The sequence below is a fragment of the Odocoileus virginianus genome, chromosome 33 (genome assembly GCF_023699985.2).
Source record: "Odocoileus virginianus isolate 20LAN1187 ecotype Illinois chromosome 33, Ovbor_1.2, whole genome shotgun sequence".
NCBI lineage: Eukaryota > Metazoa > Chordata > Mammalia > Artiodactyla > Cervidae > Odocoileus > Odocoileus virginianus.
The window spans coordinates 33825238-34090124 of record NC_069706.1 but is presented as its reverse complement, the minus strand read 5'-3'; the positions used below and the strand labels follow the sequence as shown (position 1 = coordinate 34090124).

The 264887-nt window shown below is 50.0% G+C and overlaps 4 protein-coding genes, 3 long non-coding RNA genes and 1 other non-coding gene across 12 annotated transcripts; 2 read left to right on the top strand and 6 right to left on the bottom strand.

Annotated features, from left to right (window-relative positions):
- Nucleotides 1-3836: 3836 nt before the first annotated feature.
- CLDN15 (claudin 15) lies at nt 3837-8880 on the bottom strand. Of its 2 annotated transcripts, none has more exons than XM_020876133.2 (5): nt 8571-8880; nt 5704-5868; nt 4631-4712; nt 4437-4553; nt 3837-4355 (listed from the first exon to the last, which is right to left on the bottom strand). In XM_020876133.2, the coding sequence occupies exons 1-5, from the start codon at nt 8785-8787 to the stop codon at nt 4229-4231; spliced, it is 708 nt and encodes a 235-aa protein (XP_020731792.1). In that variant the 5' UTR covers nt 8788-8880; the 3' UTR covers nt 3837-4228. The 2 variants fall into 2 exon arrangements, with proteins under 2 accessions (XP_020731792.1, XP_020731794.1); XM_020876135.2 differs by having other exon boundaries at nt 5704-5799.
- Nucleotides 8881-10832: 1952 nt separating this feature from the next.
- FIS1 (fission, mitochondrial 1) lies at nt 10833-21200 on the bottom strand. Of its 3 annotated transcripts, none has more exons than XM_020876142.2 (5): nt 20764-21200; nt 13378-13510; nt 12016-12092; nt 11471-11576; nt 10833-11142 (listed from the first exon to the last, which is right to left on the bottom strand). In XM_020876142.2, exons 1-5 carry the CDS (start codon nt 20815-20817, stop codon nt 11045-11047), a joined length of 468 nt encoding a protein of 155 aa, XP_020731801.1. In that variant the 5' UTR covers nt 20818-21200; the 3' UTR covers nt 10833-11044. The 3 variants fall into 3 exon arrangements, with proteins under 3 accessions (XP_020731801.1, XP_020731809.1, XP_020731816.1); XM_020876150.2 differs by lacking the exon at nt 20764-21200 and adding an exon at nt 14391-14535; XM_020876157.2 differs by lacking the exon at nt 13378-13510.
- A 15890-nt stretch (nt 21201-37090) lies between these two features.
- On the bottom strand, nt 37091-48760 carry LOC110132152 (uncharacterized). The gene is made up of 4 exons (XR_011485289.1): nt 48705-48760; nt 48154-48620; nt 46419-46697; nt 37091-42633 (listed from the first exon to the last, which is right to left on the bottom strand). It is a non-coding gene; the product is annotated as an uncharacterized lncRNA (long non-coding RNA).
- LOC139032713 (uncharacterized) lies at nt 48599-53160 on the top strand. The gene is made up of 2 exons (XR_011485290.1): nt 48599-48684; nt 53030-53160. It is a non-coding gene; the product is annotated as an uncharacterized lncRNA (long non-coding RNA).
- IFT22 (intraflagellar transport 22) lies at nt 52473-57704 on the bottom strand. Its single transcript, XM_070460285.1, has 5 exons — nt 57553-57704; nt 55464-55540; nt 55249-55338; nt 54201-54403; nt 52473-53418 (listed from the first exon to the last, which is right to left on the bottom strand). The coding sequence occupies exons 1-5, from the start codon at nt 57589-57591 to the stop codon at nt 53270-53272; spliced, it is 558 nt and encodes a 185-aa protein (XP_070316386.1). The 5' UTR covers nt 57592-57704; the 3' UTR covers nt 52473-53269.
- Nucleotides 57705-71653: 13949 nt separating this feature from the next.
- On the bottom strand, nt 71654-71726 carry TRNAG-CCC (transfer RNA glycine (anticodon CCC)). Its single transcript has one exon. It is a non-coding gene; the product is annotated as a tRNA-Gly (tRNA).
- An 8066-nt stretch (nt 71727-79792) lies between these two features.
- Nucleotides 79793-84101, bottom strand: LOC139032712 (uncharacterized). Its single transcript, XR_011485288.1, has 3 exons — nt 83376-84101; nt 82749-83262; nt 79793-80627 (listed from the first exon to the last, which is right to left on the bottom strand). It is a non-coding gene; the product is annotated as an uncharacterized lncRNA (long non-coding RNA).
- Nucleotides 84102-249953, top strand: COL26A1 (collagen type XXVI alpha 1 chain). 2 transcript variants are annotated; one of them, XM_070460283.1, is made up of 13 exons: nt 84102-84384; nt 125448-125570; nt 153292-153395; nt 225685-225746; nt 234166-234322; nt 236527-236625; nt 237262-237414; nt 239516-239599; nt 241369-241421; nt 244274-244309; nt 245610-245657; nt 247485-247569; nt 248326-249953. In XM_070460283.1, the coding sequence occupies exons 1-13, from the start codon at nt 84227-84229 to the stop codon at nt 248484-248486; spliced, it is 1323 nt and encodes a 440-aa protein (XP_070316384.1). In that variant the 5' UTR covers nt 84102-84226; the 3' UTR covers nt 248487-249953. The 2 variants fall into 2 exon arrangements, with proteins under 2 accessions (XP_070316384.1, XP_070316385.1); XM_070460284.1 differs by having other exon boundaries at nt 84103-84384; nt 153298-153395.
- The last annotated feature ends 14934 nt before the right edge of the window (nt 249954-264887 follow it).

Genomic DNA, 264887 nt, shown 5'->3' with positions numbered 1-264887 from the left:
TCACCTTCCCCTGGAATCTGGTCAGACTTAACGACTGCTTGGACCAGTAGACAGTGGTGGGAGAGTGATCATGGGACATGAAAGGCCAGGTGGTAAAAGGCAGTGCAGCTTCTGCCCCATCCCTCGACACTTGCCTTTGGAGCCCTTGGCTGCTTCGTAAGAAATCCGGCCGTCCTGAAGCTGCCATGCTGTGAGGAAGCCCACTGTGTGCAGGTCCTTCCGTTGACAGGTCCAGGTGAGCAAGCCTTCAAGCCATCCCAGCCCAGGCTTCCATCATAGGAGTGAAGCTGCTTCCTGATGATTCCAAACCCCAGACATCAAGTCACCCTCACCCATTTGAGTCTTCCTGGCTGTGTCCTCAACATCTTGGAGCAGACACTGGCCATCTCTGCTCTAAATTCCTGACCTACAGGATCCATGTGTATAATAAAATGGTTTATGCCTTTGAGCCTTGGGATGGTTGATTAGACAGCAGTAGTAACTGGGACATCAGCGATTCAGTCTACTGGCTGCTGTCTCTTTGGCCTAGATTAATTATCTTATTCTCAGGCAGGGAAACTTTCCTGGATCCTAACCTTTCTGTTTTCCTCTCCGCCAAGAAGTGCACTCAAGAAAGAAAGGGAATTTCCTGGTGATCCAGTGGTTAGGGCTCGGTGCTTTCACTCTGCTGGGCCCCAGGTTCAATCCCTGGTTAGGGAACTAAGATCCCACAGGTGCACGGTGTGACCAAAAAAAAGACATGACTATTTCTTGACTGAGGAACACCTCCTATGCTTCACTGTGATCTCCTGCTTCAGATTTCCTGTCAGATTGCTGCTGAGTCAGCACAGTCTCCTTGGTCTATTTCCTAAGTGTACTGACTTTGATTCATATTTTGTTGTTCCACATGGTGTAAGATTGGTCTACTCTGACACATTCAAGTCTTCCTCTGCTGGCCTTGATAGGATCCCAGGGGCCTCCTCATGCTGACTGGCTCTACAAGTCATTTATTGATCTTTTCTAGGAAGGATCTCCAGACCCTCATTTAAAACCATAATTCCTCAAGGAAAATCTTGAGCAGTTTTTGCCAGCTTCCTATGTACTAGTGGAGACTTGGTCCCCACCTTGGGAAACACCTGGGTCTTTGGGAAATCCCTGGTGGCTCAGATGGTAAAGAATCTGCCTGCAATTGGAAGACCTGGGTTCGATCCCTGGGTCAGAAAGATCCCCTGGGGAAGGAAATGGCTACACATGCCAGTATTCTTGCCTGGGAAATCCCCTGGGACAGAGGAGTCTGGTGGGCTACAGTCCATGGGGCCGCAAATAGACACAACTGAGCGACTAACACTTTTACTTCACTATACTGCTAATTATTAGTGCCGCTTACAAGGTTGGACACATCACTTTGCCTCTCCGATTCTGTTACAGCCGCCTCCCAGAAATCGGAGGACTAGAGACTGTACCAGGCCCAGTGCCTGGTGTTCGGTGAGTGCTCAGCTATTGACATCATTGCCCAAGACCTAAGCAGTTTGTTGTTGAGCTTTTTCATAGCCAGTTCCTCAGAAATCAGAGGCTTCTTGGAATAAGCAGCTGTAGCACCTTGCCCATTACATGGTAACTAGCTGTCTGTATTTCTGTCTGCTCCCAGCCTGTGAGTTCTCTGAGGGCAAGGACCAGATCTTGCTTCTGTAGCTTCTAGCAAAGAAGGAAATAATGTTAAAAAGTAGTTCGACAGCCCTTTATAGCCATATGACCCTGCTTGATGGACAAAGAAACCAAAACTTAAACCCATGGTCATATGAAGGCACACAGTCAAGGCTCGAGTGTGAAACTTGGCTCAGGTTGGTTTTCCTGAAACGGGGAAGGGGTGAGAAGAGGCAGATCAGCATCACGTGGCCCAGGGCCTGTCCAGTAGGTTGTTACACTGAGGGCCTGCGTGAAACCCGATTCCCAGTGTCTGTGTTTCTGTACAGTCCCTTCCACGTGGACTTTGGACTTGGCCTGGGGACAGCCACAAATGGTATGAAAGCAGAGTGTGGGTGGGAAGGAGCAGGGAGGGAATAGCATGGAAAGCATGTGTTCTGGGTGGAACCCAGTAGGAAGCCCTGATTCAAATGTGTGTGTCCACGTGAGCAGTCCAGCTTGCTGGGAGACCACAGATATATGGGGGAATAGTAAGAAATGGGGATAGAAAGGCAAGCTAGGGACTTCCCTGGTGGTTCAGAGGTTAATAATCTGTCTGCCAATGCTGGGGACGAAGGTTCAATCCCTGGTCGGGGAACTAACATCCCACATGCCAAAGGGCAATTAAGGTGGTGTGCCACAGCTGGAGAGGAGCCAACTTGCTGCAATAAAGAGCCCACGAGTGTGGAGTGTGGCAACTAAGACACGATGCAGCCAGATTAAATCTTTTAAAAAGTTGACCTACAGGTTGGATGCATGAGACAAGTGCTCGGGCCTGGTGCACTGGGAAGACCCAGAGGGATTGGGTGGAGAGGGAGGTGGGAGGGGGGACCGGGATGGGGAATACGTGTAAATCCATGGCTAATTCATTTCAATATATGACAAAAACCACTGCAATGTTGTAAAGTAATTAGCCTCCAACTAATAAAAATAAATGGAAAAAAAAAAAAGTTGGGCTAGGGCCAGGCAGTGTGTCAAGGCGTGATTGTCTTTGTTTTGCCTTTTTCCTGATGCACCAGGGTGCTGCCAGGGCAGGATGACGAATAGGGAGAAATGGGAACTGGGTCACAAAGCTCACTTAGGGGGATTCTCTAACATTAGAGTCTGGAGATGAGGGCTGGACCCAGTACCAGGCGGGACAAGGGGGAGAACTAGGTGGAAGTGGAAAGCTCTATGAAGGGAGAATTGATAGGATTTGGCTGCCAGCTGAGGGGAGGTTGTGAAGAGGAAGTGAAGGGAGCAGCCAGAGAGGACTGAGGTGGTCAGTCTGTGAGACTCAAGAGTTTGGCCTGGCAGAAACTGTGATTTGGGGGGAAAGTGATGAATTCACCCAGCCTGGTGACAACACTCGAGGGCTGCACGACCCCTGAAGCTCAGGAGAGAGGGCCCAGTTAGAATGCAGGTGTGGGAAGTCTCTACATCCCAGGAGAAAGTCAGTACAGGTGAGCAGATGGGACCAAAGGAAGGTCAAGAGCCACGCCACCGCCAAGGGACTCATTTCTGTACGCAGCACGACAGGGGATGGGTGCCAGGGTAGACCCTGCTCTCTGCTCCTAACACTGGATGCCAGGCTTCTTTCCCTCAGCCTCAGTTTCCTGCCTCAAGTGTGTACCGGCTCTGCTCAGTGCTGGCTGGGCCTGTGCCAAGCATGCCCATGGCCCTGTAGCCGCGTCTGAGCTGGATACCATTCAGTCACACACACACACCACCAATACACAGGCCTCTGAACAGACCTCCAGTGCCTTTTCTGGAAGTTACTGAACCATCCCCAGAAAAACGTACTTGCTCCAGGCCTGGCTGACTTGACACCATTTCAAAGGGCTTGTCAAATTTCTGATATCCACTCTCAGGTCCAGGTAAGGAAACTCTAGACCAATCATCTCCTCATATAGCAGTGAGAAAGGTCCAGAGTAAAAAGAGTGACTTGTTATCAATCTGCCCAGAGGGTATCTCTGCTATCCCGGTCCTTATCTGCTCCTTATTGGGTGTTATCAGTAGTTGTGAGAATGCCACACTCTACAAACTACTTGCAACTCCTTTCCTCCTTTGCCAGATGGGACAGTCCAAAGGCAGTGGACAGGTGACAGCCTGGGGTCCAGGAACTGAAGTGACCCTGGGTGCTGCCTCAGCCACCCCTCGCTGGGTCAACTGCCTCATGACACCTTCAACCCCTCAACAGTTCACAAGTTTATTTATGCATGAATTTATACAGACTGCAAACACTCAGGGACGCCTCCCCCTGCATAACGGCCCAGAACCTAGACTCAGAGGTTAAGAGGGGCCCAGTCTCAGAGGCCAGAGATGAGTTCTCAGGAGGCTGGTTCTTGGCCGCGGAGGATCCAGAGAACCGGAGGAAAGAGGCGTGGCCAGGGCGGAGCTCCGGTGGGAAGGCGGGGCCTGATGCCAGAGCTGGGTGTGGCTTCCGGGCAGGGGGCGGAGCCTGAAGCGCGGCTCGGCCCTGAACTTGATAACCTGGAGCAGGGGCCCGCGCCCGCAGCCCCGGTATTCCGGGGACCCCTCTCCACTGGGGGCAGTGGGAAGGGAATGGGTCCACAGGCCCGGCCGTCTACACATAGGCGTTCTTCCCGTACTTGCCAAAGCTGCTGTCGCCCTCTTCATCCGAGGCTGCGGCGGGCAGGCGGGCAGCGAGGCTGGCGGCCGGTATCACGGGGGCCTTGTAGGGAAGCTGGGCGCTGGCGGGGGAGAGAACCCGGGTCAGAGGGAGGTGCGGCGCTCACCCCGCGCTCCGCCCTCGCGGCATGCCCCCCACTTACCCGGCGGCGGGGTCCCAGTCCCGAGAGCAGCAGCAGTTGGAGAAGAGGCAGATGCCGCCCAGGATGGAGAGCAGGCAGGCGCTCCAGCCCAGGTAGAGGGCAGGGCCCAGCTCGTACCTGGGGACGAGGACGATAAGCAGGCGGCGCTAGCTCGGGAATCACACCGAGACCCACCCGCCGTCCCCCACACTCACTTGGTTCCAGCGTACAAGGGGTCGAAGAAGTCCCTGGTGATGTTGAAGGCGTACCAGGAGACGGCCACCATCCCGCAGATACCTGGGGGAGGAACCGGAGAACCCAGCTAGGCCTGGCGGAGGAAGGGGCGGCCCAGAGAAAGGACATGGGCATCAAGTCCAAGAGCAAGCTTCATCGGATCCCTTTCATTTCCCCTCGCCAGCTCCTCACTTCTGTTTCCTGCGTCAACTGCAGGCTACTCCATCCAATACCCGGGACAGACTGCAGCCCCCCTTTCTTGTCTAGTCTCCCACTCTGCTCCTCAGCCCATTCCCACTGTTTATCCCACACCTGCCCTGTCCCTCCTACCTCTAGTGCCTGGACCACAGTCTCCGCACTAGGAATCTGCTCACCAGCTCCTGCCCATTCTCGAAAGCCCAAACAGTTTTCCCTGATCAGCCTGCCTGCTGTGACTCCCCTTTCCTGGGCCGCCCAGAGCCCTCGGTGCGGTGCCAGCTCCTCACGGCTTGGTTCATGAAGGCCTGAAGCCTGCCAGGCCCCTGGACTATAGGTCCAGCCTGGCCGCCCCCGGGGGCCGCGTCTTCCAGTAAGCCACCTGGCTTCTCTGAGCCTGTGTCCACATCTGGAGAACAGGACAAGACCTGCCCTACCTCACAGGCGTGTTGAGGGGATGTGCACAGACATGTTTTGCAAATTGAAAAGGGATGGCAAGTCTTGTGGTACTGTTATTGTGCACCGTGTGTGCGTGCATGTGTGCAGTGTCCTAGCTCTGATCTTCCCAGCCAGACTGTAAGCTCTGGAAGGCAGAAACTCTCACCTTTGGATTCCCTCCCATACCTCGCTCATGCCTGGTTCCTAGTGCAGGCTCAAGAAACATTGCTGATGGACTGATTTATAGCCAAGGGATTTGGTGAGTATGGGTGAGGGTGGGGTAAGCAGGGAGAGCAGACAGGTGTCAATGCAAAGGGGAAGGTGAGGCAACCATGGGGTCTGGGTTGCCCACCCCACCCCCACTGCAGTACCACCCCCGCCCGCTGCAGAGCAGGGTCCGCCCATCACTTGCCCCAGTTACCAGCCAGGATGTGTAGGGCTCCTGCGGCGGCTGCCAGCTTGGTTTTCCTGGAGAGCTCCAGGCCCCCAATGTTCGTGCAGCGCAGCCCCACCATGCCTAGGAAGAGGCCCAGGAAGCCCAGGAGGATGGCGGTGATCATGAGCGCCCGGCAGGCCTGGATGTACCCTGGGGAGGTGGGGCGCAGCCATGGGTCCCAGAGCCGGCCCTTTCCCCTCCGTCTGCTCTCCAGCCTATGACAGAGTCAGCCTCTGATGTAACCTGCTCGGGTCTCAGTCTCTACAAGCCCTCAAGCCCTCTCTTTCCCCTTCGGGCCCCATCCAATCTGAGGGGGTCAGGCTGAGGGGTCAACCCCCTCCTTCCCAGGAGCTCACCTCCGCACCTCTCGACCTTCCATGTGCACTTTGCCTCTACGTCTGTTACAAGGCTTCTGCTCAGCGCCACTTACACACTTTGGCCAATAATGCTTTGTCCTGGGGGCCATACTCTGCATTGCAGGATTTTTTTTTTTTTTAAATTTTTAGCCACACTACTTGGCGTGCAGGATATTCGTTCCCCGACCAGGGATCGAACCTGGTGACCCCCTGCAGTGGAAGCATGGAACCTCAACCACTGGACCACCAGGGAAGTCCCTGCATTGTAGGGTATTTAGTAGCATCCTTGGCCTTTGCCCATTAGACATCAATTAACAGTCTCCCCAGACAGGGCAATCAAAATCTCTAGACATTGTCAAAAAACTACCATTAGTTGAGAACCGCCATGCTCTGCTGGGTATTACAGACAGTACACTCTGTGAGCACCCCTCCCCTCCCTCCACCTACTAGGTCCCATTTAGCACAGTGCCGGACATCCTGAACCGAGCCTCTTCCTGGAGTGACCGATAGGGGGCAGCAGTGGCAGCTTCTAATCTGGAAGGTGGGATACCTGGGCCTAGGACCTGTGCAAGTCAAGTCTAGCTCATATGCTCCTTCCTCAAAGCCGAAGGAAACGGCAGCTCCCTTTCTGGGCCCCCTTTCTCCTCGTCGGTCCTCGACAGTTGCCAAGCGCTCCCAAGGACCTTGCACCCCTTCTCTGGGTGGGGCAGCGCCACCTGTGTTTAAGGGGAAAGGCTGGGCCCCTGCCAGGAAGATGTGAAGTGGCCCAGAGTTGGGGGGCAGGGAGGAGGGGCAAAGTTCCCTGGGAGCATTTTCTCCTTTCCCATCACTTCCTCTGCAGTTCCCCCAGCCTCTCCCCCTACTTATCCATCCATCCACCCCACCCAGCCACCCATCCCCACCTGGGCAGACCAGCTCCGGATCCCCAGGGAGCTCTTGTAGATAAGGAGACATTACTGAAGGGCCATAAGCAGCTGGGTGGCTGTAGCACGAATAAGTAACAGGACCCCTCCCAGGACCAGAACTAGCCTGGGAATGAAGTATTCACTGGCTCTGAATTCCAGCCCCCCGACCACCTGGGTGGCTCAGGGCAGGTCACCATGCAGTTTTCTTGCTTCTGGAAGATGCGGTTACTAATACTGCCAATAGTGGGGCTGTAAACAGCACTGAAATGGTGCACGCGAAGCACTAATGATGCCTGGAACCTCAGCCGTATCCCTGGCCAGCTGCGTGCTCTCTGCCCTCCCCGCTCGGCAGCAGTCCCAGTGGGGCCCCTCACACCACACTGCTGAGTGGCTGCAGCCAATGTCCCTCGTGCCCACCCAGCATTCTGGTATCCGATTCTGGTGTCTGACCCAGCTTGTACTCAGCTTTCATAGAAGTTTTTTATTTTTTTGGGGGGGGGTGGTGTCCTGGATGGGATGAGAGCATGAAGCCCCTCCCCTGTAGCTGCCTCAGGAGACCCTGGGAATAGTAGGGGCAGGGGAGACCCACCCAGACTCCCTAGCGGCTCATAGCATCTCTGATACTTGGGGAGGCAGTTTCCTGGTGTGCTGGCCTCAGCGCCTTCCCCTGCCACCCGGCCCCTGCAGCTGGGGGACCTGGAAGGGCACGACGGCTCCAGCAGCCCCCAGTGAGGGCACGGGAGCTGCAGCGCACTGGGTTCCTGGTCGTCCCCTCGTGGCCTGGCAAGGGGCCGACTGAAGGACTCCCCGGGTCGGGGAGTGATGGGTACAGCTCAGAGCATGAGCTCCAGCCACCAGGGAGGACCTTTTGGGGCCAAAAGAGCTGTAGGCTCCAGCCCACTAACAACCCCAAACAGATACGCACACACACCCCTGACTACAGTGGGTACTGAGCATGCAAGAGGACTCCATTTAAAACAGCCTTCTAGAGCTCGTCATGGCAGTTAGGTCAATGCCCCCGTGGAAGCCTGGTGCAGTTACTGAGACTTCTAAGTATATCATCCTCCAGGAATCCAAGATGGGGTTTCCTCTTCTCCCCATGAGCCCCAGCACTCTCACCCCAAAACTATAGTGCTCAATTTGATAGAGTGAACGTAGATGCCAACCTCGCATTAACATTCTGCACATTTCATCTCACATAATCCTCACGACCACCAGGTGAACCGGTGCTATTCTGACCCAAATTTTAACAGATGGGTCAAATGAAGCTCATTTTATCAGGCCTGAGGCACGGAGCAGGTCCACGGCAGGTGCTGGGGCCGGCACTCTAGGCCCGGTGCCTGAACTTGTAGCCACAAAGACAGAGGGTCATGTTAGGGCAGGGGGCCACGTGTGGTGCGGCCTCTGCCGCAGTTCCAGACAGAGAGAAGCCCCCAGCACTCCTGGCTGCAGGAAGCAGGTCTCCTCACTGCGTCTGGCTGCCCTCATCTGTACGGCAACCAAGGTCCGAGCACAGGCAGCGCCCACCCTCCCCGGGGTCTCTCCAGCCTCCCGCCTCCCTCTGCTCCCTTCGGCCCTCCCCAGCCCGTACCGGAGAGGGCCAGCATGGACGGGAACTCCCAGCAGTTGTGGACTCCCATGGAGTCGGTGGCACAGCTGTACCAGAGGTTCTCGAAGATGGTGTTGGTGGTGATGACGTTCCCGTGCACGGTGGACACTCTCCAGCTGCTGTGCGCCAGGGTCACCCCCAGCGTCAGCAGCCCCACGGCTGTGAGGAAGAAGCCAAAGTTCTCCACAGCCACCGGCATGGTGGGACACAGGCCCCGAGGGGAGCCTGGGGCCCCAGAGACGGGGAGGGGCTGGGCCCCGGGGCAACCTGAGGGGGCTGTGGCCAAGGAGGGCGGTCCAGGCAGGCGAGGGAGAGAGAGGGAGGCAGGCCGCAGCCTCGGCCTCTTCCGTGGCCCAGGTCCGTCTCCGGTTTGTCTCCTGCCCTCTCCCCGGGTCTCTTCGCTTCCCTGCAGGTCCGTCAGAGGAATGAGCCAAGAGCGCACGGCAGCTGTTGACGAGGAGATGGAGGGAATAAACCAAACGGGCCAAAAGTCCACCCCCTCCCCCCTGGCCTCTGGGCTGCCCTGGGCTCCCCGCCCCTCGAGGGTGGGGGGAGAGGACTTACCGGGGAGTGACTAACGGACACGCAAAGGAGGGGCTCCCATGGGAGGCGCTGGGAGCCAAGGGAAGCGTCGGCTTCTGACTCAGCTTTCGTCGGGGGCCAGAGAATGGAGTAAGAGGGGCAAGCAAAGAGGAAGCGGCTGAGAGGCAGGAGACCGAGACTGAACACAGAGGGCCCCTGCACCTTTCAGTGGGGAAGGAGCTGGGGAGCTGAGCCGCCCTCTCTGAATGCTGGTGAGAACAGCTCAAGAAACTCAAAGACGTTGGGGTTGAGTCTCCAAGGAAGAGTAAGGTTGAATGAGGGAATGGGCAATCTGGGGGAACCCATGGCTCTGGAATCCAACCAACCGGAATTCAAACCAGGTCCTATCCTTTACCAAAGCGGCACGGGCATGAAGTCGGAGCCCCTTGAGCTTGTTTCTGTTTCCATGAACTAGAACTATTACTCCTCACTCCGTAGGCAGATCAAAGCTCCTTACAAGTATGAACTGCTCAGTACCTGGTGAATGCCCTGGGTGTCCAAGGCCCAGGTTGAGGCCACCGGGGTTGTTCTCCAAACTTCCAACTTCCTGAACTTGAATTTCTCCCCTTGTTGGGTTGATCTTTGACTCTCGGCAAAAAGCTTGATCTTGCTGCCAAAGGGGCCCTAAGTAGGGTAAATCACAAGCCCAGGACGTGATCCTCTGATAATGTAAGCAGCTCAGAGTTATCAGAACTGTCACCGGCTCTACTAATTATGACAGACTAGAAACCTCCGCGTCTCCACCCCAAGCCAATGCTGAGCACCTGTCCAGGCAGAGAGTCTCATTTCCCACCCTGAGGCCACAGCCGGGACAGCTCCGGTTCTCTTCTGGCGAGGGTGGCTGTGGATCAGTTCTAAGGGGCCCATTCTACACCCAGGCAGTCACACGGGACATCACTGTGTGGAGGTGTAATCCCCATCCTCCTCCCTGAGCCAGGCTCCTCCATGCTGCCCACAGGTGCCTCCTCCCCTGTCCCCCCAGCGGGGGTAAGGAATGAGAGGTATGAAGTGAAGCAAGACAGGCCCAGGCTGAGCCTGGCACAGGGCAACGGGTGTGGGGCCAAGTGGACTGGGTAGAGACTGGGTCCCGACCTTCCTTCTACAACTGGGATGTCCTGGGTTCCTGACCTCTTCCATGACCTCTGCCAACTCCATGCCAAATGCCCATTTCCTCCCCTCGCACCAGCCCCCCTCCCTTAAGGAGAGGGACAGGGAGGAGGGAGGACGTGGAGGACAAAGGGAGGGAAGGGTGGAGGTTTTGGAGGAAACTGAGTGGGGGCCTCCCTGGTGTGGAAAAATCCACGCACTGAGAGGCAGCTGAGTGGGTCAGAGGAGACATAAATTCTTGCCTGTTCCTTTAGCTCTGCCCTTCCCGCCTCTGGTCACTGTTTTTGTCAGGATTCTAAGGCTGTGCAAAGGCCACATCCCTATGCTGCCTGCCACTGCTCAAGGACATGGCTAGTTGTGGGGGAAGGAAGGAAGGGTGTGGGATCTGGGCAGCTTGGCAGACAAAGAACCCCACAGCAGCCTCTGGGGTAGGAGTAGGAGGGCGCAGAGCAGGAATGGCCCACGTGTGACCCCTGTCAGCTTAGCCTTATATTCCATTTTCTGATCTCCCGGGCCCAACCAAACCCACCCCTTTCTCAACATGGACACAAGAGGTTCCCAAGCCCAAGTCCAATTTTATTTACACTCATTGCAAAGCACATGATTTGGGGATAGGTGACAGGTCTCGGGGAGAGGAGGGTGACAGCCACAGGGGACAGGGATGGGGTGCAGGAGAAGAAATGGATGGCCAGGGGAGTGGGCCGCTCTTCCAGTGTCCTCCACGGGCTCCCACATGTCCCTGCACAGACGCAGGGATGCCGTCTCCTTCAGGATTTGGACTTGGACACAGCAAGTCCGATGAGTCCAGCCAGTCCCGCCACGCCCAGGGCCATGCCTCCAACGATGGCCATGCCCACTAGTCCATCTGGGGAGAGGAAGAGGGAGACTGTCACGAGGACAAACCCAGTCCCTGCGGCGACCTGGCTACCACCTCACGGCCTGCTGCTCCTTGGCAGAAGACACGCCTCTTTCCCTGGAGTCCTGGGGTGAGAGGCCCTGAGGGCCGGGGAAAGAAGAGGGCTGGAGAAGGAACTGCCCGGAGGGCATCATCTGAAGAGAGCCCAGAGGGCCCAGGCATGGGGTACAGAAGAAGAGTTAACAGAGTGGAAAGGGAACCTGGGGATGCCGGGGGCCAAGGAAACATGAGGGCAGGGAGTGGAGGGAGGCGGCAGGGCAGAGAGGACGGCCTTCACCTTTCTTCATGGCCTTGTCAATGAGCCGTTCCAATTCTTTGGCCTGGTTGTTCTGCGGCTCTGTCTGCAGCAGCCCTCGCACATACTTTAGGGCCTTTTCATATTCCTGCACTCAGGGAAAACAACACACGCCCCCTCAGAATTCCATCCCTCCGCCTGCCCATCAGAGGGGCCTTCTCTCTGCTGGCCCTGGGGCTCCTCCCTCGACCTCCACCCACTCCCTCGCTCCAGCCCCACCCAGAGGAGTAGAGTCCACAAACCACCCCAACTGTGTGGGGGTGATAAGCTGAAGGAGATAACAGCCCAAGGCTTGGGGCTGCACCCCAGTGCTGACATCACTTTGCTCCCCACACCCTCAGCACCCTGATCCTCTGTCTCTCGCCTTCCTTCAGTGTCCTGGCCTGCTTTCACCTTGCACCTCTGTACCCAACACCACCCCCTGCCGAGCGCCTCTCTGGCCTGGGCTCTACCCTGGAGGAGAGAGATGAGCGGGTGCTTGGCCACCCAGGTGGGGTGGAGGGGGAGAAGGAAGTACTCTGCTTTACCTTGAGTCGGTAGTTCCCCACGGCCAGGTAGAAGACGTAATCCCGCTGCTCCTCTTTGCTCCCTTTGGGCAGCAGCTCTGGGGAGTCGGGGGGAAGGAAAAGGGTGAAAACCCCTTCTCTTCTTTCTTAGTGCCTATGTCCCAGACACCCCCTCCACTCCCTACATTCACTGTCCCGAGCCTCCACTTCAGCTCCAGTCATTCTGGGCTTTCTAGCCAGAGCCGTGGGGCAGCATGAACCCCAGCCAACACTGAGGTGTATGCAGCCCCCATATCAATACTCCAGTCAACTCTGGTTCATTCAAGTGAACTAAAAGCAAATCAGGGCACTGGACAAGCCAAAGGCATCTCTACTCCAATTGCTTGCTGCCCAGACGAGTGTTCAAAATAAGTTTTCACTCCTTCTCCTTTTAAAAAAACAGCTCCAAACTCGCCTTCAACTACCCCTCCCTGAAAGATCCCACATAACTTTCTAAGTTCAGTGACTCCCCATAAGGTTACGTGTTCAGCTGTACTCTGTGCACTAGAATTTGTTGCTAAGTGGGCAGGTGTTTATACAGCTTCCCAAGCATCTGTCTCCTCAACTGGACTGGCATGTTTAGAGACCACTTCTGCAGCTGTGTCCTATTTCTCAGGAAACCTGAGAAATACACAAATGGAAGCTGAGATGATTTGCATTCATGAAGATTCTTACTTTTATGGATTTACAATAGGTATCCTTGGGTAGTATAGTGATTGTTTATACACCAGTACTTGACCAAGAGAAAAGGGGTACAGAGAAATTTAAAGGTCAAGTATTGTGGCCTCTGACAAATGCTGACCTATCCAAAGTTAATGGAAAACAGGATTCTGATCAAAAAAACACCATCTGCTCACAGGTTTTGAGGACTGTCTTCTGGACTTCTACCTGACTCCCCCCAAAGGTTTTCAACAACAGCTGCTAAATAAGCAACATGGTGAGGTGTGGGGGCAAAGACGTGACTGGGACACACGAAGACAAGAGCTTCTGGTCCCATTTCAGCCATTTATTAACCACCTGTCTGACCTGAGACGAGTCACTTTCCTTCTGTCTAGACGACCAGATCAGTAAAGTCCCACGGGGACTGACATGCTATGACTGTCTGGCAAAACACCAATGAGGTAGCAAGTAGCCAAAAGCACAGTGGGAGAAGTCAGACTAAGTATAGCCCTTTCTTGCAGTGAGTTTACTGGAAGATAACTGTGAGGTGATTGTACTCTGAGATCCCATGTTGAAAAAGGATCCCCACACTGGAGATGGAGGGAGCAAACGGGCCAATGGTGGCAGAGGACAACGATGGCAAGTTGGGAAGGAGCGAGTTGGGGATTCAGCCAAGCACCTCACCCTCCAGCAGAGCAAGGCCTTTACGGATGTCGTCGTTGTACTTGCTTCGCACCAGGCACCAGGCATATTCAAACTGCGTGCTCTTGGACACAGAGCCTGCTGCCTTCTCAGACTGAAATTTCCTTTCAAATTTCTGCCGCAGGAGAGGAGAGGAGTCATTTAGAAATGAAGGGGGCAAGCTGAACTCTAGCAGGACCTGGGTGTCCCTGTTATCCATCTTCTCCTTTGCCACATCCCCCGTTCGGGTCTTGGGGTACCCGACCATGGGGTACCCCAGGTTCTGCAATCTTCATCTCTGGGACCCAGGCATTCTGCTTCTTAGTGCCGGGTCGTCTCCTTTGTCTCCTTGGACCTCCCCTCTCTGCTTCCCTCCCCCTAGTGGTGCCGAGTGGAGATGCCACCTGGTGGCGGCTCCAGGCACCGCTCCCGGAGCAGCTGACCCCGAGAGGCTGGCTTGAACAGTAAACAGGCTGTCAGAACAGCTCAACAACAGTTCAGCCCACGCGGCCCCTCGTCGGAGACTGCTTCTCTCAGCCCCACCCTGCCTAGTCTGGACCCTATCTTATCTGAAAGAAAAAACGGTAATAAAAACCGTGCCTACTTCTTGTTAGAGTTACAAAGATTGAGACCTTCCCTACAAGGGACTTAGCGCTGTGCCGGATTGAGTAATATGTGAAACTTTACGGTGGTCGCTGTGTTCCCCCGCCACTGAAGGAGCACTTAAAATCAAGTGCCCGCATCCTGACCTCGAGCTTCTGACAGAACCTAGCATCCGTCAGACTCCAGGCCCCGAGTCTGAGGCGTGGTGGCATAGGAAACTACAACTCCCATTAGCCTCTGGGGCAAGGTGGACCCTCTGGGAAAGAGCCGAACGCTGCTGGGGCTGCCGGGAGCCGTAGTTCGGCTTCTCTACCCAAAATTGATGCTGGGAGGAGAGTTTGGCCCCTACCCGACTCTCCTCAGGGCCCGCCCCTCCGAACCTTCCTTTTCCCTCCCTCGGAGCCGGGCCTCACCAGCAGGTCCTCCACAGACACCAACTCGTTCAGGACGGCCTCCATGGCCGCCGGCCCCGCAGTTCTCACAATTCAGACGCTACAGCGCCACTTTCTCCATGGCCCACTGAACAGGGGCGGAGAGCCACTTCCGGTGCCCGGCGGAAGCGGGACCGCCCTCCCCTACGCAGAGCCAATCGCTTCCCGTAGCCATCGCCGAACCCGCCTCCGCCTACCGCCGCCGCGGCGCGCACCTGGGCTCAGTGATGCGCATGCTCCAACAGGCCCCTCTCCCTCACCACGGCCCGCAGGCCGCGCACAGCGCCTGGCTAGTCCTGAAGTTGGTCTTCCTGGTTACTGCAAGTGCCTCTGTCTACAGAGGCTGCCTCAGTAAAGTACGAGACTATGTCTTGATGGTTAGCCCACAGACTGAAAACAGCGGAGAGAGAAGGTGGGGATCTGGGCATGGATCCCGTAATTTTAGGATCTAGTCTAACCCTCTCTTTTCCTCCCTTCCGCACCGCCCCCCCCCCCTCCAACTCCCTGCTCCCAGATATCTAGGACCCTAGGGACTACGTGACTTTTTAGTGCCTGCAAGAAAATCATAACTAGCACCAGGGTTTCCAGGGCCCGGGCGGACTTAAAATGCAAGAGCAAAGAAAACTATAACTGTCAACCGTAAGCCAGAGACTGGAATGCATACTAATGCGAGATGCTATTAATGGGAATTTAAAGAAAAGCTGTTGCCTCAGCTTGCACAGAAGGTCCAATATTTTAAATATCATTTAATAAAGCATCCTCTGGGTGTACTCACGGGGGAAAGGCCTTCTATGTGGGGTCATGGGCAATAAGGAGCTTGGAAGTGAGAAGCAACAAAACGTGGAAAGGGGAAATGCTGCATGCTACTCTGGCATCTGTGTTCTGTGCAGTGAAGGGCAGGTAGTGACTTTCAAATTCTCTTTACCTTGACCCACAGTGCTCCAGCACACGTGTGAATATAAGTTCCCTGAGGGCAGAAACTGTATCTTGTTTATCTGTCCATCTCTAGCTCTGAGCACAAGGTAAATGAAATGTTCAAGAAATATTTGTTGAATTGTTAGGAAATAATAGTAATGACCACAGTGCAAATGCAGGGGGTTACCATTCAAACACCTTTCACATTTGCAAACCCCTTGAATCTTTTTTCCTCATAATAGCCTTGTGAGTTAAGGTAGGAAGTTATTCTTTTCTACTTGGCTTGGACAATTGATACAAGCTCAGTAAACTTTAAGAGAAACCTCATTTAGGGAACTGGTTCCATAATAGTCAAGGAGAAAAATTTACGTTCCTTCAAAGATGTACTGAGTGCCTAAGTTTGGCTGGGCATTGGGGTGAGCAGAGAGGGTAAAAAGGTGTACATAATATGAAGCAGATGAGTGAAAATAGGGCTGAACACTAAGGGCAAGTAGGACTTATCTTCCTTTCAAGGCAGGGAATTAAGAAAGGCAAAAGTCCACTATTTCTATCAGGATGTTACTTTCCTTGGGTGGTCTGCTACCCCTCATCCATGTTTGTATCTGTTGCAGCTCTTGGTACAGGCCTGGTGTGTGGCAAAAGCTCCATCAGGGTTTGTTAAATGTAATTTGTGGAGGGAAAAAGAATGTGTTACATGGCTCAATTCTGTGCCAATGAAGAGATCTTAAGTTTGTTTCTTAGGTCTAGTAAGCATAGCCATCCACCCTGGATTATAGGGATAAGAAGTAGTGCCTGTTCATTTACTTCCAAATTACATTTCTCTGTCTTTTTCAAAAACATCTACTTCTGCTTTATTGACTACACCAAAGCGTTTGACTGTGTAGATCACAACAAACTGTGGAAAAGTCTTAAAAGATAGGAATACCAGGTCACCTGACCTGCCTCCTGAGAAATCTGTATGTAGGTCAAGAAGCAACAGTTAGAACTGGACATGGAACAACAGACTGGTTCCAAATCAGGAAAGGAGTATGTCAAGGCTGTATAATGTCACTCTGCTTATTTAACTTATACGCAGAGTACATCATGCGAAATGCCGGGCTGGATAAAGCACAAGCTGGAATCAGGATTGCTAGGAGAAATATCAATAACCTCAGATATGCAGATGACATCACCCTTATGGCAGAAAGCGAAAAACTAAAGAGCCTCCTGATGAAAGAGGAGAGTGAGAAAGTTGGCTTAAAACTCAACATTCAGAAAACAAAGATCATGGCATCCAGTCCCATCACTTCATGGCAAATAGATGGGGAAACAGTGAGAGACTTTATTTTTGAGGGGGCTCCAAAATCACTGCAGATGGTGACTGCAGCCATGAAATTAAAAGATGTTTGCTCCCTGAAAGAAAAGCTATAACCAACCTGGACAGCATATTAAAAAGCAGAGACATTACTTCACCAACAAAGGTCCAGCTAGTCAAAGCTATGATTTTTCCAGTAGTCATGTATGGATGTGAGAGTTGGACTATAAACAAAGCTGAGTGCCGAAGAATTGATGCTTTTGAACTGTGGTGTTGGAGAAAACTCTTGAGATTTTCTTGGACTGCAAGGAGATCCAATCAGTCAGTCCTAAAAGAAATCAGTCCTGAATATTCATTGGAAGGACTGATGCTGAAGCTGAAACTCCAATACTTTGGCCACCTGATGCGAAGAACTGACTCAATGGAAAGGACCCTGATGCTGAGAAAGACTGAAGGCAGGAGAAGGGGACGAAAGAGGATGAGATGGTTGGATGGCATCACTGATTCGATGGACAGGAGTTTGAGTAAGCTCTGGGAGTTGGTGATGGACAGGGAAGCCTGGCGTGCTGCAGTCCATGGGGTCACAAAGAGTGGGATACGACTGAGCGACTGATCTTTTTCAATAGCATCCAAATGCAAACTGTTGTCACTTTGGAGTAGTCAGAGGGACCTTATAAAAATACAACTCTCAGTTTATCTGAAACCCTTTAATAGCTTCTCATTGCTGTTAGAACAAAGGCCAAAACCTTGCAGCAAAGCCCAGAAGGTTCTCTGTAGTCTGGTCTGGCTCCTGCTCTGCACCATCTCTCCTTCACTGCAGCCTGTCTGTACACCATCCCCACAGGCCTTCTTTCAGTTCTGCAACCCCTAGTGGCTACAGGCCCTCTGTACATGCAGTCCCTGCTATCTATCTAGAACATCTCTCCCCACCCCTGCCCCCAGCTTTGCTTATATGACTCATTCATTCATTTATCATTTAGTTCATTCAACAAATACTTATTGAGCACCTGTTATGTGCCAGGCACTGTTTTAAGTATTTGGGATCAGCACTGAATAAAGTTCTGTTCTCACAGAACTTGCACTTTAGTGGGGAAAACAGAAAAAATAATCAAGTAAATAACTAAAAACACAATAATGGCAGGAGTTTATAAAGTGCTGTGAAAACAAGAAAAGCAGGGGAAAGGGACTGTGAGAGAAGAGGATGCTGGTGGAGGAGAGCTCAAAGCAGCCCATTGTGGAGAAGTGACACCTGGACAGAGTACTGAAGTAGCCATGTAGGTGAATGGGGAGAATGTTCCAGGGAGACGGAACGGCAAGAGTCAAAGCCTTAAGGAAGGGACACATAAGAGTTGTTTAGAAAATAAGGGCAGAGAGGTAGTCAGGGGCAGATCGTGGGGGCCTTGTAGACTATGGTAAGGAATCTGGACTTTATGTGACAAGTGATGGGAAGGCATTGGAGGGTTTTGGGCAGCAGAGTGAAATGATCCAGCATACAGCAATACCTCTGGTGGCTACTGGCGTGGCCCAGGCAAGAGACAGTGGTGACCTGGTCTACAGCAGCAGCAGTGGAGGTGAAGGAGTTCAGGATATGTGGTCAGAAAGTATGGTCGGCAAGAACCATCAGCAGATGGACTAGATGTGAGAGAGGACGGTAGGGTGACACATAGGTTTGTGCCCTGACTGACCTGGTGAATTCCTACTGACCCTCAGTTCTAAGCTCTAAGACTCCTCCTTAGGGAAGGCCTTCCCTGGCATCCAGATTAGGAGGGCTCCTGTTGAGAGGCTGAGCACTACCCATCCTGCATTTTCAGAATATAAAACTGTAACCCGCTCCTTCTTTTCTTAGTTAGCCCTGTGTTTTTGTGAACCACATGAGTATTGGTTTGGGTGTGGTAATAACATCTTCCAGGAGCCAAAGCCTATTCTGCTATTGTCTCTTTTATTCCCCACATTAAGGAAGGCTCACATGTGACCTGGGTCCAAAAATCACACCCAGAAGGTAAGAGTTCTGTTTGATCCATGAGGAAACTGAGACTCAAAAAGCTTAATTCATCTCCTGAAGGTCACAGAGCTAGAAGTGGAGGAGCTAGGATTTAAACCTGAGTCCTGCATCAGCGTCAGAGACGAGGAGTCAGTTAAAGAATAAACAGACAGAAAGGATACGATGAGTTTGTAAGTATGCTCCAGTTTTTATCTTTAAAAAATTTAAGTGTAAATTTGTCTTTTTTTTTTGTTTTGCACAGTAGAGGACTTCCCTTAAGCAGCAGATGAATGAGGAAGGAGCAATTCAGATTAATTCAAAATGAAAACAGGCAAACAGGATTGCGGCAAAGCAATCCCATTACCCGCACCTCCCCCCCCAGTTTTTTTAGTAAAATACAGTAAAATTAAAAAACAAAACCCCCCAAACCACCACCAGTGCTGCTGAGATTGTTGTAAAACTGACTTCTGTCTCTTGGCAAGTGGCCTGTATTTTTAGTTCAGACTATGTGTTACTTTCTAATTATACACTTGTGTGATTTGCTGATGAATGCTACCCTCCTGTACTAGACTGGAAGCTACAGGAGGGCAGGGTCTGTCTGTTTTGCTCATTTTATGCCATAGAACTCAGAGCCTCTATCAGTAGATACTCAATTAGTACTAATAATTGTTGCATAAATGGTTATTGCAGTTGCTATGATTAACTTTTTGGAAGAGAAACCAGTCAATATATAGCAACAGCTATATTATTTGACTAGTAATCTCCTTCTGTGGGGGAAAAAAGTATTCAACAAAAGCCAAAAAAAAGAAAGGAAAGACAAGGCATGAAGATATTCATTCCGGCATATCTCTGAAGATAAACAACTAAATCACCAAGGAATGGTTTTATTAAATGATGTTACATCAATATTATGTTACATCAATATAAAAATAAACAGCCTTAAAGTCAGTCATCTGGATTCTAGGCTGATGATATTTAAAACAAATAAAAAACGTATGACCTTCTCAAATTCAGTCCTGTGAGTGGGCAGAAAGGAAACTGACATTTTTTGTTGGTGGAACCAAAACCTAGAATTGGTACTTGGTGGCTGAGGCCCTCCTTTGATGACACCAGAAATTGGAGCCTGTTTCGGACTTCTGCCCTACAGCATCTTGTCAGGTCAGCCCAGAAGTTCTCAGCAAACACCCACCAAACAGGATCTCACTATTATTTTTTAAAAGTTAACAGGAGATCAAACCAGTCAATCCTAAAGGAAATCAACCCTGCATATTCATTGGAAAGACTGATGCTGAAGCTCCAATACTTTGGCCACCTGATGCGAGGAGCCAACTCACTGGAAAAGAGCCTGATGCTGGGAAGGATTGAGGGCAGGAGGGGAAGGGGTGACGGAGGATGAGATGGTTGGATGGCATCACCGACTCAATGGACATGAGTTTGAGCAAACTCCGAGGGATACTGGAAGACAGGGAAGTCTGGCGTGCTGCAGTCCACGGGGTCGCAAAGAGTCGGACACGACTTAATGACCGAACAACAACAATCTATTATTTATTTGGCTGCGCCAGGTCTTAGTTTTGGCATGCGGAATCTAGTTCCCTGACCAGGGATGGAACGTGGGCCCCCTGCATGGGAGCGCGGAGTCTTAGTCAGTGGACCACCAGGGAAGTCCCAAGGGTTCCACTGTTCCTGTTCTGATCTTCAGTGACCAGTCTCCTCTACTTCCCACTTTCATCTACTGTTTAATTAGACAGGAAGTCCTGTCAACCCCCAACTGATTCATTCATCCATCCAACAAAACATTTCTTAAGGGTCTGCTGTGTTCCAGGCACCCTTATAAGTGCTGGGTAAGAGAAATGAACTAAACAGACATAAATCCTTCTCCCATGGAAGTCAATCTTAGCAGAAGAGAAAAGACAACTAAGGAATAAATACATAATATCAGGCCACGGCTGCCTCCATTCTGTCCTCATACTCTTTAGGCCTTCACGTGTTTTCCTCTTTCAACCCAGTCTGGCTGCTAGCTGCATTTTATTTTATTTTTGCCAGCTGCATTTTAAAGTGCAGATCAGGCCCCACATCTCCTGATTAAAATACCGTCTAGGCTACTCAGGACATGGTTGAAATTTCTTATGATGCATACAAAGCCCTTCAGGATCGCCTTTGCTTACCTCTCCAGCTTCGTCTCCAGGCACCCATGCGCCCTGCACACGGAGAGTTTTCATGACGGCCACCTTTCTTCCACTCGGAATGCTCTCCAACCAGAGCTCTCCATCCACCAAACATCTGAGTCCCTGCGTGGCCGGCAACTAACTGCTAGGCTCAGGGCCGTTACCCTCCGGGGCAGCTCTTATCACCCAGTACCACAGCCCTTTATGTGGACCGGGACCGTGTCTTGTTTATCTCTCTGCCAAAGGGCAGACACCCAAGAATTGTTCGTGGGGTGAATGAGAGAGTAACGGCAGGCATTCTTTAAAAAAAAAAAACGCTAAGAACTTCGGCAACATCTGCACTTCCGGGTAGCGGCTCGGTCGGCCCCGGAGGTAAGGGTGACCCCCAGGGTCTGCTCTAGGAGGAGGGCTCGGTGACCCGGAGGACCCGGGAAGACTCGAGCGGGAAGAGCGCGCAGTCTGGGTCTGGGCAGTCTCCGCCCTCTGGAAGGAGGCGGAGCCGAGACGAGCCCTGGGCGGGGCGCGGAGGCCCCGCTGGCCAATTAACGTGAGCATCTTCGCGGGAGGGGCGGGGTGCGGTGTGACTGAGAGGCGGAAGGGCGGTGCCGAGGCCTGGGATTCCCGAATCTCAGTTCTTGCCCTTGTGGTCCGGGGTGAGAGGGGTTCTCCTTGCTAATCCTTAAACCAGAGACGCTCTCTGTAAATGAAAATTTATCTGTTGCCTCCTTTAGAGTCTGTCTCGCATCTATGTGATGAGGGCGCACAACGTGCCCAGGAATCACCTGGAATCTTGTTAAGTGCAGAGTTGGTTCAGTAGGTCTACGGTGAGGCCCGAGATGTTGTGTTCCTAATTAGCTCCGAGAGGACACCGATGCTGTGCCTTCTCTAACACACTTTGAGGAGCTAAGGTGTGAAACAGTGGTTCTTAAAGGTGGTCCCCGGACTAGCAGCTTGGACATCACCTGAGAATTGTTTAGAAATGCACATTATTGAGCCCGGCTCCACACCTGCGTAGCAATCTGGGATTGGGGCCCCGGCAGTCGGCTGTTTTTACAAGCCCTGTGGGTGATTCTGGTGCGCAGTGCTCCCTGAACTTTGAGAACCACTGAACAACAACAACAAAATTGAGCCTCATTTCTCTACAGACTGTGACTGTGTTAGCTTGCTTTATCTTGTTAAGTTTCTTCAGCCGAAAACTCAGGGTGAAAATACTGGTGCCTTCCTAATGAATCTCTTAGGAGGAAACGTGAGAATGACTGTAAAGCACTTGGCACACATAATAAACATTTTATAACGGTTATGAGAACATTAGTGTGAGGGGACAGAAAAAGACTTTAAAAGGAATGAGGGATGGGGGGAGATCTAAGCATACGCAGAAATGATTTTATTCTTGCAGGCCACTAAAGCGGAAAAGACGGCTGCAATGGTAGTTAACACAATAGTGATACTTCTCAACTGTGGTGATTATCCATAAAGCCTTTCGTTTGGACAGCGAATAAATTCACTTATTTGGAATGCCTCTTTCAGATGAGTGAATTTTAGAGAGCAATAACAGACAAAAAGAAATTTTTTGCTTTTGTTTGTCTTGTGTGTGTGTGTGTGTGTGTGTGTGTGTGTTTTCAAACAACAGATGTGCCTTAAACTATCTAGGTGTGATATTCCTATTTGTCTATTCTGGGAATGACATCACCATTTACCACTTTGGTCATAGGATGTAAAAAGGGGAATAAGGCAAAATCAGAAACAGGCAAGAGAAATTTCTGGATCAGTTTTTGTTCAGCAATGAATTCAGGCTGCCAAAAGAACTAGAATATCTTTCATCCCTGCCTCATACACTGCTCTCATCCAACCATGAGCTGCCAGAGTACTGACTCTAGGAATTCTTTCAGAACTCACTGACCTTCCAGGATAAAGCTGTATACATTACCAAAGATGAATAGAGTTTCTTGGAACAGGGTCAGAGGGCCTCTTTCTAGACTTTCATGCTGCTCCTACACTGGAGTGGGTTGCTATTTCCTTCTTCAAGGCATGAAAGTGAAAAGTGAAAGTGAAGTTGCTCAGTGGTGTCTGACTCAGTGACTCCATGGGCTGCAGCCTACCAGGTTCCTCCATCCAGGGGATTTTCCAGGCAAGAGTACTGGAGTGGGGTACGATTGCCTTCTCCAAGACTGTCATGCTAGAGAATTACAAAAATGTGGTTTTAGTTGGTAAGGATTCTGCCTTGTAGAGAGGAGGCCTTTTGAATTTTTGTTCTAGTGAAGATTTATTGCTCTAATGACCACAACTCTTAATTTAGCCATTATGTGCGTGTGCATGTAAATTCCATTTTGTTAATATTAGTGGTGGAGGTAAGGTAGCATCGTTCCTATGAAACTAGAAATCAATTACAAGAAAAATATGGGAAAATCACAAAAACGTGGGAATTAAACAACATGCTACTGATCAACCAGTGTCATCAAAGTAGTCAAAGGAGATATCAAAACATACCTAGAGACAAATGAAAACCGAAATATAGCATACTAAAATTTATGGAGGAGGGGTACTTCCCTGGCAAGGGATTTGGCGCTTTCACTGTGACCCAGCTTTGGTCCCTGGTTGGGAAACTAAGATCCTGTAAGCTGTGCAGCCAAAAAATAAAGAGCTGGAAAAAAAAAAGGGAATATTTGAGATGAGCAGTAGCTGGGTAACTCTGCTGAAGGTCACAATTTAATCTGTATTTTTAGGGTAAATTAGGAGGATGCCAGTGTGATGAAAGCTGCATGTTTGTTTTACATCAAACCTTTAGAAAGGACTGAAGACCTTTAATTTAGCCACTCACATTTTTAAAGTGAAAAACGAGGATTAAAGAAGTGAAGTAGCATTCTCAGTTCCTCGGTCTTCCGGTTCTTGATCCATAGCAGTTTTTCTATGCGCTACTATCTCTTTTGATATGTGGTAGATCAGCTTTTCTAAAAAAGTAATTCTGATGCACAATCATCAGTTTCTGGTAGAAAGTTAGGTAGCTCGATCATTCATGAAGAAGAATGTCTGCTTGAGCTAGATTACTCAAAATGTTCTGGTCTCAAAAACATCCCCTCCCACCACTTGGAAGTGTTCAGATGCTAGAAGGGATGTTGCAGAAGGTCAGCTGTGACTAAGAGCTGAACAGAGGCTGCTTCCTCTGAAAAAAAATGAGATCATATCAAGCTGCACACATCTGAGAGCCAGCTAAGACACCAAACCTTCCTAAATGTCAAAATTGTTTAGGTATTTTTTAAAACGTTAAGACTTTTACTGACTTAATGGCTGAGACCAGATGAAAGCAGTGGAAGAGCCCAAGGAAATGGGAAGTTTAGATAAATCTGTATGTGCTTGGAAGGTTTTTTTGTTTAGTGTTGAATTGCCTGAGCTTTATGGACTGAAGGGTGAGCCCCCAAATTCATGTGTTGAAAGCCTAACCTCCAGGCTCAAAGAATAAATGTATTTGGAGACAAGATCTTTAAAGAAGTAATTAATTTAAAATGAGGCCATTAGCCAGTATGACTGGTGTCCTCAGAAGACGAGGAAATTAGGACACAGACACACGGGGGACGGTTGTGTGAGGACGCAGGGGGAAGACACCCAACAATGACTCAAGACAAGAAGCCTCAGACACCTGTGACCCCTTGATCTTGGACTTCCAGCCTCTAGAACTTGGAGGGAATAAACTATTGTTGTTTAAGACTCCCCCCTCCTCCCACCTCATTACACTCCCCTAGTTGGTGATGCTTTGTTAGGGCAGCCCTAGCAAAATAATACAACATGCAAAAGTCATTTTGCATGAGAAAATTCATTTCTTTTTTCCAATCCTACAGAAATATTCTTTACAAAATATTGGTAAATGCAGAATGCAGTCCTCCCTTGGGTTCTGTTCCAGAATTTTGTGGCTCAGACTCCCAGGCAAGCCTTGTGCCTTCCTGGCCTCTCTGACTGCTTCTGCCATTTTCTCTGAGTCTGGAATGCAGAGAGCTTTTCAGATGTTGTTGTTCAGACACTACGTGGTGTCTGACTCTTTGGGACCCCATGGACGGTAGCCCACCAGGCTCCTCATCCATGGAACTTCCCAGGAAAGAATAGTGAGTGGGTTGCCATGTCTTCCTCCAGGGGATCTTCTTGACCCAGGGATCTGGGTCTCCTGCATTGGCATGTGGATTCTTTACTACTGAGCCACTGGGAAAGCCCAGTTTTTCAGATACTGGAGCTTAACTCCAAAAGGCCCTGAGATAAAGGTCTTTGCATACCTCTTGTGATTGCCAGGGGTCTCCCGGCTTGCACCGGTCCCATAACCCTACTTGGCGTTCTGCTGCACGGATTTGCAGTGTGGGAGGTGTCCCTCACTTGGTGAGTCTGGAGGGACGAGCCCAAAGCTGGGCTTCAGTGCCCTTCCTGAAGCAGGTGGGGTGGTAGTGCCCGTGCTCAGTGAGGGGCTAGACTTGAGGACCTGTGAGACCCAACACACTTTCCTCCCATGATCTGACCAGACCTGGGTCATCCTACTCCCCCTCAACTGGCGCTTCCAGCCCTCCAGGGAGCTGGAGGGGTCTTTCTTCTGACTACACAGCCTGCAGCCTCACAGGGCTGGTGGGGCAGGAGCCAGGTCCCTGTTGATTCAGATGAAATGTTAATTAAAATGTTTAGCCCTAAGGGTGGGGTAGAGAGATCAACCTCCATGAACTATTACAGTCTAATAACAGGCATCATATACTGAGCACTTACTGTGTGCCAGCCTAGAGATAAATTCTCCCTGCATCTTTCCAGCAACTCTCCATGGTGGCTCTTGTTATACCCATTTTCCAGATAAGGACACAAACTCAGATTAGAACATTGAGGCGCAGAGAGGAGAAATAATTTGCTAGGTCTCCACAAGCTAGCAGGTAGCAGAGTCAGGACCCACCACATACCTGGTACAACGTCAGGTGGGAGAACTACAAAGATAAAGAAAAATCCAGGCCCTTCTCATGGGAAAGTCATTGATTTATGAGGGAACATGGGAAAGAAATTATTGCAATATGATGGGCAGGGTATTCTCTTTCAATTATGCTGATGATGAGAGCACAGAGGGGAGGAGTCTTGAAGGCAAGACTGCAAAGTTAAAGACAAGTTTTGAAGAAGTGATGGCAGAACTGAGTTTTGAAAGCTGAGGAGTAGCTGGCCAGGCAGAGAAAAGGATGAAGCAGAGTTTAGGGCAAAAGCTAAGAATATGTCTTTGGAGTCCTGCCCCTACTTGGATACAGGTCCAGTACCTAATAGTTGAAAGACCTTGATCAAGTTTCTCAACATCTCTGCCTATTTTTAAATCATATTTAAGATGAAAATAATAATAATAACCAGTTGATACTGTTGCTCTGAAGATCAAATGAAATAATGAGTTCTGCCTTTAAAAAAAAAGTGAAAGTGTTAGTTGATCAGTTGTGTCCCACTCTTTGCAATCCCATGGACTATAGCCCACCAGGTTCCTCTGTCCATGGAATTCTCCAGGCAAGAATACTGGAGTGGATTGCTATTCCCTTCTCCAGGGGATCTTCCCAACCCATGGATCCAACCCATGGATCAAACCCCGGTCTCCCACATCGCAGGGAGATTCTTTATTGTCTGAGCCACCAAGAAAGCCCGAGGGGGGAAAAAAGGTGCTCAATAAATCATAAATGGTTTCCATAAAGGACTCTTATAGGGGTATGATAGGGGATGAGGGATGAAGCTAAAAGGCAGCAAGGTCCAGAGAATGCAGGGCCTGTGTGCTAAGTTAAAGGAGTTGGGCCTTCATCCCATGGACAGTGGGGAGCTGTTGTAAGTTTTAAGCCGGAGAATAGCATGATCGTATATATGTCTTAACAGTCTCAGTCTGGCAGCGCAAGGGAGAATGATATTGAGGGAAAGACCAGGAGATGCTTTGATCCTGGTGAGGCATGATTTAGGGAGGGTCTGGATTAAGCAGGGGATGAAGAATGGATGCCAGGGATATTTGATGATAGGATCACCGGGTCTGCTAAATAGAATGGATGCAGAGAGCGAGGGAGGGGAATGTGCAGAGGAAGAAGAGCAAGAGGCTGAGTGCTGGGGATGATGGGCTTAAAGATCAGGAGGATGTGCTGTGCAGGGTGTGGGGATCTGAGGGGCATCAGCATCAGGATGGGCGAGAAAGCAGTTGCTCCCTTGGACTGGAGAGTGAGGAAAAGGTGAGCTTAGGGAAATATTCAGAAACCCGTTTAAGAGAAGGTTGAAGAATAGCCCAAGAGGTGGGAGGAGAACAAGGAAGATGTATGCCTACCCCAAGGAAAGAGAGTTTTAAGAAGAAGGGCAGAGGACTTCCCTGGTGGTCCAGTGGCTACTCTGCACTCCCAGTGTGGGGATCCCTGGTCAGGGAACTAGATCCCACATCCTGCAACTAAGACCCGGCTCAACCAAATAAATATACAAGTAAAAAGAATCGTATTACCACACGCTGTGGAGATAGGTGAGAAATGAGATAGGAGAAATGAGATAGGTGGCGGGACATGTGGTTACAGGTTTGTATATGTATTTATTATAGTTAGTTGATTAATATCATTAATAAGTAATTGAAACAGACCTGCCTATGATTAAGTCCCAGCTGGGAAGGTGGCAGCAGAGATGAGAGTGGCATACAGGACAGAAATGATTAATAATGATTAATAACTTCCACGGCACTTCTGCTATCGACTTGGTCTTTGTCTTGGGTCCCTTCCCGCCATACCTTGGGCTGTCTGCTCCCTGCTATCAGAAAAATCTCAATGGCAGACCAGTTCCTGACACAAATCAGTTTAAGATTTTCTTGGTCCTGTCTCACCTCTCACAGCTATTCTTACACCAAGATCTCTCACACTTCTGGGCCTCTTCATGGATAACTCCCATTGCTGAAAATGCTCGATTCCCTCTTTAGCCTGTTAACTCATAGACATCTTCCTAGATTCAACTCAAGCACCTTCTCCTAGACCCTTTTGGTCTCAGTGAAGTGTCTCTTCTGTGGATTTTGGCAGCCTCTTCTGCTCCCAACCCTCCTGGCTCTTGATTGTGTATAATTATAAACCTATTTCTTCCTTAAAAGTTGTGACTTCTTTGAGGTAGGGGACTAAAGGTCATGTTTAGTTTATATGTCCTCGACCAAACCCAGTGCCTGATGTATGCCGAGCTCAAGAAATATTTTATGAATGAAGAAGACACAGACTGCACTTCTTGAGACTCAATAAAAACAATAAAGACAAAACCTCTAATGGTGAAGTGTGTGCAGTGCTTTGGGAACTCTTCTTAGAAGACGTGAGTTTGATCCCTGAGTCGGGAAGATCCCTTGGAGAATGAAATGGCAACCCCCGCCAGTGTTCTTGCTGGGAGAATCCCATGGACAGAGGAGCCTGGCAGGTTACAGTCCATGGAGTTTCAAAGAGTTGGATACAACTGAGGTTGACTAAGTGCACACATGCGCACACACACACACACACATATCACAGCTTCTTTATCCATTCATCCATCAAGGGACGCTTTGGTTGTTTCCATGTCTTGGCTATTGTAAATAATGCTGCAATGAACTTGGGGGTGTAGACATATTTTCAGGTTAGTTTTTTGTTTGTTTTTTCAAGATAAAGACCTAGAAGTGGAATTGCTGGATAATATGGTAGCTTTATTTTTAATTTTTTGAGGAACCACCATACTGTTTTCCATAGTGGCTGCACCAACTTACATTCTCCATAATGGTGGATGAGTGTTCACTTTTCTCCACATCCTTGCCAGCACTTGTTGTCTCTCATCTTTTAAATAATAACTATCTGACAGGTGTCAGATAATATCTCATTGCAGTTTTGATTTGCATTTTCCTGATATTGAGAAGTTTTTCATATACCTGTTGGCCATTTGTTCTCTTGTTTGGAAAAATGTCTGATCAGGTCCTTTGTCCATTTTTTGATCAGATTCTTTGCTTTTTTCAGTTGAGTTGTATAAGTAATTTATATATTTTGGGCATTAACCCCTTATCAGATACATGATTTGCAAATATTTTCTTCCATTCCATAGGTTGCCTTTTCATTTTGATAATGATTTCATTTGTTGTGCAGAAACTTTTTACTTTGATGTAGTCTTGTTTATTTTTGCTTTCACTTCCTTTGCTTTAGTGTGTGAATGAGCTCTTAAAACTACTTTTGCCCTGAAGGCATTTACCAGCTCAGCAGGGAACTGTTACGAAACCGATTACAGTTTCGATCACCTCATGGCTTGAGAGGGACAGAAGTGAAAGTCCAAGGGACATCTAAGGTAAGTGATAAGAGAAAGCCAACTCTCCCTAATCCAACTCATGTACTCAAGGTCAGGTTAGACAGAAGAGATGTAAACCTGTGTTCTTACAGAGGTAAGATTCATGTGAGATGATAAACCAAACCTAGCCTCTCTGAGAAATGGTAGACTGAATTTGCATTTCAGAGATGATACAAGAAAACTCCAGCAGGAAATTTAGCTGAAAGTGGTTCAGGTTTTGATAGTGCTCCAGAGATATGGCAAAAGGGAATGTTCTATTGGAAAAGTAGGAGAGATCTAGTTTCTTTGCATTCTTTCCTGTATTTGCTGTATCAGTACTTTTCATTTTGGTCATTCTAATGTTATTTGATATCATTGTATACATGTATTATAATTTTGTATATTGATCTTATATCCTGAGATCTTGTTGAAGTCACTTATTCTAGAAAGTTTTTTAAATTGTTGATTTTTTGAGGGGTTCTTTTTTTTTGGTAGACAGTCATGTCATCTGAAAATAGGTATAATTTAATTTCTTCTTTTCCAATCTGTATGCTTTTAATTTCCTTTTCTTGCCTTATTACATTGGTTATGGCTTATAGTATATTGAAAAAGAGTGGTGAGAGCAGAAATCTTTGTTTTGTTCCCAGTGTGAGGAGGAAAGCATTCAACATTTCACTACTTAGGATAATGTTAACTGTAGGTCTTTAGTAGATGCTACTTTTTGGGTTGAAGAAGTTCCCTTCTATTCCTAGTTTGTGGAGAGTTTTTTTTCTTTAATCATGAATGGGTGTTGAATTTTGTCAAATACTTTTCTACATTGGTTGATATGATCATATGGCTTTTCTTCTTTAGCCTGTTAATGTGGTAGATTAAATTTTAAAAATTGAAGTATAGTTGATTTCAATGTTTATTAATTTCTGCTATATGTATATATGAAAGTGAAAGTGTTAGTTGCTCAGTTGTGTCCAACTCTTTGCAACCCCGTGGACTGTGGCCCCCAGCTTTTGCCTCCGAACGTCATTTTCCTACTGCTCCTGCATTGCCTCCTTTGCTATAATAAATCTTAACCTTGACTATAACTTTATATGGCATCCTGGGAATCTGTTCAATGAGTCATCAAACTAGTTGTGGGAGCATTGAGACAGGAAGCTGTCTCAATTTTTTGAAATTACAAATTAGATTTTTAAAAATTGTTACAAGATTAAAAAAATAAACCATTTATTTGTGGCTGCACTGGGTCTTCACTGCTGCGCAGGCTTCCTCCAGCCTTGGTGACCGGGGGCTGCTCTCTAGCTGTGGCGCGCAGACCTCTCACTGTGGCGGCTGCTCTTGTTGCGGAGCACGGGCTCTCGGCCTGTGGGCTTCAGTAGTGTCACGCGGGCTCTAGAGTGTGAGTTCAGTAGTTGTGGTGCACAGGCTTAGTTGCTCTGAGGCATGTGGAATCTTCCTGAACCAGGGATTGGACCCATGTCCCCTGCATTGGCAGGCAGATTCTTCTCCACTGAGCCACCAGGGAAGTCCAAGATATATACTTTAAAAACACAAAAACAAAACTGAAATATAGTTGATGTATGATGTTATGTTAGTTTTAGGTGTAAAACATGATTCAACATTTAAATATAATAAAAAGTGATTACCACGATAAGCCTAGTAACCGTCTATCGCCATATGGTTACTGTAGTATTATTGATTATATTCCTTATGTTATATATTCCCTCCCTGTGACTATTTTAAAACCAGAAGTTGGTATCTCTTAATCTCCTTCACCTATTTTGCCCATCCCCCACCCTCCTCTCTGTGGACAACCACCAATTTGTTCTCTGTATCTATGGGTCTGTTCCTGTAGGAAGACTATGTGGATAGGGAATTGCAGAGTTAATGTTAGAGCCCAGGGTTCCTATCTCCAAGTTTCTCTGTTGATAATAAGGTTCAGATATCACTCCCAAGGAGTTCTGTTTCCTTCCATACCGACCTCTCAGCTCTTGCTTAACTGGCTTCTTTATTCTCCATCTAACTTGCCGTGTCATGCTTTTCTTCTCCTTTTTTTTTTTTAAAGCAAACCCTATCTTAGAGATCTTTTCCTTATTCTTTTCCAGACCTTCTTACTCCTGGCCCTCTCCTCTCTCTAGGTCAAATCATAACTTGCTCTTTTTGGAGACCCCAGCGTACTAATGTCTAACCCAATGGTTCTCAACAGGGGGAGATTTGTCCCCCTCAAGGGATACTGGGCAGTGCTTGGAGACGTTTTAAAAAATATCTTTTTGGCTACTTGAGTGGCCTGTGGGATCTTAGTTCCCTGACCAGGGATCAAACCCACGCCCCCTGCATTGAAAGCTCGGAGTCTTAACCACTGGACCACCAGAGACGTCCCTGGAGGCATTTTTGACTGTCATAACTACAGGTTACTATTGGCATTTAATGGGAAGAGGCTGGAGATGCTGTTAAATATCCTACCATGCACAAGTCAGCCTTCCACGAGAGGGAATTATCCAGCCCATAATGTCATAGCGCCAAAGTGAAGCAACCCTACTTTAAGCCTATGCCTGGGGAGACCACATCTGACTCCTGACCGGCTCTTTGTAGTTGGAGCAGCTGTGCCAGGCCAGTCAAGGCTGAATGGCTTTGAATTTGTGGTGAATGACTTGACAATCCATGGCTTTGTGGGCTACGTGGAGGGGAGTGGCTTCCTGCCACACAGCCAAATAGGGCTTTGAACCTCTTTAGAATTCCACGGAGATTGAATTATAGTTGCCAGGATCTCACTGTGGGACGTGAAACCCAACAGCCTGGGTGGGTCACAGCCTTACCCACATGCTGGCCTGAGGCTTCAGTGGAGTGCTGGAGTGACAGGCATCGTGATGATGGTGGTGATGTTTTCTTTCCCCAAATACTGGCAGTCTGCTGCTTGTCCAGCATCGGCTGCCTGGTGCTTATGTTTTTACTGCTGGGTTTTGTGGCTGTGATTCTTATGTGTGTGCTTTGCAAATGACCTGGTTCGGTACAACTTGGATGAGATGATGACTGACCGGGGTGACAATGGCTGGAAAACTGTCTATGCAGATGTCTTCCGCTTTCCGCCATACTGTGGTTGGCTCTGTGCTGAGTTTGGCGTGGGTGCCCAGAAGTGTGGGGCATTGACTTTCTGATCTTTCTCTGGTCAAATGATGAGAATTTTTTAATTAAACTTTTTGGCTCTACTGGGCCTTCATTGCTTTGCTCGGGCGTTCTGTAGTTGCGGTGAGTGAGGGCTACTTTCTAATGGCTGTATGCCGGGCTTCCCATTGCAGTGGCTTTGCTTTCAGAGCATGGATTCTACAATGCCTGGGCTTCAGTAGTTGCGGTACATGGGGTTAATTGCCCCTCAACATGTGGAATCTTCCCGGACCATGGGTCAAACCTGTGTCCCCTGCATTGGTAGGCAGATTCCTTGTTGTTGTTATTTATTTACTTTGGCAGGCAGATTCTTAACCGCTGGACCACCAGGGTAAACCAGTGATGAGAATTAATCAGGAATTTCTCTCAAGGGGTAGAAGTAAGTAGGTAGTTTGTTCAGAAAAGATTTGTGGATCTTCTTTTCCACCCAAGGTGAAGGGCAGATCTAAGACCATCACTCCAGTGGTGACAAGTGTTATTTTATTTTAGGTTTTCTGTACTGAAGAACTGAGTGAGATCATTATACCGGAATCCTGGCTCTGGGAGAATTGGGTTAATTCCTCTGAAATTGGTGGAAGCGGGACGTGTGACCTAACAAACTTTCCACTACTGCCCTGCAGGCATCCTACCAGGGTGCTGTATGGCTTGTTGTGTGTATCGTCAGGGGGCCATTAGCTTGACACCATCTAGTTGTAGGTCCCAATTTGCTGCTTCTCTGGCTACACGTTCAGCCACCTCTTTTGGCAGATGGTAGGCCAGCGTTGGGTGTGGTTCATCAATCTCTCCATTCATCAGTCTCTTCTCTGATGAGGATTTCTGGTTCCCTGGTGGGTAGGCCTTGACGTAGGAACTTAGAAACGTCATAGAACCTGGAAGAGAGTCAGTATGAGGCTTCCTGCCTGGACCCTCACATGCCTACTGGCTTGTCCAGGATCCACCATCCATCCAATGTCCTGTTGTTTTATTAAAAAAATTTTTTTTTGACAATGCTGCGTGGCATATGGGATTGAACCCATGCCCCCTACAGCACAAGTGTGGAGTCATAACCCCTGGATTGTCACGGAAGTCCCCAATGTTTTATTCTTTATTTTAAAAAAATATTTATCTATTTATTTGATAAACAGTGCCAGGTCTTATTTGTGCCAGGTCTTAGTTGGGGCACACGGGGTCTTCTTTTAGTTGTGGCATGCAAACTCTTGTTGCAGCATGTGGGATCTAGCTCCCTGACCAGGGATTGAGCCCATGTCCTCTGCACTGCAAGGGGAATTCTTAACCACTGGACCACCAAGGAAGTCCCTCCCTGGCTTATTCTTAAATAAAATTTTTATTTTATAATTGTTGTAGGTTTATAGAAAAGTTGCAAAGGTAGAGAATTCCCATATACCCACACGTAGTTTCCCCTATTATTAACATTTAATGGTACACCTGTTATATTAACGAAACAATGTGCTGTGCTGTGCTAAGTGGCTTCAGTCATGTCCGACTCTTTGTGACTGATGGACTATAGCCTGCCAGGCTCCTCTGTCCATGGTATTCTCCAGACAAGAATCCTGGGGTGGGTTGCCATGCCCTTCTCCAGGGGATCTTCCCAAGCCAGGGATCAAACCCACGTCTCTTATGTCTTCTGTATCGGCAGGCAGGTTCTTTACCACTAGCGCCACCTGGCAAACTCCAATGAACCAATACTAACATATTAGTAAATAAAGTTCATACTTCATCTAGATTTCCTTAGTTTTTACCCTGTGTTCTAAGATGCCATCCAGAGTAATTGCATTTCTTCATGTTTCTCAGGCTCTTCTTAGATATGATAGTTTCTCAGACTTCTCTTGTTTTTGATGACCTTGACAGTTGAGGACTCCAAAGACACTTTGTAGAATGTCCTCATCGGGTTTGTCTGAAGTTCTTCTCATGATAAGACTGGGGTTATGGACTTGGGGGGTAAAGGCCACAGACAGAGGCAAAGTACCGCTGCCATGACGTCATATCAAGGGCATCTCCTCTCAATATGTTGAATCACTGGTGATTTTGACCGTCACCTGGCTGAGTTCATGTATGTCTGTCTGGCTTCTCCACTATGAAGTCCCCCAACCCGTCCCATTTCCATACTGTGCTTTTTGGAAGGAAGTCACTATGTGCAGCCAACATAGTATCCTTTTTAACACATCAGATCTTGCTTTTCCTCTTATAAATTCTCACTTATTAGAGGCATTAATTGCTACTGAGTCCATATTTCCCCAAACATTTGATTTTAATGTTCTTTACACCAATACCAAACATTTATATAGCAAAGATGAATAATAAAGGCATGATTTGAGAGACTAGTTCTCTTAATACTTCTGAGAACTCAAAACTAATGTCCTAAGAAGGCCTTTAAATACCATAATAGCCATTTTTTAGGAAAAACTTAAAACCATATTGCAGCTATAAGACCAACGGAATTATTCTGAATGCTTCCCTTTGTCTCAAGGAAAGTTATCAGAAGAAATAGGATCATTTCAGTTCTCTTTAGAAAGCTTATTTTAAGAAGAGTCTTGGATCTTAAATATAATTTCCTCACGACTCTCTGAAGTTCCAAAAAGGGAAGCATGATTGTTAATGTTATATTTGTCCCTTTGTCATAGACGGGGCTATTTTCAGACTAGATAGAATGATCTGTGCTTTGTGCAGACTTCACAGTACATTGAGGGCTGTGGAAGAACCACCCTGAGTGCACACGTGGCCATGTAATAGGACTTGAAACATGTTGTTACACTTGTGTAGTACCGAAGACCATCTGAAGTTTTCTATTTTTGCTCTATGACCTACTTATTAGAACCATGACTTGTTTGATGCTGAGTTTCTGGACATGAGTAGTTATTAAGAGAAAATATGACTTTTTTTTTTTAACAAAATGGTTCCAGGAATACATTGTAGGGGAAAAGGATAAGTGTTTAAAATATATTGTTAAAATGCTCCCTGTGTTGAGAAACCTTTGTGCAATCCCTGACTTCATAATAAATAGGACATTTTGTGAGGATGTTCCATTATTCTCCTTTTGCCCTCTTCCCTTTGATCAAATGCCACGGTCGTATATGCGACTGGCCACACTGAGTCCAACATCTCTTGAGGACAGTGTTCCATCTCTGAGTGACTCTCACCAGCTCCAACTTACCCACCTTATTTTTACCCATGAGCATTTTGAAAAAGAAGAGTAATGAGGGAAGTAACCTTATCAGATATTGAAACAACTTATAAAGCAAAGTAATTAAGATAATGATGTATTGGTGGAGATACAGACCAATAAATAGATTCAAGAAAGAACTCCAATTCAAATGGAATTTCACACATGATAAAGGTAGCATTTCAAAATAGCTGGGGAAAGATAGTTATTCACTAGACAATGTTGAGAGGTGGTGGGAGGGAGAAACCTGGATCTTGACCTAATTCCTTACACATAGTATTGAATTCCACTTGGATCCAAAATTTAAACTTAATAAAATCAAACCATGAGATACCATTATAAAGAGTTAGCATTTTAACAGTTCTGGAATGGAAAAAGTATAAAATTATGCAAAATTTAGAAGTTAAAAAACAAAAATGCAGTAACCTCTATTTGATTTAAAGACACACATGCATGCACACACGCAAACTCAAAAGACAAATGCCAAATCTGATAGGCTATCTGCAACCTTTTCATACACGAAGGGCTAACATTTTCAGAGGGTACAGATGTTCTTTGAGTGGGGAAAATAAAACAAAAGGCAAAAAACAGGAAAAGACGCCTAACTGTACAGTCAAATGTAAATCATTTCTGTCCCTCTAGGCTAAAAACAAAGAAACTTCTGGAGGTGAGAAGTTCAAGGCCACCTGGGCCAGGCACCTTCTTAGGTTCACTGTGCCCTCTTTGGCAGGTGGCCGTCCTCCTCCACGTGTTTACAGAAGGGCTGCTGTACCTCCAGGCATCGTGACCATGATCCGGCAGAAACAAGGGGGCAGGTAGGGGAAAGGCCAAAGGCTCTTGCTCCAGAGTCTGCTCCCTGTCACATGTGTTTCTTGGAAGCCCAATTCTGATCCCATCTCCTTTGCTAGAGCTGTCCTGGGGCTGCCTGGAAGGATGGGGAAGTGACTTTTTAAAAAATTTTATACTAAGAAGTGTACCACTTCGGGATTTTCACTAGGTGAACACGCCTGTCTGACCAGCACCCAGATCAAGAAACAGTGGCTCCTTGCAACTGCCCACATGCTCTCTCCCAGTCACTAGAGAAGGTGAGCATTTTTAATGGGCACCTTCTCACTGTGGCCAAAATTGGGTTAAGAAAGAACAAAAGAGGGATCGGGTGGAGAGGGAGGTGGGAGGGGGGACTGGGATGGGGAATACATGTAAATCCATGGCTAATTCATTTCAATGTATAACAAAAACTACTGTAATGATGTAAAGTAATTAGCCTCCAACTAATAAAAATAAATGGAAAAAAAAAAAAAAAAAAGAATTAGGTTCCCAAACTGGAAAAAGAAAAAAAAAAAGAAAGAACAAAAGAATATCAGAGACCAGCAGTCTGTCACACCCATCACTTTATATATTCACCCCAAAGGCACTCTTATTATCGATCTGCTCAAATCTTTCATTCTCAGTCCAAGAAATTTTATATTTTAAGAGACAATGGCTGAAATTTACATTTCCTCTAATTTCATAATGTGAGCCTGGGACCAGGAACACCTGGCCTGAATGGGAACTTTCTGCAGTCATAGATTCATAGGCAGTTGCATCGAGATGGTCCCTGGGGGACACTGACCAGGTCTGAGTTTTGAGGTATCTGTGAATACAAAGACATCCTGGAGAACCCGTCCCATGAATGGGATGAACATGAGAACATTTGCAATTCATACACATTTTTTAAGAGGTGAGAAAACCCACAAGTAAGATAGGTATGGCCAAATCTTAGAACAGAATTCAGAATTTATTCCTTATTACAGTACACATTTTGGAGAAAACATCTTTCTTTTGAAACAGAGGCCACTTTTCTCCGGGCACCCCACCTCCCCAACATTCTGATGTTCATCTTGGAGAGAATCCTTTTGCAGGAGGCATCCAGCAGCATCCTGATACCAGCTAATTCACATGCAGCAGAAACTCTACAAATGCCGTAACTGTAAGGGCTTTCGGGAAAAGCAAAGCTCATTCAACGTCAGAGAATTCACACTGGAGAAAAACCACATGCGCGTCATAGCTGTGAAAGCGCTTTTAGATGGTGCTCAGAGCTAATTAGACATCTGGGATTTCAGAGTGGATAGGAGCCCTGGGAGCAGAAGGGATGAGGAAGAACCTTCAATCAGAGTTCCAGCCTCGGACAATGTGGGCTGATTCACGGGGACAGGAAGCAGGCGTGTGTGCTGAATGGGGGAGGCCGTCCGGGGGAGGTGTGGGGTACACCGCACTCATTCACGCTGGAGAGCAGCCTGTGAGTGGAACCAACGTGGAGCAGCATCTTTGGAGAATTTACAGGAAAGAAACACTCTCATTGGAAACACTGTGGGAGAGCTTTTAGCCAGTAATCAGACTAATTCATTCTGGAGAAAAGCCTTGATTGTGGAGAATGAGGAAAAGCCTTCAGGTCTTTTCCTTATTGGATTTCAGAGAATCTTCAGTGATAAATGGGGAAGCTTTGAGGAGGGGAGGGGGCTCAGGGTTTATTGTCAATTAAAGCGTGAATTGCATTAAGTAGGGGCTTAAACTTTATAGATTCTTCCACTGCAACCAAGATTTCCATTTCATTCTCTGTCTCATAGAATATATATATATATATATATATATATATATATATATTCTAGACTATCTAATGACTTAGGAAGATAAGCTTATAAACTTGCTTTTATAAGCTTAACTTCTATTCTTGGTAGATATTCAGTCCAGTTTTGCTGAATGAATGAAGTAATACAACAGGCAAACAGCAGAGTCAGCCTAGTCTGAACCTTCAAGGGCAGGACTCCATAAATTGTGGAGGGTGTGAAAGGACTGTGTTGAGGGGGAGAGGCTTACTGGCAGGATCTGGAGGTTGCAAATTCTACCCTAACTGCAACACATTCCTGTTTGGCCCCCATTAGCTTGAGGAACTTCTATGGGCCATGTCTCTTTACTGCTGAAGACTATTTTGAGATGGGAAAAGAGGGAGGCCAATTTTTCTCCAGTTCTGAATGCATCTGACAGCTACATGAGGAGGATACCAGTTTCACTTTGTTTTAAATTTAAAACTAGACATTTAAAGAGGAAGGGCTAGAGTTCCTAAGTTCAGTTCCTCTTTTCATGAAGCAAGGGTCAGGCACATTTTCTTGTGTTGAAGCAACACAAAAACCACATTATGTGATGAAAATTGGATCAGGAGAAAGGTTCATCTAGTCCTTATCCACCAACTGTGTTCTCACCTTCCAACCAAACTCCTTATCCCTAGCCTGGGATTCTAAGTCTTCTAGGAGACATCCTTGCTAGGCACTATATCCATTCCGCAGTAGAGGAAGAAGCGATTCAGGTCCTGTGCGTTTCTGGCTCCTGACTTTGCTTAGAGAAGATAGGAAGGAAAGGTAAAGGAAAAAGGGCCAGGTGGCAAAGGGACAAAGCATGGAGAATGCGGGAAGTGGCCTCGTCAGGGCACCCTATTCCCCAAAGGACATGAAATGTCACTTTCATGGCTGGAGAGTAACGAAAAAGCCTGGTTTTCCATCAGTTAAGTTCTGGCTGCCATACACTGCCTTCATCTCGTACATGGGGCTCGTAAGACCCTGCCGTGTGACAATGGCCTCCTCTAGAACTCATCCAGCCTAACTCACCATTTGCCAATTCCAGCTTGCTTCTCCTTCTGCCACGGCCTTCTGACCCATGCTCAGGCTCTGCATCCAGAGACTAACACCCACCCCCCACCCCTTCCACACTGATTTGTTCTAAAGTTCCTCGTGGAGCCGCAATTTAGAAGACCCAGGCTCGTACATCTGAAACTGTCCTGAATCTATCTTGCCTCATCAGTGCCCTGTAGGCTCCGGGAATCAGAACTAAGTGCTCAAGCTGCTTGCCTGTGTGGGCTATGACCGATCTTGACCTGTATTTCCTACCATACAATTAAGGTTTCCAGTGGCTAAATTGGGCTGATTTTCCATTTGGAGCTGTACCAAGAGCCGTGGGGGCTCTGAGGAGTTGATGACAGGGAAGTTCAGAGGAGTGCTGTATTGGCTAAGAATGCCTTAGGCTGCAAACAGCAGAAATGTGCTTAGAAAATAAAGACAGTTCAATTTAAAGATCAGTAAGACTGGAAGTAGGTGGTTCCAGGATAGGTGTGGTGGCTCAACGGTATCATCGAGGCCCTAGGCTTTTTCTTCTGTCTACTCGGCCAACCTTGGTATGTTGGCTTTCTGCCTTGGTCTTGTTGACACCTGGTCTCAAAATGGCTGCCACAGCTCCAAGTATCACATCTCAAACATCCCTGTTCAAAGCAGGAGGAAGAGATGGGCCTCTTCATTCTCCTTTAATCAGGAAGCAAAATCTTCCCAGAAGGTCCCCCAGCCACTTCCCCATGCAGAACTGTCGCATGCCTGATTCTGAGCCAGACAGCAGACAGACTAAGTAAGGAGCCTGCTGCAATGATACACATGGGCGAGGAGGGCCTGGCGAGCCCTGGGGAGGCTCTAGGGCTGGCTCCTCCCTCTGCCTTTCCTGGAGCCCTGCCTCTAATCGACATCCTTTATCTTCTTCCCAAAGAGGCTCATTAATCCCCCAACGTTAAGTATTGTTTTGCCTTTCTTCAATCTCCAACCTTCCACCTCAGTGTACTTCCAGCCAACACCTGGCCCTAGTTGCCCTCACGACCTCCTGTCACACACTGCCTATGCAGTCTGATTTGGAGGTTCAAATTTCCTAAAAGAGGAATCTGCCTGGCCTGACTGGCTTTCCAAATACTCACTGAGTCAGGGGACTTCAAAAGTTGTTGACCAGTGTACACAGATCCTGGGTCACTGACCTGCATGAGTGAGTGAGTGGGTGTGTGTGTGTGAGAGTGTGTGTGTGTGTGTGTGTGTGTGTGTGTGGTGCGAGGAGGACAGAGGCAGAGTCATGTGATGCAACACAGCCATCTGGGCTGAACGAGGCGGGGTATGGGGGTGAGGCAGGACAGAGGGCGTGGACAGTGGCTCCTGGAGCCCAGGGCAACAAGATAAGGAAATTAGGCCAGTCTACTAGAGAGACGCCAGGTGGACACAGGAGGGAAAGGCCATTGTGCACATTTCAGTCCCGTTTCAGTGGATGCCAAGTGGAGAAGAGAGGAATCTGGTTGGCAGACGAATCAAGGCCCTTGACCTGTGACTGCAGCTGAACCTGCCCAGCCGGATCCAGTTGTTCAGGTCACTCACTCTGAGGGCCCGTTACTTGACTTACAGAATGACCAGCATAATCAGTTTCTTGAGTCTGCCCTGATATATCCCCTGAATTCCCACAGGAGAAATTCCAGGGACTGCTAGTAGGAAGCCAGGCTTTCTCATGAACATGGCTTTAATAGGGCCTGGCAGCATCTGGCAGGCCACGGAAGAGACTGGAGAAGCAGGACTAACTCAACATGATACCACGTAACGGGGACAGAAAATGGACTGGTGATTCCAGCAAAGGGAATGAAAAATCCCACAACACGAAAATGAGGATGTGCAAAACCTGGATTCTAAGCCTTGCTCCTCTACTTCTTTTGGGCAGTTTACTGCACCTCTCTAGGTCTTAGTTTCTTCATCTGTAACGTGAGGATAGAAACATCCCATTTCAAGGGTTGTTGGGAGGATTAAATGAGACCCTGTGTGTAAAGCACTAAACGCATGTGAGTGACTGCTATCCTCAGAGCCTATCACATGCTCAGGTGGGACCGAGCCCCAGGGGAGAGCCTGCTGGTTGGCACCCATCAAAAGAGCTTGCGTGGCATGGCGGTTGTGATGGGGAGCTCCACTGGGGCCCCCCATGGTGGTGAGTGGGGCTGGGGGTGACTTTGCACCCCATGAAGCACTTGACAGCTTTCCTTCTAGTTTCTGGAGTGATTTCCTAGAGGCCTTTGGAACAGCTTTCACCTAGCCCCCCAGGAGTTAAGAGTCTCTAACTTCGCAGAGCTTACAGTCCCTGTCCCTCCAGTCCCCTCTGTCCCAACAGCCTTTCCTGGTTTAGCCATTTCAATCTCCTCTGCCTGTTTCTATCACTTCCTACTCTATTTGTTCCTTGGATAGGCCCTTCGAGGAGTGATTTGAGAGGGTATCTGGAGATCTACTACAAGTGACGTTCCAGCTCTAAACTCCCAGGACAGTAGCACAGAAACCCAGTGACCAGCTGTCCTCCTGCCCAGAGACCGCCACGTGAGCTCATGAGCCTCTGGTAAGCAGGCAAAGAGGCGGCTGGCAAGGACCCTCCCTTTTTCTCCTTAATGCTCCATGATCTACTCACCGGGTTCAAGGCTTTCCTGGGTTCAAGTTTTAGCTGTTCAGAGTAGCCTTGGCTTTCTAGGAAACGCAGTTCTGATGGGCAATGCCAGATCCAGGGACTAGCACCTCCAACATTTCTTTCTTTTTTTTTTTTTTTCAACATTTCTAACTTACTAGATTTTAAAGACATTTAGAAGAGCACGCCATGGCTATATAAATCCATGGATATATACACAGAGTCTGTCCCTGTTTTGTTTTGTTTGTTTGTAGGGGAGATACAGATTTTGCAGTTAACAAAAGACAAGAGATGTTCCTGCATTTTGTGCTTGGGACCCAGCACTCTGCTGTATGGTAAAGGATGATGCATTTGTGGCGGCCAGCACAGGTGGGGCCTTTCAGCACAGTCACTAACATCTGTTCTCCTGTTACCTCCTTGCTGGTAACTCTGGTTGCTGGCAGCTACAGGAGTGCCCAGTGTCGGATGAATACCAGCTATGTGCCAGGTGTTAATTGAGGCACTATGAATACAGAGATGCTTCAGACATAGGTCTTGCTCTCAAAGAGCTCCAAGTTCATCTTTGGGGTGGACCCTGAGCCAGCCATCCTTAACCGGGACACTGGCCAGCTCTCCAACACACTAATTTCTTGCTCGCTCCCACCTCCCCAATCAAGGTCACTCCCAAGGTTAGCACAATGCATGACAGCCAGCAGTGCCCCCCAGACAGAGCCAAGGGCCTCTTGCCACCTTATGGACATCAGGCTTTCAGGTCAGGGGTGGGGGAAGAGGTGGCAATAAAGATGAGATCACCTTCCTCCTGTGTGACCCGGAAGAGAATGGCCGACAACCATCCCCGAGAAGGCAGGTCGTGTCTTCAGTCAAGGGTAAGCGTGTCTCCTTGCGTGATGACCCTGAGCCACAAATCCATCTGTCTGCGTCCACATCTGTATGCAGTCACTGATCCCCATGTCATCCCGAGTCCCTCGGCGCTCAGAGGTGCTGTGAGTCCAAGGGACACCGGGTGGTTCTTCCTCAAAGAGCGTTACATCTGTCTGAGGAGGAAAATGCATGAGAAGGTCAGGAAAGGCCAGAGCTTGGCTGGGTGTGAGAGGGGGCTCAGGGCCCAGTGGACCCAGGGAGCAGAGTGCAGGCTGGGAGCCCAACTGCAGGCCCGCAGGGTCCCAGGAAGCCTTCATGGAAGAGGTGGGCTTTGGGCCGTGTTTGGCGGGTGGGAAGCACTCCTGGGGGAGCTTCTTGTGAGCCAGAACTGCGGGTGCTCCAAACACAGTTCCTCTGTTGCCCCCTTGGGAAACAGAGGATCCAACCAGTGGTTCCACTTCTGGCTGCTGTAGTCCCAACAGCCAGAAGCTCAAGGGTTCGGGCAGGCACAGAGCTACAGAGCTCGGTTTGCCTGACACTCATTTCCGACGGCATCATCACAGTGTGAGGCCAGGGCCACGGCGTGCTGTCGGTACCTATGCCCAGCCATTCTGCCAGAGCAGCATGGTGGGGGCTGTCCTGGGGGGACCGCCGCCCCTCAGAGGCCAGGATCTGGAGCCTTCACGGGGAAGGTAGCACACTGGGACAGCACAGGCTCTAAGCCTGGCACAACGCACGTGGCCAAACACTTGCATCCGATTCTGGCAGAAGATCAACGAATTCACACGGCAGAGGAAATCTTTGAACATTCTGAATACGGGGAAATTTCCATTCATCTTGTAACTCAGAGTAGAGAGATTCCCCCATGAATGGCGTCAATGTAGGAAAATCCTCCTGATATCCTCCTGATAGCGGCAGTAGCTATCAGAGAACTCACGGGGGAGGGCCGGGGACACGGATGCAGAGAGCGCGTTAACAAAGAGCTCAGCCTGGAGCTCAACACACCGAAAAACCTGTATCTTCATTAGCGCAGTGGCGCTTTGAGAAAGCACAACTTGGCTGAGCCATTCTGGAGCTGAGTCTTTCACAGGTGATGAATCGGGGGTGATGATCAGTTCAGGAGGAATCAGCCCTCATTCATCACCTGAGGGCTTGGGCTGGAGAGAGGGCAGATGCTCATCGAGAATGAGGGGGACTGTTGGGAGTCCTCTGGCCTCGGGAAACTGGGAGGCCATGCAGGGCCCGTGGGAGGACAGTCAGCGGTACCTCAGAGCACAAGTCATATACAATGGTCATGGATGAGAAAAACACGGTTAAAGGGCCAATTTAGATAACGATTTTGTTGGAACTTGCACTTTTAGCACCTGTAATGTAATGACAGGCTTGGCCTGGAAGGAACGCAAACACCCTGTGGGGGAGGCCGGTTCGGTGACAAGGTCATGCGCCTGCGCCCCTGGGGTCCACTTGCCCTTGGGGGACCTGGTGCCTTGCAGGAGACAAGCAGAGGGGCTCCCGAGCTCTCAGCAGTATACTTTCCCACAGGGCCTCCGTGTCCCTGTTTCTTCACACTCCCGCCTCCTTCCTCTCCCGGCAGGCAGGTAAGTCCTGGCCTTGTGTCGGCCATGTGCCCACCTGACTCTGGTGTTGCCAAGGGGACAGGAGCCCACCTGCCCACGAAGAGGCCGGTGACCACCATTACCTTTGACAACTCACGAATGTGCCCCAGGGATGCTGCTGTGCCTGAACCATTCATCCATCCATTCAACAAATATCTTTCGAGCATCTGCTCAACTCTGTAGCTGGCACATTGTGCTGGGATCAAGTACAGGGGAGAAAGGAAGTGTCAGTCACAAGGGGCTCGGGCTACCCAGGGAAACAGGGGAGCCAGGGAAGCAGGAGCACCTTCGAGATTGCAGGGGTGTCTGTGTCCTGGGTTTCAGATGGGGCTTTGGAGAGAGTGCTGGGAAGGGAGGAGGAAGAACTCTAATCTAATGACTGCCTCCCACACGACAGGCTAGCATGTGCTTCTCTGAGACCCCTGCCTGTGTGACCCGTGATCTCTCCTTCATAAAGAAAAGAAGATGAGTGCACAGCTAGCAAGCGGCACAGCCGGTCTAGGTCTGTCTCACTCCTGATGCCACTGTCTGTCCATCAGCACTGGGAGAGAAAGGGTCCTTTAGCACCACTGTTTCTTGGGTAATGTTTCCAGAGGCTTCGGGGACAGTGAGAGGCCCCTGGTGAAACAGGAAGAAAGGGGACGGAAGCAGGGAAGGGCATTGGCTTTTGTAGACTCTAGTGGGCAGGGAAAGACATTCATTCATTCATTCCTCTGTTCATCCATTAGGAAAATCTTCACTGAGCCCTATGGAAGGCCAGGTGCTGTGCTTCGGTGCTAGGGACGTGAGTGAGCAAGATGGACACACTCCTGCCCTCATGGGACTTCTAGAAGGAGGCAGGCGATCCAACAGGCTACGTGTTTTGAAAGGGGGAGCCCAGAGGAGAATCCTGACCCTGACTCGCATCACTGAGGCTGACTTCTGGGAAGGGGCGACATGTCAGGGAAGACCTGAAAGATAAGTATCAACCTGGTGTGTGCTGGGGAGCGCCTTCCAGAGAACCACGATGGCAGGTCTGTGGATGAGGAGCAGAACGGGAAGGAGCTGACGTGGAGGGAGGGAGGCGAGGAGGGACCAGGTCACCTGGGGCTCCTAGAAGGAGCTCAGACTGGACCCAGCGAACAATAGGAAGCCGCGGAGAATGTTAATCCTGGGGAGGCCCTGCGCAGTCTTAGTCCATCCCTTCCCTGGAAGCCCGGAGAGGGCCGTCCAAGGATTCTTCACACCAGGGCAGATATAATCGGTGTGTGGGTTCTGTCCTTTTTCTTCACTAACTAAGGAGGTTTTCCAAGAGGCGCCGCTAGCAGAGTGAGCTATAAAGCTCGAACTAAGTGCTGGTGCCTTGATCCCAAGGAGGAAACCTTTGGTGCGTGAAGGGCGGACCTGAGAGTCCCGCGGATCTTCCGGGCAGACGTGCGTGGGTGGGCACTCCCCTCTTGTGGCCGAAGCGGGTACTGCACCCGTGTTCCCATACAGGCCCGGCTCTAGGCTCTCCGTGGAGAAGCCCGGAAACGAGGCCGCGGCGGCGGCACAGAGCTGGGGACTCCGGGAAGTTTCCCACCTGAAACCTTTGTTTGTTTGTTTATTTTTGTTTTGTTTTTTAAATGAGAAACATGAACGGTGGATAAAATGTGTGTATATATATATATATGCTTAAAATCACTGGTAACGCTGAGTGTCTTTCTAGCATTTTCTAAGCATAAAAAAAGACAGCGTTACCAGTGATTCTGGAATACGTGACTAAAAGTTTTCAATGTTCTTTATATCTATTTTAAAACTTGGACGTGTACTACTTTTGTTGATAAGAGGAGGGGGAAAGTATTTTGTTGTTTTTAAAAAGAGCAGAAGTGACAGAAAAGTGCCCCAAGAGGGGGGCTGAAGTGGAGGCCAGGTGGCCGGTGTGAGAGCGAGTGGCCTGGGGATGAGCCACTGCCCCGGCAGCCCCGTGTCTTTCGGCAGCTGCAAGGCGCCAGCGTGGCTGCTCACAGAGCCACGCGGGGACCAGGCTGCCTGGGGGCTGCCCGCCCGGCCGTTTCTGTCTAGCTGAGCCCTTCGGCTCACAGAGACCTGGGCTCCGGGTGCCTGCCCCTCTCTTTGTCTCAGGCGCTTGCCCTTCTCCCGTCAGGGTCGCACCCTCCCAGTCTGGTCTCACAATGGCCCCGACCGCCGGGTTCTGGGTGACCCGGCCGCATATTCCTCAGGCTCACCCTAGAGGATTCTCTGCTGTGTGAGCTCTGACGCAGGATGAGGGCTGGGTCTGCTCAGAAACTATAGAGCCACGCCTGTTCCATCCACGGGGTCTCTGCTAGGATGCCTTTTCCCGCCGGGGGCAAGCAGCTCACCTGGCTGGCAGTTCTGGTCTCTCTGGTCACCTTCCCGGCTCCTCTCTCGTCTCTCCTGCTCCAAACTCTTCTCTGGGGCAGGCCAGCTGCTCAACCTCCCCTCTGGGAGGTTCCCCGGACGCCGGTCTATGGGACTGGATCTGGGCGGAGGCCAAGGACACAGACCCCGCCATTGCTGGGGTCATTCTTGACTGGAGAAGTCCGCAAGGAGGCTTAACTTGTGCCGTGGGAGGGTTATGTTTCAGATAAACTCTTCATGAGCTTAATTTCAGAAATGTTCTGAAATACACAAGTTTTTTGAAAAAAATAAAAGTCCCTTGATTATGGAAATTTTCAATCCCACTTTCAAGTGGGAGATACAATATTGTAGACTATTGTACAATATTACAACAAACTCTCATGTTCCCATCACCCGACCTCCGTAGCTATTCATTTCCTGCCGTTCCTGTTTCTAGCTCGCCCCACCATACTTTTGTGTGTGTGTAGTATTTTTTTTTTTCCCTTTCAGTATTTATTTGGCTGCACTGGGTCTTAGCTGCAGCACACAGGATCTTTGATCTTGATTGCAGCATGAGAGATTTGTTTTAGTTGTGGCTTTGAACTTAGGGATCTACTTCCCTGACCAGGGATTGAACTTGAGCCCCTGGCATTAGGATCCTGGTTTTAGCTACTGGACCAGGGAAGTAGGGAACTCCATAGGGAAGTCCCAATGGAGTATTTTAAAAATAAATCTTAGACAGTATATCTTTTTCCCCCCTGATATATAACTCAATATGTATCTCTAGTAGATTCAAATTAAATTACACCTGATGTTTTGGGGAATATATATGATAACAGAATAGTAATCTCCCGGACCTATCTCCCTCTCCAGTAATTATATGGTGGTTTAGTCTCAAAGTCACATCCGCCTCTTGTGATCCCGTGGACTACATAGAGCCTGCGAGGCTCCTCTGTCCATGGAATCCTCCAGGCAAGAATATTGGGGTGGGTAGCCACTTCTCCAGGGGATCTTCCCAACCCAGGAATTGAACCCCGGTCTCCTGCATTCCAGGAAGATTCTTTACCAACTGAGCTGGGAGGAAAGTAATCATGCCAATCTCCTTTTGTATACTCTCCCCTATCCCACCACATTTGATGTTTTCAAGGAAACCTCAGGCATCATTTCACCCATAAGATCTGCCATGTGTGTCTTCAAAACGCTTTTTCTTTGTAAAGCATAAACCCCAATAGCATTATCACAACTAAAAATTTTGAACAGTAATTCCTTAATATCATCCATGTTCACATTTCCTTGATTAAAAAAAAAAAAATCTTCAATTGATTGTTAGAATCATGACCCAAATCAGGTCTACAGGTTGCATTTAGTTGACAGTCTCTTCAGGTTCACTTCCCTCTTAAAAAAATTTTTTTTTCCATTTTTATCTTGTAATTTGTTGAAGTATTTCAGCAGTTTGTCCTTAGTACGAAGTGACACTTAACAGACGCTCGAGCGCCAACTCTGTGCCAGGCACTGTGCTTTGTGCTGGAAATAAAGGCGCGAGCAGATCCGGGGCAAATCACTTGACACTCTCTGGACTTGGGTACCCCCTTCTCTAACAGTAAAGAGATTTGGACTAGATGCTGTCTCTAAAGGCTCCAATCTGATCCACTCGGATCCCCCCTCTCATCACTATGATCCACTGTGTGAGTCTCCGCAAATGTCAACCAAACTTATTCCCAGGGGGCGGCCGCCCACCTGCCTGGGTGATCAGAGGCCAAGGTGACGGCGGGACGGCGTCGCCCGGATGCCGCAAAATCGTTCTGCCCGCGGTGGCCAGCGGTATAACAGCAACCCTTCTGACCTTGAGTACTGGCCGGCCCTGCCCAACTACACTTCCCACAGTTCTCTGTGGCCAGCCGGTTACCACGGAGACAGGCTGGGCTCGTCGGTTCACCAACCGTCGGGGGTGATCGTGTGCAGATGAACCTCCACTCTCCGAGGCTTCCGAACGGGCCGGTCACGCGCCCTCGCCCCTTGGTTCTGGTGCCCGAGGAGGCAGAACCATTCGACTGGGCCTGGGCCGTCGGGAGGCTGAACTACATTTCCCAGGAGTCTCCGGGCACACCCCGCTTCCGGTCGCGGGCCACCGAAAAGATAACAAGGAGTTGTCAAGGAGACCGGTCCGGGGGTATTTGGGGCCCTTAAGTCCGTGGACAGAGGAGCTGAAGACAGATAAGGACAAAAGAAATGAGGAGGATGGGAAAACTGGTTATAAAGCAACATAAGGTACACTCTCTCCTGTTTACCTTTTTAGTGTCCCCGGATGCTCAGGGTCAACGCGGGCGTCGCACAGCCCTCTGGGAAGTGTAGGCGGTGCTGCCCTAAGGGCTATGGGAAATGTAGTCATTGATTAACAGCCACTACCTGGAGCACCTACAGCCGAGGTTATGGGATTGAGTCCTCCCTACCTCTCCCGTTTCCGCTCAAACACGTTTGTCTGTCCAATACTTACAGAATCTTTCCCTTTCTCTTCGTGCCAACCCTCAGTGCTGTATTTTAGACACACCCTTAAATCTATTTCCCGCGCGGCCACCAAAGTAATTGTCCCTGCTCTGCTTAGGACTCTTAGACAGATAATAAAATCAAGTCCATGTTAACCGGCTGGCATGATATATTTGACCTCTCACCTATTGTCTCCCACAAGTCTCCTCATAGATAAGAACTGTTCTCTTTAGATTGTTCATCTCATTTGTGTTGCTATCTTAAAGCCATTGCCACTTTTTTTTTTTAATGCAGAGCACAACTTTTTTGCTTTTAACAGTTGCCCTCCCAAAGAGGGTGATAAATTCCAAGAGTAGCTGGATTTGCAAATTTTTTTTTTTTTTTTTTGCAAAATATTCTTGAAAAAAGTATTTGAGTAGTTTTCTATCAGTAGAAACCACGTTCTTCATACGTTGATAAAATTAGTTTTATTTTTCCAAACAAAATATTTTATTACATGATCTGATTAACTTACCCCTAGATGTTTTTCCAAGTCTTATAAAGTCACCTGAAAGATTTATAAGATTTATTAAAAAAAAAAAACAACACGATGGTTCTTACATAAATTACTTTACAAAGCTCTGATAAGACTCTAAATATAAAATAGATGCGTTTCTCCGCCCCCCCCACCCCCAACACTTTGAAAGTCTTAGGTTCTATATTTATGCTTGATCCAAAGAGCTGTAAGTGTGGAGTAAATCTGCCTGAGGCTTTAGAAAAAGGAGGCATACTTTTAAAGGCTATCAGAAAGCCTAGATAGGAATGAACTCTGTGGTGTAAAATGACAGATGAGGTGTTGCTCACATCAAAGCACCAAGAACTTGCCTTTTGAAGTGGGAATACTTGGCAGACACAATATTTCCATTAGCTTTTAACTTTGGTAGGAAGAATGGCTCAGATCATAAACGCAGAGAACTATTTACCTGATAAAGCAATTTAGAAGTCACAGTCAAAAATATGTAATCTCTTCTGAACATTCAAAAGCAGAGAGTTTCCTCCTTCCTCATTTATTTAATTTCTTTGGTTTTTAAAACATAGACGCCTTCATTTCTTGCCTGAGGAAAGAGTACATTTGTTGAAAAAGCTTCAGCCAAGGCCAGGATGATGCTGGGAAAGATTGAGGGCAGAAGGAGAACGGGGTGACAGAGGAAGAGACAGTCAGATGGCATCACTGGCTCAATGGACATAAGTTTGAGCAAACTCTAAGAGATAGTGAAGGACAGGAAGCCTGGCATGCTGCAGATCATCAGGTCACTAAGAGTCAGACATGACTTAGCAACTAAACAACAAGGCCAAGATGTTCATGTACTTCTGAGGAATCAGATGGGGAAGGCTGAAGTCAAGATCTAAAAGAACCATAATTCAGAATGGTTTTGTGTGGTGCAAATGCAGTTACCTTTTCCATGGATATCGGAGCACTGCTCTCATTAACTTTTACATGTTCTTTTGTTGTCAGCAAAATTCTACTTGTTATTATAGCCTACACTATGGATATAATGGTCTTCTGGTGTTCCAGAAAACATATAATGATCTCCAGGAACATTCCTGAACAATTTCAAGATATGGACATTCAAGTTACAATGTGAGTTGTAGTTTTCTTTACAACCGAGAAAGCTTCAGAATGCTACTCGGTCATTTGATTGATTTCAAGACATATGATGCTAGATCTATGTGCCACATACTTGCAAACCATTTTCTGGATGGTTTAGCTTCAAAAGTGGTTGTTTGCCCTGCTGTTGTTGCTGTAGTTGTTGCTTTACTAAGTCAGTCTCAAAGGGTGGCACTCTTGGCCAGGTCCACTTGTGGAACTTGTCTGCCCAGGTCCACGGGACAGTGGAAAGAGTTGGGGCATGGGGTCCAGGTCTGAGTCACTTGCTGAGTCACCTTGACCTAGTCGTTTGCCACTACCCCCAAACCTACTTCTTTTCTTCCATAATGCCTCCTTTTTAGTCACTCAGTCGAGTCCAACTCTGTGTGGCCCCATGGACTGTAGTCCGCCAGGCTCCTCTGTCCCTAGGATTTTTCCAGATAAGAATACTGGAGTGGGTTGCCGTGCCCTTCTCCAGGGGATCTTCCAGACCTAAGGATCGAACCTGGGTCTCCTGCATTGCAGGCGATTCTCTACCATCTGAGCCACCAGGAAGCTCCCATAATGCCTCAGTGAACAGCATATGTGGTAGGCTGAGTAATGGCCCCCAAAATATCAGGCGTGATTCCCTGTAATGCACATATCCTGTAAATGATACTTTACTTGGAAAAAGCATCTTTGTAGATGTGACTAAATTAAGGATCTTTAGATGGGGAGATTATCCTGAATTTCATGGGTGGGCCCTAAATGCAATTATAAGTGTCCTAATAAGAGTGCGGTAGAGGGAGATCTGAGTCAGGTACACAGGGTATTAGGCGATGTGAAGAAGGAGCAGAGAGAGATTTGCAGATGCTGGCCTTAAAGACTGGAGTGACGGCAGCCACCTCTACACTTGTCTGCCTTCTGATGCAGCCCCCCTGCTGTGGTCAGAGGGGCTTTTCTACCATGGAGATCCTACATCGATCTGCAGTGAGCACCCTTCAGCGGTGCCTCAAAGCCTGACTCCTTGGTCAGGTCTGAGAATCCCGTCTCCATCTGACCCCTTGTCTGCTCACCCACACACGCACACCCAGCCACTTCCACACACTCCATCTCACTCACACACTCCCTTCTCCACCCACTGAGTGATGCTCCCACACGTCTAGGCTGTTTCACACATCTGTGGCTCCTCACATCTGTGATACAGAGAAAGGGATCTTTTTTTTAACAGTATTTATTTTTGGCCATGTCAGTTCTTAGTTGGAGATCTTTCATTGATGCACGTGGGGCTGAGTGGCGGCACCTGGGGCTTAGTTCCCTGACCAGGGATCGAACCCACATCCCCTGCACCGGGAGGTGGCTTCTTAACCACTGGACCTTCAGGGAAGTTCTGATCAATTAGTATTATTGCAGCTGTTATGTAAAGAAGATTTAACTACAGTTTGAGTTAGTGTAATCCCCTGTTTGTGTTCCTTGCAAAAGTTCCAACTGAGAGCAGGCCAGGAAGAAGGAATTCAAGCTAGGCTTAAAATGTGCTCACGGATGATCCAGACAGTTTACTACAAGTTTTGTTGTTGTTGTTTAGTCGCTAAGTCGCGTCTGACTCTTTTGTGACCCCCATGGACGGTAGCCCACCAGGCTCCTCTGTCCATGGGATTTCCCAGGCAAAAATACTGAAGTGAGTTGCTATTTCCTTCTCCAGGGGATCTTCCCAACCCAGGGATCGAACCCACATCTCCTGCATTAGTAGGTGGAATTTTTTTTTTTACCACTGAGCCACTAGGGAAGCCCTGATTTACTGGAACTGTCATTATCTGCCAATCTCACTCTCTCAACCAGCCCACCCACATGGCCACATTTTATCCCTCTTCATTGTGAGAGTGAAACACAGCCAAGCATATTTATTCATCTCTTTTAAGTGTCTCTAATTTTCTTCTACTTTGAGTTGAAATGACATACATTTAACTTTTGATCTAATAATATATTTTTAGGTTGGCTATATTAAAAAATTCAGGAAGTAAAAATTATGAAAGAACAGTAATTCCCAAGATCACTAAAACACACTCACTGGTACAAATAAGATGTAAACTCGCCATTATTTGGTTATTCTGAGCATTAACTCCTTTAACCATTTTTATAGATTAGGTGTTATGACAGTATAACATAGTTTCCCCCGGTATTACACAAAGTAATATTTAAGAAGTAAATCCCCCTAAGAAAATAAAAAACTTTTTAGAGACTGTATATGTATTCTACCATTCAGTGTGATATGGTGTCCAGATAGCAAGGACATTGAAGTAAAAATACAATCTTGGAGAAGTTAAATGCTAGTATTTTTCTAAAATGTCCCTAGGCAAATTGTACAGATTAAGGAATGAAAATCATATTTAAACCAATCCACATTAATTAAACTATGGTTATACCACTGGGCTATGACAGGTACAATTCCGCAACTTTAATGACGTGACATACGGAAGGAGGCAAAAAAAAAAAAAAAAAAAAAAAACCACTTTGGTTTTTCAGTTCTTTGGAGAGATCTGGGGCAAAGGAATCAGAATTCAACAACAGGATTTTCTCAGCTGAACTAAGGATGGAGAACAGATAGTATGGAGTCAACTCCCTGGCTGACTGGTCTTTGGGGCAAATAAAGAAAATGCCTTCTACAGCCAAAGGGCAACGAGAACCTTCTTAGGTGGATGGACTTCAGGCTCTGCACTGACATTAACTTCATTTGGGATGTGGAAGCTTCCAGATGGAGGCTGGTCAGGTAATAATGGACATCTCTTCCCGGTCTCTGCTCTCGGACACTGAGTTGATTATGCTTCTTAAATACTTTATGAATTCCATCCTGATCTCTTCCGGGTCATCCTCAAGATTTGAGTGTACCAGCTTCAGCTTGTTCAAGGGTGGTGCTTAAAAAGGAAAATAATGTAATTAGGCATAAACTTTTAAAAAATGAATTACATTATTTAGCTGCACCAGGTCTTAGTTGCAGCGTGGGGGATCTTTGATCTTCCTTGTGGCATGTGGGATCTCTAGTTCCCTGACCAGGCATCGAACCTGGGCCCTCTGCATTGGGAGCATGGAGTCTTAGCCACTGGACCACCAGCGAAGTCCCTAGGCCATGAGCTTTAAATGAGGGGCTATTTCTAGCTCCAAAGGACCTAAGTCTTCCAGGAGCTAATTTATTTAACTTTCCCAAGTTCAAAAATAAAGTGGGGCCTCTGTGACACAATTTCACAGAGAAAGGTTTCACTACCCCCAGCAATAGGCTCACAGCTCTGCAAACCACTTTCAGGCCTTCTTGGTTCTTATACCAGAGAGGAAGGTATTTCTGAATTTTCTGAGTTGTCTTCCATGATTACTTTGACACCCTCTCTAATGGTCTGTCACATGCAGATTGGAGCTTAAAGGCAAGTCAGGAAAGAGTGTCCCCAATAGTATGGATGAGGGGTTAAAACCAAGTTTTTTCCCCCTCTTAGTGTCCGTCTGCTTTTACAGTGTCTGCATCCTGGCCTGGGTGGTATAGTAGATCTACTAACCCAGCAATTCTGATTTATATGGTGAGAAAGACAAATGGCTAGGACACAGTAGGTGCTCACAAACTGCACAGAGCTGTTGACTTCCAAGACACAAAGCAACATACAAATGCCCAGAGCATTTCAGACAAAAGCCAGAACTCCTGGCTCCTTACCCAAAGCTGGGTTTTCTTTGTCACTTCCAGAGCCTGGCTTGTGGTGTGCAATTAACAGACACTGAGTATTCTGTAGGAACTGCTGCTGGACGAAGCAGGAATACCACATCTCAATTTCCTTCAGGTGACTTGGGATGTCAGCATTGAAGACGATCACCACTCCGTGAGAGTCCTTCATCAGGGCTGGCCAGCAAGACTCGAACCTGCATGGGGGGAAAGGTAGGTGGCTCTGGTTTCTGTGTCTTGTTTTTAATGTTTTGTTAGAGTCTAGTTAATTTACACTGTTAAGTTTCTGCTGTACAGCGAAGTGAATCAGTAATAAATATACATATGTCTACTTTGTGTTAGATTCTTTTCCCATATAGGTCATTACAGAATATTGTTTCCTGTGCTAATACAGTAGGTCCTTGTTAGTTGGTCTATTTTATATATGCACGTTAAGTTGCTGTAGTCGTGTCTGACTCTTTGCGACCCTATGGACTGTAACCCGCCAGGTTTCTCTGTCCATGGGATTCTCCAGGCAAGAAGAGTGGAGGGGATTGCTGTGCCCTCCTCCAGGGGGGTCTTCACGACTCAGGGATGGAGCCCGAGTCTCTTATGTCTCCTGCATTGGCAGGAGGGTTCTTTACCACTAGTGCCACCTGGGAAGCCCCATTTTACTGTGGGTGTGTCAATCCCCATCTCTCAACTTATCCACCACTCTTTCCCCACCTGCTAACCATAAGTTTGTTTTTTTACATATGTGATTCTATTTTGTAAATAAGTTCATTTGTACTTTTTTTTTTTTTGGTAAGATTCCACATATAAACAGCAGTTTGAGTTTCTAATCATGGACTTTGAAAATAATGTCTAACAACTAATCATGGATAGATGACTTCTCACTGTATCATAACCCTGTCACTGACATTTCAAGAGCAATGCATGTTACCAGTCATTGATCAAGCACCAGACACATGTTAGGAAGGGTGCTAGGCCTCAGTCCAAGGTGCCTGGTGGGCAGCTGATTTTTGAATCATTTGATGGAGCCAGTGCTCTAAAGGAAACGTACTTTGGATCGCCGCCACAATCCCAGAGCTCAAATTCACACCCCGTGCCTTTGTTGTTGCTGGTAATTTGTGGGTTCTCGAATTCCAGGATCCTAAAGATAAAACAAGAGCAGCACCTCTCCTTAGGAAACACTGTGCTTTGGGGATGCCACTGGCATCAAAGTCAGGAGGCGAGTGAGGAGCAGGGACTCTGGGACATGGGTTTGTCAGGGCTCACCTCACTCCTTGGGTTGGGTTGTACTCAGTGATGTCAGAAGATTCTGTCAGAAAGTTGGCCAACACGGTTTTTCCACTCTATGAAAACAAAGACAGTAAAAGATCTTGGACAGTAAAAGAAGAGCAGAAAAGTCAACCACAAGCAAGGCCTCCAAAAGCCAGGCTGGACCCAGGTGGGATGGAGTAGAGGCCACGGCCACCCTGAGATCACCCAGCGCAAGGGGTTCTCTCTGGTTGGGTGCTGTGCCCACTCTGGGTCGTGGGGAGCACAGATTTCAGTGCTGGCTCTGCTGCTAGGTGACTTTACTCACTTCCAAGCAGGGGGAATAGCTAGTTTAAAGGCACCAGGGCAGGAATGGATGTGACACGTTTAAGGAATAGAAAGGCTGGTAGATTTGAAGAGCAGCAAGGGAGGAGATACATAAATGCAGAAAGATATTTTGTTGTTGAAGCGAGATGATGGGTACTAGGATTCGTCCTTCTTTCTCCCCTTGTATATGTTTGGGAATTTCCTTTAAAAAAAGATATATCTATGCTTGTTTTGCTTTTCATAATTCTGAGCATATGTTGTGACCTGCCTATTTAATAGTTGATGTCTTGGAGAGTTCTCTGTGTCAGTTTATTTGCCTTATTTTGTTTCACTCTTGCAGTATCTTCCAAAGTAAGAATGTACCTTAGTTTATTTAGACATTCTCTGATTGATGGGCACCTGGGGTGTTTCCACCTGTTCAATATTGTATAGACTCATGGGGAATGTGGATGGATCTTTAGTTTCAGAGATTGAGAAATGTAACTACTACACTATAAGCTATGCACGTTTTAAACCTTAATAATTTGATCTCAGAAAAAAAAAGGTGTTATCAATTTATAGTCACATCCACAGAATCCTAGAATACTCCTTTCTCTCAAAGCATCCTAAGATTGCATGCTGCATGCCTGTGTGCTCGGTTGCTTCATTTATGTCCGACTCCCTGCGACCCCATGGACTGGAACCCACCAGGCTCCTCTGTCCATGGTGATTCTACCGGCAAGAATCCTGGAGTGGGTTGTCAAGCCCTTCTCCACGGGATCTTCCTGACCCAGGGATCAAACCTGCATGAGCAGGCAGGTTCTTTACCACTGGCACTACCTGGGGAGGCCGATGGGCAAACGAGTGTCATCTTTTTGTTTTGTGTTCCTGTGACTCTGAAGTCTTTTCATACTTCTCGGTCAGTTGTATTTCTTATACACAGACTTTGCTAGATTATCTATTGCGTTGCTTCTTACTTTCTTTACTGATTCCTAAACTTTCCTGTTTTTTTTGTCAAGCATTTTGCTAATATGTTCCCCTGGCTTTAACTTTGCTGTCATTTCTTCTACAGTTTCTTCATGTTTGTGTTGTGTTTAAGACAACCTTCCCTGACTCCAGATTAAAAACATGTCTTTCCATATATTCATCTACTACCATGGTTCCCAGCGAGTGGTCCCTTGACAACCCGCATGGACAAAATACAAATTCTCAAGTCCCTCCCAGACCTACTGAATCAAAACTCTGGGGTAGGATCAGCAAGTTGTACTTGTAACAGGCCTACCAGGCAATTTTGACGGGTGCTGAAGTTGGAGAGTTATTTATTTACAACTTCCACAGTTGTTTTACACATTTAGCGTTTCAGTCCATCTTAATTTTATTCTTGTGTACGACGTGACCTACACATAGATTTACCCCCGCCATCACCACCCACGTTAAAGGTTAATTGTTCCAAGACCAGGTAATGGTTCAGTCCTTCCTCCAGGTTTTCTTGCTCCGCTGATGTATTTCATTAGGGAAAGCCACAGGCGCAAAGGAAAGTCGTGAGATCTAGGCTCTGATCACAAACGCCACTCACTACCATGGGCCTTTGGGCCTCAGTCCAACAGGGTCAAGGCCTGGGAACGCCGAATTCCTGGTGAAGCCAGCAGCACACACCAGGGTGGGCGCGGTGGGCATGGGCTCCCAGCTACTGGGGGGCTCCGGGTGCCAGGCACAACCCCGGGGGCCACCCCGTGCCCGCACCCCCACCCCCGCCCCCCACCCCAGGCCCTGCTTGCCGCACCGCCGGCCCCGGCCTCACCTCGCAGGGCCCCACAAAGAGGATCTTCGCCTTCAGCATCTCTTTCCGGGGCCCACTCAGGCGCCGCTCGAGCCCGCGCCGTAGTCTGGGCGGAGCGGAAGTCACCTCGCGGGTTGGCTACCTTCGTTCCCAAGGAGACGGGAGCGGCCGCGGGGGCCGACGGGAGTGGGCGGGTTCTTGCCGGGGACCGGGGGGCCGGGCTCCCAGAGGGCTCTGGGGTGGTATGCCGCCAGCTTGATGCGAGGCGTGGGCTTTGGGTTCGAAGTGGGCAGCAAGGCAAGAAGGTAGAAGAAAAGCAGAAAATCCGGATGCAGATTCGCTTCTGAGTGGGGAAGCCCGTAGAGCTTGCGAGTCTGACCTCTCTTTGTGGGGAGGAGATCGACTGCAGGTCCCGGATCTCCTTTATTCCTCCTTGTAACCCCCAGAGCTCAAACGGGTCAAGTAGCTGGTGAGGTGGGGTTGGAACCAGGTATCTGACGCCTGTATCGCTCTGGCATGATACTGTCCATGTTGAGAACGGATTTATCATATCCCTAGCCCAGTCTAGGAAAGGTCAGGGAAAAAACGAATCTATGCAAGGGTCCACTCACTGTCATTTGGATGATTTGGGAGAAACCAAAAGGCCCTGGCCTGACTTACTGATAGCGCAGGGGTCGAAAGGCATTGTTGCTCCATTCCGTTTATTTTTGGTGAGGTTTATTTTAGGTCAGTTTATTTTTGTCTGTGCTGGGTCTTTGTTCCTGCGCGGTCTTTCCTCTCCTTGCTGTGAGCAGGGGCTACTTACTCTTCCTTGCAGTGGGATGGCTCCTCTTATCATGAAACATAGGCTCTAGGGTCTCTGCTTTAGTAGTTTCAGCTCCAAGACTCTAGAGCACAGGCTCAATAGTTGTGGAGCTCAGGGCTTAGTTGCTGGGCATCATGTGGGGTCTTCTCAGTTCAGGGATTGGACCCAGGTCTCCTGCATTGGCAGGTGAAGTCTTTACCACTTAGCTACTAGGAAGCCCCTTAGGTCAGTTTTAAATTACAGAACCCTCCAGAATTTTGAGTGAGGCCATGAAATTGTGTCTATATGTGGAGAGCGTCAATACAAAATATGCTAGTCCCCCGAAACTGCTGTTAATAGTATGACAACAACAACAATAAAACCAAAATAAGTTTTGGTCCAGTGGCTAAGACTCCGTGCTCTCAAGGCAGGGGCCTGGGTTCCATCCCTGGCCCAACAGTTGGATCCCACATGCCGCAACTAAAGATCAGCTAAAGATTCCACATGCCACCAGGAAGATCGAAGATCCCAAGTACTACAACTGGAAAGAAAAGAAAAAAGAACGCAAAAAGATGTCATTCAGTAAATATATTTTGAATACCTACTGTCTTCTGCTAGATACTGGGGATGTGCTGGTACCTCTTGAAGCTTTGATTCCAGTGGAGTAGATGGATATCAAGTAAAACAAAACTGTATGCTCTCAGATAGAGACAATTTTAGATATTAACAAGTGCTATGAATAAAAATAAATCACTAAATAGTTAAATTTTCCAAGTGTGGCTCAGTGATAAAGAATCTGCCTGCCAAGCAGGAGATGCAGGAGACATGGGTTCGATCCCTGGGTCGGAAAGATCCCCTGGAGGAGGAAATGGCAACCCACTCCAGTATTCTTACCTGGGAAATCCCATGGACAGAGAAGCCTGGCATGCTACAGTCCATGGGGTTGCAAACAGTCGGACCCGGTGTAGCAACTCAACAACAACAACAAAGGAGTTAAAGTGTGTGAAGGAGCCAGTTTCGGATGGAGTAGTTAAGGCAAGACCTTGGTGCAGAGGTGACATTAGAGCAGAAAACTGGGTGAAGAGATGTCTCAAACGAAGCATGTGAAAGATCTAGGGTAAGAACACTCCAGCAGAAGAACAAGGGCAAAGCCACAGAGGTGGAAATACACTTGGCATGTTCCAAAAATAGCCAGGAACCCGGCTGGAACCCCGGTGGAGGAAGAAATAAGGGGAGAGTGGTAGGAGATGCTTTTGGAGAGACCATGTCAGGCTTTGGGAATTCATCCTAAGGGTGATTGGAAGCCTGCGCCAGGGTTGTATTTGGCTCCGTGTCATAGAAACTTCACCACAGCGACTTAACCAAATAAGGGATTTATTATTTTCTCACATAACCAGGAGTCCAGGGATGGGCATACAGGGGCTGAGGCAGCTGCCTTCTCCTTACTTTCCTGACATCTTTGTTGTGGCTGCTCTCCTATTGTGTATCTGCTTTCTAGGCAGGAACAAAGGAGAAGAGCAAAGGTCGAAAGATACATTGTGGGACTTCCCTGTGTGTATTGCAGTGGATGGGAATCTGCCTGCAATGCAGGGGATGGGGGGATCACTTTCTGGTCCAGGAGGATCCCACATGCCTTGGAGCAACTAGGCCCTTGAGCCCCATCTATTGAGCCTGTGAGTCACAACTACTGAGCCCATGCTCTAGAGTCTGTGTTCTGCAACTGCTGAGCCCCTATGCCACAACTACTGAAGCCCATATGCCCTGGAGTCAGCACGTTGCAACTACTGAGCCTGCAACTACTTCAGTGCTGCAACTACTGAAACCCATGCACCTAGAGCCTGCGCTCCACAACCAGAGAAGCCCGAGCACCGCAACTAGAGAGTAGACCCTGCTGTCTGCAACTAGAGAAAGCCCACGTGCAGCATCGAAGACCCAGTGCAGCTAAAAATAAATAAATAAATAGAAAACAGATACAGCGGTGTGTACATATCAAAAAAAGTTAAAGCCAAATGAACTTTTAAAAAAAATGCAAAGGACAACAGACTCTGCTTTTCTAAGGAAAATAGTGGCTTCCTTAGAATCCCTATCCAGGAATTTCTCATGTCTCATTGGTCAGAACTGTGTCACGTGGCCTCCCTCACTGCAAAGGAAACTGGGAAATAGAGGTTGCAGCTTTGCACATTTCTCTTCCCAAGAAGTGGGGCACAGAATGGGAGTGAGGGTGGGCATGGGGATATGGGCTTGGTATTGGCTAGGAAACTGGCCAGCCAAAAAGTCGTCATGGAGGATTCTGAGCAGTGGATTGACATGATCTGATTTATGTTTTAAAAGTGATCACTGGCTGCCGTGTGGAGCAGAGGGGTCAAATGTGACCACACACATGACAATTAGGAGGGTATTCAGGTAGCTTAAGAGCAAGATGATGGTGGTTTGGCTAGGGTAGCAGTGGTGGTTGAATCTGTGACACATTTTGAAGGTAGAACTAACAGGAGCTGCTGATAGATTAGATGTCAGGAAAAGAGGAGTTAAGAATGAGTCCCAGGACATTGACTCATGGTTGTGTGACTAATGTGCCATTTCTAGACTTGAGAAGGCTGGGGGAGGATTTGTGGTGGGAGATTAAAAGTTCTGTTTCGGTTGTGTTAGTTTTGAGATGCCCATTAGTTGTTGAGGGAAAAATGCGAGATAAGATTCTGTACCTGATGGGTGAGGTGAGGATTGGAGCTCGAATCTGGATGAGATACCAGTCAGCATGTGGAATGCCATTGAAGCCACGGGCTAGATGAGAACAAGGAGGGGGTAAGTGTTGGTAGAGAAGATAAGTGTAGACAGAGAGTGCCCTGGGACGCTCTGCTATTTAGAGGAGAATCTAGCAAAGAAAGCTGAACAAGAATGTCCAGAGAGGTAGGAAGAAAACTAGGAGGGTTCGCCATCATGCAAGCCATGTCAGGACTGTGTTGCAAGACAGGGAGTGATCCATGTTATCAGATGCTGCCGAGAGATCCAGGGAAGTCAGGGAAGGTGAAGAATTGACCATGAGATGCAGTGACAGTCATAGATCACTTTTTTTTTTCCATAGATCACTTTTTAAAGCTACTTTTCACTTAATATCTTTGAACATGTGAACACATGCACACATATAGTTTTACAAAAATGGCTAAATGTGATCATGTGTTTCCTTTCATTTGGGGTAATTTCTTTCTTTGTTTGGCTCCCTTGGGCTTCCCTGGTGTCTCAGATGGTAAAGAATCCGCCTGCAGTGCAGGAGACCTGGGTTTGATCCCTGGGTCAGGAAGATCCCCTAGAGAAGGAAATGGAAACCCACTCCAGTATTCTTGCCTGGGAAATCCCATGGACAGGGGAGCCTGGTGGGCTGTAGTCCATGGAGTCAAAAAGAGTTGGACACGACTGAGCGATGAATGCTTTGGCTCCCTTATCTCACCTTTGACCTCTCCTTTTCCCTCCTTACCTCTTGAAGTTTTCATTCTAGTTAAGAGATAGACAAAGAGTAAACTCCCAATGGAGAGGCTATGATTCCACCCTGGGGTGTATCCTTCACTGTTTTTCTCCATACATCTCATACATCCCCATTCTACAAGACTCTAAGTACATAGAGATCCATAACAGGTTGCTAAAAGGTGACTCCAATTTTGGCTGAGGCTTTAAAGTCTGACAACAGGTGTTGAGTGTCTCCCGGAATCTAGTCCATTCTGTAGAACTTAACATGTCACCTGGAAGTTATCAAAGTGTCATGAGGTTGCAGAGGGAGCGAGGGAGAATTTCTTTGGAGAGTGTGCTGTTCGCTCATCTTGGGTCAAGTGAGAGATGGGGCTTCAGAGAACTTGTTCCCTGGCATTTGGACAGCCCTTGTTTTCTTTCCTTTTAAAATTTATTTATTTATTTATTTTTGGCAACACTGGGTCTTTGTTGCCGTGTGTGGACTTTCTCCAGTTGTGATGAGCAACTGTACTGTCTAGATGCTGTGCGAAGGCTTCTCATTGCGATGGCTTCTCTTGTTGTGGAACATGGGCTCTAGGCTCTTGGGTGTCAGTAGTTGTGGCACATGGGCTTAGTTGCCCCGAAGCATGTGGAATCTTCCTGGACCAGGGATTGAACCCCTGTTCCCTGCATTGGCAGGCAGGCTCTCAACCACTGGACCACCAGACAAGTCCAACCCTTGTTTTCAAAATGCACCTTTGGAGATGATGTGCTTGAATTCTTAGTTTGGGGTTCTGGAGGAGGAGGGATGTATTCTCAGTTGATGAAAAAATGAAGTTGAAGTGGAAATAATCTGGATGGAAGGACTTTGTATTCTGGGTGCAAATTAATTTGACTGAAATGACAAAATCCTATTCTAGTGGCAACAAGACAGTGTGAAGGTTGATAGTCTAGAGATGGTATGGCAGCTGAAAAATGGTCTCATGGACCAGGACCTTTATACCTTTATGTCTCTGCTTTCCTAAGGTTTAGTCTTTGTCCTGATGCTTGTTACCTCATAGTCACAAGGTGGCTGCTGTGCCTCCAGGCATTATGCTCGCAATTAAAGAAAGAAGAAGAGGGAAGAACAAATGGCAGTTAGGAAGGTATTCAGGTAGAAAGATGATGGTGGTTTTCTGCTTGAGTCTGCACTTTTTAAAAAAGTTAGCATTATTTGATTGTAATGTAACTATAATAGATTGTAAGGCTTTGAGTTTTGAAAAATGCATAGACTCATATACATTTACCATCCTACCAACTTACACAAGATACAGAGCATTTCCATTACCCCCGAAGTCCCCTCATGTTTCCCTGAAGTTAACTCTTTCCTACCCCTCGTTCCCAGAAAACTGTTATACATTTTGTCACTATAAATTAGTTTGCCTGTTCTAGAATTTTATACAAACAAAATCACACAATATTTACTCTTTTGTGTCTGGTTTTTTTCACTTAGGATAATATTTTTGATATTTATCCATATTGTGAGTATGACTAGTTCATTCCTTTTTATTGCTGAGTTGTATTTCATGTATAATTATACCAGGACTTGTGTATCTGCTCACCTGTTGATGGTGACTTTGGGTCAGGCTGTTTCTGGTTTGAGCCTATTATAAACATGACTGCTAGAAATAAAACATTGTGTGGACACATGTTTACATATATGTTGGGTGAATACTTAGGAGTGGACTTGCTGTGTAATATGGATATATATTTGTATTTATATGTCTGTATCTATTGTCTATATCGGTATCTGTGTCTACATCTTGCACATACATAGTCTCTCTTAGTTCCTGGTTTCCTGTTTTTCTCTTTTTTAACTTTTTCTTTTATACTGGAGTGTAGCGAATTAACAGTGTTGTCACAATTTCAGGTACAGTATAGAGACTCAGCCATACATATCTATGTATCCATTCGCCCCCAAACTCCCCTCCCATCCAGGCTGTCACTTAGCATTGCTGATTTCCTGTTTTATTCAGTTGGTTATAATCTGTTATCATTATTGTTTAATTCTGATGTTCCAGTTGTCCTTCATTTGGTCATTGGGGGCCCCATGAAACTGTGTCCTTTTGGCTACTTCTCTCCTTCTCTGAGCTCTGCCTTACTCTTTGAGCACCATGACATGTTCCCTAGTGCTTATTTTGCTAATACTACTTCATAACCATCAAATATTACACACATTCTTTTGTGTGTATTAAAAAAACCCTGAAAGTCCAGGGAACCTCAAAGAAGTTGTTTCTTTTCGCACCTGAAAAATTGAGGGGAATTTCACACCGACCTCCTGGCTTTTGGGGGCATGTCTTAGATCTCTGGGTGGGGCTTTGGAAGAACCAATGCCTGGCACTTGGGTAGGCGCTGGGTTTCAGGGATGCATCTGTACAGTCCCTCTCCACCCAGGGAGCTCCAGTCTAGGTACGGAGACCATCCTGTCTACTGCTTTTTATCTTGTGCTTTACCAAATACAATCATCTCATTTTAATTCACAACTGGAGCCATTATTAAAAGGCAAATAATGTGTCCATACCCTAAACTGATGTCCGGGAGGAGGCAGGAACCACGAGGCTTTACAGCAGTTCTCCTTCCCGTGTGAAGAGACGCTGTATCTCCTCTGTGCGCAGAAAATGGCCTTGCCTCTCAGTCTGCACCAGCTGCGTCGGGTCCTGAGCCAGGGCTTCCTCAGCCTCCGCGTTTCCTGAGCCTCTCTGGGAGGTGCTCCATCCCTTTACAACCCGTGACTTCTCTGAAGAGTCTTCTTTGCATTTGGGTCCAGTGGACCCAGTTCAAAGCCTGGTACCCAGTAGGTACTCAATAAATTTCAGCTTTGTCTCCCTCTCTCCTGGCACATGCATGCAGACACACATACAAACACACATTCATTTACTCTATAAATATGTAAGTTAATGAAAGTTCCCTTATACTTGCCTTGGGGGCTTTAGTTTCTGTTTCCAGGTGAGAGAAATAAAAAATGTGAACTGCTTTACATTTCTTAGGTATAAGTACTATATAAATTTGGGATTATTATTATTATGGTAGATTATTGAAATACGTTGCTTTATGACTTTCATTTTAATTAGGGGAGGTTGACTTCAGACGGCTTAATATCTGGTCTTTGGTCCTGAAGGGAGCAATATGACATTGGCAGGGGCCAGGCCTGGATGACCTAAGAGCAATTTTTCTCCTGATTCTGTGACTTGATGCAATAAAACCTCTCAGTTGAAAAAACTTAAAGAAATACACTTGACATACTTCAAATCCTTTCTATAAATTGTTGAAAAGATTTAATATAACCGCCAGTCATAAAATCTTTAATTTGACTTGACCTTCCATGGTCCCAATTCTTACACATGCAGTTTTTATTACCAAAGAGTAAATGATGGATTTCCTGTTATTCAAGGGAATAAAAATGCCCTTCAATCACCTCCTCCTACAACACAGAGATCTGAACATGTTTGGTTCAACTCTAAAAGATAGGAATGATCACAAAATGGATTGTAATCTGGAAGTATTTTGTCTTCTATGAATGCAGGCATCCCTTATTTTTATTATTGTCTTTTAAAAAGCTCTAGCCAAGGATAAGGTTCAGCTCCTTTAGGGCAAGATCAATAAAATAAAATTATTTTTCATCAATCCCCATTAGAAAGCCTGAGCTATGCTTTCAATATAAAAAAGTATTTCCCAGCGGGTTGAAGATAAAACTTTTGGCAAAAACAATGAAGCAGGGATGTGGCTTAACTAGGACCTTTTGTCTTCATTTGGCAATGTCCTGCATGCAGGCTTTGGGGAGGCAGTTGTGTGGTGGAAAGAGCACTGATTTTGAAGTAGGGCGGAATTTGAAATTAGCTGACCGATCTTAAGAAGAATACTTATACTCTTGGGCTTAGTGGGAGCCAACATTCAAGATGGCCCCATGACGTTCACTTCTTGGTTTTCATACTCTTGGGTAGTTCCTCTGGCACTGAAGAAGGCTGACCTATGTAACCAACAGGATAGTGAGGGATATGTGACTTTCTGAAACTGGGTCATAAAAAAAGAGACATCGTAACTTCTGCCCTCCACTCTTGTTGACCAGTTATTCTGGGGCAGGTCAACTGCCAGTGTCTTAAGGACACAAGCCACCCTGTGCAGAACCTCATGGGGTAAGAAACTGAAGCCTCCTGTCTACCGACTGGCATCAACCTGCCAGCCACTGTGAGTGGAGCACCATCCTGGGTGGGTCCCCCCAGCTCCAATCCACCCTTCAAATGACTTGTACCCTGGCCGACATCTTGCCTACAACCTCCTGCGAGATTCTGAACCAGAAACACCCAGCTAAGCTTCTCTCAAATCCCTAGCCCGCAGAAACCGAGATAGCAAGTGTTTATTGTTTTAAGGTGCTAAAGTTTCGGGGTAATTTGTCATGTAGCAATAGATAGCACAGAACCTTAGTGTCTCACCCAGTGAAAGGATTCTAGACCAGTCCTCTAGGGTTGTTGAAAATGAAAGTGGAAGTCGCTCAGTTATGTCCGACTCTTTGCGACGCCATGGATTATACAGTCCATGGAATTCTCCAGGCCAGAATACTGGAGTGGGTAGCCTTTCCCTTCTCCAAGGGATCTTTCCAACCCAGTGGTCAAACCCAGGTCTCCCGCATTGCAGGCAGATTCTTTACCAGCTGAGCCACAAGGGAAGCCCAAGAATACTGGAGTGGGTAGCCTATCCCTTCTCCAGTGGATCTTCCCAACCCAGGAATCGAACCGGGGTCTCCTGTGTCGCAGGCGGATTCTTTACCAACTGAACTATCAGGGAAGCCCTGATAGGATTGCTAGGAGGATTGAATGAGATGAGACATACAAACAATCCAGTCTAGTTCCTGGTACATTAGATGGTTGATATTGGACAATTACCATTACTTGTAATACTTTCAAATCTTTGTAACATGTGTGATGCTTTTTAAAAAATATTAATTTCTTTGGCTGTGCTGGGTCTTAGTTGAGACATATGAGATATTTTAGTTTTGGCATGTGGGCTCTAGTTCCCTGACCAGGGAGCAAACCCAGGCCCCAGCTTTGGGAGCACCTGAGTCTTAGCCACTGGACCACCAAGAAAGTCCCTTGTGATACTTTTGATGCACTCTTTCCATCCCATTGATCACAAGAGTTTTCCCACTACACCAGTTGTACCTTTTGAACATTGATTTACCTTTTGAACTTTGCTGAGTCCCCTCTGCCCCTGTCTTTTGGAGGAAAGAGCATTCACATGCTTAACCTGTTGCAAATAAATTAATGCCTTGACTAACACTTCTGATACACTTCAGATATACTTCTGTTAAAATTTCTTCTTAGAGAGTTATTTCACTCTTGCTGAATTTAGCTGGTTTCCTGCTTTTTTGTTCCAAATTCTGTATGTTTGCTGAAAATGAAGGCTACTGTTCATTCTAAAGGTTGGAGGGTGGAGGAGGTTGGAGAAGAGAAAGTTCAGGAGACCTTGCGTTAAATGGGATACTCTGCTCCCTGCTCACCAACTTTCTTCCAAAAAACCTCAGGCTAACTTTTGTTCTATTTGTGCTTATTTGTATGTTTAAACAGGTAACAAATTCACATGGTTAAAAATAAGAATGTTAGAAAAAGAAAATTCCTGAGGAAGTCTCTCTCCCACCTGTTCTCATCCACACCACTCTGGGCCTCCTCCCCCAGATACAGAACCACTTATCTTGGTTTTTCATGCATCGTATAAGCAAATATTATCAATAGCATGTGACCTTATTTCTCCCTTTATTGCAAAAAGGCATTAAGCTCTATATTTCCTCCTCTATGCCTTCCTCGTCTTCACTTAGCAGAATAGCCTGGAGATCTTTCCATATCAGTGTAGTGAGAGCTTTCATCTCCTTTTCTTGGGTTCATCGTGTTCTGCCATGTGGATGTACCATACTTTAATTAACTAGGTCCATTTTTATATATACTTGGTGGTTTCCAGCATGATATTATTGCAAACCGAGCTGCAATGAATAACACTGTATGTATGCATCTCATTTCTGAAACATGCTCTAGGATAAATTCCCAGAAGTGTGATTACTGCTCAAAGGGTATATGCACTTTTGAATTGAATAAATAGAGCTAATTGACCTTTACCTGGACTGTGCCACTTTGTATTTCCATCAGCAATGTATAACAACTTCTGTGTTCCTTCAGTGTCAACCACAGAGTATATTATAAAGTTAATTTACAAAGGTCCTACCTTAATGATGCCTATGGCTTGGGAATAGGGATATTTATGTTGCAAACATCATTTAATTTCTATGATGTGTTTCTTCTCTTACTTATCATCAGGGTAGTAATTCATATACCACCTGCTCAGTGGGCAAGGTGTTCAGATACAGGCTGGTGACTGCTTGACATGGAAGAGGGGAATAGACCATGGATGGGGTTGGACTAGGGCTTCACCAGTGGTTCAGCAGTAAAGAATCGCCTGCAATGCAGGAGACACAGGAGACGCGGGTTCGATCTCAGGGTCAGGAAGATTCCCTAGAAGAGGGCATGGCAACCCACTCCAGTATTCTTGCCTGGAGAATCCCATGGACAGAAGAGCCTGGCGGGCTACCGTCCATGGGGTCACAAAGAGTTGACGTGACTGAAGCGACTGATCACAAGCACGGGGTTGGACTAAATGTCCTGAGATGCTCCTTCCATCCTAATTATCTAGTCTGATGCTCTGTCTCATCCATTGATCTCATCTTCTTTCCTCCCAATAAAACTTACATGTTGGAGTCGTGTTCTAAAAACTTTTGGTAATTGTTTTCTCCAAAGGCATACTTTGATGTCTTAAGTACGCGTCAACACTTCACATACAAGCCCATGGTGGACCTGACCATATGAGTTTCCTTTTCCTCGGGTGATGGCTAGGCTGGAGGAAGACTTGCCTGGGCGTGGAGCTGAGCCGGGTGATTTTGGCAGTCCCTCCAGGAGATGTGTTTGGGGAAACAATTTCTTTCCTACAAGAAACAGCCCAGCCACCAGAGCAGATCCAATTCATTGGGCTTAAGCACTGTCTAAAGTCCTTTGGGAATCAACCCAAACACAAATACAGGATGTTTCCTCCTTTGCTTCCCTTCAAAGCTCTTTGCTCCTGTTATCTAATCAATCTTCATAGCAGGTTTTGGAAAGGGAGATGGTTTTCCTCCTGTCATGGGGACTGCAAGTCCGGAAGCAGGAGGAGAAGGAGGCGGGTTTCCTGTAACTGTCCTCCCATCGGGGCCTCTGGGAGAGTCCTGCTCTGTGTCGACCTTTGCCTTCTCTGTCTCTGGGTGGATGTTTGGGGCTGATAGTCATGTTCTCTAGTCAAGTGGTCCCCAACCTTTTTGGCACCAGGGAGCAGTTTTGTTGAAAACCGTTTTTCCATGAACCAGAGGGTGGCGGTGGGGTAATGGTTTCAGGATGATTCTCATAAGGAACAGGCAACTGAGATCCTCACATGCACGGTTCACAGTAGGGTTCGTGCTCCTGTGAGAATCTAATGCCACCACTGATCTGACAAAGAGGTGAAGCTCAGGTGGTTATTCGAGCAATGAGGAGTGGCTGCAAATAGAGATGAAGCTTCTCTCACTGGCCTGCTGCTTACCTGTTATGTGGCCCGGTTCCTACCAGGCCATGGACCAGTACCAGTCTGTGGCCTGGGGGTTGGGAACCCCTGACCTACTCCATGAACTGAAGGCCCTCTCCCATTGCCGTTGGCAACTCAACTTTGTGAATTCTGTCTAAATGCTAGTAAGGTGACTTTGGGTAAGCATGTCTTTGAGGCTCTGTTAGATGGGAATAGTAATCTGCATGTCATGGGATAATTGGGAAGATAAAATGAGATCATGTACATGAAGATGCTTGACATATCATAGCCAGGATTCATTGTCAGGGAAAATAACTGACCACCCAACCAAATAAACAAACACCATCATTATCATCAACAACAAAATGATTTGATCCAATCAGTTCAGTAGCCCTCACGAAAACATCCCAGCCAATCAGACAGGACCTTTACAGTCCCTGGCTGTCCTATTGGGTGAGTCACTGTGCGAAGCAGGGATACGGGGAGTTTGGGCTCTGCAGCTGGCTGGTCTGAGTTCAAAGCTTGGCTCCACCACTTTCTGGGTGGGTGATCTTGGGTTACTTAACTGCTTTGTGCTCCAGTATCCTTGCCTGTAAAATGGCCATAATAATAGCGACCTGCTTTGAAGGACTCTTGTGAGGATAAATGTGCTAACTCACCCCAGGCACTCAGCTCAGTTCCTGGTATCTGTCCTTGTTGAACTCCATCACCATCAGATTTTAGAACTGTGCAAAGTTGGCCCAGCTCTAGGTTAATGCCGTTTCGTGGACTGGTCTTTATTCATAGCATGAAAAATTGCTAAGAAATGCAGTTAAGATTACTATGAATTAGGACCACAAGAGGAGCCAGGAAGAGGCTTGATTGTGTTGTGTAATGCCATCAAATGTAAACCAACTAGTTATGTATCTGTCCTGCAAAGAGCTGTTATGCTCAGATGAGGACCAATGGGTCTGCAGAAGACTCCTTTTAATGTATTTCATGGGCTTTCAGCTCACAGCACAGCAGTCATGCGAGGGCTGGACAGGAAGCTGGGCTGTAGGATAGCAGAGCAGATCATAAATCAAAGGCATGCTCACTCCTACACAGACAGCGGGAGAGCCTGGTGCCACAAGACATGAAGTCCCTGCTCCCCCAGGAAAACGAAGTATCAAGGATCAACCATCACATTGCTTCTGTCATCAGCTAGTTATAAGGAAAGGTCAGAGAGTTTGGCAAATTCTTACTTGAAAAGCGATCTCTTTGACCCATCTGAAGACTCTCAAAATGGTGAAGGGGATTAATCAAATTGTTTCTGACAAAGACCATGAAAACAAGAGAATTAAATTTGAAAATTAGGAGCATGTGAAAACTAAAAGGCACAGTTCGAGCCAAACAATTTGAGGTGATTCTCAGCATTCATATGGATTACGTTACGAAGTCCAGGAGGGTCTGGGGAGCAGGAGGCAGAAACACGATGGTCACCAAGTTATCATGGCTGGGGAATGCATGTTAATGGTAATGAAATAACCTAATGTGTGCTGAGTCCTTACAAGCTGCCACAAGGGAAGCCCAAAAATACTGGAGGGGGTAGCCCATCCCTTCTCCAGGGGATCTTCCAGACCCAGGAATCAAACTGGGGCCTCGTGCATTGCAGGCAGATTCTTTACCAACTGAGCTATCAGGGAAGCCCATAGTGAGTGCCACTTCTCAACAACCTCATAGGTACGTGCATGCTAAGTTGCTTTATTCATGTCTGACTCTTTGCGGCTCTATGGACTGTAACCCACCAGACCCCTCTTTCCATGGGATTCTCCAGGCAGGAATATTGGAGTGGGTTGCCATGCCCTCTTTCAAGGGATCTTCCCCACCCAGGGATCAAAGCTGGACCTCTTATGACTCTCCTGAACTGGCAGGCGAGTTCTTTACCACTAGCACCACCTGGGGAGCCACTAACAACAACCTCATAGGTAGGTACTCTTTTTACCTTCATTTCTATTTTATAGAAGCTAGAACCAAGACACAGAGACTGACCTGTTAGAAGTCATCCAGGATTTGAATGAAGGTTGTTTGAGACTGGGACCCAACTCCCTGCCACTACCCTGCCCTGCTACCTTGCTGGTGCCATCATTATGGTGGGATGTGTGTTGCTTGGTGGCTTGGCAATGAGTTTTTTTGTAATATTTATTTATTTGGACATGCTGGGTCTTAGTTGCAGCATGCAGGATCTTTGATCTTCATTGCAGCTTTTGGAATCTACATGATCTTTTAGTCTCTGCATGTGAACTCTTAGTTGTGGCGTGTGGGATCTAGTTCCCTGACCAGGGATTGAACCTGGGCCCCCTGCATTGGGGGTTCAGAGTCTTAGCCACTGGACCACCAGGGAAGTTCCTTGGCAAGGAATCTTGATCATTGACCGTTTCTTGATCATTTCCCTTGATCAGGGAAACAAAGCAAGTTGGTGACCAGACTGTTGCATTTAGGGGGATACTTCTAAACCCATTAACAGGGAATAGAGGGTACAGACATCCTCCCCCCTATCTCCTCCCCTGACCCTTGTCATCTTCCTTCCCCGCCCCTCCTTCCCCCTTCCTTCCTCTTCTGAACTTGTCAGTATAGACAACTTAAAATGCATACTCGTCATCTGCTTTAACCATTAGCGACCATTTTCGACCTCATTTTATCTACCATCACCACTTTTTTTTTTTCCTGGAGTATTTTACACTAAATCCCAGAAATCATATCATTTCACCAGTACATACATATGTTTAACAGATAGGGGCTTTTTAAAAAGCATAACCACTATGTCATTATCACACCTAATAAAATGAACAATTAATCCTGAAAACATCATCTAATCTCCAGTCCATATTCAATTTTCCTCTATTATCTTAAAGACTTTTTTTTTTAATGGGTTTGTTCAAACCAGGATCCAAACAAGGGCCATCCATTGTATTTGGCTCTTGAACTTTCAAAGCCTCTCTCTCTCTTTTTAAAAAATTTATTTGTTTACTTGTCTGCCCTGCTCCAAGGATCCTAGTTCCCCAACCAGGGATCGAACCTGCACCCTCTGCCTTGCAAGGTGGACTCTAAACCACTGGACCACCAGGGAAGTCCTAACCTTTTTATTTTGGAATAATTTTAGGTTTATAAAGAAGTTAAAAGCTTGTATAAGAGTTCCTGTATATCCCTCACATCATTTTGCTTAATGTTAATCTCTTAGGCAACCATGGTGCATTTGTCGAAAGTAAATTAATGTGAATACATTACTATTAACTAAATCTCAGAGTTAATTAAGATTTCATAATTTTTCCCCCCTAACATCTTTTTTTTTTCCCCTGCCCCAGGATCCAATCCAAGATACCATATTGCATTTGGCAAATCTCTTTAATCTAATCTAAATTTTGACCTAATTTAATCACCTCATTTTTTTTTCCTTCTCATGCCAATTATGTTGGGAAGAAAGCAGGTTAATTGACCTGGGGAATGTCCTGCATTTGTACTTGGCTGATTGCCTCTGGTGTTTTTTAAAAATATTTATTTTAATTTATTTATGTCACTTAGTTGTGGTATGCAGGATCTAGTTCCCTGACCAGGGGTCACACTCAGGCTCCCTGCAGTGGAAGCACCAGAGTCTTAACCACTGGACCACCAGAGAAGTCCGCGGATGAATTTTTCCGTATTTTTTTATATTGAAGGCAGTTGAGCTGAGCTGTAATTTACACCAAGTGAAATCCATCCCCTTTAAAAAAACATATTGATTTTTATTTATTTATTTAGCTGTGGTGAGTCTTAGTTGTGGCACACAGGATCTTCAATCTTAGTTGCGGCATGTAGAATCTTGCTCCCTTGAGCAAGGATCAAACCTGGGCCCCCGGCATTGGCAGTGCCAGAGTCTTAATCACTAGACCACAGGGAAGTCCTGCTCTCATATTGTTAAACATGTTCCTCTGTCTCCCATATTTCCTATAAATTCGTGATTAGACGTTGAGGCTTCATTAGATTGAGGTTCCATGTCTTTTCAAGACAGGGCTTCTTCGTGGATGATGCTGTGTATTTCCCATTGCATCATCTTATGAGACACATAATGACTGGAGGTCCCACTTTCAGTGATTTTTGGAGGAGCTTTTTGAACCCACATAGCATATTTACTTTATTTTCCAACGCACTTAAAAAAAAAAAAAACATTTGCTCTCTTTGGATTAGTATCATTTGCATTAGACAGAGTTTCTTCTTATTTTTTTAAGTCTTTATTGAATTTAGTGCAATATTGCTTCTGTTTTATGTTTTGGTTTTTTGGCTGAAAGGCATGTTGGATCTTAGCCTCCGACCAGGGGTCAAACCCATATCCTCTGCATTGGAAGGTGAAGTCTTAACCACTGGACCACCTGGGAAATCTCTAGACAGACTTTCTTTCTTTCCTTCTTTTTTTTGCACTGTCTCCTTAAGATGTTTTTCTAAACAGCTGTCATCAGAGGCAGAGGATCAGTGTGAGTCATTCTACTCTTAAGGATCTCCCCATTGTCAATGGGTTTCCCAGGTGGCTCAGTGGTAAAGAATCCACCTGCCAATGCAGGAGATGCAAGTTCGATCCCTGGGTCAGGAAGATCCCCTGAAGGAGGAACTGGCAACCCACTCCATTATCCTTGCCTGGAAAATTCCATGGACAGAGGAGCCTGGCAGGCTACAGTCCATGGGGTCACAGAGTCAGACAAGACTGAGCATGCACACGCTGCCAGCGGCAAGAAGGCCCTCTTTGAACTGGCATTCAAAGCCTTCATGATGCGTCCGTGGCAGTCCAGCTGTACTGGCCTCATCTTCTGCCCTCGCCCACGTCCTCTGTGTTCAGCCCGATTCTGCTCCTTCTCCTTCTTTCCCCTTCTGGGCACTGCCCCCAGTTTCTCTCCGGCGAACTCCTACTCATCTCTGAGTCTTAGTTATCAAAGGGCTCTTCTGTGACATCTTTAACTCGCACAGGCTGCTCTCGCCATCTGTCCCTCTCTTGGGACTCCCTACACACCCCTTGCAGGTGTCACACTGCTTGTACCTGTGGGTTTGCTTATTTGTCTGCCCAAGTCCTCTGGGTCCTGGGCACCAAACCATGCACAATCCCATCTTCACTCATGCAATTTCCCGGCCCTGTGTATATGGCTTGCTCTGGGATATGTGCATGTAAGGAAGTAAGGAGTGAGAGATGATTCCAGAAGAGTAGCAAGGCCAGTTCATGAAGGGCTTTGAATACCAGTTCAAAGAGAGTTCAGACTTTGTTCTGTAGGCAGTGTGGAGCCACAGCAGGTGTTTGAGGGAGAGCAGCCAGGACAAGGGCTGAGGCCAAGAGGGCCTTTAGCTCTGAGTGTCAGGCTCAAAGCGAGATCCAATCTAAATCCTTGACATTCTCTGCAAAGTCCTGGAGGGCAATGATATGATCTGCATTCTAGAACCATCTTTTCTGAATGTCACTCAGGGAAGAACTGGAGACAAAGTGAGGAAGAGAACCAACACACATGGAGCTTCCATAGACCTCTGTGCACGTGTGTGCTCCATTGTGTCTGATTCTTTGCAACCCGTGAACTATAGGCCACCAGTCTCCTCTGTGCATGGGGATATCAGGCAAGAATACTGGAGTGGGTCCATATTTCCTCCTCTAGAGCATCTTCCCAACCCAGGGACTGAATCTGCATCTCCTGTGTCTCCTGCATTGCAGTCAGATTCTTCACCTGCTGAGCCATCATATTATATGTTTGAATGTAAATAGGTATGGATGTTCCGACTGACCCTCAGTGGGAATATTCTTTCCGCCTCACAGAGAGAGAAGGAAACTGAAGTTCAGGGAGGTGAAGAAAGTTGCTTGAGGCACCCTGTAGTCAATGTGAGCTGGGGTTCTGTTGGGCCTGGAGGCTCGCTGGAGGGTCAGGAGGCAGTGGTGGGAATATCAGGGAGAGATTGCAGCGAGGCCAGACTGGGGCGGCACCCTGAGCCCCACCTCCACACCAGCTGGATGGCAGTCTCTGGGGAGCACCGAGGGGTGCATGCTGGACTCGGGGGCCTGCTTCCCCGTAGCAGGGCCCCTCTGGGTGGCTCTGTGAGGGGGCCCAGGCCAGCCTGAAAAATGCCCATGCATGGAACCAGACAGCCGCACAGGCTTTGAAACAAAACGGGTCACTTACTTTGTCCCCCTCCTCCCCATAAGATTTTGATTAAATTGACAGGGTCATCTGGTCACCACCAACGCCTTAGCTTTAATAGTGCCTTAATGTTAAAACCCTTGAAATAATTTTTGGCTCTCCTTAAGCATGAAAAGATTTTCCCCCAAAGCCTTTAATTCTGCACTCATCTATTTTTCCAATCAAAGGCAGCTCTGTGGCCTTTCATGGTCTTAATTAATGGCTCTGTAATCAGAGTTCCACTCCGGCTGCCTTCTCTCCCCTCTCCCCCCTTTATCCTGGTTTCTCAATGAAGAGCTTATCTAGAACTTGTCCCAACTTCAAACAGACACTTCATGATAGTAAATTGCAGTGAGGTTTTATCAAGTGGAACAACCTTTTCATTCTCTTTTTTTTGGGTCTGGGTATTGGTGCAAAACCTCCTTTAGGGCACATGGTCTGTCTTCCTCTCTGCTTTTCAGCAAACATGCCTTCCAAGAAGTATGGGGAAGGTGTTTTTGATTATGTACAACAAAGACCTCATAAGATGTTGGTAAATCCTTATAAGACATTGGCGGGCTGGTGTTTATAGGGTTATCTGGAGCCTTTTGGTTTGAAGCTTGTACCTGACAGCCCTTTATGAAGTACTAAACTCAATTTTGGATAGAGATGTGAGTACGGAAGATATCAATCTCTGTTGAAATGAATGTCAAGTTCCTTCTTTGGTCTGGCCATCTATAGGACCCACCTGGCATTTTCATTTATGATTCTCTCTTTTTCTTTTCAACCTTTTTTTTTTTTTAATGTATTAGACTGTGCTGGGTCTCAGTTGTGGCATGTGAGATCTTCAACCTTTGTTGCAGCATGTGAGATCTTGTTCCCTGACCAGGGATCGAGCCTGGGCCCCTTGCATTGAAAATATGGAGTTTTAGCCACTGGACCACCAGAAAAGTCCCAATTTGTGGTTCTCTCCTTTGCTTTGTCACCTACAAGGAAGAAAGAATACAGAGTAAACAGCTGTGTTGCTCAGGTCCCCAGCTTTAATGAATGTCCTCCAGAAACCACCCCTTGGAGGGCAGCTCTGTCCTCTGTTCTCTTCCTGGGGACTTTGGAGAACAAACCAAGCGGTTCACAGATTTACTCAGAAGTCCAGCCAGTATTTATTAAGCTCGGATTGAGTGTGATGCTGTTAGGTCCAGGGAGACAGAAATGGGCGGGAAACTCCCCTTGTTCTTAGAGTGTGTGGTATGGGAAATAAAAAATATGTTAAGAGGTAAGCACGGCAGGTGGAAGTGGGTGTGGACATAGAAGGATCTCTGGGAGCACAGCATGGGTGTCAGTCCTAGTTGGGGATTTGGTGAAGAGCTGTGTCCTGAAGAACGCTCACCAGGGGGAGCCTGGGTGAGGCAGGAAGAGTGTCTTTGTTCATTTGTGTTGAGATAATACCATGAATTGAGGTGTGTTTACAAGCAACAGAAGCGTATTTCTCATGGTTTCTGGAGGCTGGGAAGTCCAGGATCTAGGAGCCAGCAGATTTGGTGTCTGGCGAGGGCTTGATTCTTGATTCACAGAGGGTCATCTTCTTGCTGTGTCCTTACATGGCCAAAGAGGGGAGGGAGCTCTCTGGGGTCTCTTTATTAGAGCACTAATCCCATTCATGAGGGCTCCACCCTCATGGCCTAATCATCTCCCAAAGGCGCTACCTCTAAATACCATCACATTGCTGATGTTCAGTTGCTCAGTCATGTCCGATTCTTTGAGACCCCGTGGACTGCTGCATGCCAGGCTTCCCTGTCCTTCACTATCTCCTGGAGTTTGCTCAAATTCAGGCTCATTGAGTTGGTGATGCCATCCAACCATCTCATCCTCCATTGCCCTGTTCTCCTCCTGCCATCAATCTTTCCCAGCATCAGTGGCTTTTCCAATGAGTCGGCTCTTCGCATCAAGTGGCCAAAGTATTGGAGTTTCAGCTTCAGCAACAGTCTTTCCAATGAATAGTCAGGGTTGATTTCCATTAGGATTGACTGGAGACAAACTAAGACATTTCCTTTCTTCATTGTTTCACCTAGAATCTCATTAAAGGGGGCTTCCATGGTGGCTCAGATGGTAAAGAATCTGCCTGCAATGTGGGAGACCTGGGTTCGATCTCTGAGTTGGGAAGATCCCCTGGAGGACGGCATGGCAACCCACTCCGGTATTCTTGCCTGGAGAATCCTCATGGACAGAGGAGCCTGGAGGGCTAGAGTCCAGGGGGTCGCAAAGAGTTGGACATGACTGAGCGCACACACACACACACACACACACACTCATTAAGTTTTTAGGGGAGCATTTATTTAGCTGTGGCTATCTCAGTCAGCAGTTTCTTCTTATCACCGTATTTGAGTTGGGCCTTTGGTGTTGGCCGCTGGGCAGACTCCATGGTTTTAAGTGTTTTGTTGTTGCTGTTGTGTTAGTTGCTCACTAGGGAAGTGTATTTTAGGTTTTGCTTTTTTTTTTTTTTTGGCCTCATTGCATGGTGGCATGTGGACCAGGGATGGGACCCGCGCTTCCTTGCAGTGGAAGTGTGGAGTCTTAACCACTGGACCACCAGGGAAGACCTAATTTTCACTTTTAATACTACTTTTTCCCCTTTCAAGCTTGTGTTTGTTTAAGATCCTGGGCTACTGTGGTAGCCATCTAATTTGCTGTTGTCTTTGTGTGTTTGATTATTTCTTTATTCCTTGTAAGAGAACACAGAGTTGACTTACTAAAGCCATATGTAAATGTTAACAATGCTAAAAAGACCTAGATGTCTGCAGTTGTCTCCTAAACGTCTGTTTCACTGCCAGTGTTTAGGGAAACCAGTAAGCTTACACTTGTATGTATGCTGAGCAAGGAGGTGTTCCGTTTTATGGGAGTGGGTGGAATGTTGTGAGTGTCCAGGTAAAGAAGAAAACAGTCAGCATCTTCCATTCTACCCATGCTCTGCTCGTATTTTGCCCCTGGCAAAGCACAGAGAGCTTGGAACAAAACCAAGAAGCCCCTTTGTTGTGACTGTATAGCCACCTTGAGTCAGTCCAGCCCGCTCCTGTGCCGGTCTGGGATCTGGAACAGCTGGGAGGGAGGGCTGTTGGAGCAATCAGTATGAAAACCAGCCGGTCTCTACCATTGCTTCCCTGAACTTCTGGGAGAATTACAGGATCCGTGTCCTAGGAGGGGACTGGTGGGGGAGGGGGAGATTTCTGTTTTAGATTAACAGGAGGATTTATCATGCCAGAAGGTCAATATTTACCTTGGCTTCAGCTTGATGAGTATTTACTTCTCTGTTCAGTTGGTCTCTTTGCTGACTTCAGCAGAAGCTAAGATCTGCTTTTTGTCTGCCCAAGAGGATGCTGACTGATATTTTCTTATCAGAAAGGCCTGGAAACATAGTTGCAGAGGAGCCCACTTCTCAAGGGTGTGTGTGTGTGTGTGTGTGTGTGTGTGTGTGTGTGTTGGGGGGCTTGTCTACTTCCACCAAGAAATCTGATCCCTCTTTGTACAAACAAGCCAGTTTCTAAGGCTCTTTTGAACTTACAGACAGGCGAAAGAGCACAAAATCACAGACAAATCATTTCTCTCGTCTCCTCGTATGAAAAATGGGGAGATTATGAGAAGCCTGATGGTCTGTGCCAGAGTTGTGGTGAGTGGTCAAGGAGTTAAGGGCTCAGTGGCACCGTGATGACCCTTATCTGTCCAGTTTCCGTTTTATTGAGGTCCTACGGGGGAGGGGCTAGGTGATGCCCCAAGATCGCCATGGCACTAGGGAGAGGGAGCCGGCAGTCCGAGCTGGACACCGACTCCAAGGCTTCCATGCGTGGCTTCTCGGACTCTTGGGAACAGTGGCTGCTGCCTCTCGTGAGGCTTTAACACGTATTCGGTGAGTGCCGTGGGCATAGTTTAGAAATACAGAGATGAGTACATGTGTGGAGTGTGAACCAGAGTCCTGCTGGGGTGGCTAGAATCTGAGGAGTCACTGGATCTTTCTGAGGACACCAGAAGGCCCTTTATTTCAAGGCTGCTCAAACTTCTCCACTTTTGCCGCCACCCACAATTATGTTTAAGCTTGAAAAATAATGCAAATATCACATTCTACTCAATGATGTTCCCGTATTTGTTTTAAAATGAAGTTTTGCTTTAAATTATTGACCACAGAGAAAGATATACCAGATTTATCCCAGGCTCCAGATTCTTCTAAGAAAGCTCCCATCACTCCTGGGTTATGAGCCCACTTGGGAGTTTGAGAAGGGCGGGGGGAACATAGTTTAATTTTAATCCCTCACCAAAGCTCTGCAAATAATAACCATTAACATTTATTGAACATTACAATGCATCAGGCACATGATTCCAAGAACTTTGTGTGAATAATTCACTGAATTCTTTTAGCAAACCCATACATTGGGTACTGTTATTCTGATTTTACAGATGTAGAAGCTCAGAGAGGTTAAGTAACTTGTCCAAGGTCACACAGCTGGTACCCTTTGGACTTGAACCCTATTACCTGGTGTCCTCTGGAGGTGAGGGAGGGGTTAGAATGTGATACCACACATTCTAAGAATGGAGAATCCTTCTCCATTCTTCTTGGCTCCCATGCCCTCTTTGGAGGGGGGCCGGGTACTGGAAAAGACTTTAGAGACAAGCCAGTCCACTCTTCATTTTCCAAATGAAGATGCTGGGGAGGACTAGAGAGGGAAGGGGTTTACTCCAGGTCACCCAGCAAGTCAGCAGGGGCACCAGGAGTAGACTTGTGTGATATCATATTTCTTGATTTTTGGCATCTTTGCATTTTTATCCCTTGCCCTCTAAATGGAATCTCCTCTTGTTGTCAGAGCATTTGTCCAGACTTCCAGCTGGTTTAAAAAGAGTTATTTATTTACTCATGGCTGTGCTGGATCTTCGTTGCTGCTCATGAGCTTTCATCAGTTGCTGCGGGTGCGGGCTTCTCTCTAGTTGCGGTGCATGGGCTTCTCATCGTGGGGGCTTCTCTTGTTGCGGAGCACGGGCTCTAGGGCACATTGGCTTAGTTGCTCCGCGGCATGTGGGATCTTCCTGGACTAGGAATTGAATCTGCGTCCTCTGCATTAGCAAGCAGATTCTTAATCACTAGACCACCAGGGAAGTCCATGCTGTTGAAGGAAAAGAAAAAAAGGTTATTTTAACTCTTCCTAAAAAATAATGTAAGCACCCCGAGGGTGGGAAATATGTTACTTGCTTCTCTTAGAGCATTCACTGCACCCAGCAGAGTTCTGGGCATGCAGAAGTTTCTCAATAGACATTCACGGAGCCAGAGTGAACTTTTTGTCTTAGAGGTGAAACAGAGGACCAAATTCAACCAACTGCCTTAGTCCTGAAGCTTCTGGGATGTATTGATTCTTTCCCTAAAGCTTTTCCTCCTAAAAGAATCATGCAGTTACAGAAGAGTGTTATCCCTTTCTCTCCTTGGTCCCTCTAGCTTGGGTGCCGCCCATGGCACTGGAAAAATGAGTTTAAGATAAAAAGTGAACTCTTGTTCGTCTACTGCAATGCCTACAGCATAAAGCCAATTTATAGCAACGTGGAATTCCTCTGGTCTTTAAGGTCTCATTATGCAAGTGAAGGAGGGAGAGGAGGAAGACAGATGCTCACAAATTCCTGGCGGGGGGGAGGGGAGGGGAGGGATGATCTCATCATTTATTGGGTGTTGGAAAACAGCCCAAGGAACACAGTTCAGATTCCTTTTGGGGGAGGCACTGAAAATCCCCTGATAACCCATATTCTCCAAATCTTTTAGGCCTTGAGAAAGGGATGGAGGGCAAGATGAAGAAAGTGGTCTTTTGTCCAAGTGATGTTTCCCATTAGGGGGCTGTCCACTCGGAGATGGACTCTGTGCATCCTTATTCCTAGGTGCAAACTCCAGACTTGGGAAGTGTGGAAGTCTCATTTGAAAGGCTGAGGCATGGGGCTTCCCTGGTGGCCCAGTGTTAAGAATCCACCTTCCAGTACAGGGGACATGGGTTTGATCCCTAGTCGGGGAACTAAGACCTCACAAGTGAGGGGCAACTAAGCCCGTGTGCCACAACTAGAGAAGCCCATGTGCCACATGTAAGACCTGACGCAGCCAAGGGAATAAATAAATAAAATAAATCTGTATGCAGGTCAAGAAGCAACAGTTAGAACTGGACATGGAACAACAGACTGGTTCCAAATCGGGAAAGGAATACGTCAAGGCTGTATATTGTCACCCTGCTTTTTTAACTTAAATTCGGAGTACATCATGTGAAATGCTGGGCTGGATGAAGCACAAGCTAGAATCAAGATTGCTGGGAGAAATATCAATAACCTTGGATATGCAAATGACACCACCCTTATGTCAGAAAGTGAAGAAGAACTAAAGAGCCTCTTGGTGAAAGTGAAAGAAGAGAGTGAAAAAGTTGGTTTAAAGCTCAACATTCAGAAAACTAAGATCATGGCACCGGGTCCCATCACTTCATGGCAAATAGATGGGGAAACAGTGGAAACAGTGAGAGAAGATTTAAAATCTTCTTTATTTTGGGAGGCTCCAAAATCACTGCAGATGATGACTGCAGCCATGAAATTAAAAGACATTTGCTTCTTGGAAGAAAAGCTATAACCAACCTAGACAGCATATTAAAAAGCAGAGACATTACTTTACCAACAAAGGTCCATCTAGTCAAAGCTATCGTTTTTCCAGTGGTCATGTATGGATGTGAGAGTTGGACTATAAAGAAATCTGAGCACTGAAGAATTGATGCTATTGAGCTATGGTGTTGGAGAAGATTCTTGAGAGTCCCTTGGACTGCAAGGAGATCCAACCAGTCCACCCTAAAGGAAATCAGTCCTGAACATTCATTGGAAGGACTGATGCTGAAGCTGAAACTACAATAGTTTGGCCACCTGATTAGAAGAACCAACTCGTTGGAAAAGACCCTGATGCTGGGAAAGATTGAAGGCGGGAGGAGAAGGGGACAACAGAGGATGAGATGGTTGGATGGCATCACCGACGCGATAGACATGAGTTTCAGTAGGCTCCAGGAGTTGGTGATGGACAGGGAAGCCTGGTGTGCTGCAGTCCATGGGGTCGCCAAGAGCCGGGCACGACTGAGTGACTGAACTGAACTGAACTGAAATAGTAAAAGGAAATAAATAAAAAGCCCAGGCAGGATTGGAGGGAATTGAGTGGATAAGGATGGGCAGTTTGGGGAAAGGGTGAAGGGGACTGGATATGAAACCTTGCGACTTGTACTCACGAGAGTGGTGGTGGTGGTTTAGTCGATAAGTTGTGTCTGACTCTTGCCATCACATGGGCTGTAGCAAGCCAAGCTCCTCTGTCCATGGGATTCTCCAGGTGAGAATATTGCAGTGGGTTGCCATTTCCTTCTCCAGAGAATCTTCTCGACCCAGGAATAGAACCTGGGTCTCCTGCGTTGCAGGCAGATTCTTTGCTGGCTGAGCTATGAGGGAAGCCCTCAAGAAGGTCCATGTGGGAATTGTATATATGGATACACGCTGAGGCATGTGACAGGAAGGCAAGAGCCATGGAACCTGCTCTTTCCCTCCACATATTCAACAGCATCTTCCTGTTCTTCTGAAAACAATCCCACAGTTCTTCTACAAAATGGGCTGCAGTCCACCAAGCATTTCCATACTTGATGGCTTCTCTCCGGTCCTACCTGCATTTTAGGAACTAGGAGCTTCCCACTGTTAGCAGGCACAGAGCTGGCCTCAGGGCCTCTGCCAGCCCCTAGGATGCTGTGGGGAGAACTGGAAAAAGATGTTAACCTGGGGAGTGGGGCACAGGCTGGATTTCAGCTCCCACTGGCCCTTTGTGCTGGGTACAAGCCCCGAGGGGATAACACGGTCCAGAAAACACCTACTTGGGGTCAGGCTGGCCTTGGGCTCAGTGTGTAGTCTGGGACCCAGTTCTCACACCCGTAAAAAGTGGGATTGTATCACGTCTTCCCCCAGCTCCTTCCCAGATATGGTGCTTCACAAATCTGTGAGTCTAGGGACAACTTTGCACCCCATACGGAATGCTTCTTCCTTCGAAGCATCTTCTTGACTTAGACAGCTGCAGGTGACAGAGTCTGGAGGTAAAAATGGGAGATAATTCTGCAGACATCTGGGTGTGCAACGATTTGGTTCAAAGAGCCTTGGACAAGGAGCGTGTATCTTTCTTGCTTAACTTTTTTGAGCATCAGTTTCTACCTCTGAAAAATGGGAATGGCACCACCTAATACAGACAGCCATGCTGTAGGGATAAAACCACCTTACCCAGGTGAGCATGCCCGGAACAGGGTGGGTGCTCCAGAAGGCTTGCGACCTGAAGAAAGTTTGGCTGGGAGGTTTCTAAGGAGCTTGTGTGCGGGGACCCAGGCACAAGGTCTGGCTTTAGGGGCGCGCGGCTCCCGGGACCCCCAGCGGAGCAGGACCCCCCCCCCCCCCACCCGCTCCCCTCACCCGGCTCGGCCTCCACTGCCGCCTCTTCGGCCCCGGACCGCCGAGGGTTAATGAGAAAGCCCCACGCCCCCTTTGACGGCGCAGAGCCCACCTCGCCGAATTTGAAAAGGCGGCCCTGAGAGGCGTGGGCGCCCCCCAGGCACTTCCAGCTCGGACCCGGGATCCGCTCGCTCGTAGGCGCGTTCGCTCGGCTCCGGCGGGGGCCGCCGGTGCGCTCCCGACCGTCCTCCAGCCCGGGACTCCGGGTCCCCGCGGGCTGCCGCGCAAGATGAAGCTGGCTCTGCTCCTGCCCTGGGCGTGCTGCTGCCTCTGCGGGTCGGCGCTGGCCACCGGCTTCCTCTACCCCTTCCCGGCCGCGGCCCTGCAGCAGCACGGCTATCCTGACCCAGGCGCCGGCTCCCCCGGCAGCGGCTACGGGGGCCGCCGGTGAGTAGCCGGGGCGGGGTGGGGGGGGGGGGCGGCGGGCCCGGGGGGTTCGGGGAAGCCGGGGTCTGGAGGCGCGCGGGGGTGGGGGCTTAGGGGCTGCGGATCAGGGGGTTGGGGGGTTGGGGGGTTGGGGGCACGGGCGGCCGGGGCTGGGGACGCCGGGGGGGTCGAGAACTGGTGGCCTAGGGACTCGGGGCGGTCCAGGGCTGGGGGCGCGGAGGTGGAGTTTGGGGCTTGGGAGGGTGGGATTGGGGGCTGGGGGCGCAGGACGGTCGAGGACTGGGGGGCTGAGGACATGGGGTGATCGCATGCTAGGAGCACAGACTGTGGGGGCTGAGGGCGCGGGGTCTCGGGACCGGAGGTGCGGGGCTGAGACTGGGGTGGTCTCTGGCCGCGCCCCCCACCCCCCCTCCTTCGTTTCCTTGCTCTCCGAACCTTCGCCCCTTCGGCTCCCGAATCCGAGCGGAGGCGGCTCAAACCTGCGGCAGGGGTGCGCGGATGGGGGCGACCGTGGCTGGCTGGGGCCCAGTTCCTGCAAGTTCACCGGCTCACGTGGCTCCGCCGCGCTCACCTGCGCGGCCGCTTTGTGTTGGGGAGCAGGTTCCCGCGATGCCAAGGCCTTGCATCCGGGCCCCCCACTCGCACGCCGGCCGCCAGAGACACCGGAGGGGGGACTCCGTCCGGCCTTTGGGGTTGGGCCCGTGGAGCAGCCTGGGCTGCGACTCCCCGGCCGGGGGGACGAGGACCAGGCTCGGATCGCAAGAGTCGGCGGCGGGCTGGGAGAGGGAGCTGGGTTCCCGAGCCCGCGGTGCCGGGACCCCCCCGCGGCCACCTCCTCCGCCGGCAGGTGGCGCGCTGGCCACCCCAGGAAGGTTCGGGCAGCGTCTCCTCAATCCGTGATTGAATCCCCCCCAGAAAACGCGTGAGCCCTCGAGTAGAAGTTGCCAAGTCTTTTCGTTTGCGCAGCTCGCTCGAATTTAGCCTTTCCCGTTCTTGAACACACCCTGCGTTGGTGCCATCCGTCTCTTTGGATCCTAAAACCACGCCATGGTTAGCTATTAGAATATCATATTGTCTTTTCTTTAACCGAGGATACATGGGCTCTGAGAGAGGTCGCCAGGTTCAGTGGCAACTCAGGACTCACCTCCTATCTTCTTTCTCCAAATCCTGTGCTTTCCAGGGTACCATGGGGCTTATTGTTTACGGAGCTAGGCAAGAAGCGACAGGTCCTGGTTCTTTTGTCCGCCTTGGTGTTTACCAAGCCTGGCAGGGCTACCAGGATGAATTCCGGCAGTGCCTTGTATTGAGGAGACCGGGATGTTTTGTGTCGGCACACTGCATGGCTAGTTCAATCGGTTCTCAGAAAAGCATATAAAAAGTACTTCTGGAAAATTTGCATGCAATTTTATTTCCTTCATTTTGTTTGGAAATGCTCCCCCAAGGCTATCTATTAGTATTATTCTCCAAACACCCAGAGTAGTGTGGAATCTGCACACTTCCATAGGAGAATATTTTAAAAACTAAGTTTTTCAAGTTGAAAAATGATATGTTTAAGATCTCACTTATGAAAAATTCAATCTATATATAGGTATATATATATATATATATGTATACAACTGGTAGTACTTAATAATACTGTGTGTGCTCAGTCATGTCTGACGCTTTGCAACTCCATGGACTGTAGCCTGCCAGGCTCCTCTGTCCCTGGGATTTTTCAGGCCAGAATACTGGAGTGGGTTGCCATTTCCTCCTCCAGGGGATTTTCCTGACCCAGGGATTGAACCCACCTCTCCTGAGTCTCCTGCTTTAGCAGGTGGATCCTTTGCCACTGAGTCACCTGGGGAACCCATATAAAGTTGGTAGGAAACCATTTTTGGCAGTTTCCTGTATGGAGAGACCTGGTCTTGACCAGGTCCTAAGAGAGAGTGAAAGAAAACTCCCATTCCCTCCACCCCGCTCCCGGTTCTGTCTGCTTGTGTCTTGTTTGCGTATTTTACACAGAGCATATACCCATGTATTACTTTTGTAATTCAAAAGTGTGTTTGTGTGTACTGGGGGTGGGGAGGGGAGGTGGAAAAGGCTCCTACAGCCTGGACTGTGTGTGCTGAGAGGGACCAGATGGGAAGTCCATGCAGGAAGCCGTTGAATGGGGGATGTGGGTTCTGGCATTTGGTAGATTGGAACTCGGGGACTTCCAGAGATAATTTGGAAAGGATGGTTTTGGCACAAATAAAAAGAGTCCCCAACAAATGTCATCTCGCAGAACTCTTTCTACTAGGATGGGAGCAGGAGAAGGCGTATTACGTTCAGGGACGAACTGGATGAATGTGTGGAAAATGGGTTTCCAAATGGGATACTGGGAGGTGTTAAGGAGGCTTGGGGCAGGTTGAGGTAGATGCTTTGGAGCCTGACTGAGCCTTTCCACCCAAAGACCTGCGTGGGCACTGCAGGCATGAGATTCGGGTCTGGGTGAGTTGTGGGCTGGTGTCACACAGTCCCGAGTCTGATTCATTCCAGAAGCAGAAGGCTTGGGGACAGCGTTTGGCACCGGGCTCTTCACAGCGTTGGCCTCTGCTTGCTCCATACATGTGTTTATAGTGGCTTGGTTTCAGCTGATGGGCAGGATGACAGGGCTGTTTCTTGACAAATGGTCTTCTCTTATTTCATGGTTATTGGTCCTGTGTTCTCTTTTCTCTGTGTGTATATGTGCCTGTGCCTGCCCTCCTGGACTGGGCATCTAGGTCTGACATGTTCTGGGTGCATTTTGCTTTTTACACAGGGGTGCTCTGCTCTGGTCACCTCCATCACAAGCCCAGCGTGGGCCCCTCTGATGAAGCTATTTTGGCAGAAAGAAGAGGACATCAATTCCTTAGAGACCCATTTCCAGTAAAATCTTGCAGCCCTGTGTTTGGGCCACTAATGACTTTTGTCAGCCACAGAGGGTTTAGATGCCAAGTAAAAGCTAAAGGGAAATATAACGTTAATTGACCGGGAGGGTTGCATAAGGATGGAGCCCCCAGCTCCACACCCTAGTCCTTCCCTTGTACCATTGTACCAAGGCTAACACATTGGTGAAGCTCTTTGAAGTAAAAGTCACTCAGTCATGTCTACCTCTTCATGACCTCATGGGCTATACAGTTCAAGAATTCTCTAGGCCAGAATATTGGAGTGGGTAACTGTTCCCTTCTCCAGGGTGTCTTCCCAACTCAGGGATTGAACCCAGGTCTCCCCCATGGCAGGTGGTTTCTTTACCATGTGAGCCACCAGCATGTGTATTTCATTTTTCTTCCTGCCTCCCTCCCCGATCATCCCCTCCCTCCCTTTCACAGATGGTGATTAGATGTCTCATCTGTTGTCACCTCTTCATCTCTGTATCCAACTCTAAAGGGTCCAACACAGCAGTGAGTGATCAGAGCGTGAGGAGTGAAAACCAGAGAAAGGGCCCCTCCACCCCATTCTGGGTGCACAATTCTCAGCTGGGGAGGGAGAGGTTTTAATTTGAATAAGAGTTTTAATATTCATTCTTGGAGTGAGAATGTTCTGCTAAGCGAAACCAGAAGAGTGGTGAAGATCTGCCCAGATTTTAAGCAGAGGAAGGAATGAATACACCCACAGAGTGGGGTCATGGGGCAGGGGCCAGGGACAGAGTTGCTTTTGCTTCTGCCCTGAAGAATGGCTCGCCTTCCGTAAACCTGTTCCTTCTGTACAGGGTGTGAGGCTTGGGAGAGGACAAAGGGAGACCACGTGCTGAATGCCTACAGGTTATACAGTAAGCTAATGGACGGTTAAATAAGTAGGCTTGATCTTCCAACCTTGATGAGTAATTAATTACTCCGTATACTCAAAGGTCCGGATCGTCAAAGCTGTGGTTTTTCCAGTAGTCATGTACAGATGTGAGAGTTGGTCCATAAAGAAAGCTGAGCGCTGAAGAATTGATGCTTTTGAATTGTGGTGCTGGAGAAGACTCTTGAGAGTTCCTTGGACTACAAGGGATCAAACCAGTTAATCCTGAAGGAAATCAACCTGGAAAGCCAAGTCCAAAGAGGAATTCTCAGATACTTTAGAATTTGCTGCTCTGGAAAATGGTGGTAGGAGGAAGGCTTCTCATGGACCAACTGTCTTCATTGGTTTTTTTCTTAAACTTTTTGGCAGGGAAGCCTGGTGTGTGGCAGTCCATGGGGTCAGAAAGAGTCAGACAGGACTGAGAGACAGAACAACCTCTTCTTTGTTGTTGTTGTTGTTTAGTCACTAAGTCATATCCAACTGTTTTCGAAGTCATGGACTGCAGCACGCCAGGCTCCTCTGTCTTCCACTGTCTCCTGGAGTTTGCTCAAATTCATGTCCACTGAGCTAGTGATGCTCTCTAACCGTCTCATGCTCTGCCACCCCCTTCTTCTTTTGGTTCAGTCTTTCCCAGCATCAGGGTCTTTTCTAATGAGTTGGCTCTTCACATCAGGTGACCAAAGTATTGGAGCTTCAACTTCAGCAACAGTCCTTCCAATGAATATTCAGGGTTAATTTCCTTTAGGATTGACCAGTTTGATTTCATTGCTGTCCAAGGGACTCTCAAGAGTCTTCTCCAGCACCACAGCTTGAAAGCATCAATTCTTCGGCATTCAGCCTTTTTTTATGGACCAACTCTCTCACATCCGTACATGACTACTGGAAAAACCATAGTTTTGACTAGGTGGGCTTTTGTCAGCAAAGTGATGTCTCTGCTTTTTAATATGCTGTCTAGGTTTGTCATAGCTTTTCTTCCAAGGAGCAAAAGTCTTCTAATTTCATGGCTGCAGTCACCATCCACAGTGATTTTGAAGCCCAAGAAAATAAAATCTGTCACTGCTTCCACTTCCCCCTGCTTCTGTTGGTCATGAAATAATGGGACCAAATGCCATGATCTTAGTTTTTTTAATGTTGAGTTTCAAATCAGCTTTTTCACTCTCCTCTTTCACAGTCATCAAGAGACTCTTTAGTTCCTCTTCACTTTCTTCCATTAGAGTGGGATCATTTGCCTATGTGAGGTTATTGACATTTCTTCTGGTAATCTCGAGTCCAGCTTGTGATTCATCCAGCCCAGCATTTGGCATGATGTACATCACCGACTTGATGGGCATGAGTTTGAGTAAACTTCAGGAGTTTGTGATGGACAGGGAGGCCTGGTGTGCTGCGATTCATGGGGTCACAAACAGTTGGACACAACTGAGAGACTGAACTGAACTGAACTCAGCATATAAGTTAAATAAGCAGGCTGACAATATACTCCTTTTGCAGTTTTGAACCAATCAGTTGTTCCATGTCCAGTTCTAACAGGAGGCAGTGACCAAAATTATCCTCTTCTTTAAAAGAAGGCTTTTCCCCTTCCACCATTAACTTGGTGAAGAAGGCCAGTTGTCCTCTAGGATCCCAAATTCTAGACTTGGCTGGCTACTCCTGAGTGGTGTGAATAATTTGATCCGCTATCCCCTGTATCTCATCTAAATTAGAGATTAGGTGTGAATGTTGGATTAGATTTAGGATCTTTTATTTGGGAGAATGGGGGTGGGCAAGAATGCTTCATAGTTGGTCCAGTGGATCTTGTTAGATCATATGTGATGGATTGAATGTTTATGTTCCCTCCACCCCCCAATTCATATGTTGAAGCCCTAACTTTCAGTGTGATGGTATTTAGAGGTGGGGCCTTTGGAAGATAATTATGAAGATGAAGATTTAGATGAGGTCATGAGAGTCAGGTCCCCATGATGGGAATAGTGTCCTTATAAGAAGAGGAAGAGAGACTAGAGCACCCTCTCTCACTTTCCCTTCCCATGTGTAGACACCGAAGTCGGCTGTCCACAAGCCAAAAAGATAGTCCTTATCAGGAACTGAATCGGCACCTTGATCTTGGACTTCCCAGCCTCCAGATCTGAGAAATAAATGTCTGGAGTCTAAGCCACTCAGCCTATGGCATTTTGATAAGGCAGCCCGAGCTGACTAGTACTGGTGGACATGACTTTTTTTCCTCCTGGAGAATTGGGTTTTAAACCTCCACCAGAATACCACTCTCTACAGGTCCCCACTTCTTCCTCTCTCTTTTCTTCTCAATTCATTTTGAAGACACTAGGCCTTGATAACATTCTCCTTGTTGGTTTTGTTGATTATAGGGCTTCCCCGCTGGCTCAGCGGTAAAAAAAAAAATCTGCCTGCAATGCAGGAGACTTGTGGGAGACGAGGGTTCAATCCCTGGGTCAGGAAGATTCCCCTGGTGAAGAAAATGGCAACCCACTCCAGTATTCTTGCCTGGAAATCCCCATGGACAGAGGAGCCTGGTGGGCTACAGTCCATGGGGTGACATAGAGTAGGACATGACTGAGCAACTAAGTCTTATCCAGAGGTGGTGTACTAGTTATACTGTTCTGCACTTAGCTTCGTTGTTTCACGATGGACTGTGGAGATTGCTCTAGATCAGGGCATAGGCAGCTTTCTGCATTCATTTTGTTTTTCATAATTAAAAAATTTGTGGTTAAAATTTTTTTTAGCTACATAAACCATAAAATTTACCATCTTAACCATCTTGAAGTATAGCGTTCAGTGGTATTAAATACATTGAGTGTTGTCTACCTGTCACCACCATCCATCTCCAGAATGTTCATCTCGCCTGCATTCATTTTTGTAGCCCTATAGTTCTTGGTGGTGCCCACGACTGTAGTTTTTTTCAGTGAGTCCCCTGCTAATCGACATTGTGTTATTCTAACCTTTTGTGTCACATGTAATGCCACAGTAAATAGCCTTGTGAGTTATATTTAAAAATTTTTTTAAAACACTTTATTTTATTTTTGGCTGTGCTGGGTCTTCATTGCTGCACAGGCTTATCTCTAGTTGCAGTGAGCGGAGGCGACTCTTGAGTTGTGGGGCGGGGACTTCTCATTACAGTGGCTTCTCTAGATGCGGCACAAGCTCTAGGGTGTTTGGACTCAGACGTTGTGGCTCCCAAGCCCTAAGGCACAGCTTTAGTAGCTCCTCGGCATGTGGGATCTTCGCGGGCCAGGGATCGAACACGTGTCTCCTGCATGGGCAGGGGACAAGCCGCTCCACTAGGGAACCCTCATTTCATATTTCTGCCAATGCCTCTTTAAGATACATTTTAAAAAGTGGGCTTTCGGAGTGAGAAGGTAAATACATGCATAATTCTGCCAGATAGGATCATAGAAGTTATACTGTCTTGTATTCCCATCAGCAGGTTTTTCTTGGGGTGTATTTGAAGGTGACACTTCAGTGATGCTGGGTCATAATGGCCTTGGGGAGGGGATGAAGACGGCCTTCCCTGGCCAATACCACCTGTCAGCTCCGCCCACCCCTCACATTTGTGAGGTCACAGATGGAAGGCTGAACATTGTATGTCTAAATGTTTAAAAGATAGAGTGGGCTTCCCTGGTGGCTCAGATGGTAAAGAATCTGCTGCAATGCAAGAGACCTGGGTTTGATCCCTGGGTCAGGAAGATCCCCTGGAGAAGGGAATGGCAACCCACTCCAGTATTCTTGCCTGGAGAATCCCATGGAAAGAGGAGCCTAGCGGGCTACAGTCCATGGGGTTGCAAAGAGTTGGACACCGAGGGTCTAACACTGTAAACTGTTAAAATGAATTCTGTCATTGACCTTGACAAACACACCCTCTTAATGACCTGGGGGTGGGGGTTGGGGCTCACGTTTAGAAATCTTGCCTCCGTGAATTTTGTGCGGGGACTTGACGGTGCAGGAAAAACCACTCTTGTCTTCCCTCCTTATCCCAGACACCTCACCCTGGTCTGGCCTCACCCACACACCCTGGACACTCCCGTCCATCCAGCCCGCCACCCGCTCCTCACCCAACCACTGCCACCTGGCCATATCTCCTGCCTGAGTGTGTCTGGGGAGGGAGTTCTGGACTCCTGGGTACCCACACTTGCTCTCAGGGGGGCTGTGGGCTCTGGGGGTCATATCCGCTCAGCCCCATGGTCTCCTTGCCCTGTGGGGTGGGATGTGGCCAGAGGGGGCCAACTTGGGGCCTCAATAGCTCACTGCCTAGGATGGGGCTCCTCTTGCCCAGGTTTAAGGCAGATCTGGGGAGATGTGGAGTGAGCCTTGGGGATGGAGCAAGGATGCATGTACCCCAAATCCTCAAAAGTTGGATGGCCTTTCCCCAGATGACCATGGCCACAAAAGGTCACGGTGACTGAGCTAAGCTGTCTGTGTCCAGATATTCACGTCCCGTGCCCTCTCTGCCTGGTCCCCTGTTAGACTGTGAGGGCCACAGGGGACATCATCTGCCTGCTGGGGGCCTGGGCCAGGGTCATAAATAGGGTCAGGCCCTGCCAGTTGTGTAGAGTGAACCAGATCGCATCCACCAAGGACCCGCTGAGGCTGTGAATTCAGAGCGGATGCGGGTCCTGCCAGGGGTCACTTTGCAGGCGAGTGGCATGGGACACGCAGTAGCTGGGGATGAAAAGATCCCTTCCAGAGATGACGGGGAGCTTCTGGGAAGGAGAGTCCAAGGTGGTTCACAGGGATTTTGTTCTGGCTCTTTTAGAAACACATCTGTATTCTGGCCTGACCTTCAGAGCCTTTACCGATTTTCACACTGTTCTAAGAAGTGACAGGATGGAGTTCAAAACTTGTGACTGCTTTTGGTTTTCCATTTAGAAACTCTCTGGCCAGTCAAGGTTTTGGAAAGGGTCTGATCCCTGATATGCTGACAGTGCTGGACCTGGGCTATTTCTTCCTTCTTCCCCTGGGCCTCCCACCTGCCTCCCTCCTCCTGGCTTCTCAGGCAGGGCCCTTGGACCAGTGCAGGGGCCCAGGTGCAATGCTCAGCAGGGTCCACACTTGGAGTCCAGTGCTTCATGCTTATTGTCTCCCACTTCTCAATACTCATAGCCTTGAATGCGTGCTTTCTAAGGGAAGTCTGATGGGACCATGAGGCACCAGGGACTTGATCCTTAGCGTTGACCATGACCCACCTCTCAACACCTCCTGCCACCTCCCTGGTGTTTGTTCTCCGCTACTCACTCCCCACCCTCTGGCACCCCAGGTCCACCTGACCGCCCCCTCTTCACTCCTGCGCAGTGACCATGCCACCCTCTGCCTCTGGCTGCAGCCTGGATGTGGGCTCCGACAGGGCTGGGATCGGGTGCTTGCACCCTGTGACACCCTGGAGTGGGGCATGGCAGCTGTAGTGCCCGCCCTGGGCGGGCAACAACATAGTGTGCTCAGCGGGTGACTCAGCAGGGCAGAGCCTCTGGCTACCCTGATCCTGGCATGTCCTGGGGAGAGATGGTAATACCCTGGAAGGGTGCCCATCCACCGTATGATGATGGGCCCTTGTTAGGGGGAGATGCCTGGCTTGACTTCCCTGCCCCTAACCTGGGCGATGCTACAGCCCGCTGGCTAGCAGGAAGGATGGTGTGCGCGTGCACTTACACCCTGTGGAGTTGCAGGGAGGGGTCTGCCCTTGCTAACCACAAGGATCTCCGTGCATGAGGGAACACACGCGAAACACTAAACAAGTGACAGGTCGAGAAAGAGAGAGACAGAACTGCAGAAGAGAGGAAAACGCTTCGTATTCTACTATCTTTACTGATCCAGCTTTTTGAATGATGAGTCCTGTAACTTCAATTTGCACTGCATCCCACAGATATTTAGCTGGTCTTCGATAGAGCATCCCCTACACAGCAGGGCACCGACTGGCTCATCAGGATGAACTGGGGAGATTGAAGCATCAGATAACCAGACCCATGCAGACTCTAAGGCCTGGAGAGCTGTATCTAATGGCCTCCTGTATTTAATGGCCTCCCCAAGTGTTTTAGTTTTCTTTTCTTTGATGCAGCCAGGTTTGAGGAGCACTGCATGGAGAACAGAGTTTTTTTTCGAGATTCTTTCATCATGACCTGTAGTAGGAAATACCTTTTATATGGTGCGTGAGTCTGTGTGTGTGCACTTACACATGCACACACACACACCCAACCTTGAAATAAGTTTCACAAAATCGTGCTTACTATTACCATATGTGATCCTTTCTTTTTTATCGTAGTCTATCTAGTTCATGAAAAAGTGCTTGCCAAGACTCAGAAAATTGATCCCACAGCCCCTCTGACTTAGGGCCTGCAGTGAGAGCCCTCTTGCTCTGGGGAAAGGCAGGGGTCTTTTGGCTTCCCAACCCCCTCATCCCAGTTCCTGTGCCTCGTCCTCTAGGCTCATCTCTGACTCTGAAATCTCTTTCTTGTTTCTGCTGAGCTGAGGTGCTTGTCCTGTCCACTCCCCACCCCATACCTTGGCTCCACCCTCTTTTGGGGTGGTCACAAAACCCCCTCCTTCAGGAAGTCTTCCAGGATTGCTCTGTTCCCCTCTCTTTGGGTGGTTTCCTTTGCCTCCTGTATCTGTGATTGCCTGTGGGCTTTGTACCAAGAACTCACTTCCTGTTCTCCTTTCCTGAAGATAGAATCATTTCTCCTACCTTTTTCCTCCGGAGCATGGCTCTGACTGGTCCACCAGGGACCAGAATGCATGAGCCAGCCTGTGCCCTGAGCCCGGGCTGTCTACACCCACCCATGTGGGTTTATCCAAGCTGGGAGTTTAACCACCCAACCTTCTCAGCCCATGGTCGGGGTCAGTCAGCAGGCTGGAGCTGAGGGCTGAGCCTTGGGGGCAGGGGCTCTCTGCCCTGAGCCTTGAATGGGAGAGGCTTTCTGCTGATTCCACAGGAGTGGATGCTCCTTTCCGCCTGCTCATGGGCCTCGTCCCTGCCACTGGATCCACGGTGCCTGGAGCCTTACCTTAAAGAAGTTACTAATAAGCACCTACTGCATGCTTAGTGCTGGGGTAGTGAGATGACTGCTGATTCAGACTTAGGCTCTGCCCTTGAGGAGTTCGGAGGCTGGTTGGGGAAGCCCCCAGAGCAAGTCATGGAATTTGCTGTGACCCAGATGTGTGCAAAGTGGGTCAGGTAGGCGAGGGGCATATGAGCAAGTTCCCGTCTGGGGAAGCTAGGTGTGTGGGTGTTTGGGCATCTTTATGTATAAGTTTTCTCCTGTATAAAATGGGGGTGATCAGATCTACTTTGTGAGGTTGTTGTAGGCTTAGATGAGTGAAAGTTAAAAGTGCTTTAAGAAATATGTCATGAACATTGTGTTCATGCTTGTGATGTGTAGTGCGCTAACCTTGCAAAATGCCAAGAAGTTGGCAGGGTGGGGGCGTTCACAAACCTAGGAGGCCACAGACTCCTTTGGTTGGGATGGTGTTCCAGGCTCTGCTTGTGTGTGTGTTCAGTCACGTCTGACTGTTTGCCACCCTGCAGACTGTGGCCCACCAGGTTTCTCTGTCCGTGGGATTTCCCAGGCAAGAATACCTGAGTGGGTTAACATGCCCTCCTCCAGGGGATCTTCCCCAACCAGGGATCGAACCCTTGTCTCCTACAATGCAGTCAGATTCTTTATGCAGTCATCAGGGAAGTCCGTTCCAGACTCCACACCTTGGGAGACGCTGGCCTGCTGGACCAAGGCTACATGAGCGATTGGGAAGAGCGTTTTGGGTGACAGAACAGCTGCCTGAGGGCTGGGAGTATGAGGCAGTTGGGGCCTTCGGAGTCTGAGGGCGAAGCCTCTTTTCTGCCACCCTAAGGAGCCTGGTGGAGAAGGCAATGGCACCCCACTCCAGTACTCTTGCCTGGAAAATCCCATGGATGGAGGAGCCTGGTAGGCTGAAGTCCATGGGGTCGCTAAGAGTCGGACACGACTGAGCGACTTCCCTTTCACTTTTCACTTTCATGCACTGGAGAAGGAAATATCAACCCACTCCAGTGTTCTTGCCTGAAGAATCCCAGGGACAGGGGAGCCTGATGGGCTTCTGTCCATGGGGTCGTACAGAGTCGGACACGACTGAAGCGACTTAGCAGCAGCAGCCGCAAGGAGCCTGGGCTTTGTGTCAAGACTTGGTCACAGTGGGACCCATGCCAGCTTCACTGGTGTGGAGGAGACAGGCAGAAGAAGGAGAATCAGCGGAGAGGAGCAGCCAATGGGCAGTGTCAGGAACCCTGAAACAGGGCTGGGGCGGTAGGGGTGGAGTAGACACAGGAGTGCTCCGAGTCTGTGCGGCTGGCAGCATCGAGCCCCTTGGTGGACGGAGGATCAGCGGGAGCAGATTGTAGCCTTGAACTCCTGGCCTTTCCCAGAGCCCGCGGGAGGCCGGTAGCTGGCTCTTTAGCTTCCTGGAACTTGGCAAAGGCTCCACAGTGTTTTCTCAGCTTTGAAAAGCAACACAGCATGGCGTTCACGTACCTTGTGTTTTTGTCAAATGCTTGTATTTGACAGGCTTGCACGTATCAGGTGTTCCACGGTTGCTTTTCGAGCAAGTGAATGAACAAGTGTCTTGATCTCCATCCTCCGGGAAGCTGAGGGGGTGGCCTCTGCCCTCGTGCAGGTCTGTCATTCTAAGAGGTCCTGAGTTCCTTGTCTGCGCTTTGCCCCCACCAGACCAGTTCTAGAAGCAGTGTTTAGGGGAGCCACAGAGGTCACCCTGCTTTAGGGGGTCCTGCTTCTTCCTTTGAAGTAGGAAAGTGAAAAAGTGAAAGACTTAGTCACTCAGTCATGTCCAACTCTTTGTGACCTCAAGGACAGTAGCCCACCGGGATCCTCTATCCATGGGATTCTCCAGGCAAGAATATTGGAGTGGGTTGCCATTTCCTTCTCCAATGCATGAAAGTGAAAAGTGAAAGGGAAGTCGCTCAGTTGTGTCCGACTCTTAGCGACCCCATGGACTTCAGCCTACCAGGCTCCTCCATCCATGGGATTTTCCAGTGGGTTCACAGTCTCTTCTCCAGGGGATCTTCCTGACCCAGAGATCCAACCTGGGTCTCCTGCATTGTAGGCAGATTCTTTACCATCTGAGCCAGCTTTGAAGTAGGAGTGGGTGGAAATCACACAGAATGGCCTGAATGTGAATATCTGGTGAGGCTTTCCCCTCAGGCCCCCGGGTTTTCTGCATCTCCTTGCCCTTCATCTCGCTGTCCGGTCTCCCCCCTGCCCCCACCCACCCCCCCAACCCCGCCAGCCTCTCTGTTATTTTAAAATCCATTCCCAGAGAAACAATTCCTATGGCAATAAGAACACGACTCCAGGCTTCTCTTGGCTTGAACTGGTCCGACACTTCATTGCCGCTTCAAGTGTGCGAGCTGGACACGGACCAACTCTGCCTGGGGCGGGGGAATCGAGTAACAATAACTAACTGTTAGAGGATTTTCGGGAATCCTGCAGCGGATCCTGGGGTAGGAGACACACAGCACACTGTTCTCTCTGAAGAATCAGGGGGTCCCCAGCCTCCTTGCCTGGTCCTTCCTTGCCCTGCCTCCCAGAAACATCCCAGGGTTGAGATGGTTCTTTGGTGGCCTGGATGAGACCACCTTGAGAGGAGCTGGATCCAGTCCAGGTTAATTCTGTAACACTCGGGTGAGAGGCAGGGGGCCCCCACCTCCTGGGCCTCTGTCTGCCCCACCCCTAGCCACCTCCAGAGTGATGGGCGGGAAGGTCAGAGCTGGCCACGCTGACTGCTGACCTCTGCCAGCTCCCCTGCCGCCTGTAGTGATGTTGCCAAGCTTGTTCTGTCAGGTGTTAATGGAAGTTATGAGAGCAGCCTGGGAAGTGCTCGTGAACCAAGCTTGAGAGTTTCCTTCAGAATGAGGGAGGGAGTGAAGAGCAGGCTCTGAAGCCAGGCAGCCTGGCTCTGAATTCCGGCTCTGGGTGGCCCTGACCAAATCACCAGACCTCTCTGTGCCTCAGTCTCCTTATCTGTAAAATGGGCACAATCGCAGTGTTTCCTTCCTTGGGTCGTCCTGGGGCTTCAATGAGTTTATATTCACAAAGGGCTTGGAACAATATCTAGTAAACGCTCTGTGCAGCCCCATGAAGTGATAAAGACTTTCCCCGAGGGGGCAGTGGACTGCTGGGCCTTGCAGAGCTTGGGAAGAAGTAGGGGTTTGCAGACATCTATGGCCACCAGATCCTTTTTTGGGGAGCATGTTTTTTGGGTGGGGTCCCAGATGCTGTGCTCTGGGGAAGGCTGGCCTAGTGGGTCAAGGTTAAATGCCTCAGTGGTTATGGCAGCTTCCACCTTTTGCAGAGGACCTCTTTCAGGGGGTCATTTGCAACCTCACCCTGCAGTCGCCCCCACTGATGCTGTAGGGGAGCCAGAGAAATACAGAAGGGAGAAGCCAGTTGGTTTTTCTGAATCCCTTAGACCCCGCTCAGGTTTTCATGACCAAGAGTGAAGGATGGGGGCCCATCTCCTCACTCCCAGCAGAACCTCAGCCACTGGTGGGGAGTGAGCACTGAGGTTTGCCCTTGGAATATGACTGGAATATTCCAAGGGTTGCCCTTGGAATATGACTGGGGAGCAGGTTGGAGGTTCTGGGGTCCTGAGATGCCCATGGTGAGTCAGAGGCAGAGGAGTTCTGAGGAGCTTCGTGTCCCGGGACTGTGACAGCTGAGGGGGCCTCATGTGACCCCAGGATGGGGGAGAAGGGACCAGGGGATCCACAGTCAAGCCGGCCCTTCCCTTCATTGACTCAGTGCCTCATGTGTAACGTGAAAGTAACAGGATTGGGCTGAGATCAAATGAGGAACGTGCTTGTGAAATATGCAGACTAATTATTACTCAGTGCGGCCTGCTTACTGGCCGAGGGCCCCAGCTCTGCAGCTCTGTCTGGCCCAAGTCCACCCTCTGAATAAGACCAGGGGAACCAACACTTGCAGGAGGATGGATGTTTACTCTGTGTGTGTGTGTGTGTGTGTGTGTGTGTGTGTGTGTGCATCCGCGTGATGTTTGCGGCCTTGCCTGGCTGCGGTTTGCAGTGGAAACATCTTTTGTCTTTGAAAGTATCTGGTCCCCTCCCCTTTCCTCGTCTGGAAGGTATGGGGCTCTGTGGCATTTACGGGGAAGCCCCCTAGTTCCTAACACTTGGGAGGCCCAGCTGAAGGGCTGCTCTGCTTTGGAGCCCTTGTGAAGGCTCAGGTTTTCCTCTTCCCCAGAAGGTAGCTTCTGGAATCCGGCCCTACTGCAGGCTGCAGGCTTCCTGCTGACTCTGCCACTCCTGCTGGCCCCCGGAGGCGCCAGGGCCTTTGGGGAGAAGGGTGGCAGTTTCCTTCTGATTTGGCTCCAGCTGTCTGCACCCCCACCAGTTGCCTCTGGCATCTGACATTTTTGTCATTCCTGCAAGGGCTTATCTGGGGAGTCAGCATGTACCTCTTCCTGCCCCTCTGTGATGGACTTGGCTATGTGGCTGATTCTCCCTTCTGAGAGGTCTCAACCTGCCCAGACACTCTGTTTGTGGGGGTCATGAGTTCCTGGGTCTCTTCGGGCTTTGCCAGGCTCCTTCCCTCTTTTGTCCCTTGGGTGATGATAACAATTAGCTCAGATCCTGAAAGTCTTCATGTAAGAAGTCTGAACCTGTGCCTTCCTGGAGAGGCAGCTGAACAAATGGGAGAGAACCCTGTATCAGGGCCTTGGAGGGAGCACAGTCTGACGCTGCCTAGCCTGCTTCTCGTCTCTCTGGGTGCTCTGCTCACCTCTGGCTACCCTTTAATCTCAAGCTGCTTCCTGCCCCACAGCCTTTGCTTGACCAGTCTTTGCTTTCTCTTAGCCTAGTTAGTTCCTGCTCAAAGCCTAGAGATCAACTTAAACATCACATCTTCAGGGAACCTTTTGCTGCCACCCCCTCAAGGTAAAGGTCAGGACCTTTTGTTAAATGCCCTCAGAGCTTACTCTCATACTTAGAATCTCATGATAGCTGTAAGTCAATCCTACAATTAATTGATTGATAATTAGTTAATAGCTGTCCAAGACTATAAGTCTTCTGAGGACAGGGGTCCCTGCTGTATCTCTAGGTTCTTGCAGAGTGCCCGGATTACAGAGAGCATCCAGGAAAGGACTAACCAACCACTTTGCAAGCTGTACTAGTTTCTTACGGCTGGTGTAACAAATGACCATGAACTTTGTGACTTAAAACAGCACAAATGTCTTATCTTAGAGTTCCCAAGGTTAGACGTCTGAAGTGGGTCTCACTGGGATGAAAGGTATTCGCAGGATTGGTCCTTCTGGAAAAGAATCCATTTCCTTACTTTTTCCAATTTCTGATCTCAGGTGGCCTCAGCCTGCAGCAACTTGGAGCAGGGCTCAGGTTCCTAGCCAAAGACTGAGGCTGGGTTGAGGTGCTCAGAATGCCAAATCTTAACCACTAGACCAGTGGTCAGTGACAAGGGCCCTGGCTCTTGGACTTTTCAGAAAAGAATTCCACAAAGACAGAAAGTAGTGAAACAAGTAAAAGTGTTTATTAAAAGGGAAAAAAGGTACAGCATGTGTGCATGGACGCATGGGTGGATTCAGAGAGAGAGTTGCTGGGTTGTGCTCTCATGGCAGTTTGAATTACTTTTATGGGGCATTTCTTCTAGTTTTCCTTTGGCCAATCATTTTGATTTGCCTGGTTCACAGCCCATATTTTGTTCATCTCAGGATCCTCCCATGTGTGTGCATGCATCTGTTAGCTAAGATGGATTTTACCAAAAAGGTGTCTGAGTAGGACGTGCCTTGGCATCACTCCGCTTTTGACCTCCAAGGAGCCTTTTCCAACCACATGTGTGGTTTGGGAGATCTCCTGACTTGGAGAATGAGAAATACATGGTCTGGGCGGGGCCCAGCCACCTCCCTTAACTGTCCTGCTGTTCTCATCTTGGAGTTTCAGGCCACAGAGAATGAGTTTCCAGTGGCTTTATGCTGGTGGTAGTGGTGGTGGTGGTGGGGTGACCCATCTACCTCCTGCCTCAGTTCTAGAGGCTTCTGGCATTCCTTGACTTCTGGCTCCTTCCTCCATCTTCAAAAGTCATTCTCCAGCCCCTCTCTCTGGTTCTGATCCTCCTGCCTCCGTTATATAGCCTCCTTGTGATTAGGTTGGGCCCACCTGGGTAACTGAGGCTCAGCTCCCCACTTCAAGATCCTCAATTTCATCACAGCTGCCAAGTCTCTTTCACCACGTGAGATAATGTATTTGCAAGTTCCCAGGGTTAAGATAAGTACATCTTTTGGGCTGGGCATTATGTTGCCCCCCACCACACAAATGGAAATGAAAAGGAAATGATACGAAAGACAGTTGGAGCCTTGGAGAGTTGTATTGATCCTAGATTTCAGACAGTATTAAGATTGAAAGTGTCTTTGAGCTTCAAAAGCCTGTTAAGACTCAGCCTTGTGGGAAGAGTTGTGATAAAGACATGGCTTCCCACCTAAGTTTTCACATAGGTTGTGAGGTAGGGATTTAACTGTAGTTTTTCTCCCCCCCAAATCTCCCCTTATACTTCTACTGAATAATCCATCTATTCCCAATAATTTGAAATGCTTTTTTTTTAATCGCATACTAAATTTCGCTATATACACAGCTTTTTTTTTTTTTTTCTGAACTCTTAATCTAATCTGGTGCCAAAAATCACACTATTTTAATTACTGTATCTTTATTCGTTGTTTTGTTAGTTGATAGAGCAGTTCCTCTTTCTCTGTTCGTCTTTATAAAAATGTTCTTAGCATGTGTTGTACATTTTTCTTTTGGGTGAATTTTAGAATCATCTTGTCTAGTTCTATAAAACATGCTGTTGGAGTTTGGATCTAGACTGTGTTGACTTAGTGGATTAATAGAATTCAATGTTTATAATATTGCATGTTTTTCAGGAACAAGGAACATTGCTCCATTTATCCAGACCTTGTTAGATTTATTCCTAGGCATTTTTTAGTTTTTATTGCTGTCATGAATGTGTTCTGTTTGTTCCTGACACTTGTAAATGTATATCTGGCAAATAGGAAAACTTGATTTGGAGCCAGTTGGTTGTACATACTGCTACCTTCAGGCATCAAAACATGTTTTAATGGTTTTTCAGTTGGTTCTCTAGGATTTTTGAGGTAGAGAACCCTGTTGTCTTCCAATGTGTATGTGTGTGTATTTGTTTGTTGGTCATTGTGTAAGTCAGCATCTTGGTTGAGTTGGAAGAATGGGGATGATGAGGTTGAGGGCTCTGAGGAGAGAGAAGAGAAAGTGGGCTGTGGTTTGGTCTCACCCAGAATCATCTTCTCTGCTCCCTCTTCTCCTCCATGTCTACAAAGATGATGATGTATTCGCCTCACTTCTTGGTTTATAGGTAGAATGTTTTTGGAGTCAGAGGACCCAGGATTCACCTACCTTTCCCTCCACTTCACCCCCCTGTTTATTAAACAAACAGCCTAATAATGGACTGTGGTTTCTCAACTCCTTGTAGGGTCAATCATTCTGATTTGAGGCTAAATTATTCTGCCATTATCACCCATCTGTCCTTTCCTCCCCCATCGGCAACAACTTATTCTTCCTGAGGACAGCCCTGGTCAGCTTCTGTTTGATCTTTCTCTTTTTCTCCAACAAAGCCAGCATCTGTTTGAAGCAGGAGAGGAGGTGAATGCTGAGCTGGGGGTGGAGAGTATGTGAATTCCTCCCTTCCCCTGCCCAACTTGTTCTGTGCTAGGAAATTTGGTTACAAGGAAAACCAAAGGCCACTTTGATTAACAGAGGCAAGAACACAGGTATCCCAGGTATATGGTGTCCACTCCCCCCGCCCCAAACCTCAGGTGTCCCAAAGCATTCCTAAGGGCCAGAGGGCAGTGTTTCAGACTGGCATGACATTCTCCTACAGACCGATGCCAGCTGTATTTTAGTCCCTGTCCAGTTGCTTCATATGGACTATGGGCTGGCTGTGTGTGCCAGCTCTGGTCCCTCCATGACCATTGGTGATGAAATCACAGGGGTAGGTAAGACTGAGTCACAGCTGTGTCTCAGATAATACAGAAGCCCAAATCATCAATGCCTCAGATCTTGGCATGCCCTAGCAGGGAAGCTTCCGGGATCCTGGGATTGTCTGCCTTGGTTATCACAATATCCCTGGAATCTGTCCATTTAGAGTCAGAAGTAGGTGATAAAGCCAAATAGGTTCATGCTGGGTGGGCATCGGCCATCTGTGAGTAGTTGGGCAGGTCAGTTTATAAAGTTTCAGCCAAGTTGGACTGTGGTGGGTAGTCCCAAAAGCATAGACCTAATACTTTGGAGAAAGGCAAATTGATGTCAGAACCTTGGCTCCTCATCTAGCTGTGGACAAGTTCCAATTACCTTGCATCAGTTTACATATCTGTGAGATGGGACCAATCCTAACCAGTTCCTGTGGAAGCTTTCAATGAGCCCTTTGAATCAGGGCCATGTGTTCCGCTTGGAATCTAGTGTAAACAGTGGCCCCTGGGGTGGGATGTGCTGCCTTCTGGATGCGGAGCACCTGGCCACGTGTCTGCTATGGGCTGTTTTCCCCAGGTCCTGTCTGGCTTGCTTTATTCTTATTTCATGCTCTTGTTCTGCAACTGGGCTCTGAGCCTCTTGGGGTCAGGAGCCCCATCCTTGATGGCTTTGTCTGCCCCCGCAAGTAACCCATGGCTGAGCATTGATTCAACCGTGGCAGGCCCAACTTGGACATTGCAGTTTACCTTCCAGGCTGAGAAGTTTAAGTCGCTCTGGAACTCAGGATCCTGGAGTTACATTCTAGCCTGGAATGAACCAGGGAGTGAACAGGGGGGGCCGGTGGACCCTGATCTGGTGTGAGGGTCCAGGCATTGCATGAGCAAGGCGTTTGGCAGGAAAAAGATCAATTCCCTGCCTGGCTGTTGGCAGGGAGGTGGGAGGGCTGGAAGTTGTCTGCCTGCAGGCCTGGGGCAGCTGCACGTGGGGACAGCTGTCTCAGCTTTGGACATAGGATCTGCCCCAAGATTAATAACAGAGCCTGGACCGTGCCCGTGGGGAGCGGAGAGGGGCTTGGGTTACCACGCACCAGGAAATTTGCCTGCCCCGCTGACAGTGGGTGGGTAGCCCGGCAGGATGGATGGGCTCTGGGGGTTCAGGGGGTGTCTGGGCAAGACAGCTCAGGGCTGGCCCAGCCAAATGCACCCCCATGGGATGCAAGCTGACCCTCCCAAGGGCCACTTTCTTTCCGCTGGACCCGAAACCGGCAGGAGCCGATCTCCAAGAATTATGTGAAGAGTTGAGAATGGAAACCAAATGTTGGTGTCAGGTAGAGAGAGCTGATGGAAGCCCGGGGCCTGGCAGGCCTGGGAGCAGCAGGGGTTGGGGCTCCGGTGGCCAGCACAGATGTTTAGGTGAAAGGAGCCTGACACACCTTCTTTCAAAAAAGCTTTATTTTTTTTCCCACTTGATTATATTAATCATAGATCATTTGGGAAATATGGAAAAATAGAAAGAAAGAAATCATTTATAGCTCTTTATTTTTTTTTTTAAGGTTTTGAATTTTTAATTCTTTATATTATGATGGAATTCACACAACTTAAAACTTACCACCTTAACCACGTTTAAGTGTACAGTTCAGCGGCATTAAATGTATTCACATGATTGTGCAACCGTCAACGCCATCCATCTCCAGACCCTTTTCATCTTGCAGAAGAGAAACTGTACACCCCCTAGACACTAACTCCCTATTTCCTCCTGCCCGCACCCCCCAGCCCTTGGCGACCGCCATTCTGCTTTCTGTGTCCATGGTTTTGACTACTCTGGGTTCCTTGTGTAAGTGAAATCACACAGAATTGGTCCTTTGGTGACTGACTTATTTCACTCGGGCTTCTGTGATGGCTCAGATGGTGGAGAATCTGCATGCAATGCAGGAGACCCCTTTATTATTTTATTTTTTTTAAATGTCCTCAAAGCTCATCCATGCTGTAGCGAGTGTCTAAATTTCTTCGTTTTTTTAAAGACAGAATAATATTCCGTTGTGTAGATGACCATATTTTGTGTATCCATTTACCTGTTGATGGACACTTGGGTTTCTTCCAAACCTTCTGACTGTTGTAAATAATGCTGTTAAGAGACATGGGTGTACACATTTCATTTGGCTAGATACTTGGAAGTAGAATTGCTGGGTCATATGGTGGTTCTATTTTTAACTTTTCTGAGGAAATATCACACTGTTTTCCATAGTGGCTGCACCATTTTACATTCCCAACAACAGTGTGAAAGGGTTCCAATTTCTCCACACCCTTGCCAACACTTGTTATTTTGTAGTTTTTTTGTGTGTGATAATAGTTATCCTAATGGGTATGAAATGGTATCTCATTGTGGTTTTAGTTTTTATTTGTCCAGTGATTAGTGATAGTTAGCATCTCTTCATGTGCTTATTGTCCACTTGTTTGTCAACTATAGAGACATGTCTAAGTCCTTTGCCGAATTTTTTTGCCTCTCTTTTTTTTTTAAAGATATTTATTTAGGTATTTGACTGTGCTGGGTCTTAGTTGCAGCATGCAAACTCTGAGTGGTGGCATGTGGGATCTAGTTCCCTGACCAGAGACCCAGTTTGGGCCCCCTGCCTTGGGAGCGTGGAGTTTTAGCCACTGGACCACCAGGGCAGTCTCTTTGGCCCAATTTTGAATCACGATTCTCATGGTTGTTTTTGTTCCCTTAGCTTTTCCGAGTTTTTACCGATTCATCTCCAAACTCTCCCCCACTTTGGGCAGATTTCCTCCTGACCCTGTACGAGCTGCTCCACAGCTCTTGCCTTCTGGGAGCAGCTGCTCCTGGAGCCTCTGACCCACTGTGATCTGTTGTCCTTGCAAGCCTGTGTTCCCTATCCGTTTCTCAGTTCAGTTCAGTTCAGTCGCTCAGTCGCGTATGACTCTTTGCGACCCCGTGGACTGCGGCACACTGGGCTTCCCTGTCTATCATCAGCTCCCGGAGCCTACTCAAACTCCTGTCCATCAGTTTGATGACGCCATCCAGCCATCTTATCTTCTGTTGTCCCCTTCTCCTGACCTCAATCTTTTCCAGCATCAGGGTCTTTTCTAAGGAGTTCTTTGCATCAGGTGGCCAAAGTATTGGAGTTTCAGCTTCAGCATCAGTCCTTCCAATGACTAGTCAGGACTGATTTCCTTTAGGATTGACTGGTCTGATCTTCTTGCAATCCAAGGGACTCTCAAGGGTCTACTCCAACACCACAGTTCAAAAGCATCAGTTCTTTGGTGCTCAATTTTCTTTATAGTCCAACTTTCACATCTATACATGACTACTGGAAAAACCATAGCTTTGACTAGATGGACCTTTGTTGACAAAGTAATGTCTCTGCTTTTTAATATGCTGTCTCGGTTGGTCATAGCTTTTCTTCCAAGGAGCAAGCATCTTTTCATTTCATGGCTGCAGTCAACATCTGCAATGATTAGTTTCTTGCCTCTTGTATAAATCCCTTTCCTTTCTCTTCAACTTAGCCATGCACTCAATAATATAATACATAGTTTTGATATTTTAGCCAGTCTGATCAGTTGTCCTGAACTGGAAAGGATTTTGTGAGCAAGAGAAGGGCCTCAGGTGAGGAAGGGAAAGAGGACCATTCAGGGAAGATGAGAACCAGATCCTTTCTCCAGAGTCCCCAGAGTAGGGAGAAGACTGTGAATTCACACTCAGATGCTCTAAGTGGGCCTGTGAGTGCCAGGAACTGTGCGGTAAACTGAGGCAAAGTCAGCCTTGCTTGACTACAAGTCTACGGGTCAGATACCCACTGGGAGCAAAAACCCAAACTTCAGCCCAGTCACGGGTGAAGATAACTGGGGACAAGACTAAGGGACAAAAGTGAACCCACCAGCGAGTGCCTGATCCACCCTCTTCCGGGAAACTGAGGCACTGGCCTCTCCCCTCCTCCAGGGCTGGTCTGGAATTCTGAGGGGTCCTGGAGCAGAGGCCTCTTCTGTGCTTCGTTCCCACCAGACCCGCTTTCCAGAAGCCACTTTAAAGGAGCCACAGAAGCCACCAGCTTTAGGGGTCTGGCTTCTTCCTTTGAAGTGGGAGTGGGCGGAGAAGGAAGAGTTTTCTAGAAAATTCCTGTGGCAGCCTCAATATAAATATCTGGTGAGGTCTCAGGAACTGGGAACTGCTTCTCTAGGGCTGAGAAGATGCAGGGGGCTGTTCTGGAGTGGAGGGGGGTGCTGATGGGGGTGGGGGGAAGGGCCTGGCCAGCTGGGGGCCCCCCAAAACCGCCCCCCAGAGCGCCTCACCCTTCTCTCTCTTCCCCTTGGCTCCAGGGTTCCCTCCCAGAACATCCCCCTCCATAGGTCTCCTCTTGGGCCTGTGCCCTTTGCCCCCCGCCCTGCGTCTCCAGCCTGACCCGCTAACCAAAGCCTTCTGTGTGGAGGTCAGCGCTGCCTGGCGGTGGTAACAGAAGCCACATGGGGGATGGGGCAGAGGAAGGAAAGGGGGAGAGGGGGAGGGCCCCAGCCCTGGGAGCTGGAGCAGATGGAGCAGATGGCGAAGAAAAGAAGCTTGTTTGCTTCGCCGGGGGCGTCCGGTTCCAGCACAAGATGGGAGCTTCTCCGGTCTTGGGTGTTTGCTTACACACAAGCCCACATGGGAATGTGTGTGTGGGTCACTCCCTTTTTGCTGGAAGTGCTGGGGTCTGCTGGGGATCCTGGTTGTTGCTTACCTTCCTGAAGGGCTGACTGGGTCTGAGCCGTGAGCTCATCCCAGGCAGGGGCCATGACACACCCCGCCCAAGGCCCTGCGTATCCTGGGTGTGTGTCCATCCATCTGGCTGAGTGACAGCTGGACCCAGGAAACTGGAGAAGGACAGGAGAGTCTGCGTCCTCCTCTCCATCCTCTTTGGTGGTGCTCCTCAGATCTCCTCTAAGGCTCTCTGGGGCAGGGAGCCATCTCTGCATTTGGACCCAATTCTAGAGGCCTGAGAGCTTAGACATGGTCTCTCTTGCCCACTGCAATTCCTGGAACATCCTCGACAACCAGTTACAATGGCAAAGCCTTCATTCATGTTTATTCTGGGCCAGCTGATCTACCTGTATATCAACTCATTTATTCCCCACAGGTTGCTCTGTGCTAAGTCGCTTCAGTTGTGTCCTAGTCTGTGACCCTATGGACTGTAGCCCACCAGGTTCATCTGTCCATGGGCATTCTCCATACAAGAATACTGGAGTGGGTTGCCATGCCCTTCTCCAGGGGATCTTCCCGACCCAGGAATCAAGCCTGTATCTTCTTACGTCTCCTGCATTGACAGGTAGCTTCTTTACCACTAGCGCTGCCTGGAAAGACCCGCAGGTTAAGTGCTGGTATTATCTCCGTTTTTTAGGTAGGGAAGCTGAGGCATTGGAAGAAGTGATGGATGTATTTGCTGCAGAGATTGTAGTGATCGTCTCCCTAACGTATGCTTGTCTCTGCATTCATCCAGCTGTATCCATTAGATAATGTACAGCTTTTCGTATGTCCATCGTACCTCAATAAGATGGTTTGGAGGAAAGAAAAGCAGTGGGTCTGCAGGCCTCGCTGTCATTTGATCCCCAGTGTCCTGTTGTGAGGTCTCTTTTGGAGAGGAGAAACCCTTATTCTGAGGAATTCTAACCAAAAGCCCAGCCATCCCACCACAGACCTGATGAAAAGAAACCTTTCTAGCAGGGAAACTGCAAGTCATTAGTTTTCAGCTTTGTCTCCTGTGACCGACCGTTGGGTGGCCTGCTTCCTAGCATCCTGCAGCTTGTGATGGCTTTGATTTTCTGTCGCGATCTCACGGTAAAGCCCGCCTGGAGGAGGGCACCAGCTGGGCCAGCCCCTGCGGCCGTGCTCCCAGGACAGACGAGGTGCAGGCGGAAGGGCCCTCCTGGGGGGCTCCGTGGGAACTGCCTGTCTGCAGGGGTTCCTGGGAGGAAAGGCCTTTCATCAGCGGGACAGTGGGGGAATGGTTCTGCAGAAACCAACCAAGAACTTGAAAGAGCCTCTCTCCACCGGGTTCCAGGGGAGAGGGGCAGTTCTCCGGTGATCTTGTCTCATTTTAGGGGCTGACCCCGCAGTGCCTGGAGGACTTGGGCGGAGCAGCGGCGTGAGAGGGGAAAGGTGAGGGGAAGGTGGGCTGCCCGGCGAGGGGGACGTCTGCCTGAGGGATTGCCTCCCACCTGGCTTCTCTGGGGGCTGCCGTCTCGGGGTGGGGTCTCAGCCCTGGGGTCGCGCATGCAGGGGCTGCTGGAGAAAACCTTCTGGAACTTAGCTGTGTTCACATCCTGCCCTGGCTTACAGACTGTTTCGAGGGCTCCCCTGTACTCAGGCCAAGGCTGGAACCACATGACCCCTCCAGCCCCATGCAGCCATTTCTCTGGCAGTTTTAGAACCTCCAGGCTTCTGCAAATGCCGGTCCTCCTCACGAACATTCCTCGGGCCTGACTGATGCTGATGTTGGATGCTAAGGATCATTTCCTGCCCTGGTGTTGGGGTGGGGGGCACTGGAGGAAGCAGAATTGTGTCCTGGGAGGGACCAGGAGGCAGGGACCAATGGCAGCAGGAGCCAGCAGGGGAGGCCCAGTGGGTGCTAAGGAGACAGCATAAAGCCCTGGTGCAGGCGAGGTGGCTGAGATGCCGGGGGACGTTTGCTGAGTGAAGGGCCGAGTCGTGGGGAAGGGGAGCCGGTTTGGTGTGCAGGACACTGAGTTCGCTTTTGAGCTTGGGAATAGTCCAGTGCCCGGATGGCCTGGAGAAGGTGACCAGGGGCCTTCCCTCTAGACACCTGGAGTGGACGAGCTCCTTCGAGGCGGGCATAGAGGGAGCGGTATGGGTTCATGGGACCTGGGGGACCCCAACATCTAGATGAGGCTCAGAGACGAAGGAGGAAGAAGAGGTGTTGATGGGGCTCAGAGTCAGGAGTGGAGACTTGGGAGGCTGGGGCGTTGGGACTCCTCTTTTGAGAACTGTGGCCCCAAAGAAGCGAAGGAGAGAGAAGGACGAGCCTGGGCGTGGGGACCGGGGTCTGATGCGAGAGCCTGGAGCCTGTGGGTAGCTGGACGAAGATCCAGTGGAGGATGGACGTGAAAGCCTGGACTATATGGAGCTTGGGAGGCGGGGGGACAGCTGGCACAGCCTCCTGATCCCAGGTGAGCTGAGAGGTGGAGAGGCCACCTCTTCTGGGTGAGTGGGTGGGGGAGGATGAGCCAGGTAAGCTGGGAGGAGGCTGGTGGGGGGAAGCCGAGGGAGTGCACACCTGGGGACTCAGCGTTCTCCGTGGATTGGGAGGTGGGCAGCCTGCAGGTGACAGGAAAGGAGAAGAGGGGAAGGGGAGGCCAGCAGAACATCCTGGGGCGGGGGGACCAGGGAAGATGAACTGCCATCAGCAGGAGGGCCCCTGCCCAGGTGCGTGTGGTTAAAGGGGGTCAGAGTCCCTGTGGGGTGGTGTGGGGGATTCTGCAGACTCAGGTGTTTGCAGAACTACCTGCCCGGAGAGGGTGTAGGTCAAGGCTTTCCCTGATACCGCCAGCCCCGTGGGCAGTAGAAGCCTGGCCCTGGCCGGCTGGAGGATGTGGTACCTCACTTGGCCAGTCTGGTTTCCCAGCTGTCTGACTTCTGGGCGAGGGGCAGTGTTTCTCGGGCCCTTCTGCCGAGGTGAAGGGTGATGGCCTCGATAACAATCCCCCAGCTCTGAGGCTGTCTTGTCTGTTCCATCTGCTGCTGAGGAGGAGGTGGCACCCCAGAGAGGGATGGGGCCCGAACAAAGTCACACAGCAATTCCTGCAGCTGGATCCCCAAGTTAGGGCCTTGGAAGCTCCTGTGAGGAAGGTCCCTGGAACCCACTGGCTTGTCTTGGATGAAAAGTGCAGGATCCATTGGTTTTAACCCATGTTTCCCAGCTACCTGCTGGAGGGGTTGATGAGCTGCCAGTGAAGGGTGCTGAGAGCAAGAGACCACTAAGAGATTAGGAAGCAAAGGCAGGTTTGAGAAGTGGGGATCCCAAAGAAAAAGCAGAGTTCACAAACAGCAGGATTTAATTCGGAAGGCGGCATTCATTCTCCCGAATTCTGCCCTTTGCAGGGGAATTGAGGAATCCCTTAGAGGCTCCGACAACTGCAGGTTTCTGGGGTGTCATGGGCCACCCAGCTGGGCCCGGAGTTGAGAGCCCGAACCCTGTTCCTTTGGAAATGGATGCAGGTCCAGAAGGTGTTTGGTGCACGGGAGACTCGCTTGGTCGTGATTGTGTGTGATCCTCGGGCGGGTATCAAATGCCAGATTCCACAGTCAGTCCCTTTCAGCCGTCACATTCTTCAGATTCTTATCAGCTTTTTTTTTTTTTTTCCCCCTCAAGTGAACACTGGGAACCACTCGCCTGGCTGATTGTAGGAGGATGGGAGAAAATTAAAAACAGGAGTCCTGGCTTTTGTCCGGACTCTGCCACCAGCATGCCATCCATCTTGGGTCCTTCCCTTCTCTTCTCACCTGTAAAGAGCCGGGGTAGGGACAGGATGATCTTTGCAAAACTTCTTGAGGGTACAAAGCTTTCTTAATCCTCCATCTAAGTCCACAGCAAGACGCTGTCCAGAAAAACACACCTAAACCACATTCCGACTACGTCACCAAGTGGGAGAACCTTCCAGCACATCTACAGTGGTGGGGGTTGAGGAGAGGTGGGCTTCCCACGTGTCCGCTCCCTCGCGGGGTGCTGTTCCTCCCCCGAATGTTGCAGCAGGGATTCTCAGAGACGGGCACTTTTGAGTTCCAAGGGGCTGGGCTGTCAGGGAATGCTCCAGTGAGTTTGCAGCCCCCGTCTCCCCAACAGTCTCGGTGATAATAACCATGGCAGTCACTATCACTGATGCTCCTTAACAAGTGACAAACGGCTCTCACATTCATTTGTTTTTTGTGGATCCCAGGCTGCATGTTATTATTCCCATTTTATAAAGGAGTTCACAGAGGCTCGGATGCCATGCAGCCTGTTCAGCGAGGCGGAACTGTAGCCTGGACTGTAGCCTGATTCTCTTGACTCCCCAGGACCTGGGCATTTACTGCATCCCAGAGTGCGCAGGGCCACACACAACTCATTGGGGGACCTTGCATGAGGCAGGGGGCTCCATGGACATTGGTGGGATCAGTGAGTGATGCCCACTTGGGCCCACCAGGCAGAGTCAGCACCGTGGCTGGCACTCAGCTGTGGGAATCTTGGGGCATGTGCTACACTGATGTTTATGGAAGTGAAGCATTTACATCCCAGGGATCCTAAGACCCCAAACCAAGGTTGGTCAAACCACAGCAATGTAACCCTCACAGACCTAGACACAGCCTCTGAGACTGTTCATCATCTAGTGGAGAAAAAAAAATGCAGATTCCAGGGACTTCCCTGATGGTTCAGTGGTTAAGAATTCACCTTCTGATGGGAGAGGAGTTTGGAGGAGTGGATACATGTATATGTGTGGCTGAGTCCCTTCACTCTTCACCTGAAATTGTCACAATATTGTTTGTTAATTGGCTATACCTCAATACAAAATAAGAGGTTAAAAAACAAAAGGATTTTTCTTCCAATGCAGGGGACGCGGGTTTGATCCTTGGTCGGGGAAATAAGATCCCACATACCGAAAGGCAACTAAGTCCATGTGCCACAACAAAAACTCAGCACAGCAAAAAAAAAATAAGCACATAAATATTTTTAAAATGCAGATACCACTGGGTAAAGAGCAAAGTCTTCTTTCATCCCAGAAGAGATCAAGCTAGTTCAGGACCATGATTTACATTATGAAGTAAATCTTTATAGTTTGAAAGTAACAACACCTAATATCTCCCTAGAGGTTTGCAGTCTGCAGATTACATTCATACAGATGTTATTTCTCTTGAGACTTCTGGCAGTCCTTGGAAGGTGGGCTCCCATTTGCAGGTGAGAAACTGAGACTCTGAAGTTGAGACTTGCCCAAGGTCATGCAGGTGGTAAGTGATGCAGGTCGAGCACAAGCTGGGCCTCCTGGTCTCACATTCTTATGTCTCAACAGTGTTGTTTGATAGCAGGTTTCCATTAGGTTGCTTTTAGATGGTTGTAAAAACCTACTGATATGGGCTCACACAACAGGGTAATTTAATATTTTGTATATTAAGAAGTGGGTGGCTCCAGGGTTAGCTGATTCAACAGCATCACATGCTCAAGGGCCCTGTCCTTTATTCTGCCTTCCCCGGGCTGTCTTTCCTCATGGCTCTGATATGGCTGCCACAGCTCCAGGCATCACGTTCTCATACAACTCTGTCTAGAAATAAGGATGAGCTTCCCTTCTTGCACTCCCTGCTTTCTCCCATAGGGGATAATGTTTTCCAGAAGCCCTTTAGCCAACTTCCTCTTGCCATTGACCAGAACTGGGTGAACGTGCCTGTGTCTCAACCAATGAGATTATGATTTTGCCTACTTTTCTTACTGATGCCCAGAGTCTGAAGAAACCCAGAGGTCTATGCCTAAGGAAGGAGGAGGAGGAGATGATTACTTGGGACACACGTGTCATCTATGAGAGGTCAGCTTGGGCCTGCCTGTCTCATAGTCTGTTCTAAAGGGACACAGTTCCCCAGAGTACCTGCTGTAGTGGTCCTGGGCCCCCTTGTTTTGCACCATGTAACTGCCCCTCCCGCACAGCCACCTAGGAGTGAGCATATGACCCAAAGCAACTAGACCTACTGGGGCGTGGTGTGGGTGAAGGAGCTGGGCCAATCCGCATCTCTCCAATCCAGGAAAGAGACGTAGGGGAGAAAGAAGACTTTCTCATTAGTGCCACTCCTTCCTACTCAGCATCACCTGGGAACCCATTACACCTGCCTGTTCCTGGGCCCGTCCCCACAGAATCTGAGTCAGGAGGTGGCTTTGAGAGATGATGCACTTGAGAAAGACGACAAAGGACCATGTCTTCTGAGAAAAACACTGCTGGATCCATCCTGATCTTGGACATGAGAAGGCTCTACTTTCCACAGAGATCACTCACTGACCAAATGCATCCTGGTCTCCTGTGGACACCAAGGAGGTGTCCTTGGGAGGTCCAGAATGAATTGCACAGCACCTTGTTGATGCACTGTGGGCACTCAGGAAAAGTGCTGGTTACGGGGGGGTTCTTTGTGGCCAGAGAGTGTATCAGCATGTGGTCCCCCTAAACATGTGCAGGAATGCTGATCCCACACAATGCATTTGGCCCCATCTTCTCACAACTCACTGACTCTGGTGCTCCCATTAAGGGGAGTAGATGCGGATCAATATAAATGCTCAAAAACCACACGGTCGGTTCGGCCAAATCATATACTCCCTTAGCTGCCCTCCTCTGAATGAGAAATTCAACTCCTAAGTAGCTGATGTTCCATGCAGGGCTCTCTCCAGCCTCCCTTCTGGTGGGGGAGGCCTCAAGAATTCCCCGCTGTGGAAGGTGCTAGAGGATGAGTGCAGACAATAATGAAGTGGGAGGAAGCCCAGAGGCTGCCTGCAGCACAGCCGAGATCCCCGGGGTCTGCTGGCTCTCCAGCACACCCCCCACCCACCCACGAATCCGAATTACCCCTCAAAGTCTCTGTTTGGCATCCTGGAGTCTGTGCCAGTGCTCTCCTTTCTTGCAGAAACATTTGGTCAGTTGCCACGGGGCTTTCCGATCAGCATCCTTTCCCTCTGAAAGCCAGTGACCTCACATATACTTAAATTCCTCCCCAGTGTTGCCTTGAAACGGAGAGTTCCAGTAAAAACGATTGGGAGGAGATGCACGCAAATTGATCTGCTTATCCAAACACTCCGATTGGTTTTTGTGCCCTGAAAACCCATCAGGCCTTAGTGTAACACACACTCAATTATCCTTACACAAACAAAGCCCTAACTCCAGACAGTGGTTTATGTGGATGAGAGATGAGAGATGGAGAGAAATGTCAGCCAGTTTCTTGGACCATCACTTTGTTGCAAGATGCTGCATGGTGGCCCATGGATGGGCCCGGTTTCGACCTAGGTGGTAAAGGCCATTTCAGGGGGCTTCCGTGGGGCCTTGGCTGATGCTTTCAAGGACTGTGCCTGTTTATCCCGAATGGGCTCAGCCTCTGGCCTCTGCCACCAGCTGGTCTTCCTGGAACCCTATTGATCAGGTTCCCATCTCGTTTAAAAATCTTCTGTGTCTTACCTCCTCTTTTCCAATAGGGTGAGTCTCCTCCAAGCTCTTTGAGGGCCAGTTGTGTATGTTCACCCTCCATCCACTGAGTGGGTGTCCTGCCTCTGCTCACCCATCACTTCCTAGGACAGGGCACCCACAACAACCATATGGGCAGCTCATTGCACCGTGGCCCACCCTTCTGGGAGCAGACACCTTTCCAGCCTGAGTGGAAGTCTACCTTCTGATGGTCTCTATATTCTGACCCTGCTCTGGGCCCTTGGTGGCCCCACGAGCAAGGGTCATCTGATTCCCCTCTACTTATCTCTGGGTGCAGAGCTGGGCTCCCAAGCTACCCCACTGTGGCCCTCAGCTTATTTCTGCTCAATATATCTGAAGTCTTAGTTGCTCAGTCGTGTCTGACTCTTTGCAACCCCATGGACTATAACTCGCCAGGCTCCTCTGTCCAAGGGATTCTTCAGGCAAGAATACTGGAGTGGGTTGCCATGCCCTTCTCCAGGAGATCTTTGCGACCCAGAGATTGAACCTGGGTCTCCTGCATTGCAGGAGGATTCTTTACCAACTGAACCTCCAGGGAAGCCCATATATCTGAATATGTCTGAATGATCCATTGCCAACAGGTCTTACCTACTGGAGAGGGCAGGTGGGAGCCCGGGAGGCATGGGGCCTTCCCCTCTCCCTCCCCAGATCGTGGGCCTCTGACCTGTCCTCTTCCCGTGGATGCTCACTGGTCCTCAGCCCCGCCTCGCTCCCAGCCCTGTCATCTCCTGCTCACAGGACAGCGGCCAGCAGCCCTCTCCTCCCAGGGCACCGCCTCTCAGTTTGCTCCTCTCCATGGGGGTCCAAGAGGGAGGAAGTGTCTTAGGGCGGCTCTTAAGATTGATGTCCAGGGAAGCTGGGGCGGGGGGTGGGGTGGGGCTGAAGCAGGAGTTAGAGGGAGAAGTTGAGCTGTGATGTGGACCCTGTACCTCCACTGGCCCTCCCACTTGTCCTGCGGTCAGTATGGCTGGGCCTTTCATCTCGTGCAGGGACCAGACACTGGATGGGGCCCCAGGAAGACCTGGGACCTGGGGGCGGTGGTTCTGGGCAGCCGAGGCTGAATGACCCCTGGCAGTGTTTCTAGCACCTGGGGCTAAAGGCCCTGCATTGAGGGGCTCTGGGTGGTGCAGCCCAGGGTCCGCCGTATTCGGGCCGGTGCAGAGGCGAGCAGGGATGTTCTTGACATTATTCTGCTCTTCAGACGGCCTGAGATCGCCTTTGCCTGCCGTGGACCGCACACTCTGCTGACTCACAGTGAACTTATTGTTGGCGAGAACCACTGCACCCCATCTGGGGCTCGTCCACTGGGTTTTGGGGCTGCAGTGCCGGACTCCATGTTTGCCTGGTCATGTTTCCTCTTGTTAGATTTGGCTGCTCGCTATGGGCTGGGGAGATCTAGCTTGGATCCGGACTCCCTCCCAGGACCTAGGCCTCTGCAAATGCCAGCTCCCGGGCTTCTGCAGTTTCCGTCAGCAGCACTACCCCACCCCCCAAACCCCCCGCCCACCCCGCTGCCTCCCTCCGTCACGGTCTGCGGCCCTGTCCCCTCCTGGCGGCATGGCCCCAGGTGGACAGACCCCTGTGTGCAGAGACCCAGGCTCTCAGGGTGAGCTTCAGGTCAAGCCAGCAGGTAGCCAGGTGGCTAAGGGCTGGGCTTGAATCTGGGTTGTCCGTTGACTTGTTGGGTGGCCTTGGATATGCCTTGACTTCCTTACCTGGAAAACTGGTGTGATAGCAGTTCTGACTGCCCAGGGTTGTGTGAGGAGGTCCCGATTAGGTAACCACAGAGGGGAGGGGGCAGGGGACAGGAACCGCTCGGAGCCCACCCCGTGAGCTCTGCTGTGGCCTGAATCACCCTCAGCAATTGTCCCGATGGTTTCACACATGAGGCGGGGGCTGGCCCCTCTGCCTGCTGTTTGGCGTGTGAGGTGGTCCCCTGAGGGCCTGCCGGAGTATGAGGTATTTGCTAACAGTATGCAGTATTTGCTAACTCTCTGCTGTCCTTCATGGCCACGTGGATACCACATGAGGTTTGGAATTAGAAGGCTGCCCTTCAAGACCCAAGATAAAAGGGATGAACTTACATTTACAAAATAAATGAATCTCGGGGATAGAATGTACAGTCCGGGAAATATAATTCATGATATCGTGAAAACTTTGTATAGTGACAGATGGTCACAAGACTTATTATGGTGATCATTTTGTGAGGCGTAGAAATGTTGAACCGCTCTGTTGTACGCCGGAAACACATAGTATTGTAGGTTAATTATATTTCAATTAAAAAAAAAGAGAAGAACCTACACTGATCACTTATCACTATGTGACCTTGATCTCCCCTGCAGTCTGGGTTCCTTCTTGGTAGAATTCCTATCTGAGACTTGTTGAGAAGTTGAACAAAAGTAGAAGTTGAACAAGGTCATGTACGTGAGTGAGTTGACCGGGACAGCCATAACCGAGTACAGGGGGCAGCGGAAACAACAGAAATTACTTTCCTTATGGTTCTGGAAGCCGGAAGTCCAAGATCAAGGTCCTGGCAAAGGTACTTTCTCCTGAGGCCTCCTTCCCTCTGTTCCTGAAAGTCAACAGTCAGGTCCGACTCTTTGAGACCCCGTGGACGGTAGCCCGCCAGGCCCCTCTGTCCATGGGGTTCTCCAGGCAAGAACACTGGAGTGGGTTGCAGTTCCCTTCTCCAGGGGGTCTTCCTGACCCCGGGATCGAACCTGGGTCTCCCTCATTGCAGGCGGATTCTTTATCGTCTGAGCCACTAGAGAAACACACCCCCCTCCCACCGCCACCCCGCCTCTGTTCATATCACATCCAAATTTCCTCTTTTGATAAAGACACCAGTCATATTGGATTAGAACCCACTGTAAGGACCTCACATTAATGCAATTATCTCTTTAAAAGACCCTATTGCCAATAGTCAGATTTTGAGGTAACTAGGGTTATGGCTTCAGCATACGAATCTGGGGGGATACAAGTCATCCTATGACAGTAAGTGAAACTGCTTTGTCAACCAGGAAACCTGTCTTGAGGGGCTGGGCCCGACTCTGTCTGCAGGAGGTCTCTATGTGCTCAGGACCCATGGGTTGTGGTTTAGGGAGCGCCCTCTGGTGGCACCTGGAGGAGACTGCAGGGAGACTGGCAGACCAGCAGGGGCTGCACTGGGGGTATCAGGACCATGGGCCCAGGGCCGGGTGCAGGTAGGACTCTGCTGATGTAGGGCTGGTCAGCTATGGAGCGTGAGGGAGGGAAAAGATGGAGGGTGGGGCAGCTTCCCCCTGGGGATTCTGGGTCAGGGGACCAGAAGCTTCGTGCAGCTGGTCACCAAGATGGAGTGACAAGGGGTTGGAGAGCGATGGTCTCAGTCGTGGACGGATTGCAGTGGTGTGTCTTGAGGTGTTCCATGGGCTGTGATGGGGTGTGTCCGTGCAAGTGGGGCACATATGTTGGGAGTTCAAGAGGAAGCATTGAGGTGATGCCACGTGGGAGTGGAGCAGAGCGTGGGCCAGGAACATGGGGGCAGACTGTGTGGTCCTTGTGGGAAGGAGAGCACTGTCAATGCCCCCAGGCTTGGGTCAGGCTCAGGAGTCGGTGGGGGAGGCGAGATCAGGTCCCAAAGCAAAGCCCAGACAGGACTGGGGCTCAGGGGTCGGTGGGGGAGGGGGGTCCCGGGGCTAAAGCGGGGAGGAGTGCTGCAGTGGCATCTCCCAGGTAAAATAGCATCAGAGACGGGTTGGTTAGTCCTGTTCAGAGGAGGGCATGGGCTGGGGGTGTTCTGAAGACCTCCGTTTCATCATGACATGGTTTCCTAAAGCCACTTAGCACTGGTTTTTCCCAAAGGACTCAACGAAGGATTTCACGATTCACCAAGTCAGAGAGCCAGACACTTAGTGTGGTGAAAGCTGCTTGGGAGCAGCCCCTCTGGGTGCCAGGTGGAGCAGGGCCCCATCAGTTGCTCTTCTTCATCAAGGGTAGATTGGGCTTCCCTGGTGGCTCAGATGGTGAAGAATTCGCCTGCAATGTGGGAGACCTGGGTTCGATCCCCGGGTCAGGAAGATCCCCTGGAGGAGGGCATGGCAACCCACTCCAGTATTCTTGCCTGGAGAATCCCATGGACAGAGGAGCCTGGTGGGCTACAGTCCATGGGGTCATAAAGAGTCAGACACAACTGAGCGACTAACAAGCCTGGAGGAGAGCAGATTTGTCCCCAAATCTGGGAGTCAGTTTCCCATCCTGGACCCTCTATGAGAGCTCAGCTGAAGGGCTGGTGGCAAATGGTGAACGGATATTGCTGAGATGATGTCCCCAAATAATGCCAGTCATCCCCCCTCCCCCAATCCTGATGGAGGCTGCTGAGGCCACCCTCACTTCCTAGGCAGTTTGAAGACCAGGCCTGCCACTTCCAAATTTCTGTGCCCCTGGGCCTGTCCTTCCGGTGCAGTCACCAGCTGTACTTCCACTGTCAGGCCGGTCTCTGGGTGGAGTCATTCTGTAGCCTATACAGCCTTGTTCACCTACCATCGTGCACTCATCATGGTCAGAGGTGGGGGTGAGGGTGGGCGGTGGTTCGATGCCACCCACCAAATAGAAGACCTAAGGGGATCCTAAGGGGGACCCCATGTGAGGGCAGAGTGTCTTCTCCCAAAATTCCCCGCATCCTCGGAAGCCTGGGGATGAACAGGGTTTAGAATTCCATCTGAAAAGACCTGGAGCCCTCCTTCCTTGTCTCTGCCTGCCTTCTTGGTTGTTTTTGGCCAGGTTTTGATTTTGGGAAGCCATTTACAGCCCATTAAAAGATCAAGTGTCTGGAGATGATGAATCGAGGCATGTGAAAATGTTTTCCAATTCATAGCTCATTTCCCTATAGAAAGCGCTGACCCAGAAGTGGCTGGACTTTGTTCCAGATTGCCAGGGGCAACTCTCTGGGTGGAGCATGGTCCTTGGAATGGGCAGCAGTTCATCCCTCGAGATTCTTGCCGATGCTCCCTGGTAGAGATGGAGGAAGGGTCCAGGCCCGGCTTCCCTGCGTAACTGGCAGAGACAGTGGTTTGTACTGTGTAGGTACAACCCTGGGTAGGAGAGCTGGATTCCCTTCCCAACTTGGCCTCTGATTTGAGTCATGGGCAGTGGAAATTCACCTCCCACTACTTATTTTCCCATCTGTAAAAGTAGGAAGGACAATTCTTACACTTTTATGAACATTGTGGGGTGCAAGTGGCCAGCTAATCAGTCGCGACACCTTGGGGTAGGTAGTGCCATGTCGTTCACACACCAGTAGCCTGGACCTGCTCATTTAATCCTCACAATAACCTTGAGAGGTAGACTTTTTTATTTCACTGAGGCTCGGTTCAAGTCACGCAGCAGACTGGTGGCAGAACCAGGTTAATTGGTGCCTTTGGGGAAAGGGGTCGACTTTTGACTACTTTTTTATGTTCTTTATGGTATTTTTGACAGTGCCAATATATTTTTCTTGAAAATTGTCCAGTTGTCGAGATTTTGAAAAATTTTGATGTTACGATCAGACACAATATTTATTTACAATGTTTAATCTCTGTATGAAATTTTTTTCTTGTCCTCAGTGTCTACTTATGTATTTTGTTTGTTTCTCAACAATAATTATCCAAATTTTGTCTATTTGATTTTTTAAAAGCCTGTGTTTGATTTTGTTGATTCACTTTCATTCATTTCTTTGTTCATCTTGCTTAGCACTCAGTGGGCCCTTTTGAATTAAGAACTTATGTCTTACAAATATCGTAGGATATCACTCATATGTAGAATCTAAGAGCATTATACGAATGAACTTCTTAACAAAACAGTAATAGACTCACAGACATAGAAAACAAACTTGTGATTATCAAAGCGGAAAGATAGGAGGTGGATAAATTGGGAATCTGGAATTAACAGATAGATACACACTACTATACATAAATGAAGTAAACAGTAAAAACCTACTATATAGCACAGGGAATTATATTCAGTATCTTGTAATGATCTATAATGGAAAAGAATCTGAAAAAGAATATATATGTATGTGTATATATATATATATATATATATATATAAAACACTGAATCCCTTTGCTGTGCCCTAAAACATTGTAAATCAACTGTACTTCAATCAAAATATTTAAAAATGAAAAAATTGTTCACACACACACACAAGAATTCATGTCTTTTTTTAGCTCTGGGACATAGTCTCTATTATCGCTTCAAGTCTACACATTCCTGTGCTCTCTCTGGTCTCCCCTCATAGATGTGTGTTGGAACTTGGTCTGTCTTCTGGGTACCTCACCTTTGCTCACACATTTTCCATCTCTGTGTCCCTTTGCAGTGCATCCTTGGAGAGGTCGTGGCTCACGTTATTCATTCATCAGCTCATTCATTAATTTGTCTGCTCTGTATTTTCAGCTCACCAGTTGAGCTGTTTTCTTTTCCCAGTCATATTTCATTTCCAAGGTATCTAACTTTTTCATTTCATAGTATTTCTTATGTGTGAAAAATTATGTCTCCTTGAGGACATTAATTATACTGGAGACAACCATCTCCATAAGGCAGCATCTCCAGTTGCTTCATTCATTATTTTTTCTTGAAGCATGATTTATTCTCTGTTGAGTCAGTGCCTTTCAGGGTATTGGCCTTTTTTTCTTAAATAGTTTGAAATTCTTGGCATTTGGGGTGTTCCATTAGCTGTTTCTGTTTCCCGGTTCATTGCTGCTTTGCCTTTTGGTGGGTTGGTGGAATAGGTAGAGGATAAAGAATGTTCAAGAATTCAGCGATCTGACCTTGAGAGAGTCCCAGTTTTTCCTGGAGGTCATCAGCCTCTGAGGCACCCATTCTGATCACACCCGCCATGAAACAGAAGAGTTCAATGCCTGATTCTTTTTTTTTTTAATTAATTTTTTTAATGAAGTATTGCTTTACAATGTTGTGTTAGGTTCTACTGAACAGCAAGATGAATCAGCCATATTTATACCTACAACCCCTCCTTTTTGGACTTCCTTCCATTCAGGTCACAACAGTGCATTAGAATTCCCCGTGCTGTACAGTATGTTCTCATTACTTATCTATTTTATACACAGCAGCAACAGTAAGTGTCAATTCCAGTCTCCCAATTCCACCCCCCCCCGACCCCTCCGCTTTCCCCCTGGGTATCCGTGTATTTGTTCTCCATGTCTGTGTCTCTTCTTCTGCTTTGCAAATAAAATCATCTATATGCCATTTTTCTAGATCCCACATACATGTGTTAATATACATACTTGTTTTTCTAACTTACTTCATCTGTATGACACCAATGCCTGATTCTTGACACCAGCAAGGCTAGGAATCCTGGTCCTACCTGTCTGGCTCCTTCTATTGTGGTCCTCTGACAGTCACCTCTGCGCCCCTCCCCTCTCCCATTAGCCACGTCTGCTGCTCCTACAGTGCGCCCACCTTGAACCCATTCTTCCCTGTGTGTTTTGGACTGTGCTTCCTCCTTCCATTAAGTCCCTGGTGCTTTTAGCTCCTCAAATTCCTCAAAGTACCTGTCCCACTGCTTTTTGTTTTCCAATGCTCCTAGGGACTTTTTTATTTGTATTATCTGCTTTATTGAATTCTGATTGACAAATTTAAAAAGTATTTAGATTGTACAACTTGATTTTTTTCGGTTTACAATGTGATGATTTAATTGCATATGCATTGTGAAATGATTACCATGGATTATTAACACATCTATCATTTCACATAGCTCCTTTCTTTATGTGTATAAGAACATAAGTACGAACACTAAAGATCTATTCTCTTAGCAAACTTCACGTGTACAGTATGGTATTATGAACCATAATCACCCTGTACAGATCTAAACTGTACATTAGATCCCCAGAACTTATTCATCTTATAAATGGAATTTTGTATCCTCTGACCAACATCTCCCCATCTCTCCCATCCCCCTCTCCCCTGACAACCACTGTCCTACTCTCTGGTTCTATGAGTTTGACATTTTCAGATTCTTCTTATAAATGAGATCATACAGATTTGTCTTTCTCTGTCTGACTTACACCCTTAGCATAATGTCCTCTAGATTCATCCATGTTGTCACAAATGGTAATGTTTCCTTTCTTTTTTATGGTCGAATAATTGCATTCCCTTGTATATGTACACTACATTTTCTTTATCCATTTATCTGTTGATGGACACTTATGTTGTTTCCATCTTGGCTATTGTGAATAATGCTGCAATGAACAAGGAGGTACAGATATTTCTTTGGGATACTGATTTTGTTTCCTTTGGATAGAAGCAACTGAGCTGAACTGAACTGGATAGATAAACCAGAAGTGAGATTCCTGGATCATATAATTCTATTTTTATAATTCTATTTATATAAAAATAAATATATAAATAAATATCTATCTATATAAAAATAATTATATTTTTAATTTTTTTGAGGAACCTACCATAATGGGTGCACCCATTTACCTTCCCACCAACACTGTACCATGGTTCCCTTTTTTCCCCACCTTCAACAACCCTTTTTGGCTCATCTTTTTGATAACAGCCATCCTAACAGGTGTGAGGTGATATCTTATTTTGATTTACATTTCCCTGATGAGGCTTCCCTGGTAGCTCAGCTGGTAAAGAGCCTGCTGTAATGCAGGAGACCCCAGTTCGATTCCTGGGTTGGGAAGATACCCTGGCGAAGGGATAGGCCACCCACTCCAGTGTTCTTTGACTTGCCTGGTGGCTCACCTGGTAAAGAATCCTGCAATGCAGGAGACCTGGGTTAGGATGACCCCCTGGAGAAGGGAACTGCTACCCACTCCAGTATTCTTCCTGGAGAATTCCATGGACTGTATAGTCCATGGGATCATGTCACAAAGAGTCGGACATGACTGAGCGACTTTCACAAACTGATGTTGAGTACCTTTTCATGTGTCTGTTGGCCATCTGTATGTATTCTACATGTATTCTTTGGGGAAATGTCTATTCAGATTCTTTGGCCATTTTTTATGGATTATTATTAATTTTTTGCAATTGAGTTTTATGAGTTCCTTATATATTTTGATATCAATCCTTATCAGATAAATAGTTTGCAAAAATCCCAAAGCTCCCACAAAGGCAATTTTGTCTGAGGACAACTGCCAAATTATTGTTACTGGGGGGGGGGGGGGTTACTGAGTAAGGGACCTCCTCTGCCACCATCTTGATGATTTCATGGGGGACTTACTTTTAGATTTTCAATTTCTAGGATCTGGAGATGGGAGGGGGGAGGTGTCTGCCTTCTTGATCCAATCACCATATTGTTTGCACATGTTCTGCACCCCGAGCTCCCTGGGTCCCAGTCAGGCCTCCTCGGCTCTTACACACTGCACCAGAGGGGCTTTTCTAAAATCAGAGGCATCTGAGTCATTGCCCACAGCTCAGAGTCTTTCAGGGGCTCCTGCCAACGTCAGGATGAGACCCACTTCTAGCCTGGCAGGTTCCAGGCCTCTTCCTGTCTCCTGGCTCCTCCCCTTCCTCCAGTCTTCTGGCCGCAGGCAGGTCTCTGAACCCACGATGGTCCGTCTCAGCTCCTTGCCTTTGCTCACTCTGCTGTCTCTTCTGCGGATTGTCCCCACTCTTTGCCCCTACACTTAGGGTTGGCTGACTTGGATCTTTCGGTTCTCAGCCGGAGCCCTTTCTTAGGACCTGGGTTGGGGGCCCTGCTGGGTTCCCACAGTTTCACAGCCCCATGCTCATCCTGTGATTTTTCCCTATGACCCCGCGTTCCAGTGTGTTCTAATCATCTCCCCACAGTCTTCCCTTCCAGAGGGGGATTTCCTGGCAGGGGTACAGCCCCATCCTGATTTCACACGGAGTTGTTGGAAGACTGGAATGATGCGGGGGGCGGGTGGGGGGGGGCTTGATGGCTAAGGGGTGTGGCTACTCTCTCCCTTTGACCGGGCAGAGGGTCTCAGTGGGCCCCTTGCCCAGCAGCAGTGGCCCTGCAGGCATGCGGAGGGGCCCCTTCTGGCCTCAGACGGCCTTTTGATCCACAGTCAGACGCCTGGGGAACAGGTGGGACTGACGTGACTGTTGCTCTCCCCACAGGCACTGGTGCCATCACACGGTGACACGGACGGTGTCCTGCCAGGTGCAGAACGGCTCGGAGACGGTGGTCCAGCGCGTGTATCAGAGCTGCCGGTGGCCTGGCCCCTGCGCCAACCTCGTGAGGTAACGGCCGCAGGGCTGGCCAGCTCTGCCTTCCCTTTCACTTCCTCTGGGTGAACCCAGCTCTAGCAGAGCTGCTGGGGTAGGAGGGCTGACGCCTGGAAACAGAGTCGGGCACGCATTTATGGAGCACCTTTTGTGTTTGGGGTATGGGGACAAGTGTGTGTGCGAAGACGAAAGGGACTTACTCCCCAGCTGAAAGATCCTCATAATCCAGTGGATATTTGATGAGCAAAAGGGCCAGGCGAAGCCATTCACACACACACACAACCCCACAAGCCCCTCTTCTCAAGAGCTGCCCACCTCAAGCCCCACCCCTCACAACCCCGCCCACCACAAGTCCCGCCCACTACACAGCCCCGCCCCTCAGGTCCCACCACACCACAGCCCCCGCCCCTTTCAAGCCACACCCACCCAAGCCCCGCCCATGCCCCGCCCCACCCCACCACAGCCCTGCCCCTTTCATGGCTGTGCCCTCCTCAAGCCCCGCCCCCCTCCACTGCCTTGCTTCTGTCTCCAGTGTCCTCCACTCCAAGCTCTCAGGAGCTCCTCAGCATTCAGAGAGAGAGGTCTGAAAGGGTGACTAGACATCCAGGGACTCTGAGACCCAGCCTTGCCTGCCTCCGTATCCTCTGCCCCTTCGGGTCTTGCTTCAGCTCCAGGAACTGGACTCCTTACCCCCTCACCCCTACTCCTCTCCAGCCCTAGGTTTCTGTTTCAGAGACCCTTCCTCATCTTCTGCCTGGGACCACCCTCCTCAAACTGCAAATCCCTCTCCCTTCTGTGCTGAGAGAACACTTTGTGCCCTCCACTAAGGGGACATTTGTGTGGGGGGTCTGTTTTAGGCAAGGTTCTTCAAAGAAGCAGAACCAGTAATGTGTGGTAGTAGGTTATATGGGAGAATTTTGAGGAATTGGCTCATGTGGTTGGAGTGGGTTGGCACCTCCAAAAGCTGCGGGGTAGGCTCCGGAGACCCAGGGAAGAATTGCTGTTGCAGCTGAGGTCAGAAGGCAATCCGCTGACAGAATTTCCTCTTCCTCAGGGGAGGTCAGTCTTAGGCCTTCACCTGATTGAATGAGGCCCACCATATTATGGAGGGGTAATCTGCTTTACTCAAAGTTTACTCCCTCAATGTTAATCTCATCTAAAGAAATACTTTCATGGCAACATCCATTCACATTTGACCAAAGAGCTAGGTACTGTGGCTTGACCAAGGTGACACATAAAATTAACCATCACAGGGTCATCATGAGTTGGATAAGTTTTCATCACCAAAGATGAAGAGTGAGCCCCTGAGTTGGGGCCTGTGCCCACACAGTGCTGCCCACTATAGGACTCAGCATGGAGCTGAACCCAGAATCAGCCTGCAGCATGAACTGGTGGGACCCATAGGAGTATGCTCCTAGGCCAGAATTATTATTGTTTGTTTTTATTATGAAGATAGTGATATATCCTTACTGCTAAAAAGAAGTTTAAGCAGTTGGTAATAACTGAGTAAAGTAAAAAATGAACATTCTCTCCTCTTCCAGTGTCACCTCCATAATCCTATTGTTAAAATATCATTCCAGATTTTTTCTCCACATATATGTATATCTGTGAATGTATTTTCTTCTTCTTTTTTAATTTATGTTTTATTGAAGTATAGTTGAATTACAATGTGTTCATTACTGTTGTATGGCAAAGTGACTCAGTTATGCATATACATATATATATATATTCTTTTTCATATTCTTTTACATTTTGGTTTATCACAGGATATTGAATATAGTTCCCTATGCTAAACAGTAGAACCTTGTTGTTTATCCTTTCTGTATATACTAGTTTGCAGCCAACCAGTCCATCCTAAAGGAGATCAGTCCTGGGTGTTCATTGGAAGGACTGATGCTGAAGCTGAAACTCCAATGTTTTGGCCACCTCATGCGAACAGTTGACTCGTTGGAAAAGACCCTGATGCTGGGAGGGATTGGGGGCAGGAGGAGAAGGGGACGACAGAGGATGAGATGGCTGGATGGCATCACCGACTCGATGGGCATGAGTTTGAGTAAATTCCGGGAGTTGGTGATGGACAGGGAGGCCTGGTGTGCTGCATTTCATGGAGTCTCAAAGAGTCGGACGCGACTGAGCGACTGAACTGAACTGAACTGAATCCCAAACTCCCAAGGCTCCCCACCCTTGGCTGCTACTATTCTCTTTGTCCCTGATTGTAAACATATTTTCTTAAACAAATATTAAGTGATGTTATTTTGTTCTATAACTTGGTTTTCCCCCAGGAAGATATTTTGCAATATATTCCCATAGAGACACCTCCTTTTTAACAGCTGTGTAGTATTCCACTGTAGAAAAGCATCATCATTTATTTCCCATTCCCTCAATTGATGGATATTTAGGTGGTTTCCTAATTTAGCCATTCCAGACCATGTTTCAATCACATTATCATATATATATTTTAATAATTTAACAAGTGTTTTTTTCAAACTTTGTTTAAAGTTTAATTTTATATTTATATAAGTGTTGCAAAAACTAGTAAATAGAGTTTCTGTGTAGCTTTTCCTTTTACCAACTTCCCTTAGTCCATTTTTTGGGCTGTTGGATCAAACCACCATAGACTGGGGGGTTTAAATGACAAACATTTATTTCTCACAGTTCTGGAGGCTGAGAAGTCTAAGATCAATGTGTTGCCAGATTCTTTATCTGGAGAGAGCTCTCTTCCCTGTTCATAGACAGTCCTCTTCTCAATGTATCTTCCCTGGGGTCTTTAAAAGGGTGCTAATCCCATTCATGAGGGCTCCACCTTTATGACCTAATCACTTCCCAGAAGGCCCCACCTTGAAATACCATCACACTGGGGATTAGGTTTCAACATAAGAATTTAGAGGTGGGGTTGGGAAAACACAGACATTGAATCTATAGCATTTTCCTAAGGTTAATATCTTTTACAACCATAGTACAATTATCCAAGTCAGGAAATTAGCAATGATATAATATTCTAAACTAAGACATTGTTTAAATTTTACCAACCATCCTACTCATCTCATTTTTCTGGTTTTATTTTCCCCATTTTACATTTAATTTGTCTTATCTCCTTAGTCTCCTCCAGTCTGGGGCCATTGCTTGGTCTTACTTTGTCTTTCAAGACTTCAGCACTTGTGAAAGTACTAGCCAGTTATTTGATGGAGATTATGCATTCTTGGGAAGCAGATTGTGAAAGGCATGTTGTACCTTTCTTGGGGCACATATTAAGAGGTACATAGAATCAATACTGCTGATGTTAACTTTGATCACTTGGTTAAGGTGGTGTCTTAGCCAGGTTTCTCCCCTGTTGTGTAACTATTTCTCCCTTTGTCATTGATAAGTATATTGTGGGGAGATATTTGGAGTCTAGACAAATATGCTGTTCCTCCTCCTACTTTCTCCCAGTAATTTTAGCATCCATTGATGATTCTTGCTTGCTATAATTATTATTATGGTATTTGCCAAATAGTGATTTTTGATTTTCATCATTTTTTTAGTAGTAGAGGTTCTTTAGTTGGGGTCTGTGTTGTATGCAAGTGTTTTGATATACCTGTTCTGCAGGAGGAATGGCTACGTAAATGGATTCTGCTGCTGCTCCTTAGTTACTAGGTCATGTCTAACTCTTTGCGACCCCATGGACTGTATCCCACCAGGCTCCTCTGTCCATAGGATTGCCCAGGCAAGAATACTGGAGTGGGTAGCCATTTCCTTCTCCAGGGGAATCTTCCCGACTCAAGGATCGAACCTGCATCTGCTGCTTGGCAGGCAGATTCTTTACCACTGAGCCACCTGGGAAGCCCAAGTAAATGGATACATCCATTAAAAATCGAAGGCAAAAGGCTACTTTTAAATGTTGTGCTAGAGGATGACCAACAGATCGATAATGAAAAAAAGATTCTAGCCCCCCCTTTCCTCTTTTAAACTATTATTTGTTTATTTACTTGGCTGCACTGAGTCTTAGTTGTGGCATGTGGGATCTAGTTCCCTGACCAGGGATCAAACTTGGGCCCTCTGCATTGGGGGCACAGAGTCTTACCCATTGAACCACCAGGGAAATTACCCCTGACTCCCTTTCCTTTTCAGCAGAGGGCACAGGGACCCCATTTTCCTTCCTTCCCTGACGTCCCAGGACCCAAATTCCAAGACTCTTCTGCCTTTCTCATCATCAGGGATCATCTGAGGACCAGGTCATCATCTCCTGATCCTGGGAGCATCTTCTGAGAAGGGTCTTTGGAGTCTAATCTATAAGTGACCCTGACAGGTGAGCGTCCTGCTCATTGTGAGGAGTGACCACTCCAACAGGGAAGCTGCTGGTTGGGGCTGGAATTCAGGCCATGAGGAGCGAGGCTATACCTGTCTCACAGTGCCAACCCACTAATCTCTATTTCTGCAAGTAGGGAGCGAAGCTCGGAAACGGCTCTTTACAAGACATGGGATTTGACTTCAGGAGACTCATACTGTCTTCAGAGTTGAGGCATAAACATGAGCAGTTGTATTTTTGTTTTTCCAAGTTTGGCTTTAACTGCAGTCCCATGTGTTGGGTACACTCCACAGTCAGCTCCCAAGGTGGAAGCAAGGGCTTCCCAAGTGGCACTAGTGGTAAAGAATCCACCTGCCAATGCAGGAGACCCAAGAGACAGAGGTTCAATCCCTGGGTTGGGAAGACCCCATGGAGTGGGTCACTCCAGTATTTCTTGCCTGGAAAATTCCGCAGACAGAGGAGCCTGGTGGGCTACAGTCCATGGGGTCACAAAGAATCAGACATGACTGAGCACTTAGTGGGCTATGCATCAGAAAATCTGGAAAAACCCAGAGCACTGGAGGTGGAATAAAAAAGTTCATGCATGCAGACACACACACTCCACTGTGTTGTATTTGGGTTTAGAGAATGAACTGTCAGGATTGCCTTTACTAGAAAACCTTGGAAGGAAGGGAGCAGCGGGCTGGCTTTCTTAATGTCAAAATTACAGCCTGAGGTTTTTATATTTTCTAAATACAGTAAGGCACCTTTAAGAAAAGCCAAGTGAGCTAAGTACTGAATCACTGACCTCAACTGAAAAAATGTCAAATGTTCATTGATTTTCACAAGGGCCCTTTGCTTTATGACTGAAGAAATAACAGGAACAATGGTTCAGGAGCATCAGGGCCTTGTCTTTGGAGTAGGTGTTTACAGGCCTTTCAGGGAGGTCTCTCCCTCCCCTTGGCATCAGGAGTCAAGAGCAGGATGTTCAATCATGCGTCTGTCATGGGCCTGCCCTCTGCCTTCGAAACTTCAGCCAGCAGGAGCTTTGTGAAGAAAAACTCGATTCTCATTCTTTCAGGAAATACTGCATTTCTGTTGTAATTGTCCTTGTTACTTCTGTCACTGTTGTTTGTTAAGGAGGGAGGGTCTAACACCCTTTTCTTCCTCACCAGTAACTCATGTCTGAGTTAGAACTGGGGTGCACGCCCTCTATGACCTCGGACTGCTGGCCGGGCAGGAGGGGTGGTGGGTCGCTGCCTGGTGACCTGGGGAACCAAGTGCAACCTGCATTCGGGTCCCAGTTCTGCAGTTTTCACATCTAAGAGGCATAGTCCTGGTAGCAGCCACTGCACTTGTGTCCCCTTCTAGCTCCTTCTGGCTAATCATGGCATGGCCCTCCTCCAGATCTTCCAGGAGCTTCCATCTCACTTAAAGCCCATCCCTCTCTCTGTGGCTGACCATTCTCTTCCTGACGCCGTGAACGGTCTCACTCCCGGGGCTCTGGGCACATGGACCAGGCTGGCCTGGAGGCTCCAACACTCTGCGGGGCATCACCTTTGTCATCCTTTCGCTTGGACTGTTTTCACTCTGGAGCAACTGGAAATGTTGCATCGCCTTACGGGATTTCGCCCTCTGTTCAGCGTCTCTCTTCTCTCTCCCCTCCATAACTTTCCAGCCCTTTATCCCACTTAATCTCATTCTTAGCATTTGCTGCTCTCTGACCCACAGCTTTCATTCCATGGTCAGCCTGGTCATCGTCTGCCCAGCCCACCAGCCTGGGGGCCACCAGAGAGGGGGCTGTCTCAGTGCCTCTAGGCTGCCAGTGCCTGGCGTTTGGGGGCTCAAGAAACATCACCAAATTGACGATGCAGTGTCGGGAGGATGAAGTGAGATCAGAGTTGTCAGGACACTTAGAATTCGCGCACAGTGAGCTCGTGATGTTGAGCTGTGAATGCAGATCATTATGGAGCAAAGTTCTTGTCTGATAAACTGGTCCACAAGCTTGCAATGAGGCAATGGAGGCTCAGAGAGGCAAAGTGACTTGCCCACGGTCACAGGGAGTCACAGGGTCTGGGTTGGGTTTGACTCTGGCCCATCAAACAGGCCCCACTGGGATGCTCCTGCGGTCTCAAGCCCCAGCTCCCCTTTTCTCCCAAATGAACATTTGTTGATCTCCTCCTTTGTACACGCCCCAAAGCTCCTGGGAGAGTGCAGGTGAGAACACAGACCAGTCCTTGACTTGGGGAGATGACAGTGGGGTGGGAAGGGAGGATGTTACTCAAAGCACCACAGTAACAAGTGTAGTTACATCGTCACTGATGCTGTGTGGATACAGTGTGGAGGCCCAGACCTGTGGTGGGGGGGTGCTTTCCTGAGCTGGGGCTTTCTGTGAGGGGCATTTACCAAGGTAAGAAAAAGCTCCAGGGACGTCCCTGGTGGTCTGGTGGTTAAGACTCCAAGCTTCCAATTCAGGGGGGTGTGTGTTCGATTCCTGGTTGGGGAGCTGAGATCCCACATGCTGCACAGTGTGGCCAAAAAATTAGAAAAAAGAAAAAGCTCCAGGTTGTTTAGTGCTGTCTCGAGGTGCTTATTGTTTCTTAGACTAATTTTTTAAAAACTTAAACATTTTATTTATTTATTTATTTTGGCTGCTTTGAGTCTTCATTGTGGCGTGGACTCTCTCTGGTTGCAGCGAGCGGAGGCTGTGATGCAAGGGCCCCTCATTACGGTGGCCTCCCTCGTTGTGGAGCTTGGGCTTCAGCAGTAGGGGTATGTGGGCTTAGTTGCTCCTCGGCATGTGGGATCTTCCCGGACCAGGGATTGAACCGGTGTTCCCTGCATTGGCAGGTGGATTCTTAATCACTGGACCACCAGGGAAGTCCTGTAAAGCATCATTTTATAGTTTTCTTAAGAGTCTGCATGCTTCAAAAATTTATACGCCGGGCTGATCACCCTCAGCAGAGCCTCAGGGCAGGAGGAACCTGGGGGCCCTTTGGGGCAGGCGCTGTGTCTTATATGTGTGTCCTCCCGTGTCTCTCGACACCTTGGGTCAAACGCAGGAGGCGGCGTTTGCAGCGTTTGCCAAAAGAGGCTTCAATAACGGGAGCCTATTAACCCCACAGCAGTCTGGAAGAGGTGCTTCCACGTGGGGCCAACGATATGCTCGAGATCTTGGCCTCCTTTGACTTCCTCTCTGCCAGGTACCTCATCCTGATTGGTGGGGGGTGGATCAGGAAGTCTCCTGGGATGAGGTGACGTCGGAGCTGAGGCAGGGACTCACAGCAAAGAAGCAGTAACAGCTGTTGGTCATGATGGGAGGATCTCAGAGGCTCCGGGCCCCTGCATGGGGCTGGGTGATGACAGAAGGGACCTCTGCGCTGTCATACAGCTGAGGAGTTGGGGCTTAGCTGGTCCTTCCATAGATTTTGCAGCATCTAGTCCAGGAGCCTTTGGTTAAATAGATTTATCTCCCCTACTCTTCCCGCCAAGACAACTGGCTGAGGCATTTCTTTCTCTTTGATGGGAGCACTTTAAGCAGTGAGGACCCAAAGCAGGAGTCTGGAGGCGGAAAGAATGGTGAACTGAGTGGAGCCCTCTACCCATCACTTTATGCCTGGGGAGTGTCCTGCTGGCTCAGAGCTCTGGGTTTTTTTCAGAGCAGCAGTCTCGCCATGTTCTCTTGCACCTGTGGAGCCATAGGAGATGGACAGGCCTGAAGGAGGGGCCTGCCTGTACCCCTCCGCCATCCTGCAGAGCAGAGTGCCTGGGGCAGATGGCCTTTCCACTCAGGTCAAGGGGACCCTTCAGGGAGACCACTCTGGCCCTGCAGCCATGCCCATCTTCATGGAGTAGAGAGTCCATGAGGCCAGGGCGATGTGTCCATGGAGCCCACGGCCTCTCCTAGACCATTCTCTGGGCACCTGGCTAAATTAGCCTTGACTGGCTTCCAGGCCTGCACTGGCCTCTCCCTTGAATCTGGAGGACGGTGCCTATGGTGGGTGCACCGCAGCCTTAAGGGGGGCACTGAAGGATGGCTCTTTGTGGGAATGAGAAGCATGGTTGGAGCATGAATGGAACTGGTGCATGCGGGCTGGCCCACACACCCTGCGTGGGATGGACTGAGGGTAGGAAGAGAAGGGAAGGGCGTTGGGATTTGGCTTGTTTCTTCTGTAAAAATGATGCGTCGTATGAAGTTATTGGGGGGATTTGGTGTTGGGGTGACAGCATGTCCAGGCCAGGGTCTTGCTGGTGGTATGCCCTCGGTATGTTGGCTCCGACTCTCAGAGAAGAGGTGCAAATATCCAGTGACGCTGATGCGGAGCTGTTTTGCTGCTGAGTGCTTGGGGCACCTGCACTAGCCCCTCCTGCTGCCCAGCCGGCTCCGTGTGAAGTCTGGGCTGGGGCCACGGCAGGGAGGAGGGGTCTCTGCACGTCTGCAGAGTGAGATTTGGGGATCAGCGGGGCCGTAATCCTTGGTGGGGCCTCTCTTTGCTGAGCACTATGAAGTCATCACATTATTTCATTACACCCCGATGACATTTTTATGACAAAACTGCGCAGGTGGGGGAAGGGAGGGTGTGGTTGTGAAAACATGAGTGTAACCGAATCTGGGCACAGTGAGGCCGATTTGGAATGCACCGGGGGACTGGCATGGGTCCCCAGTCCCTCCCTGTGCCCCCACCCTCTCCCCCAGGAGCCCCGCGTAGGCCTCTTTCTCTGTGTTTGTTCATGCACTCAAGGGTCTCAGCAAATGTTTATAAAGGAACTTACTTTGTGCCAGGGGACAGGGCTGGAATATGATGGTGAATAAGACTAAATCCTCTCTCTGATGGAGTTGGAAAAAGTGAAAGCGAAAGTCGCTCAGTCATATCTGACTTTTTGCGACCCCACGGACTGTAGCTGCCAGGCTCCTCTGTCCGTGGGATTCTCCCAGCAAAATACTGGAGTGGGTTGCCATGGCCTTCTCCAGGGGATCTTCCCAACCCAGGGATCAAACCTGGGTCTCCTGCATTGCAGGCAGGTTCTTTACTGTCTGACCACCAGGGAAGCCCCCCCAGTGGAGTTTATAATCACCTAAATATGAAAACAAGAAAAAAATTTACCCTTCTAATGAGTTCAGGAAATTTAAAAAGGGTATCGTGACTGATTAAGACTTTAGAGGACATGGGAGAGATTCTTTGAAGAGATGACGTGGATGCTGAGTCATGAATGGGGAGAAAGAGCCTCTGTGTGAAGATGGGGTGGAGACAGTTGGTGCAAAGGCCCTAAGGCAGCAAGGTCCTGGATGAAGGACCTTGAGAGAGAAAGGTCCGTGTCCAGAAGCAGAGCAGGTGAGGACAGTACAGAGGCAGAGACTGATCTCAGCAAGGGTCAGCTTGGAATTTATTGTAAGAGAGTGTTGGGAAGCCACTGAAGGTTTTATTTTTAACACATTTATTATTGACTTATTTGGCTGGGTCTGGTCTAAGTTGTGGCATTCAGGATCTGTGTTGGGTTGTGCAGGCTCTTTCATTGCAGCGCTTGGACTCTGTAGTTGTGGTGCTTGGGCTCATAAGGCACTGTTGCAGTGTCTGGGCTTAGACGCTCCGCAGCATGTGGGATCTTAGTTCCCTGACCTGGGATCGAACCTGCATCCCATGCATTGGAAGGTGGATTCTTCACTACTGAACTACCAGGGAAGTCCCCATTGAAAGTTTAGGTACTGATGATAAATGACTTGCTTTAGAATTTTCTTTTACATTAAACTTTATTTCAAGGTCATTGTAAATTCACATTGTGTTAAGATACACATACTATAAAGTTTGCCATCTTAACCATATTAAGTGTACACATCAGAAGTATTTGTACACAGTATCTATACTGTGTAACAGGATCTATACTGTTGTGTCAAGATCCCACACGCTGTGCTCAGTACAAAAAAAAAAAAAGTTCTTCCTTTTTATAGCTGAGTAGTATTTTGTAATATGGATGTGCCACAGTTAGTTTAACCATTTGTCTGTTAATTTAAAAAACAACTGGGTCAATTCCAGTTTGGGGCTGTAATGAATAAAGCTGTTATAAACATTTGTGTACATTCAAGTTTTTGTGTGAACATCGGTGTTTATTTCTCTGGGTAAATGCCCAGGAGTGCAATTGTTGGGTTATGTGGTACTTGCATGTTTAGTTTTTAAAGAAACTGCCAGACCGTTTCCAGAGTGATTGTACCATTTTACATTCCCACCAGCAATGTCTGAGTGATCCAGTTTCGTGTATCCTGGCCAGCATTTGGTGTTGTCACTACATTTTATTTTAGCCATTCTGTGTAGTCGGTTTCACTGTGGTTTTAATTTGCTTTTCCCTAGGGGCTAATAATGTTGAACATCTTTTCATGTGCTTATTTGCCATCTGTATATCTTCTTTCATTAACTGTGTCTTCATGTCGCTTGCCCATTTTCTAGTTGGATTTTTTTCTTTACTGTAGAGGTTTGAGGTGTCTTTATATATTCTAGATGCTAACCCAGTGTCAGGTATATGGTTTGCAAATATCTTCTCCCTCTCTGTGGCTTGCCTTTTCATCCTCTTACGACAGTCTTTTGCAGAGCAAAAGTTTTTAATTTCAATGAAGTCCAGTGGATCAGTTTTTCATTTTATGGAGTGTGCTTTTGGTGTCAAGTCTAAGAAGATTTTCTCCTATGTTTTTTTTCTAGAAATTTTATAGTTTTTTACTTGGCACAGGAGTCTGTGGTCCAGGTTAGGTTGATTTTTGCACAATGTGTGTAATTTAGGGGCAAGGTTCATTTTCCTGGTCTATGGGATGTCCCAGCTATTTTGGTGCCATTTGTTGAAAACATCCTTCCTTCATCAAATTGCTTTTGTATGTCTGTCAAAAATCATTTGGGCACAGTCAAGTCCGGCTCTTTCTAGGTTCTATTTTCTATTCTATTGATATGTGTGCCTATAGTTCTGCCAGTATCACACAGTCTCGATTTCTCTAGCTGTGTAAGACTTAGAATCAGGTCGACTGATTTTTCCCCACTTTCTTCTTCTCTCTCTTTTTAAATTTTTTTTGGGGGTTGGGGACTGTGCCATGGGCCATGTGGAATCTTAGTTCCCCACCCAGGGATGGAACCTGTGCCCCTTGCATTGGAAGCTTGGAGTCTTAACCACTGGACAGCAGGGAAGTCCCTGTTCTTCTCTTTTGAAACTGTTTTAGCTACTGTAGTTCCTATGTCTTTTCATATAAACTTTAGGTTAATTTTTTCTCTATCTACCAAAAATCTTGATGAGATTTTAATAGAAATTGCATTAAACCTGTATATCCAAGTGAGGAAAATTGATATCTTTACTATGTTGACTGTTCCAATCCAGAAATATGGATTTCATTTATTTAGATAATTTTTGATTTCTTTCATCTTTCTTCATTGATTTCTTGGATTTCCTATAGGTTTTTGGCATATAAATCCTCTTCTTTTTTTTTTTGGAATGATTGTAAATAGGGTTTTTTTTAAATACATTTGGTAAAATTGAGTTTAAAATTTTGATATCCATGTGTTCATGGATAGTACATAGAAACACAATTACTCTTCTAGGATCCTATAACCTTGCTGAACCCATGCATTGGTTCTGGGAGTTTGGGTATAGATTCCTTGAGATTTTCTACAAAGACAATCATGTCATCTGTAAATAGAAACACTCCTGTTTATTCCTTTCTAACCTGTATGTCTGTTATTTCCTTTTCTTGCCCTTTCACTGGCGAGAACTTCCAGAACTCATAAATAAGAGTGGAGAGAATGCTTTGTTCCCAATCATAGAGGGAAAGCATTTCACCTTCAACTGTAATATTAACTGTAAAATTTTTGTATCATCCATGTTCTTTGTCAGATTGAGGAAGTTCTCTCCATTACTGTTTTATCAGAGTTTTTATCACGGGCACTGAATTTGGTAAAAAAAAACTGTCTTTTGCATTGGTTGACATGGTCATGGGATGTCTTTAGCTGGTGAGTGGTGATTACATTGGATGGTTTTGGGATATTGAACTAACATCACATCCCTGGAATAAACTCCAGTTGGCCGTGGTGTATAATTTTTAAAAATGTAATACAAATTCTGTTTGCTAATATTTTGCTAAGGATTTTTGTGTCTATATTCATGATGGATATTGGTCTGCAGGCTTCTGGTTTTGTACTGTCTTTGTCTGACGTTGGTATCAAGGTCTCATATAAGTTGGGAAGTGCTCCCTCCTTTTTTATTTTCTGGAAGAGATTATGTACAATTGCTATTAATTCTTCTGAAACATTTGGAAGAAGTCTCCAGTGAACATCTGGGCCTGGAGATTTCTTTATGGGGAGTTTTTCAGCTACAAATTCAATTTCCTTAATAGTTATGGGGCTATTCAAATGATCTATTTCATATTGAGTCGGTTGGGGGTAGTTTGTGTTTTTTGATGAACTGGTCCCTTTTTTCTAAGTTGTTAAATTGATGTGTGTCGTTCCTGATATTGATCATTTGCGTCTTCTTTCCTTTTTTCTTTGTCAGTCTTGCTAGAGGTTTGTCATTTTTGTGAACTTTACAGAAAACCGGCTTTTTGGTTTCATTGATTTTTCTCTATCGTTTTTCTCATTTCCATTTGATTCCTGCTCTTCTGTATACTTTGTCTTTCCTTGTGCTTGCTGTTCAGTCGCTCAGTCATGTCCAGCTCTTTGCGACCCCGTGAACTGCAGCACGCCAGGCTTCCCTGTCCTTCTGTCTCCCAGAATTTGTTCAAGCTCATATCCACTGAGTCGGTGATGCCATCCAACCATCTCATCCTCTGCTGTCCCCTTCTCCTTTTGTCTTCGATCTTTTCCAGCGTCAGGATCTTTTTCAATGAGTCGGCTCTTCGCTTCAGGTGACCAAAGTGTTGGAGCTTCAGCTTCAGCATCAGTCCTTCCAATGAATATTCAGGATTGATCTCCTTTAGGATTGACTGGTTTGGTCCCCTTGCTGTTCAAGAAACTCTCAAGAGTCTTCTCCAGCACCACAATTCAAAAGCATCAGTTCTTCATTGATGCATTCAGCCTTCTTTATGGTCCAAGTCTCACATCCATACGTGACTATGGGAAAAACCACCATAGCTTTAACTATATGGACCTTTGTTGGCAAAGTGATGTTTCTGCTTTTTTTGTAGGCCGTGTAGGTTTGTCATAGCTTTCCTTCTAAGAAGCAAGCGTCTTTTAATTTTACATCCGAGTGACTTTGGACCCCAAGAAAATACAGTCGGTCACTATTTCCTTTCCTTGTGCTTGCTCTGGGTTTATAGTTTCTCTGCTTTTTGGAGGTCCCTGAGATGGGCTGATTTAGGTTTTGAAATGATCGCTGGCTGCTGAGGGAAAAAGGCTCAAGATGAGAGTGGGTGAGAGCTGGGGAAGTGAAGAGAAGTGGGTGGATTCAGGGGCTGCTCTGGAAGCTGAGATGACCAGAGTGTCTGATCACTTATGGGTGGGAGCAACTAGGGATGACCCTAAATTTTCTGTGTGAGAGGCTTGCTGGTTGGGCATGCCATTCATTGAACTGGGGACACTGACCAGAGATCATCCTCAGGAGGCAGAAACTAACAGCTCTACTTGGGCCAAATGAGGTCTGAGATGCCTGTGGGGGATCCATGGGGAGCAGGGTATCAGGTAAGTGGTTGAGTAAGGAAGTTTGGAGTCCCAGGAAGACTCTGGAGCCATATTGAATTTCATGGATTCTCATATGCCATTGGTAGGAAGAAATGCATTATACTGTGGCCCCTGAGAATGTTTCAAATTAAGCCATAGCACACCATCAACTGTTACATGAATTTCAGTATCAGAGGTGTTAAAATGTAAGAGTATGGGCGAACTTCCCTGGCAGCTCAGTGGTAAAGAATCCGCCTGCCAATGGAGGAGCGGCAGAACACGTGGGTTCGATTGCTGGGTCAGGAAGATTCCCCTGGAGGAGGGCATGGCAACCCACTCCAGTTTTCTTGCCTGGAGAATCCCAGGACAGAAGGGCCTGGCAGGCTGCAGTCCATGGGGCTGCAAAGAGTTGGTTGGACACGATTGAGGCAACTTAGCATGCATGTGCAATGGCCTGTGCATGTGAACATGATATAACTGAGAATCACAAGCATTCTGATGGTAGTTAAAGCTGTGGGGCTGGAGGTGAACTTGGGGATGAATAGATGGAGAAGGGGTGCTGATCCCAGAAGAGTCTGGGAGGAAGGGCTAAGGATATGAGAAGCAGCAGCCAGGTCAGAAGGGACATCAGAAAACCCGGCGTCCTGGGAGGAGAGTTTTGGGAGGGAGAGTAGGAGTCTCTCAGTGCTTCTGGGTGGCCGATGGGATGAGGGCCAAGGAGTGACCATTGGGTTTGGCAACATGAAGTCACTGGGGACCGTGGCAAGGGCAGTTTTGGGGAGTGGTAAGGATGGATGCTGAGATGGCATGGGTGGAGGAGGAAAATGAGAGGTGAGGGAATGAAGACTGGAGAATAGAACACTCTTTCCAGAAGTTTTGCTGTGAGGGAAGCAAGAAATGGGGTGTGGATGCTGGAGGCAGAGCACGAGGCCCAGGGAGGTGTATGTTTGGTTTTTAAGACAGGAGACACAGGAGCATGTTTGTAAACTGCCAGCAATGAGGGGGGAGAGCGGGGAGGCGGCTGGTGAAGATGGGCAGACAGCCATAGGAGTAAAAGTGCTGAGGAGCCCGGGGCTGGGGGTGGGTGGCAGTGGGGGAGGTGGGGAAATGAGAGAGTGGGAGGGTTGGGGTTTGGACCCCAGAAGGGAGTGGGGGTGCCTTTCAGAGCAGCACTAGGAGAGAAGGCCAGGGCAGGGGGCACCCATCCCCCGAGCAGGTCCAAGCACGTGACCAAGCCAGGCAGTCTGATTTCAGGCTGACTTTCCCATGAACGCATCACTGTGGCAGGACCACGGTGTCCTCATCCCAGAGCCTGGGCATATGAAGGTGCATATCCATCCTCTTAAATGAAGGAAAAAAAATTGTATTACAACTGTGTCCGGTGGATTTTCCCATTCTATGATTTTTCTATGTAGGATTTTTGTAATGTGTATGTGTTGGGGGGGTGGCACCCGAAACTAATGTTCACAGACAAACATGAGTCTTGGAGGACTGAGCCTGGGGCCCAGTCTGTCCACGCTAGTGTGGAGCCGGGTCCTGTGATGCCTGCTTTGGCTTCAGGACCCGCAGCCCTGACTCAGGTTTCTCTGATCCTGTGTTTGGTCTGTTTAGCTGTTTGGGTCTGAGTGAGCACTTAAGTGCCAGGCACTAGTGTGCAAAAAGATCAGGACCCCTCCCTCTCAGAGATGGGGGTGGGGCGGGGGCGTGAGGGCCATGTCCATCCAAGACTCGCAGCCAGTGGGGGGAAGGGTGTCTCTGCTGTGAGCCCTGGTTCTGGGGCTTCCCTGGGGGACACTTGAGCTGAGATCTGGGGAAGCAGGATGGTGAGAGGGAACAGCAGGACCGAAGACCCTGGTAGCCTTTCCTTTTGGCTTGTAATGAGGGTGCTGGACCTGGACCCTTGCCCGCGGAGGGTCCTCAGAACCAGTCCAGAGGATGAGGGGTGCTGCCTGCTCCCCGTGCCTCAGTTTCCCTACCTGGGAAATGGGGATAAACGGCCCCATCTTGCTTCCCGGTGGGAATCACAGCCCTGGCCTGCAGCCGGATGTTGGGGTGTTGTCAGCCACCGCCCTCCCACCTTCCAGAGTCCCTGGTCAGAGGCTGGATGGGGTGGTCGCAGGGCCAGATTTGGAAGGAGGAGCCCCGGGGCTGTGGGGGTTAAGTTTTCCTCAGCCTGCCCTCAACTCTCTGCCTGGCCCCTCCGAGCTCTTTGATGGCATTAGAGCCAACCTCTTCCAGATGTGCTGAGCCGAGGGGTTTGCCGGAACTTCTGCCTCCTTCATTCCTCTCGGCCAGACGGCCCCCTGCCAGCCAGCCTCCCACCTCGGGCTGGGTTGCCTGCAGCCCACAAGGCCACAGGAAGTCCTGGACCTAGTGCTTTCTTAGAACGTGGCCTTCTTCCTTGCCCCTCCTCAGCCGGCCTGGGCGGGTCTAGAAGCTTGGATGTGTCCACCTCCCCCGCCTCGGCGACCCCCACCATCTCCCGGTCCCCCACCAGTAGACTCTGGTCCCAGGCTTAAGTGAGAGGGACGAGGGATGAACTGGGTGGGGGACACTGCCCTCTGGGCCTGCTGTTCCTTCCGTCTGCACTTGGGAACGCCTGGCGTGGACTGTGGGGAGGCCAGCGCCAGGGGGACCCTGCCTCCTGCCGAAGAACTGCGGTGGGACCGCCCCTGCCCCGCCCCTCCCGCCGGCCCCGCTGCTGTTAATCAAGAGATTAATAATCTCCTGCCTCCCTTTCTGAAACCCCCACTCCCGTTTCCTGTTGAGTCTCCAGTCTGTCTCGGTACCTCCCAGTCTGGTCCTCCTCGTGGTGGTCCCCGGTGACGAAGCGGGTCGGGGCAGGAGCTGCGGTGCCCAGTGAGGGAGGGGGCGCCTGCCTCCCCCAGATGAGGTCATTGATAGAGTCGTTCCCAGCGGACCCTGCCCAGGACGATGGCCCTGTCGTCGCACCCACTCAAGGACCTCACGGTGCTGTAGGGACATTGCCTTTGGAGGCCAGAGAGCCATGACCTTGGCTTGCACACCTCCAGTGATGGGCATCTCATCCCTCTCTGGGGCTCTTCCTTCATATTCCCTCTCATGTGATCTTGGGCACCCAGGGCCACATTTGGGGACCCCACAGGACTCACCTGCCCCCTATCCAGGACAGTCTTTGAGTGGCTGCTGGAGGACTGTGGCCAGGTGCCTCCAAGGACTTCATGACTGCTCTGCTCACTGAGTGGGTCCCGGGGGGTTGCAGAGGGCAAGGCCCTCCTCCAGTTCCTGGGATAGAACATGGGGTCCCTTCAGGAGATCAGGTTTCGTCCAGTCTCTGCCACTTTATACCCTGGAATCTGACCCTGTGCTCCTCTTTGGCCTCAGTTTCCCCTCTATCACCTGCAGTCATTCATCTCTGCTGGCCCCACCCCCTTTCTTGGCCATCAGCCTCCTTGCTCGCCCCCCCACCTCCCATCTCTTCTGTCCCATCTGGCTGCCTTGCCAACGCAGGTGGGGTCTCTCTTGGTAGCAGATCTGATCACGATGTTCCTGTGAGCCACAGAGCCTGGGTGGCTTCCCCATGGCCTGGAAGGGTGGTCTCCTTGTGGGTACACGAGACTCTCTTGTCGAGGGGTGGAAAAACCACATCAAACCTGCCGTTTATTTTTTAATCTACAAAATAAGAGAGAAATTAAGCTTTACTGATTTTTTATGTATGTAAAGATGGTAAATAATACGTGTTTATATACATGTATAAATTAATATGATCTCATGCAGGCTCAGAAATATTTTTCTGATCAGCATCCTTGGATGCCTGGAGAGCATGGCCAGTCTCCAGGGACACAGTCCAGACTCCTTGCCTGCACTCCAGGCTTTCACAGCCGCCCCGAGTGCTGTCTGCCTGTCAAAGCCTTCTGCCCCCGAACGTCATCCAAATCTCCTAGTTCTGCTGATGCTGGCTGCCTCCTCACCTTGTCAGCTCAGCAGGCCTCCCTCCAGTCTCTCCTCACGTGGGCAGTCTTTTCTGGGCCCTCCTGGTGGGTGGAAGTGGCCATGCCCTGTTCCCCATCCCTGCACCCATCAGTTTCCACGAATGTCACCCTGGGCTCCTCCCAGGAGCTACCCTGTCTTGGTTAGCACTGAAGTTCCCAGCCTGGGACTCCATCTGGTGCAAATTATTCATGGATTGTTTCATTCATTCCGCCAGTTTTTACTGAGCACGTATGATATGCCAAACCCTGAACTAGGCCTGGGGGTTAGTGGAGGAGACTGATGTCAGACAAATGATCGCCCAGGTAGGTGTATATGTATAAGGGTGATAGAGTTTAGGAGAGAAGTCAGGGCTCTATGAAGGTTCTATGACAGTGAAAGTCAAAGGGGTTCAGCCTGTGGTGGAGTGTGCGAACTGAGGGGTGGACTGATCAAAGAGGGCTTCTCAGAGGAGGCAACACTGGGGGCTGCATTGGTGTTAGTGGGTGTCTTGGGCAGAAGGAACAGTGGATGCTGAGCCCTGATGGTTCAGAAATTCAAAAGCCAGTGACTGCTGGAGTTCTGGGGGGAGAGGGTGGGGAGGTGGTAAATGTGGGGAGGTGGTAAATGTGGGCATGAGCAAGGGCAGGCAGCCAGGAAGGACAGTGGCTGGATCTTAGAAGACTATGTGGTCATACTAAGGATTTGGTTTTTGTCCCGAGATTGAAGGGAAGCTGGGAAGGGTTCATGGAGGAGACCTGTGCTTTGAAAACATCACTGGAGTCAGCTGCTGAGTGGAGGGTGGAATACCAGGGGTGGGGGTGGAAACTGGGGCACCAGTCAGGGCCCATTGCTGCTATCTGGGAGGGTGTTGATGGAGGCGGACCAGGGCAGGGTGAGGGAGTGCAGTGGGAAGGTAGGATCTACTTGGTGGAACTGATCTCCTTGGACTTGTTGATAGGAGGGGCCAGAGAAGGGTAGGGTCCAGGTTTCCATGGATATTTGTTGAGTGAATAACCACCCCCTGGAAAATATATGTCCCTGAATGTGCCGAGTGGCAGTGAAGGAACTCCCAGGATGTGCCCTATGAAGGAAGTGAAAATAGATCAGAAGTCCCTAGAATTAGTCTGTCTTGGGAAAAAACAGCAACAGCAAACAACCAGGGTTAGTGAGACATAGATGGGAGACTCCACATCATATTTGGAGAGTCTCAGGGTAGCAAGAGATCTGTATGCCACTGCATCTTAGCCCAGACTTCACAGGGGGCTCAGAGAGGCAAGGACAGACTTTACAGGGGGCTCAGAGAGGCAGGACTTGCTCAACCAGTGGCTCACAGATGGGCAGGGATATATTGGGATCAAGTGTTGGTGAGGATGTTTTAAACCATCCAGTCTACTATATTTTAATATGGCAGCCTGAGCAGAGGAGTACAAATACCTAGGGGTAAATTTAACAAAAGATGGTACTCTGCTGAGAAAAATTAAAGAAGACTTATATTAATGGAAACTTATGCTGTGTTTGGGCTTCTCTTATGACTCAGATAAAGAATCCATCTGCAATGCAGGAGACCTGGGTTCGATCCCTGGGTTGGGAAGATCCCCTGGAGGAGGACATGGCAACCCACTCCAGTGTTCTTGCCTGGAGAATCCCCATGGACAGAGGAGCCTGGTGGGCTAGAGTCTATGGGGTTGCAAAGAGTCAAACATGACTGATCGACTAAGCACAGCACAGCATGTGCTATATTTATGGATAAGAAGACTGGAATTATTAAGATGTCAGTTCCCTACAAATTGATCTATAGATTCCATATAATCGTATCAACATTATAGTGGTTTTTTTTTTTTTTGCAGAAATTGATAAGACAATTTAAAAAGGCAGTGGGAATATAAAGGACCTAGATGCCAAGACAACCTTGAAGGAGAACAAGATTGGAGGATTTACATGACCATATTTCAAGACTTATTAGTAAGCTACATTAATTTAGACAATGTGGTTTTGGTGCAAGAATGAACAAATGGATCAATGGAACAGAATAGAGTCAAGAAATAGACTCACATTTAAACACTCATTTGATTTTTTTCAACAAGGCACTGCTGCTGCTGCTGCTGCTAAGTCGCTTCAGTCGTGTCCGACTGTGCAACCACATAGAGGGCAGCCCACCAGGCTCCCCCGTCCCTGGGATTCTCCAGGCAAGAACACTGGAGTGGGTTGCCATTTCCTTCTCCAATGCATGAAAGTGAAAAGTGAAAGTTTAGTCACTCAGTCGTGTCCAACTCTTTGCAACCCCATGGACTGCAGCCTACCAGGCTCCTCCGTCTATGAGATTTTCCAGGCAAGAGTACTGGAGTGGGTTGCCATTGCCTTCTCCACAACAAGGCACTAAGATAATTTAATTTTAGTGGGAAAATTTGGGCAAAAAGAAGGTCTTTTCAACAATTGGTGCTGTAGCAATTGGACATTCAAATGGAAAATAATGAACTTTGACTCCTGCCCAGCAGATAGTAAAATTTTAAAAATGATAATTAAACTTGATAAAAATTTACAACTGATCAGTAAAGATATATTTTAAGAAAACGAAAAGGCAAACCACGGGTTGGGGAAAAAACATTCAGAATACATACATTTGAAAAAGGTCTCTCTTGTATATCTTACAAACTGATAAGAAAGACCCAAAACCCAATTTAAAAGTGGGCAAAAGACCTGAGCAGACACTTCACAAAACGAGATATCTAAATGGCAAACATGAAAAAGGGTTCAACTTTGGTTAAAACTATAATGAAAGAGTTCTGCATACGCCTTAGAATGAAATGAAAATGACTGACAACATCAAATGTTAGCAAGGTTATGGAGAAACTGGAACTCATACATTGTTGCTGGGCATGTGAACCTTGTTCATTCAAATAGGTTTGGGACATGTGTTTGTAGCATCTACTAAAGTTAAACATATATCTGTCCTATGGCCCATCAATTCTGTTTCTAGGTACATACCTTAGCGAAGTGGAAATTTGTCCACAAAGACTTGTATAAAAACACTCACAGCATGTTTATTCACCAACAGTGAACCTGGAAATAACCCCAAGTCCGTGAACAGGAGAACAGATACACTGTGGTATGTTTATATAATGAAGTATTATTTAGGAATACAAAGAAACAAAAGAGTGCTACCCTTAGCAATATAGATGAACCTCACAGACATTATGGTTGAGAGAAAGAATGCAGACAAACGAGCGCATGCTGTATGATTCCATTCATATGAAATTCTATAGCCGGCAAAGCTAATTGCTAGTGAGAAGTCAGAATGGTTATGCCTGAGGGCTAGAGAATCAAGTTGGAAGGGGTTTAAAAGGACTTTGGAGCAATAGGAATGTTGGTGTATACATAGGTTCAGAGTTCATTGAGCTAAACACTAGATTTATCTACAGATCATCCTTGACTTACAGTGGGGTTACATCACCATAAACCCATTGCAAGTTGAAAATACCTTAAGTCAAAAATGCATTAGATGCACCTAACCTATTGAACATTGTAGCTTTGCCTAGCCTACCTTAAACATGCTGAGGACACTTCCATTAGTCTACAGTTGGGCAAACTCACCTAACACAAAGCCTGTTTTATAATGAAATGTTGGCCATCTCATGTAATTTGTTACACAAGAGTGAGAAGGTGAAAAGTCAGAAGCAGCATGGGAGGGTACTCACCGTTAGCCTACCCCGCTGAAGGCACATTGGAGAACGATTGTAGCGCTGAACTAAGGTTAATTGTTGGATGATGGGGAAGCTACAGCGACAGGGTCGTCCATTCCTCTCTTCAGATGAGGCTCCAGAATAGCTTGGGAGAAGGCACCAGGTCATCAACACTTGATGGTTTAGCAGGTGGAGTGTTCTTGGGGAAGATACCAAGTTTTGACTATATGGCATGTTTCTTCTCTCCATTGTATATTTCTCTAAAGCAAGCAAGAACATCTTGTATCTGCCTGTCAGCTCTTGTGGACCTCCCGTAATTGACATGCATTTCTTCTAACATCCTCCCACCACTGCTGATGGCAGCAAACATCTCTGCCAGTTTCTTTGCTGTGAACTTTCCTGGTGCCCCAGGCATAACTTCTTCCTTTGCCTCAACTTCTCTCCCTCTTTCTTTCTCCAGTTTGAACAGCTCCTCATTGGAGGGTTCTTCACCCCCGGTACCAACAACGAATATCCTCTTCTTCAAATGTCCAATTCTAGGTGTTTCCCAAGCACTCATATCTCAGGACTGTTTCATCCACAATAGAATCTTGGTTAAAACCTTTGAACATGTTCACATATGTCTTAAAAACTCTCTGCAAAATGCAGTTCACTGTTCACTCATTGCTGTGTGACTTCTTCCCATGGGCAGCAATGGATGGTCTGGGTAGCATTTTTATGTTAAAACCTTTCCAAAACTCTCAGAGCGTTCGACCAGTTCCCGTTGCTTCAAGGGCCTGCACAGACATTTGGTGTCAAGAATATGGTTTGGACGTAGCTGTTGCGCCTTGGTCCTTGGGTGGAATAAGTGCACTTGTGTTCAGTGGCAGCTACACAACCTTGACATCAGGATGCCTGTCCTGATATGCTGTGGATGCCCCGGAGCCTTGTCTGAGATCAGCCGAATCTTGAATGGGATGTTGTTTTGCCTCCAATATTCTCTTGCCTGAGGGATATAACACTTCAAAAGCCAGGCTTCAAACAATGTTAATGTCATCCAGGCTTTCCTGTTATGGCCATAACAAACGGGAAGTGAGTGCCTGGCTCACATACTTGAATGTTCTGGGGTTCTCCCACTGGTAGATTAGGAAAAACTTTCATTCGAGCCCTGTAACATATCCACCCCCAAAGCAACCCTCCTCACCGTCTCTGAAAGCCTTGAATCCTGGCATTGTCCTGGTCTCCTGATGAATGTATGTTCGCTCCTGCACACACTTCCAGAACAAGCTCATTTCATCGACATTCAATATTTGTTCTGGCAAATATTTCTCATCCACAATTATCCTCTGCAGCTCTTCTTTAAAAGCTCTGGCACCTTCAGTATTGGCACTTGCTGCCTCACCGCTGACTTTCACATTATGAAAATCATGATGCCTTTTGAAGCGTTGGAACCAGCCATGACTTGGTATAAACATGTGTGTTACTTATAGGATCATGGGCATGCTTTTTTAGTGTATTGTAAGACGTCTTGCCTTAGCCTGGATTGTCAGTTGGCTAAGTGGTATGAGCTTCTGAACCTGGTCTTCCATCCACATGGCAAGATATTTTTCTTTCTTTCCTTTTTAAATATTCATTTGTTTATTTGGCTGCACCAGGTCTTAGTTGCATCATGCAGGATCTTTGATCTTTGTTGCTGCATGAGGAAACTAGTTGCCTGATTAGGGATGGAACCTGGGCTCCTTCTGTGGGAGCTTGGAGTCTTAGCCACAGTGGACCACCAGGGAAGTCCCTGTAAATTAAATTTTAATTTTAAAATAAGAAAACTAATCCATTGCAATGCGAGGAGTGAACTCAGTGCTTTCTTCCTTGGCACTTACCATCATGTGTGTTAGTGGTTCAGTTGTGTCTGACTCTTTGCGACCCCATGGACTGTAGCCTGCCAGGCTCTTCTGCCTGTGGAATTCTCCGGGCGAGAATACTGGAGCGAGTTGCCATTTCCTTCTCCAGGGGATCTTCCCTACCCAAGGATCGAACCCGGGTCTCCTGAATTGCAGGCAGATTCTTTACCATCTGAGCCACCAGGAAGCACCGTGCATAGGCACATATTCACACCTATGATCCAGAAGTTGTGCCGCCAGCTCTAGCACCGTGAGAGCTCTTGCAGCCTCCTTTATTCTTGTAATTCCAGTGCTTGGTAAACAGTGGGCACCCCGCATGAAAAGCCAAGCTCTGTACAGGGTGTGGGAATGCTGATAAGGGAGCCCATCCACTCTGGCCAAGACTGGGGGTGCTTCACAGGGCAGAGGATGTTGGCATCACCCCCTGAAGGCTCTTGGGGGCTTTTCTCTGCCGAGTACAGGAGGAAGGGCCAGTAGGCAGAGAAGCCTGCATGTGCAAAGGCCAGGAGGCAGGAAGAGCTGCTTGTTGTGTTGTGGTGGGAGGAGACTTGGCTGCTGGTTGTGCAGGGAGGGGAGGGGAGGACGCTAGGTGGGGCCTTATTCACTGACCTGGAGAGTGTGGTCTTTGGTCTATGGGAGCCGTGGAAAGTTTTGAGAGAGGTCAGCCACAAAACAGAATCATTTTAGAAAGATCAGTGGATCTGTGGACTGGACCCCAATGGAAGGCCTGGGAGTTCTTCATGGATGTAGGAGGGCAAAGTGGTGGGAGTAAGCCCATGGACACTTGCACCTGCCCTGGCCATTCAGGGGAGGGCGGAGGGTCTGAGCCCTGGCCTGCTGGGCTGGTGAAGCAGCGCCACCTACTGGCGGGCCCTGCTCCTGGACTTCACAGCCACCCAGATGCTTCTGGTCCCACAGGGGACACACCAGCCCATGGCCCTCGCTCGGAAAGAAGGGCAGAACAAGACCTTCTCTGGGGACTGAGCTCGCTTTCTGGTTCAGGGGCCACGTCTCAGTACCTTGGCCAGATGCAGAGAGGAACAGTGTGCCCTGGTACTGCATGCACACAAGTTAGTGTTTCTAGGTTCTGCCAGTTCTGCCTGGGTTTAGAATCTAGTTCCACCATCTTCTTGCAGTGTGACCCTGATAGAGTTACCGAAGCTCTCAGTAAATTAGGAATGGTGGTAGCACCCCCCTGTTAGGGTTGTCATGTGTCAGAACAGTGCTGACACATGGCAAGTACTCGAAGCTCTCATTGTATCTGCTATCACTTTGTCACCATCACCACTCAAGGCACAGAGTGAAGAGCCCTTGGAGGGCGCCTGGGCTGGAGGCCGAGGGGCAGCCTATGGCACAAGGGGCCTGGGGGCAGCCATGGCAGCTGGAGAAGGCCTGGCCCCCGGGGCTAAACAGCTCAGGCTCTCTCCTGGCCACAGGGGGGATGGCCAAAGGGTGCGGGCCAGGAGGAATGAGGTCAGGTCTGTATTTTACAAACCTAGCATCTACACACCCCTTTCTGCTCTCACACGTGCCCTTCCACTGAGCCTCACGCCCAGCATCCTGGTCCTCAGCGTGCAAAGCAGGAAACAGGCTCAGGAAGGTTCAGGAACATGTGCAATTCCCAGCGTGAATTAGGGTCAGGACCTTGAATTCTCAGCTGGTGTCCCCACCTCCCGGGGCTCCATCTACCCCATGGTGCTGTGGTTATGGGAGAGGTTCCGTCGCTTTCCCAGCCCCTCTTAGCCAGAGCAACAACCTGCCTTTAAGAATTAATTTTAGAACTGAGATTGGGATTGGCATGCAGGCGTGTGTGCCAAGTCACTTCGTGTCTGACTTTTTGAGACCCCATGGACTGTAGCTCACCAGGCTCCCCTGTCTGTGGGATTCTCCAGGCAAGAATACTGGAGTGGGTTGCCATGCCCTTCTCTGGGGGGATTGGCATATATACACTATTAATGTGTAAAATAGATAACTAGTGAGAACCGAGGGACTTCCCTGGCAGTTCAGTGGTTAAGACTCTGCACTTTCAATGCCAGGGACACGGTCAGGGAACTAAGATCCCGTATGCCATGCAGTGTGGCCAAAAAAAAAAAGGGGGGAGAACCAATTGTGTAGCCCAGGGAACTCTACTCAATGTTCTGTCCTGACCTAAATGGGAAGGAAATCCAAGGAAGAGGGGATGCATATTTACATAAGTATGGATCAGTGTGGCTGATTTCACTTTACTATACAGCAGGAACTAACACAACTTTGTAAAACAACTGTGGTGGTCGTTTAGTAGCTCAGTTGTGTCCGACTCTTGTGACCCCGTGGACTGAATGTAGCCTGCCAGGCTCCTCTGTCCGTGGGATTCTCCAGGCAAGAATACTGGAGTGGGTTGCCATTTCCTTCTCCAAGGGATCTTCCCGACCCAGGAATCAAACCCAGGTCTCCTGCATTGCAGGCAGATTCTTTACCTACTGAGCTATGAGGGAAGCCCCAAAGCAAGTATATACTCCAATTTTTAAAAAATGACATTTTAAATAGAAATTAAAGCATCTTCCTTTTCCTAGCTGGGCCTGTTTCTGGCTGGGAGATCTGCAGCAAGAAGCAGCTGTGAGCGTGTGAGTGTGCATGTGTGTGTGTGTGTGTGTGAGCATGTGAGTGAACGCGTGGGTGAGAAATGGTGTATGTTTCTTATCAGTTCAGTTCAGTCGCTCAGTCGTGTCTGACTCTTTGTGACCCCATGGACTGCAGCACGCTAGGCCTCCCTGTCCATCACCGACTCCCCGAGTCTGCTCAGACTCATGTCCACTGAGACGGTGATGCCATGTTGCTTATGCAGACAGTCTGTTTGGATTCCTTGGACCCAGGCTCACCCACCCCACTGTGTCTCCTCAGGTCCCTTGCTGTGAGGAGTGGTGACAATGTCTGGTCCTCTGCCCTCCCACCCCCCACCCCAGTGGCCTATGCCAGCTGCTTCCTGAGATCTTCCTGCCATGGATCTGAGAGTCCCCAAGGCCTGGGTTTGCCCCTGGGCACCACTCTCTGCAGACTCTCGTCCCCTCACTTCGAAGGTTCCAGCCCCCGGCTGCGCTGCGCCCTGCCAACCCTTCCTCCTCCCCCATCCCCAGCTTAGAGCTCCAGGGGGAAGTGGCTTTGCTGGAATGTTTACGAAACACAAGGGAGAGGATTTTTTTTTTTTAAAGAAAAATTAGTGTAACAGGATTTTTCAGATTTAGCACACTATTTCTGAAATTCAAAACATGACTTATGTGTTTTCCTGTCAACAGTGCGCCTAAAAACATCACGCCTGCTGCTCTCAATTAATTCATAATTTTCCCATTCATGATTAAGTTGCTTGGTGTCAGCAGATGCAAGTTCTGTGAAGTCATGCAGTTTTGCTTTCAAGAGGAAGCTGTGCAGACTTGATTAAGCAGTCATGGAAATTGAATAATAAAGCTGGATTTTTGCCCCTTGTGAAAATCAATCATATGTATGTTTTCCTTTTTTAAACTATAGTTGATTTCCAATGTGTAAATTACAATATGTTAGTTTCAGGTGTATAGTAAAGTGATTCAGTTTTATATGTGTGTGTGTGTGCTCAGGCGTGTCTGACTCTGCGATCCCATTGTAGCCCGCCAGGCTTCTTTGTCCATAGGATTTCCCAGGCAGGAATACTGGAGTGGATTGCCATTTCCTGCTCTGTGGGATCTTCCCAACCCAGGGATTGAACCTCCGTCTCCTGTGTCTCCTGCATTACCGCTGTGCCACTGGGAAGCCTGTACATGTATTCTTTTCCAGATTCTTTTCCCTTAGAAGTTATTACAAAATACTGAGTGTAGTTCCCTGTTGGAACCACAGTAGCTACAACAGTAGCTCCTTGTTGGTTATCTATTTTATTTGTAGTCGTGTGTATCTTTTAATCCTAAACTCCTAATTTATCCCTCCATCCCCTTTGCGTGTGTGTATGTGTGTTAGTTGCTTTGTCATGTCCAACTCTTTGTGACCCCATGGACTGTAGCCCACCAGGTTCCTCTGTCCATAGGGTTCTCCAGGCAAGAATACTGGCATGGGTTGCCAGATCCTTCTCCAGGGGATCTTCCTGTCCCAGGGATCGAAGCTGGGTCTCCCACATTTCAGGCAGATTCCTTACCGTCTGAGCCAACCATAAATTTAGTTTCTATGCGTGTGGGTCTGTTTCTGTTTTATAAATAAGTTCATTTTTTTTAGATTCCATATAAAAGTGATATCATATGATATTTGTGTTTCTGTATCTGGCTGGGCTGGGTGGTCTCTGCAGCAGTGGGGTCTGCGGTGGCGGAGAGGGGCCCTCACACTGTCCTGATGCTGCCCTTGTGTTAGTTACAGGACTCTGATCAGACCCACGTACAGAGTGTCCTACCGCACGGTGACGGCGCTGGAATGGAGGTGCTGCCCTGGCTTTACCGGGAGCAACTGTGATGAGGGTGAGTCTCTGGGGAAAATTTGGGTTTGGAGAAAATAAAATCAATAAAAATTCTGGGATGCCAGAAGACTTTGACTACATGGGCTAAAATGATCGATGTTGATGAAGGAGCTATATGCTTGTGAACATGTAAATTTTCATATTATCCAGCTAAATGTACTGAATTGTCATTTACCTGTAACTGTGTTTATCATTTTATTAATTTTAAATAAGGGAGTCGGGGGATGGCTGCTGGCCAGGCTGATTCTCAGAGTCTCTGGATGCTCCTCTCCCGCCTGCCCTCGTTTGGGGAGGAGTTCCTCTCTTTTTCACATTCTTTCTTTCTCCCAGGCATCTCTGAACTAAACGCTCGGGACCGGCCAGCTGGGGTGAGCCTGACACCCTGCCTGGGGGGCACCAATGTAGGGTCCATGTGTGCACTGCTCGGGCCAGGCCTGGAGGAGAATTGTAAGCCCCAGCCTGGGGAGGAAATTCAATGCACAGCCTATTTCTTCTGCTCTGGCTCTGACTCACGCAGCAGCTGGGGCAGGCAGGGCTGGGTATGTGTTCTGAGTAAATGCAGATGAGGGCATGTGAGCCGTGAAGCCGCACCTGTTGTAGAAGAAGGCAGATGGACCTAGTAGGTGGAAGGAGCAGGAGGGCCTCACCCCACCGACCCCTCTGCCCGGCCGGTGCTCAGGGGAGGGCGGGGCCCAGGGCCAGGTGTCCCTTCCGAGCCCCGGGCCCTGGGCTCAGTCTGGCTCTGGAGCCCGAAGGGGCCAGACAGCAGCGCTCAGGCGGGAATCAAAGCGGGTGACAGAGCCCACTGCCACGCCGCTCACGTACAGCGAAGGTTGGGTCCAGCCTGATGAACAGGTTTGCAGCTCACCCGGTTCTCCAGAAGAGCTAGGCTGTCCCCCGGCTCAGGGGTCGGTTTTATATTTGGAAACAGTAGCTGTCCTCAACCATGACTTTCTGACAACACGATCCTCCCTTGTCTTTTTTTTTATTCCCTGACTTACTGATTTTAGTTTTGTGTGTGTATGCACCGTCACTCCAGTCGTGTCTGGCTCTTTGTGACCCCATGCACTGTAGCCCGCCAGGCTCCTCTGTCCCTGGGGATTCTCCAGGGCAAGAATACTGGAGTGGATGGCCATGCCCTCCTCCAGGGGATATTCCTGGCCCAGGGATTGAACCCGAGTCTCTTGTGTCTCTCTCATTGTAGGTGGATTCTTTACCCACTGAACCACCGGGAAGCCTGATTTTAGTTATATGTATGTTAAAATACTATTTGTTGTTGTTTAGTCACTAAGTCCTGTCCGACTCTCTGTGACCTCATGGACTGTAGCTTGCCAAGTTGCTCTGTCTCTTGCACTGGCAAGCGGGTTCTTTACCACCAAGCCACCTGGGAAGCCCAAGTTAGATCCTACAGAATAATAAAACAAAACCCTTGGGCTTTTCCTCTCTACTGAGAAATCCTTTACATCTCTACAGTTTTGTACAAGTTAACATCCAACTTCACAGAACCTGAGCTATAACCTGTGGTAAATGGCAAGGAAACAAAGTGACCTCCCAGGATGACCCGTGGCCCTGAAGTGGCTCCATGACATTGGAAGGTTGGGCCAGCACCTTTTGGGCCCACGCGCATGTTTTGGGTAATTTTGCAGACTGCACAAACGAAGCACAACATTTGGCAAGCAGCAGCAGGCCAGGGGTGTGTGAGGGTCAAGCTTTGTTCTCAGGGAGGTTCTGCCCACCAGGACAGCAGTAGGTTCAAGCAGGGCCAGGGGCCCCCCCTTCCTGGGAGAGGAGATGGGGTGACTCTGACCTGGGCAAATGCCCCCAGAGGCGCCTGCCCTTGAGAGCGCGTGGCACCTCCCCTCCGGAAGAAAGATCATCCCTGGTCAACCACACCGATGTGGGTTATCAGCACACTCACCAGAAACATCTGGGCATCCTGAGCTAATTAGTAAGAGGTGCTGGCACCTTGCGAGACACTCTCAGCCTCAGAGCCTCTGCCAGAGCTCTGGAAGGATCTTCCAAACTTGCCCACCTCGATGAGGACGTGTGTGCATCTTAGGGCTTGGGATGAGGCTTGCCTCTTTCAGGGAGACTTGGGGTTGAGCAGTTCCTCTCCATCTGTGAGTGTGAGGGTCCTGGGAACCCTATGGGCTTCAGGGACTCCTGGGAGCAGGGCGCCCCCGGCTGAGGTTGGGACTGGCTCCTGGAAGCCCTGGTAATGACTTCACATTCCCAAGGAGGAACCCATAATGACCGAAGGCAAAGCCAGGGCGGTGTCTGTGACTTCAGACACATTCCTGAGATGGTTGTGGAGGGGCCTGGACCGTGACCTCCCCCTCGGCTCCCAGGCCGACCTCTCTGGAAAGCCCGCAGGTCAGAGGGGCCCTCCTCCCTGGTTTCGCTTTGCCTCAGATGAGATTCCCCAGGAGGAGCATCTTTTTTTCTGACGCGTCTGGCCTTCCTTCCAAGCTGTCGGGTCTCTGGTTTTACGACTTGGGCTGGGATTGCCTGGGGGTAGCTGGCTCCCGCCTCCCTGAAGGCCTGCCTCTGGACCTGTTTCCCTCCCCTCGGTCTCCGCTTCTATTTCCTCCCTGGATGCTCCAGGAGTGCTGGCCCAAGGCTTGGGAATGCTCTCCTTCATAGACGTGTCTCCTACATCGCAGGCGGATTCTTTACCGACTGAACCACCAGGGAAGCCTCATGTCTATATACCGTCGATCCTAATTATTTAAAAATATATTTTTATTTAATTATTTGCCTGTGCCAGATCTTAGTTTCATCTTGTGGGATCTTTAGTTGGAGCATGCAGACTCTCACTTGTGGCATGTGGGATCTAGTTCCCTTGCCAAGAATTGAACCCAGGCCCCCTTCTTTGGGAGCATGGAGCCTTAGCCACCCGGACCACCAGGGAACTCCCCCATCCTAATTATTTGACGAGTCTGCATTTGTGAATCTTACTAAAATTTACTTGTAACCCAAATTAATACCTGAAGCACTTTTGTGGCCATTCAGAGCTGTGTGCAGAGCGATAAAAAATTTGAGTCGCCTCACGTGTGTTCCCATGTTAGGAGGTTGAACCAGATGGCTCCCTGCTTCTTGGTTTCAGTTCTCATGTAAACAAGCATCCTTTTCACCGCCTGTTTAGTGCCGTGTTTTTCACATTTTTGTGCCTTTCTTTTTTGGCTGGAGGGGAGTGATATTCTTGTCTAAAATGTCCCCAAGCATAGTGGGCCAATGTTCTTAGTGCAAAAAGACTCTGATGTGACTTTCTGAGAAAATAACATGTGTTAAGTAAGCTTTGTTTGGCATGAGTTATAGTGCTGCTATTGGCTGTGGGTTAAATGTTAATGAATCTCTAATGTAGATTCAATAAGATGTCTTTAGATGGAAGCCCACATAAAACAAGCTTATGTATTGATCGTATTGATCCATTGATGAACATGTTGTGACCTGATACTCACAGGAATCTAATCCTGTATTTCCCCCACAAGCGATGGTTCAGTAGTCTCCGATTCAGGATTCCCTGGGGACTTGATGAAATGTGGCTACCCTGAATAAGGAGAATTAACTGTAATATCTGCATCTATTTAGAAATATTTTTTCTTATTGCACAAGCAAGTACGTACTGGGTATAGAAAAGTGAAAACATCCAGAATTTTACCTCTCAAGGTGACCCCCAGTCTCACTTTGAAGAAAAGCCTCCAGACCCTTTATTTTGCTGGGGAAGGGCTGCACTGGGTCTTTGCTGTGGCATGCAGGCTTTCTCTTTGTGGCATACAGGTTTCTCTTATTGCAGAGCGGGGCTCTCTAGTTGTGGTGTGGGCTTAGTTGCCCAGAGGCTTGTGAGATTTTAGTTCCCTGACCAGGGGAACACCCTGGGTCCCGCACCCCCTGCATTGGAAGGCGAATCTCAACCACTGGACTGCCAGAGTAGTTCCACAGACCTTTTTCTGTGCTTTCGTGTCTGTTATACTCTGCACACCATTCGATAACTTTTTTTTTTCACATCGGTTGTCATGAACATGTCTCTTTGTCAATAGATTGCTTTCTCTATTATCATTTTCAATGGCTGCGGAATTTGGATACACACTTTATTAACTAACCCCCTACTAGAAAATATTTAACTTGTTTCCATTTAAAAATTTTTCATAATCTTGCTGCAAGCATCTCTCTCTGACTGATGTAAAAGTTACATATACCAGCGGATGCCCATTTTAAGTGTACAATTTGATGAATTTTGATACATGCATATATCACCTCACAGAAAATCCCCACCCCTTAACAACCTCTGTTCTTATTTCTAACATCGTAGCTCAGTTTTATCCACGCTTGAACTTCATGTAAAAGGAGTCATACAGTATATACTCCTTTGTGCATGCTTTCTTTCACTTAGGATAATGTTTTAGAGATTTATTCATGTCCTTATATATGTATCAGTAGTTTCTTTGTTACTGAGGATTGTTCCATTGTATGCGTGTGTATGTGCTAAGTTGCTTCAGTTGTGTCTGACTCTGCGACCCTGTGAACGGGAGCCCGATGGGCAAGAATACTGGAATGGGTTGCCATTCCCTTCTCCAGGGTACCTTTCTGACCCAGGAGTTGAACCCACATCTCTTATGTCTCCTGCACTGGCAGGCAGATTCCTTACTACTACTGCCACCTGGGAAGCCCATCCAATTGTAAAAATAACCGGTTTTATTCACCCATTTTCCTGTGAATAGATATTTGAGTTGTTTATAGTTTTTGCCTTTATGAAGAAAGCTTCTGTGAACAGTCTTGTTTATGTCTTTCTATCAACATTTTTATTGTTTTTATTTCCCTTGGGTAGATCGCTAGAAGTGGAATTGCTAGGTTGTGATGTATGCTTAACTTTTTAAGAGTCAAACTGTTTTCTAAAGTGGTTTTACCATGTTACACTCTTATCAGCAAAGTATGTTCTAATTGCTCCACATCCTTGTCAACAGTTGGTGGTGTCAGTGTTTAATTTTAGCCATTCTAGTGGGTGTGAAGCGAGGCTTCCCCAGTAGCTCAGCTGGTAAAGAATCCACCTACAATGCAGGAGACCCTGGTTCTATTCCTGAGTTGGGAAGATCCCCTGGAGAATGGATAGGCTACCCACTCCAGTATTCTTGGGCTTCCCTGGAGGCCCAGATGGTAAATCCGTCTGCAATGCAGGAGACCTGGGTTTGATCCCTGGGTTGGGAAGATCTCCTGGAGGAGGGCAGGGCAACCCACTCCAGTATTCCTGCCTGGAGTATCCCGTGGACAGAGGAGCCTGGCGGGCTACAGTCCATGAGTTCACACAGAGTCAGACATGACTGAAGCGACTAAGCAGCAGCAGCAATGGGTATGAAATGCTTTCTAATTTGCCCTTGCCTGTTGACTTACGATGTTGCGCATCTTTCTGTATGCCTATCTGAGTGCTTACTAACCATTCTTAGATCTTTTTCTGTGTCTGTTCAAGACTTTTGCTCATTTTTGAATTGTTTAACGATAATAATAAAACCAGCCGAACTGTTTCCAAAGAAGGGTTAACACATTGTACTCCTACAAGCAGAGTGTGTTCCAGCTGTCCCCCATTCTCACCAGCATTTGGTGGTGGTAGTTTTTTTAGCTTGAACTGTTCTAGTAAGGATGGAATGATATGTAATTCTAGTTTTCTTATTTTTTAAGTCTGTTTTGACCACTCTAGTTCTTTTGCATTTCCATAAAAATTTTACAGTCCATTTATTAATGTCTACAAAAATGCCTACTGGGTTGAGATTAGGATTGTGATGAATTTGCATACCCAATTTGGGGAGAATGGATCTCTTACTGGTGAATCTTCTGTTTCATGAACATGATATTGCTCTGCATTTATATAAGGCTTTAATTTTTCTCAGCAATATTTTGTAGTTTTCACAGTAGATGGCTTTCTTATCTTTTATTAGATGTATTTATAAGTAGTTCTTTTTTTTGGTGCTTCTAAAAAATGGGATTAAAGTTTTGATGTTATAATTATTTTGCTGATAGTATATAGAAATATATTTTATTTTTGATGATTGACTTTGTGTCTGAAACCCATGCTAAATCCATTTTATAATTCTTACATATTGATTAGCTTATATATTGATTATAGCTTATATACTGATTTGTTTGGATTTTCTACATAAACTCTCATGTCTTCTGTGACTAAAAACATTTTTGCTTTTTCTTTTCAAATATTTTGCTTTTAATTCCTTTTTCTTACCTTATTGGACCAACTAGAACGTCTAGTAAAATGTTTAATAGAAGTTGTGAGGACAGGTTTACTTGTTCCTGATCATAGGAGCGAAGTTCTCAATATTTAAAAATTTATTATTAAATATGTTATTAGCAGTAGGTTTTCTATGTATTGGAGAAGGAAATGGCAACATACTCTAGTATTCTTGCCTGGAGAGTTCCGTGGATGGAGGAGGCTGGCGGGCTATCCATGGGGTCACAAAGAGTTGGACACGACTGAGCGACTAACACTTTCTATGTGTGCTATTTATCATATGAGGGCAGTCACTTCCAAGTTGGTTGAGAGTATTCATCAGGAATAGGAATAGGTGCTAAATCTTATCAAATGCTTTTTCTGCATCTGTATTCAGGTGATAATATTTTTATCCTTTGTTATATTAATGCAGCACATTGATTAATTTGGAATACTAAACCAATCTTTTGTTCCTGGGAGTAGCCTTATTATTACTGGAATGAACTTCATTTGGATACTTTATTCTTTTTTATATTTCCATATTTGATGTCTATCTGTAGTTTCCTTCTACTATGTATCAATTTTTAATTATGAGGGTTAAGCTGTTCTCATAAAAAGAATTGGGAAATTTTCCCTCCTCTGTTTTCTGAAAACTCTTTTTTTTTGAAGATCGTATTGCTTTTTCAAGTGTTTAATTAAACTTTGAATTCACAGGGAAACCATCTGGACCTGTAGTTTTATTTGTGGGGAAATTTTTGATAACAAATTCATTCTCTTTCATCTATATAGGGCCACACATGTTTTCTATTTCTTATGTTAATAATTATTTGCACATTTTAAGTCAACTTTATAGAAGTGTAATTTACATACAACTCATTATATGTATTTAATTTACATACACCAGAAGTATACAGTTCAATAACTTTTGACCCCCACGAATGAATAATTATGTATATAATTCTCTTTTCTCTGGTATTCCACCCACCAAATTTGCCTTAGCCTGGCTGTACTCTGATTTCTCTTTCTTCAGTTCAGACAGATTGCTGTGTGCTACTTGTTAACCACCATCATGTGCTCCAGTCCAGAAAGTGCTTGCAGGAATCACCTTGTTTATTTTCCTTCTCTCAGGAATCACTGCTCCACATGGTTCCATGTCTGTGAACATTTGTTTCATAAATTTCGTCTCATTTTCTAGTTGTTTATGATGGGAGGGCAAGTTCAATATGACTTAGTCTATCATGACTGGAATCAGAAGTTGCATATTTTCCTTTACTGGCTTTTAGTTATAGTTCTCCGTATGATATACTAGTGCTCCAAAGGGTTACAATCTGTATCCTTAACTTATCATAGCAAACTTAGCATAAATATGGGACTATTGCATGTACAATGAAAGAAAATTTTAACAGTTCATTTATCTACTCCTTCCATTCTTTGTGTTATTGTTGTCATATGCTTTAAATATGAATGTGTTAGAAATTTTACAATTCAACATTATACTTTTTGCATTAACAGTCAGATTACTATTTAAGAAATGAAGAGAAGGAAAAACAGTCTTCCCTTTATGCTGTAGTTATCATTTTCCAATGATCTTTATTTCTTCCTGAAGCTCTGAGCTTTCTTCTAGAATCCTTTTTCCTCAGTGCCAAGAAGTTCTTTCAGCAATTCTTATAGTACAGATCTACTTGTGGTGAATTCTCTGAACTCAAAAAAATGTTTTAGTATCTATTTTGTGTTAATGTTTATCTATCATCTATCTGTCTATAAATCTATAGATATTTGTATCTATAGAAACATACATTTGGTGTTGTTTGGTTGCTAAGCAATGTTTGATTCTTCATGACCCCATAGACTGTAGCATGCCAGGCTCCTCTGTCCTCCGTTACCTCCCAGAGTTTGCTCAAATTCATGTCCATTGAATCAGTGACTTAACATAAAATTTACCATTTCAGACATTTTAAAGCATACGATTCAGTGGTATTAAATATGTTCACAGTGTTTTGCAACCATAATGCTATCTAATTCCAGAATTTTTTATCACCCCAAAGGGAAACCCTACACCCATTAAGCAGTCATTCCTCATTCTCTCCTTCCCTTAGTGCTTGGCAACCACAAATCTGCTTCCTGTCTCTACTGCTTTACCTATTCTAGATATTTCATATAAATGGAATCATTCAATATGAGGCCTTTGTGTCTGGCTTCTTTTACTTTACATAATGTTTTGAAGCTTCATCCAAGTTGTGGCATGTATCTGAATAATGAATAATATTCCATTAGCTGGATACACTGCTTTTGTTTATTCATTCATCAGTTGATGGACAATTTGGGTTGTTTCCACCTTTCGACTATTGTGATTAGTGCTGCTATGCACATTCACGTACAAGTTTTTGTTTGAACACCTGTTTTCGATTCTTTTTGATATATACTTAGGATTGGGGTTTCTGAGTCATATGGTAATTTTCTGTTTAACTAGCTGAGGGACTGCAAGACTGTGTTCATAGTGGCTGCACCATTTCACATTTCCACCTGCAATGTACAAGGGCTGTAGTTTCTCCACATTATCTGCGATACTTCACTTTCCATTAATTTTTTGAATATTTTTATTGAGTTTATAATTGTGGATTGATCTTTTTTTCTTTCAGTGATTTTAAACAGCTTGGTCATTCTATTGTCTTCTTGCATCCATTATTTCAGGTGAGAAGTCTGCTGTCATCATGTTTCCCCACTAAGAATGTTTCCTTTTTTTCCTTTGGTCGTATTCAAGAGTTTTCTTCATCTTTGCCTTTCAGCAGTTTGACTATGATGTTACCAAGTGAGATCTTAAAAGTCTTGCTTGGGTTTCTTTGAACATCTTGGATCTGTAAGTCCGTGTTTTTGACCAAATTTGGAAAATTTTTGTCCATTATTTCTTCAAATGTATTTTTCTGCCTTATTCTCTCCCCTCCTCTTAAGATTCCATTTGCATCCATGTTAGATTGTTTGAGACTGTCATTGAGGATCTGTGTTCTTTCCCCTCTTTTCTTCAGGTTGGATAATTTCTACTGATCTGTCGTCAAGTTCATTGACTCTTTCTTATGACTTTACAAGCTTCTGTTAAGCCCTCCAGTGAAATTTTCACTTCAGATATTATGCTTTTCAGTTCTGAAATTTCCATGTGGGTATATATGTGTGGTTTTTTGTTTTGCTTATATTTCCCTGATAAGCTTTCCCCATCTGTTCACTCATTATGACCATAATTTATTTTTGTATCCAAGGATGTGTATGTAATAGCTGCTTTTAAGTCCTTGTCTTCTATTTCCAACATCTGGGTCATCTTATGGTTTGTTTGTATTGACACTTGTGACTTGGGTAGCGTTTACTTCTTTCTCTATCTCTCTCTCTCTCATTTCCCTTCCTTCCTTCCATGTTAATAGCTTTTGCTTGTCTCTGGACACTTTGAAAAATATATTTCAGAGATTCAGATTTTTTTGGGAGAGTGTTGACTTCTGTGTAGCAAACCGTTAAATCACTGTACATTTGTGAAGGCTTGGTTTTCTTTATTGGGGTGGATATGTAAATCAGACTTGGGATACAGCTTTTTCACCTAAGGTGTAGCCTTTCTGTGGTTTCAAAGGCAAGCTATAATACCTAACTAAGGTTTTTATTAAGCCCCCTAACTTGGAGAGACTCAAGCTCTAGATCACCTTCCTTTTATTAGACAGCAGCTGATAAATCTGCTCAGCTTTTGTAGCTTTCCCGCTGTTGTTTTCTGCTAAGCTCATTGGAATCTCCCCTACACATGCACAGTTCAGGGGTCAGCCAAGGATTTCAGGGTAGTTTGTACACAGAGTTTAAGGCTCTCAGCTCCGTGTTGTTCTTCTCTAATTAGATTTCTTACCCCAGTTTCCAGGTTCTCTGGCAGCCTTAAGACTCAACAACTGCAGTTTTTGATTTGCATTCTGGCCACCCTGCATTGCCTGAACTGGGATATGACCTTGAGGGAAAAACTATGTAATGTGGTATTCACTCAGTGCTGTTCTCTTGTTTGCAAGTTTTGGATTCCCACCAGTTTCTGCTGGCTTTTTGTTATTCTTTAGTGCCTCCAAATAGTTGTTTAAAATTTTTATCTAGAGTGTGTTATTTTTATCTTAAGTGGAATTAGTCTGACACAAGCTACTCCATCCGGCTGGCACTCGAACTTTGTGACCATCTTTTTAGTTAGATCTTTGTCCATATCTTTAGTGATTTCCTTAGAATAAACTCCTAAGCAGAATTATTGGGTCAAGGAGCATGTATACCACATCAAGGTTTATGAATCATACTGCCAAACAAGTCCCTAGAAAGATTGCTTATTACAGTGTTGTGGACAGGTTGAGAAATTCTGGAGGGTCGAGTGTTGTCATGACTAACTTCCCATTGTGGTCCCTGACACAGTGCTGATACTTAGTATCTGTAAAGGCTGTTGACCAGCTTTGTACCTGGAATATGATTGCTGCCAGTGCTGACCAAAGGAGTCGGCTGTAATCTTGGGACAGAGGACCATTACTTCATCACTAGAGGTGCATTTAAAAGTGTTCCTTTAGCCACCTTCTGCCAACAGATATCATGTCAGTGTTCCTCGCGTCTGAAATTTTATACTTTCAGAAGGCCTTTCAGTCACGTTATTTTATATTTCCACAATACAGATGCTGCTACAGACCATCTGTGTCTAACCCCCAGATGTATATGTTGAAATCTATTCCTCAAGATAATTAGGGGCCTTTGGAAGGTAATTGAGAGAAGCCTGGTGGGCTTTGGTCTATAAGGTTGCAGAGAGTCAGACACCACTGAAGCAACCTAGCATGGGAGGTAATTAGGTCATGAAGGTAGAGCCCTTATGAATGGGATTGTTGTTGGTTGTTGTTGAGTTGCTAAGTTGTGTCTGACTCTTTTGCAACCCCACAGACTGTAGCTCACCAGGCTCCTCTGTCCATGGGATTTCCCAAGCAAGAATACTGGAGTGGGTTGCCATTTCCTTCTCTATGGGATCTTCCTGACCCAGGGATCGAACCCATGTCTCCTGCATTGGCAGGAGGATTCTTTACTGCTGAGCCACCTGGGAAGCCCTGTGAATGGGATTAGTGACCTTATAAGAGACTCCAGAGAGCTCCCTCACCCTTTCTGCCATGTGAGGACACATGAAGAAGACAGATGCCTGTGAACCAGGAACTTGGCCAAGGTCATCCAGCTGAGAAATTGCTGATACAGAGCTGAAACCTGAATCTCGTGCTCCTAATTAAATGCTCCTTACTCTAAATTACCCGCAACCTTTAAGGTATTGGGAAATCCCACTCAAAGCTTCCCCAGCACAAAGGACAGATCAACTGGACTCTCACCTGGCTCCTTCATGCAATACCTGCTGTGGTCTGGTCCCTGGTGTTTTAGAGGCAAGATCTCATGTTGCTTTGGTGTCATAGAGGAGCTTTGCCACAAACTCATCAGGAGATGATAAGTTTAATTCAACCAGGGAATGCTTCCTGTGTGTGGTGGTGTGTGTGTGTGTGTGTGTGCGTGCACATGCGTGCTGGAGTCCTGGCCAGGACAGGAAATGAATCCTCTGGGCCTCCATATGGGCAAGGGCAGGCCCGGGGCGAGGTAGCTCAGCTAGTGCATCCAAGCACTGAACTGATTGATTTGAGTCCAAGACGATGCTGACATTTCACCTCTGGCTAGAGCTCTGTGTATGAGTGTGTTTGTGTTTTAAATGGCTGAGTGTTCAAAGCCAGAAGGAGTTCTCCTGGGAGAAGGCTGTAGCCTCCTGGCTAATCTGCAGAGCTCAGCATTTTAGGGAAATGATTCTTAGTGAATCTGATGATGTTTCCAAGACTTGCTACCATGGCTGCCATTAAAGGGAGGGGGACAAGCCATACATTCAAATTAGCCTGGAGGTTCTAGACACTGTGCAAGATGCTTGGGTCACATTGACGAAAAGGAGACCTCAGGAGCTCCTAAATGGAGGGGGCAGGAGTATGTTGGAGGGTGCCGGGGATAGAGGTGTGAGCAGATCATCATAATACTGCCAAGTAAAGGGCTTTGCTAAAGGCGTGTTAGGGACTTCCCTGGTGGCTCAGTGGTAAAGAATCCGTCTGCAGATATAGGAGACATGGGTTAAATCCCTGGGTTGGGAAGATCCCCTGGAGGAGGAAAGGGCAACCCACTCCAGTATTCTTGCCTGGGAAATCCCATGGACAGAGGAGCCTGGTGGACTACAGTCCATGGGGGGTCACAAAAGAGTGGGCCACGACTAAAGAACAACAGCAAAAGGCAAGTTAGAGGTGCTGTGTGACCCCCAGAGGGTAGAGATTGGGGAGGGGGTCTTCCTCCAGCTCACGACCTCACCCTCTATGTCCAGCTCAGCTCACTTTCTCAGATCTACACTCCGCTGAGCATCCCCTTGCCCTCATAAGCTCCATCCTTCTCACCCACTGGTTTCTTCCCATCAGCACGTGAAGCATCTCTCATCTTTGAGAAAACAGTCTTACTGAATCTGCGTCACCCTTTAGCCACAGTCCCGTTTTGGGCTTCCTTTCTTGGCCAAGCCTTTTGGGAGAACTACCTTCCCATCCTCAGCTTCCTTGCTTCCAGGGTCTTCTGGCAACTTGCAAGGTAAAGCCTTAGCCCCACTTACCACTCAGAGGGTCTTTTCACCATCCACTGGCCAAGAACTGGAACACAATACATTTCTCGAATGAATGAATGAAAGATTAGAAAGGCAGTTTTCACAGGTGTGTGATAAGAGGTTCAGATGATGGATGGCTGATTCTCCCCATTGTAGAGACGAGTAACTGAGGCTTAGAGAAATGTTATTATCTATGTGAGGCCTTGCTGAAGCCCATGGGGGAGCAGGAGACCAAGTGATGGGAAGAAGAAAGGGCCACTGCTTTCCGACTGGCTGAGCTGAAGAGGACTGCTTGGGCACTGACCACTCAGCCGCTTCTAACACCTGCTTCTTTGCTAGCCTCTTTGGTAGACTTCTGACCCTGGCCTGTTGGGGAGAGTGAGCTGAGAATCTGTTCTGTTCAGCATCTGCTCCTGCTCACAGCCTCAACAGACAGTGTGGCCTCACTGATGAGATTCGGGGCCCTTTGATACTCCGTCCCAGCCTGGAGTGGTTCCAGCCGTCGAGATGGGTTTTGTTGTCAGGCGAGCATCTTTCGGCACCTCCTGTCATGCTGTGTGGGGCTGTAAATATCCACAGATGTCACCTGCCTGTTCTTTCTCTGGAAAGTGCTTTCACGGGGGCTGGCCCATGTCGCAGGCGCAGTGCTCAGCTGCTGGGCTGTCTGCACGTCCAGAGGGCTCCCAGCACTCCCTGTGGCCGCTGCCGGTTCCTTCACGGGCACTTTGCAGGGCATGGCTGGGGCCACCATGGTGCCGCAGGAGATGGTTGCTAAGCTGGTTAATTTTCTGAGACTCTCCTGGCTGGAGTTACATGACCTCTGGGGGAACCCGGATGTTTCCCACTGGCCGCAGAGATCCAGAGTCTCTCCAGGGCAGAGGCTCCAGGTGCAAGACAAGGCTCTCCTGTCACTCCCTCTGATGTGCTGAACACGAGGAGGGAGATGGGGGCCTCCACGGAGATCTAGGAAAGGCTGGTAGAGCCCAGGACAGTCAGGCTCTCTCTCTGCAGTCAGTCACCTCCTCAAGAGGTGAGTATCGGCCAGCCCAGGGACCAGGGGGTGGGCCACATGTGCCTGGAATGGCACAAACACACTGCAGTGAGATGTCATGGTAGAGGGGGCTGTGCATGGGCGAGGAGGAGGGGCCGAGCAAAGGATAGCAGATGTGCGTTCCACCCACCAAGCGCAGCCTTTGGCGGGGGGTGGGGGGAGGACCGGGTCCCTCAATTAGTGTCTGTGGCTCCAGGGAGAACATGTTCATCCCCTAAGCGACCTGCGAGATGCCAGTGGGCTTCTTTCCAGAGCACTCAGGAAAGGAGTGGAAGGGCTGTCTAGCACATGGCCTGCGTGTTGGCGGGGAGACGTCGGCAGTGGGGGTGGGTGCTGATGTTAAGAGAAGAGGGGAAAGTATAAAGGGAGGAGGAGTCTCATGAATTCAGCAGATCCAGGAGCTGGTCTTCCTCTTCCTCCTGCTTTGCGTTAGGATCCTCTCTGGGGCCAAGTTCACACACCAGGGCTCAAGGTCACACACTTCGGCTTTGGGTGGCTGGGGGCGGCTCCAGTGCACTGGAGAGGATGGGTGGGCCATCAGCCTGCTGCAGGAAAGCATTTCCAGAACCTCCCAGCTGGGGCCGGGGTCTCAGGGACTGAGCACATCACACCCATGCTGAGGCCGGAAGAGGGGAAGGGGGCCTTGGCCAATGTCATCAACTGTAAACTCATCCACATGATGCTATCTCAGACTGGGTGGAGCCAGTGGCTGGCAGAGGCGACTGGTCTACCCCAGTCGCACCCACAGGGTCTATGCAGTTGACTGTTTGGGATGTGCCTGTGCTTGGCAGAAGCCTTGGCCTGTCATGGTGGGTGGTGCTGGATGGGCCCCATTCAGGGATCCCTTTCAACTTGACAGCCTCGTCTTCTAGATACTTCTGCTTCTCTCCCTGGGACCTCCAGGACTGCAGTGTCATCAACAGCTCCTCATGTTCTCATCGGGGGCCTCTGTGTCTTGACCCCAGGTGACAGACAGGGAGGGTCGGGGAGGTCTGGACCCATGATGACAGTCCTAGAACTGGGATGTACTGAGGACTGGAGAACGCAGGCATCTGCTGGGTGAGACGGAGTGAAGCAAACCAGGAGCCTCCCGCTGAGGAGGGGCTTCCAGGGAGGGTGTCCCACGTGACCCAGGCGCTTAAGGAGTGACATGACCCTGCTACCATCCTCTCCTTCCCCAGGAGAGTGGACCGGACATCTCTGCAGACAGCAAGGACAGACCAGGATGGACAGGCAGAAATGGGTTCCCTGGACCAGGCTTTCTCTGCTGAAGCCTGCGGCCGTCCTGATTCTCAGCTCAGTCTTTTCCCGAAAGAGGATGGAGGTGGGTGGGACTGAACACTGAACAGGACATTTTCTTACAGTTGCTCCTAAAGTGGGGCTCCTAAAGTGGGGCCCAGCTGCCCTGTGCAAAGCACCTGGCAGAGCTTGCAGGAGTCTGTGCTCAGTGCCTGGCCGTAATCCTCACCGGCCACACTAGAGCCATGGCAGGAGGTGGTGCGCGTGCCAGAGTCCTGCCCGGCGTCTCCAGGCTCACTCTTCCCACCTCCGCAGGCTATGTCCAGGGTCCCCCAAGGAGGCATGAGGCAGCCCCACCCCACCCCCACCCCCCAGGCACTGTTCTGTGAGCTGTGGCCAGGCTCTTCTCCTCCATGCAGCCACCCTTGGGCTGCATGAGTGCCCCAGAGATAGGCTGGACCCACTTTACCCGTACGAGCTGACAGCACACTTTGTGTTCTCATGTCCTCGATGACGGGCTCATTGGATCTGCTTGCTTAGCTCAGGCTGTTGTAACAGAATTCCACAGACTGGGGACATTAGTGAAAGTGAAAGTTGCTCAGTCGTGTCCAACTCTTTGCAACCCCATGGACTGCAGCCTGCCAGGCTCCTCTGTTCATGGAATTCTCCAGGCCAGAATACTGGAGTGGGTAGCCATTCCCTTCTCCAGGGGATCCTCCCAAACCAGGGATCAAGCCCCAGATCTCCCACATTGCAGGCGGATTCTTTACTGTCTGAGCCACCAAGAAAACAAGGGGACTTAAGCCACAGACATTTGTTTTGCAAATGTTGTGGAAGCCGTGCAGTCCAAGATCAAGATACTGGCAGATTTGGTTTCCGGTGAAAGCTGTCTTTCTGGTCACCTTCTCGCTGTGTCCCCAAAGGGTGGTGGGGACACAGGGACAAGGAAGAGCTCTCCGGTGTCTCTTTACCTGAAAGTCTCTCAGTCGTGTCCGACTCTGTGTGACCCCATGGACTGTAGCCCGCCAGGCTCCTCTGTCCATGGGATTCTCCAAGCAAGAATACTGGAGTGGGTTGCCATGCCTTCTTCCAGGGAATCTTTCCAACCCAGGGATTGAACCTGGGTCTCCTGCATTGAAGGCAGACTTTTTACCATCTGAGCCACCAGGGAAGCCCCTCTTCTTGTAAAGGCACTCACTAATCCCATCATGGGGCCCACCCCCAAGATGTGCATGGTGACGTATCTACCCATTCCTCTATCCCTCTCTCCATCTTACTTTTTGGTACCTGGGTCCTCATGTCCTGGGTGGACAGGCTCAGAGAGGCAGCTTCGTCTTCTTTTAAAATATTTATTTATTTATTTGGCTGCACTGGGCCTTACTTGCTGTGTGCAGGATCTTTGCTTTTGGCATGTAAGCTCTTAGTTGTGGCACACGGAGTGTTAGTTGCAGCATGTGGAATCTGGTTCCTTGACCAGGGATCAAACCAGGGCCCCCTGCATTGGGAGTGCAGAATCTTACCACTGATCACCAGGGAAGTCCTGAGAGGCAGCTTCTTTAATATCTCATCTGCACCTCACCCCAGGCTTCCCAGGTGGCACAGTGATAAAGAACCTGCCTGCCAATGCAGGAGATGCAAGAGACTCAGGTTTGATGCCTGGGTCAGGAAGATACCCTGAAGCAGAGATTTACAACCCACTCCAGTATCCATGCCTGGAGAATCCCATGGACAGAGAAACCAGCCGAGCTGCAGTCCATGGGATCGAAAAGAGTCCAACACCTGAGCATGCACACATACATTCATACTGCATCGCATCCTGGGCCTGTGTCTGTGAGTGAGCCCTGCCGTGTATTTTTAGTTTCCCATCATATAGTATCTCTGCCTCTCTCTTGCTGAGCAGACTCAGTTTCCCGAATCCTCCTCCAGATCACACAGGCCACCATGGCCGCCATCCTCGCTGCCCTGTCTGGTTCTCCTGTCCCTGGGGACGGTGGTGGATGAGCTATACCCGAATCAGTGGGTGGGACTTCTGTCTGATTTGCTTTATGGGCTCCATTTAAATATTTTTCTTCCAGTGCCATGTGACCAACAAAGGCCAGCTTGGGGTCCACTAGGAGCTCAGGAAGGTTCTCTGAACCCTTTTAACAAAGTTAGCTCCTGGGCTTGGGCTGGGGAGGGGACAGGAGGGGAGAGCCCCAGCCCACACAGATATGAGGAAGTGCTTTGCAGTGATAAAAGCATCAGGGCCCTTCCCATGTAACTGGAAACCCATGGGCAGAGTGTGGTCATGTTACACCAGGACAAGCAGAGTGGAGAACAGTGTCTTACCTCCCCAGGGGCCCACCCATGATCCCCTGGAGTGTGGGGTGAGCCAGGCCAGCTGGCTGAGGGCAAGGGTACCCTGGGCAGCGTGGGCCGATGGCTTTCCACCCATCCTGGAGGAAAGGAAGGGTTGGTCACGCACACCCTGCTTCCTGTGATCCTGCTTTGCCCAGGGTGGCCGTTTCCCAGTTAGAGTTCCCAGACAGGGGGTCTGGGCTTGGTGCCCAGCACCATGAAACGATACATCTCTCCCTGTAGAAGGATTCCGTATCTCTCATTCTCCTGGGCAGTGGAAATACCACAGACGTCAACCCAGGCCAGGAGCTGAAATGCTGTCTCCACACCCTTGCTCTGTGGGCAAGTCACTTCCTATCTCTGAACCTCAGTTTCCTCATCTGTAAAGTGGGCTCAATGGTGCGTGTCTTGCAGACTTATTAATTCTATTGCACATCAAATGAGATGAATTAAAAAGTACCTGATGGGCACAAGCAGCCCTTAATAAGTGGCTCTTGTTACTATTATTATTCTCTCAACTTGCCCTGTGTTGGGTACAATGCCAAGTGCTAGGTATCAGAAGTATACATCGACTGATCATGATGTCCTTTCCTTCTGAATATGGGTGCTTTAGGGCTGAAGTGGACCTGAAAATCTCTATTAGGCCCTTGTGTGTGTGTGTGTGTGTGTGTGTGTGTGTGTGAGAAACGTGAGGGGAGGAGGTTGATTTAATCTCTGCTGTTTTTGAACGTGACTGATGTCTGAGCTGGAAGAAGCACAAGCTGGAATCAAGATTTCCAGGAGAAATATCAATAACCTCAGATATGCAGATGACACCACCCTTATGGCAGAAAGTGAAGAGGAATTAAAAAGCCTCATGATGAAAGTGAAAGAGGAGAGTGAAAAAGTTGGCTTAAAGCTCAACATTCAGAAAACTAAGATCATGGCATCTGGTCCCACCACTTCATGGCAAATAGATGGGGAAACAGTGGAAACAGTGTCAGACTTTATTTTGGGGGGCTCCAAAATCACTGCAGATGGTGACTGCAGCCATGAAATTAAAAGATGCTTACTCCTGGAAGGAAAGTTATGACCAACCTAGACAGCATATTAAAAAGCAGAGACATTACTTTGCCAACAAAGGTCTGTCTAGTTGGGCTATGGTTTTTCCAATGGTCATGTGTGGATGTGAGAGTTGGACTGTGAAGAAAGCAGAACACTGAAAAATTGATGTTTTTGAACTGTGGTGTTGGAGGAGACTCTTGAGAATCCCTTGGACTGCAAGGAGATCCAACCAGTCCATCCTAAAGGAGATCAGTCCTGGGTGTTCATTGGAAGGACTGATGCTGAAGCTGAAACGCCAATACTTTGGTCACCTCGTGTGAAGAGTTGACTCATTGGAGAAGACCTTGATGCTGGGAGGGACTGGGGGCAGGAGGAGAAGGGGATGACAGAGGATGAGATGGCTGGATGGCATCACTGACTCGATGGACATGAGTTTGGGTAAACTCCAGGAATTGGTGATGGACAGGGAGGCCTGGTGTGCTGCGGTTCATGGGGTCGCAGAGTCAGACACGACTGAGCGACTGAACTGAACTGAACTGAGGTCTGAGCACAACGTGAGATTTAACCCATAGCTTCCCAGGCACCAGGGGCCACGGAAGTGGGGTTCACTCAGCTGCCAGAGATGCTGAGTGGCCCCAAGAGGGAAAGGGCATCAGGGTCCTCAGTCCTGCTGCCAGGGGCTGGGTGTCCTGCGTCAACTGCCAGGTGTGATCTCACCCGCCGAGGTGCTGTTCTCCTTGAGGGAGAGGAGGTCTGCAGCCAGGGGCTGGGCTCCAACCGATTCCCCTTCAAGGCAGCTGATCAGCACCAGTGTTGCTCGGAATGGAAGCTGGGAGGTGGCAGGTGGTGTGGACGGAGCTGGGAGCGTGAGGCCAGAAGCCGAGACTGTTCCTGGGTATGTGACCTTCGTTAAGTCACCTGCCCGTCAGTTTCTCCTCTGGAAACGGGGTTGTTCTGCTGGCGAGGGGTGAGCCTTTGAGGTCTGCGAGCCTGTGGTTCTGGGCTCTCCTCCGCAGGAGCAAGGCTGTTGTAACAACGAGGCTGAGCTCTGGTTATTGTAAACTTCCCGCAGAACGAGGCATACCTTACCATGATGTCATGTCTAGACACCCAGGTCAGGTATAAATTATGGAGACAAAGTAGCATGTTCAGTGGTTAGACTGTAAAACTTTAACGAGAGATTTCTGTGACTCCAGCATGTGCTGGGGAAGACAGCTTTCAGAGGAGGAGAAGGAGAGGCCCTTTCTTCCTTTTTCACTTCCTTTCCGGCATCTGTGCTTGGGACAAGGCCCTCAGGGCTCACGGAGACTCTGGTCCCAGGTGGCGGCTTCCTCCAGGGCAGGAAGTGACCAGTGTTGGTTTCTGGAGATCCAGGAGCTGGAGTGCTGCCCTGCTGAGCTGGGTGGACCTGGGGCAAGTCTCAACCTCACAGGGCCTCAGTTTCCTTATCTGTAAAATGGGGGTGGAAGAGAGAGAGAACATTCCAGCACAAACGTTTCCATCTCCTGATCCTTAAGGACCTGGCAGAGCAAAGCAGTAGACACGTGTGTCGAGCAGAAGGAATGCCTTTTTGCATTTTAAGACCAACCTCCTGCAGCTTTGGTGATGAGAAATGTGGCAAGGCAAAGGAGCAGCTTCAGAGGCTGTGAAGTGCCGTGCTGTCGAGAGGGGGCCTCTGAGGTCTCCTCTGGAGAGCATGGGGTCTCCTCTGAAAAGCGCTGAAAGTGAAAGCAGTAGCAATTGAGGGGAAGGGGACAACAGAGGGTGAGATGGTTGGATGGCATCGCCGACTCAATGGACATGAGTTTTAGCAAACTCTGGTGATGGACAGGGAAGCCTGGCGTGCTGCAGTCCAAGGGGTCGCAAAGAGTCAGACACGACTGAGCGACTGAACAACAAATTGAGGGGATGTCTTTGTGGAAAAGACAGACACTGTTGTGCTTTTGTTTTTTTCTTTCTGATACCAAATACATTGTTCCAACAGCAGTTCTCCAATTCTCTGACCGCTACTGGGGGTTTGACACTCCCAATTCCTATTCTGATGCCAGCTGCCCGGAGTTAGAGGACACCCCACACATGAAGGGCTCCATCACACAAGACTGCTCCCCACTTCAGGTGCCAGCTGCACTGAGGTCCCAAGGCCACATGGCCTTCTCTGCCACCCTGCTGACTACACATCTGTGGGTTCCCATGACACCCCTTCAAGTGCGATAATTCACTAGAGTGACTCACAGAACTCAGGAAAGCACTGTACTTACCACTACAGTTTTATCATAAAGGATACAACTCAAGAACAGCCAAATGGAACAGCCTCAGGTTGAGGGATGGGGAGGGCCCCATCCCCCTGGGGTGCACCGCCCTCCCAAGCACCTCTGTGTGTTTACCCACCCAGCTCTCTAAGCCCCATCCTCTGGGATCTTTATGGAAATTCCATTACATAGACACGGCTGATTTAATCATGGTCACTGGTGACTGAAGTTAGTCTCTAGCCCCTCTCCTCTCCCCAGTGGTCTGGGCTGGGGCTGAAAGTTCCAACCTCCTAACCAAATGGTTGGTTCCTTTGGCCACTAGCCCCCAACCTAAAGCCCTCTAGGGACCCACCTGGAGTCACCTGGTTAGCATGAACTCAGGTGTGCTTGAAAGGGGCTTTTTGTGAATAATAAAAGAGGCTCCCATCACTCTGGAAATTCCAAAGGTTTTGGGAGCTCGATTCCAGGAACTGGGGACGAAGGTCAAACATAAACATTTTATAATACCGCCTCTGTAAGCTGGTGGTACTGAACACACTGAGGGTGGCTACCTTGGTCCCTAGATCTGAGGCAGGGAAGGCCCTGGCATCTGGTAATGACATACCGCGGCTCCAGCAGCTGTTGCGCACAACGCAGATACCTGTTTCCAGATGCCCCGGTGTGCATCACGGCAGGAGTCGTGCATGGCAGAGGGATGACCGATCGTTTGAACGGGGCGGCTGGCATTGCAGGATGCTCAGGCCTTTGCCGTGTGGATGGAACCATTCAATCTCGGAAGGCATCGGTGCCACAGGACAGTATATACCGCAGGAATGAAGGATACAGGCTCTGTGATCCCAAGACGTGTGGACCAGGGTCATGTTCATCACGTCACAGGAGAATGACCCCCAGGGGACCACAGAGCAGCTGGGATGAGGACAGTCTGTCCTCAGCCAACTGATTGACCATCTTGTTGCATTTATAAGTGCCCACCTGCTGTGCGGAGCCCATAAACACTGGAGGATGTGCGCAAACCCTCATTCCTTACCACTGAAGTGTCATGGGGAGGAGAGGCCTCCCGGGGACCCTCGGGCTCTGCAGAGGGAGTACATTTGGCTCTGGGTCCCCTGTTCCCACAAGAATCTCCCACATGTTCTTTAGGGCCAAGCGTTGCCTGAACTTCCCCTCAGAGGGGGCTGTATTTCCTGACTTGGGTTGGAATGTTCCAGAACCCCCGTGCCTTGCTCTGCTTTGAACAGTTATTTATTGCCTGGGCCTCTCCTTCAGCACTTCTCTCCCAGGCTTGGGGTTTCCTCCTCCCGCCCCTCCCCACTTTCTCCCTCCCACCCTTCTCCTCCTCTCAATTGCCTACATGTTCATTTTCCCAACTATTCTCTGAGCTGCCTAGGGGTTGCGTCTTTCTCTGCTGCTTTTTGGTCTGCAAGGATGCCACCCTAAGGGAAAAAAAATGGGGTTTCACCTACAGTCAAATCTGGCCCCACCACTTCCTAGCTACGAAATGTTGGACAAGCAAATGATTTCCTGGAGCCTCACTTTCCCCATCAGTGAAGTGGGAAAATTGATGCTTACCCTGCAGGGGTCTTAGGAGGTTCTCAAGGCTCCCGAGAAGTGCCCAGCTCCTGGGAGCACCCAGGGAACCAGACCAGGGCCTGGCCCATGAGAAACACATGCTGCCTGGCACCTGGCCCTGGGACATGATTTCCTTTTACCTTCCCAGTAACCCCAAGGAAAAGGCAGGCATCACGGTGCTCCCATTTTACAGATGAGAAAGGTGAGGCTAAGTGCTTAAGTGGGTAGATGAAGGCCACATGGTTGGTAAGTGATTGATCTTGGAGCAAGTCACTTTGCTCCAAGAGCAAATCACAACCAGGTCCTGCCTTTGGACTTACGCCACAGTCAGTAAGGAATAAATGAATGAATGGACAATTATATACAGGGTTGTTCCGTGGCTGTAGCCAGCTCTGGGATCCCCGAGCTGTGAGGGAGAAGCCCTGGGCAGGGTGAAGAAAAGCAGGTCACCAGCTGGGTTGGTTTGGCAGTATTGGTCTCCAGAGGCCTCATTCAGAGACCAAGGGCCAGGGTCGAGGTCACAGGGTGGAGTCACAGAGCCGGGCTGTTTGCATATATCGTGTGCATCTGTGTTGTGTTTATGATGCATGCATGTGCCTCGTGAGTATGGGATATGTGTGGTGACTATGCATATGGTCAGTGTATGCGTAGCACTGGTGCAAGTGCAGGCATGTGTGAGGGGTATGTGTGCTGTCTGTGCATGGTGGATGCATGTGATACGTGTGAGCACGTAGGGGATATGTGTGTTGGTGAGTGGATTGTGTGTCTATGTGGTATATTGTGCTGTGTGTGTAGTGATGTGTGTAAAGTCTGTGCACATGTGTGTGTTAGTGTATGAGGTTTGTGAGTGTGCAGATGTGCAGTGAGTATGTAATAAACCCTCTGTGATGTTCTCGGGAACTGGTTAGATTCCCCTGGGATAATCTGTCTAATCTTGAACTTGGAGGGTGTACGTCTGGCCACCTGCACAAGGGAAGCTGAGATGGCGGGGAGGGGTGGGTGGGGCGGGTCTGACCCTTTGAGTGTTAACTTGCACTTAACCCACGAGCTTTCAGCATGGCTCCCTCACCCTCCTTCACACCTGGTATCGTTCCATCACGAGATCCTTTTTTTCCTCTCCGGAGAATAAGTCTCCAGTTTTCTGCCTGAGTGATGTGAGTACCTTGAAACTTCTTCCTCCTTGTAGACTTCACATCTGTCCTATTTTTAGCACCTCCACAGAACCTCCCTTTTCTCAGTACCTGATGCACTGCCCTTTGCAGGAGGGAAACGAGCTTTTCTCAGCCCGTCTCCCTGCTGACTCGGGACTCAACACTTGGGTCAGCAAAGGCTGCTCCCGTTTCTGCATTTGTTTTGCAGTTTTCACATTTCTGCTGCAGTCAGTTTCTCTCCTCTTTCCTTTATCCTTGTCAGTTTATATCTTTAGAAAAACCAACCCCCCAAAACCTTCCTGTCACTTCAGTGGGGTTTCAGGAGAGTGTTTATTTATTTGTTTGTTTGTTTGGCTCTACCAGGTCTTACTTGTGGCACCGGGCATCTTTTTGTTGAGGCATGCAAACTCAGTTGGGGCATGTGGGATCCACTTCCCTGACCAAGGATCAAACCTGGGCCCCCTGCATTGGGAACGTGGAGTCTTAGCCACTAAACCACCAAAGAAGTCCTCAGAGAGTGTTGATAAAAGTGCACCTTACATCTCTGCAGAAAACATGTAAGCCAAGGAAAACAGCACGCTGTTCCTTTGTGGAGGCAGGTGAACTTGGCTCAGTAACCCTTAGTACCTCTTACCATCCAAATGGTCAAGTTAAACTCTTAATTTAAAAATTGTACATAGGAACTGTTTCAAACTAACTAAAAAGTGCATAAAAAGTACCCCATAAGAGAGACATAGGTACCCACTACTGAGATTTAACAGTGGTTGTCAGCATTATGTCATATTTGCCTCAAAACACTTTTTTTTAACTTTAAAATTTTTTATTTTAAAATAATTCAAAACAGTGTCTTAAAGACGTGAAATATTAACAAGTATGACTAAAGCCAGGTACAGCTGAAGTCCCACCATCCATGCCTTTTCTCTTTTTCCTTCCCAGGCAAAACACTAACCTCAAATTGGTGTGTGCCCTTCTGAGGCAAATTTCTGTATTATTATTTTACGTATATATACTTCCCTTGTGGCTCAGATGGTAAAGAATCTGTCTGCAATGCAGGAGATCCAGGTTTGATCCCTGAGTCAGGAAAATCCCTTGAAGAAGGGGATGGCTACCCATTCCAGTGTTCTTGCCTGGAGAATTCCATGGACAGAGGAGCCTGGTTGGCTATACAGTCCATGGGGCCACAGAGTCAGACATGACTGGGTGACTAACACATAGAATATCTGTAAAAGTATATACGATTGCGTGTTTTAAAATTTGCGTACATAATGTTCTGCTGAATGCATGCTTTTACAGTATGCTTTTTCACTTAAATCTATGAGCTCAGTTTGTAACAATCTTTATTTACTTATTTGGCTGCCCTGGGTCTTTGTTGTGGCATGTGAAATCTTTAGTTGCTGCATGCAAACTCTTAGTTGCAGTATGTGGGATCTAGTTCCCTGACCAGGGATTGAACTCATACCCCTTGCATTGGGAGCTTGGAGTCTTATCTGCTGGACCACCAGGGAAGTCTCCATGATGACCTTTTAACCTCTAGTTCATCGATCACTTTCTAAGAGTCTCCTGCATGAATGTACTACAGTTTATTTATTATTCTCCCACTGAAAGACATATTTCTTTCACTTTTTCACAAATACAAATAGGACTACAGAGAATGCCCTCAGATCCTCCTGCACACAGGCACGGGCTTGCCCAGACTGCGAATGCTGATCTTTAATTCTTCCGTTGTGGTGCTGGTTTAGTTGCTAAGTTGTGTCTGACTCTTTGCAACCCCATGGACTGCAGCCCACCAGGCTCCTCTGTCCATGGGGTTTCCCACACAGGAATACTGGGTGGTCTGCCATCTTCCCTCTCCAGTGGACCTTCCCGAGCCAGTGTTTGGACCTGGGTCTCCTGCATTGCAGGCAGATTCTTTACTATCTGAGCCACCAGAGAAGCCCCTCAGTTCAGTTCAGTCCAACTCTTTGTGACCCCATGGACTGCAGCACGCCAGGCTTCCCTGTCCATCACCAACTCCTGGAGCTTGCTCAAACTAGAGCAAGCCCCTAGACAGTGTTTTGCTGTTTTGCTCTCCAATCCCATTCTTTCCTTTCCCTTCCATCAGCACTGTATGAGAGTTCCCCATTACTCTATATTTTTTACCAATATTTGGTGTTGCCAATGTGATTTTTTTTTTTTGTACTCTGGTAGATGAGATATTGTATATTGACTTAAAGATCTTCATTCCCCTAGTATATCTTAGTTTCAGCTTCTTTCTTTTGTTTGTCCAAAAATGTTTGTATGTTGTCCTGACTCTTGAATGATAGTTTAGTTGGGTATAAAATTCTAGGTTGGTAATCATGTTCCCCTGCACTTTGGAGATGCTATACCATTATTTTCTGGACTATTGTTGCTGTTGAAAGGTCTACTGAAGATGTCTTTGGAGATAGTCCATCCTTTTGCTTTGGCTGGTTGTAAGATTTTGTCTGCAGATTCACTGTAAGGGTCAGATTATTTATCTGTTTGTGACTCCTTGCAATCCTTGAATCCTTGATATATGAGGATCCATATATTTTAAAATCAGTTCTAGAAAATTCTGAGTCATAATCTCTCCAGATTTTTCTTCTTTATCATTTTCTCTATTTGTTGCTTCTGGAACTCTTTTTAGAAAGATAGGGTCCTCATTCTGTCATCCATGTCTCTTAACGACTCCTTCTTTGTGTTTCACTTTTGCATTTTGGACAAAATTTCCTCAGATACAACTTTTATCAATATTCTTCTCAGCAATATCCAATATGCCTTTTTGACTGTCCATTTCATTTTTAATTAGCATATTTTAAATTCCCATGGGTTATATTTTGTTCTTTTCCATTTGTATCCAATTTTTAGCATTTTTCTTTTAGCTCTCTAATATTTTATTTTTAAAAAATCTTATTTATTTTTGGCTGTGGCACTATGCAGCATGTGGTATCTTAGTTCCCTGACCAGGGATCAAACCCATGCCCCTTGCTTTGGAAGTGCAGAATTTTAACCACTGGACCACCAAGGAAATCCCCACTCTCTAATGTTTTAAAATATATGTTTATATATTTCTTTTTTTACATTAAAAATTTATTTATTTGTTTATTTTTAAATATTCTTTATTTATTTTTTAATTGAAGAATGATTGTTTTACAGAATTTTGTTGTTTCTGTCAAACTTCAGCATGAATCAGCCATTTCATAGTTTCTTTATTACTGTAATTTTATTTTCTCCTGTTGTTGGGATTTAATCTTCCTGGCTGTCTTCTTTGCTCTCTCCCTTATAGTAGCTGTTTTCCTTGTTTTTTATGTATCTTTTTTTAATAGTGAACTCTTCTTTGTTACAGCTTATTTTTTTTCTAAGAATCCCCTGTAGCCTGGGTTATGGAACCATTCTCCCACAGAGTGTTATAAGGTGCTCCAGAATATCACTAGCTAGGAATGGATTTTTATGTTAATTTCTTGGTTTGTGGATTTCTGGTAAATTGTTCTGGGTTTATAATATCAGTTCAAACCCCAGGTCCACACAAGGCACAGGCTTGAGATTTGGCTGCATCAGGAGAAATTTTGTTTAAATCTAGGGAAAAGAGAGAAGCTTCATTGTTCCCCCCCTGTGCTGACTGACAGGTAATCTTCTAGAAAACCTTTCATGGGGCATGCTGCCCTTTCCCCCTTCATGGACGCTCAAAGCAGAATGGTGTGTAAACATCACAGTGAAGCAGCTGGTGTTACTGTAGTGATAACCCCCTCCCTCATTTCCCAAGTCCAGTTAGAGCGTCTGCTCATATAGTATCTACTCTATTTTTAGTTTCCTCTTTATTCTTGTAAATACTTCCTTTCTTTCTTTGGAACTCAGCTATGCATTTAAAATAATTTGCATTGTGTTTTATCCAGCATTTCTTCTTTAATCCAGTATTTCTAAGTGCTTATAGAAAAGAAGTTTTTCTGATTTTCTTATATACCATCTATTAGAACCTGAAATCCATTCTTAATTTCCTTTTGTCTCAATTTCTCCACTTAGAATGTAGGAATAATGTTGCCTTCTACAAAGAGTAATCAGAATCAGGTAAGGATTTACATAATTGATCTAGCCATAGAATAAATGCTCAATAAATGCTAGCAGTGATTATTACTGTTACATTGATACCATATGTGTTTTTTCTTTATCTTTTTGATATTTGTGGGTAGCCTAGTTGGAGGTCTTTGAAAATAAGTAACTAATTTTCTCCCAGTGCAGACTGTAATCTTTAGTTGTGCTAAATTTATTCTGAGAGAGAGTATATTAAGGAAAAAACAATAAACTAAAAGTTAGTGTTCACATGGTATGCTAGTTGTTTGTTGTTCAGTTGCTAAGTCCTGTCTGACTCTTTGTGACCCCACGGACTGCAGCACGCCAGGCTGGAGCTCACTCAAACTCATGTTCATCGAGTCGGTGATGCCATCCAACCATCTCATCCTCTGTCGTCCCCTTCTCCTCCTGCCTTCAATCTTTCCCATCATCAGGATCTTTTCCAGTGAGTCAGCTCTTCGAATCAGGTGGCCAAAGTATTAGAGCTTCAGCTTCAGCATCAGTCCTTCCAATGAATATTCAGGGTTGATTTCCCTTAGTATTGATTGGTTTGATCCCTTTGCTGTCCAAGGACTCTCCAGGGTCTTCTCCAGCACCACAGTTAGAAAGCATCAGTTCTTTGGTGCTCAGCCTTCTTTATGGTCCAACTCTCACATCCTTACATAACTAGGGAAAAAATCATAGCTTTGACTCTACAGATCTTTGTTTTCAAAGGTATGCTAGTTATAATAATATATATTATTTCATACCATCCATATAATAACCCATGACATAGGATATTGTGGCAGTCAGAATAGACCAGGTTACACTTGGTAACAAACAGCCCCATGATCTTAGAGGGGAGTTGATCCAACAAAAGCTGCTTTCTTGCTCAAGCTGCATGTCTGGTGCAGGGCAGTGGAGGGCTCAGCGTGTCAGAGTCCCTAAGAGCTCCAAGCTGACAGAAGGTCCACTGTCTTGCACCTGCACCCAGTATAAGTGGGGAATTGAAAAGCCACGGACTTTTCACTGCCTCAGCCTCTTATAACTTACTGTCCAAAGCTAGTCATGTGGCCCTGGTCAACTCCAGAGGGTCAAGGAAATGTAGGGATATGGGGTGATTATATCTGTCTCTGCCTCAAGCAGGATAGAAAGGTAGGAACTTTTCTCAGACACCTTCTAAGTGTCCGGCACTATGCCAGGAAAGTGTCCTATTTCTTGAAAAAAAAAAAAAAGAAAGTGTTGATTGCTCAGTCATGTCCGACTCTTTGCAACCCCATGGACTGTAGCCCACCAGACTCCTCTGTCCATGGAATTCTCCAAGCAAGAATACTGGAGTGGGTAGCCATTTCCTTCTCTAGGAAATCTTTCCAACCCAGGGATCAAACCAGGGTCTCCTGCATTGCAAGCAGATTCTTTACCATCTGAGTCACTAGCGAAGCCTGTCCTACTTTCTCAGTTCTCAGCAATGTTTCAAGGTAGCGTTGCATGTGAAGAAACGGGAGCTGGAGAGATTAAGGAACTCATGTGAGATGCCACTTCTCATCCGGTAGAGCCAAAATTTGGATTCTGCCTTCTGAGTCTTATTGTCTGATTCTACCGGGGTGGTGGGGGGCAGAGAAGGGCCAGGGACCCGCAGGGAGGTGGGAGGTGGCCAGGGGTCAGCTCTGGACACATTGGCCCTGAGAGGTGATGCTGCTTCTGCTGGAGCCCCAACAGCAGGGCAGCCTGATCAGCCTTTCAGCTCCCCTGTGTGAGGGGTTCTCCCCGTGGCTTCAGGGGCTAGTCATGTCATGCCATACCAGACACGTGTGTAGTTGCAGACACATTCTAAAGTCAGGTGTGAGTGCTCTGTGATAAGTGTGAGTTCGGGTCCTTTGTGCTATAGGCTACTGTGTTTTCAGAGGACACCCAGGCTCCACTGGGACATACACTTGGGGCCTCATGGACCAGCACGGATGTGGTCTTCATGGTCCCAGCCTCTGTCCCTTGGCCTGTTTTTGCATGACTGCTTTGGCCAGAATGTTGGGATCATCATCTGGTTTATCTCAGTATCTCGGACAGAGCCTGACCTTGAAGAGGGCTCGGGAAAGGCTCTTTGGTGGGACAGAACTGTCAAGACAGACAGACTCTTGACATTTGTGAGCAGGCTGTTAACAAACCTGTATTGCCTAGGCTGTCGGGGAGTGGACAGGGGAGGCTTGGGGTGGGTCCACTCCTGGCCGCTGCATTCGTGTGACTCTGGGATGGCTCCATGCTCTTGCTCGGCCTCTGACTCCCATCCTGGATGGTGGTGTGGGCGCCTAAGTCATCCCAGCGGGTCTGAGATTCTCTGAGGTTCTGGCATCCATCCTCACCTTCCAGCATGTCTGAACTTGGGAAACGTTTGGTCAGGGATCAAACCCCGCAGAGGACCTTAATGAATTCTCAATTTCAATTCTCCTTCAGAACCCAAGCCTGCATGTATCTGCCCTACTGCAGTCTTGGGGTTTGCCTTGGGCCTCGGGGTTCACATACCAGGCTCAGCAGAGACCTTGAGATATGAGGAGGCTGGGGGCTCTGACCCTGAGCTGGGGGTCCCCCACAGGCGGACCCCTGTGGGGAAGGGCTGGAGCCAGACCCCCACCCCTCCGGCCGACCGCTGTCTCTGTCCCCAGCAGCTGTGAGGAACAGGACCCCGGCTGCATTTATAGCATTTCTGTCTGCAAAGGCCATGCAGTTGTTTTAGATTAGCATACAAATCGACATTAGTGTAGTACATCTGTTGTTAATCCACGTCCCGGTGGAAGGGGGATGCCAACACGTCGTTTATAAGGCACGTCGATCCCATAATGTCCCTTTTTTTTTGCTGCCTTTGTCTTCTATCAGAGTCCATAATGGGTTCCAGGATGTCTTTTATTTTGCTACAGACCACGTTTCCTCCTGCCTAACAGATCAGAACGTAATGGATTCCAGGATGTAATTTATGCTATTTTGGAATCAGACTCCGTACTATTAATTCTAAAGCCTTTGGGCAATCTCCAGGGAGGCCCAAGTTCTCTGTTTGCCCCCGTGGTCATCAGACAGGCACTGGGAACTCAACACAGTCCAGGGGCTGGAGGGGGAGGGAGCCCAGGCCGACAGCTCCCAATTAAGGGAATTCCAGGCAGGCGTGGGAGAGGAGGCCAGAGGGTGCTGGGGGAGACAGACGAAGGGAGCCGAGAGGATGCAGGGCTGGGAGGAGGAGGCACAGATGTTCGAAAAACCCAGAGATGAGCAGAACCTCTGTGGGGAAGAGAACTTGGACTCTGGACGTTCAGGAGGGATGAAACCCCAAGGAGGTGTCTCCTGGATGAAGGCAAGGCCACATGAGCAGGAACACTGCCCTCAGAGCCGCTGGGTCTGGACCCGAGGCCGAGCTTGGTGACCTGAGTCCTCTTGCTCATGGCTGACCCCGGGATGATGACTGCCCCTCGCTGAGCCTGGCATTCTCTGCCCAGCACCACCACTGAGCCCGAGAGAGACAGCAGAGGTGTTGCAGGCATGTGCAAGTCCTGGACAAGCCTGTGGATCTCGCTCCTGAAGGCCGAGTGTGTCCAGGGCACAGGGCAGCCTGTCCCAGCTCCACCAGGTCCCCTGCCCCCACGGTGTCTTCTGTGACTCAGGGAAAGAGCCTCTAGGAGCACGGGTTCTGGGGACTTTTCTCCCTCCAGGCGCTGGGAGTGGGGGAGACCCAAAGGTCTCTTTGGTACCCTGTGCCTCAGGGCTATACACAGTCCAGACTCTCAGCCCAGGGGTGCACAGCCCACCAGACCTCAGGGGCTTTCCCGTCACCAGGGCAGTTGGTACCCAGGAGGCCGAGGAAGAGGCAGCTGTCTGCATCCTGAGCCTTCTCCTCACCGGACAGCCTGGGCTGTAGTCTGAGTGCCCCGACCCCATGTTGGGCTTCCCAGCCATGCCTGCCCCCTCTGCCTGCTGCCAGGCCTGGGGGCTGGAGGTTGACCTGGTGCCCGGGGATGGGATGGGGGAGCGTCCTCCACATGACCTTCACCTTTTCCCTTCTGAGCAAGTGTTCGATGCTCTTCCCCACCATCCTGGACACCTTCCTGGGTGCACTTGATAAGAAAGGGAGGGGCTAGGAACAGCCGCCCTGCCTGGGGATATGCTTTGAAGGGGCTTCAAGGAGAGTGGAGTCCAGGGCTCCCCTCCCTCCTCCAGTGCCGGGGTCCAGCCTCAGCAGGATCCAGGGGTACCCTCAGGATGAACAGCGTCGGCAAGAGAGAGAGAGATAAAGAAAGAGAGAGAAAGATAGACCAGACTGGGGATGTGCGGCAGGGCCTGGCAATGCTTAATTTTTCACTGTAGCCTTTATACCCTAAGTTGGTACATTTCTAAGGGGAAGATAGTTTAACATACATCAGCTTGTCCTTCACGAAACCAGGGTGTTTTCTGCATACTTCTTTGTTTATGAGAGTCTTGTACATTATCTTCTGGCCTGGGGGCCTATTGACATTTTATGACCTAGGTGAATGCAAAGCTATCAGTTAAATTTATCTAAAAGGTTTACCACACAAAGACTGCAGCTCTGGTGAGGCAGCCCCTGTTTAGCATTCCTGGTTAAAATTAACAATTCTAAACTCTTATTTTTCTAAATCTTTAACTATAACCACTTTTAGAATAATGTTTTTGTGTTCTCTAATAGGGCTTCCTCACCCCACCCCACCCCCAAGGGCTCTGTGCCCATTAGGGCCTTTTGTGTGATCAGGTTCTTTATGCTGTTTATGATTAAGGTGTTGTGAGCCGTCATGTGCATTAGTACGCATTTGCCAAGCAGGCTAGAATGCCAGCAAAGGGGTCTAAATTGAAACACTCCTTTCATCCTGGATAATCTTATAGGATCCCACTGTCCAGGGGACATATTGATTAAAGTTCTAAGTTGATTCTGTTTGGAGAGAGATCGGGGAAGGCCGTCTACCTGTGTCACAGGAATTAGGGAGTAGTCTAATATAGCAAGCATCAGAAAGACAGAGATCATCTTTAAGGTGAGCGCCGGGGCAGCTTTTCAAAATCCCTGAAGTCCTGACTTGCCTTGCTTGTCAGGTCTTCTCCTCATGACCCTGTCATGGGTGGAATCTCGTGTGCTGCCTCCCGGCACTCCGGGATGGTCAAGTTCACGTGCAGGCCGGAGGTCTCCAGCCCACACCCGAGCCCTTGGGTTGCCCACCCCCTGTAAGGGATGCCTACCCTCTAAAGCTGGGTATGAAGGGGTTCTGGGCAGAAAGGAGCCCCCGGGGCAGGTCAAAGCCCTTCGCAACACTGGTCTCTGTGGCCACAAAGTGAACCCACCATGTCACTGTTGGGGTTGGTACAGTATCTTTTACATGGAAGCCTTTTAAAAAAAAAAAATGTGGTAAAAATGTACATAAGAACAAATTGACCATTTTAACTAGTTTTAAGCACACAGGGCCATGACATTAAGTCCTTTCACATTTGTTGTGCAACCATCTCCTGGCATTGGTCTCCAGAGCTTTTCCATCATCCCAGTGAAGCTGCAGACTTTGAAAGGGGGAAAAAGTTGACCATGTCTCCTGTCCAATGTGTTCTTCTGGGTGATCTCCACCTCCCGATGTCTCTGAGGTATTTTACAGCCCGTAAAGCTGTACCACACCAGGAATAACGCTAACAGTCCTTGTCTGTATTAACGTAAATTAATGGAGTCCAGTGGAATGCAGCTGGTTATGGCCCTCGGGATAGGCCTGTTTGCATTTCTTTGTAAATTCATCCCAGCATCCCTTGTTTGCCTACATGGTCTTGTGGCTCTAAAGAACTTTCTTTTGAAATGCTTGTAGTGTCTTACTGGTTTGTTCCCCTTTAATTAATGTGTTAAATAAAATCTTTGACACATGCTCATTTAATGTTTGTACAAGAACCTATTTTTTCCCCCTTTTGTTAGAATGGGTCCTTTAGCAATAAGATTTTAGCCTGCGGAGCTGGGGGCGCTATGGTTTAAACCCTGGAATTTCTCAGCCAAAGTCACGTTTCCTCACGGGATTGGAACGTGTGGACACTCAGCTGGGCTGGGGATGTTCTTTGTTGTAGCCTCACTGGGAATCTGTGAGCTCAGGTCTGACAGGTGAGAAAGGCATGTGGGGGTGGGGGTGCTGGGGGGTGTGAGCCTTGACCCAGCTGTAGGAAGTGCAAGGCTGGGGGTCTTCTCAGTTGTCAGAGCTGGGGAAAGAGGTGCCAGATACATGCCATCCTTTGTCACCCTGGGAGAAAATGACAGTAACTACACAGTCAGCCACCCAGGGCTCGACAGGACCCTGAGGCCAAGTCACCTGCCAACTGGCTCATGTCCCGCCGAGGCCCCAGGGCCAGTTTGGACCCTGCAGGGCTCCGAGCAATTCCCCTTGTGCCGGCGCCCACCCTGAGCCCATCAGGCCTGCTCTCGCTGACCCTTGGGCATCCCTGTGAGGTGTGGGGATGAACGTGCCAAGGATGGTCAGGTGAACAGCCCAAGGTCACACCGCGGCCAGGTCCCAGTCTCCAACTCTGTCCTCCCACTGACTGTCCAGAGGCAGATGGACCCATGTGGTCCCCGGGGGAGCAGACAGCATTCCAGGGTGCCTGGGACTGCTTGGACAAAAGAGCTTTTGTTTGGTTCAGAAGAAAGGCAGTCGTTAAAGAAAAAACCAAAACAATAAAAAGCACTTGCAGGGAAAATGTAAATACTGCCTGCTGGATGGCTGCTCATGTGGTTAAAAAAAATGTATCTGTCACTGAGGGGAATTGCAGGCTTGGTCCCTTCTGCAAGCTGTGTGAGTCAGCAGGTCACCTGGGGCTCAGGGCTGCAGGGGGCACTGTGGGGCGGGGGCGGGCTGAGCCCCTCTGCCCGGAGGTCTGTGGATGGTGGAGCTCCCCTTGCAGCTGGCTCCTGGCAGTCACAGCATCCCCCATAGTCTCTCTGTCAATCTCTCCTCTGCCAGCTCTCCAGGGCAGTTCTGAGAAGAATGCGCTTTTCCAGGAGGCCTCGTGGTAAAGTGGAAAGACGTCAATTCTGAGTCTCCAGGGAAGCTCTTCGAGCCTCAGTTTCCTCATCTGTGAAATGGGGGCAGCAGAGTTCTTCCCCTGTGTGGTCTTGTCAGCTGTGCTCGGAGCCCCTGCCTGCTTGCTCACGGGCACTCTCCCACCTTTGCATTCAGTGATGTCGTTTTGGTGGCTTGGGGCACAGCGGGAGTATTTCCACCGTGTGTGTGTGTGTGTGTGTGTGTGTGTGTGCACACGCGTGTGTTTGTGCAAGCTCAATCACTCGGTCGTGTCCAACTCTTTGCGACTCCATGGACGGTAACCCGCCAGGCTCCTCTATCCATGGGGGTTCTCCAGGCAAGAATACTCGAGCTCGCTGCCACTCCCTTCTCCAGGGGACCTTCCTGACCCAGCGATAGAACCCTGGGTCTCCTACATTGTGGGCAGATTCTTTCCCATCTGAGCCACCAGGGAAGCCCTTAAGAGGATAAGAACTGAACTTTGGCGGAAGTGACATTTTTTTCTCTCTCTTCTTGCTCAGACAGTGGGGCCTTCTAGGAAAAGCCTTCTTTGTTTTTTCTTAAGAGCAAAAACAAGGAATGGTCCCTGGTGGTTCAATGGCCAAGACTCCGTGCTCCCAACGCAGGGGGCCTGGGTTCCATTCACGGTCAGGGAACTAGATCCCACATGTTGCAGCTAAGACCCAGCACAGCCAAATAAGTAAGTATATATAGGTATAGGTATGTGTCGTTTCATATATATAACATATATATATATATACACATATATATATAATACAGATATTTATACCTCTGCATTGTTCATGTTGCTGTTAATGTGATCACTGTGGAAAGAAATGCTGAGTTTCAGTTAGAGGCTGGTGAAAATAAGGCTTCCTTGGTGGCTCAGTGGTAAAGAATCAGCCTGCAGTGCAGGAGACAGGTTCAACCCCTGATCCCGCAAGATCCCACATACGGTAGAGCAGCTAGGCCCGTGCCCCACAACTGCTGAGCCTGTGCTCTAGAGCCCGGGAGCTGCAGCTACTGAGCCCACACGCCCTAGATCCCATGCTCCCCTGTAAGAGAAACCACCTCAGTGAGAAGCCGGAGCACTCAGCTAGAGAGTATCCCTCACTCGCCGCAAGTAGAGAAAAGCCTGTGCAACAATATAGACCCAGCACAGCCAAAAATAAATTTAAAAATAAAATTTTTTTAAGTTGTAATTCTATTTCCCATCACAGTTCACAAATTCCTGATTTCTATCCTTAGACCCTGGCTAAGAACCTGTGCTCCAGAGTCAGGGTTCCTTGAGGGCCAAGACTGTCTGTAAGTTCCAGGACGTTGAGTTGTGCCTGATTTGGACTGTGCGCCTGAGTCAAATCTAGCAAACGGCAGGTTTGTTGAATGAGTGAGTGAATTAAGCGAAGGGAGGCGGCGGGGGGTCAGGCCTCACCCCTCCCCAGGCTATGGTTCCCCAGCTGCACTGGTTTAGTGGCGTGAACGTGACTTGGCTTGGCCCTGCTCCGTGATGGCGAGCATACGTCGGCTGTCCAGATCACCGCAGGTTGCAAGCAAGACCCCCTCTCTGAATCAGAACTTGTCACTTGCTGCCCCGCACTGGCTGTGATTCGTCTCATCTCTGGGGGAGGGGGCTGCTGCTCGTCACGCCCCACCTTCCCCACCGCCTCTAAACCTGCCCCCTGGCACGTGCAGCCTGAAGGAGCTGCCGTGGTTGGAGAAATTAATTGACCTGATACTCTTCTGGCCCAGAGAAGAAAAGATTTCAAGGGCTGTCTTAAAGAGGCATTACACTATCCGCTGAGAATGTCAGACTGTCAGGGAGCTGTCCGGGAAGAGGAGCCGCCACCCCTTGCTGTCACCGGCACGCAGCGCCGGGCCGTAATGTTACCCGAGCTCTCACAGCTCGGGGCTTGGCAAAGCACGTGGCCTCAATTTCCCTTTTTTCCCAAGAGAAGCTGTCCAGCTCTCCAAGTTCCCAGGGGACTTCTGGCAATGGGATTCGGCTCAAGGGCACAGGCAGGCTCTGTGAACAGGCTCCGGGGTGCTGAGCACCCCATCCAGACACTCTGGGCCCGGGGCTTTCTGAGATCCCCTGCATAAACCAGAAAGTGGCTCAACGTCCCTTGATGTGACCCGGCTCCCAGCATCCCTGTGTCTCTGGGCAGAATTGCCATGACACTTTCCAAGATAATTTGCTACTGTCTGGAATGGAGCAGGGTCTCAAACCAACTGACTTCTGGACCATTAGACTGTGGCCAGGTCCATGGGTCTCATGGCAGGCCATGTCCAGCAGGAGCAGAGTGGCTTTGGCTGTTGACCTCTGTCAGGGGTTAGCGGGAAGGAACGTACACCCTGGTAGCTCAGCTGGTAAAGAACCCACCTACAATGCAGGAGACCCAGGTCAATTCCTGGGTCGGCAAGTTCCCCTGGAGAAGGGACAGGCTCCCCACTCCAGTATTCTTGGGTTTTCCTGGTGGTTCAGACAGTAAAGAATCCACCTGCAATGCGGGAGACCTGGGTTCAGTCCCTGGGTTGGGAAGATCCGCTGGAGGAGGGCATGGGAACCCACTCGAGTATTCTTGCCTGAAGAATCCCCAAGGACAGAGGAGCCTGGAGGGCTACAGTCCATGGGGTCGCAAAGAGTCGGACACGACGCGAGTAAGCGCACACACACACAATGTATGCCTGCCGGGCACCAGAGGCAGCATGGCCTCATCAGAATAAGATGCCCCCAAGGGGTGGGTGCTCATGGCTCACAGTATGCTGTCTGGCCTTCTGGAAAACTTTCATCTTTAGCCTTCATTTTTTTTTTTTCTCTTCTTCTTAATCTAGTTTGCTACCAAAATGGGTCTGCAGCATTTGGGAAGCAAAGTAGGGCGTTGACAGTGTGGCTGCTGGCGGCAAGGCAGGCGATCGCTCCGCACCCCCAGGATTTCGAGCTGCGCTCTGGGGCAAGGGCGGTGGGAAGTTCATCCTATTTCATGTTCCTCTCATTCCAGTTGTCCTGTGCCGAGCACCTCACACGCGAGGAACCGGGCTCAGCCTTATAAAGACATTGAATCTTCACCGAATCCCTGCAGCTACTGTGAGAGGCTGGCATCACTTTGTAGCCAGGGAAGCTCATCTCTCAAGGTCGAGAGAAGTTGAATAGTTTGCTTGAGCTCACCCAGCACCTCAGCGCCAGGGCCAGGACCTGAACTCATAACCTGTCATGATCTATATGGCCCAAAGCACTAAGACAGTAAGTAGAAAATTAGGAAAATAAGACCCAGTCCTTGTCCTTGAGGAGCTCATGCCAGTCAGCAAGGAGACAGACAGACAGACAGACAGACAGACAGGTAAACTACATATGGCTTTCCACGCATGAGTGCTCAGTCATGTCCGACTCTCTGCGACCCCATGGACTGTAGCCCGCCAGGCTCCTCTGTCCATGGGATTTTCCTTGCAAAAACGACTGGAGTGGGTTGCCATTTCCTTCTCCAGGGGATCTTCCCAAATCGGGGATCGAAACTATGCCTCCTGCTTTGCAGGAGCAGATTCTTTACGTCTTGAGCCATCAAAGAAACCCTTTATAGCTTTATATGTACCATAGCAGAGGAGGATGCAGGGATCTGAGAGGGCTTCCTTGAGGAGGCGGGCCTGGAAAGAGGAGGAGGAATTGGCCAGCTGAGATGCTTTGGGAAAGTCCTCTTGGTGGGGGGACAGTGAATGCAGAAACATGGACGCAGATTCCAAAAGTGAGTGGTTCTCTGGGTGTGTGGAGTGCATGGCCGCACACCGTGATGCCGCCTGCCCAGGCTGACTTGAACTGTCAGCGATGGGGAGCCATTCAAGACTGATGAGCAGGGATCGAGCGGAACTCAGACCCACGTTTCAGAAAGAAGCCGTGGAGTTCCAAGAGGAGGATTCCAGATTGGGGAGGGGATTTAGGGACAGTGGGCGTCACTGCTCTGCTCTTTAGCCTTCCTCACCATGTCCATTTGAAAAGAGCCATGTGGTGGAAGGAAGCTTCTAGTCTAGAAATTGCTGCAAACTAAAGCCCTCAGATTGCTTTATAAGAAAACTAAACCCCAGGGCTGCCTCCTAGGCTGGGTTCCCTGGTGCTGCCCAGGGCATCCATCCTCGGGGACCATCCAAGTTGCATCAGAGTGATTGAGATTCCAGGTGTGAGATCTGGGCATGGGGTTGGGAGCTCTGGATTCTCACGCTGGCTCTGAGCGACCTGGCGTGCCTTGGGGAGCATCCTACACCACGAAGCTTCGTGTGTGTATCTGCTTGGTGTGCTCCACACACTGCCCACCCACGAGTTCCCTCCTGATGCCAGTTTGAGTTCAGCGAAGGCTCTTGGAGGCTAATGAGCAGTAGTGTGTCTTCTTTGACTTGTTTGTCACCGGCTTTGGTGAAATCCCCAGTGGACGTGTTCCCAGGGCGAAGGCTATTTAAGAGACAGACTGGAGATGTATTCTTTGGGGTTCGCAAACTCGAGGAGGACAGAGAGGCCGGGCACTGGCTCCCTGCACACGGCACCCCTGAGGATCTGGTCTCCATCGAGCGCTCGCAGGCACGGGTGTAAGCTGATCCGCGCACAGCGACGGCGCATTAATGAAAGTTTTGACAGAGAGATTTCATTTTGGAACTCACATTCCCTGAAGGGTTTGTAATAATTGCACTTGAAATGGAGCCATAGGTCTCAATGCTTTCCAGATTGGGGGAGCAGAGGTATGCTTGTTTCTGGGAAGGTCGGGCTGGGGAAGGGGGAGCCCTCTCCCTGAGTGGATGCAGGGCCACTGGCCGAACCCGAGACCTGGCATCCCCAGCTGTGGTCTCCGCGCCCTCCCGGCCATCCCGGAAGGTGGGCCTTAGGACTTGGTTTACAGCTGAGCCGTGGTGGTGATGGACCTTGCGGGGGTGGGGACAGACTGGGGGCTCCTGTCTCCTCCCGGGCCCCTCACTTCTGGCCCTAGAAATGCTTCAGGAAATGCCTCGCAGAGCCCAACTCTTGTGTGATCTGTTGTCAGGTACGTGGGGGCCTTTCTCCAACTGGCCTCCGCCCACCCTGGGAATCAGCCACAGGACAGGGCAACTTCTGGCATCTGCCTCCTACCCCCACCCCACCTCTCGGCCCGCCTTGCTCTCTCCATCTCAGCCCCGCTGACCCCCTGGTTTTACCTTAACACCACAAGGCTCCTTCCATCTCAGGGCCTTTGCACTTACAGTTTCTTCTAGCCAGGACGCTCTCCCATCTAAGCTATCTGATGAGAGTGGCCCCTGCCCCACCTCACTTTCTCTTTTGCTCCGCTTTATTTCTCCCCATGGCGTGTATCACCCCCAACATATGTTGTGTGCCACATAACTGACTATTATTAACTAATTGCTAGTTAATTATCTTGCTAATTCTCTTTCTCCACTGGAATATTGATCATCCCTTTAGGGATGCTGGAAAACAAGCAGTGGACATGCCCTGCCTCCATGGGGCAGACGCCTTTATCCTGGAAGGTGTGAGAAGCGGGACTTTTGGGTGTGGTCAGGGACCGCCTTGGTTATTGTCTCCCACGCTCCATCATGGGCTTCCCCGGTAGCTCAGTGGTAAAGAATCTGCCTGCAAAGCAAGAGACACAGGAGATGCCGGGTTGATCCCTGGGTCGGGAAGATCCCTGGAGGAGGACATGGCAACCCACTCCAGTATTCTTGCCTGGAGAATCCCATGGACAGAGGAGCCTGGCGGGCTACAGTCTATAGGGTCACAAAGAGTCAGAGACGACTGAGCGACTGAGCGTGCATGCATGCTCCATCATTGATGTTTTCATGTTTTTCAGATAACCATTTTTTGTTTGTTTTTTGCTGTTTTTATTTTATTGGCCACACAGCGAGGCACGTGGGATCTTAGTACTCTGGCCGGGGATGGATCCTGCATCCCCTGTACTGGAAGCATAAAGTCTTAGCCGGTAGACTTTCAGGGAAGTCTCCATACTCCCTCTAGAATGTATTCAAAGTGGGAGTTCTGTCCGGGCTCTTGACCGGCTCAGAGTGGGGTAGGTGTTCTCACCTTTTCTGCCTCATTGCCACACCCTACCTCTCTCAGCCTCTCCAGGGTGGGGCTGGAGCAGGGGTTCAGGGTGGAGGCGAAGCCAGAGGGCAGGAGAGTGGCTACCTGCAGGATACACATCAGTGGCCTCTTCGTGTGGGGCCACCATGCTTGGAGTGGCCTCTCTCTTTGGAGGGGCATGCCCCCATCCCATCACCTGGACAGATCCATTCTCCCCTGACAGCTGCGGCTGCCTTTTGCAACAGCCAGGCATTCGGAGGCCACCTCTGACTTCTGCTGAGGTTTGTTCATCCACAATGGATGAATAAGAGCTGAAACCATGCCCACACAGGCTGATCCTACAATTCCTGTTGGTGTCACCACCAAAGCGACTAACAAGCCAACCAGCCTTCTAGATTTCCAGGGCAAAGACCATCCAACAGCCTCAGTGTCCTGTGATGACAGGGAACTCCCCTTGAACTCTTCAAGTGGCCGGACCACCGGTCCTGTGGAAGCCTCCTCACCAGTTTTGAGTGAGAGGTCAGAACTTCTGGGTTTCCCCCGCACACCCCATCCTCTCTGAATGAAACTTCAAAAACCCTCTCAACCCTTGGATAGCTCTGATGGAGGCAAGCTGAGAAGCTCTCCATCACACGCTTTGAGCGTCGTACATGATGGCTTGTTTGTAAATTCACTTTGGTGTTTGACAGCTTGGTGGTTTAGTGGAGACTTCCAGTGGGAATATTCACAGTGGAAACATCACTACAGTGAATGAATTCTTTCTCACTGCCAGCCACCGTGCAAAACACTCTGCCGAGATTCTCTCATGAAATCCTCCCAACAATGCCATGAAGCAGGCTATTCTATGTTATATCATTTCATCCCATTAATATATGTGTAATTACACAACCTAACAATGAAAGTGTTAGTTGCTCAATTCTTGTCCGACTGCAACCCCATGGACTGTAGACTGCCAGGCTCCTCTGTCCATGGAATTCTCCAGGCAAGAATGCTGATATGCATAGTCATTCCCTTCTCCAGGAGATCTTCCCAACCCAGGGTTCGACCCTGAGCCTACTGCATTACAGACAGATTCTCTACTGTCTAAGCCACCAGGGAAGCCTCAACATAACAATATATATTATCATCTATTATTACATTTTTTTAAACCTTTCATTTTATTTGCTTATTGATTTTTGGCCAGACCACACAGCATATGGCTTTAGTTTCCCAACCAGGGATCAGACCCATGCCCTCTATATTGGAAGCACGGAGTCTTTTTTTTTCCCTTCCCATATATTTTTATTAGTTGGAGGCTAATTACTTTACATCATTACAGTAGTTTTTGTCATACATTGAAATGAATTAGCCATGGATTTACATGTATTCCCCATCCCAGTCCCCCCTCCCACCTCCCTCTCCACCCGATCCCTCTGGGTCTTCCCAGTCCACCAGGCCCGAGCACTTGTCTCATGCACCCAACCTGGGCTGGTGATCTGTTTCACCCTAGATAATATACATGTTTCAATGCTGTTCTCTTGAAACATCCCACCCTCGCCTTCTCCCAGAGTCCACAAGTCTGTTCTATACATCTGAGTCTCTTTTTCTGTTTTGCATATAGGGTTATCATTACCATCTTTCTAAAGTCCATATATATGTGTTAGTATACTGTAATGGTCTTTATCTTTCTGGCTTACTTCGCTCTGTATAATGGGCTCCAGTTTCATCCATCTCGTTAGAACTGATTCAAATGAATTCTTTTTAATGGCTGAGTAATATTCCATGGTGTATATGTACCACAGCTTCCTCATCCATTCGTCTGCTGATGGGCATCTGGGTTGCTTCCATGTCCTGGCTATTATAAACAGGGAAGCACGGAGTCTTAACCGCTGGACTGCCAGGGAAGTCCCTATCATATATGATTGTTATCCCCATTTACTGATGACAAAACTGAGACTCAGAGAGATCAAGTAACTTGCCAAAGGCTACATAGCCAGCACGTGGCCAGTCACAGCCAGGCCTTTGTTTATCCACTGGGCTTGTCTGCCTTGATCCAGGTGTAAGGACCAGAAGGAAATCTGCCTCTTTCCATAGTTCCTGTGCAGGAACCGCTCATGCCCATGAGGGCAGAGGCAGCCTGGAGACACTAGCACAGCTGATCCGCTGATCTGCACCTTGCCAGAAGGAGCAGGGCTGTTCTTGCAAGCCTCTCTCTTCCCTCCTTAGTATCTGAGCATCTCAGGCTCTGCTGGGAGTTGGTGTGTTTGGGAGGGTGTGTAAAAATGCCCAGTGGGTGAAATAGGAAATGGTAACCCACTCCAGGATCCTTGCCTGGAGAATCCCACAGACAGAGGAGCCTGGCGGGCTACATCCATGGGGTCGCAAAAAGTCTGACTGGACTGAGTGACTGAACACACACACATACATAAAAGGACAGACAAATCAACAACACTTGACAGAGAAATTTTGATAGAATACTTCGGTCCTCCCACAAGATCTCCATGTGCCCTTCCCACTCACTACCCCACAAAGGGAATCACTATCCTGACTTCTAAGACTACAGGTGACTTTGCAAGTTCTAGTGCTAAGTCGCTCCTGCTGCTGCTGCTAAGTCACTTCAGTCGTCCGACTCTGTGCGACCCCATAGACGGAAGCCCACCAGGCCCCCCCGTCCCTGGGAGTCTCCAGGCAAGAACACTGGAGTGAGTTGCCGTTTCCTTCTCCAATGTATGAAAGTGAAAAGTGAAAGTGAAGTTGCTCAGTTGTGTCCGACTCTTTGCGACCCTATGGACCACAACCTGCCAGGCCCCACTGTCCAAGGGATTCTCCAGGCAAGAGTACTGGAGTGGGTTGCCATTGCAATTTCTAGTCTATCATATATAATTGGAATTTTGCAGTATGTCACCTTTCATATAGGACTCAATTCATTCGGTGTCTGTGTCCATGTTGTTGCATGTATTTAGAAGTTTATGTTATTACGGAGTGACATTCCATTGTATGAAGGAACCACAGTTTATCCATTCACCTGTTGAAGGACATTTACCTTTGGGGTATTTCCAGGTTTTCCAGGATTTGGTCATTATGAATGGAGCTGTTGTGAGCATTTGGGTACAAAAATGAAATGCCCAGTGGGGGCTTTCTTTCCACCGGCTGACATGCCCAGGGCTTCGGTATCAGAGGTTCCGGGAACCACATAGTAGATAGATGGCCCAGTGGGCATGGAACGGAGCCTAGTGAGCTGGTGGCCTCCCTTTCAGATCACAGTGAGGCTCAAGGAGCAAGCTGCACCTGGCCTTATCCAGAGACCCCCTGATCTGGGGTGGAAGGGGGTCTTCGGACAAACCCTATGATGACAGACGTCCAGGGTCATCCTGTTTCACTGACACTCATCTTTAATATCTTCCGTGTGAGCCAACCATCTGCTCACACTGGTCCAGCAGCATCGGTTCTGGGATGAAGCCAGGCCTCTGGGGCGGGGCCATCAGCTTCATTAGAACCAGACCTTCACTGCAGGGCTCAGGAGTTGGGGCTCGTATCCGGAGGTGTTTTATTTCTATTCTTATTAAAAAGAAAATCGCCCTGATCATTTAAACGCGGCCGTTAAATATCACGCAGGGACTTGCCAACTGCAATAGGCCTGCAGTATTAGAGAGGAAATGGGTTGGTGGCCTTAGGAGCTGTGGGCCTCATGGCCGGCCCTGCTCCATCCCCCACTGCCGCCCCGCTGGGTCTGGAGGTGGCGGTGGCGGTGGGGTGAGGCCAGGAGGGGCTATGAACTCAGAGGTGACTCTCCTTGGAGATGGCCCATCTCTTTGGGCCCCAGATGGTCCACTGTTTCTTTCACGTTCACTGGGCACCTCCTGCAAGACGCCTACCTGGGTCTCTCCACGTGGAGGCCCAGCTCTCTCTAGCGGTTGCCCCTCTTTTTGGCTCTTTCACTCTCTGCCTGTTATTTCTGCCCCAGGTCTGGATCCCTGCTCAGCCGCACGCTCCATTTTGGCAAGATGGTCCTTGGGTTCATCCCCACAGGGCCTGCCACAGACCCTGGTCCACGGTGGTACTCAGACTCTGGGTGTGTGTGCAAATGTGTGTAAAACGTGTGTGCATAAGCCAGGTGTGTACCTGCACCTCATGTGCAAGACTGGGCTGTGTGCCTAGTGTGTGCCCGCCTGGGAGGCGTGTGACCTTAGGAGGTACGTACATACACAAGCTCTGTGTGAGCTTGTATGTGAGCTGTGTGTACCTGGCTCTGCGATCTTAGTTCAAACAGCTCTTTAGAAAAGCATACGTGGGATGTATTATCCCTGAAAAGCCTTAGAGGTCGTTTGGCCCAACCTACTTTGTGTTCAGGTGGAGAAACCGAGGTTCAGAGGGGGGCGGTTGGGCTTTCCACACGGACTGGCCCTGATTCCAAAACGCCTTCGAAACTGGAGGCTGAGCCTTCTAATGGGCTGGAGGCTGCCAGGGAGGAGACGGGGTTTGGGAAGGAGTTGAGCAGGAGCCCCACCATCCTTGGGGACCCATGAACAGGGCCTGGCAACTGCAGCCTGGGAGGGTGGCTTGGCTGGAAGCCCCCTTCCCTCGCCCCGTGTGGGGGCGTGGCTCAGCCCATGCATTCTTGGGGAACCAGTCCTCCCCTGGGCATGCCCTCCAATGGCTGTCTACCCTCTTCCTGGGCACTTCTAGGGATGGGCACTCCCCCCTCCCTCCTGGCACAGCCCGAGCCCTCTGCGGGGCGCATCTCCTGGGTGGGGCTGGCACCCTGCGTGGTGTCTGCACACTCATTCTGGTTGTCCCCAGCGCCCATCTGCTGGCCCGGTGCCTCCTGTGGCTCCCTAGGACCCCACCTGCCTGCTCCCCCCCAGGATCATCCAAATTTTCCCTTCTCCCCCAAAGAATCAGGCCTGGGTTATATGTACTCAGTCCCTCCTGTCACACACCTTTTTTATTACTTCTTCTCTCATCAGCGATGGAACCTGGGCCTAGGGTCCTGGGAGCAGAGGCTCTGCAGGGCTCCCTTTCTCCTTTGTTCCTGCAACGCTTTCCTTCCTGTGGCTTCAGGGGTGCAGGGTATTGGTGGCAGCGCAGCTGTCACCACCCTGTTCCTGGCTTTTTGTATCTCAGAAACCACGGCTGGGAAATCAGGCGTGAATCAGATCTTCCCGGCCCGGGGATCGAACCTGGGTCTCCTGTATTGCAGGCAGATTCTTTGCAGTCTGAGCCTCCAGGGAAGCCCGAGTGAGTCAGGGCCTCTTTGTCTCCAACTGGCCCCTCATCACGCTTTAAGAGTTAGGAATCCAGGCTGTGTGCCCTCCTTCGTAGGCAACTCCCAATTTGGGGGGTTCCACCATGCTCCCCTCCACATCTGAGATGCCAGTGTTTCTGTCTGTCTGGGCGATGCTGGTGCTGGGCACTGCTGTGTGTGCTGAAGTCTGTGATTCATAAAATGTCCCCATCTGCTGCCTTCTCCCTGGGTCCTGAGAAGCCATCGGAACACAGAGGGTTTTTATGGTCTTTTCTGTTACACCCATGAGGCCCCGGGGCTCTGAGGAATTTAGCGACTTGCCCGCAGCCCCCGCCACCAAGCGTCACAGCCTGGGCTCTTAATTGCTGCTCAGATTCTCTGACTCCAGCCCTGCCCACTGTGTGTGTGTGTGTGTGTGTGTGTGTGTGTGTGTGTGCGTGCGTGTGTGGCCTGTGTGTACTTGAGTGTCCAATCACGTGTGTGGATGGGCCTGAGTGGGTCTGGAAGTGGCCGTGCGTGTGAGCCTGCTGTGTGTGTGCCTGAGTGTGTGTGTGTGTGTGCGTGTGCAAGCATGTGTGTGAGTGTTTGTACACCACACGTGTGTGGCATTGTCCTTCCCCAGCCATGAAGAAATGGCCTGGGGACGGGGTGATCACGGGAAAGCCACCAACTGTGCAGTATTTGCTTTTCTCTTTACATGCATCCCACCCTGGGACCCACGGCAAGTGTGTCTCCCTCGGAGCCAGGCCCCCGAAGGTTCTCGTAAGCTGGGGCAGGGCATCCAGAGAACAACAGGGAGGTGAACGAGGAGAAAGGACCAGACCTGTGGCTGGGGCTCCCACTGCTGGTCTGAGCCTCCCAGGTGGGGAGTGTGGGGCGTGGCTGACGGCCGGGGGAATAGGGGCTCCAATGATGAATCCGTGCTTCCGATTCTTGGAAGCCTTCTAAAATCTGTAGGGATTTGTCATTTCTCAGAGAAACAAATGCAGCCTTCGCCCCCTCCCCCAAAGGGGTCTTTGGCGAGGTGGCTGGTGGTCCCCCAGCATCCTGGTCGAATCCGATAGAGCTGGGGTCGTGTGGCGCCTTAGCACGGCACTGCGACACGCCCCGTGCAATGCTGTGCTTTATGTGAATTGGACCCCTCCTGTTCTACACGTGAGGCCACTGAGGCTCAGAGAAGTTAAGCGACCTGCCTGGACTCACCCAGCTGAATAGCAGTGAGGCCGGACCTGGACTTGGGTCCTAACCACTGGGTTCCACTGCCGCCTAATACTTCTGGGTGCTACAGACGGATCAGGTGACTTTAGGCAAGTCACAAGACTGTGAAACAGGGGCCCGGAAGCGTGCCTGGCACATCCTAGGTGCTCAAGAGGTGCGCTGCCCTCTGATGCCTTGTCTCTCTGGATGTGCCCGCTAGGTGAGGCGGCTGTTAGCAAAACGGGCTGTTGTCTGCCCGAGCCTGCCCCAGGCTGCAGGTGGAGGGCAGAGAGAGGGCTGTTGGGCCAAGGATACGGGTCCAGAGGAGACTTGTCCTTGCTCCCTGACATCTGAAGGGCTGCGTCATGGATCGGGAAAGAGGACCAGTGAACACACCCAGGACCAGGGGGTGGAGAGGGAGAGATGACCTGCTGGTAGGTTCCCAGAAAGGCAGTGGACTTCCTCTTGGTGGAGGGACATTGAAGCCAAGAGTCATGTGCCACACCAGGGTGGGCTCAATTGTCTTTAAGTCACCTTCTGACTCTACAGGATTGCAAGGACTCCCCCCGCTGCAAGGTCCAGTCAGGATGGGGGCCACACCTCCAGCCCTGCTTCACTCTCCTCCCTCCCTGCATCCTCTTCGAACCAAGAGAAACCAGGGAACATCAGAGATGAAAGTCACCTTGTGACATCTAGGTCAGGCACCTTCTCTTAATAAAATTTCTTTGTGGCGGCAGTGGGTCTTCGTTGCTGCGCCTGGGCTTCCTCTCTTTGCAGCGAGTGGGGGCTGCTCTCTAGTTGCGGTGTGTGGGCTTCTCTTGTTGCAGAGCGCCAGCTCTAGGGTGTGCGGGCTTCAGTAGTTTTGGCTCCTGCGCTCTAGAGTGCAGTCTCAGTAGTTGTGACGCTCCGGCTTGGATGCCCCTTGGCATCTGGGATTTTAGTTCCCAAACCAGGGATCGAACCTGTGTCCCCTGCATTGGCAGGCAGATTCTTAATCACTGGACCACCAGAAGTCCCACCAACTCTTAATAGATGAGGAGACCCAGGCCCAGCAGCCCAGAGTCGAACAGGCACTTGCCCAAGATAGCACAGCATGGATAGAGGCTACACCTTCCGTCTCCTGATCGCCTGCTGGAGCGCTTTCCCCTCCCTACCTAGTCCACGTCTGAGGACCCGAAGACAGGAGAAGCCAGACCCGGGACTGTCCCCCCACCTTCCTGTCTTTTCCCCTCCCCTCTGCCAGGCTCCAGAAAGCCTTGGTTTTATAAGGGGAAAGGACACGGTGAAGCCGGACCCGTTCAGAGCCTGGAGGACAAATAGTTGAGAGTCACCAATTACCTGATCCTCAAAGACATGCCTTCGACTTCCTTCCTGCTTGTCTTGATTGTGCGGCCCAGTGGCCTCCCGGGATCCCGGCTATGACAGCCATATTGCACACACATGTTCTCTAATAAGCCGATGCCGAAAACCACATTAAAATGAGCCGGGGAGAGGGAGTCACTTTGTAACATGCTTTCTTTTATTTTATTTTTGACTTGGAAAGAAGCATGTCTTGGCTGCTAATCAAAGAGCCGGTGGGGGCCTCTTAGCAGAAACCAAACCCATCCCAGGCCAGACCTGCCCGCCCAACCCCCACGGACAGTGACAGTGGCTCAGGCTTGAGGGCCCTGAGAAGGGGACCCCAGACCTTGAGCGGGCCAGACGTTGGGGGTGGGTCCTCGGTGCCAGCCTGTGTCTGCTGCATCCAGGCTGTGGATCTCTGGATCGCTTTGTTCTTTCGGTTCAGCTGCAGCAATCTGGGGTGTCAGAACTCTGTGTGTTCCCAGAAACACGGACTCCTTCCTATTAGTAAGTGGGTTCTGCAGCCCTCATGGAGAGAGTATGTTTAAGGATCTTCTTGGCATAGGAGGGGGGACAGTGACTCAGAGTCCCACTCGGATGGGACAGAAGTGTAACCCTGGCTTCACCTCGACTTGCTCCGAAACCCCAGAAAGGTCCTACTTCCTCCCAGGTTTCCTGCGATAACTTGCAAGATGGTTGAGACCTGATGGGATTCCCAGCCAGAGCGCCAGCGTCTCAAATTGATGGGTCGTGCACTGAGATTCACTCCTTTGCGTCCAGCCACCCTCTGGATGTCCCTCTTAAATTCCCATGATCCCCTCACCCCCTACATGTCCAAAAACCAATTCATCAACACTCCCTAGAACCACTTCAGTTTCTCTCTCCTCTGTTTTTACAAAAATATATTTTCTTGGCTGCACCGCACAGCATGAGGGATCTTTGTTTCCTAACCAGGGATCAAACCCAACCCCCTTGCACTGGAAGCTCAGAGGCTCAACTACTGGACTGCCAGGGGAATCCCAGATTCTCCTTGCTTAAAGATGAATGTTACTCTATTGACTGTTGAGTCCAGAAACCTCAAAACCCCAATACTTTCCTTTGCAACAGTTCCAGGGATCCCCAAGTCCGTGTATTCACAGCCCTTGAACCCATCTTCTCTTCTCTGGCCTCTGGTTAGACCTCACCCACCTATCACCTGGACCGCCCCACCAGCCTCCAGTCCAAGATGGAAATTGAACATTCCCCCTTCCCTGTTTGAGATCCTTCTGGACACAAGCCAAATGGCACCACCGCTAGACGTGTCTTTGTGCAGATTAGGAAAAGGTGCTTCTTTCTCAAGGCACTTGGCCGCCATCTGCTGGGAAATGGTGGTAATGAATATACAAATCTCGGCTGACTGGGTAGTAGTGATGGCACCCCCTACGGTTGTGCACGCAGTCTCCCGAATCCAGACATCTAAGGGCCCTCATATGTCCCATGCCTCTGACCCTCTCACATCTTACTCTCCAAGGATATTGAGCTGTCTGAGGCTCCAAATGCACGGCAGTTAAAAATGATTTGGGAGACAGGATACAGCTCAACCACGCACCTGCTGTCAACTTCCATAACCTCTGCATCCAATCAGTTTCCTCATCTGTAAAATGGAGATAAGGGGGAGACTGTCATCATTGGGTTTTGGGGAGGATTAAGTGAGTTAATATTTGTAAAATGTTTAAAACAGGGCTTGGTGCATTGACATGTTTTATTAGTGTCTTTTATCATCATCATCATCATCACCAGCATCACGGTTGTCCCACATCTCTGTCCTTTGCGTGCATTCTTCTGCTGAGAGAGGGCCTCTCTCCCACCGCACTCTGCCCCTCTTTGCTTGGTCAGCCACTCATACTTCAAGGCTTAGAAAGCCTTTCCTGACCAAGGCCAGGCAGGTCCCCTCCCTTGCCTGCTCCAGGCTCCCCCAGCCGCTGAGTGAGCCTCAGGCATAGCCCTTACCCCTTAGATGCCCCTAAGCTGTGAGCTCCTTGCCAGCAGGAATGAGGTCTTACTCCGCTATGAATATCGAGGTCCTGGCTCAGTGCAGGCTTCAGAGCGGGAACTTCATGGAGTTTGTCCTGAAAATCACTTCCGGCTCATTTTGAGCATTTTACTATTCCACAATGGGTTTTTTGTGTGTGTGTGCATCGTTTTTTGGCTGTGCCCTGTAGCGTGTGGGATGTGAGATCTTAGTTCCCTGATCAGGAATTGAACCTGTACCTCCTTAACCAATTATTTTCCACCTTGCACTGCCCCCTTCTACCTGCCTCTGGCAACCACCAGTCTATGCTTTGTCTCTGAGGATTTATCATATTTATTCCTATAAATAGAATCATACAATATCTATCTAGAGTCACACAGCAATATCTATACCGAATCTATCTATAGAATCACACCTTTTCTATCTGGCTTCTTTCACTTAGCATAATGTTTTGAAGTTTGTCCACTTTGCAACCTTTTTATCAGTACATTATTCATTTTTATGGCTGGATAGTATTCCATCCTTTGTTTATCCATTCATCTGTTGATGAATATTTAAGCTATTTCTACCTTTTGGAAGTAGTGCTACTATGAATAGCCTATATGTATGTGTGGTTGTTTGAGGACCTGTTTTTTAGTTCTTGGCTAAAACCTTTAGTTATCTAAGGGTAGAATTGCTAAGTCATAGGGTAGTTCAATGTTTACCTTAATGAATAACTACTAAACTGTTTTCCATAGCAACTGGACCATTGCTGCTGTTCAGCAGCAATATACAAGAGTTCCATATTTCTCCACATCCTCATACATACTTGCTATTTTCTGTTTTATTTTTCCCAAAAATATTTTTGTCGTTAACTATCATAGAGTGTGTGCAGTGGTAGCTCACTGTGGTCTTGATGCATATTTTCCTAACAACTCATGACGTTGAGAATCTTTTCGTGTGTTTGTTGGCCATTCTTAAACAGAGAATAGGCTTCCCCAATAGCTCAGTTGGTAAAGAATCCTCTGGCAATGAGGGAGACCCCGGTTCGATTCCTGAGTCAGGAAGATCCGCTAGAGAAAGGATAGGCCCCCCCCCCCCCAGTATTCTTGGAGTTTCCCTTGTGGGAATTCTCTATACAGAGAACAGAGAATTGTCTATTCAAGTTCTTTGCTCTTTTTAAATTGAGTTGTTTGTCTTTTTGTTGCCGCACTGTAAGATATTTTGGACACTAGACCCTTTTCAGATACAGGATTTGCAAATATTTTCCCCATTCTGTCAGTAGCCTTTTCATTTTCTTGATAATGCCCTTTGATGCACAAACAGTTTTAATTGTGGTGAAACCCAGTTTATCTATTTTTTCTTCTGCTGCTTATGCTTTTGGTGTACTTTCTAAGAATTAATTGCCAAATCTAAGGTCACAGGGGACTTCCCTTGTGGCTCAGCTGGTAAAGAATCTGCCTGCTGATTCGATCGAACTGGGGTTCGATCCCTGGGTTGGGAAGATCCCCTGGAGAAGGGAAAGGCTACCCACTCCAGTATTCTGGCCTGGAGAATCCCATGGATTCTATAGTCCACGGGGTCACAAAGAGTCGGACATGACTGAGCAACTGAAATGAACTGAACTGAACCGACGGTCACAAAAGCTTACCCTGTGTTTTCTTCTATGAGTTTTATGATTTCAGCTTTACATTTAGGTTGTTGACCCATTTCAGGTTAACTTTTGTGTATAGTGTGAAGTAGGGGTCTAACTGCATTCTTTGCACATAGATATCCAGTGTTCCCAGCACCATTTGTGGGAAAGACTCTTCTTTTTCCATTGAGCGATCTTGGAAAGCTTGATAAAAATCAGTTGGTCAAGATACAGGGTTCTGACCTTTTTTAAAAAAATTATTTCTTTGGTGGCACCTGGTCTCCGTCGCCGCATGCGGGGTCTTCAGCGTGGCATACAAACTCCTCATTGCAGCATGTGGGCTCTCGTTCCCTGGCCAGGGGTTGGACCTCGCCCCCGCCCCCTGCATTGGGAGCGCAGAGTCTCAGCCACTGGACCACCAGGGAAGTCCCAGTTCTGGCGTTTTTAAAAGCCTGGGCTCCTTCCTTGGCTTTGCTGCTTCCCAGTGTGTGCTGCGGGCAGGGCCTGTCGCTCTCTGATCCTCCGTTTCCTTGTCTGGGAGATGAATCCTTGGGTCTGCCCAGCACTCAGGTGGCGTGGCAGCCCCAGGGGCTCCGCGTTCTGAGTTGCAATCGCCGTGGGCAGGCCGGTTCTGGGCTGGCTCTGCCTGCGCCGCACGGGGGTCGCCCTCTCCTGGCCCCCCCCGTGCATTCCCGATCCCTCTGTGGCTTCGCTTTCCCATGGGTGGGGCTACTGCAGATCTCTGCACAGACTCACAACACCCTCGTGTTGAAGTCAGGCTTTCAACCTTCTATTTGGGGTGGCTGGGGGATGCTAGTTTTCCCATCCAGCTTCCTGTTTATTTATTCTGCAACTCTGAAAGCATTTGCCCAGTACGTCAGAAATGAAATCCCCAAAGCAGACCCGAGTCTTTGCTGTGTTGCCAGGGGTACACTCGGAATACCACGATCCTGAAGATACCAGAAATTCCTCACCGATGCCCACCCAGCATTTCCCTCACTCTCAACAGTTCTTAATGGTGACGTGTCCTGTTCTTTTCTTTCTTTTTTAAATTAATTTCTTTGGAGTATAGTTGCTTTAGAGCGTTGTGTTAGTTTCTACTGCACAGCAAAGTGAATCAGCTATCCTTATACATATATCCCCTCTTTTCTGGATTTCCTTCCTATTCAGGTCACTGTCCTGTTCTTTTCATTTCAAGGACGAAAACTCACATCTGTGTAGAGTTCCCGCCTACTCTGGGCCTGGCTCTGTGTGGGGTGGAGCAGGGGTTCATGCCAGCTTGCTCCTGTAATTCCCACCACAGCCATGTGAGGGCAGTATAACGGCCCACAGGCCAGGTAAGGGCGCTGCCTCGCCCAGGCTTGCTCTTGGAAGCCTCGGGAGGTCCTGGGAAAGGCTCCTTGTGCGCTGATGTGGTTTTCTGCTGTGGAGGTGTTGGGGACATCACGTTTCCACTTACCCTTCTTTTTAGGAGGCCCCTGAAAGAGCTCCTCAGACTTTTGCCAGAAGTGCAAGTTCCCTTTTTCCTCCAGCAGCTAGTGGTTTCTATGCTAAGGATGCGATTCTCTGCCTCTCCTTTTAAAAAGCCTAGCGCCCCATTTGTATCGGATGGTTGACAATCGTGGCACTTTTCCCAGTTCCATTTCTTCATCCCCTCACTCACCCCTGGTTTCTCTCTCTCTCTCTTTTTTTTTTTGGCTGCACTCAGCCTTCATTGCTGAGTGGGGGCTACTCTCTAGTTTCGGTGTGTGGACTTTGCAGGGAGGCGGCTTCCCTTGTTGCATTGCATGGGCTCTAGGACGTGTGGACTCAGGAGTTGTGGTGCACGGGCTTAGTGACCCTGCGGCATGTGGAATCTTCCTGGACCAGGGATCGAACCCTTGTCCCCTGCCCTGGCAGGTGGATTCTTAACCACCAAGGTGGATTCTGGACCACCAAAGAAACCTACCTCTAGTTTCTAGACCTTTCTGCCCAGGAATTTCCCCTCCTCCATCTTTCCACCCATTTTTGACTTGCTGCGCTGCGTGTATGTGTCAGCATCTCCAGCCAGTCTTCCCTCTCTCCTCATCTGTCAGGGGTGGAACTGAACTGCACAGTCAAGGCCGTGGTCTTGACATTTAGAGGAGTTATGGATCCCCAACTCTGAGCATTGGACAAAACTTCAGACAGTTTCTCCTAAAACATGCCCAGGACCGATCATCTTGCTTCTAGTTTCCAAGTGTTCCCTGATCTCTCAGTAAGAAACCTGTATCCAAGGTTCTTCAGCCTTGGTGGGAAAACAAGGAGACACCCCCTAATCCTTGCCAGGTCTCATTCCACCTGGGACAAGGGTCACTTCTCAAATTCTCAGGTCCAGAGTAGCCTGGACTTTTCTCAGCTGACCCCTGGGTATAAACACTTTATTCTAATGGAGCAGCAGGACTTTGGGGACCCTCCTCATCCCTCATAACTGGGGAAGAAACCGAATGTCCTTGGGGGGGGGGGCAGAGGATTGTATCAAGCAGTTGGGTTCAAGGTGGAGCCCCGCCAGCCGCTGGCTGACCCTGGACAGGGCCTGGTGTCTGATCCGATGAAGAAAAAGTGAAAGCGTGTCTCTCAGTCCTGTCCGACTCTTTGCGACCCCATGGACTGTGGCCCGCCAGGCTCCTCTGTCCATGGGAAGTCTCCAGGCAAGAGTACTGGAATGGGTAGCCATTCCCTTTTCCAGGGGATATTCCCAATCCAGGGATCGAACCCAGGTCTCCTGCATTGCAGGCAGATTCTTTACCATCTGAGCCACTAAGGAAGCCATTGATGAAATGGAGCTACACCAGGAAACCGCTAGTGGGAGCATGCTAGCTCAGAGTTTGGGTCTCCCTTTATAGTGAATGGATAAAAGGTTCCTCTGCCTCTTCCCATAAGTGGAGCTCATGGCTGTTTTCCCTAGCTGGGACTGAGTCACAAAAATTCTTTTATGATCCATTTTCTGGCCCCCACCCCTGTTTTTTTTGGAAATTCGAAGCAGCATCCTAAATTTCCTCGGCCTAATTTTAGTCTCTGGAAACCACGGCCAGATGATGTCAGATTGAATATTAGATGCCATTGGTCTTCCCAGGCCAGGCTCTGCCACCAGCTCCCTGAAACTGCCCTGTCCCAGGGGGTCATGTGTGGGCCTGGGAGATGTCAGGATCACCAGCCACAAGTGATGGGAGTCTTGCTTCTCCATAGGAAGTGCCCTCAGCATTTGGATCCCACTCAGGGCAGGCCAGGAAAGGTTTTCCCAAAGGGAAGGGGCAGTTCTCACTCCATCAGCAAGCTTTCCCAGAATACCCTACTGTGTGTCCAGAAAAAGCGGGCAGGATCCTCTTCTAAGAAAATGGACTCTCAGCCCGGCACCACCTTCCAACAGCAACTTTAAAAAAAATGAGTTCATTTATTTTTGGTCACCCTGCCCTGGCTCCTTTTAGGTGATCTTGTCTAATTCTCATCTCCTCTCTGAGTCTCTGTGTCCGTTTCTTTCTTTAAATCTTATTTTATTAAAATACAGTTGATTTACGATGTTGCGTAAATGTGTGCTGGACAGCAAAGTGATTCGGGTACACAAGCGTAAATATGTGTTCCTTTTTCATATTCTTTTCCATTCTGGTTTATCATAGGATATTGAATATCATTCCCTGTGCTATACAGTTCCTGCTTAGTCATTCAGTCATGTCCGACTCTTTGTGACCCTTTGGACTGCAGCCCGCCAGGCTCCTCTGTCCATGGGATTCTCCAGGCAAGAATACTGGAGTGGGCTGCCATTTCCTCCTCCAGAGGATCTTCCCAACCTAAGAATCAAACCCAAGTCTCCTCTGTCTCTTGCATTGTAGGTGGATTCTTTACCTGCTGAAGCACTGGGGAAGCTAGTGCTATGCAGTAGGACCTTGTTATTTATCCATCTCATATGTATATATACATATATATATAATAGTTTACACCTGCTATCTGAGTCCCTCTCTTTATCTTTATTCAGGGTAAACAGTCCTTTTTCACAAAAGAAAGGATGCTTTGCTCCCTCCTGGCATTTGTACTTGGCCTGGGTTCTGTAGCCTTTGATCAAACCTGCAGTCCCCATGTCCTGTCCCAGGGTGGGGCTGCAGTTGGCTCACGAACAGCAGTTCTAAGTATGGGCACAGTCCAGCCCTGCCCAAAGCATCAAGGAACAATGGTTTCCTCGAAGTCCCCCGGGACCCCCAACCTCCCCACATGGGCCCCTAGTCCTTCCACACCCATTGCTTGGCCTCGATGGAGGAGTCTGTCAATGGGGACAAGGAGGCCCCTGCCACAGTGATGGTGTGCAAAGTTCAGGAGCCAGAGAAGGGCACGGTCTGTTTTGGGGACCACAGGCCCCCAGAGGCTGTGCAGAGGGAGGCTATGGGGAAGGGGGGAGGTGAAGGAGATGGACTGGAGGGTCCAGAGGCCACTCTGTGAGGGTCTTTTTATGGGACTCTATCTTTTTTTTAAAATAATTAACCAATGTTGGCTGTGCTAAGTCTTAGTTGCAGCTTGCGACTCCTTTGTTGTAGCATGCATGCAGGATCCAGTTCCCTAGCTGGGGATCGAACCCACGCCCCTTGTACTGGAAGGTGGAGTCGTAACCCCTGGACAACTGGAGAAGTCCCCTCAGATGACCTCTCACCCTTAGAAGACGATGAGTTCTCCCAGCACTTATGTACCATGTACTATTACCCTGTGCTTGGATCAGCTGGTGGACCAGTAGGAAGACGGTATCCATTTGCCTTTTACATCAGCATTTTCAAGAACCATTTCTTTTACATTTTAAATTGAACTTCAACTTGGAAAAAATCAGGGAAGAGGTTGTCAGTCCTTCTGTATCTCCCCTCCAGGGCAGGGACCAAGTGGGGGGCCCCCAGGACTTACCCAGGGACTGTGACCCCCTGACGTTCTGGTGGCCAGTAAGCCAGAGACACAGAGGGTTCTGACCCTGCGGCTATGGTTGCCCTTTGGTAGGTGGGGATGTGGACCAAAGTTTATACCTGAACCAGAAGAGGGGGATGAGGTGGGCTCCTGTGTTAAGTGATAGTTGAGACGTGGTGAAAGAGGAGACTGGAAAAGTCTACCCCTGGTTCATGACAACAAGGGAGCTTGTGTGTCTGGACTCAGGAAAGGAAAAAATAAGCCTTGGGCCTCAACCTCCCCCAAATTCAAGACTGAAATTTACCCTCCGTCTGGGACCACCAGGTTGGTTCCAGGTTGGAACTATAGATGAGTCAAGTGAAAAATCCTTAGTATTAGTTATTTTAAATCCAGCCATGCATGAAAAGAAATAGATCGTGACCAAGGAGAATTTAGAAAATCTATTCATGTGATTCAGCTCACGAACAGTTTAAGGATACAATTCAACACCTCTTCATGATGGAAACTCCTGGCAAACAAGACAGAGGAAGGAACTTATGACCGCATAGACCTCCGCTACCGATCCGACAGCCAGCATCATGTGCTGGTGTGAGTGAGTCAGTAGGCTTGCCCCCCTTTGAAAGTTGTGAGTGGGATACGGAGGTACCTGTCTCGACTCCACACCATACCTTTAAAGGAATTAAAAGCAAATGGTTTGGGAAACTTCTGTCTGAGAAAAGGCAGCGTTACCAAATGCAAAAAAAAAAAAAAAAAAAGCCCCACAAGCCACGACTGGGAGGAGATAGATATTTGCAGTGCCGAAAACTGACAACACATTGACATCGGAAATAAAGAACTCCCCTGAATCAACAAGAAATGGCCAATAGAGAAATGGGTCAAGAACATGGACAGGACTTTCACAGGCTGGAGGGGAGGTGGTGGGGACAAATGGCTCAAAAACTTATGAAAAGATGTTCAGCCTCATTAGCAGTGTGGAACATGCAAATTCAAACCACAGTGCGAGGGTGTTTCACACCCACCAGACTGGCAGGCTTCTGTAGTCTTGGATCGGTGCCTCTCGGGGCTCCAGGGTGCAGAGCTGAGAGGGTGGTATTGGAGGAAGGGGGACCAGATGCCCCCACTAATAGGGAGGCTCATTTCTGGACTCCTATTGTCCTTCAGGACTTGGCTGAGGCTGGGCCAGCAAGGGGTCCCGAGCTGCTTGGGTCCTACCCCAGCCCCTCCTCCCACCCCCTGCCCCCACCCCAGGCCCGTGGGGTCTCCGAGACTGCTTCCTTGGACTCCGCTGGCGTCAGGGCCCCTTCCCAGGCAGCCAGATGTGTCTCTGTCTGCAGCGCCCGGGTCTGCTGCGCAGAGCTGGGTGGAAGAAGAGAGGGAGAAAGGAACTGGGGGTAACTGGGTCAGACTGCCCCTCCCTGGCACTTGGACTGACCCCTCCCCCGAGAGAATCTGCACCCCAGACCCCACCACCGCATCCCTAAAGCTCAGAGGGGCTGGAGAGAGGAGGGTGGGGTTCTCCATCCCCTGCACAGGGCAGCCCAGCTGTGAGCAGGGAGCAAGTGTCAGACTCCAAGGCCTGCCTCGGGCTGTCCCCTCACTTCCCCTGCAGTGGCCTGAGCCTTCTTGCATCTACCACTTGGTGAGTCCAGCTGGGCTCCCAGGAGCCTGGGGTAGGACCAGTGTGGATGAGAGCCCTGCTGATGGAACAGAAGCTTCTCCCGCAGCTCTAGCCTAGCATCTGGATGTGGGGAAAATGGCCAGTAGGAGCCCGGATCCCGGAACCACACTCCGTGCCTGAGCAGAAGGTTTCTCATCCCTTCCTCTAATCTGCACACATGTGGAGCAGGTGACCAGGGAGTCTTGGCATTTCCAGATCCTGGGCCACGTTTTACCTTTGGGGGCTGAACCGTCTCTTGCCCCTCCTTAATTATGGCGATAACATTATCTCCCTGCTAGGCTCTCCTGGCAGGAGAGAGGGATGGCAGAACTCTTTGTATGGTGTTGGGCTTCCAGTGGTGGCGTATGGATTCGTTCTTACTATGGTGTAAATGACTAACGGGAAGTAGTGGCGTGCCTGCCCTGCAATGGTGAGAAGGTGTACATACACCCAGGACTGGGTTTTAGCCCTGGGTGGACCATCACCTCAAATGTGTGGCTATGGCCATGAACGACGTACCACCTCCGATCTATTTTCTCACCTGTTAAAAGAAAGGGCCCAGTGAGCCTAAGGCTCTTCTGGTCTTTACAATTGTATAGGAGGTTTGTTTTCTAATATGGGTACAAGTATAGTTGCCCCTTCTCTGTCTGAGAAGGTGGCCTTGATTACCCTCATCCTCCGGGCCAAAGCAGCTGAAGTTCAGAGAGTTAAGTCACTTCCCCAAGGTCACACAGCTTGTGTGGGCCCAGAGAGATGACTAAGCCTTGAGCTATTAGGCAAACACAGTAAATCCTGAACAAATGCCTCTCTGTTGTTTGAATGTGTTTTAAACTATCAGGTCAGTCGGGGGAGGGAAAATGTCTCTAAGAAAGAGCCAGATTGTGTCCGAGTGATTGTCCAGGCTGGAAAATACAGGCAATGAGCAGAAAAATCCACCCTGAGTGAAGGTCTGTGTCTGATGTGGGGACTGGCTCTGTCAAGTGGTCCTTTAGTTGCCATGACAACCTCCTCCTGTGGGGAAGGATGCAGTCCAGGTTTGACCCTGGGAATCCGGAGTCTTGTCACCTGCCCACTCCTCCTCCTTCTTGGTTTCCCTTACCCCCTGTCTCAACAGGAGGCCAGGTGGCCTGGGCTAGGAGGGGACGGCTGACCAGTGCAAGGTGGTCCCTGAGAGATAGGTATGCAGGGAGGGAGCAGGTCAGACCTGAAAAAATATAAACCGCAGACATTGTCTAGGGGAGCTGAGCCCAGACTGCCCCATGTCGTGAAGCAGGAACCTTCTGTGTGGCCACTACATCCCCCACTGGACGTGGGGTGGGCCTCATCATGTGCTGTTCCCTTGAGTGGCCGAGAACTGGGGGTGGGGGCACCAAGACCCGTCTCCGTCTTGCCCACCTTGAGCCCACGGGTAGGTGGTGCCTGAGGCCAGGGCTCTGGGCTCCCACCCCATGCAGTCAGAGCAGCGTCTCTTTGACTTGTTATCTTTTGATGGCTCCAGAGGCCATGTGTATAGGAAAAAAAAATAAAACGTCGTTCTTTTAAAAAGGCAGTTGAGAGACTTCCCTGGTGGTCCAGTGGCTAAGACTTCACACTCCCAATGAGGGGGCGTGGGTTCAATCCCTGGTCAAGGAACTAGATCCCACATGCCACAACTATGACCTGGCACGGCCAAAATAAAGAAAATTATTATTCTTATTATTTTATAAAAAGAACATTTGAAAACTGCTGCTCTGAGCCCTTCTTTGGTAGGAGGTCAGGCCTGTGGTCTCTCCAGCCTGGGATTCGTCCTCTGATAGAGAACTTGGGAGCCTTTTGGGAATTCCTTGGTGGTCCAGTGGTTAGGACTCTGTGCTCTCACTGCCGAGGGTGCAGGTTCAGTCCTTGTTTGGGGAACTAAGATCCCATGAGCCATGCAGAGCAACCAACAGAAAAGAGAGCTTGGGAGACCCGGTGTCAGAGGAAGCACCCCACACTCGCATCCCAGCTCCCCTGAACAACCTTCGAGACGTAGACGATGCTGTTAAGAGACCAAGGGTTTCCCTGGAGCCCAGCTGATCCTTGAATTAAAGCTGAAGCCACCTTGGGCCTTCCCGTACCTTTGGAGGAGTAGAGACCCTGAGAGGGGAAGGGGTCTGCCCAAGTGTACGCAGGGAAAGATCAGAGCTGCTCCCAGGGGGTCCTCCGATGCCTGGGGGTCCCCCAGACCTCCCACCTGGGGGCTTTGAACTCCACCGCCATTTTCCCCTGAAAGCCCCAAACCCCCAAGTGACTCTGCCCACTTCTGGCTGCCTTTGGGGCACCTCGTCTGTTTCCCTAAGATTAGAGCTCATCACCCACCTGAGCCTGGACCAGTGATGCAGGAGGGGGAGGCCCTGCCTTGGGTCCAAGACTGTGGGTGATCTGCCCAGCAGAATCAGGCAGCCTCTCCCATATTCTGGAAGTCCTCGGTCAGCCTGCTTCTCTTTAGGGCTCCTGAACATTGACCTTGAGCTCGGAGCCCTGTTTAAAAGGATCCTTTCCCGCTGATACAGAACGATGTGGGCATGTCCACCGATGCCACATGTCCATGGGGGCGGGGGGGGGCGGGGAGTCAGAGCTGGTCTCCCTGGGCTGCGCCTGGTGTCATCTTTCAGACCCAGGCGGGGCCGCCTGCCAGTGTTCTGGGACCCTGGAGATATTTATGATTTCGTTCTGGATGAGGGAAAAAGAGAGAGAGCACTTCAGACAATAACTTCAGATTAGCAATGCGAACCTCAGAAATCCACCCAAGAGAAGCAGCCGGATTGGTGAACCCTGAAAAATAAAACATATGCAGGGGTGTCCTCCACTTTCTCAACCCCCCCAGATGGCTGCAGAGACTGGATCTCTTACTTCTTTTTTAATTTATTTGGCTGCCCTGGGTCTTCGTTGCTGCACGGGATTTTCTCTAGTTACGGCGAGTCAGGGCTACTCTGAATTTGCAGTGTGTGGGCTTCTCATTGCAGTGGCTCCTCTTATTTCGGAGCACAGGCTCCAGGGCGCACGGGCTTCAGCTGCTGAGGCACGTGAGCTCAGTTATTGCAGCTTCCGGGCTTAGTTGCTCTAAGGCTTATGGGATCTTCCTGGCTCAGGGATCGAACCCGTGTCTCCACATTGGCAGGAGGATTCTTTACCACTGAGCCATCAGGGAAGCCCCTGAATCTCTTACTTCTGGATAAAACCCCCCTCGAGTCCTGTGGGACAGTCCTAGGAGACTGGAAATCTCTCCACTGAGCAAACGGGTACATGACCCCTTTAATCCAAGTACCCCCAACTGTGGGAACCCCACTCCAGCAGAATTCTGAGTAGGACCAAGAAGTCCTTGATCGTGCAGAATTCTGGCTGCTGCATACTCATGGATTTCTGGAGACTTCTCCCAGCTGTGCCAGTCAGTCTGAAGGGGAGTCACTCTGCAGTCCGCTGGAAACAGTGCTGATGAGAAAGATGTTGCATCAAACAAACGTGGGTTCAGTCCCTGGCTGGGGAACTAAGATCCAGCATGCAAGCCGCAACTAAGCCGGCTAAGAGCCAGCGGTATCCCCCCACCACCGCCACCACCCAACAGCCTGCTTTGAATCCAGCCGCGGGCACTTGCTACCTGTGTGACTTTGGGCAAATTACCTAATCTCTCTGTGCCTGGGTTGCTTCATCTGCAAAACAGAGATAACAAAGGTTCTTCCTTCACTGGGTTGTTGTAGGAATTAGACAAGTATACGTGAAAAGTGGTGCCTTGGGTCTCGTCCTTCCGCTAGTGTCTGGCAGAGTGAGCACTCCGTGAACACAAGCTGCTTTTTCTTCTTTTGATCATTATTATGACCTGCGTGGCTCCACACGGGCCAGACCCTCTCTGCTATTGTGAAATCGGAAAAGAGCATTTCCTCCCTTCTTCCCCTCCCACCGAGACACGAGCCAGAAGGTAATGAACTTCAGCGTCCAAACGGCTTTCTTATCTCTACCTTAAGCCCCTTCCACTTCTCCTGGCCTCGGTGGAAATGGAAACCAGCTGCTCCGGGTGGGGGGCGGCGAGAAGCAGGGAGGAAGCTCCCAGCACAGAGTTGCCAGGGTTCGCTTGGGACACACCACCCCTGCCCGCTGAGGGAGGAGAACGGTCCCTTCCCTCCCCTGCCCGAGTTCCCTGAGGTCCTCCAAGGTGGGCCAGCTGGACAATGAGCTGAGGGTCTCCTTCTAGATCTGCTCACCCCCTCCCCCAAGGTGGTGCTGCCTCTGTCTGAGAGGACACATGAGCTTCTTTGCAGCCCCGTGTGACAGAGGGGTATGCCTGCCCCACTTCTCAGAATATGAGAATGGATGAGACCTGGACCCACAGGGAAGAGGGGTACACAAGATGTTCCCCAGCCAGGCTGCTGAGTGCTCTAAGCAAGGTGCATATTGCACTCTTGGCAATTAATAGGAAGCTGGCTGCCTGGGTCCTCCTGGAGTGGTCAAGGAAGGCTCCCTGGAGGAGATGGTGCTTCCGTAGGAATTTACTAATCATTGGAGTGGATTAGAATCTATCTCTGGATATGATAACAAGACAGGCAAATGCCAAAGAACTAGAAGAGTGAGGGGTGCTCAGATCATGGCAAGCAGCCCGTTTGAGGGGGACGGGGGTTTTCCTCAGGGCAATGGGGAACACTGGAGGGTGACATGTCAGATTGGTGGTTTAGGGTGAGCAAGGTTAGGGTTAGACGTGTTTTACACAGACCACGCCTGTGTACCAGCATCCTCGTCAAGAAAGAGACCATTTTCATCATCTTAGAAGTCCTCCTCCTGCCTCTTCTAACTGCCCTCTTCAAGGTAACCAGTGACCCACAGGCCACCGCCTTCAAGCTGTCCTGCCTGTGATGGACCTTTCAGTAAATGGACTGACATGGGTGTGTGCTCTCTGGGGTCTGTCATCTCTGTGAGTTCATCCATTGGGTATGTGGTTTCTGTGCACTTCTTACTGTGTAATATTCCATTTTGTGAATATTTAGTTTATCCCATCAGCCACCAATCGGAATTTGGATTATTAAAATTTTTGGTTATTTGGAGCAACACTGCTTATTCTTACACAAGCCTTTTGGTGAAATTATTCATTTTTGTACCTAGAGATGGAATTGCTCCTATTAGATGAAATTGCTCGTCCCTATTAGAAACAGCCACATTTTTAAGACGTGGTTATTCCATGGACATTGCATTGATACTGTCTTAGAGTTCCAGTGGCTCACACCCTCTTGGATACTCAGATACGTGCATTGTTAGTCTTGCATTTTCAGCTGTCCTGGTGGGTGTAGTTTAATTTGCATTTCCTGATAGAGCTAGGGAGTTGAGCCCCTCTACGAATGACTCAGCCATTTGGCATCTTATTTTGTGGTTTTATGTATTCCAAGGACCTCTTCTACTTGATGATAGGCTTCTTCATTGTTTTAATGCTGTCTTCTGATGAAAAGAAATTCTTACATTTAATGCAATTCATCTTATCAAAGCTTTCCTTAATGTTAGTGCTTTTTGTTTTAGAAGAAATCTTTGTCTATTCTGAGGTCATGAAGGTAAGTTACCTATATTTTATTAAAATTGTATCAGGTTTTTTGTTTGTTTGTTTTTGTTTTGTGTTTTTGTATTGCTGTTTTGGCGAAATTTGGCATGGTGTGCAAGATCTTAGTTCCCTAACTGGGGATTGAACCTGTGCCCTCTGCAGTGAAAGCACGGAGTCCTAGCCACTAGACCACCAGGGAATTTCCAAAAAAGTGTGGTTTCTTTTTTAACAGTTAGATCTACAATGTAACTGGAATCGACTTTCGTGTGTGGTATGGGTTGGGGGGTCAGATTCTTTTATTTTACTTCTCCATTTTGATATCCAATTGAGCCAGTACTCTTTACTGAAGTCCTTCCTTTCTCTCCAGTACTCATATATACCGGTTTTATAAACCAGGTGACTGTGTTAAGTGTGACTCTATTTGTCTGTCTTTGCACCAATAATACAGTGTCTTAATTACTGTAGTTTTATAATAGATCTCAGTTCTGGTTGTATAAGTCTTCCACGTTTGTTCTATTTCATCTTTGCGTTTGGCTATTCTTGGACCTTTGCGTTTTTGTGTATATTTTAGAAACAACCTGAGACATACACACACAACATACAAAAAAACCTTCTGAGATTTTGAATGGGGTTGCATTGAATGGATAGATCAATTGGGAGAGAATTAACGTATATAGTATGGCACCTTCCAATCCATGAGTATAGTGTATCTTTTCATTTATTTAAGTCTGCTTTAATTTCTCTTAGTGATGTTTTATAATTTTCAGTAGATTTATTCCTAGATAATTTGATGCTGTGTGAATGGTATTTTAAAATTTCATTTTCTACGTGGTTTATTGTCAATGTATAGAAATATGGTTGGTTTTTGAAAACTCTATAATCCTTGCTAAATTAACTTAATAATTCCAATAATTCCTCTTTAGATTTTTCTAGGGCAAAGATGTTTTGGGGTGTGGTCCAGCCGTGGTACAAGACCCAACAATCTTGAACTCTGGGCTGGATTTGGAGGTTGAGAGGGAAGAAGACAGACTTCACCAGTCAGATTGGCAGGGTCTGTAGTGCCACGCGCGCGTGCTAAGTCACTCCAGTCGTGTCTGACTCTTCGTGACCCTGTGGTCTATAGCCCGCCACGCTCCTCTGTCCATGGCATTCTCCAGGGAAGAATACTGAAGTGGGTTGCCATGCCCTCCTCCAGGGGATCTTCCCAAAGGTCAAACCCACGTCTTTTATGTCTCCTGCATTGGTGGGTGGGTTCTTTACCACTTGCACCACCTGGGAAGCTGGGGGGATGCAAAAATCACAGACTTCACCCATGTCTAGTCACGGTCCAGGCGCTGTTTTCACATCGCGTGGAGAGTTCTTCCCCCAACCAGGGCAGCTAGCCTAGCCCACCGTGGCCTTGTGGGAAGGGAAGGCCGCCTTTAATCAACAAGCTGGGTGACCTTGACTATGTTGTTAAACCTCTCTTGAGTCTCATCTTCCTCACTCACAAAGGGAGGGACGCACGCCAGGGTGTTTCTGCCTCTCGCCTCATAGGTGACTGATGAACCCTGGTGAACAGTTTTCACTCACCCATGTTGTCTCTTTTCCCCATGGGGTTTTTCTGAACATTGCTGGAAATTTCTGCAGTCCAGAGGGTGCTGGTGTGTGTGGGGTGGGTGGGGGGAGGTAGGTTGCCAGCTCCCACTGCGCTCTGAGCAGCTTCAGTGCAGCTGGTCCTTTGGGGATTTTTATTTCCACGGTGAGGACACCCATGCAAGGCTGCCCCTCTTCAAGAAGGAACTCAAATTACTTTTCAATAAAAACTCTTGGCAGAAGTTCTTGAAAAACTCTGGCTTTCTCTGTGATCCCTGATATAGAAAAAGGATGGAATTTAATTATTCTGTCCTGTCCACGAGCCCCACGGCAGGGCCTGGCACGCAGCCATTGCTCTGTCTGACCAGCAGGCCCCCCGCCCCCGCTGGGGTTCATTGCTCTGGCATGTGTGAGGGAGCACAGAGGAGACCCAGGGCAGGGCCCCCACCTTCAGCCTTGCCTCGCCCTTTCCACCCTTCCTTTTGGGGTCTGTGTCTTAGAAAAATCCCACCTGTCTGCGGTTACCTGGACAAGAGGCTCTCTACAAGTTAACTGGAGAGGTGACTTCCCAGGTCCAGGAGAGGTGTTGATATTTTACAAAATTCCCATCAGGGCCTCTCTGCTACCCACGAGGCTCAGCTCCAGAGCACCAGAGGGCAGTTAAGAACTTCAGGCTGAATTGGAAACATCAGGATTGGAAAAATCTAGAATGATCACATCTTGGTGGCCCCAGGAGTCTGGAGATCCCAAGAGACTCTGGAACTTCAGCCTGCAACTGGCTTGTCTCCTGCCAGCTCATGAAGAGACACAGTTTTGTATATTTTCCACGCAGCATCATAAGCATGTTCTGTGTTTTTACCCAGTTAAACATTTAAATTAAAGATCCCCTAGAGAAGGGCAGGGCAGCCTGCTCCAGTATTCTTGCCTGGAGAATCCCGTGGACAGAGGAGGCTGGCGGGCTACAATCTATAGGTTTGCAGTCGGACTTGACTGAAGCGATAAGAACGCACTCATGTATTCAATATATTAAATGTGTATATTGTTTTAAAAAGGCCACTAGCCCTTCAAGGCTTACCATGAGAGAGGAGAGTTCTCAGTACCCCTCTTTGACGCCAGCTTTCATTCCCGATGATCAGGCTTTTTGGGGTGGGAGTGGAACGCTTACCTCCACTGCTCTCGTCACATTAGGGACACTGAGGCTGCTCAGGACCCTCTTGTTCCTGCAGTGCCCTGTAGGCACTCACAGCCAGTCTAGCTGGCCTGCCCCACCCCGTCCCTGCAGCATCTTACCCTGCTGACCTCCGTGGAACTGTCTTCCCCTTGGAGTCTTGGCTAGGGTCAAGGGTCTCCCAGGGGATGTGGGGGTCTCCTCCAGCCAGGCCCCACTGGGTGGGCTGCGGGTGACACCCACCCTGTATATGCCCCCTGCCTGCAGACCACCTCTGAGAGGGTGGATGGGCCTCGGGCAGGGCCACCCCGGCTGCCGCCATCGGCGTCTCAGCCGCAAAGGGGACGGACTCTGCCTCTTGAGGAGTCTCTGCAGTAGCCAATTCCTGCCCTGTCAGCAAAGCCCAGACCTTGGGAATCCAATCTCATTCAGGGGGAGGCTCCTGACTTCAGGATTCAGAGCCATGACCGGAAGCAGTGCTGGCCAAAGGCACGTGGTGGGTTGGCCCCACCTACCCTCTGTAGTGGGCGGTCGGAGCCCGGCAGTGAGAGGCCGAGGGGGCAGGGGGCAGGAGCAGGGAGCCCGGGGCCCCCGGAGCTGGTCAGTGTAAACCAGCTTCACTGGTGGCTCAGTGGTAAAGAACCTGTCTGCCGATGCAGGAAACATGGATTCGAACCCTGGTCCAGGAAGACCCCACATGCCTCAGAGCAGCTAAGCCCGTGCCTTACAACTAGTGAGCCTGTGCTTGAGAGCCCAGGAACTGCAACTGCTGAAGCCTGCTCACCCTAGAGCCTGTGCTCCACGACAGGAAAAGCCACCGCAAGGGGAAGCCCCTGCACCGCCATGAGAGTAGCTCCCGCTTCCTGCAACTAGCGAAAGCCCTCATGCAGCAACGAAGACCCTGCAGGGTCAAAAATATATACAGAAATAAAACTAACTTTTAAAAAAGTATAGACCCCTTTTACAGATGGAGAAACTGAGGTACAGAGAGAAAGCAGGCCCCAAGCCCCACAGTGAGCCAGTGGCCTCCCTAGCTCTCTCTCTGCTGGCCACACTGAGCAGTCAGTCCTCTGCTCACCCACACACCCCCTCACCTCCAATCCACATATACTGGCAAAGATCTCCAAGCCCAAGTTCTGCCTCTGTGTCCTAGACTCAAGGAAACGTTCGCAGGCCCGCGTGTGCTGGGAACGTGGGAATCCTCGGAACCCCAGAAAGGGAAGAGTCTGCCTCTCAGGGAGGGGAAACCGAGGCCCGGAGCCAGGCGGGCAGGGCCTCGGCCGGTCACACAGCCAGCATCGCCCCGCCAGGCCCGTTTCCATAGTTCCGCCGCCCTGAGGAATAATTAGAGAAAGTTAAACACACATAATTTAATTGCTTGTCGATGACAGGATGCCAGGGGAGCCATAAAACCCGCCCAGCCTCAGAGCGCCTGCCTGGGCAGGTGGCACGGGAGGCCGGGCTGGCAGCCTGGGGCCCTGCCCCGTGGCTGGGCCTCTCTCTGCGGCTGGGGCGCTGGACCCCTCCCTACCCCTCCCCAGGCCGGCTGACAGCCAAGCCGCTCCCCGTGGGCCAAGCAGGGTGCCCAGTGCCAGCGCAGACTAGGCCCGGGCCCCTGCACCCTTTCCAGAAACAGGTTCCTGTGCGAGCCACAGGTTCGCCCCTCTCTGCTGACCGGCCCCCCGCAGGGCGTCCTGTGTGTTGCCTCAGACCCTGGAAATGTGTTCATGGGTCCTGAATGCCTCGGGGACGTTCACTGCGTGGAGCTGAGGCCTGACTGACACCTCACTCACCTTCTTCCTTCGGGGGGGGGGGTCCCCAGGGTGGGGTGGCACCCCCTGTGTGTGCAGGGAACAGATGAAGCTCAAGCCGGAAAGTTCTCCGGGCCAGCCCGCTTCCAGAGTCGACGCCCTTTTTGCCCCATAAGATGCTCTTGGGCCTCTGTTGCGAGGATAGGCACCTCATTCCCGCTACCCTACCCCCTGCGCATCAGCATTAGCACAGGGTAGGGCCCCCCTGGCAGTCTGGTGGTTGGTTAAGACTTCATCTTCCCATGCAGGGGTTACTGGTTCGATCCCTGGTGGAGGAGCTAAGATCCCACATGCCTCGTGGCCGAAATGCCAAGACATGAAAAGTGAAGAAATGTTGTAACAGATTCGATGAAGACTTTAAAAAATGGTCCACATCTAAAACAAAAGCAAAAGGATATGAGCACAGGGTCGCCAAGGGGCTCACGGGCACCCACCGGGCGTCCAAGGGGCTCACGGGCACCCACCGGGCCTCCAAGGGGCTCACGGGCACCCACTGGGCCTCCAGGTGAAGGAGGGGGTGGCCGGGGGTGGGTAGGGGACGGGGTGTGAATGTCGGGCTGGAGGACAGATGAGTGGGTGGATGGATGGGCGGGAGTGGGTGCATGGAGGTGGGATGGGTGGCATGACACAGGGGACCCTTGTTTTGTTTCGCTGTCTGTCTTTCCCATGAAAGGCTGCTTTCAGAGGCACCAGGATCCTGCTGTTAGGAGGGAGGCACTGAATGTCCCCCGGGAATCTTTCCATGTGTCTGGCCTTGTTGACTGGGGGCCTAGGGGCACCTGGCCATTGTACAGGGTACGTGTGTGCTCAGTCGTGTCCTGACTCTGTGCGACCCTTTGGACTCTAGCTCACCAGGGTCCTCTGTCCGTGGGTCTTTCAGGCAAGAAGACTATAGTGAGTTGCCACTTCCTCCTCCACGGCATCTTCCCAACCTAGGATCGAACCTGCGTTTCCTGCATCTCCTGCATTGCAGGTGGAGTCTTTACCCGCAGAGCCATTCCAGAGAGCCGCCCTCCCCCCACCGCCAAGTTGTACAGGGGGCCCCCCCAAATTTCAGTGCCTGTGGGCCTTTCCCCTGGGGTGGATCCCTGAGCCCAGCGAGGACCACCAGCCCTCCCTGTTCTCCAAGCCCTTCTGTGTCTGCCAGCCTGGGACTCGGCCCCTCTCTGCCTTTCCCCTAGTGACTCATCCTTGAGAAGTCCCCTCTGCCCGTCTCTCTGCTCTGTGCCTTGTACCTTTTACTTTCTTTACCATCCCTTTTGCTGGGAGGAGATGGAGGGAAACATGTGTGTTCAACCCCCCGCGTTTAACCAGAAAACCACCTCTGTTCCTGCTGGTCCTTTGTGAAGTCCTGCCCCATCCCTGAGTCAGACAACTGTATACATTCTTTTAGTTGTTTTAAAGTTCCAGTGTTTATACCTCAGTCTTTAATCTCTTTTATGTATCCGGGTTACTGACAAGGTTTTATTGGGGGAAGAAAAAGAGTTGTTTCTAAAAAAAAAAAAAAAAAAGGCTTATAAACCATGAACTGGGCACAGCCCAGGGTGGATGGGGAAGGAGATGAGGATGAGGGGGTCCCTGCCAGTCCACAGAAACCCTGGTAGGGCTGGTGAGCAGAAAGTAAGGAGCTGTCAGCCCCCATGGCCCCGAGGCTGGGCACCCCTGGGGAAGACACAGCCTGAACCACCTGTTCCCAAGGTCCTAAGATCCTGGGAGTTTCGTTGCATCTCTCACAGGACAAGCATTATTGTAAAACAGGGATGTTTCCAAGGTGGTTCACTTCAGTGACAAAGATACAGGACTTCTCCCAAGACAGACAGGGCTGATGATGGGGGGCGGGGACCCCGCCAGTGAGCACGGGGGCCTCGCCGCAGCCAAGGGGCCTCTGAACACCAAATGGGACATGCTGAGTTACCCTAATACCTCTTGTGTGTCTGCTTGACCAGAAAGGGGTGCCTGTGGGGTCAGGCTTTGAACTGAGGGAGGAATCTATCTCTTGACTTTCAGAGCAATAAAAGCTCTTAGGAACAGCTTTGAACCATCTATTTCCTCATTAAAGAGCTCTGGGTCTCTGGGGGAGACAGACATAAATAGATGATTACAGCCCAGGGAGATGTGTGCCTGGGAGGTTAACCATTACTGGTTTCCTAGTTGGCCTTCCGGCTCCGGGGCCCTCCCACGGTACACTCTGCTGCCAGAGCGAGCTTTTAAACATGCAGATCTGACCTTGGCTTTCACTGCCTCCAACAGCTGCCCATCGGTCTCAGGACACTGCCGGGCTCCTCCCCACTGTCCTCCTGCTCCAGCCCTGGTGGTCCCCAGGTGTGCTCTGGCCCGCTAGGCTGCTGGAAGACCCTCCCCAGTTCTGTTCCCCTCTGGTGTCAGCACTAATTCTTCCTTCTGTGGAATCTGACCAATCACTGTGCATCCCTCAGGCCTCACCTTAGATGCCACTGCCTCCAGGAAGCCCTCCTGGACCACCCCCAGCCCAGATGGGCTTTGGCAACCCCAGACAGGCTACCCACTTCAGTATTCTTGGGCTCCCCTGGTGGCTCAGCTGGTTAAGAATCCGCCTGCAATGTGGGAGACCTGGATTTGATCCCTGGTTTGAGAAGATCCGTTGGAGAAGGGAACGGCTACCCACTCCATTATTCAGGCCTGGAGAATTCCATGGACAATATATTCACAGGGTCTCAAACAGTTGGACACAACTGAACAACTTTCACTTTCAAGTTGCTCTTTTACATGTTCTGTTCTTACAGCTCTTAGCAGCTTGTGTCTTTTTACCTGTTCCCTTCCTCAGACTGTATCTCTCAAAGGCAGGGAGTGTGTCTCATTTACTACTCATTCATTAACTATCAGATTTTTTTTTTTAATGGTGGAGTTTATTTTAAAAAATATTTTTCAACATGTACACACTGCTCTATTTATTCTTTATTTATCTTTGGCTGCACTGGGTTTTTGTTCCTGCACGGGCTTTTCTTTAGTTGTGGCAAGCAGGGGCCATTCTCTAGTTGCGGTGCACGGGCTTCTTATTGCAGTGGCTTCTCGTTGTGGAACACAGGCTCTAGGCACGCGGGCTTCAGTAGCTGCAGCATGCAGCATCAGTAGTTGCGACTTGCCGGCCCTAGGGCACGGGCTTCAGTAGTTTTGGCACAGGAGCTCATTAGTTACAGCTTGAGGGCCCGAGAGCTTGCAGGCTTCTGTAGTTGTGGCGTACAGGCTTAGTAGCTTGTGGCATGTGGAATCCTCCCAGACCAGGGATCGAACCAGGTCCCCTGCACTGGCAAGGGGATTCCCATCCACCGTGCCACCAGGGAAGTCCTCAGATATTTTTTGAGCCACTACTTTGTGCCAGGTACTGAAATTCACAAACAAAACAAAGACCCTGCGCATATAACACTTGCAGGCTGACGAGGCATCCCAGGTCGTAGCTCAGACGATTCACAATACTCTGCTGTGGATGCCCAGAAAGGAGGCTCGGAGGTCAGGCAGGCTGCCTGGAGGAGGGGGCACTAAAGATAAGGCTCTGAAGGATGCGTAGGAGTTTTCCAGGCAGCAACTCAGAGATTTCCCTGCCTGCCTGAGCAGAGGCTATCCTGCCTGGCCCGGCTGCTCTCTCCCCAGGATCCACTCCACTCTCACCTCTTCTCTTTCAGAATGTATGAACTGTACCCGGCTCAGCGACATGAGTGAGCGGCTGACCACGCTGGAGGCCAAGGTCAGATGGTCTGGGGATCCTGGGCCTAGGGAGTTGAAGAGGGAGGAGCCGGCGTCAGCCCCAGGGAGCCCAGCAGGCCTGAGCAGCCTGGTCCCGGGGGCTGGGTGCTATTTGGGGCCTCAGTGGCTCTAGGTAACTTTCTCTAGGCCGGGCCAGCCTCCTGGGGTGGGAAAGGGGAGTGGGATGTGTAAGAAACCCAAGGGTCCCGGGCAGCAGGCTGGTCTGGGTGTGAGCCTCGATGGCTGGGAGACCAGAAGCCCAGATGCTGACCCCTCAGTGGGAAGAGGAGGGAAGTCGCTGTCCCCCCAGAGCTGCTGACCCCCCTCTGGCTCCTCCTTCCTGGTCTTGCACGGGGCTGGGCTCAGGAGCTGATGGAGGAGGAGCCGCCTGGCCCCTGCGGGCTTTCTCCCCGTCTACATCAGGCGGCAGCGGGGTGGAGCAGCCCACCCCAGAGGCAGAAGGGCTCAGTAAAGCCCAGGCTTATCTGGGAGTGGCCCCAGGCAGCAGCATGAGGAGGACAGGGCTCAGAGAAGGGGAGGATGTGAGGGGTGCGGGTGTGTCAGGGAAGCGGCCCCGTGGGGACACCTGGGGCTCTGTCCCGCCTGGGCCCCGGGAGACAGCGCAGAGCCCGCCTGGGGGCCAGCCTGGCCCTCGCTGGGACGCGCTTCTGCGTGCTGCCCCTGTCCCCACGTGCCCCTGCAGACAAGCCCCACCGCCTTCACCTGGAAAGCAGGCGCGGGGTGACTGCTCTGGGGGAGGCAGGCTTGGGGGCTGCAGCTGCTGTGCCTCCAACCTCCAAGGAGCCTCTGGGGGCAGCGGGACTGCCGGGGGCTCCTGGCCCAGGGCAGAGCCAGCACGGGGGACTGGACTGACCTGAGCCGAGGCAGCGCTCTCTCAAGGGCAGACCGCAACAACTGGGCCAAGACACTGCCTGGGAGGGCGCTGTGAGCGTGGCCGGCCGGCAGGGAGGCCGGAGTGAGGACAGGGCGCCGACGGGGGCTGCAAGACCCCCATGGCGGGAACATGGAGCAGACCCAGAGGTCGGATCCCAGCCCAGGGGGGCCTGACAGGCAGGGCCTCCCTGCAGACACACACACACAGACACACACAGACACAGATATACACATAGACACACACACACAGATACACACAGACACACACACACACACAGATACACACAGACAGATACACACACACACAGATACACACACAGACACACACAGATACACACCCAGACAGATACACACACAGACACACACACAGACACACACACAGACACACACAGATACACACACACACAGATACACACACAGACACACACAGATACACACCCAGACACATACACACACAGACACACACACAGACAGATACACACACAGACACACACACACATAGATACACACACAGACACAGACACACACACACAGATACACACAGAGACACACATAGACAGACAGATAGACACACAGACACACATGACCACACATATAGAGACACACACACATGAACACACAGACACACGTATAGACACACACAGAGACACACACATAGACATACACAGACACACACATAGATACATACACATACACACATAGCCACACATATAGACACACACACATAGACACATATATACACACACATAGACACATACAGACACATACATGATCATACACATAGACACATAAACACAGAGACACATGTATAGACACACATGAATACACAGAGGCACACACACAGACATACACATAAACACACAGACACACATAGCCATACATATAGCCACACACACATGAACACACAGACACACACATAGACACATACTTAAACACACATGAATACACAGAGGCACACACTTAGACATACACATAAACACAGAGACACAGATAGCCACACGCATAGCCACACACATAGACACATACATAAACACACACACACATATAAACACACATGAATACACAGAGGCACACACATAGACATACACATGAACACACAGACACACATAGATACATACATGAACACACAGAGACGCGCGTAGAAACACACATGAATTCACAGAGACACGCATACACACACACAGATGCACACAGACGCACGCAGCCCTGGCCAGTGCTGCGTCACCCTTCGGCTGTGCCTCCTGCCTTGAAGCCTGACCATGGAGACATCTGCCCAGTGCAATGGGGGCTGCGGTGACTGGCAGCTGGAGCCGGGCACGTATGGGACCACCCCCCACCCGCTGGGTGACTCACCGAGCCCCACCTCCTCCTCTGTGGAGTGCGCGGGGGTGCCAGCCTTTCAGGACCGCTCGGGGCCTCAGGTGCCACGTGGGGGGCCCCGTGAGGGACAGATGTGAGGCTCTGTGTTCCCATTTGTGCCACCTCGCTGTGGCCTCTTCCTGATGGAGGCACAGGTACATGGGAGGAGCCCCACGGCAGAAGCGTGAATGGGCCCCTTGTCCCCGCAGGCAGGAGGGTCCCCCAGCAGCCCAGGTGCCTGGGCAGAGGCCGGGGGTGGAGATCCCGTGCCCTCCCTGGGTCAGCAGCTCTGCAGGGTGGGGGCGGAAGGCTTCAGGGAGCGGATGCTGCCACATGAGCCAAGCTGGGGCTGGAGCAGCCCTGGCAGGGATGAGAGATGCTGGGGAAGATGCTAGAAGGAACTCGTGGTACCCGAGACTCTAAAAAAGGCGGGCTCCCCAGGCTCGCTGGCCTGACAGACATTTTCCAGACACTTGAAACCTCCGTGTGGTTTGGCAGAGCGCCGGCCCAGCACCTCGGGGTGTTACAAGTCACAGCTCTGAGGCAGGACTGGCACCATGCCCTCTGTCCCCCCGCCCCGGCCCTCACCCATGCCCGCCCGCCATAAGCAAGTCCTCCCCTGGTGCCCCCACCCTGCGCCGCCCTCTGCCTGGGGATGACGCACCCCAGCCCGGCCAGAGCGGAGGGCTGGAGGCGGGCTTACTCTCTGGCCCCGAGGGTGAGGGTCGTGACTCCTCCGCAGACCTCAGGGGGTCTCCTCCACAGACTCTGTGGGGATCAGGCTGTCCCAGTGATAACGCAGTGATAACAGGGCCCTTCTCAGCTCTGGGCATCAGCCTGCTGCCCTGTAAGGTGGAAGTGGAAGGGGTCACTTCCCGGCACTCCGTGGCTCATACAGAGATGACCTCAGGTGACCCTTGGGTGGGGAGATAGACGAGGGAGCTTGAGACAGGTGTCCAGAGAGGTGGCAGCCGTGGAAATCCAGCCATTCTGGATTTCCCGATGGCGATGGGAGGCTCCGGTCTCAGCCCCTGTGTCCAGTCTGGGTCCCCTTCCAGCTGCCTGCCTGCCTGCTGGGTGCCCACGTGTCCCCTGGAGAAGCAGGGCCCCTCGGAGCTTCACCCACCCCATCAGAGGGTCCTGAGGGGCAGCAGCCTAGAGAGGGTGGGGGACACAGGCCAGGCTAGCAGCCAAGACAGCCCTGCAGCCTCGGGGGCGTGTGAGGTCAGGGGAGCCCACAGGGCCAGAGAGAGCACGGAGCGGGGGTCAGGTGGGTGAAGGCAGAAGCGGGCAGGCAGATCCCTGATGGGGAGTCAGAACCTGGGCAGCTAGCAGTAAGTCCAAGGCCTGAAAACTTCGACGTCTGCTTCCTCAAGACGAGAAGCCTGTTTTGACATGTCGAGAGGGATGCATTCAGTGGCCAGCAATGCGAACCCAGCCATTGGCAGCTTGTTTCTTAGCATTTATTGTTAGTTCAATAGGAAGTCCAGACTCTGTGGTCTTGGGGTTGGTTTGGTGACTCAAGAAACCAGACTCCCTCTACAGCCTTCCTCTCCACCTTCTTAGTGAATTGGCTTTTGTCCTCATGTCAGTTAGTGCTAAAGCGTTTGTTACTCAGTCGTGTCCAACTCTTTGCGACCCCAAGAACTGCAGCCTGCCAGGCTCCTCTGTCCATGGAATTCTCCAGGCAAGAATACTGGAGTAGGTTGCCATGCCCTTCTCCAAGGGATCTTCCTGACCCAGGGATTGAACCCTGGTCTCCTGCACTGCAGACAGACTCTTTACTGTCTGAGTCACCAGAGTGCCTCATGATTACAAAGTGGCTGCTGCAGCTCAAAGCCTCACATCCTTATATATTGTTCAAAGGCAGGTAGTAGAGGGTGAAGCAAAGTATCTCAAGAAATTCATTATGTCTCATTGGCCAACACTAGGCCATATGCCCACCTCCTAGGTACAAGGGAGCTGGGAAAATGAGTAATTGGCCAGTGATGATTCCTTCTCTGGGGCATACTCACTGGCTCACAGTAAGGGTTCTAGAGCCAAGGAAGCGGAGGTGGTTGGAGACCAGGCAACCGCAAAGGACTGCTCCATCTTCACTCCCTGCAGTGCCCGAGTTGCCTAAGGATCCAAACCTTAGGATTTGGATCTAGATTCCTCCCACCCCCTTCCTAGGATAGGCTAGAGCAGCTGTTGGGGGATCGTGGGGTAGAAAGCCAGCAGAAAAAAAGTTTCCTGCCTTCCTTCCTCTCCTCCCCCTCAGTTTACACTCCGACTCCAAGGACCAGACCGAGTGGGAGGGAGCCCGAGGGGATTTCCCTGGGTGAGGACTGGTCTCTGGTGCAGGAGGGCGGTGTCCTGGCCAATCAGCCAGGCCACAAGGACGTCATCAGAGCCCCTGAGATGGAAGGCTGGCTGGCGTCTGGTTTTCTCAGCTGAGTCCCCACACCGCCCACTGTGCCCTGGTGAGCTCAGCCCGGCAGAGACGGGTCAGTTTCTCCAGGAGGTTGGCCACGGCCAGACCACGGGGGCTTGAACTCTGGAGTGGGCTGCTTCTAACTTGACGGTGTCCATAGCTCCTCTGCCTGGGTCCATGGGCTCTGTGGGCCTTGGTGTCTGTGAGGGAGGTGCCCCAGGAAGGAGTGAGCTTGGTCTTTTGTGCAGGGGCGAGGTTGTAGGCAGAGGGTCCCTTCGGGGAGCCCGGGAGCCCTACCACGAAAGGAGCCCAGGAGCCATCTGGCTGCCCCCACCCTGATCCCGCCAAGCCACACTCCCCCTGCTCCTGGCGCCCCCCTGTTACCTATGTTCACCCGGAGGGGTCCTCCCCACCCCCACCAAGATGCTGTATCTCAACTCATCCCCCCGACTGGGGACCTTCACCCCCAAACCTGTCCTCTCCTGTGCCGCTGTTTGAATGGTGGCGATCCTACCACCCCCCAAGCCAGGCTAGAGACAGGGCCACCCCCTGCCTTCATGTCCTGCCCCCAAGTCCTGGCCACCAGGTCCTCACAGTTCGCACCCCCAGCCTCTCGCTCATGCCCCGGGGTGCCCATCCCCTACACCGACAGCCAAGTCTCCTTGCCCTGTCCCCCGCCCCCCCCCACAGCTCCACCCCTTGGCCATGGCCGGTCAGCATCCCAGTGGACGTCCCCTCCGTGGCGGGGGCAGGAATTGTAACCCTCCCCTCCGCGAGGAGTTCCACCCCCAAGCTGCTACTCGGTCTGAGCCCGCCACTCCCCTGCTCAGGCCTCCGTGACGCTCCACTGAGGCCAGGGCAGCAGCCCAAGAGTGGAGCGGTGGATGAGGCGCCACAAGGGGCCCTGGCCCCGCCACCGACTGGCTGGGTGACCTTGGGCAAGTCCCTTGCGGCCCCTGAGCCTCTTTCCATCTGGCCTCTGGCGTGGCTGCAGTGGCCCTTCCTGTTTCATGAGCCCTTGTAAGGACCAGGAAGGAGAGGGGCTGAGAGACAGGGGCCCTGGGGGTCGCCAGAGCCTCACGGCGCAGGAGCCCACCCATCCAATACAGACGGGGACCTGAGACCTGGGGTGCCCCTTTGTTCCCAAGGGTCTTGGGAAACTGTCACTCAGGCCTGGGGACGCTGCAGAGCTGGTGGGAGGAGGCGCTCAGAAGGACCCTTTTTGTGCCCCCAGAAAACCTGAGCCCAGCCCAGGCCTGGGCGCTGTGAAGGCAGCCATTTGTTCCCGTGACTCCCCCCGAACGCCACCCCAGCATCAGCAGGAGTAACCGGGTGCCCACGTGCTATGCGCCCCTGATCTTCTGTGGCCCTGCAGGGTCCGTGTTATCATCCCCATTTTGCTGATGGGAAAACTGAGGCCCACAAAGATCACGATGCTTGCATATCATGGCTATCTAGTGGGAGAGCCGGGATTCGAACCAGCCTGGCTGGTGGCAGGGCAGAGCCTCCTCCCCCATCACATGGTACTTCACGTGGGCAGGGGCCTGGGGACCAGAGGGAGCAGGGCGCCCCTCCCCAGGTGGTCCTGACTCCCAAAGGCGGGCCGTCGGCGTTGCTCCAGAGTGACTGTACAGAGGCTGGGGGGACACCCCTTCTGCCCAGAGGGTCAGACAGACTCAGTGAGGAGGGGACAGCTCTCCGGTGTCTCAGAATCTTCCCGGGGCTGGGGGCGGGGGCAGCGCTTGTGGAGGGCACTGCTGGAGCAGCGGCTCGGAGCGGTGGGGAGGTCTCGGCCTGAGGGGGCTGGGCGAGTTCAGGGCGGCTGGAGCAGAGCCGGGTGGAGGAGATGCAGGGGAGGCTGAGCTGGTCACCTGTGTACGCACCGTGTGGCGTCTCTAGTGGTTTTTTTTGGGGGGGACGGGGGAGTTCCGCCGGGTTTACCTGCATGAGGTCCTCACCCACGGCCGTTGTGGGGGGCTGCAGGAGGGGACGGGGGCAGGTGGAAGGGAGGGGCAGCGGGCTCCAGGCAGGCCGAAGGGCCCGGGGCGAGGCCCGGGGGCCCATGGGGTCCTCCTGTAATTAAGGTGCGCCAGGACTCTGGTGGTTGGGTGGGCGCAGGGTAGGGTGGGGTGGGGTATAGGCCGGGTGCTGGAGCTTGGACGCCTTCAGGCAGCAGCATCTGCAGAATTAGACGCCAGCGATTCCGCTCCCAGCGGCCTCCAGACAGGCCCACCCTCAGCCCCGCGTCCTCGGAACGCTTTCATCTCTCGGCGCTGAGTCTGAGACTCTAGCCGGATGTGGAGTTTCTAAGAGCCGGGTTGGGGGGCGGGGCGGGGGGGGTGGGGAACGTGAGACGCTGGACTCCTTCCTCCCTGTCTGGCAGATCGGGACGGGAAGCCGGGCTTCATCTGATATGGGGGGAACCCCAGTGCCCCCCTCTTCTGGGGTGCGTGGGTCCAGGTGGGTGAGCATCTGCCCGCCTGCGCTGTGCAGATCCCGGTGTGCGGCGCCCCCTGCTGGCGCCTTTGGGAACAGCCGGGCCTCCGGCTCTCTGTGACCCCACGGACTGGAGCCCACCAGGTTCCTGTGTCCATGGAATTCTTCAGGAAAGAAGACTGGAGTGGGTTGATATTTCGTTCTCCAGGGAATCTTCCCAATCCAGAGATCGGATGCACCTCTCCTGCACTGGCAGGCAGATTCTTTACCACTGTACCACTGGGAAGCCCCAAGTACAATTTTGATCAGTGAAAGTGTTAGTCACTCAACCGTGTCTGACTATTTGCACCCCGTGGACTGTAGCCTGCCAGGCTCCTCTGTCCACGGGACTCTCCAGGCAAGAATGCTGGAGTCTGTTGCCATGCCCTCTTCCATGGGATCTTCCCGACCCAGGGATCGAACCCATGTCTCCTGTGGCTCCTGCATTAGCAGGCGTATTCGTTACCATCTGAGCTACCAGGGAAGCCCAGGAATACTGAAGTGGGTAGCCTATCCCTTCTCCAGGGGATCCTCCCGACCCAGGAATCAAACCGGGGTCTCCTGCACTGCAGGCGGATTCTTAACCAGCTGAGCCACCAGGGAAGCCCTCCTGGCTCCCAGGTGCCGTGAATTAGGAAGAGTCTCCCTACTGAGGCCCTGTGTCCTTTTGGGTTTTAACCCCGGCTTTCCTCCAGGGGAGAGGATGGGCTGCTTTCCAGGCAGGCACTGAGTGACCATGGCCCCCTTTGTTTCCCTGGATCTCCTGCTAAACTCACACACTGAATTGGGCCCGCTTATTCTTTCTTTCTTTCTCCTTTTTTTCCCTTCTCTTCTCTTCTTTCCTTCCCTTCCCTTTCCTTTTCTTTTTTCCCTCTGCCCATCTCTCCCTCCTCCCACCCATCCATCCTGCCACAAATATTCCCTGACCACACTGTGCCCTGAGCCAGACAGTGTGGGGGACAAGCCTGCCTGGTCCCTCTCAGGGAAGAACCAGTGAAGTGGGGGTGACCGTGGTCATTATCCATACAAGCATAGTCTAATCCCAGTGACGGCCACTCTAGGAGAAAAGTATGGTGACTCTGAACATGTCTGCAGGGGCCCTGCCTGAGCCCGAGGGTCGGAGGGCTTTCTGAGATGGGAAGGGCTGGGGGTAGGGTGGGAGAACATTCCAGCGAGGGGACGGTGGTCGCATGAGCAGCGGGCAGCTGCTGGTCCCCTGGGGCTCACATCCCCGTTCACCCGTGCCCCAGGGCTGACCCTCTGCCCTTCTGCGGTCCAGGTTCTCCTTCTGGAAGCAGCAGAGCGGCCCTCAGGTCCAGACAATGACTTGCCGACGCCCCAGAACACCCCACCGCCCTGGAACGAGGGTCTCCTCCCTGATGCCATCCCGCTTGCCCACCCCGGGCCCCAGAGGAGAAGGCCCACAGGCCCGGCCGGTGAGTGAGACCTGGGGGTGGGGGGGCGCGGCAAGGAGGCCTCGAAGGGCCTCCACCAGTAGGTCATACACACCCAAAGGGCATTTTGGAAAACTAAGCTAACATTTAAAACCTGGGGGATTTCACATAAAAGTCAGGATTTCTCATTTCTCTTAGAAAAATGAAAGAGCTGGCCATTGGGGTTGGCAGTCCCTTACAGAAACAATTGGCTAGGACTTCGCTGGTGTTTCGAGTGTAAGGGGTGTAGGTTCAGTCCCTAAGATCCCACGTGCCGTGTGATGTGGCCAAAAAAATATTGGAAAAAAAAAGAAACAGTTGGCTGCAGCTAAGTCATGGCTGCCCCCACAGATCTCATTCAAGCTCTGCAGTTTGCCACAGTCCTCACCATTCCCTACTGTCTCACAGTCCAGCTGCTGTCTTCACTGGCTGTCTAAACTGGCTTCACCGTTTAGCATCTACACATAGGTCCCCAGCCCATCTCCATCCTTGACTGGCTTGATTTTACAGCAGGCCCTGCCTGCACACCCCCAGGGGTGGGGAGCTTACTGCCTCCCCGCAACCTTCCGGGGAATCCTCTCTGAATTCTCTGACCAGAGCTGGAGGACACCCACTGGTCTGTTGCTTTCACTCTTCCCACCACGTTTTGAAGTCGGGGTAAATTTCTCTCTGCAGTCTCTCTCCATTGGACTGCGCTCTCTGGGACTGCAGAACAGTAATAGTAACTGTAATACTATAGTTAGGATTGTTGAATGCCCGCCGCGTGCCTGGCACTGTGCTGGGACTTTACCCTGAGCGGAGGTGTAGCTGCCATCATCCATGTGGCTGAACTCCAAGATTCAAGGCTGAGGTCTCGTCTGACTGGTGAAGATCTGTGCTGTGCCAGTTATTCAGTATTTTTATATCACTCTAGTCTCTACAGATATCATGGCTAATCATTCCAGTGAGCTCGTAAAGCTCGTTACGGGAGAGAGAACCGAGGCTCAAAGAAGTGACCCCTGGGGTCACCCAGCGATCCAGTGCTGTTTTGACTCAATAATTCACAGCCTCACCGGAGCCCTTTGCAGGGGACACCCTTCCTCCTGCTGTCCCCCAATTTAGCCCCCAGCTTCTTAGCAATCCCGCCCAGACCCAACTCTGACCCCTCCCTGCCTGCAGACCCCCAGCAGTGGGAGAGTTGAGCGCCAGTGGCCAGTCCCCAGGCCGGGGAAGCAGCAGATACTCTGCAGGCTTCTGAGGGGCCTGGAGGCCGGGGGATGGTGAGCTTGGGCTGCTGTGGGAGGAGGGGGTGTCTTACTTGCCCTGGGGTCCCCGGCCCACCTCTCTAGCCATTCTCCCCAAAGTCTCACTCCCAGAAGACCTGTCTTCTTCAAATCCTTCTTCTGGGACTGAAGAGGGAGCAGAGTTCAGGGGGAAGTGGAGGGGGGCGGTTCTCCTCTTCTGAAGGACCCAGGCCCCAGTGCGCCCTGGAGGGGAGGGAGGAAGCTGGGAGGGGCTTCTGTTCTCCCAAGGCAACTTTCTTATGGGGGCATGTCATTCCCAATATGGCCACCAGGTGGAGCACAAACCCCACAAATGGTTACACCTGGGTGCATCCTGGAATCCCAGAGGCCAAGTGGGAATCCCTGGAAAATGGCAGCCCCAGCGGGGTCCCCAAAGAGCCCTCTATCTGTTCAGCAATCATTTTTGAGCATCCTCCCCAGGTCCAGGCCTTTCTGAGGGATAAGGGGCTGTCTGCAGGCCACACAGTGGGCCTCCTGCCTCTCCATCTACTCTTGCCCCGCCTTGGGACCTGGAGATCCCCAGAGGGCAGGCAAGTCCTTCAGGGCTTCCTGGGGTCTCTAAGGAGGCCTTATTGGGACGATCTTTGCCTGAATCCCAGTCCCCAAGCCTGAGCAAAGAAACAGCAGGACGTGGAAAGAGGGTTCTGACTCATTTACAGCCTGGCACTGCTACCTTGAGCAAGGGGCCACACCTTTCTGAGCCTCAGTTTACCCCACCTGTCAAATGGGAGCACAAGTAGCTCTTGAGATCATAGAAGTGAACAGGAACAAAACTGGTTTGTATACTGTGATGAATGATGTGGTCCCTTTGCCCATGGCAGGTGAGGGGGCAGTTCTGACCAGACAGCAAGGTCGTTTAGCCTGGAGCCAATGGAGGCAGCTCAGCCCACAATGTTCTCAGGGCTCATTTCATTCTATCCCCAGGGCCCCCTGGACAGACGGGACCACCAGGGCCTGCAGGTCCCCCAGGCTCCAAAGGTGACCGTGGTCAGGCAGGAGAAAAGGGCCCAGCGGGGCCTCCTGGTAAGGACACCCGCCCACACACATACCCCGACGTGACTTCATCCACTGGGGGAAGGGGGTTGGGGTTTCTCCCCGTCCGAGCAGGTGAGGCATCCCAGACACCCTCTTTCTTGGTGGGGCTGATGACTGCCATCTAGCAGGGCTCCAGGTTCCCTCCCTCCCACCACCACCTCCCGGGGCAGCCTCCTTCCAAGCACTCTGGGGCCTGGTCTCACCCGGGACTATGGGAAGAGAAGGCTCCAGCTGTGGGGGTGGGGCTGCTGGGGGCTGGAGGTTGTGCTCCGCCATGTAAACAACGTCGAGAGGTCACGCAGCTGCTCCTGGACCCTGTCGGGGCAGGTACGGGGCTGGGCCAGGCTGGCAGCCACCCTCGCTGCCTCTACCCCAGGGCTGAGGTCATCTGGCCACAGCGCCCGCTGACTTTACTGACCAGACCTCCCTGACCTCCCGCCTGGCTGCCCGGGGTCCCCTCTGCACTGGCTGGGGAAGGGAAGTCATTTCATTATATCCCAGGACAGCCCTCCAGGGAGTCTCTGGGACTAGAGGCCACCACCTTGCCTTCCCAGGTCTATTCCTCATCTCTGTTATGTCAGTCATGAGGCCCGGCCCTCCTGTGACTCCTCTTTTCCCCTGCAGGCCTCTTGGGGCCACCAGGGCCCCGTGGGCTTCCTGGAGAGATGGGGCGCCCTGGCCCCCCCGGCCCCCCTGGCCCAGCAGGCAGCCCAGGCCTCCCTCCAAACGGCCCTCAAGGCGTCCTCTACTCCCTGCAGCCACCGACGGACAAGGACAGTGAGTGTCACGCTTGAGGGCTGGGGTGGGAGGTCGACCCAGAATCTGGAGGGTCCACTCCCCCAAAAGGACCCCGTGAAGCAGACTGTCCGTGAGTGGGGCCTCGGCTTTGCCAGGCGGGGGGACGGGGTAGTCTAGGTGGGGGTGGTCCCCCAAACCCCACTGTTGGCCCCAGGGGCCTGTCCCTGCCTCTGTGCTCAGCTCCTGCCCCTGGGGTCTGACCCCTTGCTGTCCCTCTGCTCTCTGGCCTGGCCTTGGGGTCCCCCCTGGTGACAGTACCACCACCAAGATCATCCGTCACCCCTGTGCTCTTCACAAATCCCCTACTGTAGGCCACTGGACAGGCGCTGATGGATGGAGCACCTCCCACGTGTGGGACTGTGTTTTAACCTCCGGGATGCAGCAGTGAACAAACCAAGTCTCCTGCCTGCAGGAGCCACAGTCTAGCACAAGAGGGCGCCCTTGAGCACACACAGAACCGCCGCCGGGAGCGGGGAGGGCGGGTCCAGGGAGGGCACCCCAGAGATGGGGCGGGGGTGGGGCCTGCGGCCCATGGATGGCGTGGCTTTGGCTAAGGGCCCTGGGAAACGGGAAAGGTTTTAAGAAGCGGGTGATGAGATTGACTTGGCATTCTGAGTGGGTGACATCCCGGGCACCGTGGGGGCACAGGGACCTCTTGGTCAGCCGTCAGAGAAACCCAAGCCCCTTCCCGGCCCGCGCCCCGCGCCCCCCTCCGCCCTGTCCGCCCCGTTCCCCGGGCAGCGCCGCCCTGCCCCGAGCGTTAGACCTGCGCCTGAATCACAGGGTCCCGCTCCCAGCCTCCGTTTCCCCATCCCTAGAGCAAGAGTGGTAATACATCCTGACGGAGTTGCTCTGGGGTACACAGCCCCCAGCCACGAGGGAAGAACTCATTCCCAAGGGGATCGAGGTGCCTGGGCTGCCCTCCCCGTGTGCGGGGGCCAGAGAAAAGAAGTCACTGGCGACCGTCTCACTGTCGTGGTGGGCTCAGTGGTGCCCCCTGGTGGAGGAGAAAGGGTGACTCTTGTTTAGTACCTTGGGGGTCTAAGGGTTCCACCGCCCGGCATCGCTGGGCCACGAGAGCTCAGCCGGCCCCAGCCTGGGCGTGATGCCTGGCGTCTGCCGCTGCCCGCCTCCAGTGCTTGGAGCCCCCCTCAGACAGGACCCTCCTTCCCCAGCCCTGGGGTCCCCAAGAGAGGGCAGACTGCCTAGAGGGCGCAGATGTGAACGTTTAGGAAGAGTGGGGGGGGGGGGGTCCCCGGTGGAGGCACCTGGTTAGCCAGCACTGAGCAGCTATAGGAGGCCCACCAGCCGCGAGGCCTATGGAAGGGCTGCCCAGGCTTCCGTGGTGGGGGTAAGGGGGGAAAGGCAGAGGCGAACACCCCCAGCCCAGAGGTTTCCAAGCCTGGCTGTCTGCTTCTGGGTCTGAGGACAGCGCGGGGTGAGGTGACACGGGGCTCACTCTGGAGGGACCCAGGCCACGAGACAGACCCCATCCGGCCCCGGGACCCTGTGGCTCAGATGAGTGGTCAGGGAGGGCTTCCTGGAGGAGGCCCCACAAGAGTGAGCTAGTCAGGAGTGTCGGGATGGGCATGTGGAGGGGAGCCTGGAACAGAGTCCGGCCAGGGCAGCCGGGAGGTGAGCAAGGCGGAGCCAGAGCCTAAGGGCCTGGAATTTTCAGGAAGATGTTTGTACTTTAAACAGAGCCCACAGGCTTCCCCGTCCTCTGATTTGGCCTCTGTGTTGATGGCTCGTCAGTAAAGAATCTGCCTGCAATGCAGGAGTCCCGTTTTCGATCCCTGGATGGGGAAGATCGCCCGGAGTAGGAAATGGCAACCCACTCCAATACTCTTGCCTGGAGAATCCCATGGACAGAGGAGCCTGGCGGGCCCCAGTCTACAGGGTCACAGAGAGTCGGACACAACTGAGCGACTACACGTGAGGGAGCTCCTCTGAGCCAAGGGGGCAGTAGCTGCAGTGAGGCCCAGCAGGGTTGGGGCCACTCTTCCTGGCTCTGGGGGACTCAGCTCTAGCCCCGCCGGCCCTGCCCCGTGGGTCACAGGCCACTCTGCCCTTCCCACAGATGGAGACGTGCAGCTGGCCTCCGCGGCTGTGGACACAGTGTTGGCGGGCGTCCCGGGGCCCCGGGGTCCCCCTGGCCCCCCAGGTGAGTGCAGAGGGCAGCAGCTGGTCTCCACTGGTACCCACTCCTGGGCTTCACCTGGGCCGGGGCTCCTGAGGGGGCCGGTTGGGGGCTCATGGCCTTGGCAGGGCACTGGGTCTGCCCCAGCCAGCAGCGGCTTGGGGGGCGGGGGGCTCATGGGTGGCAGCTCCCCTGCGACTGGACACAGTGTTTTTGGGTGGCCTGACAGCCACATGAAGCAGCCCCGGGCCGCCCCCGAGTGAGCCAGAGCAGGGGTGCTCCGGAGGCCTAGGTCCAGGAGGTCTGCGTAGGGGATGGTGGGTGCGGGGACCGAGGGAGCTGGTGGGGCAGGTGCCTGGGCGAGACAGGGGGCCCTGGGCCTTCAGGCAGAAAGTGGGGTCCTGGGAGAGGGGATGGGACCCTGAGGGAGGGGGTGGTGTGGGGGGGGGGGGCGGGAGCCCAGGTGTGTGGCCGTCTCCTCTGACAGGTTCTACCCCTCAATGAAAGCAGCAGAGGCGCTGGGCGCCCGTGGGCTGGGGGTGCCTCTTGATTCGGCTCCAGGCCGGGCACTCATTCCCCGCCAGTAGTTCAGTGTCTCACGCAGTCAGGAAACCCCCACTGAGCACCTCCTACAGGCTGGCCAGGGTCCTGGGTTCCTGGGATCCTTAGATAAACAAAAGATTTCTGTCCTCATGGTACTTACATTCTAGTGGAGAAGGCGGGCGGTGCCCTCCTGCTGTCGGCGAATCCTCCCAGAAAGCAGGACTGGGCTCGCGGCTGGGCCAGGGTGGCCCCATTTAAAAAGGTAGCATTGAGGAGGATGCTGGGAGGGTGTTTGCCTTTTAGCTAGACTGTGTCCAGACCATTACCCCCCACAGGGGTGCACTTTGCTGTAGGTCCTCCCTAGGCATGCCAGGGGGCACTCTGGTACAGACCAGCAGCCCAGGGGGCACAGAGACCTCACTCTTCCAAATATTCAAGGCATTTAGTCACGAACACCATGCCCTGCACTGCACCCATTGGGCCTGGCCTGATCCTCTGGGGGCTCCCTGGCCCAGAGGGGAGGCTGGCATTCAAACCAGTAGTGGCCCGAGGCAGTGGCTGGTCACTGTCAGGGATTTGCCTAGGGAAGAGGTGGGGGTAGGTGCCTGGAAGGCTTCCTGGAGGAGGTGACGCTCAGCCTGAGGCTAGTGGGAGTTTGCTGGGATGTGGAGGGGATGGGGACACTCCAGGAGGAAGGAACAGCCACCACAAAGGCATGGACCCAGAGGGACTTTCCAGGAGGGTGTTTGACCGATGAAGGCGGAGGAGGCTGGGCTGAGAGGGACCTGTCTGAAAAGTAACTTGAGGGGGGGGAATGCTGCGGGGATGGGTGACCAGCACTCCGGGTGGTAGGCAGCAGTTGTAGTAACCCAGGTAAGGAGGATGGTCTCAGGGAGGTGAGGTCTGAGGTCCTGAGGCGGGGCAGGCTCGAGGGAGATTTGCCCGAGGACTGACCAGCTGGGGAGAGTCTGCGGGTGCCCCTCGGCCCCGTGGATGAGGCTATGGGAGCAGCAGCAGGCTGTGGTGTGGGGGTTGCAGGCAGCGAGAAGGGCTTCCAGTGGACTCTCCGCTCTGGGGGTGGGCAGGGGGCTGGGGAGCCCATGCCCCCTCCCTCACCATTTATTCACCTCCCCTTTCTGCGCTGCCCAAGGAGACAGACCCAGGGTGGGTAGGAGGGCCCCTCTCCGGAGCCGATGAGGGGGCAGGGGGCGTCTCTGGCTCCAGGTGACCATCTGTGACTCTGCCGGCAGGTCCCCCTGGACCACACGGCCCCCCTGGCCCTCCGGGTGCGCCTGGATCCCAGGTAAGGTCTTGCCCATCTCTGGGGAGGGTGAGGGCACTGTCTCCCCAGGAAGGGATGAGCCAGGCTTCTTAGCAGCACAGTTGCTCAGGAAGGAACCAGCCCACCTGACTGGTCCCCACCTGGGTCCAGGTGGGCCCCTGGGGAAGTCAGGCGCGGGATCCTGGTTTTCTTAGCAACAGCCCTTTGCTGCCCACCCCACCTGGGCCCCATGGCACCCACTCCAGTGCTCTTGCCTGGAGAATCCCAGGGACAGTGGAGCCTGGTAGGCTGCAGTCCATGGGGTTGCGAAGAGTTGGACACGACTTCACTTTCACTTTTCACTTTCATGCACTGGAGAAGGAAATGGCAACCCACTCCAGTGTTCTTGCCTAGAGAACCCCAGGGACGGCGGAGCCTGGTGGGCTCCCGTCTATGGGGGTCGCACAGAGTCGGACACGACTGAAGCGACTTAGCAGCAGCAGCAGCTACCTGGGCCCAGAGAAGTTAGCATCGTTCCCATTTCATAGATGAGGTAACCCGAGGTCATGCAGGCAGTGTGTGGAGCTGGGCCAGGATCACAGCCATGGCCCCTCTTTGATGAGAATTGCCTGCGTGGGGGGGCAATTGCTTTGCCTCCTCAGCTGTGTGACATTGGGCAGAAAGACAGCCTCTCTGGGCTCCGGCTCCTTGGCTGCTAAGACGGAGTGGGTTGTTACAGGGAGTAAGAGAGAAATAAAGTGTCAGGGGGAAGTGACTTGTGCTGCAGGGCCCCAGGGGCCTGGGGGGGATGTCACACGGAGGAGAGGGGACTTTGGACACCAAGGCAGGCAGGGCTTTGTTTGGGGGTGTCTGCACAGAGCTTCCTGCAGCTCATCCAGGCCGAGGGCTTCAGGTTCCCTGGAACTCGGGCCTGGGCGGGAGAGGGGGCGGGGATGACTGAGAAGCGGGGCTCCCACTGCGAGGCTGGACAGCTCACCCCTGACAAAAGGGCAGGAGCAGGTGTGAGGCTGACAGAGGCTCTCGTGAGAAGGGCTGGGGGCAGTAGAACCCCCCTCTAGAGACCCAAGCCCACAGCAACAGGCAAGGTCAGAGATGATGGTGTCCCTGACCCTTCCCCCCACCTGCTCGTGCCAACTCCTTTCAGGGTCCCCATTGTGTTATCCCCGCAGTGACGGGGACGCAGAGGCTCAGAGAGGTTCTGTCATTTGCCAGAGTCACCCAGCAGGGGAGCAGAGCGGGGGTCCCGGCAGGGCCAAGGTCACTCCAGGCCCCGCTCCAACTTTCTCGGGGTCCCTGCCCTCTGCTAGCAGGTAGTCCGATAGGGGAGGCTGATGTGATAGAGTAACTGGGGCGGGACCTACAGCAACAGGAGCGGGGTGACAGATAGGAGAAGGTGACGCTTCGACTGAGACCCGAGGACCCAGAAAGGAGCAGTCATGCAAAGATGCCAAAAGCGTTTCAGGTAAAGGGAAGCGTAAATGCAAAGGTCCTGAGGCCGGGAAACACCAGGCAGGTCCTGAGCTAAGAAGCGTGGGGAGGTGAGGTGGGAGGGAAGTGGGCAGGGCGGTACCTGCAGAGCCGATGCGCGGACCTGGGTCACAGTGAAAGGGGGCCTTATCGAGTGTCAGGGAGGGAGAGTCCAGCACCCGATTTTCGTCTTTCCAGGGCCCCTCTGGCTGTGGCTTGAGGAGTGGAAGGCAGGGGGCGGGGGAGTGGAGCAGGGAGATCAGGGAGGAGGCTGGGGCAGCGCAGAGGAAACAGATGTATCTAGAAAGTGGACCTGACAGGTCTGGCTGATGGAATAAATTCGGTGAGGGCGGGAAGGGGAAGGTTAACTGCGAGGTGCGTACAGGAGCGGCTGTGGACCGCAGAGCCATTTCATGGAAAAGAGAGACCGCAGGGTGGGGGCCGGGCGGCTGGGCCGGGGGGAGGCCAGGAATTCCACTTTGGAGAGGTTGAGCAGGGGCGCCTCCTGGCCGGCCAGGTTGGGGTGCTGGGGGGGGGCAACTTGATGCACAGGTCTGGGGCTCCAGGGAGCCTTCTGACAGGGCCTCAATGCTAATGGGGAGCCCACGCGGGGACCCTCACCTTCACCACTAGTAGGAGTCGCGTTAGTGGCTCAGTCATGTCTGATTCCTTGTGACCCTTCATGGGTGACCTTGTGGCTCTTCATGGCTCCTCCAGGCTCCTCTGTCCATGGGATTTCCCAACAAGAGTACTGGAGGGGGTTGCCATTCCCTTCTCCAGGGGATCTTCCCGACCCCGGGATGGAACCCGGGTCTCCTGCATTGGCAGGTGGATTCTTTACTGTCTGAGCCTCCAGGGAAGCCTGAGATCATCACTGCTGTCACTCATTCTAGGAGGGCCCTTTCTGAGTGCTGGGGGGATGTGTGTGCGGCCATCTGGTCCCCTTCTCCAAGGGTCTCCCCGGTGGCTCAGACTGTGAAGAATCTGCCTGCCAATGCAGGAGACACAGGAGACTCGAGTTTGATCTCTGGAGAAGGCGACGGCAACCCCCTCTAGTGTTTTTGTCTGGAGAATCCCAGGGACAGGGGAGCCTGGGAGGCTATAGTCCATGAGGTCGCAGAGAGTCAGACATGACTGAGCATGCACGCACGCATGTGCCTTCTCCAAGTGATGATCATACTTGGCATTGGCCCATTTCACAGACAAGAAGATGGAGGACTCAGTGGAAGCCCACGGTCATCCACTGGCCAGTGGTGGGGGCTCCAGAAGCAGACAGGACCCCCGCTGCGGCACCCCCCGATTTCGGATTTTTCAGATTTCCAGAGCCCAGTGCAGGGGGAGGGCGTGCAGAGGACTAAGGGGTTGTGAAGGGCAAAGCCTAACTTCCTTTGTCTGATTTTCTGCAGGGCCTGGCTGGAGAGCGGGGCGCCACGGGGCCATCTGTAAGTGTGGGGCCGTGTGTGGGGGCCACCCCCAGGGCAATGGGCTCGGGTGCAGGCGCCGGGTACCAACTGGGTGGGTGTCTGCCACAGGCAGCCTGACTGAGCTCAGGCCCCCAGCCTCCCCGGGCATGGCCAGATCCAGCCCAGCCAGGACGGAGCAGAGGGAGAGAACTGGGCAACCTGGGTGCAGTGCCAGCTGCCCAAGTTGGGAAGGGGTGACTTTGGGAAGTGGGACACTCCCCCCGTCCCCGGGCATATGAAGTAAGGACTTAAATAGCCGCCTGTCAAGGGGCTTGGATGAGAGTCCTAAGGTCTTTTGCCAGGGGCCCAGGCCCCTGGGTTAATATGCTGCGTGACCTGCAGAGTCCCTTGCTTTCTCTGAACTTCCCAGGAATAGACATAGACGGCTGACCACTCATTTCCCATCTTAAAAATAAGAATTCACAAGACTCAGCCCCATCTTCAGGGCCAAGGAAGTGGGCACGTGCCCAAGTCTTATGTCAGAGGCACAGAACTGGGGGAGAAGGGGGAGCATCTTCTATGTGGAGGCCTTCTTTATCCTTAGTGGGTTTAAGCTTCACAGTGCCCCCGCGAGATGGTGCTTTGTTTTCCCTCTTTGCCAGAACTGGCAGCTGAGGCCCAGAGAGGTTAAGCAACTTGCCCAAGGTCACACAGCTAGACCAAAGTAGAGCCAAGATTTAAACTGAGGAGTGTTAGCCTCCAAAGGCAGGCCTTCCCCAAGCTTGTTATCAAGAGTGATATATTTAATCCTCCTAATAGCTCTGTGAGGTAGGCACTGTTATTATCCCCATCTTGGAGACGGAAAAACCGAGGCACAGAGAGGTAAAGTCACATAAGAGTAAGTGGCCTCCTAGGTGTTATTGTGAGGCTGATATTACTGGCCCTGTTTTACTTATTTAAATTTCAATTTTTTTACATTTCATTTATTTTGGCTGCTCTGGGTCTCTGTTGCCGTGCATAGGTTCTCTAATTGCAGTGCAGCATGTGAGATCCTAGTTCCTTGACCAGGAACTGAACCCACGTCCCCCCGCCCTGGAAGGTAGCTTCTCAACCACTGGACCAACCGGGGAAGTCCCTGGCCCCAATTTTAGAGTCAGAGAAACAGAGGGGAAAGGCAGGGGGCCTGATCCCTGGAAGGGCCGGAACCTGAGTTCCAACCTGACTCCTCCCTTCCTAGAAACAGAATTAAGCCCCTAAAGTCAAGCCCATGCCGGCCTGTGCAGGGGTCCTGGGTAGAGAAGCTGGGCACCCATCATTGACCCCGTGACTTTCTTCCCAGGGGGAGCCTGGCGGGAAGGGGGAAGAGGAGGAGAAAGCCGCCGCTGAGGTAACGGTGCCCCTGGGCCTGTGCTTCCCTCCTGCCCCCGGCTGTGTCCTTGCAGGACAGTCCAGTAGAGCTGGACCGACCCCTTCATCCTGAGCAGGGCGTCAGCCGCAGCGCGAGTGGGGGCCCACCCGGCGGGGGAGGCAGTGCAGTGGGTAGTGACTGTGGCCCGGTGTGAAGTCAGCTGCAGTGGGGGAGCGCAGATTGGATGACTGGCCCGGGGCCTGAGGGTGGGGGCAACCCTGCCGGAGAGGGCGGAGGAGCCACGGACCAGCTGACGAGACCCTCTGTTTGAAGGAGGCCTCGGGCTGTGGGGTCTCTCCAGGGCTAAGACCCTCCCATGACAGCGCCTGGCACACGGACGTGCCCAAGGTCACGGTGCTGCTGGACTGAAGGGTGTACGGGCAGGCGGAGAGCTGGCTGGTGGATGTGGGAGAGGACAGATGGAAAAAGGATGTTGGGGGCACACAGCGGCCAGAGCAAGTCGGGGCAGGGCAGGGGCACGGATGGAGCGCGAGCATGGCTGTAGGGACCATACCTTCTGGGAAGCGGAGGGGAGGCTGGGGGCCAGGGTGATGCGTGAAGGGAATGAGGGCGGTGGGGCAAGCTGGAATGAGTCACCTGGTGTGACAGGGCTCGGCCAGATGTCCAGCACAGCGGGCACGCTGCACCCCCGAGTGAGCTTGGGGAGATGCTAAGCCAGGGCTGGGGGTGCCTGGAGAGATGGGTGGTGGGCACTGGAGGTGGGCAGCTATGTGAGGCAGGCTGGGCTGGAGGGGGTAAAGCTGGGATCAGGGGACCTTCCAGAGGTCCTTATAGGATTGAAGGGATCCTTACAGGATTGAGGCTGGAACCATGGCAGCCATGGTGGGCACAAGAGACAGTGGGAGGACGATGTGGATGCTGGGGTCACTTGCGATGGATAACTGGGAGGGTACCCACGACTTCCCCTTGCCCAGGTTCATCAGCGTGCCTCCTGTGGCCCAGGGACCGGGGCTTAACTGGGTCCTGACAGAGGGGGCCTGGAGCCCCTGCTCCTCACTGCGGACACCCCCATCCCAGACACTACCCACAGCCCGGCTTCTCATGGTCTTTGACGGGAAGAGCTCTCTTGTGTAACTCAGTAGCATGCTCTCCGGTTTTCTTTTGCTTTAAGCGCAATTAATCTAAGTGTCATGACAGAGCTGTCATGTTCCACCAGCCAAAAAGGTTCCTGTTTGCTGCTGCTGCCGGGGCGGGGCCTTGCCTCTCTACCATCACTTTTTCTTTCTTCAAAGTGACCTTGTCATCTTGTCTTCATTAATCAGCCTATTCACGTGTCCTGACACCCGAGGTCCTTCGCCGTGCGTAGGGCGGGTCCCAGGAACACAGAGGCGCCATCTTTGTGCCCTCCCACGGGCCTTCCCTCGGCTGTGCCCTCGGATGGGTGGGACCGGGACGGAGACCAGCAAAGCGCCTCCCACCCATGGGCCCGTATGAGGTGCTCTGCCCACAGCAGGACATTTTCTAGAAAGAAGGGTGCACAGGGAGGCAGCTGGCGGCCATGGGAGCAGCAAGCTCAGGCCGGAGGCAGACAGGGTTGTGTGAAGCCGCGGGCTTGGCCATTTCCGGCTTGGCCACTTCCGGCTTGGCCACTTCCGGGCTGTGGGGCTGGCTCGTCTGGGCTTCAAGTTCCGTGTCTGTGAACTGGAGTTCGAACCCCAGCCCTGGTGCCGGGGTGTCTCGTCTGTGGTGGCCGTTGCGTTGACAATGGTGACAAGAGGGAAGTGGCGGGCTGGGACAGGACGCTGGAGCAGGGTGGCCCTGACCCCACGGCTTCCTCCACCCCAGGGTGAGGGGGTGCAGCAGCTGCGGGAGGCCCTGAAGATTTTGGCCGAGAGAGTGCTCATCCTGGAACACATGATTGGCATCCACGGTGAGCGGTGACCCGGGCCGCAGAGTCCAGCATCTCCCTCCGCCCTGCCTCCCCAGCTGCCCTCGCCCGTGCTGCCTCTGGTCCCCTCTCTCCCTGCCCTGATGGCCCCGCACCTGGCGGCCAGTCTGCCCCTGTCCCACCCCTGTTCAAGAACCCTCCGTGGCTCCCTGCTGCCCGAGACCGAGGCACAGCTCCCAAGTCCCTCCCCTAGCACAGCCTGGTGTCGGTGACTCAGAGCCGTCATCCAGGCGCCCCGGGACCCTCCCACCACCACACCTCTGCTCAGACTGGCCGCTCTGCCTCCTGAACACCAGCTCTGGCCTCAGGGCCTGCTCTAGGATCTCTTCCTCTGGGAAGCCGCCCTCCTGTCTCCTCCCTGTGCTCCACCGAGCCTTCGAGTCCCTTACAGGGTGGGGTGTCTATATCTCTCCCTGGGACTTCTGCAGTGCCTGGAACCTGGCCCTGGTCAGCATTGTTTGAAGAATGAATGAATGAGTGAATGGTGAATAAGTAGATGAGTGAATGGGAGACTGAATGAATGGATGAGTGGATGAGTGAATGAATGGATGAATGAATGAGTGAATGAATGGATGAATAAATGAGTGAGGGAATGAATGCATGAGGACAAGACGCTGGCAGCTGCTTTGTCCCACCCTCACTGGGCACAGAGGTTCCTTGGCTGGCGGGACTGGAAGTGAAGGGGCTTCGCAGGCTCCTGAGGCCCTGCGTGAGCCCACCCTCCTGCTTCCCTTCCAGATCCCCAGGCCACCCCTGATGGGGGCTCTGGCCAGGACGCCGCCCTGAGAGCCAACCTCAAGATGAAGCGTGGAGGCCCCCCACCCGACGGCTCCCTGGCTGCCCTGCTCGGGCCCGACCCCGGGCAGAGGAGCGCTGGCCGGGCCAGCAGCGGGAAGTAGGAGGCCAGCTCTCCCGGAGGAGCCCCGGCTCCGCCAGAGACTCCGCCCCGAGGCCTGTGCTGCCGTCAGCACTGAGGACACCCCGAGTGGGACTGGGCTCCAGGCCTGCACGACCGTCAGGGACACTGGCTCCTGGGGGCCTTGGGAACAGATGGCAATGCCAGGGGCGGGGGCCAGAGGGGCCCAGCACCCCCAGCCGAGCCCTGCCCTGGTCCCGGCCCTCCCCACCCCCACTCCCTGCTGGAGACGGGGTCTGGTGGCTGGGTGGGATGCGGGAATCGTCATAATACTCGCCATTTACTGGGTCCCTGAGTCGTCTGGGCCCATCCGAGGAACTTCCCTACATTGTCTCATTTAACCCTTAGGACGTAGGCTTGTTCCCTCCACTTTACTTGGGGGCAGAGGCTGGGAGAGGATAAATCACCTGCCCGAGGCCCCTGGACCATGGAGGACCGGGGCAGGATTTGAACCCGTGTTTTCTCTACCTGCTAGCTCCCCCTCTTCATGGGACATTCAAACAGGGCAGGCGCTGGGCCAGGCGGCCCCGGAGGCTCCAGCCGGGAAGGAGGGCAGGCCCTGCCCAGCTCGAGACCCTGGGGGCCCTCCGGCCTCCTTCCTTGACATCCCTCCCTGGGCTCGGGGGTCTACTTCACAGGTGAGGAGGTGGGCAGCTTGGCCTGTAGCTGCTCTTGAAGGCTAGGGAGACCTTGAATAAACCCCTGACAGTCAGTGGACTTGGAGACCGTGAGAGAGGAGCGTTGGGGTGCCAGGATCCCCAGACTGAGCTGGCATCACCCCCTGCTGCATCCTAATCCCTCTGACCCCACCCACCCTCCCAGGGCCTCCCACCGCTGAGCAGCGAGGAGGAGGATTGAATGGGACCCCAGCACCCGCTGGGGGTGTCCCTCCAGCCCCGACCTCTCCCAGACTCGCTGAGAACCGGCAGGGTTAGGGTTAGGGTGGCCCCTTCGAGTTACAAGGCAAGTCCTGTGTCCCAAGGAGAAGGAGGGGTCGCCACCTGATTCCCAGGCCCTGCTGGGGAGAGACACTCCGCGTTCGGTCCTGTGGGCCCAGCCTGGCTCTGGTTCTGGGTCCCGGTGCCCTAGAGCAGCTCAGACCAGGGCCCTCAAGGCCTCTTGGGCGTCGGGTCCTCTGTGCCCTGGACCTGCCCTGGTGCTCCTCTCTCGCTGTCTCGGCCACAGCAGCAAACGCAGACACTCCCAGGTGCTGGCGCCGCCCCCGTGGTCTCCCCTTGTGGCTTGAGTGACTTCTCCCCACCGCCCTTGGTGCTACTGGGAGGCTGTGCTCCATCCCTCTGGGCCCTGATAACCTCTCCCTGCCCTCGAGGCCGGGACTGCCCCTCGGGAGGCAGGGCTGGCTGGGTGGGGGGCCAGGTGTGGCTTCTTGCAGGCCTGTCTTCACGGAGGGGCGGTAACCCTCTGACAATAAAGGTGCTCTCCCCATGTGGTCGGGTGTCACATGGTAGCGGCCGTCGGGGAGGCCGGGCCAGCTTCAGCCGGGCCCAGCCCCGGGGGATCTGATGGGAGGGAGTCAAGGGGACCACAAGGCCCCGAGGCAAGGCGGCCTGGCCCTGCCCCCTGGGAGCCCCACGTGGGGGCCTAGAAGAGCGAGGGGTGCTCTTCGGAGGCCGCCCCACCCTCCAGTCTAGGCTGGGCCCTGGGCCAGCGCTGCTAGCGGGAGAGAGTGAGGTGGGAGGGTTCCCGGTGCTGGGCAGAAGGACCCCTACCCACCATGCTCCTGCCCTGGGCCTGGGGTCCTGGACTTTCTCGTCCGGGCCCAAGTGCAGGTGGGGGCCCTGGGACCGTCCCCTGAGTCCTCAGCTGAGGTCGGGGACTGGCTGAATGCCGCCCAGGGCTTCCTGCAAGCCATGTCCCACCAGAACTCAGAGCCTTGCTGGGCCCACCACCACCACACACGCTCTGACAGCAGCCCCCTTCCCACGGCAAGACGGTGTGTTTCCAGCTGGAAGTGTCGGGCTGAAGCAGGAGCCAGGGGCCCAGTCTGGGAGGACCCTAAACACTGGATGGGGAGAAGCTGACCCAGCGGGGCTGGGTGGCTGTGGCCGCTTCTCACCGTCAGTCCGGCCTCCCCTTCCACCTGGAAGGTGGAGCGACCTTTCTGACGTGCACGCGGGCAGCACCCCCTTTACTCATGAAGCAGCAGTGGCCTCTTGTTCCTGGTCCCCAGCCTGCTCTGCGACTTGTCACTGTCATCCAAGCCTCCATCCCCGTGGCTGCTAGCCACACGGAGGAACCACCTGGTCTTGTCTCTGTAACGCCTGTGGGTGTGGGTGCCCTGCAAGGCGCTTGGTGCCTGCAGGGCGTGGGAGAGAACAGGACACGGGGCCAGGGTGACTGGTACTCACAACCCAGGAGGATCATAGCTCTTGGGTTCAGGCGAGAGCCTCAGACGCATCGCCTCCTCTGACGCCCGTGGCCCACAGCTGGCTCGGGCCCCTCTGGTCCTTGGTTCCGTCGTGACCATGAGTGTCTGTGCTGATGTGTGGAGGCCCTGACCTGCTCAGCCTGCAGGTCCCGCGATGGATTCGGACAGTGAGGCACATCACCTGGAGTGCCCCTGCGATCTGGGATGGGGCTTCCATGGTGTGGGCCCCCCTCCTCTGCCCAAAACTGCCCATCTCCCTGCAGCCCCTGGGGAGGGGGTTCCTAAGGGTCAGCCCAGTGCAGGGGGCAGGCATCCCTGAGCCCCTACCCCACCACCCACCTGCAGGGTCCACCCAGAGGGATAAGGAGGGAGAATCAGCTCAGCCTCCCCCCCGCCACACTACCCTGCCCTCCCCTCCCCATCTCCTCCCGGAGCCTGCTCAGCTCGCCATACCCCTGCCACCCTCAGGGCACACCCACCCTCTCTCCAGGCACTGCCTCCTGTGCCCTGGTGTCCAGATCAAATCAGAACAGGGGCTGACAGCTCTTCACTAACACTCTCCCTTCCAGGCCCACTCCCTAGTCCGTGGGACCCTCTTCTCTCTGCCTGGCTGAGCCTGGGGGAGCAAGACACTGAAGAGCGCAGACTCAGGCCCCCCTCTCCCTGGCCTGGGTCGGGAAGATCTCCTGGAGGAGGGCATGGCAACCCACTCCAGTATTCTTGCCCGGAGAATCCCATAAACAGAGGAACCTGGCGGGCTACAGTCCATGGGGTCACAAAGAGTCAGACATGACAGCGTAGTCGTGTCGCAAGACACTTTCACTTTCAGGTCAGACAGTGACTCTTGGCAAGTGCCTGCCTGTGGTGGCCACAGCGTGGAGGGGACTCGGGCTGTGCTGACCTTCAGTGGCTCCCACCAGGTCAGCAGCACCTGCGGTTAAAACATCCAAAGGCCCCTGTGCTGACTGACCACAGCTCCCCGCATGCCCCCACCATCCCAACCCCTCCTGTAGCCTCCTGGGCTCCAGCGCCAGGAACAGAACCTATGGTGATGGATGGGCTCCTCTGCTACACTGATCATAAAATATTTTTAGTGTCTCTCCTGACACAGGCAATGAGAAGCTGATGGCAGAGCTGGGGGCCAAAGGGTACTTCTGCCCCTGCCTGGGCCAGGGTTGTTGGGGCATTCCAAGAGGACTCCTGTTTTCTGGGGCACCCCCTTGGGACTTGAATTCAGGAGAACACGGCGACCTGTTTTCTGGACCAGGAGGGAATCAGGGTGAGGCTGGAAATTAATCAGACATTCACCTGATCCCCCAGGGGTTCAGGGGTCACCTCTGAGCATCTCCTTTCCCAGAATGCACTGGGAGAGGCTGGCCCCCTCCAGGCTGGGTGGGAAGGGCACCTGGGGGCACTTTCTTCTCATCCTGCACTTGGTGAGTCCCAAAGGCACATGAGGGGCTATGGGACTATTCTGCCTGCAGGCCGGGAACCGCCCAACTCAGGCTCTGAGCCCCAGCCAGAGGTGGTCCAGGGGCCACTGGGGTCCCCAGCCCAAGCTCTCACCTGCCTGGATCAAAAAGTCACCCTTGGGTTCCCCATCCCCCTGCCCCACCCCATGTCACTCAGCTGTGATCTTCTCATGGGGAGGGTCACACGTGTGTCCCCAGTGCCCAGCTCTGATCACCGCAGTGAGTCACAAAGGAGAGGGACTCCTTCCCAGATCCCAGAGGCAGTGACCGAGGTGGTGAAGGGGGCCTCGATCAGACCCAAAGCCCCCTCCCCACTCTGACTAACCTGTACCCGCAATCCCTGCTACCCTGAGGTTTCTGGAACCTCTCCTCCAGACCTAGTTTATGGATTATAAAAAAGAGAATTTCACAAGATTTGCAATTACTTGAATTCCAGGGAGATTTATTTCCAATGTGATTAATAAATTCTAATGTCATCTATAACTTTCAATTGCCAGTTAATTAACATGCAATGGGTGCATTGTAAAAGGCAAATTAAATACTTTCTCAGGTCGGGGCTGGTACATCTAATGAGCCAACGTGTCCCGAGGGAGACAGCCAGGCTCACGTGCCAGGCTCTGCCTCCTCCATACTGATGGATGTGTGACATTTTGATAGCAAGTGACAACCTGGCTTCAGTGTCATCATAAAAGGTGATCATAGAAGCTGCCTCCAAAACTCATGGTACCTGGGGTTGAAGCTGGTTCCTATTCACATAAATGCAACTTGAAGGGGATTCAAGTGATAATTAGAGTCAAGAGTCCAGCTCTGGGAATTCCCTGGTGGTCCAGTGGCTAAGACTCCATGCTTCCAATGCAAGAGGCCCCAGGTTCGATCCCTGTCAGGCTCCATCCAGGGGAGAATCCATTCCTTGCCTTTTCCAGTTTCTAGAGGCCCTGGGCATCCCTTTGGCTTGTGCCTGCATTGCTCTAACCTCTGTCCCTGTCTTCACAACCTTCTCTTCTGTGTCTGTCTTGTCCTCTGTGTATCTCTCATAAGGACACTTGTCTCTGGGCCATCCAGAATGACCTCTTCATCTCAAGATCCTTGACTTAATCCCATCCACAAAGACCCTCTTTGCAAACAATGCCATGCTCAGAGGCTTCAGGTTTAGGACTTGGACATATATTTTGCAGGGGGGAGCATTCTTCAGCCTATGACAGCGACCTTGGGCAAGTCATGTAACCTCTTGGGGCTTCCATTTCCCACCTCTTCCAATAAAGGGCTGCTTCAGTGAACTAGTAAGCGCAGCTTCTACTCCATGTCAGGAACTGTTTTGAGCCCATCACATGCACTGACTTATTTAATCCTCACACCAACCTCAGGAAACAGCTGCTTTAGCATCCTTGTTTTGCAGGTGAGCAGATTCAGGCACCAAGAGCAGCGACTCACCCCAGGTACCAAGTGGTGGGACCAGGATTTGAACCAGGCCACCTCACCCTGCAGCCTGAAAGTGAAAGTGGGGTTCTGGTGGCTTAGATGGTAGAGAATCTGCCGGCAGTGCAGGAGATCTGGGTTCGATCCCTGGGTCGGGAAGATCCCTTGGAGAAGGAAATGGCTACCCACTCCAGTATTCTTGCCTGGAGAATTCCATTGACAGAGGAGCCTGGTGGGCTACAAAAGTCCATGGGGTTGCAAAAGAGTCGGACACAACTGATCAACTAACACTCACTTTTTTCACCTCACCCTGCAGCCTACAGTCCCCCCACCCCATTTTTGTAATTGAGCTTTTTAAAATTAAGCAATAGTTCACATACCATTCAACTCCCCCATTTCAAATGTGCAATTCAGGGGGTATTAGTGTATTCAGAGTTGTACAACCATCGGCACAATCCATTTTAAAACATTTTCATCCCTCTGAAATAAACCCCTTACCATTTAGTAATACCCCCCAATCTCCTGTTTCTCTCATTCCTGGGCAACCACTAATCTGCTTTTTCTGTCTCTATGAAGTTACCTGCTCTGGACATCTCATAGAAATGGAATCCGACACTTTGGCATCTGGCTTCTTTCATTTATCATGGTGATTTCAAGGTTCATCCCTGTTGTGGGTGTACCAGGGCTTCATTTTAGTTCATGGCCAAATAAGAGCCTATATGCTTAACCACTACAATGACCTGTAAGGTCCCTGATCACTCTGAAAACCTCTCTGTAAGATGAAAGAAATCTCAGTGAAACCCTGAGGTTTGATCTGTCAAGATTCTGTAGGACTGGGGGCACGGACTCTGTCACCCCTCTGCCCATGGCACTGCCCTCTCTGACTGGGTTCCTGGCGCAGCCCCGGCGAGGGCGGTGGGTGAGCCAGAATGCCCGCCGTCAGGCCCGCCCCCTCCCCAACTGCACCTGCTCTGCTCTCGCCTGGGTCAGCGCTTCCTGGTCTTTCCCATGACACGGCTCACCGAACACAGGATACAATTTGCACAGCACTCAGGGTAAACAACCAGAGCTGCCCCCCACAACGTGCCCAGTTTGGGGGGTCTGGCTGCCCTAGCCCTTGCCTGGTAGCCTCCAAGGGCCGCCACCAGAGCCTACCTAGAGCCCACCTAGAGCCCAGCTGCAGTCCAGGCCTGGGAAGCTCTGATCTCGGGTGTCAAGTCTTGCACCCAAGGGGTGCTCCTGCTGGGTAGGAGGCAGGAGGAGGTGCTGGCTCTTCACCAGCCAGGTCTTCAGACCGTCCTCTGACAATGGTTGAGGAGGGGGAGGGAGGGCGTGAGAGGAGAGATGGTTGAACAGGCCTCTACGGGGGTTGGTACCCGGCCCTCAGAAGAGGGAGGGGTGGGTGGTTGAGGCTGGAGACCCAGGGCCACCAGCACTGCCTCAGCCGCGCCAAGTGGAAGGTCAAGGGCACCACTCTGGGCCCCTCTTGCTGACTGCAACGAGGCTGCTTTGGTCGTAAGCAAGATGAACCCGTGCCGAGTGCCTCCAAGAGTCCCGGGGCTAATCGCAAGGCTCCAGGAAACCCAGTGGACCCCAGGGATAGGGGTGGGAGAGGGCAGGCCCCAAGGGAATAGCACCGGATCTGAGTCAGCCCCCAGGGACCTTTGTGGCAGGAGGAGGTTGCTGATTCCCACAGCGTGTCCATCCCTCCTCTCACTGAGATCCATTGTTCTGTCTCTGGCTTCATCGCTTTTGCCTGCTGGTGGCTCCTGCATCTTCCCACCATGGCAGCTCCTGCCTCTTCCCATCATGCTCTTGCCTCTTCCCATCATGCTCCTGTCTCTTCCCACCATGCTTCTGTCTCTTCGCATCATGCTCCTGCCTCTTCCCATCACGCTCCTGTGTCTTCCCAACATGGCAGCCCCTGCCTCTTCCCATCATGCTCCTGTCTCTTCCCATCATGCTCCTGCCTCTTCCCATCATGCTCCTGCATCTTCCCATCACGCTCCTATCTCTTCCCATCATGCTCCTGTGTCTTCCCAACATGGCAGCCCCTGCCTCTTCCCATCATGCTCCTGCCTCTTCCCATCATGCTCCTGTCTCTTCCCATCATGCTCCTGCCTCTTCCCATCATGCTCCTGTGTCTTCCCACCATGCCTTGCCATGCATGACCCCTTGCTCACTCTCCTCTCGCTATAGGTGGCTTGTGGTCACGCGACATTCAGGGTGGTTATCAAACATCTTCACTGTCCCCCTGACAGCTCTCAGGCTCCCTGGCACCTCCCTAAAGGAGGACTCCTCCTGCTCTTGGAAGATGAACTCAAGACCTGGTCTCATGCCTTCCAGGCTGGACATAGGTACCTGGCAGGGAAGGAGGATTCTGGGAACCTAAGGCCAGAAGCCCCAGAGAACCTGCAGTGTGGGCTTTGCTGCCTGTTGGTGGCAGAAGCTGCCATCCCAGAGGAGAAGGAATGCTTAGGACCCTAAGCTGGGCTCCTGTGGGCCAACAACAGTCTCTGCTTTCCATCAGAGCTGTCCAAACATGACCACTCCAGCCCTGCTCTCCAGCTGTTCAAGGACCTTGATTGCATCCATCCAGGTGCTCAGGATGCATCAGGCACACATCGCTGTCCACCTTCTCAACCCACCACCCACCTCGCCCCATGCTCCAACCACCCTGGCAGCCCCAGCTCATAACAGATTGGGTTTGAAAGGACTTGGCCTTAACTTTCCTTCAGCATCATGACTATAAAAGAACTTTAAAAAAAAAAAAATGACAAAGCCAAAAGGTGAGTTGCAGTTAGGGAAGATGTGCAGTGAAGCCAGACTGAGCCCTGCTGGGCACCAACCCTCCACTTGGTGAGAACAAATGTTTTTAACACAGTCCTGTTGCCATGGTGATCACCGCATCTCAGCTTACTGAGGTGGCATTGCAGATCTGTGGAGAAAGAACAGATTATTCAATAAATGATGCTGGGATATTTGCTTAGCTATTTGGAAAGAAATAAAATTAGCTCTTTCCTTCACACCATACTTCAATAAATATTCCAGAGGAGTTAAAGAATTAGATGTAAAAAGGGAAATTTTGTTTTTAATCTTAGAAGAAACTATAGACAAATATTTGATCTTGGGGTAGCTAAAGACTTTTAAATATAAAAGTAGTGGGGAAAAAATAACAAAGAATAAGATAAGTAGAATTTAATACATAAAATATCAATCTCTTGGTGTTTTAAACAATCATTTAATTAAATTTATTGGGTAACTAAAAATAAGAATCAAATACAACAAATATGACAAAGAATTAGCACCTCTAATATATAAAAAGTAATTACCAATCAATAAAAATGAACATTCCAATAGAAAATTTCCAAAAAGAAATGTAGAAAAAAATAAATAAAAATAGACAATAAACATATTTTAAAATACTCAGCTTCACTGGTAATCAAAGAAATGCCTAGTAAAATACCAATGATATTTTCCTCTCTCTGACCACTTATATTAAACATTGTACTGGAGATTATACCCAGAGTAATTAGGCAAGAAAAAGAAATAAAGTCACCTAGATTGGTGAGTGCTAGGAATTTGTCCATTTCATCTAGATTAAATAATTTTTGGCATACAGTTTTTCCTGGTATTCTTATAATCCTTTTTATTTCTGTAAAGTCAGGAATAATAGTCCCACCTTCTAATTTTAGTAATTTGAGTCTTCTCTCTTTTTTCTAGATCAGTCTACCTAAAAGTTTGTCAAATTTTCTGATCTTTTCACAGAATCAAATTTTGTGTTTTGTTTTTTCTCTATTGTGTTGTTATAAGATAGAAATTTAGGTTATTAGTTTGAAATCTTTATTATTTTTTAATATAGGCAATTATAGCTATCAGCACTGTTTTAGCTGCAGCTTACAAGTTTGGGCATGTTGTGTTTTTATTTTTGTTCATCTCAAAATACTTCCCAATTTCCTTGTGATTTCTTCTTTGGCCTGTTAGTTATTTAGGAGTATGTTATTTAATTCCCACCTATTCACAAATATTCTTCTGCTATTGATTCTAATTTCATTCTGTTGAGACAAGAGAACACATGCTGTATGATTTCAATCCTTTTAAATTTATTGAGTCTTATTTTATGGCATAACATATGATTTATACTGCAGAAAGTTCTATGTGCACTTGAGAAGAATACTTATTCTGATGTTGCTTGGAATGCTCTGTAGTCTGTTTAGGTTCAGTGGGTTTCTAGTGTTGTTCCTTTAATTTTTTAGACCTGGTTTCCTTTAGTTCTTAGCACACATTCATGATAGTATAGTTAAAGTCTTTGTCTAGTAAGTCCAGTGTTTAGGCTTCCTCAGGGACAGTTTCTTGTGAATGAGCCATTCTTTCTTGTGTCTTTGCATATCTCATAAATTTTTGTTGAAAACTGTACATTTAAAATAATATAATGAGGCAAATCTGGAAATCAGATCTCCTCTCTCCCATGCACCACCATTCCCCAAGGGCTTGCTTTTACTTCTGTTTGTTGTTATTGTTGCTGCTACTATTTCTTTAGTGACTTTTCTGGACTAATTCTGCAAAATCTATGTTCTTTGTTGTGTTTGGCCACTGAAGCTTCTGCTCAGTTAGCTTGATGGTCAGCTAATGATTGGATAGAGATTTCGTTAAATTGTTTAAACCATTAAGTCTTCCAGATTTGTTAAGGGGCTCTGTATATGTGATGGGGCATACCTTCAATTTGATAGCCTTAACTTTTACTTCCTGCTTGTGCAATGCCTAAAGGTCAGCCAGAGGTGAGAAAAAATAGATCCATTATGAGACTTTCCTGGGCATGTGCAAAGCTATGCATATGGACTTCTAGGATCACAAGAATATGTTGGAGCTTTTCAAAGCCCCATAAGGACATCTCATTCCCATTTTTCCTCTTCAGATTTTTGTTTAGGGACTTCCCTCGTGGTTAAGACTCTGTGCTTCCCATGCAGGGAATGTGAATTTGATTCCTGTTCGGGGAACTAAGATCCCACATGCTGAGTGGTACAGTCACAACAACAACAACAACGAAAACAGCTTTTTGTTTAGCCATTCTTTAGCCCCAACTGGTAGTGGCACTTCAGGCAGCTACAAAATTAAACAATTGCAGTTGACTGTTTTTGACAAATGCCCTGGAGCTGGGACCAAGACCGAAGACTGAGTTCAAATAAGAGAATCCCTGAGAATGCAGCTTTTCCGGGGGAGCTGCCAGACAGGTCAAATAGTGACAGTTCTCTGGGGATGGGACTCCTGGGGCAGCTCCAAACCTGTTCTTTCCTTTCAAATAGCTGCTGGGCTATAGCTTTTCACAACCACCATAGTTGTGAGGCTACTGCTTTTCAAACCTGCAACGGAATTGTGAAAAGGGAAACGGGAATAAGGCAAGTTAAAACTTCACAAAGCTTGCTATTCTGATTGTAGTTCAGCCATATATTTTTCACTTTCTTTTTGGCTGCACTGGGTCTTCGTTGGGGAGTGTGGCTTTCTCTAGTTGCAGTGTTAAAGGCTTAGCTGCCCTGCAGCACGTGGGACCTTACAGTTCCCTTAGAAAGGATCGAACCCATGTTGCCGCGTTGCCACATTGCCTCCGTTAAGGCAGACTCTTAACCACTGGACCACCAGGGAAGCTCCTTGGCCATATATTTGAAAAAAAACAAAAAACACAAACACTCCTCAAGTTTTTAAAAGCTTTGATTAATTTCCAGTCATGAAAAAGTTGATTTTGACCATTTTTACCAGCATTGTCACTGCTTTTATGAAGAAGCATATTTTTGGAAGTCCTTACTCTGTTGTCCTGGAAGTGCTTCCTTTCCACCTGTTTGTGTACAGAAAGTTGTATTGGAACACAGCCGTGTCCATTCATTTATATTATCTATAGCCACTTTCACACTGCAATGGAAGACCTGAGTAGTTGCAACAGAAACCATATGGCCAGCAAAGCCTAAAATATGTACTATCTGGCCCTTATAGAAAAAGTTTGCCAACCCCTATGGTAAGGCAAGAAAATGATATAAAGATTGGAGGAAGCAAATTGCTGCTTTTTTGCACTAAAACTCATTTTGCACTTAGTGCTGCTGTACCAAAGGGGTTCTTCCCCCTGCAAAGGACATGCTAAGGAGCCTTGAAACAGCACCCCCTTTGCCCCAGTGGTCTCTTGATGTAATAGTGGGTCTAGATCTAGTAACGGGTCTAGTCCCCAAAGTCCCATTTTGGGAATTTCCCTGGGGGTCCAGTGGTTAAGAATCCGCTTTCCAGTGCAGGGGAAGTGGATTCGATCCCTGGTCTGGGAATCGAGATCTCACATGCTGAGGAGCAACTAAGCTCATATGCCTCAACTATAGAAGCCTGCATTCCACAATGAAAGATCCTGCATGCTGCAACTTGGTTGCGATGCAGCCAAATAAATAAATTTTAAAAATAAATAAAGTCGTAGGTATCAATTTAAAAATTGCTTTTTAAAATCTGTGAACAATCTGTTTGCATTAACAAGTTTAATAAGGTCATCGAATGTATCAAACAAAACCCAATTTTAGGACTTCTGGATCCAGCTAAGAGAGTGTTGGAGAAGGCAATGGCACCCCACTCCAGTACTCTTGCCTGGAAAATCTCATGGATGGAGGAGCCTGGTCGGCTGCAGTCCATGGAGTCGCTAAGAGTCGGGCACGACTGAGCGACTTCACTTTCACTTTTCACTTTCATGCACTGGAGAAGGAAATGGCAACCCACTCCAGTATTCTTGCCTGGAGAATCCCAGGGACAGAGGAGCCTGGTGGGCTGCCATCTATGGGGTCGCACAGAGTCGGACACGACTGAAGCGACTTAGCAGCAGCAGCAGGAGAGTGTAGGCACACTCCACCTCACCTCTCCCACTGATCGGAGTTAAAAAGCTTGGACAGAATACATAAAGCAGCTGTCTGCGGACTCTGGAAAGTAAATCATAGGAAGTGGACTGGAGAGGGAAATCCAAACGCAAAGAATGACCGAAATGGCTGTGAGTTGTCTGGTTGGTCTCTACTTCTCCACCTCTCCTGGCTTAAACGTCAGCACAACCCAAGTCCTAGAACAGTAAAGTCAATGAAAACAGAGCAAGTTCTAAGAAAAACCTCTTCTTCTGGCAGGAGAACTAGGAACAGGGCATCTTGCAAGACTGAGAGCCTGGGGAGTTGTGGGGGGTGGGAGTGGGGATCCGTATTTTTTTTTTATAAAGAGTCTCACATTATTATTTTTTCATAATTTTATTTATTTATTTTGGCCACATTTATTTATTTATTTTGGGTCTTCGTTGCTGTGTGGTGTTTCTCTAGTGGCAAGTGGGGGTTACTCCCTAGGAGCGTGCATAGGCTTCTCGTCGAGGTGGCTTCTCGTTGCAGAGCACAGGCTCTAGGGCACGTGGGCCCCATAGTTGCAGCCCCCGCCCTGGTCTCAGTTGTCGTGGCGTGTGGCTTTAGTTGCTCCTTGGCCTGGGGGATCTTCCAGGATCCAGATCAGGAGTCAGACTCATCTCTCCTGCATTGGCAGGCAGATTCTTTACCACTGAGCCATCAAGGAAGCCCCTCAAATTTTTTCCTTTCAACTGTCTCTACCCTGAAGCAAGCCCCAGTGTTGAATCTGCATTCCTGGGCTGCCAGCAAACCTAGATGCACCTTAAATCTCTGAGAGAAAAAAATTTCTGTCTGATCAGAAAACCTAGGCTCTTCACTGGCAATATCTTGTTTGCCTCTTAATTTATTGCCTGGGGGTAGCCCTGTTCGTTCCATTTTCTTGGTGAGGAAGCTGAGGCTCCGAGAGGTTAAGTAGTGCGCCCAGGGTCACCCAGCACTGGAGTGACAGAGTTCGTGTTCTTTGCCTCCGTCTGCCTCTTAGTGTAACCATGAGCTCCAGCACTGGCCCAGGGCCTGGCACAGTGCGGGGCGGGCAGTGCCCTGTGAGATGAGCCAGCACAAGGCCAGGTTCAGAGCATCCACTGCTTCTGGAACCTGTGCAGACACAAAGGAGACCAGCCCCCAGCCTCCCTGGCGACTAGGAGAGGCCTTGAACTCTACTCTGGATCAGCCCTTCTCAGTGAGGATGAACTGCTGTTGATGTTCTTTGCACATAATTTTCTGCGAGACAGGATCATTTGGAAAGCCATAAATACACATTCAGATGCACGTGATGGATAATAAACTCAGCTCCAACGAGTAACTTGAGCCCCCATAAATCTTGGCTGCATTTTCTTCCCTGGTGCCCGTAAATCAGGCCCTATCTCTACCTCCGTCTCTGTCACCCTGGAGGCCCCTACCTGCCATGCCTCACACTGCAGGTGGAGCGTCTGGCAGCTGGCCCCACACGCTGCCCTCATGCCCCGCGCGCATCCTGCCGCTCTCCTGAGGGACCCGGGCATCTTAGGCCTTCTTTATGCTTTTCTGAACAGCAGCCACCCCGCACATCATGGTTTATACAAGCCTGATGGAGTTTTAACAACATGCAATTTTTTTAAAGCAGGCTGTAGCTGTTTTCCGCCTCTCCTCTCTCCTGGGCTTGAGCTTCTCTGAAGGTTATAGTCAACAAGCAGACAATGCAGGGGGCAGGGGAAACCTCACAGGGTCTGGAGTTGGACTCAGTGGGCTGACAGCGGTTCCATTGACAGAGATTTCAGCCAAGTCCCTTGTCTGGGCCTCAGTATGCTCACCTGCAGGATGGAGACAGTAATCCTTATTTCCCAGGACTGTGTTATTAAGGATAATAATACGCAGGTAACCAATGTTTGAGAAAGCCTCAAACCTCAGTTTTTGCTGAACCCAACACAAAAGTTTAATTTTTGCCCCTGCAAGATCCAACGTGGAGGCCTTTGTCCTTCTCATAGCCTTATTACCTGGAGCGTGAGGTCCTCCAAGAGATGGAGAAGAGAGAAATGGAGAGAGTTCATTGGCTCATAATAGCTTCAGCCCCAGGAGTGACGTGGGTCACCTCTGCTCACATCCTATTGGCTGGGACCAGTCATGTAGCCCCAGGCTAATCACAGAGGATGCTGGGAAATGGAGAAGCACATGGCTGATAGGTGAACATCTACTTTCTTGCCAGAGTGCCTGTGAATATTTAATTCAATGCAATTCACTAGAAAGAGCAAGGAAGGGCTCTAGTAGAACCTCAAAATGTCAGAGACGGGGACTTCCCTGGTGGGCCAGTGGTTAAGATGCTCCCAACACAGGGGGTTCAGAGTTGGATCCCTGGTCAGGGAACTAGATCCTGAATGCTACAACAATGATGGAGGATTCCCAGTGCCACAACTAAGACCCCCAGCACAGCCAAATAATTAAGTATTTAAAAAAAAAATGTTAGAGATGACCCTAGATCAGTATTGGATGGTGCAGGATTTACATCCAGCCCTCTTGCAAAATGGTGTGTGGTGGTCCCTGCTCGTGGGTGAAGCCTTTGACATCATGCCTTCCTTGGGGCTTGGTTGTGAAGGGCCCAGAGCCAGGTTTCTTTTAGGTGCTCAGGAAGTGGGGCTCCCCCAGGTCACATGGTTTTCTGGGATATATTGCATGCTCTCTCCCCTCACATTCCCACCACCCACTCCTCCTAGCAGCACTTAACTCCTTTTCTCTCCCAACCCCTGGCTCCTCCCAGCCTCCGCTGTGGCTTCAGGCTCCCATTACTCGAGAGGATGAGAGGATGGCTCCCACCCATAGTTGGGCCCTGCCTGCAGGAAGCCCTCTGTGATTTCCTGGGCTCTTGTGTTTGGGGAGAGGCTGGGCGGTCCTCTGGAGTTTGACTGGATAGGAAGGAGGCATCAGACGTATGAGGGTCTCTCTTGTCTCAGAGCCTGCCTGCCCACTGAACAGCCTCCCCCAGCTGGGCCACGTGGTTTCACAGCTGGAACTCTTCAATCTTCTCCCTTTCTTCAAGCATAGAAGCAGTGGGTCATCATTAGACTTAAAAGGAGGAAGTCCAGGAGGGCAGGGCCTGGTGTGGCTGCAGGAAATAGACTGATTTGGTGACCTTTGCTATCAGGATGGGAGGTTGGAGACCCCCCAGGGCTGTCTCTCCTGGGACTGGAGACAGATGGGCTAGAAAGAATCAGGCTAAACTGTAGGGGCCTGGGTCCTAGTCCTTGCCTGGCTACTAATTGAGCATGCAGCCCAAGCCAACACTTTGATTCCTGGGCCTCAGCTTGCTCATCTATAAAATGGGGATCCATATTCATTCTACCTGCTTTACAAAATCAGCTACAAAGCACTTGTGAATGGGAGTTCAGGGTGAGGGTGGGCTTGGGATGGAAAGTGTGGGAGCCAGGGGACCCTGTGTTGGGATCTAAAATCCTGCCTGTGACCAGCTCTGGGCTGGAATCTGCTCTTCTAAAACCCAGGTGGAGCCCAATGGTGAGCACTGGACCAGAGGGGCTGTTTCTCCTCTCTCCCTCCACCCAGCCCAAGGGTGAAATCTGTTGCTTATTCCCAGTGGAATCCTCTTTTTCCATCTCCCATTCCCAAAAGCACCCCGTAAAACACCAAAAATAAACACTGTGCCTGGCTTTCATTTGGGGAGGGTTTGTCTGTCCCCTTTTATTACTTCTTACCACGACACAACAGCCTTTCATCTTTGCGTGCCCAGGTTGGTGACCCTGAGAGGCGGGCCAAGGCGGGTGTATCTGGGCCTCTTTGGTCAAATAAGGACTCAATTCTTGGAATGCTGGGGTAAGCGGGGGGGGGGGGGGGGGGTGCCTGGGGAGGCAGCCAATGCCAAACAGATGAAGAGACCCGGAGCCTGGGTTTTGAAGGATGAGTAGAAGTTTATCAGAGGGAGAAAGGTGAGGGAGAGCATTCCCACCAGAGGGAACGATATATGGGAAAGGATAGAGAGAGGAATGGAATGGAATTTCTAGAAGGGAGTGGAAGTTCAGCGAGGCTAGATATTAGGGTGCCCAAGGGAAGAGAGGTGGAGAAGGCTGCGTTGTACAGGCTTTGAATGCCAGGCTAAGGAGCCTGGCCTTTATTTTGAGGGCCATGAGGAGCCGAGAAAGACTGTAAAAGGGATGGCGACACTCCAGGACAGCTGGCCACCAGGGCCAGCCTTTGTGACACAGTCACTTCTTGTGTCGGTGGAAGTT

Coding starts and splice junctions, on each gene's coding strand:
- COL26A1 (XM_070460283.1), top strand. CDS start 84,227: ATGAAGCTGGCTCTGCTCCTGCCCTGGGCGTGCTGCTGCCTCTGCGGG. Junction 153,396..225,684: donor CGGGAGCAACTGTGATGAGG/GTGAGTCTCTGG, acceptor CTTCTCTTTCAG/AATGTATGAACTGTACCCGG. Junction 241,422..244,273: donor CGGGTGCGCCTGGATCCCAG/GTAAGGTCTTGC, acceptor GATTTTCTGCAG/GGCCTGGCTGGAGAGCGGGG.
- FIS1 (XM_020876142.2), bottom strand. CDS start 20,817: ATGAAAACTCTCCGTGTGCAGGGCGCATGGGTGCCTGGAGACGAAGCT. Junction 12,093..13,377: donor AGGCCTTGCTCTGCTGGAGG/GTGAGGTGCTTG, acceptor CCGACTCCCCAG/AGCTGCTGCCCAAAGGGAGC. Junction 11,577..12,015: donor TGGGGAACTACCGACTCAAG/GTAAAGCAGAGT, acceptor CCCTGAGTGCAG/GAATATGAAAAGGCCCTAAA.
- CLDN15 (XM_020876133.2), bottom strand. CDS start 8,787: ATGCCGGTGGCTGTGGAGAACTTTGGCTTCTTCCTCACAGCCGTGGGG. Junction 5,869..8,570: donor GTCCATGCTGGCCCTCTCCG/GTACGGGCTGGG, acceptor CCACCTCCCCAG/GGTACATCCAGGCCTGCCGG. Junction 4,356..4,436: donor GACTGGGACCCCGCCGCCGG/GTAAGTGGGGGG, acceptor CTCCCCCGCCAG/CGCCCAGCTTCCCTACAAGG.
- IFT22 (XM_070460285.1), bottom strand. CDS start 57,591: ATGCTGAAGGCGAAGATCCTCTTTGTGGGGCCCTGCGAG. Junction 55,541..57,552: donor TCTTTGTGGGGCCCTGCGAG/GTGAGGCCGGGG, acceptor TTGTTTTCATAG/AGTGGAAAAACCGTGTTGGC. Junction 55,339..55,463: donor AACCCAACCCAAGGAGTGAG/GTGAGCCCTGAC, acceptor TTTTATCTTTAG/GATCCTGGAATTCGAGAACC.